At 41.9% G+C, this 206,744-nt stretch overlaps 4 protein-coding genes across 7 annotated transcripts; all 4 read right to left on the bottom strand.

Annotated features, from left to right (window-relative positions):
- Positions 1–7,262: 7,262 nt before the first annotated feature.
- On the bottom strand, positions 7,263–33,007 carry MXD1 (MAX dimerization protein 1). Its single transcript, XM_044261311.1, has 6 exons — positions 32,740–33,007; positions 31,891–31,990; positions 26,861–26,890; positions 11,544–11,658; positions 9,558–9,717; positions 7,263–9,296 (listed from the first exon to the last, which is right to left on the bottom strand). Exons 1-6 carry the CDS (start codon positions 32,810–32,812, stop codon positions 9,109–9,111), a joined length of 666 nt encoding a protein of 221 aa, XP_044117246.1. The 5' UTR covers positions 32,813–33,007; the 3' UTR covers positions 7,263–9,108.
- Positions 33,008–41,007: 8,000 nt separating this feature from the next.
- Positions 41,008–52,746, bottom strand: SNRNP27 (small nuclear ribonucleoprotein U4/U6.U5 subunit 27). The gene is made up of 6 exons (XM_044261310.1): positions 52,663–52,746; positions 51,513–51,633; positions 50,563–50,675; positions 48,612–48,691; positions 42,948–43,012; positions 41,008–41,942 (listed from the first exon to the last, which is right to left on the bottom strand). Exons 1-6 carry the CDS (start codon positions 52,694–52,696, stop codon positions 41,888–41,890), a joined length of 468 nt encoding a protein of 155 aa, XP_044117245.1. The 5' UTR covers positions 52,697–52,746; the 3' UTR covers positions 41,008–41,887.
- Positions 52,747–59,668: 6,922 nt separating this feature from the next.
- GMCL1 (germ cell-less 1, spermatogenesis associated) lies at positions 59,669–98,745 on the bottom strand. 2 transcript variants are annotated; one of them, XM_044261308.1, is made up of 14 exons: positions 98,326–98,739; positions 92,756–92,879; positions 90,632–90,728; positions 89,414–89,511; positions 86,700–86,812; positions 85,996–86,061; positions 83,587–83,671; positions 80,569–80,659; positions 78,683–78,820; positions 75,837–75,906; positions 72,547–72,622; positions 67,746–67,891; positions 64,983–65,070; positions 59,669–60,356 (listed from the first exon to the last, which is right to left on the bottom strand). In XM_044261308.1, exons 1-14 carry the CDS (start codon positions 98,583–98,585, stop codon positions 60,228–60,230), a joined length of 1,581 nt encoding a protein of 526 aa, XP_044117243.1. In that variant the 5' UTR covers positions 98,586–98,739; the 3' UTR covers positions 59,669–60,227. The 2 variants fall into 2 exon arrangements, with proteins under 2 accessions (XP_044117243.1, XP_044117244.1); XM_044261309.1 differs by lacking the exons at positions 59,669–60,356; positions 64,983–65,070; positions 67,746–67,891; positions 72,547–72,622 and adding an exon at positions 74,800–75,078 and having other exon boundaries at positions 98,326–98,745.
- A 2,729-nt stretch (positions 98,746–101,474) lies between these two features.
- ANXA4 (annexin A4) lies at positions 101,475–178,258 on the bottom strand. 3 transcript variants are annotated; one of them, XM_044261304.1, is made up of 13 exons: positions 178,118–178,258; positions 146,051–146,105; positions 132,543–132,630; positions 128,160–128,254; positions 124,641–124,754; positions 123,734–123,824; positions 122,295–122,374; positions 120,241–120,297; positions 114,267–114,360; positions 110,778–110,873; positions 110,163–110,221; positions 108,872–108,994; positions 101,475–102,627 (listed from the first exon to the last, which is right to left on the bottom strand). In XM_044261304.1, the coding sequence occupies exons 2-13, from the start codon at positions 146,051–146,053 to the stop codon at positions 102,568–102,570; spliced, it is 960 nt and encodes a 319-aa protein (XP_044117239.1). In that variant the 5' UTR covers positions 146,054–146,105; positions 178,118–178,258; the 3' UTR covers positions 101,475–102,567. The 3 variants fall into 3 exon arrangements, with proteins under 3 accessions (XP_044117239.1, XP_044117241.1, XP_044117240.1); XM_044261306.1 differs by lacking the exon at positions 132,543–132,630 and having other exon boundaries at positions 178,118–178,257; XM_044261305.1 differs by lacking the exons at positions 146,051–146,105; positions 178,118–178,258 and adding an exon at positions 139,093–139,112.
- Positions 178,259–206,744: the final 28,486 nt, after the last annotated feature.

The following is a 206,744-nucleotide window of genomic DNA, read 5'->3' as shown; positions in this document are numbered from 1 at the left end:
TCTGCCTGCCTCTCTGCCTACTTGTGATCTCTCTGTCAAATAAATAAATAAAATCTTTAAAAAAAATAAACAAAATTATGTATCTTAAAATAGAAGAAATTTCAATAAAAATCAAGGTCAAGAAAAGGAGTAGGGGGAATTTAAATACACACAGACACAGAGACACACACAAACACAAATCAGGGTCTCACATAGTTACTAACGGTGAGGTGTAAATTTGGCTCTGAGCTTCCTGGCAGCCTAAGCAATAAGAGAAAGGTGACCCATTTAATGATTCACTTTTTCCTGAGGAAACACACACCCATTCTTCAGGGAAAGCAATGGGATTCCTGCTCTGAGTTCCAGACAAGTAGTTTCACCCACCATTGAGGGCTGTAAGCGTGGTAAAGAGGAAGCAGTGCCCCACCCGAGTCCTCTCCTGGTCGTCTGTCTCCACTGATGACTCTTCTGGGCCCTGTGCTGTTCCATGTCCTGTGCTGGTCTGTGCTTGCCCCGCAGCTGCCTTAACCAACGGTTTTAATTGCAAAGTTGAAGAGAATTGTCATAACCTCTTGGTTTATACTTGAAACGTGGGGTCTCTGTTGACTGGCTAGGGCTCTGGTAGCTGTTGTTCTGAATTTGCTGTTGGAAAGACACGTGCAAACGCTGGGACCCAAGGCACTTCCTGCTCTTCTGAGGAGATATCTACAAAATGGAGGCATTTTAGCTAGGGGGTCTCTGGCTTCGCCAGCCCCGTACTTCCTGGTTTCTCTTTGAGAGGCTCTGAGCTGCTTTGCCAGGCTGGAGGGGTTTTAGGATTTGTGTTTTCACTTTTTGAACAGCAAGCAGGTGAGGTGCCACCTGAACAAAACACCCCTTTCCCCACCTTTGGCCACAGTCCATCCCTGAGTCACCCTCTTGTCTCTCCTCCTGTCATTTTAACCACTTCCTGCTTGCCTTCGTTGTCTAAATAGCATGGTCAGAATGACATATTTGAACACTTCCCTGCCATCTCATGTAATTTTCCCTTCCAGGCTGATTTCTTTTCTGAATGTTGGAATTTTGTCTTCTGGAGACCCAAGATACATTTCTGACCGCGGTAGTAAAATAATGATCGCTCATATGTATTGAATGCTCCCGAAAGTCAGGCACCGGGCTGGGCTCTTTCCATCTCCTCTCTCACTTAATCCTCCCAACAGCCCCAGGAGATAGATATTATTATTATCCTCCTTTTTCAAAATGGGGAAATGGAGCCCAAGACCAGTGGCCCCACGTCACCCGGAGTACAGTGGATGGAGCTGGCACTGGGCCTTGGATCCATCCGACCAGAGTCTGTGTGCTTGACTGTCACCCAGGACCCCCTTTTGGGGTACCCCCGAGGATGTCTCATTCCACTGTCGATCAGGATCAGTGCCAGCGCCGTGATAAACAACTCCCTTCTGGGCGATGGGAATATCAGCAAGGCAAGAATTTATCAGATGTTTTTAAACTAGATGACCTTCTCAGCAGATGGTTTGGGTCTCTCAGCCCTACTGGCCACTAGGCAGGTTGGGGGATGGCCCCCAGATGTTATCCAGTCTGGCATCTGGGTGACCAACAGGGTTGGTTGGGCTGGTGTTTCTCCCTTTCCCTCTGTCCCCTAGGCCCTCCCAGGTGTCTCCTTGAAGGTAGACCTATTCCAGACACAGAGCTCCCTACCGTGGGTGTCCCCACTCACCTTTGCGCCCACGTGAGGCTAAGAGTGTCCTAGGAAAGCCTCCTCTCACTTCCCTCAGGGCCTTGGTGAACCTCTCCAGCCCTGAGTCCCCAGTCACCAGCTCCATCCTGGCCTTGGGGCCACACCGTTTGCTCTGCACTGGCTTTGGCCTCCATTGTCCCACAAAATCCTCAGCCTGTCTTTACCAGAGATATCGTGTTCATGCACGGGGAGGGCAGACCCCAGAAGCTGCAGCCTGGCAGAGCCTGTCCTCCTGTCTGCTGAAAGCATGTCTGTCATTTGCCTCCATCACACAGCTGCTTTTTCCCCTGGGCAAATGTCCACCCCTAGACAGCTGTGAGAGGTCTTGTCTGCTTTGTGTAGTCCCTGAAAGAAGGTTCCATGCATTTCACATGGGGGCAGAGTGGCCACCCAGTCAGTGCCAAGCCCAGAACAACACTTCCTGCGGAGTCCCTGCCTGGGGGGCCCTCGGCCACTGGAAGCCAGATGCCCTTAATGGATGTGAAGGCCCAAGTGGGCAACGGGAATGAAAGGCTGCTGTTCCAGAGATGCTTGGCCGAAAGGCTTCCTATGTCCCTCCTTGTCTAGGTTTTGGTGACATCTAAGAAGTGGGCCGAAGTGTCACTGGATTCAAGGGAACGCCAAGGCTACGTGCAAGCGTGTTAAAGAAATACTGGCTGACTGAAATGATGTCCCAGGGCCCTTAGCGCAGAAGACATGGTGGAGAGAGAATGTCTTCAAGTCCCGTAGGAAGGTCTTCCTCAGCAGTGTGCTGGGTTCTTGTCACCAGAGGTTCAGGAGTCGGGGCCCCCCCTCAGAATGGACGGAGAGGACGTGAAGATGGAAGTGAGGATGGTGACTCAGCAATGGTGACCCGCTGTTGTCTCATGTGTTCCCGGTTTCTGCCTCATCCCCTGGACCGTAAGGTCCCTTCATGGAAACTAGATTGCTGCGTCCAAAGGCTTGGAAAAGAAAAGATGCCAAATAAGGAAAACCGACTGGGGTGGGCGCTGCTCTTGCAAAAATGCAGGCGAAGGAGTGTGGGCTCTGGAGTCCGAGTCCCCCAGCGCCGCGGACTCAGGGCCAAACACCTCACCTCCCACTGCCCGTGTGCCCCATCCCCAGAGATGGGGCTGATGAGCGCAGTCACCCTCAGGGCTGACATTGGGACTCCTGGAGGTGCTGAGGCAGAGCCGCCAGGGGGGCGTGAGCTGACCATCAGGGTGATGTGGACCCGGACGGCAGAAGCGAGGCCACTTCCTCGGGCTCCTGTGAACGAGCAAAGTCAGGAAACCTTGGGAGTAAGATTTGTCATCGTGTGGGGGAGGCTGTCTGTGAGAGCTGCCTGGGTGATTATCTGCAGCCCGGAGCTTCCTGTCATCTGCTCAGCAAACGGGGGACCGGCGCCGGCCCCTCGCGCCTGCCACCCCTGCTGCGGACCGTGCGCTCTCCAGTGGGTTTGCTCTGGAGCCTGTCCACGGAGGTCCTCGACTGGCCTGGCACAGGGCCCCTGCTTTTGAGAAAGCAGAAGGGCAAGGCTACTTTTCCCAAGTAGAAGGACCAGAAAGACCCATTTTTTTTTTAAGGATTTTTAAAATTTATTTATTTGACAGAGATCACAAGTAGGCAGAAAGGCAGGCAGAGAGAGAGAGGAGGAAGCAGGCTCCCCGCTGAGCAGAGAGCCCGATGCGGGACTCGATCCCAGGACCCTGAGATCATGATCTGAGCCGAAGGCAGCGGCTTAACCCACTGAGCCACCCAGGTGCCCCAGAAAGACCCATTTTTTTTTTTTTTTTTAAAGATTTTATTTATTTATTTGAGAGAGAGAGAGACGGTGAGAGAGAGCACGAGCAAGGAGAAGGTCAGAGAGCAAAGCAGACTCCCCATGGAGCTGGAAGCCTGATGCGGGACTCGATCCCGGGACTCCAGGATCACGCCCTGAGCCGAAGGCAGTCGTCCAACCGACTGAGCCACCCAGGCGTCCCGAAAGACCCATTTTTAATAAGCCCCACGGGCTGCAGACCATCCTAACTTAAACCACTTCTTAGGTGGTTTTAAGAATGAGCGGTCACTAGTCAAGGAGAAAGCCCCCCTTTTCTCTCCTCTTGACTCTGAAAAAGTGCTTTCTTGAGGGAGCAAGAGAGGCCATTGAGGGGGCGCTGAGCTCAGAGGCTTGCGGGGCAGGGTCTGAGGGGCAGAGCCAGTGGGTGACCCTAGAAAGTGGCATCAGAGGGCAGGGTTTTGTGATCTGTCCCTATGTGTGTCCCTCTGCCCTACGACAGAGCCAGGCTCAATTTTGTTAAATGAGTGAATGTAAATTAACCAAATGGGTTTGCATGTGAAATAACCAACCCCCTAAAGCAGGTGCCTTCTCTCCTCTCGATCGCGTGCATCCTTCACAGTTGGCTGTCCTCCCTGCACCTGTCCCATCACACACCACATGCTCTGTGCACCCCTGCCCCTGCCATACCCCAGCCCTGCAGGGCTGCCCTCTTTCCCTGCAGGCTTGCTCCTGTTCTAGAAGACACCCGCTTTCTTCAGGGCCCATCTGGAAAGCTACCACTGCTGTGATGGCTCATGGTACGTCCCTGCCCAGCTTTAGTCCATAACTGACCACGTGGCGTTACACTGTGACTACATCTCTGTCTTTTCCAGCAGAGCGTGGGCATCAGCAGGGGTGTCAGCCCGGTGACCAGGGAGCCCGGGGCGAGTGCGGAGCAAGGACCGGTGAGAGCAGCAGCCACACGATCCGTGCCCGAGCCACGCCATCTCAACTCATCATGGAACCCAAGAGCTGAGAACTTTTGGCCAGCGAACTTCCCATGAAATTAAAGAGTCTGATTGATCACCTCAGTTCTGTAAGTAAAAACCGTAAGAGGGTATAAAACATCAGGAAGACCAGAATTTCTTTAATAATGAAATAATTTATTTGTTAACGGTGGAACAGTACAGAAGTTTACATATACACAGCAAAGATTCTCTAAAACATGTAGTAGTTCTAAAAATGCATGTGCTAACTGTAGTAAAAAGCACCATTCTCTAGATCTTGACACAGGATTTACATTGGCTTCATTATTTACACCAAGAAATAAACATCTGGAAACAGAATTCCATACTCTCTCATCTGCTGCTCCCCTGTTTAGGCTGTGTTTACTAGGAAGATGGCCCCAACATTGATGGTTAACAGCAATATTCCCAGAGCACCAATTCTAGGGACAAGGGGTCAAAGGCAAGTTTGGTTCTCAGGTAAATGCTAAAATGAGGAATGCCCCATCAACTTACCACCCTGCCCAGAATAAAAAATCAAAATAAAAGATTTGGATAAACCTTAGAATCGGGTGCCTCACTAATTCTCATTTTATGATTTTGAGAGAAGACAAAGATACTCAATTTCTTCAGCCAGTCAAGAGCTGACTTTAGAAGTGCCAGTTATTTCTTCTTTCAGAAGAATTAAGAAAAGCGTCCATGGAACAAATATTGAGGAAATCATGATAAATCGCATATCGCACACACACCCCTCCCCATCCCCAGAGAGAACAAAACATCCCATAGTCACAGAGATCTGAATGAGAAAAACCACCCCGTCTGCAAGGGTCTTTGGGTCATCTTCTCCCAGAAAGGATTTGAAAACTCAGTAGCCAGCTACCTAAGCATGCTGTATCCAAGAGTTAGACACAGGAAAACAACAACAACCCCAAAAAACAAAACCCAGATTGACCTGCAGGAAATCGCCTTGTGGCACTGGACTTCCTGGGGTTCTACACACAGCAGGTAGAGGAGGAAGGCAAAGAAGCTTGGGAAACAAGCAGAGAAGGAAGAGAAGACAGATTCAGGAACAGATTATAAAGCACAATGAAAGTGGTATTCTTGCTGATACAATATGGTATAAAAACCTAAATGTGTATGTATATACTTTTCAAAAATAAGTTTTCTCTTTAAAGGATGGAGCAGAGGCAAGAAGAAACAAAGCCCATAATACCCATTTGCAACCCCCAAGACCCTGCTAGACAGTTATTTTGAGCACCACCATCCTACCTAGTTGACACTTTTTCACCCCACAGCCCAGGATCTGCTCTTGGCCACTCTGGGGAAGGATCAGAGAGGCCCTCGGGAAACCCAGGTAAGGACCCTTTGTTTCTTTTGAAAACAAGCAGAGGTTAAAGGACAACATTTTCCTTAGAAGAAACCTGCTCCTGGGGCTGAATGCCAGGTCAGGGCCCTACCACAGTGCTCAATTTTGAATTGACCCTGAAATTGAGTCTGGGGTACACTGGGAGAGGAATTTAGATCCTGCTCAAAATAGTGATTCAAAGGGCATCACAAACTAGCATTAGGTCTGTGACTAGACACAGGAGTCAGCGGTCACTAGCAGCACCTTGAAGAATTCAAGATCTTTGCTCAGCAGCAGAAAACCCACACAATCCCCTGGGTGCTTTGCTGTTTTAAGCCAACAGGTGGAGAAAGCTAGGCTTTCTGGGCTGTTCACAGAAGCACACAGACGTAGTTTTCTCACTGCACAAAACTGGACTACATACTTTTCTTATCCCATCTGCATTGCAATGGTATCGGTGAGAGTATAGATTTCTCTTGTCTTTTAAAATCAATTTTACATAAAAATATGCATGTGCCTATATTTACACACATCTATAGTTAAGTACAATTGTCAAAGTCTTAAAGGCTGGGGTTTCTATCTTTGCCCATCCCCTCCCCCCAACAACCCTCATAGAAAGGTTTTTCATTTTTCTTTAAAAAACCCTAAACAACCAAAAAGACTTTATAGCTCTGAACAGTCACGCTGGTGGATCAGTGAATGAGAGAACAGGTTGGCAAATCAGGGCTGCTGATAGCCGCGTGGGGAAGGGGAGTAGCTGCCTCGTGCTGAGTTTGCTGGTCCTGAAGGTTACAGTTTTGGTCAGAGAGAGGCCTGGCTGCCATGCCGATTCGGTCCACCTCGAGCTTTTGCAAAGTAAGGTCTAACCCTGGTGTCAGTTTATCACAAGTGCATTAAAAATATATCCATTTCCACATTATATATGCAGTCAAATTGAAAAGGACCAGACAAACAGTGCAAAGGTCAAATAATTACTGTTTTATATTGGGACAGTACATTTCAGATTTCAACCAAAAGACAAAAATGCAGTTTAACTTAAACACAGAAAATAACGGCATCTCTCAGATGCCTTATTTCTAAATCGAACAAATACACAAATTCTGTTCCCTTCCCTCCCCCAAAGCAAGCCCACCAGCTTTGCCCAAAGTCTTGAGTTTTCGATGCCATTTGGCATCCAGCATCTTGGCCTTGTGACGGGCTTCAATGTAGCAATTAAAATGCTTGAGAGGTCTAGCGAATGGCATTCGAAAGGGACCTCAAAGTGCAGATACATCTTTTCAAACATGTTACAGGCTGAGCTGGCTCTTTGAACACTATCACTCTGCTTAAATTCAGGAAGCAGGCTTTAAAAATGCGAAAGGCATACAAGTTGTATTTCAGTGCAAATCTTCAGCTGGTCATTGGAAAAGATTCAAAAAAAAAAAAAATCCTTTGTGTCACCTACCCCTCCCCCCCCCCACAAAAGCTGAAATTCAGGAAAAAAAAAAAAAAAACCGGAACAAAACAAAAACAGAAGTACAGATGACTTTGGAATCATTTAAAGAATCGACTATTTCCAATTAAAAATTTTAATACATTAGAATCATTAAAATGAAAGAACAAAAGTAATCTTGCTATTGTTTAGACCACTCTAATGAATGAGCTTCCGCGTGGAGCGCATTTGAACTCTGAGTCATGTAGAAGTTGGAGGCGCTGGAGGCGAGGCGAGGCTGGGGGGCCAGAGACCACAGGCAGTGGGGGCTCAGGGCGGCCACCCGCCTGCCGCTGCTTCAGCCGTGGAGCCCTTAGGTTGCAGTGCGTCTGTGGATTTTAGGAATGTTCTTGTCACTTTGTGACACACACTCTGTTTCAGCATCACAGGTTTTACAAATGGTTCAAATTCAATGAAAAAGATTTGCCAGAGGCTGAAAACCTCGACCTCAAAAATATGAATGCAAAAATATTAAGGGGAATGAACCAATTTTGTAGATACCTACATACAAAGTTTCTAGAACATCTATAAAAGCACAAAGTCATAAGAATTTGTTTTCCATTACATTAGTTTATATAAAATGAATAAATAGTATTTATAGATTTAATGTGTCTTATGTACATATACATGTGCTCTGTTTTAGCTTAAATAAAAATGCTACAAAGTGGGAGACCACTTGAGGGAGAAATCATAACCAAAAAGAAAGATCAGCCTTTTAAACTAGCAACCCCAGAAGCCTCCATAAAGAAGTTTCTGGGTGTATCCAAAAATAAGGAGAGGAATTCTAATAACACTGTACCATCCCCTCCTGTTCACCTGCAACACAGGGTAGAAATGTGGACTTTTCCTTTCACTGATGATGGACACTAGCTCAGCTAGTGCCAAAGCTCAGTTATTGCTGAAAGTTAAATAGGAAAATAGATTAGAGTTGGACCCAATGTCACTTATTTTGGGGTGAAAAAAAGGCATAATCACTTTGTGTTAAGTGGGAAATGGAGATCTCGTTTATCTCTGAGGTAGGAAAAAAAAATGTTCCAGAGACAAGTAGCATAACAAACTTTGAGGGGAAAACGTGCCTTGGGATAGCAGTACGCAGCGCAGTCCCAAGAACATCGCACACAAAGAGATTGTACCGTCTTGTTTGTGACAACAAACGCTGCTGGAGCTTGCATGAGCTGTGCGACCCCAAAGACGTGCTCTAGCACAGTGTCCACTTCCAGGCGAAAACTACTGCTCCCATCCACACGCGGCTGGGTTGGGGGGTGGGGTGAGCAGGGGGAGCGGGTGAAGGGTTTGTTTTCTGGAGGTGTTCCTGACTCCTCACTGGGGTGAGGTCCACGGTGAAGTGCTCTTAAATGCCGCTTCCAAAGCTTACTTTGGAGTTCTGAGATCAGGATCTCAACTTTAAAAAAAGTTTGTTTCCTTCCATTTCCTAAGCACAAGACACATTCGGACATTCCTGCTAGGTGAGTAACATAGCCAGAAAACTTTAAGACAGGTATGCTAGACTACCCGGGGACAGTAAATAAGGTGGGGGAGAGTGCTGGGTGGTCAAAGTTGCTTATTCGGTCTGAGAATTCTTGGGTGCTTCAGAGTGATTGGAATGTACAGTCTGGCAGACGGATTTTTATGCAGAGAAAGAGAAACTAGTGGATGCAATCAGAAACCCACCATCCTAAGCACTTCCTGGAAAACGTTTACAGAGCTGGTTCTGGTACAGGTGGTACACGGAGGCTGACGTGCAAGGGGACTGTGGTTGGGTCTGATACGCTACCTAATCCGTTCGGCCGGCAGAGCCCTCCGGGAGGCAGCCGCGGCGACCCCGCGCTCTCAGAGGCCCAGACACATCTTGTGATTGTCCTGGAGCTTTATTCTCTTCATGCTGGAGCTGGAGTAGCCCTCGTCACTGCCCAGGCTCTGCATGCTGCCCCGCTCGTCCGAGTCGCTCACGCTGCTGCTGCTCCAGTCCAAGTCGCCCGTGAGATAGTCTGTGCTTTCAACGTCCACGTCGATCTCTTCTGCGGGAAGGACAAGAAACACGGGTGGATGCACGCCACAGGATGCTCAGGCCCAACCGCCAAGCCAGCCCCGCCAGGCCCTGCACTGGAGCCCCAGCCGGAGTGCGAGGAGGTAAGAGGGACTCGTCACAGGGGGTCCAGTGATTGGACATCGCGACAGCTCAAGGGGGCCAGGTCTCTGTTCCTCCCTGGTGTGGCCTCTGGGGACAGACACACACACACACACACACACACACACACACACACACGGCAGGTGCTCACCCCTGTCAGAGTCCGAGCGCTCCGAGGAGACCGTGGAGCCGATGCTGTCCATCCGTATCCTCTCGATGCCCAGCTTCTCCAGCTGCCGCTTCAGGTGCCGCTGCTCTCGCTGAAGCTGGTCTATTTGGTGAATGGCTTTTCTGTCACAATCTTCAAGTTTCTGCAAGTCAAATGGGGAGCTGTTGGAGCCCGCAGGCCAACTTCCAAATGGGCAAGGACTCTGCATCTTGCCTTCGAGCCCCCTGACAGGCCGGTTTTCCTCAGAAGCCCTTCGGTGTCTCTCGTCTGACTTCTCCCAGGGCAGGATGGGGGCCGCCTGCCTTTGGCTATGCTCTGCGGCACCAACCTCGCTGTGGCTACCTGCACAGTCACAGGTAGGGATCTGGGGCCTGAGCTCGGCCCCTCTAATGCTGGGGAAGAGCTAGCAGCCCCCCAGGTCTATGGGGAACACCCTGAGCACCGCTCTCTGAACTACAGCACGCCTCGGGCTGGGAGCTGTGACACGGCCGTGCAGAAGGAGGGTTCGTCAGCTCCGTGTTCTAATGATATCAACACCTGAGTTATTCCAGATCTCAATTAACTTCTGTTCAGTAGCAGGAAACAGTCTTTGCAAGTCCTGATTCCAAACTGTCCAACACAAGAGCTTAAATGCATTTCCAAAGACCACTTGTTTTTATGAATCTGTTTAACTGTGGTTATGTTGCTCTAGACAGAGGTTCTTTTTCCCTCCAGAATTGTCATGAAGGCAGGTCACTAACCATAATTAAGGAGACATTTGTCCAACAGTGACTAAAGGGTTATTGCTAAACAGCGAGTTCTGGCTGTGGCTTGCGGCAGTCTGACTACCACTTTACTCTCTCACCTTTTGCTCTTCAAGCTACGTGCTACACACGGACTGTTTCAGACCCTCTGGGAGGTGCTAGGGATACAAGGTGAGCATAAAGACCTCGTCCCCTCCTCCGACAATGGAGACAACCAAACAGTCACACAAACCATGGTCAGATGACAACTGTGATAAGCGCTAAGAGAGAGAAAGATATCCAATAATAGCTCAACTGTCGCAGGAAGGACGTAAGCAGGTCAAGAAAGGCTTCCCTGAGCTAGTGATACCGGTGTTGAGATCTAAAGGATGACAAGAAGTTAACTAGGTGAAGAAAGGAGGAGAAAACATACCAACCAGAGGGAACAGCACGTACGAAGGCCCTGTGGTTAGAGAGCATGACAAGTGCAAGGGCCTGAAAGGGCACAGGGCCCAAGATGCCACTGTACAGGCAGGTAAGGGCCAGGTCGTGCAGCCTGGGGCAGGCCTGCTGACAGTCTGCCCTGAGCCACTGAAGAATTTTAAACAGGGTGACATGCTGACTTGGGCTTTGGAAGGATTACTCTTGGGAAGCACAGAGCTTAGCTCAGAGGCAGCTAGAGGAATACAGGGAGGCCTCTGAGGAGTGCACTGCAGTAGATGGTAGGGTGAAATGGGAGTTAGCCTCTGAAATATTTAGGTCTTGGAGAGGACTCAGATATGGCTAACAGAGCAAGGGATAGCAAGGCTGACCCTGAGTTTTTGGCTTAATCAAACGGACAATTAGAGGGCCCTTTAACAGCTGCTACACAAGGGTGAGAAATACTGAGTTGGGTTCTGGACATGTTTGGTTTGGGATGACTGAGATCATCAAAGAGGCAGACTAGGGGCGCCTGGGTGGCTCAGTGGGTTAAGCCGCTGCCTTCGGCTCAGGTCATGATCTCAGGGTCCTGGGATCGAGTCCCGCATCGGGCTCTCTGCTCAGCAGGGAGCCTGCTTCCCTCTCTCTCTCTCTGACAGCCTCTCTGTCTACTGTGGTCTCTCTCTGTCAAATAAATAAATAAAATCTTTAAAAAAAAAAAAAAAAGAGGCAGGCTGGAGGATGATACACATTTGCTACCCCTCATCAACAGACAAATCCTTAATGGACAGGTAAAGCTAAAAACGAATCCCAAGGATCTTCTTACCTTTATGTGCAATTTGGCTTTTGTCAATAAACTCAATGTAGTGTGTCGGTTCGATTCCGGCCCAAGCGGAACCAGCCCCTTCAACTTTTCCAGGCACAAGCGAAGATGGGCCCGCCTAAAAAAACAAGGTCACAGTAGCATTGAGAATCTCACAGTGCGCCAGAAGGCCCTCTGGAAAAACAAGTTCTAAAAGAGTAGGAAGTTGCCCAGGCCCAGGCCCAACACCACCAATGACGTCTGGTCAAACAAACATCTTTGGACATTGGACAACTCTGGTGAAAGCCACAGAGAAGCCCAAACTGGGGTTTTCTCATCTCTTTATAATACAGGTGTGTTAGGGAAGGGACTAAGATCTACTCTTATTAGGCATATTTGTCAGGTTATCTCCGAGTTTCTGGGTTTGAATGTAACCGACAGCACATGCCAGGGTTTGAATCCTTTCAACCCATACTTCTTCTTTTCCCATTCATGGGCCACTAGAACTCGAGCACTGCTGTATGTAGCATTAACACACATGAATGGCCTGTGTGGTTACTCATTACAGCTTGCTTTAGAATAGCAAAGATAAAATCCACTTAAGTCACTAACATTGAGACCTGGTTAAAAAAATTATTGTGTAGCTATCCGGCGGAATACTATACAGCTATGAAAAGAACCAGAATGTGCTCTACTTACTACCAGGAAAGAACTCTCAGATACACTGTGAAATGAAGAAAAGCAAGATGCCATACCATGCATACAACATGCTATCTCTGGACAAAACAGAGGAAAAGTAATTATGTTTTTTCTATAGACATAAAATCTTGAACAGTAAGTAAGAAACTAATCTAACAGCAAGGAGAGAGAAGTCAGGGAAGAGGTGGGAATAAGGTAATATTCACTGAATGACTTATATCTTTTGGCTTTTCAACTATGTAAACTGTTCAAAAAGTACATTAAAGAAAATAAGGGGCGCCTGGGTGGCTCAGTGGGTTGAGCCTCTGCCTTCAGCTCGGGTTGTGATCTCAGTCCTGGAATCAAGCCCCGCATTGGGCTCTCTGCTCAGTGGGGAGCCTGCTTCCCCCTCTCTCTCTGCCTGCCTCTCTGCCTACTTGTGATCTCTGCCTGTCAAATAAATGAATCTTTTAAAAAGAGCAAGCACATCATAAGCATTGCTACACTACACAGCCATGCAGAACAGCTAGAGATAACCACATGTGGGCCCTGGAGGGGGCCCAGAGGCACAGTGGGACAGAGCGGGAAGGGATAAAGCCCGGGGGAGGCAGAAGCTCCAGTGAGCTCCTCAAGAGAGGATCTTTAGTCACCGACCGGAGTCCCTAAAGTTTTGGAAATTAACACTTCATTTCTTTGTGCTTTATTCGGGAACCTAGCAGATCCAGAGAGTGGGAGAAACACCCAGGACTCAGAGTTTTTGCCTCAGCCTACCACATCCTAAAAGCCTTCACAGGCCATTCCAACCCATTGTGATTCCTCCACTTTCTGAGTACTTCCTGGTTTATACTAGTCAAGGGGACGTTCACTGTTCTGCTGGGATCATTTGTTATTTGCTACTTAACCACTCATTCATTGCAAACTCCTCAGAAGATTGGATTGCTGCTTAATCACTGCTGAGTTACTATGGTGCCTCCCCCTCCCACTTCCTTAATAAATGTCTGCTGAGTGAGTTGCGTCACTATTCAACTAGACCATAAGTTTCCAGAGGACACAGTCCATCTCTCCTCCACCTCTGCTTCAACAGTGCTCCGGCTCCTGGGCTTTTAGATACATGCCCACAGCCCACACACAACCACCCAGAGCTGAGTTCCTGGGAGCCTGGGAGGCTACCAGCTGAACTGGGAGACAACCTTAAAGCTTAATTTGCTCCCCTTACCACTTAAAATTTTTGACCGTATTAGCAAAAGTTAAAATGGCTTCTTCAGCCAGTCCTCTACCGGTTGCTCCAAGAGGTCCATATGTATGATAACAACCAAGGAAGCCCCTTCAAACCCTTCATACCAAGACTTCGGGATGTTCCTCCCAAGGTAGACCTAACAAACGGTACATTAGACATCCTGATGAGCCCGTGTCTCATCTGCTTCCAAGCCTCCTTCCTTGTCTAGCTCTCAGAGGAGCTGTCCTAGACTCTCCGAGGGCCCTTGAAGCCTGGAAAGATTTGAAGAGCACAGCATCTGCTCTTGAGCTAGGAAGATTTAATGGCCCTTTGATAAGACTTTGATAAGACTTCCACTTGCCCTGAAACCCTGTCCGTGTGGAATGGCCACAAGCAAAGGGTCCCATTTACAGGTATGCTCAACCTACCACTGCAGGAGGGAAAAAGCAAAGCAGAACCTGTGTGTAAAATGGACCTATTCACCTTGGATGATAACATTCAAGAAGAGTCATGAAAACAGATCATATAAGAAACACCATGAGAAGGTAAAGTCAATTATACAGTTATCCAAATTATTTCTCCCAAAGTTTACAAACAAACTGTCAAGTGAGGAAAAAAAGTTCAAAAATTAGATGTAGACATTTTTCAGTTTGTTACCTGCAAAGACAGCATGATTCAGAACAGAGTCCTATTAGTCATTTTATGATGTGGGTTTATTGCAAATATGAGTATGTAAATTTTTTAGGAAGTTTGTCTACTGATAAAAATATAATAAAGTCATCTTTCCATGCATCGTCATTTCTAGTTCTATAGGGAGTCTAGCCCAGAAAAGTATAATTCTCACTACCCAAATGTGGGTTTTTCCAAAGAACACTTCAAGTTGTGAAACTAGAAATAAGCCATTTGACTAATTCAAGCTAAGGATAATACGTGTACATTGAGTGTGCTTTTTTGGCCTGGTTCTATGAAAATAAGACCAGAACTTTTCCTATAATTTTGTTGAGATCCAAAGCCAACTTCTGTTCTTGGTAGTGCCTGCCTTGGCCTCCTCAAGTGCCCAATGGCTTCCCTGCCCACTTGCCTGCAGACATCCCCAGGCTGGCACCTGGGCCAACCACAGGGGAGGGGTGAGGTCTACGGAGTGGGCTCAGTTCTGTCATGTAATAGTGAAATTTGACTCCTAAACCAGATAAACAAGCCAACAGACCCCTCTGTAAAAGCTGCCCTTGAGGCTCCTCAACCCTGAGACAACACGGGCATGCCACACCCGGGATCTGGAACCCTTCAGCCGGCCTCGAGAGCACCCAGGAATCACGAGATCTAGAGCAAGTAACACAAGCACCTGCCTCAGCTCTTCCACCCCAGTCCGGACAACTCCCCTGGCCAGGGCTGTGGTCCTCAAGGAGGGGGATCAGGATCCCGTTTTGAACCAGGTCTACCTCCCCCTTGGGGAACCAGCAGAGGTTCTGCCACTCATACTTAACAGGAAGCTACTCCATACCCCAGTCTGCTCCCCACTGAGACCTCCTCTTCTGTCCCATCTTCTTCAGCCAGTCCTCTACCGGTTGCCAAGAGCTGCCTCCCAGCTCCTTGCCCCCAGGAGAAGAGGGTTGTGCCGAGTCCTGGCTCCCTCCTGCTCCCAGCTGCCTCTTCTGTTTGTGAAGATCCAACTGCTTTGTTCCCAGGTCATAAACTTTGACAAACTTCATGTGCTGACTCTTCAGAAATACCGCTTTAATTATTCTGAAGGGACAGATACACCTTTGGTCTACAGTGGCATAAAGAGAGCAATCTTTGATCTGAGCTATAATCAGTAAGGCTCAGAATCCAGTGTGCCCTGTGACTAGGGAGAACTAAACTAGATACAAACTACAGTTTTTCTTAAGATTTTGAAAAGGATCTCAAATTCTAGTTTTGTTTTTAGTTCTTTTAATAGTCACCATACAACCAAATGCCAGCATCGTATGTAAGAGCAAAGGTTTGGGACCTTGGCTTTGCCACTGACTTCCTGGGTGACCTTGAGCTAATCCCTTCACTCCACGTGGCACCAACTTCCTCGGCAGCAGACAGGAACACCATGCCTGACAGCACCGGTATATTAACTGGGACAAGGTATGGAAGTCCCTGGCCAGAGTCTGACAGGAGTGTTCGCTATGTGGTAGCAGTTATTCTTTCAATTCTAGCTTCTTCTGTAGACCAAAAATTACAGGGAACAAACAGATTTGGATAGCACTATAATATTCCTCTGAAAATCAAAAGGGGACTCAAAGTGTCTCACTAGGTAGACAGAGGCTATCTGGTAAAAATCCAAGTCTTCCTTAAAGTAAACACTTGCAACCTATTTTCTATGGCAATACAGATCTTGCTTATGCTAAAGATACTATTTTTACATAAAAAAAAACAAGGACAGTGAAGGAGACCATCAACAAAAGCAACCTACTGAAGGGGAGGAGATATTTGCAAATGCCATATCCAATAAAGGGTTAGGACCCAAAATATATAAAGAGCTGATATAACACCACCCAAAAAATATAATCAAATTAAAAATGGGGAGAAGACACGAATGGACATTTCTCCAAAGAAGACCTACAGATGGCCAAAAGACATATGAAAAGGTGCTTGACCTCACTCATCACCACCTCGTATCTCAGAATGGCTAAAATAAAAAACACAACAAGTGGGGGCAAAGACATGGAGAAAAAGGAACCCTCTTACACTGCTGGTGGAAATGCAAACTGGTGCAGCCACTGTGGAAAAGTGTGGAGGTTCTTCAAAAAGTTAAAAATAGAGCTACCCTATGATCCAGCAATCGCACTACCGGAGCAAACAACTAAACACTAATTCAAAACAACTTATCAACAACAGCATTCTCTCCAACAGCCCAAGTATGGCAGCAGCTCAAGTGTCTATGGACAGATGAACGGATAAGGAAGATGCGGTATAAATATACACACGACACAGTATTATTCTACCCTAAGAATGAAATCTTCCTTTGCAACGGTGTGGATGGAGCTAGAAGAGTATAATGCTAAGTGAAATGAGTCAAAGACAGACAAATACTGTATGATTTCACTCACATGTGGAGTTTAAACAAAACAAACGAGCAAAGGCAAAAAAGAGGCAAACCAAGAACCAGTCTCTTAACTAGAGAGAACCAACCTACAGTTACCAGAGGGGAGGCGGGTGGGGGAGGAGGGAAACCAGCAAGGGGCATTAAGGAGGGCACTTGGGACGGATACTGGACAATGTGTGGAAGTGCTGAATCAGTCATATTGTACACCTGAACCTAATTATTACACTATGTTAACTATACTGGAATTTAAAAAATTCAAAAACTCAGCAAGGATCTTATAAAGCTAATGCATGCAAAAGAAAAAAACTTCTTGGCGACACGTCATGTAGTGTTGGGTAGAAGGGAGCCCAAGGCTGGGGCGGGGGGCGCTGAAGAGCACCTGACCCTCCCTGCTCCCGCTGCCCTTCAACAGCCCAAAGAAAATACAGCTGCAAATACTGACCTTGGAAAGCCAAGCACATCTCTGGGTGTGCTGTCTATAGCCAAAGCACCTACAATCTCTCTCAAACAACAGCAAGAAGAAAGGAGAGCATATTTAAGAATGAACTTAAAACAGTTTTGGAAGGAAACTATAAAACGTTGCTGAGATACATAAGAAAATCTGAGTAAATGGAAAAAAGCGGCACCCTCCTAGATATGAAAAGCAAAGAAGCCAATGTTGCCCAAGTCTGTCCACAAATTAAACCTAGTTCCAGGAAAAAAAAAAATCCTAAGTGTTCTTCTTAATGCTGGGACTCATGTAGAGTTTAAAGAATCTACAGGAGTCTAAACTCCATCTAGAACAACACACGTATAAGGGATTGCCAGATTTTTGAAAAAGAAGAATGAGGAGGAATGTGCTATACCAGATACTAAATTGTATTATAAAGCTTTAATAATTAAAAAATAAAGGAACTGGGACACCTGGGTGGCTCAGTTGGTTGGACGACTGCCTTCGGCTCAGGTCATGATCCTGGAGTCCCGGGATCGAGTCCCACATTGGACTCCCGGCTCCATGGGGAGTCTGCTTCTCTCTCTGACCTTCTCCTCTCTCATGCTCTCTCTCACTGTCTCGCTCTCAAATAAATGAATAAAATCTTAAAAAAAAAAAAGAATATTCTAAAAAAAATAATAATAAAAAAATAAAGGAATGGGCAGACAAATCAAGTGAACAGAATAAGAAATTCCCAGAAACAGACTGAAGATATAGGTATGAATTTAACATACAACAGAGGTAACACTGCAAATCCTTGGGAAAGGAATGAATTATTGAGAAAATAGAGAAGTAGGGAGACGGACATCAAAATAAATTCCAAATATATTAAAGATTTAAATATAAAATATTTATATTTCATATTTAGCACACTGTTGTCTGTTTGATAGCACATTGTTGTCCATTTTCCTTAAATCTTGTCAGCCATGAATTATGGAAAACTAAATACCCAAGTGAAAGGAAGTCATTAATGAGACGGTTCTGGGCTGCTTGAGGCACTACCACATACCAGAGCTTGGGCACTGACAGAAGGCACCCGGGCCAGCCAGTGTGCTCTTAAGACAGTTCTGAATGGCTCAGTCGGTTAAGCGTCTGCCTTTGGCTCAGGTCATCATCCCAGGGTCCTGGGATCAAGGCCCAAATCGGGCTCCCTGCTCAGCGGAGAGCCTGCTTCTCCTTCTCCCTCTGCCTGCTGCTCTGCCTACTTGCACTTTCTCTGTCAAAATAAATAAATAAGATCTAAAAAAGAAAGTTCTGAAAGCTTCTCACTTTATTTCTGCCCCCAGACTTAAGCTCCCTCTAGTCTATCCATGTCTCTCTCCCTTTCAGGCCAACAGATTTGTCAACTGGGGAATAAACTGGGAAAAGAGTAAGATCAGAAGTAGACTGTGTCGGGGGTATAGCTCAATGGCAGAGCATTTGACTGCAGAAGTAGACTGTGCCATCTGATAGTGCTCCTGAATTTGCTAGGTTACCCAAAAAGTTCTTCCTGAACTTTTTGGTCAGGAGTGGGAATGGTATCCAACAGGGCATATGTGCGGGTCTGCGTGGTAAGGGAGGACTACTGTCAGAGATTTTGTTTTTTAAACTGAAGGTCTAACTGAATGCTTTCCTTTCATAGTCAAGTATAGGACAGGACAAAGAATTAGAAGGTGACAACAGAGCGTACAGGATGGCAGCCAGTGAAGGGGGTAGATAAGTAAGCTCACAGGTAGAAATATGGAAACATACACTTGACTCTTTCATTCATTTACTCCAACTACATTTCCCAAGGAGGATTACTGTGTACTGATACTTTCACAGGTGCTTGGATACAATGCTCAGTTAGATCAAGTCCCTGCCTTGGTGCTTCTTAAAATTTAGTTGGACAACAAAAGTAAACAAATTATTGAAGAATTATTGATCTGAACTACCTTCAGGCTATTACAAATAGCAGCTCTCACCAAAAGTTCTAGAACAGGCTCCCTTTGCCCTCTATAAAGCCTATTCTTTCTTTTCCCTCACCCATATCTAGACTTACAAGGTGTCAAGCTTCCATAGAACATCAGAACCTGGTTTTTTCCCTTTCCAAATAGATCACATTCATGTCTTCATTCATTCACACACAGACTTCCTACATAGCCAACTGTTCTTTCATTACCAAATAATGGGAAAGATCAAGACTTTCATTTCATGTTAATCCACTGGAGCCCAGAAAGAACAATGTATCTGCAGTTGCTGATCTGAGAGTAGAATCTGGTATCTTAGGCAATCCATGTCCCTTCTCTTTGGGAAAAGCCCTACCTAACAAAGATACACGGTACCTCACTGAGTACTACTTTTCATTAAAACTGGGCTTTATGGGGCGCCCTGGGTGGCTCAGTGGGTTAAAGCCTCTGCCTTCCGCTCAGGTCATGGTCTCAGGGTCCTGGGATCGAGCCCCACATCAGGCTCTCTGCTCGGCGGGGAGCCTGCTTCCTCCTCTCTCTGCCTGCCTCTCTGCCTACTTGTGATCTCTCTCTCTGTCAAATAAATAAATAGATGTCTTAAAAAAAAAAAAACTGGGCTTCATATTCTTCACCAAAGGAAAAAAAGCAAACAATAAACAATAGCTGATTTAACTGTAAAGTTTCACCATCTTATTTCCTAGCTTTGTATGGGCACAGATTTAGCCAATTAAATAGCTTCATAAATTCTACAGGATAAATGGAGGTTTAATAAAAATTTCAGATATGCGGGGCGCCTGGATGGCTCAGTGGGTTAAGCCGCTGCCTTCGGCTCAGGTCATGATCTCAGGGTCCTGGGATCAAGTTCCTCGTCGGGCTCTCTGCTCAGCAGGGAGCCTGCTTCCTCCCCTCTCTCTGCCTGCCTCTCTGCCTACTTGTGATCTCTCTGTCAAATAAATAAATAAAATCTTAAAAAAAAAATTTCAGATATGCTACATATGAGCTGTATAGTGAGAAAAAAAGGTTTAGTATAGAATAAGAAGAAACAAATCATCTCATGGGGTCAAAAATTACTCCCTAAAAGTGATTACAGGTCACAAGAGATCCTTCCTCCAGTTTTGGGGTTAAGAACAGAGCCTTACCTGGTCAAACAAAAGGTCCGGGTGAAGACTACAAGTCATGCTTTGAGGGGAAAAAAAGGACTATCCTCCTTTCCCAAAAATGATCCCTTTATAAATAATTGCCAGATGCATCACTACTACCAACTTAATTAGAACCTAGGAAGGTTTTGAAGATTTTTGATAATTGTGATAAGGAATCTTTATAAAAGATACAGAGATAGTTTTATATGCTAGCAGTATGGGAACAGGTCACTTGATGAACAGGGCATAAACAGCAATTCACGGTGGCTACATTTTGAAGTTATAAGATCACTTCTCCACTAAAAGTATGAAATACATAGTATATTCATTAATATGTCCTTTCCAGAGACCAGTTTTTAAAATGGATACAATACATATCATGGCTAGTACCTGCTAGCTTTCTCACCCTTTGACTATTAATGCTTATGACAAAAAGTCAGGCAGTGCCCCCAATGCTCCAGCGGGGACTGGAAATTAGTTGAATAAGCAGCATAGGTCTTTTCTCCAAGTTCTTCCAAGGGCAGATGCCATCTATCCAAGAGGTATAGTCCAAGGAAAACAGATTCTAGAGGTACAAATCTGGGTGTTCTACCTTCAATGTAGGCCAGATTTGCACACTGATAACTACATCCCTTCTTTGTAATAGCCAGGCCATGCCCTTAGCCCCATGTGGCAACAAAGCAATGCAGATTCGTTACAACACTCTAGAGTGAAATCTGAATGTGGTCAAGAAAGTTCAGAAACAGTAGGAGTGGCGCAATGCCTACCACAACTTGGGCCCGATGCAAATGTTACACCCCTACCCTCTTCCGATAGGAGGAGCTTGGCCATTTGGAAAGTGGAAATAATGATAGGGACCTGCAATCAATTAGAATATCCTGCCAGAAGAGACCTGATCGCAGGGGTTTCTCATTCCAGACCAGAGGCTACTGAAATACTGTTAGACCAAATGAAAATAATAGCTTAGATCAGGCTGCTGAGTCCTCCCCACAGAGCGCACACAAAAATCTTTTGTCATGGGGTCAGAAGACTCTAGCAGAGGTAATCTCTCTAGACCAGCTAGCTGCCTAATTCCAGCAAGGCCTGCATATGTACCATTCCAGAAAAACGAGTGCCTATAATTAAAGAAGATTCCAGAGCCTTCTTTTGAAAAAAAGTCCAACCTAGCACCTGACTCCTGACCCACTGACTACAGCTTATATGCAGTCAGTGTCCATTTGCTAAAGTGCTATTGAAAGGCATTGAGACCAGAGGAATTCCCAGAAAACAGATGAATTATTATCAACAAAGCCATATAACAACAACAAGATTCAAAATTTTCCTATATTCCAATAAGAGTTAATTAGTAATTACAATGGGAATACAATAGTGATTTAAAAATTGGGGTGCCTGGGTGGCTCAGTGAGTTAAAGCCTCTGCCTTTGGCTCAGGTCATGATCCCAGAGTCCTGGGATGGAGCCCCACATAGGGTTCTCTGCTCAGCAGGGAGCCTGCTTCCTCCCCTCTCTCTGCCTGCCTCTCTGCCTACTTGTGATCTCTGTCAAATAAATAAATAAAATCTTAAAATTTATATATATATATGTGTGTGTGTGTATGTATGTGTATATGTGTGTGTATGTCTGAATACCTCTTAAAAGAAATATGCAAGATGTACAGGGAAACACTGTAAAACTTCAGAGAGAAAATGGATCTGAATAAATGAAGTCACATACCAAATCCTGGATGGAAAGAGCTAATACGTGAACATCAACTTTTATTTATTTATTTATTTTAAAAGATTTTATTTATTTCACAGACAGAGATCACAAGCAGGCAGAGAGGCAGGCAGAGAGCGAGGAGGAAGCAGGCTTCCTGCTGAGCAGAGAGCCCAACGTGGGACGGATCCCAGAACCTGGAGATCATGACCTGAGCCGAAGGCAGAGGCTTTAACCCACTGAGCCACCCAGGCACCCCATGAACATGAACTTTTAAAAGGTTCATTTATACTAAAATTATTAGATTTTGATTTTGAAAGTCCCAAAAGGATTTGGATGTTGTGGAGATGGGCTGACCATACAATTCATAGGGAAAAATAAACTAGTGAAAACAGCTAACAACATGGTAAAATAAAAAAAAGAAAGAAAAGGAGAAGGGAGTAGGGATTTGCTTTACCAGATCTCGAAGTTCATGGTAAAACCTCAATGACTGAAACAATATTCACTGGCAGAGGAAGAGTAGAGCAGATGATCAGCGGAACAGGAGAACCAGTCTAGAAACGGACTCAGCCACAAACATGAATTTAGTATACAATAGAGGCAGCAAGTTCAGACAGTGAGAGAAAATGGATTCTGTTAAACGAAATGATAAACTGGACAATAATATGATACTCAAAGGGGCAATCTCTTTCATATATATTCTTCACATATAAAATCTTTTCAAAGTAAGGGGAAAAAGAATGCCCAAGTAGAAAATTGGGCAACGGTTATTAACAGGCAGCATAAACACAAAAAGGTAAGAAAATGATTTGACTATGCTAGTGATGTAAGAAATGCAAATTGAAACAAGTTGTCTGTTTTTACTTTTTATGTATCAACTTCATAAAGGTCTTAAATTATAATATCACCTTGTGAAGGTGTAAGGAAAATACAGCCGATAACCTGCCGGTGGGCAATCAGCAGTCACATCGAAAACCCTAACAATGTGTCTATCATTATTTCCACAACTGTAAGTTTACCTTAAGGATATAATTATGGTGGACAGTGGTTTATCTGCGACATAGTTTAAGGAAGTACTGTGTGTATTAGCCAAATACAGGAAAGAACCTAAAGCAGGGGACTGGTTATATGAGTTACCGCCCATCTGTAGGAGGGAACACGGGCATTATCTAAAAGTAATGTTAGAGGAGACTTGACACTGGAAAATATTCATAATGTAGCTTGAAAAGAAGATAGATATCATTTACTGCGGGATCCCATGTTGATTTAAAAAAAAAAGGCATGCACAAAACCTAGATGGGTGCAGAACTTAGTAGGAATATTAGCAGCTGTTACTACTGCAAGACGTAGGACAGGCGATTTTTATATTTTTTGTGCTTTTTGGAACTTCCCAATTTTCTACCCTAAACTAAATATATATTTTTAACAATTTTACTTATTATGAGAGAGAGAGAGAGGCAGAGGCCGAGGGTGAAGCAGGCTCCCCACAGGGAGCCCGATGTGGGGCTCGATCCCAGGACCCCAGGATCATGACCTGAGCCGAAGGCAGATGCTTAACTATCTGAGCCACCCAGGCGCACCCTAAACTATATTTTTAAGTCATTTTCCAAAAGCAATTTTGGCGATACACTTCAAAGTTCCACTGCTGTCTTCTGGCAGCTAGAATTATGGATGATTTAAATTGTTCTTAGACTCTCTATAGTTCTCAAAATTTTCGGTAAGGTTGTTTTTTTTTTTCTGTGTTTTTTTTTTTTTTTTTTAAAGATTACATTTATTTGAGAGAGAGAGAGCAAATGTGAGAAAGATCACAGAGGGAGAGAGAGAAGCAGACTTGCCCCTGAGTGGAGAGCCTCAGATGGGACTCCATTCCAGGACCCCAGGATCACGACCCGAGCTGCAGACAGATGCTTAACTGATGAGCCTCCCAGGTGTCCCTGTAAGATTAGTTTTAAAAAGAAAAACCATGGGCACCTGGGTGGCTCAGTGGGTTAAAGCCCCTGCCTTCGGCTCAGGTCATGATCCCAGAGTCCTGGAATCAAGCCCCATGTCGGGCTCTCTGCTCAGCAGGGAGTCTGCTTCCTCTCTCTCTCTCTCTCTCTGCCTGCCTCTCTGCCTACTTGTGACCTCTTTCTCTGTTAAATAAATTTAAAAAAAAAATCTTTAAAAAGAAAAACCATACACTCAAAAGTGTTTCCTGAGGAGGCCGGATCCACAAGGCCTAGTCACAATTCCGGGAAGCACCAGTGGAGTGACAGCCGCTCCCATCTAAACTGATAAACTGAACCCTCCACCCCGGGAGCATGGGCTTCATCGGATTCTGTATTCCCAGCACCTTAGGACCCAGCATCTTCAGCCCTCCAGAATGCCTCATCTAGAGAACGGAAAATACAAGCCTTCTAGAATGGTGGAGTGGGGTATTTTCCTACCAACACCAAGGATAGTGAAGTGGTATTGTTGAGTATATTGTCCTCATAGTGGAGTCCTGATGAAGACCAATTACTCAGAATCTCTAAAGTGCCACAGAAAAGGATTCTGTTTAAAAATCGAACCCAAGCATAATCAACTCTGCAGTATCAAGAAGGAAAACAAATTCCCATTGTTGAAAGCTCTTTTCCTAAGGTTTTTTTTTTTTTTTTAAGAGTCATGTCAATCTTTTTATGTGATGTTTTAAGGTAAAAAATAGCTGAAGTGCACATGCACTTGGCAAAGCAGGGTTCTCTTATGGGCACCAACTACTAAAACCAGGAGACGACCACAGTGGCTGCTCGGCCGTCTTCAAAACCGAAGATTCTTAAGCATCTACACTCATATGGGGAGAAAAACGGAGCAATTTTAAGTTCCTCTCCTGGACTGCAGCAACCAATGTTTGGTTAAATTAAGAAATTTGAGTCTTTACTTCCTTCTTTTCTGTTCACATGCTCTGGACTAGAGAAAGAATTATCAAGACCTTAAAAGACCGAATTCCAAAAAAGAAAGGACAGTAAGGAAACTAGATAACTCTTCAGCAGGACTGGTCACAGGGAAGCTGGGTGAATTAGAAGCAGCTTGCTCAGTGGGGGCTCCAAATCTCGTTTTCTAGATTCTTTGCCTCCACAGCCTCTCATGTATACCTCAATCTGAGCACCTAGTGTGTTCATTGAGATGGTCTCTCCGTCTTTCCCATTAGACAGACTACACTTCTCACGGGTGGGGATCATGCTGATCTAATACCCCCAGTGTGAACTCATTTAATACCTAATACTGAGCACAAGTTCTGGAGACACTGTAGGCAAAAAATAAACACGGCTGAATGGCTAAAAAGTAAAACTGACATTGTGTGGCATTCTTGCATAGGTAAAAAGCATAAAGCAGTGGTAAGTGCAAGAGCCCTTACCCAAAGGGGTAAAATTTTCGTAACAAAATGACTGTCTAATGGAATAATAAAAAAGTAAATGCCTAAGTAAGGTGGGGGAGGAGAACTAGAAGACTTTTAAGCAGAAAGAGTCCCAGTTTACTCAGTTCACCCCCAAGGCAGAAAGCTGAGAACCCAAAGATGAGAAAGAGAGGCCACATCTGACTACCTTTCCACCTTAAAAGATACTTTTGAGTTCCCAATTCATGAGCCGGAAATCCCTAAAGCATAAAGGAAGCTCTGACTTCAAACACAGTCCCAATCACAGAATAATTAAAAGGGAAGAAGAGGGATGGGAGCACGTGTGCAGTGAGGCACACACAGAATTCTTTAGCGGAGTCACGCTACGGGTTCACCCTGTTCCAACATTCTCCTTTCCAGTAAGTCGGGTCTGCCCTTTCCCAGTGGAACGGGTCATTCAGATCCTGACTTTCAGAGGCAAGCTCCCTCTTCAAAGAAGGTTTGCATGAAATAACCATATGTATTTGCAGAACCATCACTACCCATCATCATCTCGCTCACGCAGAGCACCGAGAAAGCCACTCAGTCTGAACGGGTAGCCTGTATTTCAAATTGATGGGCGCTCGGAGACCAGAATGAAGCTTGTTCAATGGTTCTCAGCCCTGGCAGCACATGAGAATCACCTGGGGAGCTTTTAAAAAAAATACTAGAGCAGAGTCTCAACCCAAACCAATTAAAGCAGAATTGCTAGGGGTGAGGTCTGAGCATTGGTTTCTTTCTTTCCTTTTTTAAAGCCCCGGAAGGAATGACTATTAATTCTCCCTCCCACCCCAGCATAGTAAAAGTGGTTATTTCTTTTTTTAAGTCTTTATTAGAGATAAAAGATTTGCTTTAAAATACTCCACGGAGAGGGATAGTTTTGATTATCTAAGATTGACAAAATGATAATGATGGTTGAAGCTGGGTAATGGATACACAGAACTCGATTACATTATTTGTTCTCATATATTTGAAGATTTCTAGAAGTTCTTTTATAAAATTGGCAGAAATAAAATCTGTTCCTTCTCCCCAAGTGAATAAATGTAATTTAATACAAAAATATTTTTAAGAAAACATTAAAATAAAAACTTCGCAAGTGACTAATAAGTACAACCAGAGTCAAGATCCACTAGGCTACATCGTGAAGGAGGGGCAAACCAAATTTAAAAACTAAAGATTCAAACAATCAAGAAGAGGCAATCCAGGTGAGAGAGATCAACTCAGGCTCAGCCAGATGGATCCCAGGGAGGGTGGCAGGCCTCCACTAGTGAATCACCATCTCCAATTTGTGCTATGCATATATTTGCCTGAATTTTGAGAATCTTTATTCTCAAGTAAACTGTAAATACACACACATATGTATGTATATTTATATATATCTGGGTGTGTACACGATTTAAGGCAGAACTACCAATTATATTCAGCAGCATGTCATTTTTTTAAAAAACACTATTTGTGGAAACATGGCTCATGACCTAAAATGCTTTGGCCTGTGAAACAGTCACCCAGGAAGGCACTCCTTAGGAGAAGCAGGTGGCAAGAGTGAGGGGTGGGGGGTGTGGTTTCTGGAACCTTGCAAGCCCTTCGTCTACCTAAGTGATTTAGGGGCAGCGCTGCTCAGACGACCGACTAGAGGAAACTCATCTATCAGGTGTTGCTTGTGGGAAGAACCAAGAAAAAACAGTCAAGTCTCCAATATCAGAGGACATATCAAAGAGACCCCCATCCCACCCCCAAAACCCCAACTCACCTATTCTTCTCCATTTCATTGTGAGTTGATCTGAAAGAAGGAACAGTAAGAAAAGAGTGAGATTCTTCTGGTCTTAAACGACTGCTTCAACACCAATACAGTTATTTTAACTTCTTTCTCTCCAGAGTTGGCAGGAGAGAAAACAGAAAGGGAAGGAAAACGCAGTGGGCTCTGCTACACAAATCAGTTCCTTTGAGGAGTTAGATAAACGTAAATGTGTAAAATAGAGTTCAAGGACAAGTGGCCAACTTAAGAGGCGTGCAATCCCTGGTGGAAATGTAATCCATTTTAAGAAAGGAAATAAAAGGGGCCTATTTATACAAAGAGAAAAACAGCTGTGCCATGTGATGTGAATTCGGGTTCTAGAACAGTGAAGAAGCTTTCTTCAGGCTGAGGGTAGAAGAGTGGTGGTGTCACCCCCGAATCCTGCAGTTTTTCTAGGTGAGTAGATACACCAAATTTTTATGCTAAGTTTCTTAACAATAGAATACAATTTTAAGTGGATAAAAATAATCCCTCATCCCTCCATCTTTCTAGTCCCTGACGTAATTATCTGATCATGTCCACCCTCCTGAAAAACGCTACTGGTGAACAGCTCCCAGAGGATTTCGGGAAGGGGCTTCTAAAACTGAGCTCCACATGAAGACGATACGGATTGGTTTAAAGCCACGGTGAGGGTGAAATGTGAAGTCTAGCTTTGCCACTGACTGGTACTGTAGAAGAAACAAAATCCTTTACCATCTTGTCCTTGATTAACCCCTCTGTAAAATGGGAGTAAAAATTAGTGTCAATTATCTACTCAACACACATAGATCAATGAGGTAGCAACTGTAAAAGTGATTAGAGAGCCTTGGACGAAAGCTGTGGTGGATGTGAAATCCTGTTATTAAAGTGTTTATAGCTGACCCTGAATATAAGGCCTGGTCTAAGAATTTACAGACAGGTTTCCACAGAAGTCACAGGAAGCCAGTCAATATGGCCACTACAGTGTCCTCCTCACACAACTCCTCCCTAATTATAAATTTGAGGAACCTCCCAGCGTTATAAAGGAGCTGAATCTTGACTTTTTTTCATGGAAATTCTCTGGAATCTAAACAGTTCAGGAGATAGCGCCCTGGCTCAGGCCAGAACCTTCTGGGCCTACAGAGAAATTCTCACGGTAATCACAGAGAAACAGAACCTCTGTGAATGCTCCACCACTCATTTATACCGGGGAGGCAATCACACCCAAGTTCATTCACACCAGAGAAGGCTGGTGGGGTGTGTGTAGGGGTTTGTAGTCTCAGAATGAGACATTTCCAATCCAGCAATAAAACTTGTCTTCCCACAAGGCTCCTGGGACACCAATTTTTATTAATGAGGAAAACTGAGAAAATAATGACAGTATTTTAAGTTTTAGAGTATTTGTTTTCTAGGTAAAGGACCTCAAAATTGGTTACTGTAAAAGCTTTATATTGATTCGCTTGGTTTTCCCTTAGCCTTCTTCAGTTACATTTTTCTGAAGATTTACTTCCTGCAATGGCTGGCAGGATATCACAGTTAACAAGCTGGGCCCGCAATACAAACCTTTGGCTTTAAAGCATGTGGCATTTTAGTTTTAACAGGGAGTAACAAGTTCAAAGTCTGACAGATTTTTTAAATGCATGAAAGTATATGACAGCAGTTGGTCAGGATTTCCCTATTTAATTGTAGGCAAGGACCATCCCAGGAAGGTGGTGGAGGAGAGAAGGCTGGGTATTTGAAAGCGTATCATCTCTGATTACAGAGAATAGCATGCAGGGCACTCTTAGCAAAAATTTCTGGATTCTTTGAAGCTACATACAAGAAAAATTCTGAATCCCCAAGATAAACTTTTTAACAAATTCCGTAGGAAGGACAACTCCTTCTAGACTTTGAACAGTTTTGGAAACTACAGATCTTATCTGATTACTTAAGAGTCTTGAACACAGGGATCTAGGTGCCTCAGTCAGTTGAGTGTCTGCCTTTGGCTCAGGTCATGATCTTGGAGTCACAGGACGGAGTCTCACATCGGGCTCCCTGCTCCGTGGGGAGTCTGCTGCTCCCTCTGAACCTACCCCCCCCATGCTCTAACTCTCTCTCTCAAATAAATAAATAAAATCTTAAAAGTACTGAACACATTATGATTTTTACAAGGGGACTTACATCTAATGTCACCATTTAAAAATATATTCTTACAAGGGGCACCTGGGTGGCTGAATCAGTTAACATCTGACTCTTGATCTCAGTTCAGGTCTTGGTCTCAGGGTTGTGAGTTCAAGCCCCACACTGAGCTCCACGCTGGGCGTGGAGCCTACTTAAAAAAGAATATATATTTGCTCACAAAAATATATTGCTCACAAAAAGATAACTAAGCCAAACTACAGAGTGTATGAGAATGGGGAAAGTTCTTGGGTTCAAAAAGAGTCTCCATGTCAGCTCAGCTATATACCCCAGTTGCAGAGAAGAGCTAGGAGGCAGGTCCTGAACTTCCCGTTTCATGAGTGCCAAAGCCTGCTCTACAGTTTAACAAAACAGACCTTTAAAAACAACTCTGGATTTCAATTCTAAATGATTAGTAATTCATTTCAAAAATCAGTAGGAAAGAAAAAAAGATTTCACTCCCTGTATTCCAGTAGTTCTCTGGATGATTCTGAAGCGATCAATATTCAAACTTCATTTTTGTTTTTTTAAACAAGCAACTAGAGAAACTGGATTAAAATCTGCATTTTTAGTTCCCAAGAAGTTGGATATGTGGCTAAATCTTATTTATTTTTTTAATGTCCAAGTAAAAGTAGTCCCCTGACTCTACAACCAAAGAGCACAGCACTTGAACCTGAATTAACAAGAATAAACTATTATCTGGTGGTTATGTAAACCAGCAGTAATCTCGCCATCGCCCTTACCTCAGTGCAAAATCCTGACCATACATGGCCTTGGAGAGAAGTCTAATTCAAATCAAAGGGGTCAAACTGCATTCTCTGGGGCGATATCTCACTGCTAAGGTAAGGGTCATTTCCTTACCTGATCACATTTAAACAAAACAACCTACTCTTGCTTCATGTTTGCTTGGTGCCATCTCCAGGTTTAATTAAGGTCTCTCTCAGAGATCCTTGAACCACTGAGGATATAATGGTCAAGAACATGGGAAACTGTGATAGCCTCCGGTCTGTAACCATGGAAAGAAAACCAAACCCATTAACAGAAGACAGCTTTTCCAAAACTCAGTAGTTATAGCTATTTCTTCCATAATAGCACTGGATACTAAAGAGAAAGAATCTGTTTCTTGGCTTGCAGTTCTCAACTATCATTATTTTTCTTTCCTAATCACCTTTGAGGACCAGCCTGCTTCTCTTTCAATATCCCTTTCTCTTCCTCTCCCCACCACTGAACCTCTTCCAACTTTCCTATGAAACTTAGGGAAAAATAAAGTGCTAAAGATTAAGCCTTGACGAGCAGAGTGGACAATTCCTTCCAAATCATGAGTGGACAAGAATAAAAGTAACAAATGGAGTACCCTTTTCAGGAAAAATAAACAAAAAGGCTTCAAAGTTCTTCCAAACAAAATTCAAAGAATACTGTAACAAAATGCAACATAGCTAAATTGTTTTATCCCACTGCATAATGCAAGTCAATATTAACATTCTTCTTATAGGCCCTTAATATTAACATTCTTCTTATAGGCCCCACACACAGATCTATTAGCTACCACCTTCAGGTAATGTGAAACATGGGAGGAAAAGGAAAAGCCACGAGGTTGTTAATTACCAGGTTCATCCCTCAGGTGCCTTCTTATTCAAGAGCTTAGCACATGTGTGCAGCTCACATCCTGTGGTTCTACCAACACTAAGTACAATGGGATGAGTCAAGGACAGAAGCAGCAGTAAGAGCAAGTGAGTTTTAGGTTTAAATGGGACCTCCTGGCTTTTAGTGGTCTGTATTATGCCACAGAGGCTAACCAAATACAGTTACTTGCAGCCAGGAATAAGGATTCTAAGTCAGTGATGAAAATGTGAATGACTATTGGAATGAAAGGAACAGATTTCCTAGCTAACTTATATTTTAAGGGCAAAGAAGGGAAAAAGGGGAAAGTAACATTAATAGAGTACATCATAGGTAGCATGAACTATACTCAGGGTTTTATATACTCAGGGTTTTAATGTGATTTCACTGATCATTAACCACATACTTCCCAGTGAAATTCACAGATTTTAAGAACTAGAAGGCTAACATAAAAGGGTTGTGGCATATTAATATTTTAATATTAATTTTCCATCACCAAAAAGGCAGGTCTTAACCTCCATCATTCCTCTTTGCCACTGTAAACAGATTTAACAGTTTATGAGACAAACTACTGCATTTTATTTACATGTCAAATATGAAATCTTACCACCTACACTAAATTGGATACTTTAGCATGTTTATAAAATCTTCACTAAGAAAAGTAAAAGAAATGGATAATGTCCAGCATTTTCAAGTATAAAAAAAACCTGCCTTTAATCTGATTTCTGAAGGCAACATATTGTCATTGTTCCTAATCTCACTGGAAGTTTCCATAGATTTTTGTTCTAAAAGGGAAGAAAAGCAAAATAAAGTTTAAAAGTTCATAAAGAAATGTAAAACACGGGGCGCCTGGGTGGCTCAGTGGGTTAAGCCGCTGCCTTCGGCTTGGGTCATGATCTCAGGGTCCTGGGATGGAGTCCCGCATCGGGCTCTCTGCTCGGCGGGGAGCCTGCTTCCTCCTCTCTCTCTGCCTGCCTCTCTGCCTACTTGTAATCTCTCTCTGTCAAATAAATAAATAAAATCTTTAAAAAAAAAAAAGAAATGTAAAACACTTCCATTTCTCTCTTCTGTCTCAACTCAAACAGAAGGGCTCCTTCCTCCAATGGCTTAAGACCATGTGTGCCTGACTGAATCATGATTGCTACTTAATGTATTTACTGGGTTATAATCACAACAGACAACTTCCATTCTGCAGTTTGTATCATCTGCAGTGTAATCTAAAAGAGAAAGAGAAATATTTACCAAATTACCTGCTACTGCTGTTACTCTTCTTGGATTTGTTCCTCCGTTTTAAGGCATCTCTGTCCTTGTTATTGTATGGTAACATGGAGGCATAACCATGTTCAGCTTCTAGAAAACCGAAGGATCCAGTTAATGAATGAGCCTAGAACATTCAATACTCTCTCCCCTCTACAGTATTTCCTTTTTAAATTTTATTTTTCATTAAAAGAATATTGTGTTAAGAAACAAACGATGCAAGGTGGAATTCTTAGAACAATGATTTTTTTTTTTAAAATTGTGTGAATACCCTCAGTTCGGAGCAGGTGTAAGAAGCATTCCAGCTGCTCATTGTTGAGAAAGACACAGCAAGTCGCTGAGCTCATGGAGCTTGGGTTCCCCACTGGCAACGTCCAGCAGGTTGGCGTGCTTTAAGTGGGACCAGCCTCGGGCGAAGGTGCGGGGCAAACACCCGGAACCCAGAGGGCGGGGAAGGGGGCGCGCAGGGGAATCGCTGCTCCTCCAGCTGGGAGACGGGGCGCCGGGCCCACTTGGGGGCCGCTCCGGACAAGCCCCCGTGGGGTAAACCAAGGGGCTGGCCGAGAGGATCCCAGGCACCCCATTTGCTTTGCGGTGGGGGGGCAGCGCTCGGGACTCCGGAGGCAGCGGCCCCTTTCCCCACCCTCATTCATTGCCTTTGGGGCAGCAGCGGCCTCCCTTCGGACCGCGCGTGGGGAGAGCTGGAGGGGTTGGGAGCGCTCGCGGTCGCGGTCTCTGCGCCTCCAACCACCCCCAGAGCGGCTGGGCGCCCCTACCCCGCGGCCGGGTCCCCCAGAGCCCCCGGCCCCGGCTCGGGATGGACCCCTCCCGTCCCCGTGCACCTCTCTCCCGCCGCTCCAGGTAGTCAGCCGCCTCCAGCAGCATCTGGATGTTCATCCGAACCGCCGCCGCCATTCTGCACCGGGGGCCGGAGCCACGGGACCAACCCCCACTGCCCACGGGCTCGCCGCCGCCGCCGGACACCCGCGCCCTGCTGTGGACCCCGCAGAGCAGGGTTGAGAGAGCCTCTCTGCGGACCACGCTCGCCGGAAGCGGCGAAGGGGGTCCGGTGAGCTGGGCACCGCCGACACCGTGACAGAACCCGAAGAAGAGCAGCAGCCGCCACCGCCGCGGAGTGTTTATCTCCGACTCACCATCCCCCCGCCCCCAGGCCCTTCTCTTGACAGGCCCTCTTCGGCTGCGTTCCTCATTGGGCACCCTAAAGAATGCCCCGCCCCCGGCCTTGTCCGATTGGGGAAAAGCATTACGGCTCCGCCCCCTAGAGTCCGCTCCTCTCTCTGGTTGGCCACGCTTGACAAGGCCCGGGCTCCACCCCCCCTTTCCAATTGGTGACAGGATTCGCAACTCCGCCTCGTGCTCCTTCCCTGTTTTCCATTGGTTCTATGCCGACAACCCCCTTTTGCTTTGTTAGTATTGGCCCAGAGCTACAGAAAGCGAGCCACTTTGCCTATCTCTCATTGGTGGAGCCGGCTGAAACCTCCCAGCTACGATGACGTCACCTGCCTCCCGGCCCAGCGAGCCCTGAGTGGCTGGTGATCAGCGGCACCGCCACTCCTCCCTTGATCTCGCATTGGCTGGGAGGGCTGACCTGGGCGCCGGCGCTGATTCACGGCCGCCGCGGAGCTCCGCTCGGTCCGGCCCATCCCGGCCCCGCCTCGGACCTGTTGCCCGGACCTGTCCCCGGGGAAAAGTTCCGAGAGCCTGCCGGTTATCCTTCGAGTGGAAGGCTGGCACCGCGCGTCGCCTGGGCTCTTTGTCCTGCTCGGATTCCTGGCTGGAGCCCTTGGTCCGGCGGCCACAGTCCCAGAGGTTCCAGGCTTCCCAGCTCCCTGGCGGCTGTGGGCCCCGCTGCGAATCCCACTGAAAGCGAGAGCGGCGCCGGCAACCTGGTGGGCCAGGGGCTTCCGACGGCGCCACGTGGCTGTGGGGCTTGAAGGAAAAAGCTTGCCTTGCGTTGACTGCTCGCCGCCCAGCGTTTTTTTCTCCTCAGAAAGCGGCGGAATCGGGCAGCAGTTTACAGCCCTGCGCGTCTCTGTTGGTACTCCCCAACCCTACCCCAAGTGCAGGCATAATCACTCCCTCAAAAACTTACTGCATCTACAGAATCCCCAGCGTTGGATCCCGAGATTTTTTAACCCAAATCTCGTTCAGGGTCTTTCCTTCCCTTTTAATTCTAAAAAAACAAAAACAAAAAACAAAACCACGAACGAACAAACTTCCTCTGTACAATATAAATGGTGTGTGTGGGGTGGCTACCAGTAGAAATACACAGAACTAAAAATTTAAGGATTATTCCCTAAGCCTATCAAGATTTATAACCCAAGTTATTGTTAATACACTGGCATCTCCATGTTAAAAAGGAGGAATAAATGTCTTCATAAGCTTGAACATATTTCATAAAGCTTTAAAAAAAAAAGCTTACTGTTGGCAATACATGAAAATAATAAATAGCTTTGCTATATGTCACCTGCATTATCACTAATCCTTAATATGACCCCATTAGATAGATTAATAATTACATTTTGAACACAAGGAAACTGAGACCCAGAGAAGCTAAATGACTTTCCTTGTCATCCATTTAGCCAGAGATGGAGACTGAACCTAGACTAGATCTGTTTCGCCTAGAGCCCATGCTACCAATGCCTTAAACAAGAGTTAAGAAAGAGATTTCCTGACTGAGTCACAGACACTCAAACACTTGGGGGGAGAGGAAGAAAAACATGTAATCATGGGAATTTTTTTTAAATGTGTCCTTCTTAGTGGTTGACAAATCCATTAAAATTAAAATCAACAGAATTAAAAAGTAGAATAAATGTAGTAAAGCATGCCTGACCTATAGGAAACATTTTCTGCTTTTAATGGTTAATTGAATCTAAAAGCTTATTTTTTTTAATGAGTGCTAATACACTGAAGATAAATGTATTAAAGAAAGCACAAAGAGAAATGAGAATGGGGATATAACATTTTTAACAAGTTTTTTTTTTTTCCAAGATTTCATTTATTTGAGAGAATGTGAGAGAGAATACTTGAAGAGTGGGAAGAGGGTGGGGAGAGGGACAGGAAGAAGCAGACTCCCTGCTAAGCAAGGAGCCAGATGTGGGACTTGATCCCAGGACCCTAAGTCATGACCTAAGCCAAAGGCAGATGCTTAACCAAATGAGCCACCATTTAATAAGCATTTTAAAATTGCAAGTTATTTGTAATACAAATTTGAAAGTCATAATGAAATGAGTACAATCCTACTAAAGTACTAAAACTGATAATAGTAAAAACACTTCATTATCTTAAATTTGGATTTTATATACTTTTATATTTTCTGTGACTTTATCATGAACATTCAGCTTATTTCTTTATTCTTTGTCTTTTATCCTCAACTTTTTTTTTAGCCCAGTCTTATTTCAGTACCATGATCCTTCCCTTTGAATCAATGTGATTGAAAACCACTACATAAAAAGGGAAGAAAAGGTTGTCAGAAATAGAAAATTAATACCTTAAATATCAATGGGTTTATTTATTTTTTTGAAGATTCTTAAGTAATATCTGCACCCAACATGGAACTTGAATTTACAACCTTGAGATCTAGAGTTTCATGCTTTTCCAACTGAGCCAGCCAGATGCCCACTAATAGGTTTATCTTAAACCATGGACAAGGGGTGCCTGGGTGGCTCAGTGTGGTTAAGGCCTCTGCCTTCAGCTCAGGTCATGATCCCAGGGGTCCTGGGATGGAGCCCCGCATTGGGCTCTCTGCTCAGCAGGGAGCCTGCTTCCTCCTCTCTCTCTGCCTGCCTCTCTGCCTACTTGTGATCTCTGTCAAATAAATAAAATCTTAAAAAAAAAAAACCAAAAACATGGACAAAATACTAAGTCATATTACAATCACAGAATTAGATAGAACAATGGATTTTTTTTTTTATCCCGTGTTGGTGGTGGTGGTGGTGGAAGAAATGATCAATTAGCCAGTACCACCACCTAGGAATTAGTATCATGAATTTTCAAGCGTATTTGGTGCCATCTACTGGAGATCAAGTAGTACAAAACAAAGACTTTGTTTTTCTAGAAATTATTTTACACAAATGTACACAATGTCTACTTAAGATAATCTAAAAGTACAGGTTTTGAAGAAAGAAGTAAAAATCCTAAAACAAAGTATAAGTGGTGACCCCGGCACCTCGTCCCTCAAACGCATTATAAAAAGCATTGATCACTAGACACAAACCCAAAAATAAAAAATGGGAATTCCAGAATGTTTGAACCTAAACTTTGTGACCAGGACTTTTAACAAAAAGTTATGCACGAATATGGATTGTCGAACACTAGTTCACATTTTCAAGCAGGCACCAAGATAAACTAACAGACTTGGGAAAGAGAAAGTAAATGCTGAAAATGGGGAAGCATAAACACAGAAGGTATTATACTTGTTAGATAATCTTAACTGCATCTTTTAAAAGGCTAAGACCCAGCCTCCTTCCCTTGAGCGGCTTATGTTCCAGGATGGCATAGAATACTATGTAAACGCTAATGCCAAATGGCAGGTTCATTAAATGTTATGGTAATTGTGATAGAGATGCCTCTTCAGTGAATCCCTCAGAGTGGCAGGAAGATTACTGTGGTATTAAAATCCTTAAATATCTAAAAAGTTCCAAACTTTTGGGAGTTTGGGAGAGGGAATTAAAAAAACCCTACTTGTAACTGAGCTTAGGACCTAACCACTACGACATTAAAATAAATTTTGTTTTTTATGTTTCTGAGGAACTGATTTTATTCTTTGAAGTATAAAAATGAATGAAATTTGCTATGTCCATAATATGAACCCCTTCTTTGTGGCTACTTTGGATGCTCTGGTATCACATTATGAGATGATCTAATATCATGAAACAAGCTTTAAAAACCTTTACTGCTTTCAAAAAATTAGTTACTCCATGAGTATTTGTGACTTTAAAAACAGAGTAATATCTTAACAAAGTGGTAGTACATTTCACAAAACACTGTGGTAGCAGCTGAAAAAAGCAGAGGTATCTATATTGGCATGGAAAGATCTCCAAGGCGGTGTTGAGTAAATAGGCTGTAAAATGTTCCTATAGCATATTATTTATGGAAAAAAAGAAAAAAAAAGAACCCAAACTATGTACTTTCCTCCTTTGCAACTTTGTTACATATACAAGTATATAGTCAAAGGTCTGGAAGGATACACTGCAGAGGGGCAACAGGACCAGGACTGTTCAAAAGGGGTTTAGCTTTGTCTTAAAGTTTTAAAATTTTTACAGGAAAAAAATGTGTCCACTTATTACATGGGTAACTAAAGGTTAACATAAAGATCGAAGGAAGTGGTTAAATGAAAAAAAGGTTACTGAACTATTTTCATGGATTGAGCAGATATTTTTGGGTGCTTTACTCTGTGCCAAGCACTATGTGGTGCTGGGGCTACAGCAGCAAACAAGACAGAAGCCCTGATTCTCAGAGCTGGATGTCTGGTGTAAGAACCAGACTGTAACAAATGAATACAGTATGTCAAGCAGTGATAACTGCTACTAGGAAAAGGAAACTTTGCAGAACATATGAAGAAACTGGAAGCTTCACATATGCTGGTGGGAATGTAAAATAGTGCAGCTGCTTTTGAAAACAGTTTGACAGTGCCTCAAAAAGTCAAACATTAATATATGAGCCAACAGTTCCACTCCTAGTTATACACCCAAAAGAACTGAAAATATGTTCATACAAAAATCTGTGTACTAATGTTCAAAGCAGCACTACTTATAAAAGCCAGAAAGTGAAGTACAAATGCCCATCAACTGATGAATTGTAAAAATGTGGTAGATTCACAGACTATTAATTGACTTTAAAAAGGAATGAAGTAATGACACATGCTACAATGGGAACAAACCTTGAAAACATGTTAAGTGAAAGAAACCAGATATAAAAGGCCAAATACTGTATGATTCAATTTATGTGAAATGTACAGAAGAGGCACATCTTTAAGATTTTATTTATTTACTTGAGAGAGTGAGAGAGCATGAGAGTGGAAAGGGTCAGAGGGAGAAGCAGACTACTTGCTGAGCAGGGAGCCCGATGCGGGACTTAATCCCGGGACTCCAAGATCATGACCCAAGGCAAAGGCAGTTGCCCAAACTAAGCCACCCAGGTGCCCATTTTGGGTGCCAGAGGCACATTTTTAGAGACAAAATGTACATTAGTGGTTTCAGGGGTGGTGGGAATGAGGGTGGCAGGGAAGGATGAAGAGCGACTGTTAATTGAGTATGGGATCTCTTTGGGGTGAAGAAAATATTTTGTAATTAGACAGTGATGATACATAACTGAATATACTAGGGACGCCTGGGTGGCTCAAGTCATGGTCCCGTATGTTGGGCTTCCTGCTCAGTGGCTCAGTGGGGATCCTGCTTCTCCTCTCCCTCAATCCCTCCTCCTGCTTGTGCTCTCTCTCAAGTAAATAAAATCTTAAAACACACAAAAAAACCCCCAAAGCCTGAATATACTAAAACCCACTGAAATGGTACCACTGTAAAAGGGTGAGTTTTTTGGTGTGTGAATTTCTCCTCAATTTTTTAAAATGTTAAAGTAAGTAGAACAGGGTAAAGGAATAGAGAGGGAAGCAGGGTTGCTGTTTTGGATAGGATGGTCAGGAATGACCTTATTTTGGGCAAAGACATAAAGCCACCCCTGCAAATCAGGGTGGAAGTCGGGGAGCAGAAAGGAACATTCCAGGAGGAAGAGCAAGTGGAAAGACTCTGAGTTACATTCACACATGTTCTCAAGGAACAGCAAAGTCAGGAGCTTGGTTAAAGGAAGCATCAAGGAGGTTAAGACTGTGGGAAGCCAGGGTTCAGACTGTATAGGGTTGTACACAGCAGTAAGGACTGGACTTTATTTTTTAAGAAGATTTATTTATTTATTTTAGTGAGAGACAGAAAGCAAGAGCAAGTGAGAGTGAGTGCATGGGGGTGAGGAGTGGGGTAGGCATGACAGAGGGAGAAGAGAATCCCAAGCAGACTCTGCAGCATGGAACCTGACACTGGACTTGGTCTCATGACACTGAGATCATGAATTGAGTTGAAATCATGACCTGATGCACATTTTAAAAGGTTTGCCTCTGCTGCTTCAAGAGAAACTATTGCAGTAATCCAAGCAAGAGAGATAACTTATGTTAGTCTAGGTGGTAAGTGGTCAGATTCAATGTCTATCAAATCACCATGATGTATACTTTAAATAACTTAAAGTTTTGTATGTCAATTATACCTCAGTAAATCTGGGGGGAAAAAGCAACAGTTGGATGCAAAATATACTGAGGTTAGAGCCAAAAAGTTTGCTAATGAATGTGGGGTATGTGCACAAATGTGGTCAGAAATAGTCCTTATTGTGGATAATTTAGAGACAAACAGCTCAGGTGGCAAAACTCCAAGCAAAATATCTAACCACCTGGGGGCAGGGACATTTGTGCAATGGGTATTACAAACTGTGCAACTGATGTAGCGTAAATCCCAGTATTTCCTGCTTTTATGGTTTGAAGAGCCTCAGCTTTCTCATCTGGGAAATGGGAGATAACAGTACCTGCTCTATCTCTTACGGATTAAATAAATAAATAAAATAAACCAAGGTGCTCTGTGCACTGTATTATGCAGTGCAGTCACACTACTATTATTTTCTTTGCAGGAAATGAATTTGCCAGGAAAATTTTTAAAGAACTACAACAGGTGATCAAATCTTAGATGTAATAATGATTTATAATCCAGCTAAAAATGCTTGTAAAATCATTCACATACAAGGATGGTGATTATAGAATCCTTTTTTAAAGGTTTTTTTTAAAAAAAGTAATCTCTATACCTAATATGGGGCTCTAACTCATAACCCTGAGTCACATGCTCCACTGAATGAGCCAGCCAAGTGCCCCCAAATTTTTAAAAACAGCGAAAGACGTAAAAAAAACCAACCAATATGAGTGCCCATCAATAGGGACTATTACAGTCTGTCCTATAATGAGCTGTGACTGCTGCCTTAATAAACAGAGGCAGTGTTACATGCACTGGTAAGAAACCATCCTGGGGCGCCTGGGTGGATCAGGTGGTTAAGTGCCAGACTCTTGATCTCAGTTCAGGTCTTGATCTCAGGGCTGTGAGTTCAAGCCTGCATTAGGCTCTATGCTAGACAGGAAGCCTACTTAAATAAAAGATAAAAGAAATAATTTTAGGAGGTACTAGTTTAAATAAAAAAAGGACAGGTGCAGAATAGTGTGTAGAGTCTGCTTATATTTGAATAACAAAGATATGTACACATATACGTTTGTGTATATATGGAATATCTCTAAAAGGATGCACAATTAGCTCTTCCCTATATACCCTTTGTTCTGTCTGAATTGTGTTCCTTCTGTTTGTATTACTTACTCAAAAATAAAGTAAAATAAAATCTAACCACAGAACCTCAAATATCAGCAAGGTATGAAACAGAATGGGTAGTGGTTGTTATCTTTGGTATAAAAAGGGTTCCCCTCAACTAAGAAAAAGAAAAGCTTGCCAAAAGAAGCAGCTCCAAAGGGCGCATGGGTGGTTCAGTGGGTTAAGCCCCCGCCTTCAGCTCAGGTCATAATCTCATGGTCCTGGGATCGAGTCCCGTATTGCGCTTTCTGCTCAGCAGGGAGCCTGCTTCCCTCTTTTTCTTTGCCTGCCTCTCTGCCAAACAAATTTTTAAAAAAATCTTTAAGAAAAAAAAAAAAAAAGAAGTGGCTCCAAGACTTGGAATAAGCATTTCACACGAATGTGTGTGTTTGTGTATGTGTGTGTGTGTGTGTGTGTGTATTACCAACACATTTTTTAAATGTCCATCCTCCTTAGAAACTGAACAAATTAAAACCAAATACTATTTTACCAGATTGGAAATTAAAAAAGTATTACACCTGACACCGGTGTCCACATATGAAAATCAGAATGCTTATACTTTACTGGTGAGAGATGGTTGTTACCTTTCTAGCCATACATATATCAAAAGCCTTAAGACATGCACACACACCCCTTTATCTCACCCAGCAATGCCACACCTAAGAATGGAACCTAAGGAAATAATGCAACAAGTACAAAAAGATGTATGTAACAGGAATACTACTCACAGTTTTAATTAAAACAGCAAGTCATGGGAGGAAAGCCAATGTTTGCTCATAAAAGATCAGTTAATAAATTATGGTACAACCAAGTAGCTAAATTTAACTAAAAGTTAAGTTTCTAAATAACACATAAGTATTAAAAACTGTTCACAGTACATGGGAGAAAAAAGATCAGCAAAAGAGAACAGCATATAAATTCTGATATAATGGGTAGGGACAATAAATATATACCATAGGAGGCTGGAAAGACATATACCAAAATATTGTTTCTGGGGATAGATATAGGTAATTTTTGGCTCTTCTTTTTGCTTTTTGGTTTCTCCCAAGTTTTTATATAATAAGCATATATGGTTTTTAAAATGGGAAAAACAATAAATGGAGGAAATAATTGGGGCAACCCCCCCCCCCCCAGTTATTTCTAAGTTACTAATGAAATCTAAATCTACGTAGTGGAAGAAAACTGTGTAGGGGGAAAATTTTATACAGCAATACAAATATTTATCAAATACAAAAGGGTAGAAATATTGCTTTATTTGAGAAACTTACATCCAAATTACTTTTATGTGTTTAAAAAAGTCCTAACGTGCACCCAAGAAAACATATACAGATTCCACAATAATAAGAACAAAAAAATGGGGCTGACTGACCCAAATGATATTTCCTAAAAGAAAAAAATGCAGTATTTAACTTTCCTTTTTGTGAGTCAGGGTATGTGAACTGCATACATCATAAATAAAAAATTTTCTTACTTTACAAGGAGGAAGGACTGTGATCCTGTTTTTTATGCATATTAAATATGAAATACAAAATCCACTCTTCTGAACAAGGTAAAGGAAAAAAATCATTCTTTATCATGTCAGTTTTCATGCAATGAAATCCAAAGGTCTGTTGAATCCGCCTTTTCGATTCATGTATTGCCTATGATGAGAAGAGAAAACTCATTGTGTATTAAAAAAAATTCTGGACGCCTCTTATTAAAAAAAATATATAAATAATCTTTAAATTGGCAAAGTCTAGGGCAAAAAGTATTCATGGTTATTTAATGCACATTAAGGATATTATGTCATTTTCAAAATAACCTAAAGCCTTTCAGATTTCTTTAAAATCCAAATAGAAGGATGGAAATATACTTCCAAAATTATTTGGAAAGGTTCTACAGACTTTAAAAAAAAAAAAGGTTGAAAATCCCTATTTACAGGTATAATAAGGAAATAGAGAAGAGCTCTAAAATAGGTACCCATCATGTAAATCTGATTGCATATTGTACTAGTTCTCCTCATTAAGACTTTCTTTGAAAATAATTTTACAAAGGGCCATTAATGATGATTCCAGTCCTCATCTTAACTCACAGCATTCTTAGATCACATTATACATATTCTAAGCTAATTGGAATACTAATCTTTTATCATTGGTAAAGGCTGAGAGAAAGGCATTTGAAGATGTCATTATGAATTCAGTGAAATTTCAGGTATGGATTGTTTATTTCTGTGGTACTGATAAAATATGCCTTAATATACTTAATATACTCAACAGAAAAATACATTTGTAGCTGAAATCCTTACACAATCATTCTAGGTTAATAATTCAGGAGGGATCCAATTTAAATCTGTAAATGTAGTAAAATTAAGGCCCAAAGACTTGAGAATATGCTGTTTTGAAAAAAGAACAATGCTGAGTTTTAAAAAATTTAAGCCAACAGCCTTCTCTGTAATAGTCTGTAATAGAACTAATACTCTGTAATTAGTTCACATGTAAATTGGAAATTATTCTAACACACCAGAATATAAGCAAAGAAGATCAAAACAAGGAACTATATGGAAACTGCTACATTTCCTACAAACACAACTATCTCATAAATAAATTCTTTCCCAAGTACCTAATTTTTATCATTAGTTCAAACATAGTCATGGGAGCTAAGCATACCTGTACTTCCTCTTCTGAGACACATTTATGGCATAGGCATTTACAGAACCATCCACCTTTTTCCCCTAGAGAAAAGCAATAAACAAATATAAAAAATGGGAAAGATATATTAAATGCCTCAAAGAGCTGGATCCTATAAACATACTCAAATGGCAAAATTCATTTAAGAATGGTGAAGCCCAATGAGAGAATTTTCAGTAACTGATGATACTCCAAGAACTCTCATGTATTAAAACTCTGTTCCCATTTTTATAGTCACACATAATCTAACATATTCAAATATCCAAGCCAACAAACATTCATGGTATATATATTTATATGCAAGGCATGCAGAGAAATAGGTCCTTAACCTTTTCTGGTCCAAGAATTCTTTGATACCAAATACCACTTACGGATATTTTCTCTAGGAAAATTTAACTTATAACCTTAGCTCACAGCTCAAATCAGAGCTGGAACAGTCACCATTCATTCAGATCTCCTTTGTTGCACAGGCCTTGAAATTTTGATTTTTCAATCAAGAATCAGAATACAGGGGTGCCCAGGTGGCTCAGTCGATTGACTATACATACAACTCTTGGTTTTGGCTCAGGTCATGATCTCAGGGTCATGAGATAGCCACACTCAGCTGGGGGTCTACTTGGGATTCTCTCCCTCGCCCTGTGCCCCTCTCCCTACCTCCCCTCTCTAAAATAAATAAATAAATAAATAAATAAATCTTTTGAAAACCCAGAATGCAGAATAACAGGTGTTAATGTTAAGTGTCACTTTTACCTTAGCCCTTCTTATGTGGCATCTACCTTCTTTTTCACTAACTCCTTTATGGGTCTTTTGATCTGGCCAAGTTAACTCATCATTTGCTGTTTCTCGTGTCTAAACTGCCTTCTCTGGGGTGCCTGGGTGGCTCAGTGGGTTAAAGCCTCTGCCTTCGGCTCAGGACATGATCCCAGGGTCCTGGGATTGAGCCCCGCATTGGGCTCTCTGCTCGGCAGGGAGCCTGCTTCCCTTCCTCTCTCTGCCTGCCTCTCTGCCTACTTGTGATCTCTGTCTGTCAAATAAATGGATAAAATCTTTGAAAAAAAAAATAAAATAAACTGTCTTCTCAACCATCATCCAAGAACCCCAACCATCTAGTTCTTATCCACTATTCAAGGGCCAATTCCAGTGGTTCAGCTGACAGAAAGCACCCTCTACCCTTCCCCAGACTGTTAACTGTGCTTCCCTCATAATACCTTCCATTTTCTACCTTGCATTTTCATGATGTATATATATGATGTTACTTTCTCTGAGACTGAAAGCTTCTTGATGGAGGGATACGGATATCAGTTACCTTTGCATTCTCACACCCTAGGCCACTGAACTTGCAGGTGCTCAGAAAATGATTTTTTTTTTTTTAAAGATTTTATTTATTTATTTGTCAGAGAGAGATGGAGAGAGAGAGCACAGGTAGACAGAGAGGCAGGCAGAGGCAGAGGGAGAAGCAGGCTCCCGCCGAGCAAGGAGCCCGATGTGGGACTCGATCCCAGGACGCTGGGATCATGACCTGAGCCGAAGGCAGCTGCTTAACCAACTGAGCCACCCAGGCGTCCCAGAAAATGATTGTTAAATATATGAACACCAGCGATCAATGCCATCTCTTTTATACACATGTGACCTCCAATTCCCTCCCTCCCTCCCCCACCATTACTCATGGGAGTATCCCCTATCTGCATAGCACACTTACTAGGTATCTCTGTTAGGATAAAAAAAGAATTCTTTTCCACTGCCCTAAAGGTATGCACAGGTCAGGTATATATTTGAGGTGGAGCTAAAGTAAATGCACTTAGGGCTCAGTTGATCAAGTGTCTGACTCTTGATTTCGGCTCAGGTCATGATCTGGGGGTTGTGGGACTGAGCCCTGTGTCAGGCTTCACACTCAGTGGAGGCTCTGTTGGAGATTGTCTCTCTCCCTTTGCCCCTTTCCTGCTTGCACTCTCTCCAAAACTGAATAAATAAATCTTAAAAAAATAATAAATACATGTATTTGGTCTTACTTTTCTTTTCTTTTTTTAAAGATTTTATTTATTTATTTGATAGACAGAGATCACAAGTAGGCAGAGAGACAGGCAGAGAGAGAGAGAGAGGAGAAGGAAGCAGGCTCTCTGCTCTGCAGATGCGGGACTTGATTCCTGGACCCTGAAATCATGACCTGAGCCGCAGCCAGAGGCTTTAACCCACTGAGCCACCCAGGCGTCCGGTCTTACTTTTCTATTCCTGTTTTCCCTATATTCTTGGGAGGGTGCGGAGAGTACAATACTGGGTAAATTACTTGAGGTGTGTAATTTTATCTTCCCAAAAATAGAAAGCAGGCATGATTTCGAAAGAATGGCTCAGAAAAGAAAGTAATGATTCTAACTATTTTATTAAGTTCAATTCCTAAAGATTATTGGTTTTTGAAAACTATTTAAAGAGTTGTATATTATTAGCATGTTTTGATTTACATGCTAAAATAAAAAACTACCCATTAACAAACATAACCGAACTCTGAAACATTCTAGAATGTGAAAATTTAAGGGAAAGTAAGTGACCACACTGGTACACGAAAAAGTAGCATAGACCTATGATGAAATATCACAAATACACATTACTGAAAGGCAAATGAACAGAGAAGCTTTACAACTGATGGCCATGAAACTAACTGCATATAAACTAGATTAACATCCTTGTAGATGTCCTTAAGAAAACAAATGACATCATTTGTTCTCATGGTAAGCCTTTATTTTTACGGGATGTATGAATTCTCACCTATTTTTTTCTTTTATTAAAGATTATTTATTTATTTATTTCACAGACAGAGATAGGCAGAGAGAGGAAGGGAAGAGCAGAGCACCTGATGTGGGGCTCGATCCCAGGACCCTGGGATCATGGCCTGAGCCCAAGGCAGAGGCTTTAATCCACTGAGCCACCCAGGCGCCCCTATTTTTTTCTTTTATAAATAAACACCTTCAGCACAGACTACATTTAAAAGTATGGCTCCAGGGTCATGATCCCAGGGTCCTGGGATTGAGGCCCATGTGGGGCTCCCTGCTCAGCTGAGAGCCTGCTCCTTCCTCTGCTCCTCCCCACTGCTCATGCTCTCTCAAATAAATAAATAAAATCTTTAAAAAAAAAGTATGGTTCCATTTTTACATCTGATTCTCAGAATTTCAAACTTAACATCAAACAATAGAAACCTCTGCTCCAGCCCCAGCCCCCCAAAAATAATTCTGATAGATTCCCCTCCCTATTCTTCTAACAGCAAAATTATAGTTACTTTACTTTGGAGATATTTTTGTTCACTCAGTGTACACATTAATAAACCATTTCACTTATAAAATACTCTTTGGCAAAACAAATAAGGATTTGGTGTACTCAAGGAAAAAAAACAGATACATAAACTGCATTAAATTCCAAAATGGGGAATAACCATTTGTGAGAACAAGAGCTCCTAATTTTCTTACCTCAAAACAGTCATGCCTCAGTATTCCTCTTAGGTTATATATACACTGTCATTTTAAAAACTTATGAGCTCTAGGGGCACTTGGGTGACTCATTAGGTTAAGCCTCTGCCTTTGGCTCAGGTCATGGTCCCAGAGTTCTGGGATCAAGCCCCACATCAGGCTCTCTGCTCGGCAGGGAGCCCGCTTCCCCTTCTCTCTGCCTACCTCTCTGCCTACTTGTGATTTCTGTCAAATAAATAAAATCTTAAAAATAAAAACTAGGGGCGCCTGAGTGGCTCAGTGGATTAAGCCGCAGCCTTCGGCTCGGGTCATGATCTCAGTGTCCTGGGATCGAGCCCCGCATCGGGCTCTCTGCTCAGCAGGGAGCCTGCTTCCCCCTCTGTCTCTGCCTGCCTCTCTGCCTACTTGTGATCTCTCTCTGTCAAATAAAATAAATAAAAATCTTTAAAATAAATAAATAAAAATAAAAATAAAAACTAAAATTAAAAAAAAAAAAACATGTGAGCTCTACACAATCACAACCATTAGTAAGAAACTTTTACAGATTCTGAGATTATCCCAATCCATTCACAAGATTTGGATTATTTTTGACATTTTTTCTTAAGAACCTATTTCCATTTACAAAACTAAATGGACTTAAAATTCTAGAGAATGTTTTTAAATTATATTCTCAAAGAAAATATATATTCCTTCCACACATACTCTCTATTCTTACTAGCTCCTTCTCTCTCCTCTCCTCTTTCCACATTCTCTCTCTCCCCTCCCCCCATTTCTCTTTCTTTCCCATCTCCCTATCTCTTTCTACTCTTTACCCCACCCCCACAACCTATAATCGCTTCTCTTCATCATCTTCTTCAAAAACCCTCCCTCTGGGGCGCCTGGGTGGCTCAGTGGGTTAAGCCTCTGCCTTTGGCTCAGGTCATGATCTCAGAGTCCTGGGATCGAGTCCCACATAGGGCTCTCTGCTTGGTGGGAGCCTGCTTCCTCCTCTCTCTCTGCCTGCCTCTCTGCCTACTTGTGATCTCTCTCTGTCAAATAAATAAATAAAATCTTAAAAACAAAAAACAAACAAAAAAACCCCTCCCTCTTTTTCCTCCCCCAGTTCCTTATTCTCTTCAGTATTATGATCAAGGCTAGGAAATTTCCTAGTGATTGGAAAATCACTTTCCAATTCTCCCCTCTTCTGAGCTTTGAGATATATATACTGCTACCCAATGTAATCTTTCTCTGCAGCTGAATTTCATTCTTGTTTAACAGCATTTCTCTGTCCTAGAACCCTTTCTTGGTTAATCCCATTTCCTAGTGTTTCAGCCTGTCACTTTGGAGTCCTCAAAGACTGCTCACTCCCACCACCACCACCAAATCTGGCTCCTGAGTAGACTCAATATTCAGGCCTTAGTTCAGGCCTTCATCATCTTTCATTTGCATGACCCAGCAGTTCTCCTTGCCTCCAACCTAACCTGTCTCCTATCTGTCCTCCATGTTGTCCTGGCTCATCTTTCTTTCTTTTTTAAGATTTTATTTATTTGACAGAGAGGGATCACAAGTAAGCAGAGAGGCAGGCAGAGGGAGAGGGAGAAGCAGACTCCCTGCCGAGCAGAGAGCCTGATGCGGGGTTTGATCCCAGGACCCTGAGATCGTGACCTGAGCAGAAAGCAGAGGCTTAACCCACTGAGTCACTCAGGTGCCCCTGGCTCATCTTTCTAAACGCACATATCATTGCTTCTTTTCCTCAGCACCTAAAGAATCAACTCTAAGTTCCTTAGCATGGCTGAGAGTATCAAAAGCTTCCACAATTTGCTCCCTATCCCACTTTCTAACCTCATTCCTAGCCCATCAGCACCTCTTACTAGTCACTGAATTTGAAATTCCCACAACACACTATGCTCCTTCATGCCTACATACATTCTCATGAGCTCTTCCCTCTATTCAAATGATCTTCCTCCTCTTCATCTGATCACCCTGAAGATAAACATCAGGCAAACACTCTCCAAATTCTAATGGCAGCTTAGTGCTTCCTTCTCTGTGCTCTCAATGCTCTTCACACAGATACTTCACGTCTTCTAAAGGAAAAAACTTGAGGGAATGGAAGAAATTATGAGCAACAGTAAAGTAATATGGAAATTTGTGGCAGTATGAACGGATTAATTCAAATGGGAACGTTTAACTGGCTACATGTTTTACTTACTTTTGTGGAGTCAAAAGAGGCAAATCCCATTAATTTCATCATTTCTATTTCTTCCTCTGTTTTGCCCTCTAAGTCCTCCTCTGCAAAAAAACCACAAAAATAACATTTTTTTAAAACTCCTATCACTTTATATATAGGCATCCCACCTTCCCAAAGTTTGTGGTATACCACTTTGCTTTTAGAAAAGACCTACATTAGAGGCACCTGAGTGGCTTAGTCAGTTTTAGTCAGTTAAGCATCCAGTTTGTGGTTTTGGCTCAGGTCATGATCTTGCAGTTGTAGGATTGAGCACCATGTTGGGCTCTGCGTTCAGTGTGAAGTCTGCTTCAGATTCTTTCTCCCTTTCCCCTCCCTGCTTGTGCTTGCTTGCACACACACACTAAAATAAATATTTTAAAAGAAAAAAAAAAAGACCCATGTTAGTACTTTTTTTGCTAACCAAAAGAAATGTGAAGAGGATTTTTATTTTTAAGAAAAAAGCAATTACTGTACTAATGTAGGTCTTTTTTGTTTTTTCTTTAAAGATTTTATTTATTGATTTGACAGAGAGAGACACAGCAAGACAGGGAACACAAGCAGGGGGAGTGGGAAAGGGAGAAGCAGGGAGCCAGATGCAGGGCTCAATCCCAGGACCCTGGGATCATGACCTGAGGCCAAAGCAGCTGCTTAACAACTGAGTCAACCAGGCGCCCCCTAATGTAGGTCTTTTGTAAAAGCAAAGTGGTGTACCACAAACTTTCAGAAAGCATGACTCTTTGCTTTATGCCATTTCAGCTTAGGAAAGGTTTCATAGGAAGGTTCAACTTTTGTACCCAGGGGCAGGGGCCAATGACATGGGACATGACCTGTATAAAAAGGGTGGTGGCAACAGATTAACAGTTATTTCAAGGTGCTTGGGTGGCTTGGTTAAGCTTCTGCCTTCAGCTCAGGTCATGGTCTCAGAGTCCTGGCAGGGTTCCCTGCTAGGCGGGGAGTCTGCTTCTGCCTCTCCCCTGTCTCTCCTCTCTGCTCATATTCTTGCTTGCCCTCTCTCTCTCTCTCTCTAAAATTACATAATATCTTAAAAAAAAAAGTTATTCCATCTCAGCAGCAGAGAACACACAAACAATTAGCTAAAGACTTAGAAACTGGAAAAAATTCCTCCTCAGTTTGGACACAAAGTAACTTAAGATGCCCTGAGGAAATATGCTCTCCATCCTCCATCAGAAAAGAATGCTTAAAAAAGGACATGCTTGGAGTGCCTGGGTGGCTCAGTGGGTTAAGGCCTCTGCCTTTGGTTCAGGTCATGGTGCCAGGGTCATGGGATAGAGCCCTGGTTCGGGCTCTCTGCTCAGCAGGGAGCCTGCTTCCTCCTCTCTCTCTGCCTACGTGTGATCTCTGTCTGTCAAATAAATGAACAAAATATTTCCAAAAAAAAAAAAAAAAGGACATGCTTGAAGCCTTTGGGCAGGACCACTTTTTTTTTTTTAATTTTTTTTAAAAGATTTTTATTTATTTATTTGATAGACAGAGAGAGATCACAAGTAGGCAGAGAGGCAGGCAGAGAGGGAGGGGGAAGCAGGCTCCCCGCTGAGCAGAGAGCCCGACATGGGGCTCGATCCCAGGACCCTGAGATCATGGCCCGAGCCGAAGGCAGAGGCTTAAACCACTGAGCCACCCAGGCGCCCCTGGGCAGGACCACTTTTAATGTCAGATACAACGCGACTTTTAAAGGTACTTCCAAAATAGAATATTCTCATTTTTAACTGTCCTTCTTATATCAAGAGCACCACAGAAAACCAGCAACTCACTAAGGTACAATAATAACAAAATCTCAATACCATATGCAATGAACACTATAAAAAAACTAATACTTAAATGTCCCCAAATTATGCTTTTATAATTTTATCATGACTAAAGTTATATGAATACAGCTGTGTTTTTCCTACAGTTATTTATCTAATAACATTACCAGTAATCTGGCGTTCTTTGCTCTTTGTTTCTTTTGTTTCTTTCTTTTCCTCATCTCTTCTTTCTTTCAGTCGAGAAGGGGAAGGAGATGTGGATCTATGTCGTCTTGGGGACCTAATATTCAATAAGTAAAGATATCAGAAGCAGAGATATAATTGATGACTTGTGTTGACTGGAAAACATGTACATGAGCTCCAAAAAGGTAAAGGCTGAACAAAAGCCAGGTTCCAGAGAACGAGAATTCCATTCCCCATAGCAGAACAAGGAAGAAGGTTCTGCTTAGGCCCTCACTGTTAACAAAAAGCCGAAAGTGTAATTTATTGCTTTAATCATCAGTCTCAGTACAGCCAGGGCTGAAAAAATTTTCTATAAGGCAGAAAAATAAGTTTCTAACGATTACAAACACACAAAAAAGTTGACTTAAACAGCAATTGATACTTAAGAATCAACAGTCCATTTCTAAGATTCTTTCAAGATGTCACATTCTTGTTTATATATTTGAGTAAACCATCATCACCAAAAAGTTAGTAAAAACGAAACAGGAAAAAAAAAAAAAAAAAAGAAACAGGGACACCTGGCTGGTTCAGTCCATGGAACATGTGACTCCTGATCTCAGAAGCCCACACTGGGTATAGAGATTACTTATAAAAATGAAATCTTAAACAAAACCAAAAAACCCCCAAATACAAAACCTTTACTTCCTAGTCCCTCCAGGCACCACGCTAGTGTTTTTCATGTATTATTTCTCATTGCCTCCTCAAGGCAACTCTGTAGCATAGTGTGTGATTAACCCTGTCTTACCAATGTAAATGTTCAGTTTAAAATAAGGTGGGCTTAAGTTCCCCTCATTTCATGAAACTGTAAATTCCTTGTAAGTGATAAAAACAAAACTAAGGGCAGCGACTAGTTTCTTTGGGGCTGGTACAACTTCTGGGTTGTTTCTGCACTCACCTGGAGCGTCTTCTGTGTGGGGATCGAGAGCGGCTCCTTCGCCGATCTCTCTCCCGGGACCGGGACCTTTCTCGGCGCCTGCGTTCTCGCTCACGGGACGTGGACCGGGACCGCCTGCGCTCTAACACAAACACACAAAATCTTTTTTGCACAGGCAAAACATTACTTCAAATTTCTAGAGCTGCGCCGTCCGATGGAAATATAATGCCAGCCATTTCTAGGAGTCATATTGAAAAAATTAAAAGACACAGGTAGCATTAATTTTAATATTGTTATTTGACCCAATATATCCCAACTATTCTCATTTCGCCATGTACGCGATATAAAAATTACTGAGATGACTTTTGTGTGTGTGTGTGTGTGTGTGTGTGTGTTTAATAGGAAATCTGGAGTGTATTCTACACTTAAAAACAGCAGTTCCTAATTCGGACTGAGCACATTTTAAGTGCTCAATAGCAGTATGTGGATCGTGGCCTCATTCAACTTTGGAGTCTTGACTAGTTGAAAGTGATAAAAAACCAACCAGACGAAGAAGAACAGAGGGTCTAAGTGAGATCTCCCGACCGAAGTCCTGTTCTTTACTTCCCACTGCCTTATTTATGGGGGTGGGTGCCAGAAGATATCACGAGATACGCTCCCTGGACGCAAAATTCTAAATATCGCTTTCCCTATTACATAAACTGGGAAGGAAACGAACGATGAGCATTCAAGAATTAGCCATTACCAGACGCTGAGTGTTATGGAATGTGACATTAATTCTCAGGCCAGTTTTTAAAGATAGGTAGTACTACCCCAATGTCTAATTACGGTCATTCGGCCTCAGAAGGGCCGGATGACTTGCACAAAGCCACCCAGAAATTGAGGGAACCGTGGTCTGATTCTCAATCCTTCAAGTATAAACAAGTTATTGTATGAGTCTGACAGAGAGTCCGCGAAACTCTAACTCAGAGAAGGGAAAACTGCCTTCACACCGGAGGGCTGAAAAGTACAGGGTTCAAGTCTTCGTACACCCCCACCCTTCCAACCCCACTCTTCTCCTCAGGAGAATAAGGCCCCTTTCTCCGCTGCGCTCGTACTTGGGGTGAGAAAAGGGAGGGGGGGCCACGCCTCTGACCAAGCGCCAGACCAGCCAAATTCCTTCTGGACTCACCCCTCCGTGGGGAGCGGCTGCGACTGCGACCCATTCGTAATCTTCCTTCGCCTCACCCTGCCCCGGAAGCGACTGCGCAACAACTTCCGGGAAGATCGGGTACTGAGCTTTTTATCGCCGACTGGAAAACGTAGACACGACTCTGGAGAGTTCCGGTTGTAAAGGAGGGAGGCTGGGCTGAGCCCGCCTAGAACCGTGCAGCCTACCGGACTGCCACGACGTCTGAGTGTGGACGTTGTCACCTGAGACTCTCCAACAAGCGCCATACAAGCTCCATAGCCCAGTTTTTGAGTCCTGCTTGCAGATGCTGCTTGCCACCAGAAACTAAAGTCAGATACCAGAAGCCATAGAATCCAAACAAGACCCCATGACACAGTTTTCCACCGGTTTGGTTCAGTTCAGCCGCGTGCTAACCCTCCACATAGCCTCCGGCTCACTGACATCTAATTGTAGTAACAGAGAACACAGCTATCAGTGCCGTGATAGATCTGACTGCACCCATTTTAAGGGAAGAAAAGATTGACCACTCGTTCTGAGACGTCTCCTCTCCACACCCCCCACCTCAAAAGCCCCAAGGTCCACTTGCTTACCAGCCCCTTAAGTACCTTAACCCCATATAACGCTGACCATGAGACCTAATAGGAAAAACGTGCCTATAGAACATGAGCTCCCCTTCTCTATTCTCTAGCTACTGAATAAATTACCTGCTTGCCCTCAAATACTGTTTCGTTATTTGGCAAACGGTATTGAGTAGGAAAAAGAAAGAACAAAACCTTCCATTTTGGTAACAAGATTCTGGTGAGAACAGAGTTATCATCTCTGCTCCTCTAGCCCCGCTTTCCCAGTGGCTTCCCATTTTTGCGTCCATGATGGGCTTTAAAGTGTGCTATTGAAGGACATTTGGGTGGCTCAGTTGGTTAAGCGTCTGTCTTTGAGTCAGGTCATGCATGATCCCAGGGTCAAGGGATCAAAGCCCACATCGGGCTTGTTGCTCAGCAGGGAACCGGCTTCAGCCTCTGCCTGCTGTTCTCCTTGCTTGTGTTCATTTTCTTGTTCTCTCTGACAAATAAAATCTTAAAAAAAAAAAAAAAGTGCTACTTGATATTATATAAAGGCCTGGTAAAAGCTGTATATCCTCCACCCTGACACAGTTCTCATTTTTCCCATTTTTCTTTCTAGTTCTTGCCCACACCCATAAAATATTTATACCAAACCAATTCTAGACATACCATATACAAAGTTTATGTCCATACAGGGAAGCGCTAGGATGGGTGAGGGGTCAGAAGGAGCAAGGGGAAAACATGGGTGAGAGCCTTTATTGTGGTTTTTGCATGCAGGAATAGCAGAGGCGGGGAAGCCTAAGAGGTTTTGTTTGTTAGAGGGGGAGAGGGAGGGGTGGGGTAGAGGAAAAGGGGGACAGAGAATCTCAAGCAGGCTCCGTGCCCAGCACTCAGCTGAGTCTGACGCAGGGCTGCATCTCATGGCACTGAGATTATGACCTGAGCCAAAATGGAGTTGGATGCTTAATTGACTGAGCCACTTAGGCACCCCAAGGTAAGAGATTTAAGAGGTAAGAAAAATTTCAGTGCGCTTTGGGACATAGGGGCTATTCCGAGTTGTTTGGTACCTGGTCCTGGGGTCATTAGAGCAGAGCAGTATTTTCTTGGCTTGTGAAACTTTGATAAAGAAGGTGGTTGCACACCTATATACCAGAGGATTAATCAGTGAAAAAAACACAAGTCTGCTCCTGAGTAATTTGCAGTCCAGTGAGGGCTACACACACCTAAATAGCGTGCAAGTGCATCTATAGGGAAAGAATTAGATACTGCAGGACAGGTTCCTAACGGTTTTGAGGGGGAGGATTGGCAAGAAGTCTCTGAGGAAATAATGACCAAACAAGACCTTAAGAAGGAGTAGAAATTAGCCAGGAGAATGGAGTGACATTTGTGGGGAGAGATGGAAGAGATTGTCCAGGTAGAGACTGAATGTGTGAAGACAAGCAGCAAGAAAAAGGAAATGTAAAGGCTGGAGTAGGTTTGTAAACTGGGGTTGTGGTAAAGAGTTATTGTGAGACAAAGGCACCAGGGAGTCTTTGAGGGCTTTTAAGGATGGGAGGGAATCAGATTTGAGTTTATTCAGAGAACTACTGAGGTGGATACTTGACTAGAGGGGGGATATAATAGGAGGCTGATAAAATAATCTAGATTGGAAATTACTGGCATGTTCTAAAATGGTATCCGTAGGTAAGGTGGAAAGTGGCTTTATTTGAGAAATAGTTGCTAAAATGGGAAAAACTTGATGATTTTGGATACAGATGATGGGAGAATTAGAAGATTCAAGAATGACATCCAGGTTTCTGGCTTGTTAAAATTGAATAGCTAAGTGATGGTAGCATCACTTGCTAAGATTAAGACATACATGAAAAATTCAGGAGAAAGATGATGTCCAGATCTGGACATGCTAATTTGAGGTGCCTCTGTGAACACTCAGGAGGAGATGCCAACTAGATGTGTATCTGAAGCTCACTGGAGAGATCCAGGCTGGAACTACAGAAAAACAATCAATCAGAGGGGCGCCTGGGTGGCTCAGTCAGTTAAGTGTCTGCCTTGAGGTCAGGTCATGATCCCAGGGGTTTGGGATTGAGCCCCATGTTGGGCTCCTTGCTCAGTGCAGAGTCTGCTTCTCCCTGTCTTGTGTTTTCTCTCAAATAAATAAAATCTTAAAAAAAAAAAGAAGGAAAGAAAATAATCAGAATACAGATGTTCATTTGAAGCCATTGGAGTACATGAAATCTCCTGGTGCAGGTTCAGGACAAAAAAGGGCCTGGAGACAGCCAGAAGAGACTAAGATGAGTCACCAAAAGGACACTAAGGAGTGGACAGAGAAACAGAATGAACCAGGTGTGAAGTCAGAGAAGTTTAAGAGAAGGATGCTTTTTTTTTTTTTAAAGATTTTATTCATTCATTTGACAGACAGAGATCGCAGGTAGGCAGAGAAGCAGGCAGAGAGAGAGGAGGAAGCAGGTTCCCCGCCAAGCAGAGAGCCCGATGTGGGGCTCGATCCCAGGACCCCGAGATCATGACCTGAGCCCAAGGCAGAGGCTTAACCCACTGAGCCACCCAAGCGCTCCAGAAGACTGCTTTTTAAGGAGGAGAAAGTAGTAAATTAAAAAAAAAAAAAAAAAAACCTCATCTAACCTATAGAATTTAGCAACAAAGTCTTTGTTGACTCAAGTTTTAGTGGAGTTGAGTTGTGCATGGGTTTTTAAGTGGAGACAGAATTTGGAGAACCCTTATGAGTAGTTTAACTGACGCAGGGCAAAATATGGCAGTGGGTGGAAGTAAATGTTGGAAGGTTTTTCAAAGATGTTGAGAAACTTAACCACATTTAAATACTGGTATGAGGGGTGTCTGGGTGGCTCAGTGGGTTAAGCCACTGCCTTCAGCTCAGGTCATGATCTCAGGGTCCTGGGATCAAGCCCCGCATCAGGCTCTCTGCTCAGCAGGGAGCCTGCTTCCTCCTCTCTCTCTGTCTGCCTCTCTGCCTACTTGTGATCTTTGTCAAATAAATAAAATCTTAAAAAAAAAATACTGGTATGAATGAGTCAGCATAGAGAAAAGAAGTAAAGATACAGAAGAGAAAGGGAAAAACCAAAGGAGTAAGTTCCCTAAAGGAGATCAAACCTTATCTGAGGGCGCCTGGGTGGCTCAGTGGGTTAAGCCTCTACCTTTGGCTCAGGTCATGATCTCAGGGTCCTGGGATCGAGTCCCGAAAATCGGGCTCTCTGCTCGGAGGAGAGCCTGCTTCCCCCTCTCTGCCTGCCTCTCTGCCTACTTGTGATTTCTCTGTGTGTGTCAAATAGATAAACAAAATCTTTAAAAAAAGAAACAAAAAACCAAAACCTTATCTGGGAAGCGAAATGGTGTGTTTCCAAAAGTCTCCTTCCCCTTTAAATTGTGGGACAGAAATGGGTTGTGCTAGGGCTTCCTTACTTACTGATCAAACTGCCTTCTCTCAGGATGTAGGTTATCCAGCACTGTGTATCTTTCAGCACTGTACCTGGAAGAAAATCCTTTATATTTCTGATAAACAGTTTGAGGTACCCTCATTCCATTTTAATGGAATTCAAGTGGAGTAGGATCAACACTTGTGACCACACTTGCTTTTAAGTTCCCTCCCCAACCAGACAGTAGTTTTCCAATAAAGGCAAACTGTATTTAAATATGTGTATACCTTACATAAGAACCAACATTAGTAATCTGATTGTCACAAATGTACTATTCTCTAGCCTTGGTTAAATTTTGTTTTACTTTGCTAGTCCTATTTTTAAAAAATAGGACTTTTACAAAAAGCTTTTACAAAAGTATTGTACTTTATCATTACATGTGGGTGCATGGCGCTGAGTCAATAATCTTCCCCCTAAATTAGATGCAGTCAGACCTCTATTTAACAGTGATTGATGATGTTTGAGGCTTTTGCTTTTATATCCCTGCATCTGGACCCTGGGAAAAATGTCAAACTCTCTGGCTGAGGAGGAATTGTACCAGGTCTTTTGTGTTTTTTAGGTTCACATTGCTTGAAATTATGAACCAACATTATCATTTCAAGTATTTGATCTACCACTGGCACCCCGGCTCTAATAGCTATTATTAACATGGGTTCGTCTTTAAGGGAATATAACTTTTGACATAGTTTCAACATTAATAGTTCAATATTCTGGACCAACTATTCAACAGAACTTTCTGCAACAACAGAAATATTCTATATCTATCCCATCTGATACTGTAGCCACTAGGTACATGTGGTTATTAAGCACAATGTACCTAGTATACTGAGGAAGTAAATTTTAACTTTTATTTAATCTTCATTAACTTAAATAGCCACAAGGGCTCCTGGGTGGCTCAGTCAAGCATCTGACTCTTAATCTCAGCTCAGGTCTTGATCTCAGGATCTTGAGTTCAAGCCCTTAAAAATGGGTTAAGAGCTGCATGTTCTATTCAAGTGATGAATCACTACATTCTGCTCCTGAAACCAGTACTATACTCTATGTTAGCTAACTTGAATTTAAATAAATTTTTAAAAATAACCACAGTGATCCTTGGTAACCTCACTTTTGTACTTGATAATGAAAATTATTGATATATACTGGTAATCCCATTGAAAGACTTAAAATGTGATAAAATGCGAGCCACTGAACAGTTACTAAAACTAGTGACTACCACTGTTAATTTAAATTTGACTGTACCTTGCTAAGTTTCAAGGGAAATCCATTTAAGAAAAGGTATGTTCATATTCCTCTTTGATAATTTAGCATGAGGCTCTAGAATGTTTCCTCTTAAGGACCGCTATTTTACTTTGAGTAAACTGATGCTAAAAACCAATTTACTGATAATAATTATTAATGGGTAAGTATCACTTTCTAGCCTTAGTAACTTAAAAAAAAAAGATCTGGCAATGGCTATGAGGCAAAAAGCAGTCAAACACAAAAGCTTTCATATAATGGTTTATATGATACTTCAGCTGATACTATTAATACTTTATGGAAAATATGCCTATTGAAAAGAATGAAAAGTTGCTGCTAAGGAAATAAAAACAAAAGCAAATTTCTACTATCAGTAGCTGACAAATTATCAATTTCTCAGATGAGAACACAACCTACTTGTGACTGAAGAAATAGCTCTTATTTGTGGATAAAATTTAAATAACCACATAATTCAAATTAAGGTTCTTTGTATTTTTTAGCGAGGAACCTCTGATGCTAGAATAAGACAGAAAAAAAGCATCTCATGAAAGATATGTTACAGCCAAATATAAAAACAAGAAAAGCAGCCTCTTGATATAGTTGAATTATTGTATTTAAAACATTTAAACTAAGGGGCACCTGGGTGGTTCAGTTGTTAAGCGTCTGTCTTCGGCTCAGGTCATGATCCCAGGGTTCTGGAATCAAGCCCCGCATTGGGCTCCCTGTTCAGCAAGAAGCCTGCTTCCCCCTCTCCCACTCCCCTTGCTTGTGTTCCCTCTCTTGCTGTGTCTCTGTCGAATAAATAAATAAAATCTTTTAAAAAAATAAAATAATAAAACATTTAAGCTACAGTTTGGGGGTGGGAGAGGGAGAGGCATTTAAAAGTTTCCTTTAAGTCAAAGAGGATTAATTTTGAAAGGAGAAAAGCAATTTATGAACCTATGGGCACATTACTAAGAAGAAAAACTATCAAATTCTAGAAGTTAAATCTAATGGGGGAAAAAAATCTAACTAGAAAGAGAAAAACTGTTTTCAACAGAAGTTTGTTTGTTTGTTTTTTGTGTTTTTTTTTTTTTTGGTCCATTTTATATAAGAGCTTATTTATTCTTTTTCCAAATGGGTATTTATTATTTGTACAGACACATAAAAATGATTCCCAATTTTTAAAACATACTGCAAATATACATTAACCACAGAAAGCATTTACTTTCACTGGAAAGAAGAGGAGCACATGGCTATTTGCAAAATAGCAGTGAACACAAGAAGGAAACATATAAATCATAACAAGTGTACATCCCATTTTTGACAAAAATAAGTTCTATTTTTACATTAATGCTTTACTTTAAGCTTCTATATGAGATCCTCTGACCTTATTTACATATACTCTGAAATTTCTATTAGCATGTATAACTCAAAGGCACTCAATTCAGAAGTTAAAAGGTCCTGAGCTTAAGTGGGAAATAGGATTCCCAACCAAAATTTGAACATAAATAATTCTGAAGATTAGAGAATATGAAAATGTTTAAAGTGTAGTATTTGATACATAAATAATCCATGACCTAAGAATAAAGTACAAAATGTCAAAAAAAAAGACCATGTAAGGCAAAGGAATATCCTCAGGTTCCAACTGATTTTCTCCCCTATTCAAGTTCATTTGAAAGTCTAAAGCTGATTTTGTTAAAAATCCTATAAAACCTAAATTAAAAGCAAAATAAAATAGCATGGAAAATGCTTACGTTAAATAAAAAATTCCCCAGCTTTGTCTCCAAAACCACAAAAAAGTATTTAATGATTAAAAACAAGTACAGCTTGGAGGGATATCAGAATATGAGGAGGAATCATAAAGAGCATTTGAAAAAATTAAAGGACAGCTTTGAATGCACCAACTGAAAGAGGATTTATAATTTGCCATTTAATTGTTCCTTAAGCGTTCTTTTAGCCAAATAAAAATAAATTTACAGATAGGTAACTGACATTCACTAACATTAGGCAGAATCAAAGTTTAAACTAAAAATTAACCCTATATTAGGCTGCAATGTGAAATTTACCTACAGCAATTTTCTACTGATGCTTAAAAATTAAAAGCATGAGTCAACATCTTTGTTAACAAATGGTTCAACAGATATTTTCTTGGCTTTAAAATGTTTTTTTCATGTATGCATAGAAATGTAATGAGCATAAGAATAGTCTTCTGTATTATCTGTACAGTTCATAAGGCCTTTGTCATTGTTAGTCACCTTAGATGTGAATATCAGTGGGGCCATTAAATTAAAGCTGGCCGAAAAAGTTTTCAAAGTGCTACTGTTTCTAACTGATGAGATCCTCAGTTTTCTGCATTTTCTGGATGACGATTATTTTCAGTTCTTTTTTCTGGCGATATATACAAGAAGTTGCAGCAGATGTATAAAGGGAAGATCAGAAGTCTGCTGTCCAAGTTCATCACTACTTGTTCCTATAAAACAAATGTATAGCTTTAATGACAAGACAAACAGAAAACAGAACACCAAACTGTTGAATTGAGTAAACTGTAGGAGATCCCATGGTGGTTAAGAGCTTGCATCTCAAGTCTCAAAGTCATTGTTCTAATCTTGAAACTCCCATCAACTAGCTGTGACACTGGGCAAGTCAACTTGTCAACTTGTACTTGTCAACTGCAGCTTCCTTACTATAAAATAAATAAAACTACCCATATCACATGATTATAGTGGGAATTAAATGAGACAATGCACACAGAGGACTCAGCAAAGCTGGCCAAGTATGAAATACTCAGTAATGGAAATTATTTTCACTACTGAAAAATTTCTATCAAGTACCTACATATTTTATGAACAATATAGTCAAGAAATAAATGGCAATTTGGCTTTATTTCCTGATGGCCTTTACGTAGAGCAAATAAATGAAAAGAAGGTGGGAAGCCATTATTAGCACCAACAAGCATGGTTCCCATGTTCCCACTCTTGTCTGAGATTTTCCACTGTCTCTAATGCAAACATATGATTTGTCTCTTGGAATGTAAAATACATTATCCTGTAAAACTTTCAGGCTCAGTTACATCAGTGCACAAGAGAATGTCCTGAAATCTCACGGAGACAGGATTTGATCCTATACCTGAGAGCCACAAATATAACCATCTCTCATTCTACAGATCTCCATTTGGAACCCTGTATGAACAGCATTTGGTGAAAAGAGTGAGTCTTTAGAGTAAAAGGAGCAGCAATGGAACTTCTAATTTTTGAATCCTTAGATACATTTTCTGCAGTAATTTACATTAGTTTTGCCTTATTTTATGTATTTTGAAGAACACACTATTAAATATTAAACACTGTTTTTTATTTTTTACTACAGAAGATGCTCCTGCAATGGAGAGAGATTAACACACTGGAACATGTGAATGACTGATGTAGGCTTAATTGGACATGACTTCTGTATTGGGGGAAAAGCAAGAAAAATTGGATAAAGAAGGTAAGGAACACACACACACGTGCGTGTGGTATCTCCATATACAAGATAAACTGGATAAAGAGGGTAAGGAACACGTGGGCGCACGCGCACACACACACGCACAGTATCTCCATATACCCCAAACAGGGAAAGTGGTGTTTAAAAAAAAATGTTAGTGAATGAAAAGGGTGAGATGATGGGTCAAGTGAGGCAATCACCTGGGCTGATGGTATTAACAGGGTTAGCAGAGAGGAATGATGTCAAACATAGTTGGTCTTTAGAACCTTGAGTCAACCTGGCCTAGACAAAGTCTGTAGCTACAACCCAGGTGAAGGCACACTTACAAAATTTGAGGACATTCGTTTTGTCAATTTGTGTATTTGATGATAAAAACCAAGATTCAGTGTTACAAAAAAACAAAAACTCCTAGGAAGATTCTAGTATTTCAATATAGTTAGGGCTGGGGGTAGGGGTAGGTCTAAGTGCCAACTTTTGGATAAGAGGGGAGCCATGTGGACATTACTTGAGAGCTGGAAGGACAAACTGATTTCTGAGTATTGGGTTGTACTAATTCCCAATCCCTATCCCCAAACTAGACAGATTTAATCTTGGCTTTACTAAACCTTTAATTCCACGTGAGAGCTCAGTTTACATCTATGTTCACACTGAAGCGCCTTAAATTCCATTTTCTTTCCTCCACAACAGAGTAGAAGCTGAGAAGCCCACAGACAACAGCGTCAGACAGAGTGGCAGCATCTTCCTAGGTTTCCATTTCTACTTCCAGACTAATTACTTCTCCATCTTCACAAATCCCTGCTTCTCTGAGGCTCACCACCTATTCTGTACTAGAGCTCTATTGCTGCTCCACATGCTTCATCTAGGTCTGAATTCCAGGATCTATACATGTAACTCTCCACTGTAAGTCTTCACTTAGCTATAAAGCAGCTCCAATTCAAATCATCAGCTACTGGCTACTACCTCTTCTTTACGGGTCATCTCTACTTTCACTCTTGCAATTTGACTCTGACTCCCCATCCCAACTCTTGAATGTCTCACCAGGTTACTTTTTTTGCCCATCCCTCAAGTACCAGTGTCCCCTATGTTTCTGACCTGTTAGATGCCCTACATATTCCCTAGAAGGTATCTCATCCAGTCATTATTTCTTCCCCAGGCAATGCCTGTAAACCCCAGAAGCATTTATCCCCCACCCAACACACTTTTACCTCAATGCCCTCAAATTAAATATGGCTTAAACCGAATTCATCATCTTTTCACCCGTACTTGGAAATGTTCATTTTCCTTCCTATAATTCAAATCAAAGGAAAAACTACTATAAATCAAGACAGTAGGAACATTTTTAAAAAAATATTTTATTTATTTATTTGTCAGAGAGAGAGCACAAGCAGGGGGAGCAGCAGAGGGAGAAGAAGACACCCAGTTGAGCAAAGAGCCCGATGTGGGACTCAATCCCAGGACCTTGGGATCACGACCCAAGCTGAAGGCAAACCCTTAACCAACCAAGCACCCAGGCGTCCCTAGAAACTATCTTTAACTACTCTCTTACCTTCACACAATTCGGCACCAAATTCTATCAACTGCACTGCTTTATTTCTAGAACCCATCAACATTTCTTCAGCCCCACTGCTACCTTCCTTAAATTAAGGTTTTCATCCTTTATCTGGATTATAGCAATAGCTTCAAATCACCTTTCACCTATTACCATGTCTCTAATCCTTCACACACATTGCTGAAATCCTTCATCTAATGCAAATCTAGTCTGCATAGTTCTGTAAGACAGCCAGCCATAAAATATACAAAAATCAGGGGCGCCTAGGTGGCACAGAGCCTAGCACCCAGCAGGGACTCCAATGTTTCTGAATGAACAACTCAAGAAACACTTGAAATACAACTATTATCTTGGCCTGGTGTTTCCAAGTCTCTGGCTGCTTTGAGCCATGACAGAACTTTTTATGAAGTTCCAGGCAGAAGTAAAGACAGCCATTGCTCATGCAGTTCCAGAGGGTGCCAGGGGGACCAACATAGTTCTACTGAAGGCAGATTTTAATTTTTCTTATTATATATATCTACATTCTCAAATATTATCTACCATGTGAGAGAGTCTGCTCTGTTGCTAGAATTGCAACAAGTGGAGGATCCTCTGTCAGAATGTGATTAAAGGAGTTCTCATACAGGCTATGTGAGGTTAGAACTATCACTTCAAGGTTCCTTGCAGTGCTAAATTCTGATATTCTGTCAGAGGCTCTTTGGTCTAAAGAAAACAGCTAATTTCTAATAATTTATGTGAACTATGGGCTCTGAATGCCTTACTAAAACAGTATGTCCCTTGGAATGATGATTAGTTTTAAAAGAAGTAAACTTCCTTGATATTTTTAAAAGATTATTTATTTAGGGGCACCTGGGTGGCTCAGTGCATTAAGCCTCTGCCTTCGGCTCAGGTCATGGTCTCAGGGTCCTGGGATCAAGCCCCACATCAGGCTCTCTGCTCAGCGGGGAACCTGCTTCATCCTCTCTCTCTGCCTGCCTCTCTGCCTACTTGTGATCTCTCTCTGTCAAATAAATAAATAAAATCTTTAAAAAAAAAAAAAGATTATTTATTTACTGGGGGGGGGCGGGGAAACTTGCGAGAGTACTCGCTCATGTGAGCAAGACACAGCATGTGTTCCAGCGAGGAGCATCGGGGAGAAGCAGAGGGAGAAGACAGCCCACTGAGCAGGGAGCCCATGCGGGGCTTGATCCCAGGACTGAGCTGAAGGTGTTTAACCGACTAAGCCACCCAGGTGCCCTTAAACTTCATTAATATTTTAACAGCTCTCATATTTCTTTTAAAAAATGGTTTCTTTTCTCATCATGACATTTTGGAACTTCAGCATGCATGTGATATATGAAGAAACAAATTAAATAAACAGCTTTAGAGAGTGTTTTGGGAACATCACAGATGCTTGCTACTTTAGAAATCTTTTGTGATAGAGGACAATGTTCTCTTTAATATTCAGGAACTATTGCAGACATACTGGATTATCTTCAAAGTGTTTGCTATTAATCTATAAATAAATGCACTTATGAACACAATGGATAAAGCAATTAAGATTCCTAACTTTTTAAAGAAGTTATTCAGGACAAACAATTATTTACCAATTATCAGCTTTTCCCTGCCCCTCAAATCATATTTTGTTTTTTCTTTTTTTGTCTTAGCTCTACTTCTAATAAAATGGGGGCAAATTATGCATATGTGAACATGGTATTTCCATCTCTACCTTCAAAAAACTTTTTAGTCAATCTTGGGGCACCTGGGTGGCTCAGTGGGTTAAGCCTCTGCCTCCGGCTCAGGTCATGATCTCAGGATCCTGGGATCCAGCCCTGCATCGGGCTCTCTGCTCAGCAGGGAGCCTGCTCCCCCACCCATCTCTGCCTGCCTCTCTGCCTACGTGTGATCGCTCTCTCTGTGAAATAAATAAACAAATAAATAATCTTAAAAAACCAAAAAAACTTTTCAATCTTTAAATCAAATGTTAATTCTACTTAAGAATTTTTTTTTCTTTTTCTACTTAAGAATTTTTAAAAGAGGATTCGAAAGACAAATCTTATAACCATACGATAGAAAAGTAATCAAACATACCTGATCTTTTTCAAGTGTAAGTATTTGATAGCCAGTTGTTCTACTACATATTAATTTTCCACTACTATCAAAAGAGGCCAAACGTAATCTAGGATTAAAAAAAAATACAAATTAAAAAACAGACATATGGGTTTTTTTTTAAGATTTGATTTTTAAGTAATTTCTACACCCAACCTGGGGCTCAAACCCACAACCCAAAGATCAAGAATCTCATACTCCTAAACATATGCTTTTTGAACCACAGATTAATTTAAACAAGACCTCCCTCACTTTAATATTTACTTTTCTCTTCCATATTCTTTAATTCGATAAAAGATTTTAGAAGTCTCTTCCAATTCTAAACTGATCCCCTTAGAGATTTGTAAGGTGTGCTATTATACATATCTGGGATATAAATTAATTTATCTGTGTCTTTTTTATTGTGGTAGAATATACATAAAATTTACCCTTTTAACCATCTCTAAGTGTATAATTCTCAGCAATAAATACATTCACACTGTTCTAAAATCATCACTACCATCCATCTCCAGAACTTTTTTTATCTTCCCATCTGAAAGTCTGTACCCAGCAAACACAAACTCCCCATTACCCCTACCTTGGTCTGGGACAACCACCATTCTACTTTCTCTATGAACTTGTCTACCTGAGGTACTGCATGAGTGGACTCATGTAGCATCTATTCTTTTGTGACTGGCTTATTTCACTTAACATAATGTCATCAAGGCTCATGTTGGTGCATGTGTAAGAATTTCCTTCCATTTCAAGGCTGAGTAAAATTCCACTGTAGGTACAGACAGTATCTACATGGACATCCTTGATGGACAATTTGGTTGCTTTCAATTTCTGGCCATTAAATAAGGCTGCTGCGAAAATGAATGTACTAATAATATCTTTGTCAGTCCCTCCGTACAATTCTTTTATCTATCTATCTGTCTATCTATCTATCTATCTATCTATTTATTTAAAGATTTTATTATCTATTTGAGTGAGCAAGAGAGCACACAGGGAGAGGCACAAAGGCAGACGGAGAAGCAGACTCCCCACTGAGCGAGGGCCTGACATGGGGCTTGATTCTGGGACTCCAGGATCATGACCTGAGCTGAAGGTAGACACTTAACGGAATAAGTCACCGAGATGCCCCCCTTCTTACAATTCTTTTGGGTAATACCCAGAAGAGGAATTGCTGGATCATATGGTAATTCTATGTTTAATTTTTTGAGGAAATGCCATTTCATTTTCCACAAAAGATACACCATTTTACATTCTCACTAGCAACAAACAAAGGTCCAATTTCTCCACATCCTCATCAACACTTTTTGGTTTTTGTTTTTTTAAAAGATTTTATTTTTATTTATTTGTCAGAGAGAGAGAGACAGAGAGTGCACACAGGCAGGCAGAATGGCAGGCAGAGGCAGAGGGAGAGACAGGCACGCCGCCGGGCAAGGAGCCCGACGTGGGACTCGATCCCAGGACACCAGGATCATGACCTGAGCTTAAGGCAGCTGCTTAACTGACTGAGCCACCCAGGCATCCCTGTTTTGTTTTTGATAATAACCATTCTAATGGGTTTGAAGTGGCACCCTCTTTGTGACTTTGATCTGCGTTTCTCTAATGATTAGTGATGTTGAGTATCTTTTCAAGAACGATCCTTTCATGTTTGAAAAGATGTGTATTGGCCATCTGCAGATCTTCTTTGGAGAAATGTTTAAATCCCCTGCCTATGTTTGAATGAGGCTGTTTGCTTTTTTGTTGTGGAGTTTTAGGAGTTCTCCAGGTATACAGGATATTAGCTCCTTATCAGATACATGGTTAGCAAATAATTTCTCCCATTCTCTCCACTGCCTTTTTACTCTTGTTGATAGTGTCCTTTGATACACAAGAGTTTTAAATTTTGATGAAATCCAATTCATTTTTTTTCTTTTGTTGCCTATGCTTTGGTGTCATACTGAAGAAATCATTGCTAAATCCAATGTCAAGTTTTCCCCCGGGGTGGCTCAGTCATTAAGCATCTGCCTTCGGTTCACATCATGATCCCTGGGTTGTGGGATCGAGCTCTGCATTGGGCTCGCTTCTCCCTCTCCCACTTCCCCTGCTCATGTTCCCTCTCTCACTGTCTCTGTCTCTCTGTGTCAAAAGAAATAAATAAATAAAATCTTGAAAGAAAAAAAAAAAAAAAAAAAGCTTCCCCCTATGTTTCTTCCAAGAGTTGTTTTATAGTCTCAGCTCTTATGTTTAGGTCTTTGATCCATTTTGAGTTAATTTTTGCATATGGTGTAAGGTAAGTATAAATAAATATATGACTTTAAAAAATCTCCTCATAAAGCTATTTAGCTATTTTCCAACTTGTCAGCATCCTCTCCAGTAAGATAGCCTGCTCAGCCACCAGGCGAAGTTGGACAAATGCAATCCCACAGAAAGTGAAGAACAATCCCAGACATGTTTTCCTAGAAAAATATTTTGCTGTCTTTCCATTCTGGACCTTTAATTTGCAAGAACAGCACCAAGGCAACAGCTTAAAGCCTATTATCCATCTTATATCATTTATATTCAGCCTATTCTTTCTGACACACTAGATCCAGACTTTTTGATTTTGATTATTACTAACATTTCACAGGAAAAGAACCTTACTGTTTTCCTGCACTTTCACATATACTGTATCTTACCAAAACTCTACTGCTGCTGGCATAAATTATCAGGTTTTATTTTACTTCTTGTATTTTTTTCTGGAGTGAGGAGGCGTGGGGCAGGGAAATTTCATCCTACCTAAATGCTATGCTCCTTCGAGGCTGTAAACTGACAGATCCACTACACGGCTGATTCAGCGTATTGCGTTTGAAAATGATATATCGATTGGTGTAAGTTACAAGCAGGTCAAAGCCGAAGTTAAAACCTGTCCACCGCCAGCAGTACTAAGAAATACAAAAGAGAAAGATTTACTTCAGTCTATCATACTAGCAAGTCATAGATAAAAAGTTCAAAATGTCTTTTCTTTCTTTAACTCACTTCAAATATTTCTCTCTCATGCTTACCTTTCCCTTAGGGCTTGCTTACCACACAGAATATATTTGTGAATATATATAAAGGTTTACCACATGGGTACAGTACATTTCTAGAGCCAGAAAAGCAGCCTTTATGATCGACATTCTTTAAGGTATTTTCCTATTATCACCTCTTTGTGATCTGTTTTGTTATGTCTTCACACCCAATTCTATCGTAAGTAATAAGGCTTTTCACTGCAACTCTAAGGAGGTATAACTTAGGGGGCTAGGAGTCTATAAGGAGGTAGGAAAGTCCCACTAAAACCCACCTTGCTTTAAAAATACTCTAAATTCCTTAAATAACTAACTGACACATACACATGGGTACTTTATTTTTTAAAGTTTATTTAGTAATCCCTATATCCAACGTGGGGCTCATGACTCTGAGATCAAGAGTTGCATGCTCTTCTGAGTCTGCGAGGCACCTGACAACTGAATTATTTTAAATACCAACATGGGGTCCACACGTTTGTTTCATCTATCACCCAATAGTTAATGGAATATTAAGCAAGCTGGTATAGTATAGTAAAGGAAAGTTAGAGCTTGAAGTGTTTGGTCGACATTCTGAATTACAACATACGTGCCAAGTCCTGCTCTAGGCATAGAAGAACAGCAAGTTTCTGCCCTGGTAGAATGTGTATTTTAATATGTGTATATGTTTGTTTGGAAGGAATAGATGGAATGGAATGGAAGAGAACAAAACAGAATAAAATGTCAGAGAGAGTGACAGGATAGGGAAGGAGGACCTAGCTAGGAAGCCTGCTGGTTCAGACAGGTGGTCAGGCAAAGCCTCTCCATGGAGATACTAGGTGAGCCGGGCACTGAGTCAACTAAGGGGCAGACCAGTAACTATCTGGGAAAAGGGTGACTTAGGCAAAGAGAACAATAAGAAGGACTATGTGACTAGGGCAGTCACGTGGGTGGACAGAAGATGGGGATAAGTTCAGAGAGTCGGTCAGGGGTCAGAAAATGTTAAGGCCTAGAACTCCACAGTAAGGAAGAGCATGCATTTCTTCTAAGTGCAGTAAGAGGCTGATGGAAAGTTTTAGGGAGGGAAGTAACATGATCTAACTTGCATTTTAAAAAGATGACTTTGGCTGCTATATGGAAAACATGTAGGAGAGCAAAAGTGAAAACAGGGAGAGCATTATGAGGCTATTATCATAGCCCAGACAAGAGATAATGCTGGCTTGGACTTGGATGGTAGTGGCAGACAAGCTAAGAATAGATTTCACAAGTAGAGCCCAGAAGAATTTTTTATGAACACCAGTTTTGGTATTCAAGAAAGAAATATCCGAAGTTTGGAGCTTATTCAATGATTAACAGAGGGGCCATTTATGGGTTAGAGAATTACTTGGAAAGGAGAAAGTTTGGGGATGAAAATCAGAGTTCAGCTTGGGACTATTTTATTCAGGATGCCACTAGGATTCTAAGAAAGATGTTGAGTGAGTAGCTACATATGTGAATCTCGAGTTAGAAGTCATCAGAACTAGATGATATCACTTTGGAGTGAGCTTCCACAGGGAAGAAGTCCAAGCACTGAGCTTCTAGTCATACCAACATTTGCTGAGAAAGAGAAGGATCTAGGCAAAGACTTAGTTAGAAGCCACTGAATTGGGAAGGAAACCAGCAGGATATGCTGTCCTGGAAGTCAAATGGAGAAAATCTCTAATAAAAAGTGAGTGCAGAGAGAAGAATCCATGAAACAAGATGGGATAGGGAGGGAGACAAACTATAAGTGACTCTTAATCTCACGAAACAAACTGTGGGTTGCTGGGGGGAGGGGGGTTGGGAGAAAGGGGGTAGGGTTATGGACACTGGGGAGGGTATGTGCTTTTGGGTAAATTGGAAGGGGAGATGAACCATGAGAGACTATGGACTCTGAAAAACAATCTGAGGGGTTTGAAGTGGCGGGGGGGGTGGGAGGTTGGGGTACCAGGTGGTGGGTATTATAGAGGGCACAGCTTGCATGGAGCACTGGGTGTGGTGAAAAAATAATGAATACTGTTTTTCTGAAAATAAATAAATTGGAAAAAAAAAAAAAAAAGTGAGCACAGATGTATCATGTCACCAAGAACTTTTGGAAGACTAAAAGCTAACTACCTGACCTGGCAATGTGGAAATCACTGGTGACAACAGCATGGCAGTTTCACTGGAGTTTACTGTGATAAATGAATTGGAGTGAATTCAAGAGAGCATCAGAAAACAGGAAGTATAGGGGCGCCTGGGTGGCTCAGTGGGTTGAGCTGCTGCCTTCAGCTCGGGTCATGATCTCGGGGTCCTGGGATCGAGTCCCGCATCGGGCTCTCTGCTCAGCGGGGAGCCTGCTTCCTCCTCTCTCTCTCTGCCTACTTGTGATCTCTCTCTGTCAAATAAATAAATAAATAAAATCTTAAAAAAAAAAAAAAAAGAAAACAGGAAGTATAGACAAATATGGGTAACTTTTGCAATGAGTGTTTTTGCTTAAAAGAGATGCACAGAAATGGGAGTGGTAGCTAGAGAAGAACGTGGAGTCGGGGTGTGGTTCCAGATGGGTGGTGGTATGGTATGGTACATGCTCAATGAGAATGACCCAGTAGAAAAGAAAAACTGATGATGCAGGACAGGGAGGTGAAAACTGTAGGAACAAAGCCTCTGAACAGGTGAGAAGGGATGGAATTTTTTTATGAGGGGAGGGGAGGGACTAGGACAGTAGCAGATGGTTCATCCATTCTAATAAGAGGAAAAGCACGACACACAGCTATAGCTGCAGGTAGACTGGCATAACTGCTGGGTGGGAGGATACGTAGATTCTCTTCGTATTGCTTTCATTTTCTGAGTGATGAAAGAAACAAGGTCATAGATAAGAATGAGGGTGGTGGCACTGTCCCTTTTAATGAAGGTCTGAGAGGTACTCAAAGACTGGCAGATGAATTCACTAGGGAAATACAGGAGGATCCCTGTGCAGCACCTGTTTGAAGTTTACAGTTACAAACATTCAAGTAACACCTGGTGGGGGGGTACACTGTTTTTCTTTAGTCATAGCCATCTGTTTGGAAGCAGACGTGGAGTGCGTATCAAGTCAGGATTTAATAAGAATTGGAGTTTAGCCAGCTGAGCTTGATGAGAGTAAAAAGAGAAGTTAAGAGTATTAGCCAGGGACCAATTTTAAGATGGAACATAAAATATAAGTCAAGTAAAGAAAGAAGTACCAAGGTGGTGAGAGGATAATGGGAAAATGGTAATAAGAACAATGTATTGTGCACCTCACTGGAGTTTAAAAAAATTGCTGGGAGTCCAGGTTCTAGAAAGAGAGTGCTAGAAGGAAAAAGAAGTAGAGGCTGAAAATGATGTGCTTGAAATGGCGATTCTGAAGGGGATGTATTATTTAGTAGAGCAAAAACTGAGGATCTGTGTCCAGGAAATGGGTACTGGAGGTAGGATAGAGCATAAGATCACTGTGGGGAGGAAGGTCAGGGAACAGAGATGCTGAAATCACCAAGACTGGTGACAAGAACAGTGATAAATACAGATAGCCCTGTGAATGATGGCTACATAAGGGTCATGCCTTGTGTAGCAGAAGCATGTGCTTCAAAGGAACTGTGGCTCAATGAAGGGTGAGGGAGGAACAAGTTGTGGAAGCAGCAACAAGGAAGACTAAGAAATAAAGACACCTACTTATTCCCCTTTCAGATGCTGCTAACATTTATCACAATGATGAATGCAAACATAATTAACTTCTAAAAACAAAGAAGTTACAATAAGGGAAAACTCAGGAGAAAAATAATGGTTGTCTAAATTAGGCTGAATTATTATTATTTTTTAAAGGGAGGTGGGCAGAAGGAGAAGAGAGAGAGAACCTTAAGTTTCCATGCCTAGTGCATGAGTCTGATGCGGGGCTTGATCTCACAATCCTGAGATCATGACCTAAGCTGAAATCAAGTCGGATATTTAACTGACTGAGCCACTCAGGCACCCCAGGCTGAATTATTTTTTAAGATGAAAACTACAATTAGAGTGGGATTTTTAAAAATGTAGTTCATGTCCCATTAAAATCAATTTAATGAGTCACAATAAGCTTTTTTAAAAAATTAAATACAAAATAGGACCTTTGGACACAGCAACAGTTAAGCACTATTTCACAGTACTTTTGTTTCACTTATATACATTTATATATGGTGATAATGAAAAACAGAAGACTAAATGTGGGTAGCAAAGGATTTGAATGTCTTTGATTTAAGGTAACTGTAAAATAGAAAGAATTATTTTTAACTATGTAATAGCTCCCATATAATTTCTTACTTATCTTAATTTCTGGATTCCTAAGGGATCTTCTTCTTCTTTCTCTTAGTGGGACACAAAAAGTTCAACAGCCTCATGCAACACAACTGAGCACCTAACTTCCTGTCCAGGAGATCAAGCTATAAAAACTACCAAAAAAGCTCTTCTAAGGTATGGCAGGTGTCATGATTGTTACTGAAAGTGTATTTTGCACTAATAGTATTACAATTTGCATGAGAATGTTAAGAGTCATAACCCATACTTACTTCCCCATCTTTGGCAAGCTTTCTACCACACCTCATGCTATTTCCCTCTAGTTCTTCTTTATTGATTTCTTGAGGCCTAGAAATACACATAAAATGTGAAATCTCATAGAAAATAGGCAACTAATAGTTTAAAAATAATTGTTAAGTTTAAAAGAACAGAAAAAGTTGCTAATAGATTTAAAAATACCTTTTTGTGTTATAGATATAATAAGAATACATGGATTAAATCTAGCCTATTGCCTTTGCTTAAAAAAAAATTAATGTTTCACTTATTGCCCTGACTTCTAGAATACTTTTTATTAGAGCTTGGCCAAACCAGAGAAGAGGGGAAAAATGTATATGAGAAACTGTGATCAAGGAGATAAAACACTCAAAATTCTAACTACTAAGTAACGTAAGTTAAAATCTATTATTTAAGATGTGAGTTTCAATCTATTATTTAAGATTGACAGTTTCATCTACCATTGGACATTACTGTTTCATATCCAAGCCATCTTTTATGTAGTATAACCATGCAAACTCAAGATTTAATAGAAACAGCTGTAGAACTGGTTCCCTACTTTAAAAATCTAGAAACCAATCTAGAAAAGCACTTTTGTTTCAACTTATGAGAACGAAAAAATGCATTATTATTATTATTATTATAGCTTGGAATTCCAAAAGATAAAAGCAATACAATATATCCATCATATACAACATTTATTAAGTGCCTAAATACTGGGGACATCATCATCACCAAACTAAAATACTGAAATACAATATATAAAAAATACATAAATGTATATAAAACTAATAAAACATGTCCTTGATACCCAAGAGTTTAGTCTAGAAGAGAACTAGACATATAAGTAATAATTAAAATAATGTGGAGAGTGTTGTGATGTTAGGAGCACAAAGAAGGCAGATTTACTGCCTGGGATTAGAGGGGGCTCATCACAGAGGAGGTATTACTTGTGCCTGAAAAGGAGTTTGTTGTTGTAGAGGTCAAGGGTGGGATTCTATGCAGGTGAAGGGCATTCCAGGTAGAAGGTATAGTAGGTAAGAAGAATCTGGAGCATAAAAAAATAGCAAATGTATGAAGAATTTAGTACAGCTAGAGCCCAAGATGAGCACGTGATGGGATGAAGTGAAAGACATTTGGGATGGACTATGGACGGGCCCCCCATGCTATGCTAATAAGAGCTTCAACTTTTCCTGTAGATGATAGAGAGTTTCCAGGCATTAGTTCTGTTACTTTCACATTTTTTATTACGAAAAATTTCAAACCTAAAAGTGGATAAAACAGTATAATAGGCTTAATGTTCTAACCATCTAGCTTCATTAATCTTGTTTCAGTTTTATTCAAAGCCCACTTCTCCCCATATCCCTCCTGACTGTTTGGAGGCTAATTCTCCAGAAATATCCTTTAATCTGTAAATAGTTCAGTATGAATTTCTTAAGAATGAGGAATTTTTAAAAATGCTTATATCATAAACAAAGAATAACAACTGTCCCTATCAGCAGATCCTGAGACACAGTTAAGCCAGGAAGTGACACAATTCTATTTCTGCTTCAGAAAGATAACCTGTCGGCAGTGTGGAAGAGCATGGAAGAGGAGAACCTTAGAGGTAGACTTCACTACCTAACACCCCAGAAACACACTTTCTCACTTTAATAGCCCTGCAGCAATGAGGAGGGGCTCAGTATCTATGAAACAGAGCACTTGGTTGCAGTGCTATAATCCTACATACACTTCTGAGGGGAGGAAACCCACTCAGTCCAGCTCAGTTTCTTAGTCAGATTCTATGTTCAGTTCATAGATACAGATGAGGGAAAGGTTAAAAAATAAGAACACCTAACATCTAAAAACTGAATATACAAAAGAATGAGGATGATTTTGAAAATATTTCATATATTACAAAAGGCTTCATATCTGAATTTCATTAAATAATTAACTTTCTTTTTCTTGTTTTTTGATTTATTATTTCTATTTCAACAATCTTACTATATTTATGTAGGATAAGAGTGCTGTGAATATATTTGGAAAAAGATCAAAAATAAATTATCAATAAAGCAGGGACGCCTGGGTGGCTCAGTTGGTTGGACGACTGCCTTTGGCTCGGGGCGTGATCCTGGAGTCCCGGGATCGAGTCCCACATCGGGCTCCCAGCTCCATGGGGAGTCTGCTTCGCTCTCTGACCTTCTCCTCGATCATGCTCTCTCTCACTGTCTCTCTCTTTCAAATAAATGAATAAAATTTAAAAAAAAAATTATCAATAAAGCAGAAACCAAGAATCCTGGAAAATAACCTCATAATCATTACCATGAGTTTATATAACACTTTCATGCAGTCACTGTTTGGATATAAACATAACAGGTCATATATTTTAGCAGGTCTTTTGGTGTATAAAAATGGGTTAAAGAGATTGGGGCAAAAATGTCAACCTTAAGGCCTCTTCCACATACACTCTCGGATGGACTGTCTGCTCACACGGTCTATACCAAGGAGCCAGTATATAGATCAAATAATAAGTGTGGAAGCACGTCTGTGACCTGCAAAGCACATCAAAAGAACAGATAATCTGCTTTCCCTTCAGATGAAAAAAAGCACAGAAATATTTTTTCGGGGGGGCATCTATAACTGGATTATGTCAACTCATTTCAGACTCAAAGGTCTTCAAAACACTTATTAGCTAATTAATAAGAATTAGAATTTTATAATACTACCACAAATAAAAGTAGCTTTACCTACATAGAAATATGAAAATCAGGCTTGGCGGAAGCATTATTCCAAGTTGTATTTCCATATGTTGAAAGAAAATCATTATACAACACTAGGTGAAACAGTTTAAGAATTACTCAATTTTTACAAATACAGCAAATGACTATTCAAATGTTCCATTACTTGACCAGAAAGATTATTAATAATACTGATCATGTTATAGAAATATAAGAATAAAAATTGATTAATGATCTTCTTTCTACTTTAACATCTCTTAATTTTTCAATATAATAAATGCATTTAAAAATTCACAGACAGAGAGGTGCTTGGGTGGCTCAGTGGGTTAAAGCCTCTGCCTTCGGCTCAGGTCATGATCCCAGAGTTCTGGGATCGAGCCCCACATCGGGCTCTCTGCTCCACAGGGAGCCTGCTTCCTCCTCTCTCTCTCTGCCTGCCTCTCTGCCTAGTTGTGATCTCTGTCTGTCAAATAAATAAATAAAATCTTAAAAAAAAAAAAATTTACAGCAGAAAACCCCTGTTTGGGGTTTGTTTGCTTTTTACCAACAGCATTATGATCTAACATACTTACCCCACCTCACTGTCTTGTTCTGCCCGGAGCATAGCAAGCCACTGCTGTTTGTACACTGAAGACAGCCATTCTAAAATAGAAAAATAAGCATAAAAGAATAATAATAAATACTGAAGAACATAAAGCATTAAAAAATTTTAAGAACTCGATAAAATTGTTACTTTTTTTAAAAAAAGATTTTATTTACTTATTGGACAGACAGAGATCATAAGTAGGCAGAGAGGCAGGCAGAGAGGGGGTGGGGAGGAAGCAGGCTCCCGGCTAAGCAGAGAGCCCGATGTGGGGCTTGATCCCAGGACCCTGAGATCATGACCTGAGCCCGAAGGCAGAGACTTAACCCACTGAGCCACGCAGGCGCCCCGACCATTTCTAAACTCAAGTTTAAAATAGCAATAAATAAAGCTGGTAGTTTTTATTTTATAAAAATGCTATAACAATATGGGCTTAATGATTTTAGTGTGGTAAAGGCTATTTTGCTCTCCTTTAGGATAAACCCTACTTAGATTACATGCATTTATTATTTTCTAAAAGATTTTATTTAAGGGGTAGAGAGTGTACAAGCAGGGAGAGCAACAGAGGGAGGAGGAGAAGCAGGCTCCTCACTGAGCAGGGAGCCCAATGTGGGGCTCGATCCCGGGAACTTAGGATCATGACCTTGATCAAAGGCAGATGCTTAACCTACTCAGCCACCCAAGGTGCCCCAGATTACATGCATTCAAATTAGGACTTAAATTTTTAGTTAAAAGTAGATTCTTGCGGGGCGCCTGGGTGGCTCAGTGGGTTAAAGCCTCTGCCTTCGGCTCCGGTCATGATCCCAGGGTCCTGGAATCGAGCCCCGCATCGGGCTCTCTGCTCAGCAGGGAGCCTGCTTCCTCCTCTCTTCTCTGTCTGCCTCTCTGCCTGCTTGGGATCTCTGTCTGTCAAATAAATAAATAATCTTAAAAAAATTAAAAAAAAAAAGTAGATTCTTGCATTTCCTTTTCATAATCATATTAATTTTTGTAAGAAACATACCTAAAGTAGTATTTTCAGTTTTTATTTAACTTTTATAGAAAACTGAATAAATTGTTTTATTAAATTATCTAAAAATAATAATTAGTGGGAGATAAATATCAGATATATCATGCACACTCAAAATATAATTTTGGGGGGTGCCCGCATGGCACAGTTGGTTTAAGCATCCAACTCTTGGTTCCAGCTCAGGCTGTAATCTCAGGGTTGTGAGACAGAGCTCTACCTTGGCACTCTGCATGAAGTCTGCCTGAGATTCTCTCTTCCCCTCCCTTTGCTCCTCCTGCCTATTAGCTCACTCTCTCTCTAAAATAAATAAATCTTTAAAAAATAATTTTGGCATATTAGATTTAGGTAACATATTAAAAAGAGATTTTAATTCAGTCTAAATGGAATAAAAGTTATAATTTTTTTCCTTTAATAAAGCAAACCATTTTTTACACAAATCTATGTAAAACTGAAATTTTAGTTAAAGAAATTTATTAATATAAGTAGACTTGGCTTAGTACCATATTTATTTTATTTTTTTAAAAGATTTTATTTATTTATTTGACAGACAGAGATCACAAGTACGCAGAGAGGCAGGCAGAGAGAGAGGAAGGGAAGCAGGCTCCCCGCTGGGCAGGGAGTCCGACGAGGGGCTCGAGCTCAGGACCCTGGGATCATGACCTGAGCTGAAGGCAGAGGCTTAACCCACTGAGCCACCCAGGTGCCCCAGTACCATATTTATTTTTCTTCTTTTACTTATTCCCAACCAAATGTTGTATAAGTACACTTCAAATACTTCAACACTCTTTTTTTTTTTTTTAAGATTTTATTTATTTATTTGACAGAGAGCAATCACAAGTAGGCAGAGAGGCAGGCAGAGAGAGAGAGAGAGAGAGAGAGAGAGAGAGAGAAGCAGCCTCCCCGCTGAGCAGATAGCCGGACTCAGGACTCTATCCTAGGACCCTGAGATCATGATCCGAGCTGAAGGCAGAGGCTTTAACCCACTGAGCCACCCAGGCACCCCTCAACACTCATTTTTAAAAGTCTGGTCTAGAGGTAAAAATTCAGAAAAAATAATAGAAGGGAAAGTTAAGTTGGGTCCAAAACAATCCTAGTGAAGCATCTCAGAAAATGAATCAAACTTATTTTGCATATTAATAAACTGCATATGGCCCATTCAAAAAATAAAGTAAAAGTCTGGTCTAAAATAGTGTACTATTACACTTTAATCAGATTAAAGAACACCCATAATAATATATAAACGTGGTACATAGTATACTTTTGTTTTTATTTCAATGTATACATATTAATAAAGAGGACTAGAAGAATTCATCAAGATACTCATTCTAGATGATGGGATTAGTTTCTCTTTGCTCATATTTAAAACTAAACAAAACTGTATCACAAAAACTAGAGTCATTTAAATAGCCTCGGTAGTGCTTAAAGGGAAAATACTCAATATAGAATGTGAACACAGAAAATTACCTATGTAGTATGATTTCACTTTGGTACAAAAATGTGTAATCTTGGGGCGCCTGGGTGGCTCAGTGGGTTGAGCCGCTGCCTTCGGCTCAGGTCATGATCTCAGGGTCCTGGGATCGAGTCCCGCATCGGGCTCTCTGCTCAGCAGGGAGCCTGCTTCCTCCTCTCTCTCTCTCTGCCTGCCTCTCTGCCTACTTGTGATCTCTCTCTGTCAAATAAATAAATAAAATCTTAAAAAAAAAATGTGTAATCTTTTTGGGATTAAAGGTAATTTCTATTCTCTTTTTACTCTTTTCTATGACATGTATTACTATTATAATCAGAAAGATAATACTTAAAGTCATAATTAAGTCATGTTCTCTTACCTGAAGGTACTAGAGAATCTTGTTCAATAATTCTTGCAGAGGCCAAATCACTGATAATATACTGTAACCTTAAGTGTCTGAATACTGACACAAATGGTTTTCCTTGTTCAGTTTCAAGGAAGGTCATACCTTCAAAATCTATTAAAAAACAGTTTAAATTCAATAGGCATTGTTTTCAAACCTATTTTATTCCTAAATGTTTTTATGGGCAGGGAGAGATACACACACACACACACACATACACACACACACACACGTGCATGCACATGCACATACACATAGATATACACACATGCATGTCGATTAGAACACAAATAAACTAGTTTTCAAATATTATATAAACTGTGGTATATGGATAAAAACTTAGAGATTTAGGAAGAAGCCCCAGGAAATTAATTTTGGTCCCAAGTGGCCTTTGGGCTAGGAATTCAGGTGTACACCTAGATCTGGGGTTTGGAGCTTCCAGTGCCGCAGGGTTTGGGAAAGGATGGTTTGAGAACAGTAGTTAGGGTTACAGTATCTCTCTAGAAACCCCCTTCCCAGGGACTGAACACTCCAGTGGAACTCCAGGGCTCAAATGCCAAATGTAATGGTCTTCATAAGATACACAGGACATGGATTTGTCTCTTGGGGTTCACCTAATTTTTGTTTTAGCTACATAGGATAAACACTACTAGCTAATACATTAATTCTCTTAAAATACAAAATAAGATACAAAGACACTATAGCCATTGATTCGCAACATATGTATGGAAATAGCAACTAAAATATACCAACTAATATCAAATGATATACTGTCTAATGGTATGCTGGAAATGGCTTGCACTGGCTTATAGAAGCTGATGGGTGCATTTCATCTCTCAACGAGGCATTCAGTGCCAATAATGTCATATTGGTAGCTTGGAACTGGTAGCTTGGAACTGTGAGAATTTGTATCATGGAAATTTTAAAACGCTGCAAATCAGGGATTATTTTTTTCAGAGACCAGTATATTAAGACATACATTCATTATGCAATAACATTTTTTTTAAGGGAATAATAAACACAAAATTCAAGATAGTGGTTTGGAAAGTCAGAGAGACACAACAGGAAAGAAGCACAGGAGTAGACTGAAGTTACAGATGTTCTAGTCCTTGAAGATGAGTTTGTGGGGGTTCAATATATTACTAAAAATAATCAAAAAAGGTGGCCATGCATGGGCTAAAAATGACTGTGAACTAAGAAAATCATGAACTAAGGATTATGATTTACCTACTTCTTTGCACCTGAAGTTTTTTCCCTATTATCTGTTTTAGCAAAATAAAAAAATACATTGCATGTTCCACCTCTATCCCAGTAAGAATTTAATGGCAGTAGATCTTTATGAATTTATTCAGATCAGTCTTCTCTGACAAAAATTATGGAATCTGACAAAAATTATGGAAGTTCTCACCTTGCAAAACAGATGCAACACAAGCATACACATAAAGTTCTGCATACACTTTTGGGGGTTAGTTACAAACTGAAGCTTGTAGATGGGACCCCCCCTTTGTTAAGAACTGTTGCCTGATAGACAGGGTTAATGTGTTACAGAAAAGTCAGTGTGGTCAAACAAGACAAATGTAATCACCAAGACCTGTTGGTGATAAAATAGGAAAGGTGATACTTTGGGGAGTCAAACTATGGTGTTAGTTCAAGGAATAATAATTCAGTTAATAAATGCAAGGCATTTTTCTTATCCAGCTTTACTTTTCTCAATTTAAATTAGGGGCTGAATTAGAGAACTGCTTAAAGTCTTCACCAGATCTAAAATTCTCCAGGTCTACCAATAAGTTAGGACCTGATTTTAATAAATTTCAATTAAAAAGACTCTCAAAACAAGTGCTTAATAAAAATTTCAAGCATACCTTTTCTCCTCTTAGAAAACCAGACATCTGTTTCAGTCAAAAGTTGTTTTAAAGATCCATTCCATGAAGGCACAAGTTGAAGGAACATCCACTAGGTTAAAAAAGCAAATTTAAGAAAGAAATTATAAGATTTCATCATGTTACGATTTTACATTCATACTGCTTCCACCTTAAAACGTAATATCTAAAAAATTTAATTTCTAGTACATGAAACTGAAAGAAGTAGAACTGTTATATGAATGCTTACAAGCTTTAAATTCATCATAGCTCTGGGGCACCTGGGTGGCTCAGTTGGTTAAGCATCCGACTCTTGACTTCAGCTCAGGTCATGATCTTAGGGTTGTGAAACTGAGCCCTACATTGGGCTCCACACTGTATTGAGCCTTCCTCGCTCCTTCTCCCTCGCTCTCCCTTTGCCCCTCACTCCCTTTCATCATGGTCCAAAGGTCCACAGTCCTTTAGTCGTGGTCCAATGATAAAAACTGAAACAGTGTGTGATAAAGAATAAATGAATTCCTGAAGTATTTAAGGCCTCAAACGCAGTATAGTTACACAATTAAAATGCTAGTTTAATATATATTACATTAGTGATTTTACACTCATTTATTCTACTCGTCTATTAATTCAATTTTGCTAAGTACCATTAAGGTTATAAAATAACCTAATTATTTAATATTAATTTAATAAATAATTTGATAATAATTTATTTAAAAAGGGAAAAGGAGTTTCTTATTGTTTTATTACTGTTGAGGTAGTATACAGACCAGTTAGGGGCATGGGTTTTTAAATCCTTCCCCTGCCAATTACAGCTGGGCAAATTACTTAATTTTTCTGGGCCTTAATTTCTTCATTTATAAAATGAACATGATACCTCATAGGACATTAAAAGAAAATTATTATGTGTAACTTACTTTGATCGTGCCTGGCACACAGTAAGCACTTATCACTACTGGCATAAGAGCAATTACAATAATAGGAAACAATGAATGCTACCGCTGGCTCAGAGACAGAAATGGCCTGTCTACTCCTCCAACTCAGTTACTAAACTCCCCTGCGGCAGGGGTGGGTGGGTAGAGGAAGGTAGGGAGTAGGATGTGACGAATACAACCTTTTTTTTTTTTTTTTTAAAGATTTTATTATTTATTTGACAGAGATCACAAGAGGGCAGTGAGGCAGCAGGCGGGGGGGGGGCAGTTGTGGGGGGGAGCAGGCTCCTGCAGAGCAGAGAACCCAATGCGGGGTTTGATCCCAGGACCCTGAAATCATGACCTGAGTCGAGGACGGAGGCTTAACCCACTGAGCCACCCAGGTGCCCCAAAACATAACATTAATAAAACGTCATCTCAATCACAAAATAAGCAATTGCAATGATATAACTTAGAAGGTGTCTCATTCTCAGTTTTTTTTTTTTAAAGATTTTATTTATTTATTTATTTATTTGACAGAGAGAGAGATCACAAGTAGGCAGAGAGGCAGGCAGAGAAAGGAGGAAGCAGGCTCCCTGCTGAGCAGAGAGCCAGCCGATGCTTGGTGCTTGATCCCAAGACCCTGGGATCATGACCTGAGCTGAAGGCAGAGGTTTTAACCCACTGAGCCACCGAGTTGTCCCTCATTCTCAGATTTTGAAGCTGTGTTAAATGGAGACTCTGTTGCTGGTGACAAAAGACTAAAAGCAAAATTATTCAGTGGGAAAAGCAATGAACTAGGACTCACAAACCTGGGTTCTACCTCAAGTCTGCCACTTAGTAACTGTAAGAGTTCTAAGTCCTATCATTTACAGAACAAGAAAGATAGCTGATTTGTCACTTCAGAGTTGTGAAAATAAAATCACTTTAAAGATGTTAAAACCTTTCAGACAATTATCATATGATCTCTCTGACATGAGGAATTTGAGAGGCAGAGCAGGGGGTTGTGGGGGGCAGGGAAGGAAAAAATGAAACAAGATGGGATCGGGAGGGAGACAAACCATAAGAGACTCTTAATCTCACAAAACAAACTGAGGGTTGCTGGGGGGTTGGGGTTAGGGACAGGGTGGTTGGGTTATGGACATTGGGGAGGGTATGTGCTATGGTGAGTGCTGTGAAATGTGTAAGACTGATGATTCACAGACCTGTAACCCCTGGGGCAAACAATACATTATATGTTAATAAAAATAATTTAAAAAAATTGTTAAAAAGGATGATTTAAAAGTATGAAATGAAACATATGCCTGAAGCGCAAATAAGGTCTTTAAAGAATTTTACCATTTTCTAGAAAAAGTGAAAATTTCATCATGAAGTCATTAATTCAACTTTGAAAACATTTCTGAAAACCATATAAAACATTTAACATTTCTGACTATGTAAATAACATAACAGCATGCTTGTTGTTGAAAAACATGTGGGAAAAAATCAGAAACATACTTCTAGAATAGAAAAGTAAAAACCAAGCAAAGGAAATAGGATGCAAGCTCTCATGGCCCACAGCTTGATATCAACTGCAGACCCAACAGTAAGAGAGGTACCTTGCATTCCCAATAGGAAGAAGCCAACTCTACCATTCTAGTAGGAGAAAGGAAGAATTTCTTCTTGGCCAGCAACAAGCTCAGTCAATAAGAAGATACAGGCAACAAACACGCAACTCTAGCTTTCCTCCCAGGGATTTTGATTCATTCAAAGCAGCCCCTCTCAACTTCCTCTTTTTCTTGATAAAGTAATGTCCCTCTCCCTTGAGGTCTGGACTTGCTTATGGTTTGTTACAGCTTACATGTCCCAAAGTCCAACTGCTCTACTATTCCCAAATAAATCCATTTTGCTGGTAAAATAACTGGCTATTGTACTTTAAAGGTTGACAAGGATAAAGAATGAAATTAAAATCACTCATGTTAGCAAACAAATTTTTTTTTAACATTTTGGCATATTTCCTTTAGCATTTCTTATATTTATACCAATCCTTTATCACTGGACACCAGCTGTGTCCAGTTTTTCACTATTTTAAGTAATGCTGAGGTGATGCCCTTACATACTATTATGTCAATACCTTTTTAAGAGCTGTGTACACATCCATCTCCACTTGCATCACAAATAAGTTAGATGAACCAATGAGCTGTTTCATGACATTTATACTAGAAAAGAAAAAGAGAGGTATAGTGAGTTTATCCTCATGCACAGCTAAAACATCTTGATGGAACTAAAAAATTTAAGTCTTTCTTATGAAAAGAAAATGACATCAGTCTTTTTGCCCAACACAAAGAATTTTAGACAGAAATAACTATCTGAGCACAAGGATATTTTAATTCAGAGAGAATCCTCTGAAAGGTCTTTCTTTAAACTGACAGGAAATCAAAGAACTTTGATCTGCTGATTAATTAAGTTAAAAAAAGGTCTCAATGAGATATCTTTTGTTATGCCCTGATAGAGTGGCAGTGTTCCTATTTTGCCTTTCCGGCCCATTCATTGTTTAAAAAAAAAGAAAAAAGGCATTCGTCAAAATTCACTGAAACATCTGTATGTTCAAAGTAACCTTTAACATTGAGGGTTAAGAGAATTGCTTAGTCTTAAAGCATGTTTTCATCACTTTTAAAGAGCAATATCAAGAAATATGTATTAGTTTAAATTTGGAGTGGTACATATATCACCAGCTGTTTCTCCCCCTTCCTTTAAGCTGTAAAAACCAGAAGAACCTCTAGGTTTTTAAGATGGCCACTACAATTTATCTTCTTTTTGAAAGACCTCAATGAGAAATTTAAAAAAGGAAAAAGATTAAACTGTTTCTAATTCTTTTCTTTCTTTTTTTTTTTTAAAGATTTTATTTATTTGACAGAGAGAGAGATGGAGAGAACAACCTGGGAGAGCGGCAGGCAGAGGGAGAAGGAGAAGCAGCCTCCCCACTGAGCAAGGAGCCAGATGTGGGGCTTGATCCCAGGACTCTGGGATCATGACCTGAGCTGAAAGCAGACACTTAACCAACTGAACCAGGTACCCTGATGATTTTCAAACCAAACATAATGCAGAGCTTTGTTTATACCTTGCCATTATTAGGTAATGATTTTTTTTGCAGAAAAATACTTCTCAAACTTTTCTACCCGTTATCTTTTTTTTTTTTTAAATTTTATTTATTTACTTGACAGAGACAGATCACAAGTAGGCAGAGAGGCAGGCAGAGAGAGAGGAGGAAGCAGGCTCCCTGCCTCACAGAGAGCCCGATGTGGGGCTTGATCCCAGGACCCTGAGATCATGACCTGAGCCAAAGGCAGAGGCTTTAACCCACTGAGCCACCCAGGTGCCTCACTACCCGTTACCTCTTAAGGGCAGAGGAAAGGAAAGGACCCAGGAATCCAGGAAATGGGTCTTAGCCATAAAAATAACATTTCTATGATTTCTTGTATTTCATCTTTAAAGCTCAAAGAAACTTGAATTCTCTCTATTCCATATTGTATTTAAATGTAAAAATGTTTATCTTTTCCCCCACCACTTCCCTACCCACCCTTGCAAGAAAAACAACAAAAAAAACCCTACAAAAACACCCCAACAAATCAGTGAAGCTGACATCACAGGAATCATCTCTTCGAGAGCAGAAACCATGACATAATCACCTCTGCATCCTTCACAGCACCTAACAGAGTACCTTCATATATAGTGGACATTCAAGAAGTGTTTGTTGAAGGAAGGCAGGAAGGAATTATCAGCCGATGTTATTCAAAAGGCCAACCTGATTGTGAATTTGACTTCATCAGGCCTAGCAGAAAGTTTAAAACAACTTCCTTAAACTTAATTTTGCAGGGGTGCCTGGCTGGCTCAGTTGGAGCATGCAACTCTTGATCTCAGGGTTCTGAGTTCAAGCCCCACACTGGGTCTGATTACTAAAAATAAAATCTTTAAAACTTAAATTTTGAAATGGTGAAGAAGGTTTTTAAATAAACTTCTAAATTCTCAGGGCACCTGGGTGGCTCAGTCATTAAGCAGCTGCCTCCGTATCAGGTCATAATCCTAGGGTCCTGAGATCGAGCCCTGAGTTGGGCTCCCTGCTCTGCAGGAAGCCTGCTTGTCCCTCTCCCACTCCCCCTGCTTGTGTTCCCTCTCTGGCTGTCTCTCTTGCTCTCTGTCAAATAAATAAAATCTTTAAAAAACAAAAGAAAACACAAAAAAACACAAACTTTTAGATTCTCTCAGAGCATAGCAAAGGTAAGGTTAACACTTGACATTTTTCTATAGTTTTATAGTAACAGTGAATTATTCAATTAAAATTAGTTAAAATAGTAGACATAATACACATATTATTTATGACAAATTTGTGAAGCATTTCTTCAGTTCATAGATGTCAAGATACCTTTCATTAAATTATTCACTTTTCGTAAGTAATATATTTTTGTATAAAGCAAATGCATACTTTAACAAATAATCATTATTTTAGGGTGATTAATTACAATGTTATTTAAAATTAAAATACCTGAGTTCCTTAAAAAGTTCAACATTCTGGTGAGTCATCAAATTGTTGAGAAGCCATTCAAGGCACCTGAAATTAAAACACGGCATTATTTATTACATGATACATAAAAAAAAATCCTGTGTTTATGGCTTATGTAGTAGGACTTACAGTTAAAGTAAAAACAATTAGTCTTGCCAGAACATGCTCAAATTTTTAAATTTAACAACCGAAAATTTAGTATTATTTTTGTCAGCAGTTATTAAGAAAATATTCTCTTTATATTAATAAGAGCATTTCTAATTAAGAAAACCTCATTTCAAGTTGGTGTTATATCATTTATGCAGGGGCCTTCACACTTCCATTACCTTCTTTCTAATTTGAAAATGGGTACTATAATACTCAGGAGTTAAAAACATTGCCAGTAGGTGTGCTGATAAATATGTCTATGATGCCTATTACTTAAAAACTATTAATAGAAAATGCAAAGAGTGACCAGAGTTTTTATAAGCCACGTATAAGCATGTATAACCCACCCATGGTCATTTACAAAGACAACACTTTCAAGGAATTTACTAATTCATCCAAATGTAAAAAAGAACTTTTTATAACAAAATTCTAGTCCCCTATTTTTTTTTTCTTTCTTACAGCTATACATTCTCTTAAGAAACCAAAGCAGCCAAATTCCCACAAGTGGGATGGGAGGAAAAATAAAAAAGGTAACTCACTTTTTCTTTACAGAATCTAATCCATAGGTCCCTGCTGATGTGTAATAGCCACATACAGTTTTCACATTAATTGTTTCCTTCATTGTCTCACCACACTGCTGTATTAAACCATCCTGTAAATATAAATAAGCACTGGAAAGGCCCATTTCACGTGGGAAAAATTAGCTCTGAATATGTGCTTTTACATATTAAAAAGTAAAAAAAAAAAAAAAAAGGAAGAAGGAAAGAAAAGAAAGAAAACTCATTAAGTGCAGCAAGCCTAAATTTTTAAGTCCAATAAAAATACTAGAAAAAAAAAAATCCAGCAAGTATTCAACTAAATACTTGGAATTGAAAAACAGAATGGAGGGGGTAAAAGCAGTAAGGCAGTCAAGTAGAGATGAATATTGCTATTCTCTTTCTTTTTTATTCTTCCCCTCTCTGGGAACTTTGCAAATTTAAGCAGGATTATGTCTGGTTTGCCTGTTCTTTTAAAATTAAGATCTTTTAACATACTCAGGTGACCATGTGATAGACAAGTAAATAGTATGAATCATCAGAAAGTGTTTATTAAAGTATAAAACACTTATCAACTTCTAAGAGATGCACCTAAAACAAATACATTACTATTTACACTAAAATATTAATCTGAAATGTTTATATGTAAGATTTCAAATGAACTAATTTTGTTCAATATATGGAAAGAAATGTCACTTTTTACCTAAACTTCTGAAACATATTCATCATGCAAGTATATTATTAAGTTAGTAAGTTAAGTCATAAAGATGATGCAGAAAATGGGTTTATGACAAAACCAAAAGGACTAAAGTTAGAAAATAAAGTGTACCTGTTGAAAATAAGTACTGAAAGGATGATGAATTTAAAAAATTAAATGATCCCAGCTAAGTATATTGAGCAAGCTATTTACTAATACTTCAAATAAATAAGTATACAAATGTCACAGAAAAGGAAACTTAGTGAACTTTTTCTAAAGATCAAAATAAAATACCTTCCTTAAGGATTTTAAACTTACCTGAAAGTTATTTGAGACTACTCCCCTCTTAACCTCCTCCGCTTTCCTCTTAACACCTTGTCACCAAGTCCAGTGGATTATCCTTGATTAATCTTTCTTTGATCTCGTTTTTCCTCCCCATGCTTATTGCTACTGCCCTACTTTAGATGCTCACTTGGACTACTGCAATAAGATTTTGTCTCTAATGTACTAATTTTCTTTTCAATACATCCTTTACATTATTTCTGAAGCATTCTTTCTAAAACTTCTGCAGTAAACTTTCTAAAACTTTTTGATTTGATCTAAAACTTTTGATTGTTCCCCTTTTCCAAAAGGGGAACATGGGTGGCTCAGTTGGTTGGGTGTCCAACTCTTGGTTTCAGTTGAGGTCATGGTCTCATGGGTCATGGGATCAAGCCCCATGGGGTCCTGTGCTCAGAAGAGAGTCCGCTTGAGGATTCTCTCCCTCTGTCCCATCCCTCACTTGCGTGCAAACTCTCTCAAAAGAAAAAAAAAAAAGTACCTACATATGAGTAGGTATAGAGGGATTTTTTCACAGTCTGGCCTCTGTTGTGCTCTCTGCAACCCTTCTTTTATTGTGCTGGAGCTTCTTATATGTGCTTCTTATCTCTGTGCTAGAGCCATGTTCCACTCAGATTCTCTGATCCTCTACTGTTTCACATCTCTGAGTATTAATTTGCTCTGTAGAAAATGCTTCCTTCCCCTCTTTTTTGCAAGATAAATACGTTTTCAGTTTTCAAAACTCAACCTCCTTCTTTGTGCCACCAAGCCAAACTAACCACTCCCTCTGTTCATCTGCTAAATCCTACAGAATGTTTATTATCATATCTATAATACTGGGCAGTTCTCACTTTATCTCTGGGTCTATTTATCAACTCTCCCTCCCCCATTCCACACACACATTATATTGTGAGTTTCCTGAAGGCGGGTACTATGTCTTAATTTACCTTTAAATTCCTAAGCCTAGTTTGACACATTGCTCAATATACTTCTGTTGAAAGAACAAATCTGTCATTCTACCAATGGATTATATATATTTATGTGGTTTACCACAATTATTTCATAATTAAGAAAAAGTTGACAAAGTGGACACTCAATGTTTTTCAAACCCATGACCTAAATAAATTTGTAATCATAAGTGATCTGCTTAATAACAGTCAAGACAAATCATTAATGAATAGAGATCTGTAAATGGACTTAGACAAGTAAACTCTTACATTATAGTAATTCTAAGGTATCTACACTGAAATAGCTTGCATTCATCTTACACAGACGGGATGACCCCCTCAGTTATAATAAATCGGTTTTCACTGAGCATTTTACTTTATTAGTAGTATTTTTTTGGGTTATGCATTTTAAGTACTTATCACAAATGACATATTTACACATTTCATTTTTATTTTTAAAAATTATAAAAAGCTTTTTGTTTTTAGAATACTTTTTTTTTAAGATTATTTATTTATTTGACACAGAGAGAGAAATATCACAAGTAGGCAGAGACACAGGCAGAGAGAGAGGAAGGGAAGCAGACTCCCTGCTGAGCAGAGAGCCCAACACAGGGCTTGATCCCAGGACCCCAGGATCATGACCTGAGCCAAAGGTAGAGGCTTTAACCCACTGAGCTACCCAGGTGCCCCTAGAATAGATACTTTGAAACAAAGATCCAACTGTGATCCTTTCTTTGAAGAATGTGCATACTCACCAACTGCAACATACAAGCTGCTGCCAAAATGGCAATAACTCGACTGGGCTTTATTAAGACATCATCTCTATATAGCGACCCAAAGGCAACCTGCAGTGCTGAAAGCCAAAGTAGACCCAGGGAATGAAATAACAGTGACATCTATAAAAGTATTACAAAAATAACAATAATGACCATCTTTATACTTGAAGACATATATCAAAATGTAGTATGTACATAAAAGGTTAAGAAAAGTATCACTATTTAAAATGCTAGTAATGGTAACTGATTAATGGTGCTAATTTAATAACAATGTTACAAATTGCCATTTATTCTACCTAACAGAGCTGAATTCTTCTACAACTAATCTTGATATTAAGATACCCTTGGAAAAAGTTTTATAAAGATACCCTGAGTAGACCAACCATTAAGCAACACAGACCCCATGATGATCTTAACCCTGATGCTTTCAGTGCTTCCTCTTTGGGGAGTGGGGAATAGCACCTGGTCCACTCCATGAAACACTCTCCCTGAGCCACCACAGCTATCTAGGCCTGTCCTTCCTTCTCTCCACTGCCACTCTTGCATGTGTTTTATAAATATCCTTAACTTTTCTTTTTGCCTATGTTGTGAGTACTGGGTACTTAAACTTAGGGCAATCAAAGAGGGGAGCAGAGAACGAGAAGTGGAACAGGAATTAGGAGAGGGATAGGACCACTGAGGCTCACTAAACTGCTGAGGCCTAAAATAAGTCCCTAAATCCTCTGGGCCTCTCAGCTTCCTCATCTAAGAACTCAGAGCTCTTAAACATTGATTACATGATTCATACCCTCTTGTTCCCAGAGAAAGTCTTCATACATGGGAAGTAATCAATAAACACTATATACCAGCTTTTCTTTTCTTTCCTTTTTTTTTTTTAAACCAGCTTTTCTATGTGATTTTTAAAAAGAGTCAGACTCTTCCCTCCTTCACCCTACATCCTCCATATCCCAGGCAGATATAATTATGAACAGTAAACAGTAAACAGATTGATAAGGCCTACAAGTAGATTAGGAACAGATAGAATAGAATTGGTAAAAACTATGGAGCTGAGCAAATGAATACAAAGCTGACACTCTGGGGTATTAAATGAAGCTTTCTTCTAGCCTATAAGGGTGGAAGAAAATATTTATTTTCTACCAAAAGCATAAAAAGGTTATGTTATAATTTTTAAATAATAGTAATTATGGTGATGGTTACCTTCTATATCAATATTCTGGTCCGGAATCTCCAGTTCAATAATATTCATGCTGGATTCTTTCCAAGAACCACTGAACATACTAGAAAAGTAGCCAGACTTAAAAAACAAAACAAAACACCCAATTATCCAGTACTTTCTGTGTCTTCCAAATTATTTTCCCATTTCTAATTCCAAGTAATTCTTCTAACAAAATGAATCCATATTATTTTAGGAGAAAAAGAATAGCTAAATTTGTCTATAGGATAATGAAATTAAGGATATTTTAGGTATGTCAAAATACTTTGTTTAGTATCAATTTAATGAAAATTAAACCAAATTCTCATATTACTATCTGAACTGAATTCCTATATTACTTTTGAACCTTACATTAGTTTTTTTACTTAGTTCAAACAATTTCTAAGTCTATTACAGGTATGTTTTCCTTCTCAATGGCATTCTAAATTTAAGCTTAGAAAATACAGCATATATTTAAGACTCTCATAAACCTATGACAACACATAAGGTAAATACAAGATCATGCATTGAGAAGAAGTGAAGACTAAGAACCTTCCTCCTGTTAAGTCCTTACTGTTGGTGGCTATAAATGGGATGATCCCCAGAAATCAGGATTAATCTAAAGTTTAATCTAGTCAGAAAATTCCAGAATGGACCTAAATTCTTGGAAAGGTACCAGAATGGATGAAGCCTTTAGTTACCTTCTAGATAGCACCTTCCATAATTTGAATACTTTGGAATACATCAAACAGTAACTAATTTTACTGAATACTTAGTATGTATAAGGCACTGTGAATATAGCAGTTAACAAAACAGACATTGTTTCTGTCCTTAGGGGCTTACTATATTTCAGCATGTGGTTTATACTATAATCAATATAGTTGCTCTTGAGAGGGAAAGCCTTCACTGAGGCATTCTCATCCTTAAATCCACAAAACTGCTTTCAGTGATTAAAAAAAAAAGTTATGGACCCTATCCTCAAGTTGAGACCAATATTCTGATATATTCCCTGAGCTATATATTTCAAGCCAAAGTAAACTTGTTCAAAAAAATTAAAATAAAAACCGCTATGATTAAATTGTTATAGAAAAAGTTCTTTTAAAATATTTCTACTGAAAATCTTATACTATACTGTCTTACCAGTAATTACTGTCAAACGGTGAAGAAGAGAGAAAATATAAACTCCATAGGATAAAAACTGAATTGTTCACTGTTCTATTCCCAGTGCCTAGAACAATGATTTGAAGAAAGAATAGATAGATTTGATGAAAGAATAAATGAGTAAAATATTTGAGCCATTAGAGCAACATTTTCTTTCATTCTCAGAGTTCTGAATCTTTAAATTGGGGTGACAATATTACCAAAGATGGTAATATTTTCAGCACACAAACCAAATAGGTATATCAGCTAAATGAAATATTCTGTATTTGCTAGGTCTTTAATTTAACTGCATTTTCCAGAAGGAAAGAAGAGTAAGTGTCAAGAACTTTCTATTCATTTTCAACCATATCTACAAAATAACATTTTGGCTAAGTTCATCTAGTTTAAATAATTACATTAAAAAAAAAAATCAGCCATCTTAAACTTTAGACATTTTTCCCTAACTTTTTTCCCTTTTGTCAACAAAAGGTACCAAAATAAGAACCTTACTGTAGTTATGATCAAAAGATATTTGCTGGTCTGGTTGACAAGGAAAATTCAAAATCTGTTTTCTAGACTACACTAACTGTGTGCTGTATTTCTTTTTTTTTTTTTTTTTAAGATTATTTATTTATTTATTTGACAGAGAGAGAGATCACAAGTAGGCAGAGAGGCAGGCAGAGAGAGAGAGAGAGGAGGAAGCAGGCTCCCTGCTGAGCAGAGAGCCTGATGCGGGACTCGATCCCAGGACCCTGAGATCATGACCTGAGCCGAAGGCAGCGGCTTAACCCACTGAGCCACCCAGGCGCCCACGTGTGCTGTATTTCTGATAAAAGAAGACTTTGGAATCAGATGACAGGACTTAAACAACTACTGTCCGTACAAAGAGACTGCTATGAAATGCAATTAGAAAGAACATGACTTGAAAGAGTTTGAGCTATTTTTAAGTAACTACCTTGTTTACTCAAACAGAAAAATAAAATACTTACTTGACATAAATATATTTTGTGTAAGTTCCACTCTTCTCCTAGAGCACAAATCTTAATGTCACTATTTTCACCATTCAAAAATAATGTCTGATAAATGTACTTGGATGTACTCTTTAATTTTTTCCTGTTAAAAGAAAAGCAAATTTTATATATGTGTAAAACTGAATGTTTTACTGATTTTGCATAAAACTCAAAATATTCCTTTTGTTCAATTTCTAAGAAATAGAGCCAACTTATCCACTGTGTAAAAGGACAGAAGCATGTAATATTCAAATTTACATTAGTACCTAAGAAACTAATAACAGTAGTTATCTAATAGGGTACTCTATTCCTAAGAGGGTTAATAGTGGCTAGATGGGACCTTTCATTGTGCATCATTTTTGCAAATCGTGATTGTTGAACTAAGTAAATTACCTGTAGATCAGCACAGTGATTTTTGCTTACTTCCTCGTTTAGAGAATAGTACTATGGAGGATCTCAATACAACTGCAATGATACTTCTATGCAACTACAAAACTGAGAACAAGAGTAAAAATTCTACCTACCCAAGTAATTTTTAGAATAATTTAGATTTAATCTTATTTTGGTACCAAACCATTTTGAACTAGTTAAACATTTTTTTCCCCCATTAGACCAATGATTTGCAGCCTTACATAAAAGGTTTTCAAAACTATGCTCAATGGAGGAGTGTCTTCAGGGCCACCAGAGAGAGCTGGGGAACAAACCCTGGGCATCCTCACCTAACTTCAACTACAACAGCATCACAACTTAGGGATTTCTGCGTTAAGATTTCATTTAAAAGATGAATTATATATTTTTTAAAGTCTGATAATCATTGTTCAAGATGGTCCAATGAATAAGAAAAGCCTTAGGCAGAGGCCGATGAACACCTTTTTATATTCCTGGCCAATCCTGACAAGTTTTCTCGGTAGTTAAAAAATTTTAATCTTTAAGAAAATGAAGTGTTTCAGATGATGTTTTGAACCAATGTGTTTGACAAGTCTTTCCAACTGACAGTAAAAAGAGCACATGCTTTGGTGGTGGAGAGACTTGGGTTTGAGTCCCAGTTCCACCATAGCTCAGTTACCCCAGATATAAAGAAGATATTAGTAGTAACCACCTTACTGGGTTACTTTGAGAAATAAATGGGGCAATATAATTTCCAGTCCCTGATGGCACCATCCCCAAATTACATAAAAGATTAAAAGTACAGAAAGGACTAAGCCCATAACAGCAGAAAGTAAGGGTGGGCTTATCACCTGATGAGAGAAGTCGATGGATCTGGAGGTTAGAAAATAAAATGGCATAGAAAAGAGCAGCAGAAGCCACAGCCCGGAATGCATCATGAAGGTCTAGGATGGAGGCTGAAGCCCATCTGCCCTTCAGAAGCCAGTGTGGGTTGAGGGGAAGGGTCTCAGGAGAAGCAAAAGGGTAAAAGTGAGGCTGAAAATGGGGAAGGAAACGTGTTCCTTTAATGGCCTCTTCCACAGTGTATGAGTAAAGAATACAGACAACCAGAGTACAGATAACTCAGGCATAAAGATTCCAAGGCTCTTCTAAGAAGGAGAGGACAAATCTCTCAGGAAAAACCAAGATTTTAGTGTAGGTGTTGGCACCCGACAAAGCAATCCTCATTCTGGTGTTTGAGAAATCTGTAGCCTGTGAGCTCTTAACACATTCACCCTGAATCATGGTCCCCAAACTGTGTGTCGAAGCACCTGGAGCACCACACCAAACTCAGGGATGCGTGTAGAGTATTTTATATTTGAGGGCAGCAACGCATCTTTCAGATACCATGCTATCTACTACATCTTTCAGATACCATGCTATCTACTACTATTAAGCAGTAGTTTGAACCTAACTATGAGATACTTCTTTAGGACCAGAGGAACCATGGAAAAAATTGCTGTGCTGTGAACAAAAAAAGTTTGGGAATCTCTGCTCTAAACAAACTCACTCAGCCCATCATCCAATTTAGTAGTCAGTCTTCCTACTTAAAGGGAAGGCTTAGTAGAAATAGGTTTACTCAATTAAAACACACACACATACACACACACACGTTTTTCATTCTTAAATATAAAAAGACAAGCAAGGATGACACAACATGAAGAGAATTAGGAGCACTAAGGACTATTAAAAAGAGAGAAACTGGCCCCAGAGGAAATATATTAATTCAGGGAAGAGAGAACTTAAAACACTCTAAAATTAGTGTAGCTAAATATCTGAGATTACTACATTTATAAAACAACAGGACACTACGATAAAGGAAACAAGGGAAAAAAGAGCTCTTAGAGACTAAAAACATGATTACTGAAATTACAAAGCCAAAACAGAGGCTGACTGAGAAAGTTAAGGAAATTTCCCAGAATATAAAACAACAACAACAAAAACTAAAAAGGAAAAAAAAAAGAAGAAGAAAAAGAAAAGAAAAGAGAAAGAGGTAGAATCCAAGAAACCCAGAATCTGGTTAAGAGGAGTCCAAGAAAGAAAAACAAAGATAACAGGAAAAAGGAAATCATGGAAGAGATTAATGGAAGAAAATTTCTCCAAACTAGTGTCCAGATTGTAAGGATCAACCAAGTATTGACGCATTAAAAAAACCCACACTTAAGCACATTCTAGTTAAATTCCAAAATACCAAAGAAAAAAATTCCAAAATTTCCAGAGAAAAAAAGGTCACCTACAAAGAAAAAAGAATTAGACCAGAATCCAATTTCTCATCCACACTGTAGGCTAGAAGACAATGAAGTAATGTCCTCAATGGTATGAAGTTATATATGAAGTTATTTCAAATATCTATACTCAAAGGATGAATAAGGTGAAAGTCTAAATTTACATTTAGATAAGCCCGAATTACCTCCTTTTGCATCCTTCTGAGGAAGATACAGGAGGATGCAGTTCTCTAAAATGACGGAGAAAGAAAAGACACAGGCTACAGAAAACAGTAGATCCAATCCTAGAGATGTGGTAAAATTAAGTCCCAGGATAAGCTCAGACCTGGAGAGCAATGGATCCAGAATGGAACAGAAGATGAAGGGACTCAAGAGCAGGGGTCTTGGGTTTGGAGGAGAACACCATGAATCTATGTTTGTAAAGATAGGAAAACCTGAATATATTATGAAGGAATATTACTCTTTTGTCAATGGTGAGAAGGGGGGAGGCAGTTAGAAACTAGGAAAATGAAAAAGCAAACAAAAAAGGGAACTATTGCAATAAGATACAAATGAAAACAGGGCCTGAATTTGAGCACTTGATGGAACGTAGAAAAAAGACGGCACTTAAACGTGAGGTTAGAAAATGTCTCCAATAGAAAAACAAGGAGTTGTGACACTGCACCTAGGAAGTATCATTTATAATCCTATCACACTATTTGACTTTGAGGTGAACAGTATTTACATAATTCTAACAACAAATACTGTTTGCTGGTTTCAAAATTTAAAGACAGTCTAGGCACAGCAAACACAGAAGATCTGGGTACAGAACAGCTGAGTTTTAATAGTTATCTAACATAAAAGTAAAAAATACAGTTGTCAAAAGGTGTGAATGAAGTGGAAGTTTGGCTTGGAAGCCACAGTTTTTCATGGTGTAGTTGGTTGAGATGGCAGAGTGCATCAGACAACCTCAGGGAGCATAACTGGTGCCAACACACATATTTCTAGGTCTTAATATTTTCTTACACTCCTCATCCATGCCAGGCTGAATAACCAGGCCTCTTCCACTGATAACAAAACATACTAAATTCTCCATGTATTTTCTAAAAAGCATTTGCTTTAAAGACTTTCCATTCTAGCCCACTCGCGTAGTTCAGGGGTTGGCAAAGCTTTTCTATAAAGGTCTGGAGAGTAAATATTTTTGGCTCTGTGGGCCAGACAGGCTCCAGGCGAGTTTGTTGGCATCCCAACAGGCAGCTGCCTGCTTTCTCACCTTGGCCTACCACATCACAGCAAACTTCTCTACCGTCTAGTGTGGGCTATAGCCACACCATCTCCAGTATCTGAATCTCAAGTGGGGAAAGATGGCTATATTCCAAATTTGTTTCTTTCTTGGGTATTCTGTTTCAGTCTGAGAAGTTGTGATTGCGCCTTTAAATCCTCTATTCCTGTATATTTTTAGAGATCTCTTTACCTCAGTAGTTTACCTTCAGTAGTTAATTCCCCATTACCTGCAAATAATGGTTATATTAAAATTTCCCTGTTCAAATTACAGCATAATTTCTCTTTTGAATGGACCCTGACATAGATTTCAATAATGACATTAAATATAAGTGGTCTAAAAACATAATTAAATGGCAGAGATTATCTTAAACGATTAAAAAAAAAAACCAATTACATGCTCTCTCCAAGATATCTATTATAAAGATACAGGTAAAAAAGGAAAATGGAAAAGATGCACTTTTTAAACACTTATCAAAAGAAGGTAATAATGGAAATTTAGTAGGGACAAAGAGAGACATTTTGTAATGATAAAGGGTGCCAAATTATCAAGGAGACATAATATTTACTGAGTGCTTCAACACCAGGCACCGTGCATTATACACAATCTAGTATTCGTCAAACCCTAAAAGCCAGGTATTATCAACTCCACTTTACTTATGAGGAATTAAAGCTATTACGCACAGAATCCAGACTAGAACTCAGAATCTGAGCTCCTTATATTAGACTGACTCTCCACAAAGGTGGAGGTGGGGGTGAAGGTGGAGGGGGGAGGTGAAGGTGGTGTTCATTTTTGTAAATAAATACAAGCATTCATATATAAAACTTATGAAAGATTGTTTAGATATCAAACTATTAACAGACATAATCCATAATACTTTTATTTTACAATAGTTAAGTTACACTTGTGTAGCAAACTTTTTAAAAATATTTTTCTAAAATTTCATTTAATAAATTACATTTATGTGACCCCACTGATTATCTTAAAAAAAAAGGCAACCAGATTGCTTTATGTGAAAACATTCTACGCATAAGCTACATTCTGATTTTCTAATTCACAAGTAAACACCCTGTTTTTCAACTCTTTGAAAAAAGGTTAAGCAAGTTGCAGCACTGACTGACACACATCCACGGTCAGCGTTCAAGTACTGGAGACTCTGAAAGACTTTGTTCCTGGTAAGAAACACATGTACAGTATCGATAAACTTCGCCTTTACAGTTAAAGAGAACTCCTCGTGTATGTGATCACTTCCCTTTACACTGGTGGACGACAGCAGGGGGGGGCCCCTTAAGGTAACCGGATGCAAAACAACTCATTCTCCTGCCACCCACTCAGGACAAAGGCCAGCCAGCCGTTCCAGTCTAAGGTTTAATGAGGCTTGGCGTTTACCAGTCTCATCCTGGGGCTGTAATGCCACTCGGGCAGCGTCTGTGGTTTATAATCCAGAACGCCAGGCGTCTCCTAAGGCGCTCCCCATCCGCCGCGCATCGGGCTGGCTCCCACGCTTCCCGGTCAAGGGCGCATCTGGTCCTCACCCGCTGGCCAGCACCGCACCCCGAAGTGCAGCCGGCGCCGGGCTTGTCCGCAGACGCGGCCCTAGAACCGCCCAACAGGTGCGGACGCGTCCCTCCACGTACCTGCGCGGGGTGTTGAGGAGCCGCTGCTGCTCGTCCCCTTCCTCCTCATCCTCGTCTGTCTCGGAGTCGGGGTGACAGTAGCAGAAGGCCCCGCTGCTCCGCTTGCGCTTGCGGCTGCCCGGGCAGTAACAGAAGCCGTGGCCGGCCGCATCGCCGCCAGCCTCCGGCCTGCGAGTCGAGCCCCCCGCCCCAGAACCCGGCTCCTCCTGGGCTCGGGCTCGTCCAGGGTGGCGCAGCACTCGGCTGCTCAGCGAGCCCATGGACCACGGCTCCCCAGGACTTCAGGGAGCGCACCTCAGGGAGCCCAACGGAGACCGTCTCCCGCCATGCCCCGGCCGTCGCCGGCCTCCACCCAGCCCGGGAGCCTAGACCGCCACCTTCTCACGCGCAGCCCCAACCGTTGCAGCGGACGCTACCGCCTCCATCCTCCGCCCCGCCCGCCGCGCCTCTGCGCGCTGCGCGCCGGGACCGCAGGACCTCGCCCCCCTGCTTTCGCAACAAAGCGCGGACGGGAGGGCGCGTGCGCGCGGCGAGCCTCCGGAAGGGGCGGGGAAAGGCGAGCGTGCGTGGTGGGTGGGGCTGCGCCGAAAAGTACGCGGCGCGCTGGAACCGGGAATCGCGTAGGCCCTTGCTGTCGTGCTGTCAGCTTGGGACTCACACTACCGGGAACTTTGGGGCCAACCTAGAGGTTAGCCTTATTCCACACTCCCCATTGTATTCGCCCGACCGGGAGCCCCTCCCCCCCTCATTGATTCACTCTGCAAAAGTTCCTTGAGTCCCGAATACCTAATCTAGTAGGCTCTGTGCTAGGCAAGGGACAAAAAGGATGGTGCTGTTTGGACTCTTCCTTAGAAGAGCTCACCACTCGCTAGGATCACGCCTTGCAGAGATTTGGCACGGCTTCCTCAGGGAGGAGGCCCTGTAATGTGGAGTTTGCTAGGCTGTTGTGTTTCTTAAACAGCCTTCTGCTGCCCTAGACTGGTTATGGCAAGTGTTCCCCGCACTCCTTACCTTCTCTCCTAGCGGCAGTGGAACGTCTGGGTAGGGTCTGGTACCGGCACCCGCAGGGCTTACAGTGCCTTCGGTAAGCCCGAGCAAAATTTACAGTCTGTCTGGAGTGTACAGCCGTTGCTATGGACTCTGGACAGCCAGCTTTCACTCCCTGACTCCCTTCTGCTACTTTTTAAATAAAGTATTTTCAATGAATTACTCAGAGTAACACGGTAAACACCTATGGACCCACAAGTATGATGGAATTTAAAATTAAAACTGCATTTTTAAAAATAGAATAGAGAACGAGATCCTCCTCCATCTCAGTCTGTCTCTCCTCCGCTGTAACCACACCCTAAGGAAAGTGTGTATCATTTTTCCTATGCAATATTCTTATATCGGTAAGTAAATGCGTTCCTTAGAACATTTAGGCATGTAATTAAGTGGAATCATACTGTACCTATCATTCTGCACCTTTCTTCTTTCTCAAAATTATACTTTCAAGACTTATCCAGTTGACAAATCTCCAGTTAATCTTCACTGTTCGTTTTGTCACTAACCCATAATTTGGAAGTTAGGTTGCTTCTACTTTAATGTTCTTACAGAGTAGCAATTAACACCATGTGCAAAGATTCACCAAATAAATTCTTAAAAGTGGATTCCCTAGGAACTTTACAACTTTATTAGCTATTGCCAAATTGTTCTCTGAAATGGTTCTGCCAATTTATACTCCCATCAGCAGTATGTGTAGTTGGGGCCCCAGTGCACTGGTGTCTGACTCGTTCCTGAGAAATCTGAAAGGTAGAGGCTGGCTGAGGCAAGTTGGTGGGAGGTGGGGAGGAGACGGACAGAGAATGTCTGCAGCAAGGGGATCAGTGTTTGTGCCCAGAATTTGACAGCATAAAGGATGTGCAGGTGTCTCCCATGTTAGAAGTGTGGGCCACCAGAAGATAGCCAGCCTCGGATCATCTTGGATTCTGTCCTAGACAACTGGGTGGAAGGACACACTGACTTCAGCAAAGAACACTTGAGGGTGTTGCGTTCTTTGGGGCTGGAAAAGGAGAATACATTTGCCTTGCTAAATGAACAGAAGAGGAGTAGTTCCCTGGTGATGAGGTTGATAAAGGAACCCAGAAGAATGCCCCTAAAAACCAGCGTTAAATACTTCCCTTTGTTAAACAGTGTTGATCCTCTCCAACAGTCAGGTAAGACCTTCCCTGCTCCCGTTTACAACACTGCTCCCTCCTGCTACAACACTGGCTAAGTTTGTGCTGGGTGTGGAAGGAAACTAAGGTAGAGAAAGAAGAGAAGTTCACCTTATTCTTTATTCCTGCTGGCAACAGGCCAGAGCTAAACAAGGGAAGAAGCCTCGACTGTAAATCAAGTTTGAAATTTTGACTAGACATATTAATTACTAAAATGACCTTAAGGGACTGCACAGTAGGACTTTTTAAAACCTAAGAGTGGCCAGAAAAGTCCCAGCTCTATCCTGTGACTCAATTTCCATCTAAAGCCAGGAGATAGGCCCATGAATAAATCAACAATGGGAGAGAAAAAGTTGCCTCATAATAATATTCCAGAATCATGCTTGTTTCTGACAATAAACAACCATTTTCCCAAGGTGACCTTATCCTGCTTCCAGTCAACAAATGTAATTTGTATGAAAATTTTGGCTAAGTTATATATATAATTTAAAGATAAAACTACCAAAAATTTGTAATGCTTCCAAAGAAAATAAAGTTGGAGATTCCATACTTTTCTAGGTAGGTTTCAAAGCAGAAGTACTGTTTCCTATAATTAATCAGAATGACTAAGCAGTCACACAAGTAGCCTTCACCAGTAACTCAAGCATTTATAATGGGCAGTAGAAAAAAATTGAAAAAATATCTTTATATTTCATCCATCAAAATACAATAGATACTATAGAATGAACAAAGAAGACAATTATTCTTACTAAATACAAATGTTCTATTTAGTAGAACAGAGAGCATCACTCATTTCTGGAGAAAAAATACATTATTTTATGCCATTAAGTAGTGTTTGGTATATGTGAACATTAGTTTTATAGCAGGAAGTGTACATAAGACTAAATATATTGTTTTAACAAGTGACAAGTTTTTTTAAAGATAGCGGAAAAGTCAGAGAAAGAATATACCTCATTTTAAAGATAACAAGTTTTATTAAAATTATTTTTCCATGTTGTATACAAACTGAACTTTGGAATAAAATCAAGTACAACTTCAGAATAATTCTAGAGCTGAAAGGCACAATGCAAATGTAAATTAGTACAAATCAACAAAATTGAAAAATACTTTAAAAATTATTTTTAGCACAAAAAAATTCCTTTAAGTGAAAGTAAATTCAGAATATTACACCCATCACCAAAATAATACCTAGCTGGACACTTAATTTTTCTTCCATTCATCTTCCAGCTTGATTAAGATATTAACCATGATATTGTGGAATGTTCAGCATTTATATTTGCTAACCGCACATACATGATCTGTATAACCACACTAAGAATTTAATTTGTTCAGACAAGTGGCTGATTTTGGTATACTTCAACCTGGAGTGAGTAAATAATCTTAATATAAGATGCGAGGAAGGAAGTCTCCCATCCAAACTTTCGCAGAGATCAACTAACAGTGCAGACAAAATCTAAACAAAGGAGAGTATTGGATATCTTCAAAGTATGACCATGTAAAATAGCAAATTGGATGGATATTCTTATGATCTAGATGCTCACAATTTCAAATCAAGAAATTACTAGTAGAAATTACTAGCCTTAGTAATTAAAGGCTAAATTTAACCAATTAAAAGCTAAAACTAGTCAAGAAATTACTGGCCTTTCAAATACAAAGTATTTGAAAATACTTTGATTTTAAGACAATCTTTCAGTCTTCCCCTTTAACAGTTTTTCACCAAAACCATGAAATAAATTTAATACATTCCAATTTCAAAGAAATACAGATGAGGAAGATATCTGTTTAAAAACCATGGAATACATTTTTATTTTTAATTTTAAATCTCCTTTTAGGTTTTATAAGCTTTGAAATGCAAGTACAGCTTTAAAGCATCATAATGAGTAATTATAGATGAATAGTAATATAGTCAGTCTATATCCTAGGAAGCATCTGTAGGCGTTTTAATTGGAAATAAGCATTCGGAGATAATGCTAATAGCAGTGTAGAAAAATGAACTTAAAAGAAGAAATCCAAAGTGCTGGGACTCCTCCTATCCTTGGATTTTATTTTAATCATCTCCTCCACAGAGAATGAGCAGTACCTTCCTGTAGTCTCCAGATGTGTCTCCCTGGGGGCAAGCAAAGCAAAGGTAAAGTCAGATACAGGGAATACACAGCTCAGAGTCATCTGTGTTAACTTTTTCAATCTTGTCTGGCTTTTTCTAAGAGAGGTGTTTTTTAAAAAACAGCATTTGTGGGGCATCTGGGTGGCTCAATGGGTTGAGCCTCTGCCTTTGGCTCAGGTCATGATCTCAGGGTCCTGGGATCAAGCCCTGAATTGGGCTCTCTGCTCAGCAGGGAGCCTGCCCCCCCCCCCGCCAACTTGTGATCTCTGTCAAATAAATAAATAAAATCTTCAAAAAATATTTTTAAAAATTCTTTCATTGCAAAATTAATACATGTTCAATGTAAAGAAAAAAGACCTAAAAGAAGGGGTGCCTGGGCAGCTCAGCTGGTTAAGCATCTGTCTTCAGCTCAGGTCATGATCCCAGGGTCCTGGGATTGAGCCCTGCACTGGGCTCCCTGCTCACCAAGGAACCCGCTTCTCCCTCTCCCTTTGCCTGTTGCTCTCCCTACTTGTGCTCGTTCTCTGTCAAATAAATAAATAAATAAAATATTTTTTAAAAGTTTTAAAAAGACCAAAAAGAAGAACATAAAAATCCGAATTCCACCGTCCAGAGATTACTATTCTTAACAATTTGGTGTGTGCATATCCTTCAGGACTTTTTTCATGTATATAAGTTCCTGTGTGACGGGCCTATAGTGTTCTGTATTCTGCTTTTTTTTTACATAATGCAGACTATTTCCCTATTTTATTAAATATTCTTCTACAACATTATTCTTTAATGGTTAAAAGGAATTCCATCCTATACAGATAAAATAATTTATTTGGTCACCCTCCCCCATTGTTAGGTATTTGTTGTTTCCAGTTTTTCACTACTGTAAATACTGCGGCAATGAGCAATCATGGTTAAATTTTTGTGCATTTCTTGATGATCTAGTCAAGATAAATTTTCATAAAATGGATATTACCACATTCATGGTCACGTATTCTCTTAAGCCTTTCAGTATGTGTTGGAACATAGCCTTCCAGAAAGGTGTCCTAATTTGTACATATAATTTTTTATGCTCTAATTGATAGATCAATTCTTGTTTGTGCTTCATGGGCACTAGGAAAGAGGGAATCTCGAGGTGGCTGGTTGGGTGGGATAGTTAAGGGTCTCTCAGTTTCTGCTCAGCTCATGATCTCACAGTTGTAAAACTGAGCCCAGCCCTGGGCTCTGTGCGCAGCGGGAGTCAGCGTGAGATTCTTTCTCCCTCTCCCTCTTGCACTCTCTCTCTAAAATAAGTAAATATGGGGCACCTGGGTGGCTCAGTGGGTTAAAGCCTCTGCCTTCGGCTCAGGTCATGATCTCAGGGTCCTGGGATTGAGCCCCACGTCGGGCTCTCTGCTCAGTGGGGAGCCTGCTTCCTCCTCTCTCTCTGCCTGCCTCTCTGCCTACTTGTGATCTCTTGTCTGTCAAATAAATAAATAAAATCTTTAAAAAAAATAAGTAAATATATCTGAAGAAGGAAGAAGGAGGAGAAGGAGGGAAGGGGAATGGGGGGAGGAGGAGGAGGGAGGAGGGAGGAGGAGGAGGAGAAGAAAGGAAGATGGGGTATCTGGGTGGCTCTGTCAGTTAAACTTGTGTGCTCTCTCTCTCCCTCTCAAATAAATAAAATCTTTTTTTTTTTTAAAGATTTTATTTATTTATTTGACAGAGAGAGATCACAAATAGGCAGAGAGGCAGGCAGAGAGAGAGAGGAGGAAGCAGGCTCCCCGCTGAGCAGAGAGCCCGATGCGGGACTCGATCCCAGGACCCTGAGATCATGACCTGAGCCGAAGGCAGCGGCTTAACCCACTGAGCCACCCAGGCGCCCTCAAATAAATAAAATCTTAAAAAATATAAATAAAAGAGGGAATCTCTGTCTATAGGATTCAAAGTTTGATATATAAATCTATTGAAATAAATCTTAATATATTCTTCTTTATGCTTTGCCTCATCAATCTGCCAAAGAATAAGGATGTGTTAAACACTATCTGGCATACTATTGACATCAATATCTTCTTTTGGAGCTTCAAATTTCTTATTTATAGATTTGAATGCAATACTTGTTTGACACCTAAAGTTTCATGACAATTTAATTGTTGTTGTGAACAGTTGCCTATCTTAATATAAAGTCATTCATTTTTTCCTATTTAATGCTTTTTCTCCTTAAATTCTTCTTTTTCTGATAGTATAATCCCTGCTTTCTTTTCTATATTGTCAAATATCATCTGCCTTTACTTTAAGCTGGTTGTCACTGTGGTTTAGTTGTTTCTTATAAACAGCACAGACTAGGATTTTACATTTTATATAATCTGAGTGCTTACTTATAACTCACATTTTTGTCTTACTTCTGTCATTTTCTTTTTTTAAGATTGTATTTATTTATTTGTTGGAGGGAATGGGAGAGAGAGGGCGCACAAGCGGGGGGAGTAGCAGGCAGAGGGAGAGGCAGAAGCAGGCTCCCTAATGAGCAAAGACCCTAACTCAGGATGGGATCCTAGGACCCTGCGATCATGATCTGAACCCAAGGCAGATGCTTAACCCACTGAACCACCCAGGCATCCCTGTCATTTTTTCCATTACCGATATATTTTATGTATCTGTTCTGGTCCTTCTGACAACTGTTATTAAATGGACAATGTATTCTTTTTTTTTTTTTAAGATTTTATTTACTTACCTGACAGAATCACAGCGAGAGAGAACACAAGTCGGGGGCGGGGGGGTGGGGAGGGAGAGCAGACTTCCTGCTGAGCAGGGAGCCCAACCCAGGACCATGACCTGAGCTGAAGGCAGATGCTCAATGACTGAGCCCCCCAGGCACTCCCAGTGTATTCTTTATTTTTAATTTTTTACAGTGTTGTGTGTGTACACATATATATACATATAATGTAAATATATTTATAATGATGTTGTCCGAGCCAGTCAATATTTTTGTACCCCGTCATTTTAGTGCCTGTATAGTACTATCTTGTATAAATTTTCAATAATTGAGTCATCCCCTATTAGTTAACAAAAATAATAATACATAATAAATTATGTACCATAAGTATATGCCATATAATTTATACAAATATAAAGAACAGGGGCATCTGGGTGGCTCAGTGGGTTGAGCCTCTGCCATCAGCTCAGGTCTTGATCTCAGGGTCCTGGGATTGAGCCCCACTTCAGGCTCTCTGCTCAATGGGGAGCCTGTTCCCCCCGTCTTTCTGCCTGCCTCTCTGCCTACTTGTGATCTCTCTCTGTCAAATAAATAAAATATTAAAAATACATATATAAATATAAGGTAATATAAATATAAATAATACTATGATAAAATATATTTATTGACTTTTCACATTTTTTGAAATGATTTTATTCAGATTTGTTCATGTCTTTTTTATGTTAAAATATATTTATCATAAATTTTGCCATTTTAACCACTTAAAGTGTGTAATTCAGTAACACTAATTACATCACATTGTTGTATAACCATCATCACTGTCTATTTCCAAAATCTTTTCATTTCCCCAATTCTGTAACCAGTAACCCTCCATTTCCTATCCCCCCCACCCCTGGCAACCTCTAATCTACTTTCTGTCTCTCTGAATTTACCTTTTCTAAATATTTCGTGTAAGTACACAGAATCATACAGTATTTGTCCTCTTCTGTCTGGTTTATTCCACTTAGCATGTTCTGAAGGTACATACATGTATCAGAAACTTCATTCCTTTTTACGAGTGTATATACCTCATTTTGTTTATCCATTCATCTGCTGCTGGATACTTAAGTTGTTGCTGCCTTCTGCTATTATAAATAATGTTTACATTGGTGTAGAAGTATCTGTTAGAGTCCCTGTTTTCATTTCTTGAGTATATAGGAGGGAGCAGAATTGCTGGGTCATTTGGTAATTCTATGTTTAACTGTATTTTTTATGTTTAACTCTTTGAGGAAGTGCCAGACTGTTTTTCAGTGTCTACACCATTTTACATCCACACCAGCAATGCACAAAGGTTATAGTTTCTCCATATCCTCTCCAACACTTGTTATTTTCTGTTCTTGTTTTTTAAAATTATAGTCATCCTAGTAGGTATTTCATTGTGGTTTTGATTTGCATTTCCCTAATGATTAATGATGTCTGGCATCTTTTCATGTGCTTATTGGCCATTTGTTTATCTTCCTTGGAGAAATGTCTATTCAATTCCTTTGTCATTTTTTTAAAAAGATTTTATTTATTTATTTGACAGACAGAGATTACAAGTAGGCAGAGAGGCAGGCAGAGAGAGAAGGAAGCAGGCTCCCCACTGAGCCGAGAGCCCAATGTGGGGCTCCATCCCAGGACCCTGAGATCACGACCTGAGTCGAAGGCAGAGGCTTTAACCCACTGAGCCACCCAGACGCCCTCCTTTGTCATTTTTAAATCATTTAAATTGTTTTTTCGTTGAGTAGTAGGAACACTTTATATATTCTGGATAGTAAACCCTTACTAAATATTGCAAATATTTTCTCCTGGCCTCTGGATTCGTGTCCTTTTATTCTGTTATTCTGTTTATTCTACTTTTATTCTGTTATTTTCTCTAAAGAAATTCCTAAACATGTAATAGCTAAGTAAGAGGTATAGTTTTTGTTTTGTTTTAAACATTTACTGCCAGGGCACCTTGGAGGCTCTGTCATTTAAAAGTCTGACTCTTGATTTTGGTTCAGGTCATGATCTTGGGGTCCTGAGATTAAATGCTGCATCAGGATCTGAGCTGCTCAGCAGGGAGTCTGCTTCTCTCTCTCTCTCCTTTTACCACCCCCCGCCCCGACTCATGCACCCATGTTTTCTCTCTCAAATAAACAAATAAATCTTTAAAACAAAAACAACAAACATTTATTGCCAACTTGCTTCCCAGAAAGGTTAGACCACCTTATAGTCCCTCCATAAGACATGGTGAATTTTCCTCAAGCCCTTCTCTTTTTTATTTTTTTAAAGATTTTATTTATTTATTTGACAGGCAGAGATCGTAAGTAGGCAGAGACGCAGACAGAGAGAGAGAGGAGGAAGCAGGCTCCCTGCTGGGCAAAGAGCCCGATGCAGGGCTCGATCCCAGAACCCTGGGATCATGACCTGAGCCAAAGGCAGAGGCTTTAACCCACTGAGCCACCCAGGTGGCCCCTCAAGCCCTTCTCAATGCTGGCTATGATCTCTTTAAACTTTGTTAGGGTATGAAGTGAAAGATGGTGATTTGTTTTCACTTGACATTCACTGTACATTATTGGTATTAAACATTCTATACGTTTATTGTCCATTAGTGTTTCATCTTTCATGAAGTAAGTGCCTATTTTCTTTTCGGATTTTTCTCCCTTTTCTTTGTGATTTGCAGCAGCTCTTCATAAAGGGATATTATTTCTATACTATATAGTATAAATATTATTTTCCCTTAACTTCCCTTATGGTCATCCTTGAATCCTAAAAGTATTTTACCTACAGCTAGCTATATTTCAGCTCTGCAAACTAAAGTTACCTCATAACCAGTCCAGAAATAGAAACAAGTTCCTAAATGCCTGTATACATAGTAACAAACTCAGCAGCTCAGACCACCTCATAATTATACTCTGCAAGCTATGTGTGGGATTCAGAGTATTTAATTCACGGATCAAATCCTGATTTGAAGTTTACTGTGCAGGCAACACCAGCTTCTAGGGAAGTGTGTTCTTGATTTTATATTCCGAAGGCCTTTCTGGCTTCCTCAGGAAGCAAAATCCCAATAATGAGGGGTTTTAAGGGATGTGAGTCATTTCTCATCACCCCTAAGCCAGGTCCTGACTCCTGGAAGTCTGCTGCCATTGGGTAAAGAAAGGCAGCAATCCAGGGTAACATGCTTTCCCATATTTTCAGCAGACCTCAGCTGGCCCGGGAGAGAGTTTTGGATGACTGATTTCGTTGTGTCCCTTTCACCGTAAGCAAGTAGACAGGGAAACTGCATTGTTGAAAGTATTCATTAAAATATACTCTTTCTCTGTCTGGAGTCAACATGAAATAATTACTATATTTAGAAGGCAAACATTTCCAGCTTTTAACCTGGCCAGGATTTAAACATCTGTGTGAAAGGGGGAAAACTGGAAATACCTGAATCACAGTACCATCTTTAAAGGGGAGGTTATCTGCCAGGGAGTGGCTAAGAAGTGTCTGAATGCCCAGGCTGGAACCCCATTCTTTCCTCAGAGCCTTCCCCTGGGCCGAGGACGGGCTCCCGTGACCCACCTTGATGAAGGAGTACAGAGACTTTCCATAGAGCCTCTTGAAGTTTTCCCGAATGTCCATCATATCAATCTCTGCTCGGGAAACCATAACTCTGATCAGGGTGTCATCATCGGTGCCCAAGCCCTAAGGAAGAAAACAAGATCCATGCTGGTTTCTAGACAGTCTTCTTTGTTAGCTTATCAAGGCAAATCTCTGCGTGGCTCTCCTGGTGATGTCCTATCACAACCTTAGAAAGCGTGTGGAACGCTGCTCCTCACCAGTGTTCCAGGCTTTCCAACGTTCTGTGTTCTGACCAGAGGAGACCCCTCCCTGCCACTAGAGACATAGTCCGCATTCCCAGCCAGCTGCCTGGCCTGCCTGCCGTGATCCCTCCCCCTGAATGTCCTCCTTCCCTCCCCAGCCTCAGCACCCTTCCTCCTGTATGGAAGCCCCTCATGTAAAACTTCCTTGAAGGTCCTGCTCACAGATACCAACTTCTTTACTGTAGTCTTTTCTGATCCTCACCACCTCAACAAATATGGGAAAAAAATAGTCTTTCTGTGTTCCTATACATTTGGGTCCTCAACTACCATCTTACCTTCTATTTTGTTCTTATCAGTGTTCTGCCCATACCTGCCTTCCCCTTCCTACCTTTTGATCTCTCTTGCACCTCCCATGGTTCCCAGCAAGGGTGTCCGCATAGAGGATACGGCGCAGTTAGGAGCCTGGGCTCTGAAGCCAGACTGCCAGTGTGTGTATCCCTGCTCTCTTGCGTCGTCACTGAGGACCCTGGGCAAACTGCGCACCTCCCTATGTCTCAGTTTTCTCATCTGTAAAATGGGGGTTAATAATAGTACCTGCCCCACACAGCTGCGATAGGCATAAAATTAATCCATGTGTAGGGGCACCTGGGTGGCTCAGTGGGTTTAGCCGCTGCCTTCGGCTCGGGTCGTGATCTCAGGGTCCTGGGATCGAGTCCCGCATCGGGCTCTCTGCTCAGCAGGGAGCCTGCTTCCTCCTCTCTCTCTCTGCCTGCCTCTCTGCCTGCTTGTGATCTCTCTCTGTCAAATAAATAAATAAATAATCTTAAAAAAAAAAATTAATCCATGTGTATACAGCATAGGAATAGTGATCATGTTATAAGTACTCAATAATTATTACCTAGTATTTCTATTAACAGGCACTCAGTGAAGTATTTGATGAACTGAGTATCTAAGGCTTTTGGTTAATTTGTGTAGGAAACATAAGTAAACATGAAAGTAGACACAAGACATGTTGAAGTCATTCAGATGCTAAAATTGAGGCCATTTACCTTCATAGATTTATAAAGCCTTTCAGCAAAATATGCAGATTTGTTCCTCATGCACTTTACTGTTAAGAGATTAAAAAAGGAAATAGCAAAAATTACAAATAAAATCTATGAGAAAAAAATGACAGTTGTTCCTTCTGTTTCTACAAGGTATGAAATTAATATCTCCCCATTGCTTTGTCGGAAAAATTTTAGCCAAACAATGTCTTATGAACACAGGCCATGGAAAAGTAATTAATAAAGTAATTAATTAGAGAAATAATAAAGGCAATTAAAGCAAAAGGCAGCGTACAGTTTAAAAATGATTACTATTCTGAAACTCTTATTAGTTCTAACCATTCATAGACTTGAAAAATGCAGCTACTATAGGGTTATCTTTCCAGTATACTGAGATATAACGGCACAGAGGATATAAAATATAGAAAACTATATAACAGAGTAACAATCAGATCACATGTAATACTTCTTGTTTAAAATTCCGGATCTTATTATGAGTGATTTAAACTTTTTTTTTTAAATCCCTGAAACCAAAAAACTGTATCTCCATGACAACAAACTGGTAAGAAGCAAAGTCTATAAACGTTTGTTTCTCTGCTCCCCACCCCACGACCAGCTTACCTATGGCCAGAAGAGCATCTTCAAAACTACCAGATGTTTCAGACTTAATACTCTGCTCAATATCCTTCTGAGATATCCTTTTGTATTCATCAAACACTACAAACAGTAATAGAGTGGAATTATAAATAATAAAAAAAAATACAGGGAACTAAAATTTATGGAGAGAATAAGCATCTTTCTAGAGCTCACTCTTTATTCTTTGGCATACATCAGGAGGCAATTAATTATCAATGTCAGTGAGAACCGGGAGGCATATGGCAAGTGGAATGGACAAAGGAATATTTTGCCTCTTGGAGGGTATCAGGCAAGCCCTTTCCCTTATTTGGGACCTCGCTTTCTCACACATATAATAGTGATAATGTCTGGAGAGATTTGCTTTCTTTTCTCATTGTTCCCTTTAATAAGCAGACCATGTCTTTCTGTAATTTTGGCCTTGGCAATCACCTGCATGTTCGTCTTCCTTTTGGCTCATCAAAACTAGCGCAATTCAACCCTTTTAACTGTTGAATCACATTTGGTAATGAACAGTTGCATCTTTTAATAGACTGTAACAGAATTTTTTTTTTTTACTTTTTGCCAAGTATTTTTGAATGTGATAAACTTATTTTCCTCTCACAGCCTCCTTCTGGAGCCTTCTTAGAGTGGATTATTTGTTTTATCTTCTTAACATTAATTCTTTGGAGTGCTGTCCCAGGCCCCATCAGGGTGATTCTCACAGGGCTGTCAATCCAGGGACACCCTGCCTCTCAACACAGACCATAAGCTCTACAAAGTGAGTGCAAAGTTCACTGGACCAGAACCAGTCTCACCCTCCAGGAGATGGTCAAAAGCAGTGAATCATCTTTCACCCTAGACAATGTAAGAATCACCTGGGAAACCTGTGAAACTTCCTGGATGTCACTTTCAGGGAATCAGAGTCAGCCAATCTGAAGTAGGGGTTCAAGAACCAGCATTTTCAATGAAGACCAGACTTTGGAAACTCTGCCTTACAAATAAAATATGTGGGGGTGCCTGGGTGGCTCAGTGGGTTAAAGCCTCTGCCTTCAGCTCAGGTCATGATCCCAGGGGCCTGGGATCGAGCCCTGCGTGGGGCTCTCTGCTCTGCAGGGAGCCTGCTTCCTCCCCCCCCCCTCTCTGCCTGCCTCTCTGCCTACTTGTGATTTCTCTCTCTCTGTCAAATAAATAAAATCTTAAATAAATAAATAAATAAATAAATAAATAAATAAAAGATGTGACTCCCTTCCACTAAGATCCCTAGATCTGCCTTGATTTCTGTACTTCCTGGAAATGTTCGGGTCTCCCTTCAATTCAATGAGACACCAATATTTTCCATTTTCTCTCTTGTCCCATTCTGTATTATTTCTTCTTCTTACTGAAGTTGGGAGTCTGCATCTACTGCTTAGAATCAAAAGATCTAATTGATACATTTTCTAAGCCTCAGTTTTCTTCTCTGTGAAATGGTGTAGATACTGGCTGCTCCAATGAGATGTTGTGACAAACAATGCTTATAATATGCTTAGCACTGGGGGTCCCTGGATGGCTCAGTTCATTAAGTCTCTGCCTTTGGCTCAGGTCATGACCCCAGGGTCTTGGGATTGAGCCCCACATTTGGGCTCCCTGCTCAGTGGGGAGCCTGCTTCTCCCTTTGCCTGCTGCTCCCCCTTGTTTGTGCTTGTTCTCTCTCCCTGTCAAATAAAAAAGAAAAATCTTTAATATGCTTAGCACTGTACTAGAAGATAACAAATAAAACCCTAGTTATTTGAATCCTCACTCTCATTATTGGTTGCTAAGAAAATTATGAAGTTTTATTTATCCAAATAGTATTTAGATTTTCTTTTTTTTTTTTTTTTTTAAAGATTTTATTTATTTATTTGAGAGAGAGAGTGTGAGAGAGAGCATGAGCGAGAAGGTCAGAGAGCGAAGCAGACTCCCCATGGAGCTGGGAGCCTGATGTGGGACTCGATCCCGGGACTCCAGGATCACGCCCTGAGCCGAAGGCAGTCGTCCAACCAATTGCGCCACCCAGGCGTCCCGTATTTAGATTTTACAAGTAGATATTTTACAATGTCCGGACAACTGACTTGCGCCTAGAAGTGAAAATGGTTAGGTATTTGCATTTTTTGAGGACCTGTAGTTCTTGGAAAACACCACCAGAGGGAGATTTATGTAATAAGTCATCTGGCAAGGAAGGGAAGGCTAAAGAAATAGGGAGCGGAGTCAGAAGTTGGTGCATTTGACAGTAGCCCATGACATTTATTAACAGGTGTAATCACCTATTTTTAGTCACTGTGGAATATCTGAAGTATCTACAACTTCCAAATGTGCTGTAATTTTCAATTACTTTATGTCTTCAATTTACCAAACTCATTCTTCCAAAATTTCCCATGGGTTTGGTAAATTGTGTGTGATTATAAGGCCTGGTGGGTTTATAAAATTATGATGCAACACAAAGACCTAAAGAGCTTACATACAAGATGAAGTATCTTATTAAACCCTTATTACTGTTTACAAGAAGAAAATAAACCTGACGACAAATGTGCTACAATTTTTCCCCCATAGAAGTTAAAAGCACATTACAAAGACTAAGCATTATCAGAAGCAAATTAGGAACATTACACACAGGAAATAAAATTTGAAATTATCCACTATTTATTTTATGCAACATACTCCCTAAAGAAATCACTTCTATTAGCTTTCAACTTGGATATTAACTAGGAATAAATGTCAACCAACAATTTTATTTTATTGCTCACTGATGTACTGAAGATTTCTTTGTATGTAATTAAAATTAAATGGGGCTGCTTTAGAAAAAGGACTGACCATGAAGGTTGGTTTCCTACAAATAGAAATGCCAAACTTTTTTTTAATATATATTTATTTATTTATTTATTTGACAGACAGAGATCACAAGTAGGCAGGGAGGCAGGCAGAGAGAGGAGGAGGGGAAGCAGGCTCCCTGCTGAGCAGAGAGCCCTACGTGGGGCTTGATGCCAGGACCATGGGATCATGACCTGAGCCAAAGGCAGAGGCTTTAACCCAGTGAGCCACCCAGGTACCCCAGAAATGCCAAACTTCTAAGAATGTGTTGTGTATCTAGTAATTTTTCATAATTAATCTTTTAGCAGGCATCTGGGGAGTTCAGTGGGTTAAGGGTCTGCCTTCAGCTCAGGTCATGATCAAGTCCTGGGAATCCCTGCTCAGTGGGGGGTCTGCTTCTCCCTGTCTCTTTCCTCTGCCTTTCCCCCTGCTCCTCCCCCTCACTTGTCTTCTCTCTCCCTCTCAAATAAATAAATGGAATCTTTAAAAAAAGAAAAAAGAAATTGGCCTTCATGCACATTGTTTCACTCATACATTTCCAAGTAAAACATCTAAGACAATTCGGTACAATCTGTTCTTTGTACAAATAAAGGGGGAAAATTCTCAATTAATTATGGACAATACAATTTTCATCATCTTTCAGTTTCTTTGAAGATGAGGCAAGCGCCTTACCATGCAACAGATGATTTCGGTTCCGGGAACAGAGAACAGTTAGAAATTTCACCTCATCTGTCCCCCATTTCTTCTCTCCAGCCTCATACAGGTCCTGAAGCCAAACAAAGCAAAAGCTTAAAACCATCACAGAGAAGGTGCCAGGAAACATGCAAGTATTTCCGGAACATCAAAGAGCTGAGCTGGCTTTGTTTTATTTTGCTGGTGATGGGTGTGGAAGTGCTGCTTGTGGTTAGTAGCAATGACTCAAGATTTTTCCTTAGGTATAAAAGTAATGGGACCATGGGGTGCCTGGATGGCCCAGTCGGTTAAGCATCTGATTCCTGATTTCAGCTCAGGTCATGATCTCAGGGTCTTGAAACTGAGCCTGGCCTCAGCTCTGTGCTGGGCCTGGAGCATGCTGAAGATTCTCTCTTTCCCTCTGACCCTTCCAGCCCCCAGCCCCCAACCCCCGAAAAGAGACTAATGGGAGAGTCAGAGCAAGCACCAGCAGCTCCCAATATAGGGCTAAATGGTTCTATCTTTATTCTTCTTTCTTTTTCTTTTATTTATTTTTTTTCTTTTTAAAGATTTTAAATAGTCTCTGCACCCAATGTGGGCTTGAACTCACAACCCTGAGATCAAGAGTCACATGCTCCACCAACTGAGCCAGCCAGGTGCCCCACATTGTTCTACCTTAAGAGCCAAAAGAAATGCCCTAGACTGGCATTCTTTATAGCAGCTACCAACCAAATGTGGCTATTTATATTTTAACTAACTAAAATTAAATTAAATTAAAAATTCAACTCCTCAGTCAGACTAGCTATATTTCAAGTGCTCAGTGGCTACACGTGGCTAGTCTGACCCAGGTGTTGAGTTTTACATTTTATTTATTTAATTAAAAATAGCTAGTGGGGGGGCGCCTGGGTGGCTCAGTGGGTTAAAGCCTCTGCCTTCGGCTCAGGTCATGATCCCAGGGTCCTGGGATCGAGCCCCATATCGGGCTCTCTGCTTGGCAGGGAGCCTGCTTCCTCCCCCCTCTCTCTCTGCCTACCTCTCTGCCTACTTGTGATCTCTGTCTGTCGAATAAATAAATAAAATCTTTAAAAAAAAAAATAGCTAGTGGTTACCCATACTAGACAATGCCACCGTATACACTTTTAGCATCACGGAAAGTTCTAAAGGACAACACTGCTCTAGAATAATCTGTGATTTGCTCAAGGCTACGGAAGTTCTCACGGTAGAACCAGGACCCATTAGTAATTGCTTATAGTCCTTTTTTTCTGTAACGGCTTATTCCAAACGGGTAGGAGTATAAGAAATTCTGGTTGCTTTAACTCTGTTATTGACAAATCAAAACTGTTATTCATATCACCTCACTACTATTTCAAAACAAAACGGCAAGTGTTGGCGAGGATGTAGAGAAACTGGAACACTGTGCAGTTGATGAGAATGAAGAATGATGAGCTACTACCAGAAACAGTAGGGCTGTTCCTGGAAAAGTTAAAAATAGAACTACCATAGGATCTAATAACACTACTCCTGAGTATACAGCCAAAAGAACGGAGACCAGATCGTACAGAGTTACCTGTGCACGTGTTCATAGCAGCAGTATTCACAAGGGCCAAAAGGTAGAAACAACCCAAACTGTCCACTGACATATGAATGGAGAAGCAAAATGTGGGTGAACGCGTGCTACGGAATTCTGTGCAGACAAAGGACTGGAATTCTGACACACGCTGCACCATGGGCGAACCTTGAGGACAGTATGCTAAGCGAAATAAGCCAGTTACATAACACAAATACTGTGATTAACTTATTATGAGGGGTCTAGAGAGGTCAAACTCTAGAAACAGGAAGCCGAACTGTGGTTGTCAGTGGCTGGGGGGAGAGGAGAAATGAGGAGTTGTTTCATGGGTATAGAGTTTCAGTTCTGCAAGGTGAGAAAGTTCTGGAGACAGGCCGCACAAGAATGTGCACAGAGTTAACTCTACCGACCTGTACACTTAAAAGTGGTGAAGACAGCAAATTTTATGTTACGTGCATGCTGTTAAAACGGAGGTCTTTAAGGCCCTACTGTTTATCTATAATCTGCAGCTGGCTTGTTAAATGTCTCAAAATGCCCTTATTTGACACATCTTATCACTCCCTGTGGGCTCACCTCCATCTATCTCCTCATTCTTCGCTTCTTTTGTCTCATTTCCTCCCTGCTTTAGAGTCCGTTCACAGAACCATGGAATTTTAAAGCTCGGAGGACACAAAGGCTTCATGTAAGCTGTCAAGTAATAAACTGTAAACTTCAGATTTCCATCGAAGACCACTTCTCGTGAGCCCCTCTCACTCTATTTATCTCGTCTCGCTCTTCATTTGGCTCCATGCTCATCTGTTGTTTTCTCGCTTTTTATTTTTTAGCTGTTGTTTAATTGAAATCTGTTTCTCTTTCGATCTGAAATCTGTCTCTTCCTTACAGTGTGGCCCTGTCTGCCTCCCCTTCCTACTTCTGTGTATTCATGGGCCACATGGTGTTTGGGCTGAGGCATTTGTGGCTTTTCATTCTCAAACGACGAGCAGCCTATCTGGATGTGGTTTTTCCCTCCAGAACAAGGTGAGTGGAGTCTTCCTGGAGTTCCTCACGTTCTATTTGGATGGGTTTCAAGCAGGAGCTCCAGTACCTCTTCCACAAGGGCAGCCGAGACACAGGAGTTCCTTGAGGAACGTCTTCCTGTTTGCATGAAGCCACTGTGCCTGCTTCCCCAGCTTGGGGTTGTGGGGGTAGGGAGGGGGTCAGCCCCTTTTCTGGGGCAGAAATGTCCTTCTGGAGTCATTGGCCCAGGTTCACTGCCCATCTGGCATTTTAATGGCCCTCCTCCATAGTTTCCAATGTTGCTGCAGATTTTCCCTTTTTTTTTTTTTTTTTTGGGTGCTGGGTTTTTTTTTTTTCTTTGCAGAAGAAGGAAATCAAAATGTGCCACCTAGCCAAAGCACTCAAGGGCATTTTTTTTTCTAAGATTTTATTTATTTATTTGACAGAGATCTGCCTCACAGAGAGGCAGGCAGAGAGAGAGAGAGAGGAAAGCAGGCTCTCTGCTCAGCAGAGAGCTCGATGCGGGACTCGATCTCAGGATCCTGGGATCATGACCTGAGCTGAAGGCATCGGCTTAACCCACTGAGCCACCCAGGCGCCCCCTCAAGGGCATTTTTAATGTAGTTTTAATATATCACAGGTTTCTTTCTAAAGTGGGAATTCAGAGGGCTCCTGATTAGGTCCTTCGGTGCAAGTTTCATCCAAAAGACAGATACAATTGGATTTGTTGGATAACAGCCTCTGTATTTTAAGATTTCTACCTTCGATACATAACCATTACCTAATTCCAACTGCCCTGGTCATTCTTCTCATCTCAAACTCCTTTACTTTCCTCCATCAGAATCAAGCTGTAACCCCCAGTGTTTGCAAACACTCCCCTTGCTGCTGAGACAAGTCACAGGGCAAAGGCTGACAAGGTTTTCCTCCTGGTTTTATCCTAGAAGAGCTGAAATCTCAGCAGCAGCTGTTCTTAAATCCCTCACCTCTTGGTAAGACTTGAAAGGATCCAGAAAAACCTTCTCTGAGCTCTGCTCTCTCTGTCCAACTTCCCCAGACCAAACTTATTTGGAAACCCCTTTTCATCCTGATCACTCCCAAGGGGAACTGTGCTCCTTGGAGAACCCCACCCCCAAAACATTTGTTCATGGAATTGCATGGTTTTAAAAAATCAGACAGACCTGGATTCCAAGAGCCCAATTCCACCAGCTATGTGATCTGGGACAAGTTATTATGCCTTTGCATCGGTTTCTTTTTTTGTTTTAATTTTTAATCTTTATTAACATATAATGTATTATTAGCCCCAGGGGTACAGGTCTGTGAATCTCCAGGTTTACACACTTCACAGCACTCACCATAGCACATACCCTCCCCAACATCCATAACCCAACCACCCTCCCTGCCCCCCCAACCCTGTTTATTTTGCGAGATTAAAAGTCTCTAATGGTTTGTCTCCCTCCCGATCCCATCTTGTTTCATTTTTTCCTTCCCTACCCCCTGAGTCCCCCACATTACCTCTCAAATTCTTCATATCAGGAAGATCATATGATAATTGTTTTTCTCTGATTGACTTATTTCGCTCAGCATAATACCCTCTAGTTCCCTCCATGTCATTGCAAAAGGCAAGATTTCATTTCTTTTGATGGCTGCATAGTATTCCATTGTATATATATACCACCTCTTCTTTATATCCATTCATCTGTTGATGGACATCTAGGTTCTTTCCGTAGTTTGGCTATTGTGGACATTGTTGTTATAAACATTCGGGTGCACGTGCCCCTTCGGATCACTACATTCGTATCTTTAGGGTAAATACCTAGTAGTGCAATTGCTGGGTCATAAGGTAGCTCTATTTTCAACTTTTTGAGGAAATCTCCATGCTGTTTTCCAGAGTGGTTGCACCAACTTGCATTCCCACCAACAGTGTAGGAGGGTTCCCCTTTCTCTGCATCCTCACCAACATCTGTCATTTCCTGACTTGTTAATTTTAGCCATTCTGACTGGTGTGAGGTGGTATGTCATTGTGGTTTTGATTTGATAATAGTATCTACTTCACCGATGTGTTATAAGGAAAAAGCATGAGGTAGTTAATGCAATGCCTGGCACCTAGGAGACCCACCAGAAAATGATGGTGGGTATTCACCTGGGCTATGAAGTCGCCCTCCAACATATCCAAAAATGCTGTCCTTGAGGTAACTGAAATTCACATAAGCATCCAGGAGTTCCAGCACCTCCTCTTTCCTCAAAGCTTCTGGATTAAAGGCAATTTCCTATTTCTCCAGTGTGGAATGGGCCTCTCTGTGTCCTGAGAACTCTTATGACATTTTTACCTCTCTCCCTTCTTGTGAAAGCAACAGGTTCTTTCCCGCAGAAGCCATAGGGTTCATACCTCACATACCTAATGGGACCAAACTTCCCTATGATTGTGTATTGATTAAGAGTACAGGGTCTAGATCCAAATTGCCCAGGTTCATATCCTAGTTCTGCCATGTGAACTTAAGCAAGGAACTGGACTTCTGTAAGCCTCAATTCCCTCATCCATAAAAAGGGGATAGCAGTACTTGGGTCGTAGCGTTATTGCAAGGATTCATACTTTATGTCAACAGCTCTCAACAGTGTTTGGTACCTGGCAAGGCCCTGTTTTTTATTAGCTATTGTAAATAGTGTTATCTGGCCACAGTAAATTGGGGGTTGGTCCCAGGACAGCCATCAGTGGGCTGATACCAGAGAAACATCTGCCTCTTGGGATTTGCCCAATAGGGTACACACTGTGCCAAGCTGTTTTATACAGGTTCTATCAAATGTTCTCTCTGCAAAAGTAAAAATGCAAGGTAAATAAAGCACAGGCAGGTCCCTTCACCTTCAAGTGATTCAGAAGACACTCCATGGTTCTCTGGGGTGACCATACCATGGTCCCAATGTCAAGAACCCAGGGATATTATATAATGATGCCCTGCATCACCCCAAGCCCCAGGTATATTTCTGCAAGAAATTTCTGCTATTAAAGGTCATCTGGGGGGCCAGGGTGGGTCAGTCGATTAGGGGTCTGCCTTTGGCTCAGGTCATGATCTTGGTATCCTCAGATAGAGCCCTGCGTCCGGCTACTTGCTCTGTGGGGAGTCTGTTTCTCCCTCCCCATCTCCCTCTGCTGCTCTCCCTGCTTATGCTCTCTCTCACTCAAATAAATGAAATCTTTAAAAAAAAAAAAAAAGGTAAAATAATAATAATAATAAATAAATAAATAAATAGATAAATAAATAAATAAAAAGGTCATCTGTGGGAATTTCTCCCCTTACCCCCACCCCAGAGAACATATCTCAGCTTGGCCAACAATATACACTGAAATGTAAGAGGGGGTCCACCAAATAAGGCCTTACCGGCAAAAGAAAAGAGAGAAACTGCAGTTCTACTGACCTGAGCATCCTGTCTCATGAGAGCATCATCCAGGTAATTTCCTTCGTCCCTGCCACCCTGAGAAAACCAAAGAGAATGAGACAGTATCCATGAAGATTGGGTGGGGGGAGGGCCACTGTCAAGACAGAATGTCTGGAACCCAAGGACATGGTAAGTAGACGGAATGCCAACAGGGGTCCCACTTCCAACCTAGGGAGGAATAACAGATGTCCTCTGAATGCACCTCCATTATTCCTATGGCTCTAATCTGTGCATAGATAGCATTACCAACCAGAGAGCCAGCAGTTCCTGCATGCTGTGTGGGTGTCTCTGCTGGAAGAAGGGGAAGGACGACCCACCTGCTGACTGCCCCCTCCCCTGCTGTCTCCTCCCCTATTTCCTTCCCTGCACCACGTCCTACCATTCCTATGTCTTCCTGGCTGACCAAAGCCTTCCTAACTGACTCATCTCCATTGATCAGTTCTGCCAAACAGGGGCTGGGAATGGAAGAGAATTAGAACAGAAGAGAAGGGTGGCTCAGTTGGTTGGACGACTGCCTCCGGCTCAGGGCGTGATCCTGGAGTCCCGGGATCGAGTCCCACATCAGGCTCCAGTCCCACATCAGGCTCCCAGCTCCATGGGGAGTCTGCTTTGCTCTCTGACCTTCTCCTCGCTCGTGCTCTCTCTCACTGTCTCTCTCTCTCAAATAAATAAATAAAATCTTTAAAAAAAAAAAAAAAAAGAACAGAAGAGAAGCCCGTGATGGGGCTTAAGGAGCAGGTGAAAATGCCCCAACCCTCACCGACACCGGGTTCTGGGGAGGGCGGGGTAAAGGCTTGGAGGAATGCTAACCAGCCACAAAACAGGTAACTTTCCTCTGGTTTGTGAGCCTGTTTTTATTTGTCAGGCTGTCTCAATATTCTGTGGTCTAGGCATGGCTTGGCAGAATGCTAAATCTGGCAGGCAAAGAAAAAATGGGTAGGAAATAAGAAAAGCAGGCTGGCATTTTAAAATATCAGAGACAGGGGACAGGTGGGGTTAGAGATGATTCCCAGGGTCCGACTTTGTTGGAAGAAGAGCAACAGTAGGAACAGAAACAGGCAGGTCAGGAAGGTGAGCTGGTTTGGGGCGGGGGGAGGGAAAGGAGTTCAGGTTTAGGTTAGGAGGCCCAATTTGAGGAAGCACCTTAAAAAGCAGCGAGAAATCAGAGTCTTACACTCAGGAAGGAGGTTGGGATAAAGACAAAATTGGGAAGTCATGTGAAATATCTCATGTATACATTTGCTATTTGCTGATGCCCCTGCTCCCACACTGACCCAGTCCTGCTTTATTTCTCATCTGGAATAGTGAAGTAACTTCCACCAGACCTCCCAGCTTCCAGTTCAGCTGACCTTACACATCACGATTTATGTAACTCTTCTGAAAATGCAATTCATTCCCGTGTTCCCAAACCTTCAGTGGCTCCCTACTGCTCTCCCAACAAGGGATCCCAGTTCATCCTTTCACCTGGCTCCTAGAATTACTGCCAATTGCTCAGTCATTTGTTCCCTGAACCCTGTGTTTCCTGCCTCCTTGCCTTTCTCTGGCTGTTCTTGCCTGTGATGCCCCCACCTACACCCCAGCAAGCCCTCAGGTCCTCTGTGAACAGGCACCTCTGTCACAAAGGTTCTTCTCTGTTTCTGCGACCAGACTCTGTCCTTGAACCTTCCTTTAACTCTATTCCTCTCCATGTGTACTCTTCCTGACTTTATTATGGCAAACTGTGTACCTGATATATTCCTTTATGACAATATGAACTCGTAAAGCCTAGAAGCTGTCTCAATGCACTGAGCAGTAAGGATATCTGGCACATATTAGGTACTGGGATATATACATTCAAATAACTGGGCATGCATGACTACCCAGAGTCTCTAAAAGAAAGATGAAAACAAACAGCAGGCCCAACAGCAACACCTGGGGAATGTTCCCGTTTGGGAGGACGAAAGGATGGGAAAGTCTGGAAAAGGGGATCCAGGGTGAGCTCTCCAGCAGAACTGAACCCCTGTCAGAAGCAGCTCACAAAGGGAGCAACTCACAGCGGACAGAGACACCAGCACCCTCTGGAACATGAACGAAGTGTCAGAGCGAATGTCATCTTCAAGGCTCCGCCCGTATTCTGGAAAGAGAACAAAATGGCTGCATGAGAACAGAGTCCCGCCCAGCCCTGTGACCTGCTCTAGGGCCCTCTGCACCCCCAACCCCCGCAGGATTAGCCAGCTTGCTAAAGCAGCTCCTCATGACCCTGCACACACTTCTGTCAAAACTGAACTCCGATAAAATGGTCAAGGTTAAGTTTAGGTTGTCATTATGGAGGAAGCAAAGCTGTTCCTGTTCCTTAACATGGGAGGTCGAGGAAGACTACGGCTATAACCCTCCCTCTAGGTTCCTACTGTCAGGACTCTGTTCTCACCATGGTTCCCAGTGACACAGAGAAGGGGGACGGCTGAAAGGAAAATGGAGCAGAGTTTCTGAAACTATGTCTGGGGACCATCAGGGGACCGTCAGGCCCAAATTTCCAGCACGTGCCTTCTCTGCCTGGGCGCTCCTTCGAGAGTTACCCCAGAGATCCTCTTAACTCTTCACAGCCCCTCGGGGTTACAAAACCTACATTCAGCAGACGTGGGGATCTCAGTGCTTGAGCCAAGCTCCCAAGGTCTAGCATCTCCTGCTCCGAAATCTTACCAAAAAACTCTTACTGTTTTGTTTTCTTTCTACCAGAGTAGTGCCTATTCGCTATGGGAAACTTGGGGAAAAACAAATAAGTAAAATGAAGGAGGAAAAAAAAAACACCTACAAAACTCCACCATAATGAATTTCATGAAATTTACTAATAGCCTTCCACAGACAACTTGGGGACTACCTATCACTCCACTGTGTGGGTACACTGTAGTTTGCTTAGCCAATCTGCCGTTGCTGGACATTTTTAGCTTATATGAACAAGATCAAATAAGAACTGTAGGCTAAACCTTTGTGCATTTTTAAAATTGCCTTCTTAGGACAAAAAGGCATATTTTAACGGCTCTTCATAAAGCACTACCCTCTGGAGATTCTTAAGAGGGCAGGAGATGTCCATCTTACTGAGATGGCCGGAGGGCACAGAGTCCCATCTGGAGGTAAGAAGCTGGGCTAGACAGCCCCTCCAAGCCGTTCCCTGGGATGCTAAGATTTAGCTGTCCCACCACTTTTGCACAAACACATTTGATTCTCTGCTTGGTAATAAGGAGCAACCTTCCAACTTCCCAGGTCGTAAAACGCTACACTGAGTGGCTTCCGTAGAGTAGGATCTTCACCAGAAAAGTCTGGAGAAGCCAACAGACTCTCATCTCTCTAGACAGGGATATGCCTGGAACTGAGGCTCCCTCATGGTCAGCGTCCCTGTACGAGGAGAGTTTGGCCAGTAGGTAATGACCTGCTGCTAGTTTACTTCTCAAATCATAGTGAAACCTCAAGGGGGGCCATGAAGGACACTACATACGAAGCTGGTAGGTCTGGTTTATGCGTCGGATCTCCTCGGGTGTCCGGGAGGCCAGGATCTCAATCAGGCAGCCCTCATCCGTGCCGGCTCCCTGCACACGAAACCCAGAGGAGAGGCAGTTAGGAGCCAGTTCACAACGCTGGATCCCAGACATGGAGGCATATATACCTAGGAATCCGCAGAGAATAAAGACAACCCACCAGGTTCTAGCAATTTAGGATTTGCTCATTTTTTATTGTCCTGCCCAAATTCCAAAGTGTTCACCGTAGTTGTTTCTAGTAATAACAAATATTTATAGGCTGTTGTTATTGTGCCAGATTATGGACAGTGTCTACCCTCTGGGGGTTAATCTCTCCTTGACTTCTGTACTTTTTCCTTTGAAGGGCAGAATCTTCTGACAAAGACTGTTAACCTCTTTGCTTTCCTGGAACCTTCCATGAGGCTGTTTATACGGACATGGTTAGGGAGGGCAACTGTATTGGAATTTCGTAGCTGGCCAATCAAAACTGGCAGACCCAGGACTAGGGCACAGTGGGCCCAGCACCGAGGGAGGCCAAGAACCTTTTCTGACAGTTCGGAGCCTCCAGCAGACCCAGAGGCCCCACTGCGTTGGCCATAAATTTTCATACCGCAGAAGCAGCTAACACGACAAAGTTCCTAGAGCTGCCCTACAGACACAACTATCACCACTCCCTAGGGAGCCCCAGGAAAGAGCAAATGATCGACGGCATCATTTTGTTGAGAGCAGCTCTTAAGTGACAACTGCCGTAAGGTAATGTCACATTTTCTCATTGTCCTCAAGGAGGGGAAATCTCTCTCCTGTGCCTCACCCTCCCCACTCTCACAAGGCTTTTGTCACTTTCTTGGGGAAGCTGGTCAGCGGCTGCAGGACAGGAGGGTCACACACCTTCATGGCCCTTCGCAGTTCCTGCACGTCGTACAGCACGGTGGGCATCATCATTCCCACGATCACCCGCTCGAAGTTGCCACTCAGTTCTGACTTCAGGTCGTCTACCAGGTCCTGCAAAGCAAGCAGGGGGCTCTGTGTAACCGCCACGCTAACTTAAACCAGCCACTCTCAAAGCGTGGGACCGGGATGCCTGGGGTCTCCAGACCCCTCTGGGGGGCCTGCAAGAGCGGAGCTCGCTTCACGATAACAGGAAGCCAGTATCTGCCTTTTCGCTGTCATTCTCTCACAGTTGTACAGTGGAGTTTTGCAACGGCTACTGGACACATCTACATGTTCACAATTATGTTAAAAGGCTTTTTATTTATTTTTTTTAAAGATTTTATTTATTTATTTGAGAGAGAGAGACAGTGAGAGAGAGCATGAGCGAGGAGAAGGTCAGAGAGCGAAGCAGACTCCCCATGGAGCTGGGAACCCAATGCGGGACTCGATCCCAGGACTCCGGGATCATGACCTGAGCCGAAGGCAGTCATCCAACCAACTGAGCCACCCAGGCGTCCCTAAAGATTTTATTTATTGGGGCGCCTGGGTGGCTCAGTGGGTTAAAGCCTCTGCCTTCGGCTCAGGTCATGATCTCAGGGTCCTGGGATCAAGCCCTGCATCGGGCTCTCTGCTCTGCAGGGAGCCTGCTTCCTCCTCTCTCTCTGCCTGCTTCTCTGCCTACTTGTGATCTCTCTCTAATAAATAAATAAATAAATAAATAAATAAAATATTTTTTAAAAAATTTTATTTATTTATTTGATAGACAAAGATCACAAGTAGGCAGAGAGAGAGAGGAGGAAGCAGAGAAGCAGGCTCCCTGCGGAGCAGAGAGCCAGATGCAGGGCTCGATCCCAGGACCATGGGATCATGACCTAAGCCGAAGGCAGAGGCTTTAACCCACTGAGCCACCCAGGCGCCCCTTGTTAAAAGGCTTTTTAAATGCCCTCTTTCCAACTCTGTATCTGTACAAGAACGTATTTTCTTCCTATACTTCAACCAGAACCACGCATCACTACAAACAATGCAGAAACAGAGAATCTGACAATCCTCCATTAAGCCATGCATTTAAAAAGTTTGCAAAATGTGGAACAATGCCAATTTTCTTGCTACATGTTTTTGTCTTGGAATATACAGCTATTTTTCATAAAAGTCTTACTTATATTAACATGTAATATATTTACTGTTTTTTAAATAAGTTAACTTGTGTATTTTTAAGATGCCTCAGTTTTAATTTCTAATATGGCAAATCTCAATAGATATAATCCACAAGAACAAAAAAGTCCTCAGTACGTTAAGAGTGTAAAAGAGGGGAGCTCCTGGGTGGTTTAGTGGGTTAAGCCTCTGCCTTCAGCTCAGGTCATGATCTCAGGGTCCTGGGATGGAGCCCTACATCGGGCTCTCTGCTCAGCAGGGAGCTTGCTTCCCCTCCCTCTCTGCCTGCCTCTCTGCCTACTTGTGATCTCTCCCTCTCTGTCAAATAAAAAAATAAAACATTAAAAAAAAGTGTAAAAGGGTCTTGAGATCAAAAAGTTTGTAGACACTGACTTAAATGTATTCACTCAGCCATGTACTTTGAATACATTTCCAAGTCAATAATCACCTATGACTTTTTTTTTAAAGATTTTATTTATCTATTTGACAGAGAGAGATCACAAGTAGGCAGAGAGGCAGAAAGAGAGAGAGGAGGAAGCAGGCTCCCTGCTGAGCAGAGAGCCCGATGCGGGACTCGATCCCAGGATCCTAAGATCATGACCCGAGCCGAAGGCAGCGGCTTAACCCACTGAGCCACCCAGGTGCCCACCTATGACATTTTTTTTTTTTTAAAGATTATTTATTTATTTATTTATTTGACAGAGAGATATCACAAGTAGGCAGAGAGGCAGGCAGAGAGAGCAGGAAGCAGGCTCCCTGCTGAGCAGAGAGCCCGACGCGGGACTCGATCCCAGGACCCTGAGATCATGACCTGAGCCAAAGGCAGCGGATCAACCCACTGAGCCACCCAGGCGCCCACCTATGACATTTTTAACAGCTGCTAAAATTTCTTTATGTAGATGCAATATAAATTCTCTCATCGGTCCTGTTTCTATTTCTGTACCATTATGTATACATGCATTTAGCTGTATCTTTGTGATCATCCACGATTATTTCTTAAGACTCAATTCCTAAAAAGAAATGTAATTCTTTGGACAAAGAACGAAATTCTAAAAATGTTTATTCACATCCTCTCCTAGAACAGATCAGAAAGTTTAAAAACCCACTTAAGTTCAACCAAAATAAAGAAGCTGAGATATGGTTCAAGTCAGATCTCTGATGCTCACACACCTGACTGCACAGCCCCTGTATTTCAATCTCTTGTGCATATTTTTATGTCAAATCCACACACATTCTAGGAAGGAACAAACAAATTAGAGCTTAATCCTTTAACGCTGGGCATCTTAACAAACTGCCACCAGATCAGCTTCATTCTGAGGCTGACTATTCCAGGTCACACATCACGTATGTGTTCACACCAATTTGTGCTCATTGAATTCTTTGGGTCAGAGAAGCGTTTCAAATGCCCGTAAGACCGTCTGAGCTATGAAGAATCCCATTCCCCACTGGGGTCCCAGCCCAAGCTGGCACGCAGGCGCCCTAGGGGATCGCCAAGCCAGCTCTGTCCCAGCTCGCCCTTTAGTGCCAGCCTTCGAGCAGCAGAGGCAGTCGGACTAAGGTTTCCCGAGGGTAGAAACACTTATCAATTTATCAGAGTGACTGAACTCCAGGACCTAAAGCACTCATCGATGATGTTCTCTCAATGAAAAGATTCTTGCGAATCACACAGCTAGGTTTTCAGTGAGGAGGAAAGGTTGGGTGGGACGGCTCTGGTAAGTGGGTGGCTGAGAAAGGAGTTTGAAAGAGGGTCCTTGAGGGGTGCACGATTCAGACCACCAGGGGTAAGCGACCACCCTCGGAATGCGTAAGCTAAGGAAATATATACCTGTTCCCAAGCACACTGGCCCCATTCTAGGATTTCAGAGGGCGTCCCTCAACTGAGGATTACCAAAGGGATGAATATTTGTGACAAATGGGTTTATGTGGAGGAGTTGGAATAGACTCTAAATCCTAGGAGAGCACCTTTAGAACAAACTAGATAGAAATACTGCCTAAAAGGCAGCCTGACCAAGATCAGGGAAGCAGCGAGGCTCAACCCAGCGGGTACTCCCAAGGGTGGAGGCGGAGTCCACAGAGGGACCAAGTCCCAGCAAGGAGCTGGATGGGACGACACCAAGAGCGCCACCAAGTGGACGGGACATGCTGAAATTTTATTTTATTATTATTTTTTTTTTTTTCAAGAACATCTTTCAACAAGGATGTGCTTTTGAAAACCCAGGGCCACTTCAGGAATCTAGCTGGGGAAGAGACTGCTCCCTGCTCCCTGCTCCCTGATCCCTGACACGTTCTTCATCAGCCCCCAGAGTCAGAGAGGCTCTGTCCTACCCTGCCGATGGTGCTCTTGTAGGCCGTCCTGATTTCCTGGCGCTGGGCTGTGTTGCGGTAGGCGAGGACGCTGATGATGGCATCTTCGTCGGTGCCTGGCGGAGAGTGGGGACAGTGAGTGAGGTGATGAGAGAGGAGTGAGAAAACAGGTTCCCCCAGCGACACTAGCGTTACCCAAACCCACACAGAGACCTTTTTAAGAAAAGAAGTCCTGGGATGCCTCAGTGGCTCAGTCGGTTAAGCGTTTACCTTTGGCTCAGGTCATGATCCCAGGATCCTGGGATCAAGTTCCACATTGGGCTCTTAGCTCAGTGGGGAGCCTGCTTCTCCCTCTGCCCCTCCTCGCATTCATGGCCCCCTCCACCCCAACAAATATATAAATAAGATCTTAAAAAAAAGAAAAAAGGTCCTTGTTCAGTAGGCTTGTCTGTTTTTTCAGGAACCAGACATTAGGTTTGAGTCTTAGCCTCTCTTTTAACCAACTGTTTACCACTGAACAAAAAAGCTAACTTCTCTGAGCATCAGCTTCCTAATTCACAAGTGTGAGTGATCACAGCACTTTCCTTCACAGGGCGGCTGCAAGTGTTCAATAAAACAAGGAAGTGAATTCCTTAGCACAACGCCCTGCAATGACTAAATACTCACTAAATACTGACTGGGATTGTGCTTTCTCCCCTCTCTGCAATTCTTTTCATGTCTTTTGGTTCTCCTATATCTTCTATGTTTTTTGCTTTTCTCCCCCCCCACCTTTTTTAAAAAGATTTTATTTATCGGGGCGCCTGGGTGGCTCAGTGGGTAAGCCTCTGCCTTTGGCTCAGGTCATGATCCCAGGGTCCTGGGATCCAGCCCCGCTTCAGGCTCTATGCTCAGCAGGGAGCCTGCTTCTTCCTCTCTCTCTGCCTGCCTCTCTGCCTACTTGTGATTTCTGCCTGTCAAATAAAAATATAATTTATTTATCTATTTGAGAGAAAGAGAGAGAGCAAGAGTGACAGAGGAGGAAAAGGGAGAAGCAAACTCCCTGCTTCGCAGAGAGCCCGATGTGGGGCTCAATCCCAGGACCCTGAGATCGTGACCTGAGCCAAAGGCAGACACCTAACCAAATGAGCCACCCAGGCGCTCCTCTCCTCATTTTTAATCTTGTGATCATTTCCTCTGAGTTTTGAAACTATCTGGACTCTTAACTCACTCAGCACTCTGCAAGGTTTTTTTCCCTTAATTTCGATATAATTAGCAAACAGTGTATTTATTAGTTTCAGACATACAATATAGTGATTCAACAATTCTGTACCTCGCTGAGCACTCATCACTAATGTACTCGATCGCCTTCACCCATTTCACTTGGCACTTGCCGGGTTTTAATGGGCTGCTCACTGCATGCACTGTGCTTGGGGATCCGTAAATGTGTTTCTCATTTCCAAGCTATCTTTCCTGACCTCAAGCAGTTCCCTTTCAATAACTGCTGACAAATTCCCACTGAGCAACAGTCTACCAGAACTTTACAAGAATTCCACATTTTAAACATCCTAAATTTTTTTTTTTAAAGATTTTGTTTATTTGACACATAGAGAGAGATCACAAGTAGGCGGAGAGACAGGCAGAGACAGAGAGGGGAAGCAGACTCCCTGCCGAGCAGAGAGCCTGTGGGGCTTGATCCCAGGATCCAGAGATCATGACCTGAGCTGAAGGCAGAAGCTTAACCCACTGAGCCACCCAGGTGCCCCTAAACATCCGAAATTTTGTTTGCCTGTTTCTTGCAGCAAATTTTACCAGGAGGGCTTTACTCTGATTTTTTTCAAAATTGGTCCCTTGTCATGGTTAACAGCTGGAGGTTTGTGTATGTTTGGTGAGTTTTCTGCTTCCTTACTGTTTAACCTGTAGGGGGAATTGTGAGGTGACTACAGAAGAGATTCTATTGGGATATTTCAGGAGAAATGAAAAAAATCTAGATTTACCATAGTTATTCTTTGTAAGATTAGAAAGCCAGAAAAGTGTGAGATGTAAAGAGGAAGCTATAGAACTTTGTTTACGTATCTTAGGGACCTACTTTCTGCTCTCCTAAAAAAAAAAAAAAAAAAGAGAAAAAAGAAAATAAAAAGAAAGAGGCATCTATATGCAACCTTCCTGCTCTCCTTCAGAACTCTCGGGGTGGGGAGGGAATCCCACTCTGGCTTACACTTATCCGTTTCTATAAAAGGCACCATCTTTCTTTCAGTCAGTCAGGTTTGAGCCCTCAAAATAGCCTTTTTTTTTTTTACCTTCTCTCATCCTCCACATTCAACTTTCCTGCCAAGGCATATAAAGTCTAATTCTAAAAATCTTTTTTGAATCGGTCCCCTCTTTGATTCCTACCACTTCTACTATAATCCAGGATTTTAGGGGCTTAGACACATACGTAACATCTGTTAACTCATATTCTTATCTCCTAATTGGTCTTTCCCAAGTCTTGCCAGATTCATTTTCCTAAAAAGAAAAACTCTCAGAGGGCCCCTCCCCTGCTCAGAAATACACAGAGCCCCCCTGCCCCACACCATCTGCTGGATTCACTACAAGTAGGGCATTCTAGCATTTGAGACTTTCTACAATATCCCATTCACTGTTGTAAATATCCACAGGAAACAGTATCAGGCAGCCAAATTCACAGACCTAGCTCTTCAATTACTGTACTTGATCCAACTGTACTGCACTCCTTTCTCCTGACCTCTTTCATTCCCAGTCTCCTGGTTTATATGTCCCTCTAGCCACCCCACAGAGTGCCATGATTGTGGCACTGTTTCCTGGCCAATGCCTTTGGGCCATCGCCCCATGCCTATGACTCTACAGGTGGCCTTCTCGGTGGCAACCCCAGGACCTCCCTTTGGTAGCAGTCAACTCCTGCTTTCTAAATATCTCCTGCTGCAAGGCACCTTTCCATGTATTTACTCTGACTCCCCTAAGCCTCAGCTAAACTGGAAAGTGGGACAATGCTCACACTCATCCCATGCCTTTGCTCATACTGTTCCATTCACCTGAAATACATTCTCTCTTATCTCTATTGAAACAGCTTACCTTGCAAAAGCCCATCTCAAATTCTACATCCACAGAGAAGTTTTGCCTGATGCCCCCAAATAAAATGGGATCTCCTCTCTGAACCTAATGGGATCTCATTTGTGCCCCTCCTATCACTCATATTCTGATAGCTATTACCACACTATCACAGTTATTTCTGTGTACGCCTTACCCATCTAGCATCCATGAACTCGTAGGATTAGGTTTTATAATCATTGTCTCCTCCAACTGTCTGCCTTACATTAGTTCCCCACACAGCAGAAGCTGACAAGAATTGGTTGTCAAATGTCTCCTGACTTTTATTTTGAGACTTCTGAATGCCATGCGGTCCACGTTCTGAATTTCGGTATTCTTGCTATATACCAAAGAAGTAGGAGAAAATGACAAGTGGGCCAAGCACACTTTCCATCTTATTTATGAAAAAGGGAAAAATGAGGAGAAGGACTATTGATTCAGAACAATGTTCCATTCAGAGGTGGGCAGCAGGACAGCATGGGGACTTAAACTCTTGCTCTGGAGTCACACTGTCTGGCTTTGGCCGCCTGGAATCACCTAGAATCCTGACTCTAACACCTACTAGCTCTGTGACATTGGGCAAGTTAGCTGACCTCCCCGAATCTCAACTTCACAGCAGTAAAATAAGCTGCTGTTATTGTTCTTGTTGTATTTGTTGCTAGTAACATTGGACCTAAGTAAAATGAGCTCTTTGAGGGGAGAAAAACTGAGAAATATGGCTTCATGATCCAGTGTTTTTAACCAAATTGCAAGGAGATTATTAACAGCAGCTATGAACCAAGGACACTTCTCTGGCCAAATGTCCACCCAGGCAAGAGTGGTCAGAGCACGCCAGTGTGACTATGCCCACTGGAGACCTTTGCCTGCCAAGTGTGACTCAGGGCTCAGTTCCACTTACTATGTGACTTCACTTCACATCCATGAAATGGGCTGAAAATATCAAGAGCAATTGCTGCTTTCACTACAATGCTGGGCTACTGTGTACACACCCATTTAAATAATATCTGTGAAAGGACTTTGTACCACACACATACAGCACTACCTGGAAAACAGATACATTTCTGGAGTTTTACATAGAGATTGGTAATGTTCTCAGGCAAAACAGATTAAAATGGGAGAAATCCAGAATAAGTGAATTAAATGTTAATTCTGTAAGAAAAATGAGTAAGGAATGCCCTCCCACCTAACCTGTCTTAAAAGCCAACTTGTTCCCACTGTCTTGTCTTAGAGACCTACTCATTTCTGGCCGGTGGACACAGCACCCTATGTGACTCTGTGATGCACAACACAGAAGGGCATGTTCCCCTTCAGTGGGACACTTACCAAGCCCCTTCATGGCCTTCCTCAGGGTCTGGGCATCTTCAGTGGCATTGAATGCTGAAGCAGCTTTGACGGTGCCTCCTTTGGCTGCCTGAGCACACAGAGAAAGATGTGACCGAGCGCCATGACCTCCTTCAACACCTACCATGGGACAGACACTATTCTAGCTGCTGGGGATAAGTAGTGAGCATGAGAGAGGAGACTCTCGCTCCCAAGAAGCTGATGCTCTAGTTCAGGAGCAGGCAGACCTATCCAGGCCAACAAATGAAGACACACTTGGTGTCCAGTGGTGGGAAGTGCTAAGGAGCAGACAGAGAGGTCCCAGAAGGGCTGCTCTGAACAGTGACACTTACACTGACATCTGAATGACATGCAGCAAGCAGCTGGCCATGAAAAGATAGGGGGCTGTGGGGTACGGTGGTGGTGGTGGTAGCAGTGTCACAGGCAGAGGAAACAGCCAAGGCAAGGGCCTGAGGCTGGACCTAGCTTGTATTCCAGGAGCAGGACAGAAGCCAGGGTGGCCCAAGTTGGTGTGGGAAAGGACGACAGTGATAAGCTAAGTTCCATTACCACCTGTGCCATAATCTTGTTCCCTACCACCACCCCTCCCCGAGAAAGGAACTAATCAAACCCGAATCCAATCAAGCCCCTAGAGCCGAAGACCAATGTACAGAAAATAGAAGAGAGAGGGAAATGTCAGCCTACAGCCATAGGGTTGTAATCAGCAAAATCCAGACTGTGAGAAGCACTACTTGATGAATGATCTAGGTTCATTAAGAAATCAGTTGCAAAGAGAATAAGAAAAGAGAGAGATGGCGGGGGGTGGGGGGAATAATAGCTTAAAAGAGATTAAAAAGGCATATCAATAATCATAATTTAAATCCTAAACCAACACTAGAAAAGTAAGTTATGAGACAACTGGAAATCTGAACACTGACTTGATATTTGATGACATTAAGGAACCAGCATTGGGGCGCCTGGGTGGCTCAGTGGGTTAAGCCACTGCCTTCGGCTCAGGTCATGATCTCAGGGTCCTGGGATTGAGCCCCGCATCGGGCTCTCTGCTCAGCAGGGGGCCTGCTTCCTCCTCTCTCTCTGCCTGTCTCTCTGCCTGCTTGTGATCTCTGTCAAAAAATAAATAAAATCTTTAAAAAAAAAAAAAAAAAAAGGAACCAGCATTAACATTTTTAGGTATGATAATGGTACTGTGCTTATCTTTTATTTTTAAGAGTTTTAATCTTATATAGATTGAAATGGTTTACAGATGAGAGGATAAGGTGTCTGGAATTTGCTACAAAGTAACACAAGTTGTGGGAATTAAGTGGAGATAAAGAAGAAACAAGGCTGACCATGAGTTAATAATTATTGGTAAGCACACAGGGATTCTTTTTAATACTCAGTCTACTTTCCAACATATTTATACTTTTCCATAATAAAAGTTTCAAAAAGGAAAAAGGAAAAAAGACAATCAGAGAGGTGGGCTGGGGCTAGAACAAGGCAGCCCTCACTGAGGTAAGAAATTTATAGTCTGTTTTAAGTGCAATCGAAAACCACTGGCAATTATCATATGGTTTCACTTATTTGTGGAGCATAACAAATAGCATGGAGGACAAGGGGAGTTAGAGAGAAGAAGGGAGTTGAGGGAAATTGGAAGGGGAGGTGAACCATGAAAGACTATGGACTCTGAAAAACAATCTGAGGGTTTTGAAGGGGTGGGGGGTGGGAGGTTGGGGGAACCAGGTGGTGGGTATTGGAAAGGGCACGGAGTGCATGGAGCACTGGGTGTGGTGCAAAAACAATGAATACTGTTATGCTGAAAATAAATTTTAAAAATTAAAAAAAAAAAAAAAGCAAGCCACTAGCAGTTTAAGCAAGGGGATAAAGGGCTTGAGCTGATTTACGTGTTAAAAAGGTCTCTCCAGGGCACTTGGGTGGCTCAGTGGGTTAGGCCTCTGCCTCTGGCTCAGGTCATGATCTGAGGGTTCTGGGATCGAGCCCCAGGCTGGGCTCTCTGCTCAGCGGGGTGCCTGCTTCCCTCCTCTCTCTGTCTCTGCCTACTTGTGATCTCTCTCTCTCTGTCAAATAAATAGGTAAAATCTTAACAAAAAAAAAAAAGATCTCTCAAGCTGCTGAAGGGAGAGGCAGAGACCAGTTGATAATCTCGGGTAAGCCCCATGCATATGATATTAGACGAGGGTGACATGAAACAGAAAGAAACAGGCAGACACAGCACATGTTTTGGAACAAAGGCAACAGAACTTACTAACGGACGGACATGGGAGGTAAGGAAAGAAAAGAATCAAGTGTAACTCTGGATCTCTCCCCTGAGCAGCCAAGTGCAGAGTGATGTTATTTACCTAGATGGGGAAATCTAGAGAATTACCAGTTTTGGCATCAGGGCCACAGGGGAAGTGGGGAGTGGGATTTAGAAGTTCTATTTTCAAAATGTTAAGCTTGGGATGTCCACTAAACACTCAAGTGGAGTTGTCAAAAGGACAGCTGATTATAAAATATAAGTAGAAAGCAAGTCAAGACACATCACCACGTGGGTGGTATTGGATGAAATGACATAGGGAGAAAGTGGTTTAAGAACAGGGGTCATAGGACAAGCCTGGGTCTCTCTAGTAGTAGAGGTCAAGCAGAAGAGAGTCTAGAAAGGATGATCAAGAAAGATCAGTCCTTGGGGTGCCTGGGTGGCTCAGCTGGTTAAGTGTCTGCCTTTGGCTCAGGTCATGATCCCAGGATCCTGGGATCAAACCCCACGTCAGGCTCCCTGCTCAGTGGGAAGACTGCTTTCCCTCTCTCACATCCCCTCCCCCTGCTTGTGTCCTCTCTCTCTCTCTCAAATAAATAAAGTCTTTAAGGAAGGAAGGAAGAAAGAAAGGAAGGAAGGAGGAAAGATTGGTCCTTAAAGTAAAAGGAAAAACAGGATAGCATGTTGTCCAGAGGCTAAGGAAGCAGGGAGGCATCAGTGCCTGCCAAAGGTAGTGGAAGAGGAGGACACAGAAGGGATGGTCAGATTTGGCAATGAGGTTTCTGATGACCCTGACAAGAACTTTTATAGTGGAATGAAGGAAACTGAAACCTGACTGAGTAGGCAGAGGGAAAATGGAAGTCATAAGGAGGAAAGAGCCATCCTAGACAATAGAGATGATGACTGGCATCACTAGAAATGATCAAATGTCTTAAAGAGGTACTCTGATGTGTCCAAGGGATTAGAAGTTAGTGAACGTGAGGTGAAAGACCTGTACTCTGAGAACTATAAAACACTGATAAAAGAAACTGAAGATGACACAAACAAATGGAGAGGTATTCCATGTTCATGGATTGGGAGAACAAATATTGTTAAAATGTTCACACTACCCAAATTTTAAAAATTTACCCAGATTTAATGTAATCGCTATCAAAATACCAACATTTTTCACAGAACTAGAAAAAATAACGGTAGAATTTGTATGGAACCACAATAGATCCCGAATAGCCAAATCAATCTTGAAAAAAAGAATAAAACTGGAGGTATCACCATCAGATTTCAAGATATACTATAAGCTGTAGTAATCAAAACAATATGGTACTGGCACAAAAACAGACACATAGCCCAATGGAACAGAATAGAGAGCCCAGAAATAAACCCATGATTTTACAGTTAATTGATCTTCAAGAAAGGATGTATGAATATGCAATGGGGGAAAGTCTCTTCAACAAATGGTATTGGGAAAACTATCCAGCTAACAATCAAAAGAATGAAACTGAGCAACTTTCTCACACCATACACAAAAATAAACTCCAAATGGACTAAAGACCTAAATGTGAGACCTGAAACCATAAAATTCCTAGAATGAAAACATAATCTCTTTTGACATCAGAGGTAGAAACATTTTTCTAGATAGGTCTTAAAAGGGAAGGGAAACAAAAGCAAAATTAAACTCCTGGGACTACACCAAAATGAAAAGTTTTTGCACAGTGAAGGAAACTGCCAACAAAACAAAGACAGGGCGCCTGGGTGGCTCAGTGGGTTAAAGCCTCTGCCTTCAGCTCAGGTCATGATCCCAGGGTCCTGGGATAAAGCCCCGCATCAGGCTCTCTGCTCAGCAAGGAGCCTGCTTCCCCCTCCCTCTCTCTGCCTGCCTCTCTGCCTACTCATGATCTCTGTCTGTCAAATAAATAAATAAAATATTTTAACAAACAATCAAAAAACACAAAGAGACAACCCACTGAATGAGAGAAAATATTTCCAAATGATATATTCGATAAGGGGTTAAGGTCCAGAATACATACATAATCTATTATAGAGAGAAAAATGGAGTCTCATGTCAAGCAATGATATAAGCAGTTAAGGTACTGCAGCTACAAAGTATCAGCAGGACCAATGTCAGCTGACTCTCCAGAACTGATAAGCAGCAGAACCAAAGGAGGTCTGCAGAGCCCCAAAACTGATTAAATCCCTTTATAAAGGGAAGGATTTTGGCAACTGTATGTCAGATTCTTCAGACATGACCCCTCTATGTCTGAACACTTAAAAAAGGTAACTGCTGCCGAAGGCTCTCCCGATGGACCTCCGAACAGAACCGAGATCCTTCACCGCTTGAATATCAGAAGCAGTGAGTGCCGAGTGCTGACCTGGACCAGACCGAGGCCTTAGCTCAACTGTGCACCCACAGACTTACTTCATGGCTGGTTGCTTAACTTCCTACACTCTTCTGTTAACTTGTTTGTTGTGCGGCTTGTCTTCTGTCCTGCTCTGTGTGCTATAGAAGAAGCCAAGTTTAATCACACATGAATTGTCATTAAGTTTGGAATCCTGAACCTGCTCTATCATTGTGATTTAACTTTGGTTTATGATTGAATAAAGCTGACACTGTGGAAAGACACAACTTGTGTGTGTGCCTTTATCGCATGCTCATAACATTTATACAACTCGACATCAAAAAAACAAATATTCTAATTAAAAATGGGCAGAAGACGTGAACAGACATTTTTCTAAGAAGCCATCTGTATGGATGGACACAAGAAGATGCTCAACATCACTCATCATTAGGGAAATGCAAATCAAAACCACAGTAAGATATCACCTCACACCTGTCAGAATGGCTAAAATCAAGAACACAAGAAACAACATGTGTTGGCGAGGATGTGGAGAAAAAGGAACCCTCACTGCTGCTGATAGGAAAGCAAACTGATGCAGCTGCTGTGGAGGACAGTATAGAGGTTCTTCAAAACAGTAAAAATAGAACTATCATATGATTCAGTAATTCCACTACTGGGTATTCCAAAGAAAGCAAAAAAACTAACTCAAAAGGATACATGCACCCCTATATTTACTGTAGCATCATTCACAATAGCCCAAATATAGAATCAGCCAAAATGTCCAACCACGTAGATGAACAGATAAAGAAGATATGGTAGATATAATATGATGGAATATTACTCAGCCATAAAAAAAGAATGAGGGACACCTGCGTGGCTCAGTTGGTTAAGCATCTGCCTTCAGATGAGGTCATGACCCAGGGTCCTGGGATCAAGTCCCACAGCCGGCTCCCTGCTCAGCAGGAGTCTGCTTTTTCCTTTTCCTCTGCTTCTCTCCCCTGCTCATGCTCAATCTCTCTCTCTCTCTTTCTGAAATAAATAAGCTTTAAAAATAAATAAATAAAACATTAAAAAATTTTAAAAAGAATGAAATCTGGCTATTTGCAGCAACATAGATAGATCTAGAGAGTATTATGCTATATGGAATAAGTCAGTCGGAGAAATACAAATACCACATGTCACTCATATGTGGAATTTAAGAAATAAAAGAAATGAACAAAGAAACTCTCTCTCTCTCTCTGACAAATAAATAAATAAATACAAACAGAAAAACAGACTCTTAACTACAGAGAACAAACTGATGGTTACCAAAGGGGAGAGGGTAGGGATGTAGGAAACAGGTGATGGGGATCAAGAGTACTTATGGTAAGCACCGAATAATGTAAAGAGTTGTTGAATCACTATATTGTACACCTGAAACTAATGTAACACTGTGTGTTAACAACACTGGAATTTAAAAAAAATAATAAATAAAAATTAAAATGAGTGAACCTGATCCTGTCAAAATAAAAATCAAAAAATTAAAAACAACAGGAAGCAAAACATAGGCGAGTGACCAGTAAGGACAACTTCAGTTGGATTATGATTTAGAGATAATTTGCTGATTAAGATCAAGGTGCCCTGGGGCGCCTGGGTAGCTCAGTGGGTTAAGCCGCTGCCTTCGGCTCAGGTCATGATCTCAGGGTCCTGGGATCAAGCCCCGCATCGGGCTCTCTGCTCAGCAGGGAGCCTGCTTCCTCCTCTCTCTCTCTGCCTGCCTCTCTGCCTACTTGTGATCTCTCTCTGTCAAATAAATAAATAAAATCTTTAAAAAAAAAAAAAAAGATCAAGGTGCCCTGAATATTCTGAATATATTTACTGATTTATTAATACATGATTTATGTTGTGGGAAGTAGTGTAGAGAAATAAAGATAATGCAATATAAAAAAATCGGGTGCCTGGGTGGCTCAGTCAGTCAAGCGTCTACCTTCGGCTCAGGTTATGATCTCAGGGTCCTGGGATCAAGTCCCTCATTGGGCTCCCTGTTAAGTGGTGAGTCTGCTTCTCCCTCTTCCTCTGTGATGTCTCCTGCTTTGCTCTCTCTCAAATAAATAAAACCTAAACAAACAAACAAACAAATAAATAAATAATAGGGGTGCCTGGGTGGCTCAGTCAGTTAGGCAGCCTGCTCTGGATTTCAGCTCAAGTCATGATCTCAGGGTCCTGGGACTGAACCCCATGTCGGGCTCCAGGTCTACTTAAGAATTCTCTATCCCTCTCCCTTTGCCCCTATCCTGTTCTCACTCTCTCCCAAATAAGTAAAAAAATAAACCTTTAAAAATAGGGGCACCTGGATGGCTCAGTGAGTTAAGCCTTCGGCTCAGGTCATGATCTCAGGGTCCTGGGATCGAGCCCCACAACGGGCTCTCTGCTCAGCGGGGAGCCTGCTTCTCCCTCTCTCTCTGCCTTCCTTTCTGCCTATCTATGATCTCTATCAAATAAATAAATAAAATCCTAAAAAAACAAACCTTTAAAAATAAATAAACAGGGGCACCTGGGTGGCTCAGTGGGTTAAAGCCTCTGCCTTTGGCTCAGGCACGATCGCAGGGTCCTGGGATCAAGCCCCACATCGGGCTCTCTGCTCAGTGGGGAGCCTGCTTCTTCCTCTCTCTCTGCCTGCCTCTCTGCCTATTTGTGATCTCTGGCTGTCAAATAAATAAATAAATTCTTAAAAAATAAATAAATAAACATATAAATAAATAGATGGGGAAATTCAGTGACAGGGCATAAAACACAGAATACTAAGGTAAAGCTAGGGGGTAGGAAGGAAACCAAAATTTAGACCGTAAGGGTCTGTACAGTTTTTAGCGGGAAGCCACAGGTTTCTCTGCCTGGAAGCTGAAGAGGGAATTGTAAACAGTACTGAGATTCACTGTAAGAGGAAAAGAGATCAGTTGCCCAAGAAATGCCTTGCTTTTCTTTGTACTGAGTTTACAGAGAGACAATCTGCATTACTAGAGCTTTCTGGGCTCCCTCATTTAGCCGTAGAGGATAGAATCAAAATAGCTTTGGGTTGTTTTTTTTAAAAAGATTTTATTTATTCACTTGAGAGACACAGAATGAGTGACAGAGAAAGAACAAGCTGGAGGAGGCACATAGGGAGAGGGAGAAGCAGGCTCCCTGCCAAGCAGAGAGCCCAATGCAGGACTCCGTCCCAGGACCCTGGGATCATGACCCAAGCCGAAGGCAGATGCCCACCCAACCAATTGAGCCACCCAGGTGCCTCGCTAGCTTTGATTTTAAATATATCTTCCTCTCTGTATCTGACACTGAGCATTATTATAGCCCTTCAGTCACCCATGTTTTGATATTCTGAATTCTATTTTCTTGTCTTTTTTTAAAAAAAATTTATTTATTTATCAGAGAGAGAGAGAAAGAGAATGAGAGTGTGTAAACAGGCAGAGGCAGAGAGAGAGAAGCAGGCTCCCTGCCAAGCAAGGAGCCCAATGTGGGACTCAATCCCAGGACCCTGGAATCATGACCCAAGCCGAAGGCATCGGCTTAACCGACTGAGCCACCCAAGTGTCCTTGTTTTTTTGTCTTTAAAAATGACCTAGTTAGTCACTAGAACTGTTCCACCTCATCTCCTTTCCCTTAGTTAATTTGTCAGGTGTCTGCCATTGTGGTGTGCATTTGATTGGCTGAGGTTGCACATGGGGGAAAATCTAAATGACTTCTCGGCATCAGAAGGTCGATGGGGTTCAGACCAAGCTGGATACCTTTCTCTGTTCATAGCTGGTGCTATGTGCTTTCACAATGCTAGGGTTCACAAGCTGAGGATAAGGTAAATTTAGGTCTCAGGTTACATAGTAGGTCTGTTTCTTCTGACTTTTCTGATAATGTCCTTTTTGGCAAATGGTGCTAGGATGTTACAGTGATGGGAGGAAACAGAACAGGGAGATGATATGAATTGTTGCAATGTGAGAAGGGTTTTATATCTTATATAATCCTTGGTTGAAATGTACCCAGAGACTTGTGCCCTCGATCCAGTAAAATCTAATATTTATGGACAGAGTTCCATCTCCTCTACATGACTCTTGGGGTCACCAACGCTATAAAGGGAATTCTAATACTGAGGGAAATTTCATCTGTGGGTCTCTGTGAAGGAGACACAGCAGGCTACAGTCCGAGGTAGTAAAGCTTAGTAGGGGGAACATGGATATTGGGAGTGGGATAGACGCAGCTTTGAATCTTGGCTTCAACCCTTTCTAGCTGGGTTGTCAATAGGGGGAGTTTCATTTTTCTCACCTGTACAGAAGAATAATGATATCAACTCACAGACTTGTTATAACAAAGCAGATTAATATAACAAAGCATTTAGCACAGAATCCAGGAAACAGTAACCTCCAACACAAAAATTCAAACTCAGTAGCTATCATCATCATCATCATAATTATTAACTATGACTTCAACAAGATCTCCACAATAAATATATGAGTGAAGATTCTTGTATCTACTTCTGATAATATCTCCTAATGAAAGCCTATGGGGTAATGCCAAAGCAAAATCCAGAACAGAGTATTTGTACAGGTGGCAAAAGCAAAGTAGAATAGATCGAAGGCTCTCTGATGATTTAATTTCATGCAAGAATATAATATGGACCAACTAGACGATCAGAGGATTTTATGCCCTTAGGGAAGCTCTCTAGGAAGAGACTTCGCTCACTGTGGCCCACATCAAGACCATCCAAAGGCCTCAGGCACAGAGAGTATGGGCCTTGTCAGACGCAAACCCAGGCCTCCACCTCCTAGATACTGCCAGCATCTAGCACTTAGTCATGACCTTCTTCTATGCACTTGACAGAGAAAAGTAGAATTCCATGACATTACCTTCCTTGGGTACTGTCACAGGTTGAACTGTAACCCCCCAAGAGATATGTTGAAGTCCTAGCCCCCAGGATTTCAGAATGTATCCTGTTTTTGGAAATAGGGTCATTGAAGATGTAATTAATCACATTAAGATGAGGTAACACGTGCAGACACAGACACACAGGGAGAACACGACATGATGCTGAAGGCAGAGACTAAGACTGCCAGCAAACCCCCAGAAGCCAGGAAGAGGCAAGGAAGGAACCACCTACAGGTTGCGGAGGGATCCTGACCCTGCCAACACCTCGACTTTGGATTTCTGGCCTCCAGAAGAGTGAGACAACAAATTTCTATTATTTTAAGCCACCCAGTTTGTGGGACTTGGTTACAGCAGCCCTAGGACATTAATACAGCTTCTTTCATTCTTTTCTTCTACTACGCATCAGTCATAATAAGCAAACTGGTGACCTGCTGTCAAAATTCCCACATGGCCTAACTCACACTATGAGACCGCTTTCTGAGGGAAATGTTTCACAGGATTCTTTTGGAGCTTTACTGCAAAATTTTGGTCGATGCCCAGACACTGCATTCAACTTTAACACAAACTTCATTGCTGAGGGACGCTATTATGGGATTAGAATTAATATCTAACAAGACCAATCGATGGAGAGATATACAAAGATGTTTCAGCTTATCAGTTACATTCTCAGTGATTCTTCCTTCCAGGAAAAAGATAAGCTCAGGAACCTTGTTCCTGGTAGCGCTGTGGTAACCGTATTGATCAAATTCCAGGGTATAATGTACCATTATCTGTTCTGGGAAGGTGGGGGATTGTGTCCCAGGAAGGTTTCTTATGGCAGCAGGCAAAGGGAACAGGGAGTACGTAGGAAAGAATAACAAAAATGAATCACTAGACAAAGGCGTTATATCGCTAGTGATGAAATATTATTCCATTATCAGAATAATCAGGAAGATAGTAAATGTCAAAAGTTGGAATATGGGGCGCCTGGGTGGCTCAGTGGGTTAAGCCGCTGCCTTCGGCTCAGGTCATGATCTCAGGGTCCTGGGATGGAGTCCCGCATCGGGCTCTCTGCTCAGCAGGGAGCCTGCTTCCTCCTCTCTCTCTCTCTGCCTGCCTCTCTGCCTACTTGTGATCTCTGTCTGTCAAATAAATAAAATAAAATCTTTAAAAAAAAAAAAAAGTTGGAATATGATACAATGGAATACTGTAGGTTCACAACCCCCTCGGGAGCTTTCCTGGCATCATGTGAAGCTGACCCCAGGAGGCAGAGAGCATGGGGAGATTGAAGAGAGACAGGCTGCCCACGTCGGTAGGTGGCAATTATAACAGTGGCAAGGGAACTCACATACAAGGCTTGTCTTGAGCAGCAGCAAGACAAACTGATCACTGGACTCAACCTCAAAATCTTTTTTTTTTTTAAAAGATTTTATTTATTTATTTGACAGAGAGAAATCACAAGTAGATGGAGAGGCAGACAGAGAGAGAAAGAGAGGGAAGCAGGCTCCCTGCCGAGCAGAGAGCCCGATGCGGGACTCGATCCCAGGACCCTGAGATCATGACCTGAGCCGAAGGCAGCGGCTTAACCCACTGAGCCACCCAGGCGCCCTCAACCTCAAAATCTTAAAGTATATAAAGACGCCCTAAATGGGCTCAGGCACGTACACCATGCTGCTCTCTTCAACCCCACATCATCATCTCAGAGGGACCAGACTCTGGAGTAGGAAAGGTAAGCGGAACTCATGTTCCAAAGACTGGGGTGGGGATGAGGAGCCTCTGACGGCCCAGGTCCAGGTAACCGGTCAGTCAGTGGTCACATCTTTTTTGATGACATTCCCCAACAAATACTCATCAGCAATTACAAAAAGCCTGAAGGAACAAACTGATGAAACTCATAGCAACATGGACAGATTGCCAAAAATATGACGTTCAGTAAAAAAAGCCAGACACACAAGAGAACATACTCTATGGTCCCACTGATAGGATGTTCTAGAACAGGCAAACTAATCTATGGTAATGACAATCAGAACAGTCGTTGTATTTCTGGGGTGGAGTGGGGAGCAGGGAGAGGACTGTTCTGGAAGAGGCATAAAGGAACTTCCTGGAGTGAGAAATGTTCTATCTTGGAAGAGGAGTAGGTCACATGGCCCATAGGTTTGTCAAAACTCCTCTACCAGTAACCTTAAGAGTGGTGCATTTCACTATATATAAATTAAACATCTATTTTTAGGGGCGCCTGGGTGGCTCAGTGGGTTAAAGCCCAGGTCATGATCCCAGGGTCCTGGGATAGAGCCCCGCATCGGGCTCTCTGTTCAGCAGGGAGCCTGCTTTCTCCTCTCTATCTGCCTGCCTCTATCTATCTGCCTACTTGTGATCTCTGCCTGTCAAATAAATAAAATCTTTAAAAAAAAAATCTATTTTTAAAAATACTGTAAGTACTTGAATACAACAGCTTTTAAAACTTTTTTTTGGAGATTTTATTTATTTGAGAGAGAGAGGATGGGAGAGGAGAGGGTCAGAGGGAGAAGCAGACTACCCGCCGAGCAGGGAGCCCGATGCGGAACCCCATCTAGGTACTCCAGGATTATGACCTGAGCCAAGGCAGCTGCTTAACCAGCTGAGCCATCCAGGCACCCAAAACACGTTTTCATTTTAGAAATGTATCATACGGTCACTGCAGAGATTTGGAAAATTTGAAAAAAAAAAAAAAAAAAGAAGAAGAAAATTGAAACACCCAGAACTCCACCATCTAGAATAAATGTTTTTAATATGGCACAAAATATAATATAAACATGTTAGCAAAGCCAAGATTAGAGTGAATATGTAACTGTTTTTTACGCTTTTATTACTACTATTTAAAAATCATTATACATGTGAGTAGGGTCTAAAATAAAATGATGGAAAGCAATTGGGAATTACAATATTGTGACTATTTTATGTTTTTCTTCCCCTTTAAAAATGTCCTTTATCTGTCCAATAAGTAAAAGTGGTGATGGAAAAACAGGTACTAGGAGGAAAGATGAGAGCTACTGAGGTAATTTTCCTTGAATGGAGAGCACAGCAAAGGGTCACCAAGTTAAAGGTTTCACATGTGAGAGGCCTGTGAGCTTGTTGCAGACAGGAAGACAGTCCCAATGATTTTGAGTCCCCAGAGCCAAGTACTACATCTGACACAAAGCTGGGACACTGTATAAATGTTCTCCGTTCTAGGGAGAATCAAGAAGAAATTAATATTAAAGTAAAGCATGGAGATTTAGAGCAGATATGAGTAAGGTTTTGACTGTCAAGGATGATAAAGAAAATTCTAGAATGTCTAATGTAAGACAATGTTAAAAGTATATTACTATTTGTTCAAGATAGTTTATACCTCCATCTTCCTAGAGGAGGCCATTTAGAGCTGGAAGATCTCCAGTTCCTTTCCAGGTATAAGATTGTATTTCTATTATTCCTTCCAAGAAGACCAGGGATCAGAATCACCTGTCAGTTCAGATACGTTATTTGGGTGGGAGATGGGGAGCAGATGGCCAGCCTCAGGTACAGCCTGTTTGTAGCTAAGAGGCTCAGCTTCCACCTCAACACTGAACTTCATGGAACTCCCAAAGGTATCCAATTCCCTGCCTGTCCCAAAGATGAGATAATCAAGCTGACGAGTCCAGTCACAGCCGAAAACAGGAGGCAGATGACAAGCCCATATGGCCAGCAAACACCCTTCTTGATGAGCCTCCAACGATGTTATACCAAAATGTGGATGGCACTGATTTCCCAATAGAAATCAGTAGGACCTGATGGTAGGACCTGCGGGACTTCTGGATGTTAGAAGGACTCCAAGGAGTCTCTTGTTGAATTAATTTTCAGGGTCAGGTTACTCACCATCCCTGAAAGAAATGAAAATGGCTTGGGGAAAAAAACCACAAAAAAAACAACACAACTGCCTTTTCATTTCCTCCTCTCTCCCCTCTATTAAGCAAACAACCCTCTGTAAAGTCAACAGTCCTGAATACACATCCTGTACCTGTCCCTGGCTGACACCAGGTAGGGCAAGGCACTCCCCAACTTACCATGGCCGGGACTCTCTATCAAGATCAGAGTTCAGTCACGGGAGCAGAAGTTCCTCTGTGATAAAAACAGAGGGGAAATTCTGTGATGAGAGATGCGTCATTAAAATCATTAATCAGGATAACTTGTAGTTTGTAGAAGTTCAACAATTAGGAAATGACACTCACTGTCCTGGAAAGGCCAGCTATTGATTGGCCAAAGATACAAAGGCTGGGTTAATAATTAAAGAGAAACTGGCCAAGCAAGCCAAGTTTATTACTCCAACAGAATACTTTCCCACCTGCTCTTCTGTTTGGAGATACACATTGTGGAAACGGCTCCTATTGTTTGCTAGGATGCAGTACATTGCTTGTAGTCAAGGCAAACCTGGATTCTGAACAGTAAGCTCTAGTGGAACAGAAGTGCCTTCTTGGAGAGAAAGATAATGCAACTCTGTTATGGAAAAGGAAGGCTACCCAGCCCGTGCTCTGCGTGTGTGTGCACGTGCATGTGTGCGTGTGTCCGTGTGTGTGTGTGTGTGTGTGTGTATGTGCGTGTGTGTGCGGGTGGCCAGTAGCCAGCCAGCACGAGACTTGTCACTTGCGGACGACCCACTCTACTGCCACCACCTCGGGATGCACAAGTGCTTCTTCCCTCAAAGTGCAGGCTTACACACTCAGCTTTGTCCTCCATTCTCTTCAGCAAGGATGCTCAATCATCGCACATGTACTCAGTCATTCAGAATGCAAGGAAGCCTTGACTCTGGGCCAGGACTCTTGGCCTCATGATTGACAGGCAGGCCTCTGAGGGACAGGCCAGCTGACTTCCTGTTTCCATACTGGAGTCCTATGGAAAAGGCTGTTTTCCTAAGCATTTTGTTAGCTCCTTGATACTCAAAAAAATCATCCTGGACCCAGAAGCACGGGCATCCCCTGGGAGCAGTCTCAGGCCCCCACCTCAGACCTACTGCCAGAGTCTGCATTTTAACAAGAATCCCCCCAACTTTGTCTGCACAGTCGTTTGAAAATCACTAGCCGAGGCCACCCTACCAAGCAGCACTTTTTTTTTTTTTTAAAGATTTTATTTATTTGAGACAGAGATCACAAGTAGGTGGAGAGGCAGGCAGAGAGAGAGGAGGAAGCAGGCTCCCCACTGAGCAGAGAGCCCGATGAGAGAGCCCGATGCGGGGCTCGATCCCAGGACCCTGGGATCATGACCTGAGGGGAAGGCAGAGAGGCTTTAGCCCCCTGAGCCACCCAGGCGCCCCTCAAGCAGCACTTTTCAATTATACCTAAGAATTACGAAATCCTCTCCACTTATTACCAACTGAGTCAGTCTGCTCACATTCATTCCATCTCCCAGCTGTCCTGAGGCTCAGCTCCATTCTTCCTTGTCTCCCATCACCCACTGCAGACTTGCCTTATAACCACATAGGGGGTCAATTCCTTCCTGAGGGAAATGCCAACTTGTTCTGGGGCACAGCCTGAGCAAGGGTGGGGAATGAGCAGTGGCCTTGGGGACAATGAGGAGACGAGGCTGCCAGGGCAGAGGGCTCATTTCAGGGAAGGCTCAGAGGTAAGGTTGGAAAAGCAGGTACGGAACTTATAGGTAAGGCCTTGTATGCCCAGCTAAGGAGTGTGACTTGATACTGTAGATAATGAGAAAATACTGGGAAGGTTTTGGTTTTTTCAGAGAAATGATATAACAAAAGACACACTCCCTTCCACAGGACACTATTGCACAGAACAGAGAGGAGTGAGAAACAGGGGGTCAGGAAGACTTGAGGAAGCATTAAGGGACAGGCAGAGGCAGAGACCTAGGTGGGGTGTGGCCCCTGGAACAGGATATACATAGGAAATATCTGGAAGGAATTCTTTGCTAGATTTAGTGGCTCACAGGCTATAGGGATTTATTCTCTCAATCACCCGATATTCATAAGGTACTTCTATATTCCAGGCACTGCTCGAGTCAACAGAGATAAAAGAGTGAGTAAGACAGAGAACAGGACTTCAAGGAGCTTACAGTCCACTAGGAAAGGCAGACAACAAATAAATCAATAAATAAGATGATTTCAGGAGGAGTAAGGTAAAAATATAAAAGGACAATGCTATGGAACAGGAATCAGCAAACTACAGCTCATGGCCAAATCCCTTTTTTTTTTGTATGGCCTACACGTTAAAAATGCTTTTTACATTTTCAGTGATTGGCAAAAAGTCAAAAGAACATTATTTCATGAACATGAACATTATATAAAATTCAAATTTCAGTGTTCATAAATAAACACTCCTTGGAGCTTGGTTATATCCATTTGTTTACATATTATCTATCGCTGTTTTCGTGCTCCAACAGCAGAACTGAGTGGTTGGGACAGACTACATTACTCACAGAGCTGAAAATACTTAGTATCTGGCCCTTCATAGAAGAAAGTTGTTGAATCCTGGGTTGAAAGATGAGGTGATCAGGTCACTGGGACGGAGCTAGCCTGGACAGGGTGTCAAGGAGAAGACATCTGAGCTAAGACCTGAATGAGAAGAGGCTAGCTATTCAGTGCTGGAGGAGAACTACTAAAGGCAGAAGGAACAGTTAAAGCAAAGGCCCTGAGGCAGTGATGAATTTACTGTGTTTGAGGAATGAACAACCACTTCATGAACAAGGGCCAGAGTGGCATGAGATGGGGTTGGAGTAGGGTCAAGACTATCCGTGGAAGCAGGAAGGGGTATGTCTCATTTGCTCAGAATGTGCTAGGGGAAGCACATTCTCTCAAAGAGCTAGGGGGCTCTTTGAGACTTAGCCACGACTTTGTTTGGAAGCCCTGTTTCATATCATATAAATGATCAAAATGTGCCAGTATCTCTCATTAAGAATAATGTATAGGTGAGTTAGATTGAGTTTCTGCCACCTAGCAGACCCACCTTTAAGGAGCAAGTGCCCTCCCTTTGTTTCTATACAGTTTTGGAATACGGAAATCCTTCCTTATCTGTGGTTTTCATCAATTGCAACCCAGAAGCAGGCGATTCTCCTTCAGCATTTCACCATGCCACATCATCCCAAGAAGAAGGGTAACTACAGGGGTGCCTGGGTGGCTCAGTCGGTTAAGCATCTGCCTTCAGCTCAGGTCATGATCCCAGGGTCCTGGGATTGAGTCCCACATCAGGCTTTCTGCTCGGCAGGGATCCTGCTTCTTCCTCTCCCTCTGCCCCTACCCCTGTCTGTGCTCTCTCTCACTTGCTCTCTCTTGAGTAAATAAATAAAATCTTAAAAAAAAAGCAGGGTGGGGGGTAACTACAGTACAGTAAGGTATTTTGAGAGAGAGGGATGCCTGGGTGGCTCAGCTATTAAGTGTCTGCCTTCAGCTCAGGTCATGATCTCAGGGTCCTGGGATCGAGCCCTACATCGGGCTCCCTGCTCAGCGGGGAGCTTGCTTCTCCCTCTCCCACTCCCCCTGCTTGTGTTCCCTCTCTCTGTCAAAAAATAAATAAAATCTTGGGAAAAAAAGATATTTTGAGAGAGAGACCACATTCATGTAACTTTTATTATATCATTAGAATTACTATATTATTAGTTCTTGTTGTTAATCTCTTACTGTGCCTAATTTATAAATTAAACTTCATCATAGTTATGTATGTGTAGGAAAACCCCTATAAATAGGGTTCCATTCTACCTGCACTTTCAGGCATCTGTTGGGGGCTCCTGGAACATATACCCCACAGATAAGGGGGGAGTGCTATAGATGACAACAACAAGTAAGGAGGCAGGGAAGGGTAACATCTCCCTCAAAAGCCAGCCTTTAATATAAATTTCCCAATCCTCCTGACCACATCAAGAAGTGGGGAAAAAACGCTTGAGCAAAATCTTCTGGAAATACTGAGAGTCATTATTCAAAGAGCTAGAAATAATTTACTAAAGGGAAAAAAATGTATCATACTTGAACACAGGGTGCTTTCAGCCAGACAATCTATTTTGAAACTTGGACAGCACTCAGCTGAAGTCCGTTTATATAGAGACAGCTGTTGTATATTTGTTATTTACTAGCACGAAACAAGTTTCTCAGTGGATTATAGAAATGAAGGCAGGAAACAGTACCCCTCGATTCTTTCATCAGATACCAGCTAATACATGTCAAGTTAACCCAAGCTCATGCTTACTGGCCCAGTATCTGGTGCCTAGTAAGGAGCAAGGATGGGTGGGGAGTGGAAAGGAGGGGAAGGAATCACGTGGACCGCCCCCTGGAACAGAACTGTCACAGGAAGGCACTGGTGGTTCAGTGGTAGAATTCTCACCCCCCAGAATTGCCAAAGAATTGCCACCTCCCAGAATTGCCTCTTCTTAACTTTCCCAAATGAGCGGCTCCCAAAGAATGCCACGCCCTTCTGCTGGAAGCTCAAACTCTAAAGTCCTTCCACATTCTCTTCCAGCCTGAAGAGCCAAGGACTCTTTAGAGGAACCCTTTTCTGTTTCAGCTTCTTGGATCCATTCATTCTTCCTCTCTGAAGGCCAGCCTACAAGCCCATAAACTGAACAATATCACCAGGTTCATAATGACTCAGACTTTGTGTTAGGGTTTCCAAAGCTTCTTGGCTGCTCACAGGTGGGGCCAACTAATTAGCAACTGTGCCCCAGTTTTAGGAAAAAGGGAAACCCACTCAGGTTTGGGCATGGCTCAGATGACCTTAAAAGCATCAGGGGCTCTTCAAGACGGGAAGATGAAGACTGAAGGGCCCATATGGTTCGGCAGTCTTGGGGGGGTGATGGGGGATGGCAGCTTCTTTATATATCTGAGCTCTACAAGCAGGGGTCATACCAGGGCTCCTGAAAATGTTAAGCCATTGTTTTAGAGCGACTGGAAGAAAGCTGGGAATGCAACATAAGGGATGGACCCCAAGAGCAGTTCTTGAGGGCATGCTAAGTTATTAAATAAGTTCAGCTTATTTCACTTCAGATTACAAAAATCTGCAGAAGTAATTTATGATGGAGTCAGAAAGAAAAAAATTAGATACGTCGAGAACAGATCCGTATCATTTTCTGCTTGGTGTACAAGAGGGTCATTTTTACATCATTCCACAAACTGCCCTATTGTAACACTGCTAGAAATGCCCTCATGCAGGAAGTTCCTTATGTCCTTATGGCAGACACAAGGAACAAGGAAATCCTATTTCGTGTGATATTTCAGGAGGCCAGATACGGAGTGCGGTGGATTCCTCCCCACTAAGCCAGAATTTGGAAAGCAGGCAAATTAGATCATTTCCTGCGCATTAGACTAGTAAAATCAGCAAATAACCATCAAAACAAAGATATGCAAATTCAATTTCAATAAGAAAGAACGGCTCCTGACCTAAGGCCACTTTGTTGAAACTATTAGCATATTGAAAGAAAGATGGTGTCCGAGCTCCACACAAAATTGTCAGAGATCGTTACTTTGAAATATTCATCAAAGCCCAGTCCTACGGAAAGGGTGTCTGGCCCAATGGTACAGGATCAGATACTTCCCACAGCTGTGTTATCTATCTAATACCCTTTTGTTCTGATTCTGTGATTGCCAAGCAACACTTGGACTGGAGTTTGGCTTCCCACGTGGACCGGTCTTCAAAGTCTGGAGCACAAGGATTTTTGTCTCAGTAACAATTACATTTCTTTTTTCTTTTCTTTTCTTTAAGATTTTATTTATTTATTTGACACAGAGAGCAAGTGGGGATGGGGAGAGGCAGAAGGAGAGAGAAGCAAGCTCCCTGCTAAGCAGGGAGCCCCATGTAGGACTTGATCCCAGGGCCCTGGATCATGACCACAGCCGAAGGCAGATGCTTAACCGACTGAGCCACCCAGGCATCCCGTATATTTCTCAATGTAATAAAGATACTATCAGCATGTGAGTGTCTGCATTTGAGGGCATGTGTGTGGTGAGCCTGTAGATGTGAACCCATCCTTGAGAGCTGAACCCCGTCTTAGGGTGCTTATGAATGCAATTTCTCGGGTCCTGTTGGATGTGGCGCCACGCTGAATTCACCCCAAGTACTGGATGCCCCCCTTGAGACCCCACCACAACTCGGCCACCTCCATCCGGAATCATGACACTGACCCAGGTCCAGGAGGGGCAACCAGAATGTTCATTAGGAAGGGCTCTGCAGTCCTTGTGGCACATTCTTACTGAATCCCTCTCTTCCCCGGAAGATCACATGTGAGTGAGTCACTCACCATCCTACTTTGGTACAGGGTTTCATTTTACATCCCACGGGATGACAAATTTAAACTTCCAGCCTGTGGACTTCAGGAGGGTGTGCCCGACCCCGCCTAAGCACTGACGGCTTTCAAAACTGTCTACCAGGAAAATGAATGCAACCCTTTTTTCCTTGGAGCTTAGATCCTTCAAAAAGTAAAGGAAGTTTTGTTGCCATGATGGGGTTTGCGTCTGGAGAAGTAAGCATTTTTAAACATTTAATCCAAGGCAAAGTATGTCAGCCAAAGGAAGGCGGACAAATTTGGAAACCTGACTGCTAAGAATCTTAGGGAAGAACGTATTCCAGCACGGTACCTGACAAACAACTGATTAACAGTGTTCTGTCCAGATTTTAGCCACTTATTCACAGCATGGTGGGGGGACAATCATAATAATTTCAATCCACAACTAATTTTATTTATTTATTTATTTAAAAGATTTTATTTATTTATTCGACAGACAGAGATCACAAGTAGGCAGAGAGGCAGGCAGAAAGAGAGAGAAGCAGGCTCCCTGCTGAGCAGAGAGTCCGATGCAGGGCTCAGTCCCAGGACCCTGAGATCATGACCTGAGCCAAAGGCAGAGGCTTTAACCCACTGAGCCACCCAGGCGCCCTGATCCACAACTAATTTTAAAACACCCATTTTGCATACAATTTAAACCATCCCCACTCCTCTGTCATTGCCACATCATGCCAAAGTTTTTTTTCTCTAGTCAAAGGATTCCTTTGTCCAAAAGGCAGGGGGAAGGAGGGAAGGTACATTTATTAAGTACTCCTCTACATTATCTTAATTAATCTACCCAATAACGTTTGGAGTCACAACTACCACCTCCACTTTGCAAACCAGTGGGATGATGTAATCATGAAAGCTGACTTTGGGGAGTTCTCTGAGATAAGATTAGAAAAATTAGAAGACAGTTGAGGTGGTCTAAATGCTTGCTGAGCGAGGGACTGGGTCCTGTACTCTCAGTTCAATGCCTGCCTTGTTAGACGCCTCTGTACTTCACATGATACCTCGGATCCCCGGGCTTTGAGTAGGGCACACTCAAAGCATATTGTGATAAGCTTTTAAATGTGTAGCTACCCTCCCTGGTTTCTCTGGGCACTGTAGGCAGGTGCACAGAACAGTGCTTCGGGTTTTCCCAAGTGATGCCCTTCCTTGTTATCTGAGCAACTCCCAGTACCACACGTGGACAGGAGGTGACATTCTCATTGGCTGGCCTTTTGTTGGTAGCAGCGTTTTGTTTTGTTTAACTCTTCTGCCCGTTAACCACAAACTGTCTGGATTCCCCTCCTCTCAGGACAGTGACCATGGAAACAAGAAGCTAATGTAATGGGCATGCTGGTTATTGTTCACAATCATGGGACTGACAGGACAGTTTCACTGACATTTCTTGCACATTTGTACATTTAGTCATTCAACACGATCGGAATGCCTGCCCCAGGCCAGGTACCATTTTATTTATTTATATCTTAATTTCTACCTATCTACCCTTCATCCAGAGAATATCCGCTATGCTTTATCTGTTCAAGAGTAGTCTATCACTGGGGCGCCTGAGTGGCTCAGTTGTTAAGTATCTGCCTTTGACTCAGTTCATGATCGCAGGGTCCTGGGTTTGAGCCCCACAACGGGCTTCCTGCTCAGGAGGAAGCCTGCTTCTCCCTCTCCCGCTCCCCCGGCTTCTGTTCTCTCTCTCTCACTCTCTCTCTCTCTCTCTCTGTCAAATAAATAAATAAATAAAATCTTAAAAAAGAAAGAGTAGTCTATCATTTAAAACAGAACTCTTGTGGGGGTGCCTGGGTGGCTCAGTGGGTTAAGCCTCTGTCTTCAGCTCAGGTCATGATCTCAGGGTCCTGGGATCAAGCCCCGTATCGGGCTCTCTGCTCAGCGGGGAGTCTGCTTTCCTCCCTCTCTCTCTGCCTGCCTCTCTGCCTACTTGTGATCTCTGTCAAATAAACAAATAAAATCTTAAAAAAAAAAAAAAAAAGAACTCTTGGGGATGCCTGCGTAGCTTTCTCGGTTAAGTGTCTGCCTTCATAATCTCATAGTCCTGGAATCGAGTCCTACATCAGGCTCCCTGCTCAGTGGGGAGCCTGCTTCTCCCTCTGCCTGCCACTCCCCCTGCTTGTGTTCTCTCTCTCTCTCTCTGACAAATAAATAAAATCTTTTTTAAAAAAGGAAAGAAAAGAAAAAGAAATAGAAATCTTGGAGGCTGCTAGAGATAAGTCTGTTGAACTTGCTTCTCATTGCAAGGACCCTCTACCAAACCTTCCCGAATGATCACCTCCAGCCTTTAGTCATCCTCCTCTGGCCATGGGCTCATCCTCCATGGGGCAAGTTCTGCCACCGCTGGGTAGCTCAGCATCAGGAAAGCTAGCCTTGCATTCCTTGCTCTGTACACTGGAGCTACAGAGACTTAATTTGTGGGTAAATATTTGTTAACCACTTATTGTACTGAGCGCCTGAGTGCTTTCATCCATCTGGTATCATTTGCCCTTCCACTGTCCAGTGAATGAGGTCTGATAACATAAGTTTAGAAAAGTTAAGCATAGTATCCAAGGTCACTCCAGGAGGAGGTGGCAGGAACAGTTTTCTTACATGTCTGTCTGACTCTAGAGACCTTTATATTATACCAGGGCAAATGCATACATGTGTCCATGTGTATACAGGCAGGTGACAACACTAGGAGCTCTCAGAGTAAAAATGGAATGAATACTGTAAACTGCCACATTTTTGCTGAGCTAGATGCATTCTTATTCTTTGACTCTTTAACGAGCTGGGTGCAAAACAAAATCAAACAAAACAAAACCACGACAAAAATGTTCCTCTCCCAGACTTATCGGGCAGAAACTGGCTACACTTCTGCAGACAGCTCCCAACCCAAAGTGTTGAATACAAGACTACTGGCTGTTTTAAAGAGAAAGCCCATTTCCTTTTTCTTTTTTTAAAGATTCATTTATTTGAGAGAAAGAGAAAGAAAGAGCACGAGCCTGTGAGGGGGTGAGGTGGGTAGAGGGAGAGAATTTTTCAAGTAGAATCCCCGTCAGCAGGGAGCCCCCCCCATGTGGGGCCCCATCGGGACCAATCCCACCACCCATGAGATCACAACCCAAGCCAAAACCAAGAGCCGGGTGCCCAACCAACTAAGCCACCCAGGCACCCCATGGAGAGAAAGCCCATTTCCAACCCACTTCCCCTGCTCTACTTCGGCCGTCCTGCCTTTCCAGTGCGAAAATAATGCAACCCAGCTCTGTTGATAACGTTTTCTGAAACAGACACATGGTCAGAGTAGTGCCGTCCCCAGGGAGAGACACAAGGATCCCATCCGGGCACATTCCGTGCCCATCTTCCCCGCCCACCCCCGTATCAAGATCTAGCATCCTGTGCTGACTGTGGTGGGGGTAGGACATGGGGGTCGGACATGGGGGTCATGGCTGATCCAACCATAATACAAAAGTGCCCAAAAGTGCAGCCTGCTTCAGAGACTGACTGATGCTCCTGGGGCAGTCTGAATCGAATATCAAAGGAGGTTAGAAATAATTCCCCCCCCTTTGGTTGTATGTATCTTGACGCCAGCAATATTAAGACTATCCAGTGTAGGGGCACCTGGGTGGCTCAGTGGGTTAAGCCTCTGCCTTCAGCTCAGGTCATGATCCCAGGATCCTGGGGTCGAGCCCCACATCGGACTCTCTGCTCAGCAGGGAGCCTGCCTCCCCCCCCTTTCTGCCCGCCTCTCTGCCTACTTGTGATCTCTCTCTGTCAAATAAATTTAAAAAATTTTAAAACAAAACAAAACAAAACTATCCAGTGTATACTGAAAGGGGGAGAAAGAAGGAATGCCAAAAATAGCTCGTCTGGCTTATGCTATGAATCAAGAACATTACGGGCTTTCATTCAAAGGGTTTGGCACAACTGTGACATGTTTTCTCAAGCCCTAGATGGCCGTTGCTTATGTTCTGTGCTATGGCAGTGACTGTCTAGACTTAAAAGTATTCTTTTGATCTTCCAGAGTTGTTTTTCCCCAATTTCAGTTCAAAACATCCAGCAAAGCACAGGTGAGACAGCAATTCCAAGGTTCAGATGTAAGTGCCCCCAAGTAAGCAGGAGTAGAAATGTGGGGGTGGGGACACTTGTCTCCAGAAGGAGCTCATTTCTGCCAGTGTAGGACTGTCAGGGTAGAGAGGATTTCAGGGAATTCCCAGCCCATCCCTTCATGCTGCAGAAGGAATGCCTGTCTATAGGAAAGTGGTGGGTCTGCCCTCTAGGTCATGTGCATGGTAATAATATGTTGCGTTCCCTTGTCTGACCTGAGGTACGGCAGATGCCGGCATCATGGGCAGCAAAGGCTCCCACTGGGATGGGAGAATCCATGCCATTTTTCTGATGAGAATCACTTACAGGAAGGTCCAAGCCTGACTGTGGTGCAGCCAACCTCATGGTCTAGTGGCCATTTCACACGATGGCGGGAATTCCTCCTGTAAAGACCATGTCATCCTTCCTCCATAACCACATGGCCAGAGACTGGAGCCCAACCACTTGGGTTTAGAACTCTCTGACACACACTTTTAGCCGTATGACTGGGGACAAGTTATTCTTTCTCTGTACTTCAGTCTCCTCATTGGTAACATGGAATTAATAACAACAGCTACTTTATGGGATTGTTGCAAAGATTAAACCAGTTATTGCATCATATGAAGTACTTAGAAGAGGGCACCCATTATGTACCCAACACACATTCACTATTCTTGTTTTTTGTTGTAGCCAGTCTGGAAGATGGTCTCCCAACACACATTCACTATTCTTTTCATTACTATTCTCTCCAGGAAACCTTCGTCTGCCACGTCTACATATTCTAGCATTACCTGTTCAGTGAGCTGTTCAAGGCATGGGTTACCAACTCTACTTGTACTAAAAACATCTGTGGGGTACAGAGTTCAGGCTTTCACATCTACCAACATGTCAAACCGGATTTCCCATATGGTTCTTTTGGCCACCAAGCCTGTGTGGGTCTGTACTCTGACAAGATCATTGTCCTCACACGACTAGGTATTTACCCCAAAGATACAGATGCAGTGATCCAAAGGGGCACCTGCATCCCAATGTTTATAGCCGCAATGTCCACAACAGCCAAACTATGGAGAGAGCCTAGATGTCCATCAACAGATGGATGGATAAAGAAGATGTGGTATGTATCTCCAATGGAACAGGACTCAGCCATCAAAAAAAATGAAATCTGATCATGTGCAACAATGTGGAGGGAACTAGAGGGTATGACACTAAGCAAAATAAGTCAATCAGTGAAAGACAATTATCATATGATCTCACTCATATGTGGAATTTAAGAAACAAAACAGAGGATCATAGGGGAAGAGAGGAAAGAATAAAAGACAAAATCAGAGAGGGTGACAAATAAGAGACTCTTAATCATAGGAAACAAACTGAGGGTTGCTGGAGGGGCAGTGGTTGGACCAATGGGGTAACTGGCCATTAAGGAGGGCACGTGATATAATGAGCCCTGGGTGTTACATAAGAATGAGGAGTCACTGAACTCTACCTCTGAAACTAATAATACACTATATGTTAGTTAATTAAAATTTTTTTAAAGATTTGTTTATTTATTTGACAGAGAAAGAGACAGCAGGAGGAGGAACACAAGCTGGGGAGTGGGAGAGGGAGAAGCAGGCTTCCTGCTGAGCAGGGAGCCTGATGTGGGGCTAGATCCCAGGACCCTGGGATCATGACCTGAGCCAAAGGCAGACGGTTACGGACTGAGCCACCCATGTCGACATGTGCTACAACGTGGATGAACCTTAAGGACACTGTGCTAAGTGAAAAAAGTCACAAATACTGCACAATTCCACTCAGAGAAGTCAAATTCAGGACACAGGAAGTGGAACGGCAGTGCCAGGGCATGGGAGAAGGGAGGAATAAGAAATTCTAGTTTAGCAGGTACAGAGCTTCAGTTTTACAGAATGGAGAGAGTTCTGGGATTAGATGGTAGTGATGGTTGCACAACACTGTCAATGTGCTTGAGGCCATTCAACTATACACTAAAAAATGGCTAAGATGGTAAATTTTATCCTAGGTGTATTTCAGCACAATGTTTTAAAATAGTTTTTTTTTTAAAAAACATGAACTCCTTAGGGGCGCCTGGGTGGCTCAGTGGGTTAAGCCGCTGCCTTTGGCTCAGGTCATGGTCTCAGGGTCCTGGGATCGAGTCCCGCGTCGGGCTCTCTGCTCAGCAGGGAGCCTGCTTCCCTCTCTCTCTCTCTGCCTGCCTCTCCGACTACTTGTGATTTCTCTCTGTCAAATAAATAAATAAAATCTTTAAAAAAAAAAAAAAAGTAAAAACATGAACTCCTTAAAAAAAAAGAACTCACCAAACTAACCACGTAAGATCTGTGCATTTTATTGAATGTAAATTATACCTCAATAAAATAATACACATCTATATAGCTTAAGAGGTCAAGGTCTCAGCTTTGTAGGTTGATAGTGGCCTCTTAGGGGAAGCACATTATTATCCTCATTAAGCAATGTCTACTTTTTTTTTGCCTTAAGTAATTTATTTACTTATTTTAATTTTAATTTTTTAAATTTTTTTAAAGAATTTTTTTAAGGATTTTATTTAGTTATTTGACAGACAGAGATCACAAGTAAGCAGAGAGGCAGGCAGAGAGAGAGGAAGGAAGCAGGCTCCCCGCTGAGCGAGAGCCCGATGTGGGGCTTGATCCCAGGACCCTGGGATCATGACCTGAGTCAAAGGCAGAGGCTTTAACCCACTGAGCAACCCAGGCACCCCAAACTTTTTTATTTTTTATTAACATATAATGTATTATTAGCCCCAGGGGTACAGGTCTGTGAATTGCCAGGTTTACACACTTCACAGCACTCACCATAGCACATACCCTCCCCAATGTCCATAACTCAACCACCCTCTCCCTACCCCCCTTCCCTCGGCAACCCTCAGTTTGTTTTGTGAGATTAAGAATCTTGAGCGGTATCTTCTTTTAAGGGAAAACCCAACTCAGTGAATCCAAAATTCCATATAGCTTTTGCACAGCATCATGGGTAAAATCACTTCTCAGTCTAACAATGATTTAAAGAGAAAATCTATCTCTCATGGTTAGGCTTTGCCACAGGTTACACATCATGTTTACTGACCCATTTCCGGAGTTATTTTAGAATCAGAGCCCCTCAAGGAAGTGTGAAAGGTCACTTTATTCCACATTCCTTCTTCAGAAGTAAGTAAACTATTCCAGACACATGAGAATCTAATGCAGGAACTCCAAGTAACTGATAAGCTACTGCACTGATCTCCAATTCTAGTTTGTTCCAGCAGCATGTTTTCACATGCCCGTCTACACTTAGATCCCCTCAGCCTCTCCTTATGAATCACAAACTACAGGCTGCCATGTCCCAAGACCCAGATTCCAAGGTCTTGACATCTTCTCTTGCGTCCGCAAGCCCGAATCTTAGGGATAAGGCAAGAGAAGCACTTCACTGGAAAAAAGAACCCTGACTCTAGCATCTAGTTTTTCTCTTCTACACCTTCCCAGAGAAAGTAAAATGTACTCCATCTTTCTTTACAAAATCCTTGTGATGCAGGAAGGGAACAGACAGCCTGGATCTGAGTGAGAAACTGGAGCCCAGGAAGGAAGGGTTCTCCAGTGAGTTGGTGAGAAAGCAAACACACGGCCGGCCCCCTGTCATCCAGCTAGTTTTATTTACTTACTTGTAGGTAGAAAAACAGGAATTATGCAGCCCACGCCTTTCCTTATCAACATCACCACTTCTTCTGCTTCTTTTATTTTGTAAGTTTTATTTATTTGAGAGACAGAAAAAGAGAGAGAGAGTCTGTGTGCAAACATGCGCCGGCAGGGATGGGGTGGGGGAGGGGCAGAGACCGAGAGAATGTCAAGCAGACTCCCAGCTGAGCGTGGAGCCTGACACAGCCCCATCCCAGGCCCCTGAGATCAGGACCTGACTGGAAATTCAGAGCTGGCTGCTTAACTGACTGAGCCACTCACGCGCCCCTCGACACCACCACTTCTGTTTGCCCAGGAAGGAAGAAAACAAACTCTCTTCCCAGATGAAGAGGAAAAGCAGCTGAGTTTTCCTTCCTAGATTTACACAGGCTCAAACTTGGAGATCTGGAGGAGAAAATAAACACTGCTCTCTGAAATGTCACATTTTTTCCTGCCACCTCCCAGGCCCGGCAAATATGCGAGTTCTAGCTGTGTGGGCATCTCCCCCTCCCCCTGGAGCAGCCACTCCCTCAGCAAGGCAAGGCCGGGTTCTAGTTCCAAATCTTGCCAGCACTCAAGTTGACTCTGGCAGAACACAAAAACAGAACCGTTAAAATTCTACCACAGTGGATTTCTAGTTCACATAGGGAACTTGCTGTTTCTGATGCAGACTCTCTCAATTTTTCATGAAAAACCTGATGTAGGCATGGGGAGGCACAAGAAGGAGCTCATGACAAAACCGAAGACTAGTACTGACATGAGACTTTATCAGCAGCTGAGAGGAACTGAAACTACTTTAAGACAGATGGAGAGTGAAAGTGTGTGTGTGCACACGGGCAGGACAGTGGGGAGATGGATACCTCCCTATCAGCTCTGTCTATTAAGGGGATCCACCCAGAAAACCTCATCCCAGTCCACCCATATGAGCTGAGGAGCTGTGAGGTGGATCCACTACTGGCCCTACTCACCCCCAAACCAGTTGGGTGGTGTTGGGAGGGACACTGTGGTGGCAGAAAGAATGCAGGAAAAGGTGACCAGTGAGAAGAGCCTTGGCAGAAATGCATGCTGGGAAGCATATTTTAGGTCTTTACATTTTATATATTATATATAAACTATAACTATATATTATTATTAAGTTATTATATTAATCAATGTTGATATATTAATTTATTATTAAAATATTAATATTACTTAAAATTAGTATAATGTTAACATTATATATTAATACTATATATTACTATAATTAATATAATTCTATAAAATTATAACATGTTTATAATTTAGAATTATAATAAATACATATTACATCTATATAGTTCAGAGAACCAGCATTGGGAGCAGGAAAAGATGCCACCTCAGAGAAGCAGAGAGGAACAAAGAGAAAATGAGCCAGAAACTGGGAACTGGACCAGGCACTGTACCAACAACTTTGGCACCTGATGCCAACACAAAAAGGTGCCCCGGGTGGGGGCCTTTTTTTTTTTTTTGAAAAGTCACAGCTTCTAAAAAAAAAAAAAAAAGAAAAGTCACAGCTTCTGTACCTGCCCTATACATTGCTGTAGCCATGAGGCCACGTGTGGTTACCGAGCAACTGAAATTTAGCCAGTGCCGCTGAGAAACTAAATTTTAAATTTTGTTTGACTTTAATTAAATTTAAATTTTAAAATTGATGCAGTATAAACCATCTTTCCATAGCACACAACTTTTTTTAAAAAAAAAGATTTTATTTATTTATTTGACAGACAGAGATCACAAGTAGGCAGAGAGGCAGGCAGAGAGAGAGAGAGGAGGAAGCAGGCTCCCTGCTGAGCAGAGAGCCCAACATGGGACTCGATCCCAGGACCCTGGGATCATGACCTGAGCCGAAGGCAGAGGCTTTAACCCACTGAGCCACCCAGGTGCCCCCCTAGCACACAACTTTTATGTTTTGGTCATGCTGTCTTTCACTTTAACCCCCCGCACGGAGTACACACATCAGGCATGCTGCATCTTTTCTAGTGTTACACCTAATCTCACCACCCATCTAGTTGGTGTCAACAGATATGCTCACTCTGAATATTTTTCTTTGCACTGATGTAATTTTTTTATATGCTTATTTCAATGTTTTATAGACAGCACCAGTTATAGTGCTATTTACGTAAATTATAATTTATAATTATATTTAAATTCTTCTAGGGGCGCCTGGGTGGCTCAGTCAGTTGGGCATCTGCCTTCGGCTCAGGTCATGATCCCAGGGTCCTGGACTGAACCCTGTAGCAGGCTCCATGCACCATGGGGAGTCTGCATCTCCCTCTCCCTCTGCCTGCTGCTCTCCTTGCTTGTGCTCTCTCTCTCTCTGTGAAATAAATAAATAGAGTCTTATAAATTATTCTTAATAAGTATGGGGGTGTGTGCTCTTTGGCACCTCTCCCGCCAGCAGCCTACCTGACACCCTCTCCTGTGTCCCCAGGTCTGCCCCTTCTCTTCCTTTTCCTCAACCTCAGGTGGAACAGCTGCCAAGGTACAGAGTTTTGTGAAAGCCCTTATGGAGAAGACCATCATTCTCAAGGCTGAAACCTCAACTACAATAGAAAATGTAAAGGCCAAGTTCCAGGATAAGGAAGGGATTCCTCCTGATTACCAGAGACTGATCTTCGTGGGCAAGTTAACTGGAACGTACTCTGTCTGCTACAACATCCTTTTTTTTTTTTTTTTTAAGATTTTATTTATTTATTTCACAGAGAGACAGCAAGAGCTGAAGGACAAGTAGGGTTAGAGGGCGAGGGAGAAGCAGGCTCCCCACTCAGCAGGGAGCCCCATGTGGGGCTCGAGCCCAGGACCCTGGGATCATGACCTGAGCTGAAGGTTTAACGACTGAGCCACCAAGGCGCCCCTGACTACAACATTCTGAAGGAACTGTGTTGAGACTTCCTGGTGGTGCTAAGAATCGGAAGAAGTCTTAAACCACTCCCAAGAAGAATAAGCATAAGAGGAAGAAGGTTAAACTGGCCGTCTTGTAAGGTGGAGAAGAATGGCAAAATCTGTGCTCCTCAGGAGCGCCTTTTGGATGAATATGGCGCTGAAGTGTTTATGGCTAGCTACTTTGACAGACATTATTGTGGCAAATGTCTGACCTATTGCTTCAACAAACCTGAAGACAAGTAACTGTATGTAGGTTAATAAAAGACATGAACTAATGACGACCAAAAAAAAAGTATAGACACATTTTAAAATTTAAAACCAAGGCATGTGAGGGAGGTGGAATTGAGTGAAGAGGCAGGGGCATGATGAGCTGCGCAGTAAAGAAAAAAGGAGACTGAACTGGCAGAAAGAGAGACAGAGAAAGAGCGCATAAGCAAGGAATGCAGTAGGCAGGAGAGGGAGAAGTGGGCTCCCTGCAGGGAGGTGGGGGTGTTGATCCCAGAACCCTGGGATCATGACATGAGCTGAACGCAGACACTTAACCCACTGGGCCACCTAGGCTCCCCAACAAAAGCAGTTTTAAAAGTGTTATGCTTTTTAGGAAATAGTGTCCAATGGAATAAAGACAGTCTCTTCAACAAATGGTGCTGGGAAAATTGGGACAGCCACATGCAGAAAAATGAAACTGGACCATTTCCTTATACCACACATGAAAACAGACTCAAAATAAATGAAGGACCTCAATGTGAGACAGAAATCCATCAAAATCCTTGAGGAGAACACAGGCAGCAATCTCTTCAACCTCAGCTGCAGCAACTTCTTCCTAGGAACATCACCAAAGGCAAGGGAAGCAAGGGCAAAAATGAACTACAGGGACTTCATCAAGATCAAAACCTTTTGCACAGCAAAAGTGTTAACAAAACCAAAAGACAACTGACAAAATGGGAGAAGATATTTGCAAACGACATATCAGATAAAGGGCTAGTATCCAAAATCTATAAAGAACTTATCAAACTCAATGCCCAAAGAACAAATAATCCAATCAAGAAATGGGCAGAGGACATGAACAGACATTTCTGCAAAGAAGACATCCAGATGGCCAACAGACACATGAAAAAGTGCTCCATATCACTCGGCATCAGGGAAATACAAATAAAAACCATAATGAGATACCACCTCACACCAGTCAGAATGGCTAAAATTAACAAGTCCAGGAATGACAGTTGCTGGTGAGGATGGAGAGAAATGGGAACCCTCCTACACTGTTGGTGGGAATGCAAGCTGGTACAACCACTCTGGAAAACAGCATGGAGGTTCCTCAAAAAGTTGAAAATAGAGCTACCCTACAACCCAGCGATTGCACTACTGGGTATTTACCCTAAAGATACAAATGTAGTAATCCTAAGGGACACGTGCACCCGAATGTTTATAGCAGCAATGTCCACAATAGCCAAAATATGTAAAGAACCTAGATGTCCATCAATAGATGAATGGATAAAGAAGATGTGATACACACACACACTCACTCACACATACAATGGAATACTATGCAGCCATCAAAAGAAATTAAATCTTGCCATTTACAACAATGTGGATGGAACTACAGGGTATTATGCTTAGTGAAATAAGTCAATCGGAGAAAGACAACTATCATATTATCTCCCTGATATGAGGAAGTGGAGATGCAACGTGGGGGGTTTGGGGAGTAGGAAAAGAGTAAGTGAAACAAGATGGGATCGGGAGGGAGACAACCCATAAGAGACTCTTAATCTCACAAAACAAACTGAGGGCTGCCGGGGGAGTAGGGTAGGGAGAGGGTGGTTGGATTATGATATTGAGGAGGGTATGTGCTATGGGGAGTGCTGTGAAGTGTGTAAACCTGGTGATGCACAGACCTGTACCCCTGGGGCTAATAATACATTATATGTTAATTAAAAAAAGTGTTACGCCTTTTTTTTTTTTAAGATTTTATTTATTTATTTGACAGAGAGAGATCACAAGCAGGCAGAGAGGCAGGCAGCGAGAGAGGAGGAAGCAGGCTCCCTGCTGAACAGAGAGTCCGATACGGGGCTGGATCCCAGGATCCTGAGATCATGACCTGAGCCGAAGGTAGCGGCTTAACCCACTGAGCCACCCAGGTGCCCCAAAAGTGTTACGCTTTTAGTTTCAAAGTCAAATCATGGATTCTAAAAGAGATGAGCCATTTTTTCCAATGTGGATGCAAATATTAAAAGGAAAATCATTTTTTGGCATTCCATTCAGATACTGGAAAAGTTCTAAATATGTTTAAAATGATTTGGGTATATAAATCTACATGAAAATTAAATTATATGAAATCTAAATACAGACCAAGTATTTCTGATGGAAATTTAGCATTCAGATTCAGATGTTCTGTCAGTATATAATATTCACACGAGACTGTTAGGACTTAGTATGAAAAGAAGACTGTAAAACATCCCAATATTTTTTTCTACTAACTAGACATTGAAATGGTAATACTTTAGATCTACTGGGTATAATGTAAAATAATCTATATTATTAAATCTCATTTCACCTGTCTCTTTTAACTTTTTAAAATGTGACTACTCTGGGTGCCTGGGTGGTTCAGTGGGTTGAGCCACTGCCTTTGGCTCAGGTCATGATATCAGGGTCCTGGGATCGAATCCTACATCAGGCTTTCTGCTCGGCAAGGAGTCTGCTTCCCTCTCTTTCTCTTTCCACCTCTCTGCCTATTTGTGATCTCTGTCAAATAAATAAATAAAATCTTTAAAAAAATAAAAAAATAAAAATAAAATGTGACTACTAGATAATTCAGACCTATGTTTGTGCCTTGCTCTGTCCTTCTACTGCATACCACTGCTCTAGACACACTTGGCCTTGTTTAATAATAATGATTACAGCTATTGCTGAATGCTTATTGTACTATGTGTCAGATACTGTTCTAAACACTTCACGTGAATGACCAGATGATTACTTTTAAATACCACAAAAAAAAAAAACTTGCTCATCTTCTTAGTGCTTTCATTTCCCCATGTGTTAAAAAACAGAAAGAAAAACATAAAACGTGGCCTAGGACAAAATGCTATAGAGAAGAAGAGAAAAGGAATTAGGCCTCAGAATATTTAAAGGGATGGCCTATTCCTGGAAATAATCCACATAACTGTTCAAAAGAAAGCTCAGGGAACTAGGGGGCACCCTCACTATTTGGCAAAATAACACTTATCTAAATTGGCGGGAGGGGCCCTTGGGTGTCTCACTCAGTTAAGGGTCTGCCTTAGGCTCAGGTCATGATCTCAGGATCCTGGGATGGAGCCTTGGGTCAAGCACCCTCCTCAGTGGGGAGTCTGCTTGTCCTTCTCCCTCTGTCCCTCCCCGCACTGGTGCTCCCTCTTTCCTAAATAGATAAATAAATAAAATCTTGAAGTAATTAATTAATAGGAAGGGGAAAATGACTAGTGTAATAACATCAAGAAATCCTGTGAGACTAAAGAGTTTGGCTTAAATATTTTGTACTCAGCGTATCAGGCCCGGGTAAATTTTCTATGATCAATCCTTTCCCTCCCTTTATTTAATCAAGAGGGAAGATATTTTAGATTTGTAAAACATACATATGTATTTAAGAGGGCTCACCAACTCGTATCTAAATATCTTTCTTTTCACTATTGTTTGGTTTCAACTAAAGTGTTTTTGTGGGTTTTTTTGTTTTCATAAAAAATAAATCCTCCAGCCAGGAATCCTTTTAAAAGAAATGGAGACTATCTGCAGAGATCATAAAAAATTTAGTATTACCACCTTAGGAAATATCACAGGAAGGATAAAACAGAAAACACTGGCTAGCTTTTTAAAAATAGCCTTTCTTATTTTTGAATAGTAAAGATAATAAATGTACATGACAGAAAATTTATCTGGTTTATTTATTATAATTTTATTTCTGTTTTAGCAACAGAAAATAGCAACAGAAAGTTTAAATCTGGTAAATTTAAATTAAATGAGAATTTAATATAACTTATAGTAAAATTTATTATTTAGTTTATTGATTATACTTTTATTTCTGTTTTAGCAACCTCAGGAATTTATAGTGGGTAACAATATAAGGCAGTTAGTGGTACTTTTACCTGTTACTATTAACCTCTCCTGCCCTCCAGCTGTTATTAAATTGCCTGGGTGAGCCGATAAACTTGTTTCATACACCCACCAGAATACAGATAGAAGTAAAATTTTCCATTGCAATGCTGAAAATTATGGACCTTTCCACTGACAATGAATGGAAAAAACTAACTTTCAGAGAACTGTAGAGACTGTGAGGCCTTAAGCAATCCCCTATTACCCTTTCCTTTTATTTTGTAAATTATTTCATCAACTTTCAGCACTGAGAAGGACATTTTAAAACAATGTAAACTTACCATCTACTATTATTTCTATTTGTGCCAATATTTTAATTGTAATCACAGTATGTATATGATATCGTGTTCTACTCTTTCCTCTTAATTTTTCATACTTCACACAATCACCATATGGGTCACTGTACTAAAATTATACTCTTCCATTATATTGATATCTTGTAATTTATTCAATGTCCCTACTATTGACTGTTGAGGTTTTAAAACCATAGCTACAATCTTTATATTTAGCTTTGCAAGATATTTTATTCTTCTTTTTGACGTATTTCTTGTGATATTTGATCCTTATGAATATTTCCAGTTGTGCTCCAAATTTACAAGGACATCCAAACCCCAGCTAGCCATAAGCTTGCTTGCTTTATTTCTTTATAACATAATATTTGAGTACAATACTAAATCTTATTATTGATTTAACTTGCTTTTTTAAATCAGTAGTAGGAACACGGACTCCCTTTTTTCAACTCCCGTTCTTCTCTGTGTATTATCTGTTTCTATTTTAGATAAGTCACCTATTTTTAGGATCTTGCTTTACTAAAACTTACAGAAATTATTTCCATGTTATAAAATTTAATATTTTATGTCTAAAATTATTATTAAGTATTTCACCAATTTAATACTATCCTTTTAACTCAATAAAGCCAAAATTGGGAAGAAAAAGTTTCAATCATATCTGGCCATCTTTTTCTTTGTATTCCTCCCTCTTATTACTTAAATAGTTGGAAAGTCTCTTTTTTGGTGAAATATTGGTAACTGTTGAGCTGGGTGATGAATAAACACAGAGGTCCATTTTACTACTCTCTCACTTGGGTGTTTTTTTTTTTTTAACAGTTTATCAAATATAATTTATTCAGAAACAAATACAATGTTTTAAGAACTTAATTCCAAAAGGGTGACAGAACCCAAAAGCTGAGCAGAAAACAGTCTTCTGTGAGCAGTACCAGTTTGCTGGCAGTACTGAGAACTGCCAGCAAGGTCTAGCACTGAGAGAAGGCTCTACCAGTCATACCAGGAATAAAGAACCCTATGAATTACTGATGCTGGTGGTCCCTTACTCTTCCCAGGCTGCCCATTTGCTCTACTCTGGGTTCCTGGTTGCAGCCAGGATAGCCACTCACTCATGAATCCACAACTGTCAACTAACACCCTGTTTTCTCATCCAAAAGCAAATCTACACACGTGTAACACAAGCACCTGGTATCTGCAACAAAATTTAGTGCAGCAAACCATGGTCTTAGTCTCTGAAATAAGTTGGGAAATGTCTGTAATAAAAACTTTCCAAAAAACAAAAATACTTATTTGACAGAGAAAGAGAGATCACAAGCAGGCAGAGAGGCAGGCAGAGAGAGAGGGGAGGAAGCAGGCTCCCCGCTGAGCAGAGTCCAATGTGGGGCTCGATCCTAGGACCCTGGGATCATGACCTGAGCCATAGGCAGATGCTTAATCCACTGAGCCACCTAGGTTCCCTAACAATCACTTCTAATAGGCTGATAGAAGGACACTCCAGCACACTACTGGGAGACAGAATAGTAAAGAAAGCAAGACTTTTTTCAAATTGTGATAAAATAAACATAACAAAGTTTACCATTTTAACCAGCTTTAAGTGTATAATTCAGTGGTATTTTTTTTAAGATTTATTTATTTATTGAAGAGAGAGAGCATGAGTGGGAGGGGTGGAGACAGAGGGAGAAAAGCAGACTCCCTGTTAAGCAGAGAGCCCAGTGTGGGGCTTGATCCCATGACCCCAAGACCCCCAAGACCATGACCAGAGCCAAAACGAAGAGTTGGACATTCAACTCATTAAGCCACCCAGGCGCCCCAATTCAGTGGTATTAATTACATTCACCATGTCATGCAACCATCCCCACTACCCATTTCCAGAACTCTTCCATCATCCCAAACAGAAACTCTGTACCCATTCAATAATAACTCCCCATTTCTCCCTTACTTCAGTCCCTGCTAACCATCATTCTACTTCTTGTCTCTGAATTTGGCTAGTAGGTATGTCATATGTGGAACTGTATCTGATTTCAACTTGTGTGTCTCAGTTATTTTATAACCATGCCTGGCCCAGAGGGAGGGTGTGTGGGTGTCACTCCACCCTCTCAGTTCCAAGGAATAAACCTTCCATAGATTCACCAAAGCACAGGGAATCCAGTCTCCTCCTCTGGGAGGCCCCAGCGCAGCTATAATAAGGAGCTCAAAAGAACCTGGAAAGAGTAGAATATGCCAAGTCCACAATTATGTTTATCTTTTCAATAATCTTTTCAATAAATAATAGACCAGTATTTCAACCTAAAAGAAGTTCATACAGTTCAGTGTTTACAATATCATCAGAAACTGGGAAGTTGTTAAAAGTACGCTTTTTTGGGCCCAACAGCACACCTACAAAACTCTGAGGGTAGGGTCTGGCAATTTGGTTTGTAAGAAGCCCACCAGGTGATTTTTTTTTAAAGATTTTATTTATTTATTTGACAGAGATCACAAGTAGGCAGAGAGGCAGGCAGAGAGCCCAATGTGGGGGTCAATTCCAGGACCCTGAGACCATGACCTGAGCAGGTCAGAGGCTTAACCCACCAAGCCAACTAGGCAGGTGATTCTGATGCATTCTCAAATTTGAGAACTACTGCTCTACAGTAATGATTCTAGATTCTAACTACTGATGCTCAAAAAGGTCCTCAGAATGCTCCATGGTCATTCCTAAGTGTAGATTCCCATTCCTGATCATACATCAAGTGAGTATAAGGGAATGGGGGTAAAAAACAGGAAAAACTATATTAATGGGAAGAGTCATAATGAACACCTTTTAAAATATTTGTATAAATATGAGTCAGGAAATGTGTTTGTCAAAGATTATTTACATAGAGTTCTTGAAACCATTCACTGCAAACATGCATTTCTCTGGGAAAACCTGAACTGTTATTTTATGGCATCTGTGACATTCTGAATTCAATTCTCTTCCCACATGCTAGCAGAGGCTGTAATGGAGATAATTCCATGCTGGAAAGAGGAGGCTGGGAATCCAGAACATAAGCCAAATTCCAGTCTCTGCTCTGCCCTCCAGATTTAACTCCACCTAATACAGCTACTCTATGCTGACATATAAGTGACATAGTAGTGACTATTGTGCAGGATTTCTGCAGGATTTTTTCACTAATATGTCAACCCCCATCATACCTTCTTTCCTCATTAAGAGAACTTTCACTGAGTTTTCATGGTTTGGAAAACCAGGAACGTAGTAGTCATCCCAGGAAGAAATAATGATTGGTCCAAGGCAACCCCATTCCAATAGCAACAAATGGTTTTCAAGTGGCCAGCGGACCCACTTCAGGCCACGGAGAAATAAGAACAAGCCTACCAAGAGGCCTTAATTCTTCCAGATTAAAAAGACAGAGATTAGCCCTCCTTCTTTCTTCTAGCCTTGGATGGTATCAGGACACTATGTCTGGAGCTATGCTTCAAAAGGATCCTAATTGTAATATAGACTGTAAGACACCTAACACGATACCTAGAAAAAGTTCTCAAATTTTAGTATGCAGCAAAAGCACCTGAGGAGTGTTTAGACACACAGATTTTAGGGATGCTGTACTCATGAACATGAATCAGTAAATCTCGGATAGGGCCCAAAGACCTTATTGAACCCATTTTCAGTAAGCACCCCAGGTGATCCCCCTCACATCCTGTTCCGGGCCCTGGTTCTCACACAGGTGGTCCCTGGATGAGACCCCAATTCCAAAACTGCGGCTCACCAGGTGTACAGACCTACACATAGTCCTTCCTTAAATATTGATTTTGCCTCATCAGGTACCACGCACTGTGACAGAAACAAAGATGGAGGAAACAGTATCTTGCTATCAAGGAGCGTTGTAAGCTAGTAAGACAAACAGCCGATCCAAAGACAAAGCAGCAGGTGCTAACTATTGTCAAGAGTTGCAAGGTGGGAGACGGGAGACTGAGCCCGTCCCCACCTTGCCCCACCCCTAGTCAAATGTTCTCATTTGACTTAGGCTTCCAATGACAGATTTTCAAGAGTGAAAGGTTTTGCTGGCAGAGAGAGAACAGTCAAAATGAAGCTTCAGCTATGATTTGGAAAACACTTCATTTGGAGTGCGGCTGGAGACTTAAACCTGGAAGAGAGTGGTAGGAGACAAAATTCTGGAAAGGTGATTTTCACAAATGGGTCATTTTGTGACAGGTTGAGCTTGGACACTGGACTCAATTTTCTAGGCCATGGGAAATCATACATTCATTCAGCACACACAGTGACACACACCCTCTGTGCTAGGCCAGGGGACGGGGGCTGTGTAGTTCCTGCCCTCAGAGGAGCTCAGCTCAGAGCTGAGGGGGTGGCCCACGCTGGATATCAGACACAGTAAGGCGTGAACATTCCTGTGACGGGAGAATGACAGGGAAAGAGGAGTATCCATACTGGAGAGGTCCCTCACTCAGATTAAGTCAAACGGGGAAGAAGACTGTGTCCATGCCGAACCTTGAACGGTTGGCCATGTGTAGGACAGGGAAATAGGGAGTCTTGTTTCTCCAAGGCTCAAGGAAATCTACCTGTATTTCCTTCCTGGTACCCAGCACTTCCATTTTATTAAAACAAAACATGCATTAGAGAAATGTACTAAGCAGCAGAACAGATACAAAGAAAAATGAGATCTCCATAGGGGACAGTAGTTCCAACTGTGGACCCTCCAGGCCCTGTCCCCCAAGACTGGTTGGTCCTGTCCCCCACAGGCCTACAGAATGACCTTAATTTCTGAGAGTCCTACCACTCTCCCATCTGGAACTAGCCCTGCTCTCATCAACAGGCCATACTTCCAGTGAATAACAGCCTTCCTTTGTCATCCCTGTGCCTGTACATAAATCTCTCCTCTCCCACCCCCAAGAAGCTTTCTCTGCCCGCCCATGATGGAGTTAGACGCACCCCCTCTATTGTTCTGTGTTCTGTGCAAAGTGTACCAAATCATTTATCATACAGTCCTATGAGTTTTGAATTATTGATCTGCTTGTTTATCCCCCTAAGGAGAGGGTCTGTGTTTTACCTTCCAATCTCTAGGGCCTGTCACATTATATGATAGATGGGTGGCCCTGTATTCGTTGGGCAGGAGCTGTTGACATCCTGCCTTGCCCCTGAAGCCCCTTTCCCAAAGGGCTGGGCTGTCTCCCCTGTCTTTAAATGCTGCCCCAAGTCTTGTTACCACCTGGCTGGGCCCCCAGAATCAAGAGCAGCACATTGTCTTGGTTCATATCTACTACACTCCTCACTCACTTACCGCATGGGACCCCCTGGATATTTAGAATGACCCAGGTCGGCATCAAGTTCATCTCAGACAAGTGGTACGGACACAGGTTTCTACCTCTCCCCCTCTGAAAGAATCCAGCCCCACAGCCAGCTTAAACTCCCAGCCCTGCCTTTTCAGGCTGATTCCCCATTCTTTTTTTTTTCTTTTTTAAGATTTTATTTATTTCTTTATTTGACGAGAGATACAGCAAGAGAGGGAACACAAGCAGGGGGAGTGGAAGATGGAGAAGCAGACTTCTCGCTGAGCAGGGAGCCCGACATAGGGCTCAATCCCAGGACCCTGGGATTATGACCTGAACCAAGGCAGATGCTTAACTGAGCCACCCAGGGGCCCCCCGATTCCCTGTTCTTACTGCACTATGTAGGACAACAGGGTGGTAGAGCACAGGAAGTTGAACCAGACTGCCAAATTCAAATCCTGACTCTACCATTTGCATGTAGCATGTGACCTCCAGCAAATTACTGAACCCGTTTGTGGCTCAGTTTCCTCACTTACTCAATGGGGATGATAATGGGAGCACCCACGTATTATAGATGAAAATTTAGTAAATAACATGCCAGTTGTTTGACACAGGGCCAGGCTCCTAGGACACACGAGCAAACATCAGCTATTCGTATCTGTGACATGGACCCTCCAACAGGAAGAAGCAGGGGCCTCACAGACTAAGATATAGTCTAGCTCTGAAGCCAAAGCCAAGCCCCTCAGTACCCAAGTTCTGATAACACTGCTGGGACTTTGACCAAGGGCCCTATCCCAGCAAGTCTATCTAGTCTACAGGCTTGGACTTATCCCATCTACTCCTGTCTCTGTTTCTGCAGCTAAAAAAACATATGGAACTGATCAGACCAAGTAAATTCAGGGCTTTCTCTACCAGGCAGTTCAAAGCACCTTACATTCTTTTTGGAACTAGTTGGAGTGTAGCCAAATGAAAAATCAGCCCAATTGAAATGTATAAGAAATGAGCGATTGCTATTATAGCCCACTGGAGACCGAAGCATCATTCTTTGCATACAAATAAGAAAATATAGGGGCGCCTGGGTGGCTCAGTGGGTTAAAGCCTCTGCCTTCAGCTCGGGTCATGATCCCGGGGTCCTGAGATCGAGCCCCATATCGGGCTCTCTGCTCGGCCCCCTCTCTTTCTGCCTGCCTCTCTGCCTACTTGTGATTTCTGTCAAATAAATAAAATCTTTAAAAAAAAATTTTTTAAAAAAGAAAATATATGATCATGTATTAATTTTGAGGTTGGAAAATTTGATAATATATATTTATTTTCCATTTCTACTTCATTCTCCCTCTTCAAATGGGTAGGTGATATCTGTAACTCTATGTTTTAAAAATTGATAATATGTGAATATGATTTAAAAAATTCAAATAATACAAAATGGTATAAAGTGATAAATCTGGATGAACTTTGGCCCCCCCCACCTTGTTTTGGCAACCACTGTGATAATTTTCCTATGCACACTATCAGAAATATTTAATGCATTAACAAGCATATAGACGATAGTCTCCATCATTCTTACAAAAAAAGTAGTAGCATACTATGCAATCCTGTATTTTACTTTTTTAAAAAATATATTTTATTTATTTGACAGAGAGAAACCCCAAGTAGGCAGAGAAGCAGGCAGAGGGAGAGGGGGAAACAGTCTCCCTGCTGGGCAGAGAGCCCGATGCAGGGCTCGGTCCCAGGACCCTGAGATCATGACCTGAGCCTACGACAGAGGCTTAATCCACTGAGCCACCCAGGAGCCCCTATATTTTAATTTTTTTAAAAAAGTGTTTTTTAAAAAGATTCTTTGATATCATCCAAATCTGTTCCTGTCAAGTTGCATCATTTTTTAACAGCTGCACAGTACTGCACTGAATGGATGTTCCATAATTTAACCACCCCTTGGTGACAGATATTTAGTTCATTTCCAATCTGTTGCTATAAACAATGCTGCAATGTATATATATCCTTGTACACAGGCCTCTACACACATATCCAAGTATATCTTTATGATAAATTCAGAATTCAAATTGCCGAACAAAGGCAAATCCATTCTAAAATTTTGACAAGCCACCAAATTTCAGAGCAAATCCATCTACGTACCTGCTAGGTACCATGATTGGGTTTGGACATGTGTCCATCCCCTTGAAATTATACGAACAATGTCAAATATGTGTTTCTTTTTCTCAAGAGACAATCCATAGCTTTACTGAGATTCTCAAAGGGGTATGTAACTAACAAGGATGAGAAGTACTGAGTCAAACGGATTCTTGTATAGCATCCAAAAGCATCAACAGCAGAAGTTGAAGCAAGGTAGGACCCAGAAAAGACCTTCCTAAATGCTCCCTGGAGAGATGTGAGAGGGAGGATGCCAGGGACTGATTATACTAGCGGGGCTGTATCTAGTAAGGACTTCCTACAGGGGAGATGACTCAAGTACACATAAATCAGGAGAACTTGTTCCCATTCACAAACCAGCCCTTCTATGTTAGTTTCTGGTAATAATCTAATGTTACCTCTGATAGCGGGGCAGGACAGGGGGGATGAGAGCCTTAACCCAAAGAAATGAGTCCACAGGGCAGGAAGGTCTTTGTACTGGACAGGCCACTCTTGGGACCTGTAGCTCTGTTATAAGTCGGGCCATTCATACTGTAGGCCTTAAAGGATTAATGATTGGGGGGAGGTTTGGTGAAGGTGTTTTCTAGAACAAATTATAGTCTGGCCTATAGCTGCAATTTATCCCTCCAGCTGATTGCGGTTCATTCTGCTAAGAACATTCCCTTGGGTTCTTTGTCTAGCAATCTGGACCAAGAAGCAATATGGCAATTTACTGACCTCAAACATCTTGAACCTTTAAAAACAATTCTTCAAAGGTGATGGTTTAGTTTCCTGTAACAAAAGCTCTTAGTCCAGTGCAGACACAACTGAACACTAACAAGCTACGCCCAATAAAACAAGCAACAGGCCTTACAAATCCTAAATTCCTAGGTACATTATTCTTAATATAGTAATCCATCTCAGGTTCAATTAAGTTTTAAAAATAAACAAGGCCTCTTTGGTTTAAACCCTCTATTTGGTCTAGGGGTGTCAAACATTGTAAAACTATGGGGGGAGTTTCATGTGATAGGGCATAATAAAAAGCTGTCCTTGAAAATGGGAACAATGTCAGCTTTTACTACATTATTTACAGCATAACGACAGGCCTAAGTTCCTTTAAGTTCCATGTTTTCGTTAATACTTTACTCAATTTATCAAGCATGCATATATTCATATAAGTCTTTCTAAAGCTTAGTTTCTCAAAGCAAGGTCCAAGAAACATCTGAATCGCAGTCATCCAGGGAACCTATTAAATATGCATTTTCCTGGGCCCAATTCTGTCACATTGGATGAGAATCAGGGGTGAGTGGCATTAAGAATATGTATGTTGTTGAGCTTCCTGAGGAATTCTGATGTACCCTGAAGTGACGAAGCTATGACTTCAGAGGTCATCTTAGTTTAACCTTCCACCCTTAACAGCCCCATCCAAAAGGGTGCTACAAGGCCCCCACCTAAACACCTCTAGCTGAGAAAGCTCTCCATCTCCAAGTCCACCCAGCCTAGGGGTTTCAAAAGCCACACTCTTACGTCCAGCAGAATGCTCCATCCAACCCAGCTCTGCCCAACACCACAAGGAGTGAGTTTATTCTCTGGTCCACATGCCAAGTCCCTCAAGAATTGAGGGCCATTAACTTGTGTCCCCTCACCCACCTCATCTGTGAAACAAGGTTAGGAACCCTACCACAAGTTGAAATAACAATTAAATGAGGAACCAAGGATGACTGTTATTCAAAGTTCCTCCAGGTAGGACATGGTGGCACCCACTGCCTCCACAGTAGCCCTAATTCTAGTGAAAGCAACCCTCAAAGGCTAGGTTTGGGCCAAATCACAGCCCGCAAATAAATTTAAGTTTCTTGTTTTATAATAAAACGTATAAATTCTGAATTCTACTCCAAAATATATCTGGTTGTTCTTAATCTCAAAGATCAAGGTAAGAGGGACCCACCCCCCAACCCCAGGCCCTTGGTTTATTCTGAAGCTTCAGTTATTCCCTGGCAGTGCCTGGCACTCATTATTAAAGAAAACTGGGCTTCCCTGACAAGCAGAAGATCAGGATGGGGAAAACAAATAAGTAGATAGACATAAAGAAATGGGCCAAAGGCCCTAAGTCTGAGGGTAACCAGGGAGCTCATTCTTCAGATGCTGAGAACTGGTGTGATTTGACTTGACTGTGCATGTTACTCTCTAACTTGCTTCCAAAGAAAAATGATCCCTAGCCAAATATTAAAATAGTTAGGAGGGAAATTCGCATATGCCCTTGATCTAACAGTCATGTGCCTCTCTGTGTGTGTGTGTGCGTGCGCTTCCCCCAAAACAAGAGAAATCTGGCCTGAGCTGAATCTAAGGGATCTGGCCTTGACCAGATGGGGCTGGGCTGTGGAAGGAAGCCCGTTTTGGGTGGCCGTGACTACCCATCTCATTCCTGCTTCCTCTTTCACCTGTGTCTTCTGAGAATTCCCTGGTAAGGAAAGGGCTAAGGTTTGGCAATCAGAAGTGTTACCTGCAATGTAAGGAGGAGGTGGGATGGGTAATTTGGAGGGGGTGACCCTATCCATTTTTTCCACTGTCAGCTGGAGAAAGCAGAAGTGTCATGGAAAGTGTGGGTTACTCAGTGCTGCTCACAAACGGGCATCACCCCAGAGAGCACTTTCAGGGGGCCAGATTGTTGAAAAGCAAAAGCCTCTTTGGCCCCATAGTCTCTCACTAGTCAAAGCCAAGACAAAACAGTGAGACAGCCCCTGGCAGACTTAAGTCATAGATCTCATAAGAATAACATATTCCCGGGGCGCCTGGGTGGCTCAGAGGGTTAAGCATCTGCCTACGGCTCAGGTCATGATCTCGGGGTCCTGGGATCAAGCCCTGCATCGCTCTCTGCTCGGCAGGGGGCTTGCTTCCCCCTCTCTCTGACTGTCTCTCTGCCTACTTGTGATCTCTCTGTATCAAATGAATAAAATCCTAAAAAAATAATAATAATAACAACAGATTTCCATGCGCCAGCCAGACAGTCTACCGAGGGCATTAGATACATGAGGAGAGAAAGGGTAAGAAACTAGGAAAACTGAGTAAGTGTATTAAAAGGAGAAAAAAAAGAAGTAAAAAGAAAATTTGGGTATTAGACTGAGTCATATGCAAGGAGTACTAACTCAGTCCTTTCTTGCTAATACCTGAAGCCAGCACAGCTCTTGGCACATGAACTCAATAAATAACCTCTGTGGTCTCCGACCAGTCTCCATTCCGAGCTGTATAAACTGCTCTTTCTGGACGGTGCCGGGGGATACCCGCCGGGGCTGCCGGCGCCCGCTCCACCCTTTGGCCACCCAAGCCCCGCCCGCAGGCCGGCGGCGGGCACCCCCTCCTGGGCGCGGCACAGGGCTCTCCCCCCGAGGGTGCTGCGACCCCTTCCCGGAGCCCAGGACCCCCGGCCCGGGTCCCCCCTTACCGCTCGAGCCGAAATAGGGCTGGGCTGGTCCCCCGCGACCGGTCAGATCACACCCTAGAGGGGCCGGGCAGCGGGTCTTATCCCGGGCGGACCCGCCCCACTTCGGGGTGGAGACTGAGTCCGAGTTCCTGGTTGTCCCTCTGCACACGGGACCGGAAAATCCTCCGGGTGGGGTGGGGTGGGGTCGAAGCGCACCTGGAGCTTGGGCCCGGGACCGCAGCGCCTGGCGCCCAGTTGGGGACCAGCCTTGCCCCCGAGCCTGGGGCTGCGCCCCCGGCACGTGCCCGCGCCCCGCCGGGGACCGGACCCGCCGTCCAGGCTCTGCGGTCTCATCGCCCTCCGGGATAGCACCGCCTGCCCCGCCCCGCCCCGTCCAGCCCCGCGCCTCCCTCGGCGGAATCCGAGCACTTGGACTTCCCGGGTCTGCGGCTCCCAGACGCCCCAACACTCTCGGAGGTGCGAGTATCCGCCCTGCGGCCGCGGGGGCCAGAGTCTAGCCGCGAATCGCAGCTTCCTCCCGAGGAAACTGCATTTTTTCTCGCCCCGTCTGGGCCAGAACAGTGGGGAGTGAAATCACCAAGGCACGTTGTTTCTCTCTTGCACATTAAAAAAATACCCACCCAAAGGCCCCAGCAGCTCCCCATCTCCCTTGAGGAAATGGAGTTCCCTTTCCTTTGGAAGGAGACCTTCGGGAATAGGAGTGCAGAGCAGCTCTTTCTCTCCTCCCCAGTAAATGACCAGGGTTTGGAACTGGTGGGTAGCCCCTAAGTTGGGCCCGGGAGCGGCGCTCAGGCCGTGTAGACCAGTTGTATGAGTTCCTTTCTGCCTCCCCGAGTGATGCTGGCCTCTTGAAAGCACCTACTAAGCCTAGGTCGTCCTGGCACACGTGCCTAGTGTCGGTTTCAGCACATAGTAGGTGTTTGGTGCTTGCAAAATGAATCCTTTGAGCCTACCCGCAAATTCGGATATTATTTAACAGAGGGTGGGTAGCTTGGGGGAGTGTGTTTGCTATCCAATAGAGCAAAATCCAAGTGGCTACTGCACCCTTAAAACCAGAGAGGTAACGTTAATTCGGGAGGATTTAGCAAAAGGAGGAGGTTTGACATGGTCTTTTAAGAACATGGATTTTAAAATCAGAGTGGTTTAGATTCTAGACCTCGTTCTGCCCCTTTTCTCTGCTTTGATAACTTAAAGTTTCCAGCTTCCGTTTATGAACTAATCTAGAGGAAACAAAATGAGGATGAAAAAGAATGAAACAGGATCATTCCTTTCCTCAGAGTAATTAGAGAGACTACTGCATTCCTTAAAAAGTAAAAATTAGGGGCGCCTGAGTGGCTCAGTTGGTTGGACCTCTGCCTTTGGCTTAGGTCATGATCTCAGGATCCTGGGATCCAGCCCCACATGGGGCTCTCTGCTGAGCAGGAAGCCTGCTTCTTCCCCTACCCCTCTCTGCCTGCCTCTCTGCCTACTTGTGATCTCTCTCTCTCTGTGTGTCAAATAAATAAATAAAATCTTTAAAAAATAATAAATAAAAAGTAACAATTAGGCTACTCTAAAAATAAATAAAAGGTTTGAGAATGGAGCTGATGCTCTCTGCCAAGATCACCTTTGCCAGGCAGGTACACCTAGCTCACAACTGTCCTTTTCTCCTATAAATGCCCTCACATGGGGTTGAGGAGCCACAGTCCAAAGCTAACTTTCTGGGTACAAAAGGTCAGAAGTAAATTTGTGATACCCTTCCTAGTCTAGAGCTCCTGTGGGCTTGGACTAGAGCTAAATTTCTATAGAAACCACATCTGGGCTCTGCTGCTTCTTTGCACTCTCCTGCTTGTGTCAAGTACAGGGTTTCCCAAGAATGAGCCCATAAAGTTTAAGCACTTACACAAGAATCTCCATCTCCGTCTCTGCTTCTAGGGAGACCGATCTAAGACAGAGTATTAAAAAAATTATTTTTTTAATTTTAATTTAATTATTTAATTTAATTATTAAAAATTAATACCATTGTTGAAATTAAAGACTCAAAGGAGCCTTTTTTTAAAAAAATTGTATTTATTTTTTTAATTTCTTTTCAGTGTTCCAGAATTCATTGTTTATGCACCACACCCAGTGCTCCATGCAATACGTGTCCTCCATAATACCCACCACCAGGTTCACCCAACCTCCCACCTCCCTCCCCTCCAAAACCCTCAGATTATTTTTCAGAGTCCCATCTCTCACGGTTCGTCTTCCCCTCCAATTTTCCCCAACTCACTTCTCAAAGGAGCCTTTAAAGATAGCAGAATGAAACATGCTTTTGCCTCCCCTCTCTCTTGAAATTCAAATAAAAGAAGAGCAGATTTAAAAAAAAAAAAAAATCTCACAAGAACAGGGTAATAAGAGAAGAAAAAGAACGAGATTTTGGTAGGTGGAAAGCAGATAGACCTAGATCAGGGACCTAGCAGACCTGAGAAAAGGGGACTCCCGAGTCCAGAGTAGATCAAGCCAGGTCAAGTAGGTCAAGAAGTGACATAGTATGGCAGAACTTCTCAGACTATGTAGGTCTTGCTACATCAGGGTGCTTCTGAAAGTGGTTATAGACTTAAGAATAGAACCAGCGGATTTTGTCTAAGTCTCTAGAATCCCCAAGACCACACCGCGGCCACCACCCCTCTCCCACTTTGGCAAAAGATTGAAACTATATCTCTGGAGGGCATAAAGCAGAGGGTCTCCGGAATGGGGCATACTGGGTGTAGTCAAGTTGTTCTGGTTATTTAAGTCTCCCTCCCAAAGTACCTCAAAACTTGGGGACTTTAAACAACCACCATTTTATGGTATCTCATGATCTCGTGGGTTGGGCAATTCTCTGTTCCACATGACGTCAACAAAGGTCACCTAGTGGTATTCAGCTGACAGAGAGGTCAGTCTGGAGGCTTCACTCACATGTTTGGTATCATGGCAAGGGGAGTTGGGAGGCTGGCCTCAGCTGGCACTGGCCACCAGAGCATCTGACTAAGCATGCTCTCTCCACATGGCAGTTCCGGCGGCGTTGTATTTCCTACACGGAGGCTCAGGCTCCCAGAAAGGATGGTCCAAGAGATCCAGGAAATAGTAGGCTTCTTACCACCTAGGCTCAGAAGCCCCTGAATGTTATTTCCATTACATCCTATAGGTCATGCAAATCACTAAGGCTAGCCCAGACTCAAGGGAAGGAGAATTGGGCTCCACCCCTGAATGGGGAGACTAACAAAAATTTTGCAGAGTTAAATAACAAAAACTCAACCAAGTACATTTTAAAGATCCCCTTGGCTTTATTAATTGATTCGTGAATCAGGCAGTGCCCTATCTAGCATTGAGAAGGGCTACAGAAAGGGAAAGATTGTTAAAGTTAGGGAGAGAGTGGAAAAAAGGAAATTATTAGCAAAGAATCCATTGTTTTAGAGAAGGTTGCCCTCCTAAGGGGAACAGATGAGGTCTATCAGTAAATTTCCTAGTGTTAATCAGGAAATTCCATGACTGGTTAAAGGTTACGTTCCTGGGGGTGGGGGTCTGGTAGAACTGCAGTCAGGTTAGGTATTAAGTCTTGGTTTAATGACTTGGAGGCTCATCCTAAGTGATGCCATTTTGGGCCTGTGGTTTTCTATTTAAACAGCGGCCACCCTTAGCAAGGGAAATCGCACTGAAATTGAGTATCTATATGAAACTTAATATGAGGAATATTGAGCTGGTCAGTGTTCTTCCTTATGTGGTTTCTGCACTACTGGCAGCCAGAATGTGGAGTTTGGAATATTCTTCCTTGGGGAGAGTAAAGACCTACAAAGATCATCAGGTACTCCATGAAACTAGAGCAACCCTTTAGTGAACTTATCCTAGTGAAGATCTACCCACCTGCACATAGCGTCCGGGTCACATTTAAGATCTCACTTTTAGGGGTGCTAGATAAAATCGAGGACACCTTGTTAAATGGAATTCCAGGTAAACAATAAATAATTCCTTACTAAAGTATAGAATACTTACATGCCATAAGTATGTCCTAAATATTGCATGGGATACACTGATCCAAAACATTGTTTATCTAAAATTCATATTTAACTATGTATCCTGTTTCATTTCGTTTTGCTAAATCTGACACTCTTCAGTAAGAACAGATAGCTGAAAGTCATCAGAATTTAAGAGGGGGATCTGACATAAATCAGAACAGGAAAAAAGAAATTCAAAGAAACAGAGTATGTAGAGAGAGGAAAAACTTCTAAAAATCGATTATCAATTTCCCTTGAGAAATAAAAAGAAATAGAATAGAAACAGAATAGAGTCTCTAAAAAAAATGAACACTCACAGCACCAAACTGAGTTCTTGTAAATTAAAAATATGATAGCAAGGGGGCACCTGGGTGGCTCAGTCAGGTAAGTGTCTGCCTTCGGCTCAGGTCATGATCCCGGGATTCTGGGATCGAGCCCTGCATCAGACTCCCTGCTCAGTTGAAAGCCTGTTTCTCTCTCTCCCCTCCCCCTGCTTGTGTTCTCTCTCTCTTACTCTCTCTGATAAGTAGTAAAATCTTTAAAAAAATATATAGCAAAAATGAAAAACTCAGTACAGTGGTAAGAAGACAAAATTAAGGAAATATCCTAGGATGTATAGACAACAGGCAAAAAGGAGAGAAAGATAAGAATATTTGAAAACCAGCCCAAGGCATCTGGGAAATAGAGAAGAAATCAATTAAATAATCCAATTATATATTTTTAGAACTACAGGATATTGATACCTGAAACTGGCTTTGCCTCTTGGTGAATATTGAGACAAAAGACACAACCAATCCATGATCTAGGAAAAGAAAGTGTTTTACTTGTAACATGTAAAAAAGAACATCGGGTGAATATTTCCCACAGAAGTGTCTCCCGAGCAGTGGGGGATGTTATAAGTTAAGCGCTCACACATATTCATGCAAGGGTTTGTGCAATGAGGAATTAGGCAGGGATTTGGGGTAAAGGTCATCTTAAGGAAATAGAGTCCAACATCTGAAGCTAATGATGTACTATAAGTTGGCCAATTGAATTTAAATTAAAAAAAAAAAAAAAGGATAAGAGAGTCCAGGTCAAAGTCACAAGAGCTGGCTGGCAAAGGTCAGCGTCATCAATTCTCTGGCTCCAGTTGGTAAGGCATCTGAGCACTCAAAGAAGTTTAATACCCAGGGACCCCTGGGTGGCTCAGTTGTTAAGCAGCTGCCTTCAGCTCAGGTCATGATCCCAGGGGCCTGGGATCGAGCCCCACATCAGTGGGGAAGCCTATGTCTCCCTCTTCCACTTTCCCTTTTTGTGTTCCCTCTCTCACTGTGTCTCTCTGTCAAATAAATAAATAAAATCTTAAAAAAAAAGAAGTTTAAGATCCTGCAAAGGAGAACTACAACAGGCCAGTCTTCATTTTTGAATTAGCCCTGGGAGTTTTACCACTGATTTATTGTCCCTGATATGATTAGGTTATCTACTGGCCTAAGAGTGACTGATCTTAACATTCTTTTTTTTTTTTTTTTTAAGATTTAAAAAAAATTTTTATTTATTTGACAGACAGAGATCATAATAGACAGAGAGGCAGGCAGAGGGAGAGGAAGGGAAGCAAGCTCCCCGCTGAGCAGAGAGCCCAAAGGAGGGCTCGATCCTAGGACCCTGGGATCATGACCTGAGCTGAAGGCAGAGGCTTTAACCCACTGAGCCACCCAGGCACCCCTTGATATTAAACATTCTTTCACAAGGTAGTGGGGGGCCTGAAATGACGTTTCTTATGTCAAGAAACTATGTCTGTCTTTTTTCTGAATACCCCCTAATTGTCTCTGCTTACTGTTGTGCCCGGTTTTCACGTCCGAAAGACCACCAAGGAGCCAAGCACCAATGCAATCACACGAGAGTTTATTCGACAAGCTTAAGCTTGAGCCCCAGTACACCCAACACAGCGGAGTAAGGACTTGGACCCCGAGCTTAGTTAAGGCAGGGGTATTTATAGGTTCCTGTTACTAAAGCAGGGTGGGGGGTCTCTGGAACCAAAGCAGGGTGGGGCTTCCTAAAGTAGGGTGGGGTTCCTTAGAACTAAAGTATAGCAGGGGAAAGTTCAGCCCTTGGGCACAGGAGTCAGGTGGCTGTACTTATGCTAAGGCTAAACCTGAGGTGGGATGGCCTTGATTTTTCTCGGCCTCCACACTTACAAGTTAAGTTTCCACATTGAAAATGCATATTGAACCCAGCACAATGGACAAAAACCGAATCACATCAAGGTATATCATGATAACATTTCAGAAGACCAGGGAAACAGAGAAGATCTGACAAGCACCCAGAGGGAAAAATGAGGTTGCGTTACTGGAGGGGAGGGGTAGAATTTCTTCTGCCTTTCAAGGTCCTTCGAGCTGGACTAAGAATCAAATCAATATGAGACAGATTAACACGAGAAAGTCAAATTTAATAGCATACATACAGGAAATCCACACAGACATGAGAATTCCAAAGATAGGAAGGCTACATGACACTTATAGGAGCTAAGAAGAGGTATGAGTCTGAGGATACAAAGGGGAGAAAGACCATTAGCAGGAAGGTGAGAGGAGATATTTGGAAAACAAAAGTTGCCCTATTATGTAGGTAATTCTCTCAAGTAAAGAGGAAATCTGTTAATAGCTTTCTTCCTAGTACAGCCAGGCAGCTGGGGAAGAGGTAAAGAGCTTTTCTCAAAGCAGCTGGGTTTTGATTGCTTTTAACTCCAAATAATGTTTGTGCCAAGCAGCCATCTTGGAGCAACCTGCCATTGACCCTTACAATACAAAGGATCAAGAACCAGAATGGCATCATATTTCTCCATAGCAACACATCAAACTGAGAGACTAAGGAATAATGCCTTTACAATTCTGAGAGACAATTATTTCCAGCATAGATTCTCATAGCCACTCAAGCTATTGGTCAAGCATAGGGGTAAATAAAGTTATTTTCAGCCATGCAAGATTTCAAAAAGTTGATCTTCTGTCTATCTTTTCTTGGGAAGCTTTCAGATGATATGTTCCATTGAAACAAGTAGGTAAACCAATATTTTTTTTAAAGTTATTGAATAGTAGAATAGACAATCGAAACTGAATGGCAGGGAAGATTGTTCAGTGGACACTATTGTTATTGATCTCTAATTCTCTGTAACTGTAGAGTATAGCTAACATCTGTATGAGCACTTAACTTTGTGCCGGTCACTATTCAGGTGCTTTAGATATACAGGTTTAGTCAATAAATCCTCACAACAGCTCTATCGGTTAGATACTCACAGACAGTAGATATCAATAAGTATTACTATTGATGGTATACAGTCATTTATTAATTCAACAAAATTGTGTCAAACTTCCTGTGACAGAGTGTATTGGCCCAAGAAAAGTGACACATTGTGTGGCTCTCAAGGCTGAGTCTTTATTTTTTTTAAAGACTTTATTTATTTATTTGACAGACAGAGATCACAAGTAGACAGAGAGAGTGGGGGAGAAGCAGGCTCCCTGCTGAGCAGAAAGCCCAATGCAGGACTCAATCCCAGGCTCTGGGATCATGACCTGAGCCAAAGGCAGGGGCTTAACCCACTGAGCCACCCAGGCAACCCTCTCAAGGTTGACACAGCTTCCGTCTAGTTCTCTTGCTCAGAAAAAATGCCTGTGGAGCCTCGAGTGGCTGTGTGAAGCAAGCAGATCTGCCCTGAGGACACCATGCTGCACAGAGCACATGGACAGAGCCCAGGAGGCTAAAGAGAGAGAAGAGAAGCCCCTGCTATTCCCGCCCTGGCAGTTTGAACTTCCCAAGTACTTCCCAGTGCCTGCCGGACATGTGGATAGAAAAGGCTTTGAGAGGATCCCGTCATCTTCTCTGGAAGCCAGCTGAGAGACCCCGCATGAGAACCACCTGGCTGAGCCCACTGGCTCACCAGAATCAGGAGAGATGACAATAGTCAATGATTGCTGGGGTTATTTTATAGAGCAATAGATAACCAGAACTCTTCCAGAGAAGAGTGAGGGGTTAGCCCAGTCTTCTGACTCTCCTTTCCCAATGCTTCTTGAAGTGGACTAAGGCAAAAAGGGAGAATTTTTACTCTGAATGGCAAACTCCTCTCGGATATGGATATGGAGTCTGGCTGTTCCCCGGGAAGGAGACAAGGACAAAGGCCAAATAACCTTTGGCCCCCTGGGACAGTGGCTTTGTAAAACACTGGGAAGAAATCTTGCAGGGGTGACATTCCTTGCCAGCTGGCTCATTCCGCATTCTTTTTAGGCTGCCAGAAGGTAACCATGCTTCAGCTTAAGATATGAGAAGAGGATTGTAACAGCATCCAAATAGACAGGCAGGGAGCCAAGAAGAATTAGCTCATCCTGTTTGGGAACAAATGGAAAGCATACATAAAACTTTAAACATTCAAGGATGAGTAAGCATAAAAAAGTATATAGAACTATGAAAAAATCCTGGAACATAGAAACAAAAACATAACATCTAAAAGGAAAAAAAAAAACTTAAAAAAAAATATTTTTGCAATATGAAGCAAAAATAATTTTTTAAAGGATTTTATGTATTTATTTGAGAGGGAAGAGGGAGAGAGAGAGAGGGAGAGCTTGAGTGCATGTGAGCAGGGAGGGGAAGGGTAGAGGTAGAGGTAGAGAATCCTAGACAGATTTCCTGCTGAGCACAGAGCCTGCCTGGAGGCTTGACTTACACATGACCCTGAGATCATGACCTGAGCTGAAATCAAGAGTTGGACATCCAACTGACTGAGTCACCCAGGTGCCTGGCAGAAATAAATTTTAAACAGTCTCTACTATGACTTTAACAGAAAACTTTGACTAAAAAACATATCAGTAATCCAGACAATATCTTAATGACATAGAATTAATAGTTATGAACTAAACTGGACTCCATATTCTACGGAGATAGCACCTTCTTTTCTTTTCTTTTTTTTTTTTTTAAGGTTTTATTTATTTATTTGACAGACAGAGATCACAAGCAGGCAGAGGGGCAGGCAGAGAGAGAGGAGGAAGCAGGCTTCCCGCAGAGCAGGGATCCTGATGTGGGGCTCAATCCCAGGACTCTGGGATCATGATCCGAGCCGAAGGTAGAGGCTTTAATCCACTGAGCCACCCAGGTACCCCAAGCACCTTCTTTTCAATTGCCTACTGAATATTTACAAAAACTAATGGAATATTTATTTGCAAGAAAATCCTCATTAAATTCCAAAATAAAAATAGGGTTTGGGGTGCATGGGTGGCTCAGTGGATTAAAGCCTCTGCCTTCGGCTCAGGTCATGGTCCCAGGTCCTGGGATAGAGCCCCGGGGGCATTGGGCTCTCTGCTCAGCAGGGAGCCTGCTTCCTCCTCTCTCTCTGCCTGCCTCTCTGCCTGCTTGTGATCTCTATCTGTCAAATAAATAAATAATATCTTTAAAAAAAATAGGGTTTGAATCTCAGCTCTATCATTTATTAGCTGGAGACTGAAAGAAAGTCACTGATCGTTTCTATGCCTCAGTTTTCTCGTCCATTAGTGGGAATAATGTTAGTACCTACCTCATAAGTGTAATAAGGATTAATTGACTTAATATATGTAAATTTTTAAGTTCTTGGTCCATTGTAAGCTCTATATTAGTACTGGCTATTTTTCTGATAACAGCTATACAAAGTTAAAATTCAATAATAAAATTTTTAAAAAGATTTTATTTATTTATTTGAAAGAGAGAAAGTGAGAAACAGAGCATGAGTGGAGGGGGATGGGCATGGGGAGAGGGAGAATCAGATTCCCTGCTGAGCAGGGAGCCTGCCATGGGGCTCAACCCGGGACCCTGGGATCATGACCTGAGCTGAAGACAGATGCTTAACTGACTGAGCCACCCAGGGACCCTTCAGTAATAAAACTTTTAACCAATCACTCCTTTCCTCAATCAATAGTATTTGCTACCATCTAATATGTGTATTATATGTGTATGTGTGTATGAATGCCATGTTTGGGGGCTCTAAAGGAAGCTAACTTTGACACCATCCTTCAACATATTTCTCTGTTGTCTCCTAGAATCCACTGGTATCAAAGAAAAATCTGATGTTAAACTGATTCTTATTCCTTTGTAGGTAATCTAGTCTTTCTCACTAGAAAAATTTAAGATGTTTTCTCCCCTTTTTACACATTTAGGAGTAGGAACTGTTTCTCTAGTCCTGGTTGGTATTCTTAGGTCTGTTCATTCCAAAGACTTGACTCTTCTGAATCAGAGTGCTCTTCTTTTAGAGTCTCCCTCTCCCATTATCTCCATTCTTTTGGTCTGGAATTTTTGTTTGATGCTGTAGGAACCTTTGACCTTATCTTCCATGTCACTTAACTTCTCTTTCATTGGTTGTTTTTGTTTGTTTTTGGTTTTGTTTTTGCTTTAGTCCTTTACCTCTAAGTTTGAGAGACTCTTTAGGATTAATCTTACATGTTCATTCATTCCGTTTTCAGTTATGTCCATTTTATTCAGCCCATCTACCACATTTTTAAAAATATAGCTTTTATTTTAATCAATGTTGCAAATGCACAGAGTTATATTTGTTTTAATCAAATATATAGGATTTTGCAAATATACAGGATTTTGAGAGGTAAAGAGTTTTTTTTTAAATTTTTATTTATTTGACAGAGAGAGATCACAAGTAGGCAGAGAGGCAGGCAGAGAGAGAGGAGAAAGCAGGCTCCCTGCTGAGCAGAGAGCCCGATGCGGGACTCGATCCCAGGACCCTGAGATCATGACCTGAGCCGAAGGCAGCGGCTTAACACACTAAGCCACCCAGGCGCCCGGAAGGTAAAGAGTTCTACAAGGCTTGTTGCAACAAGAATGGCAGTACCCCATCTCCTCCTCCATCTTTCTGCCAGGCAACTAGTGCTGTTTTAGGCACAAACTCATTGGGGCATCATAGAATCCAGTGATTGCTGAAGTTATATAATAGGGCATCCCAATCACAAGTCACAGCAGTTCATTAGGCTTATTAAAAAAAAAAAAATCTGTGAAAGCTTTGTAAGAGGGACTTTCATGTAAAAAACCTGTGTTTTCTAATTTGAAAAGATACATGTACCCCATGTGCATTGCGGCACTATTTACAATAGCCAAGAGATGAAATCTATAGATTCAGCCAGTAAAGAGACAACACGCCCCAACGGATTTAGGCAGCATTATTACTCACAGCATAGCAGGCAGCATGGGCTCCATCTTGCCTCCTAGTCCATGAGGCATCCAACTGCAGGTGGATACCAGGCATACTGTGGATCTGTGTCACAGCTGAGGAACAGTGAACCTAGGAAACCCCTAATCTTATAAGGAGACTGCTAACAAACCTGCCTATCCCCCCAGAGAGAGATATTATCTTTTATTACACTAAATGTAAGCAAACAATCTCCAGGGAAGGAAGGCCAAGGTCTCTAGCTTTATTACCCTGATATATCTACAGGGAGAGATATCTCCAACTCTCTATGGGGAACCTCTCCTTTATGCTGTCTCTTATGCAAAGGTCCTTGAACAAAATGGTCTGTCTTTTGCTCAGAAAACCCAAAACCCATGGAGAATTATCTCCCAACAATTATAGCACCTTTTTTATAAAATTCTGAAAATGCCAAGCTTTATTCACACCCTAGTTGGAAAGAATAACTTTTAATGTGATGAAAATGTCACTGTAGATCATGATGTGCATGACATACAAAAACCACTGAACAATGTATAAAAAATAATGACTATATTAAGTAACTTTTGTTTTTGAAATTCTTAACTCTATACTGAAGTTTCTTGGGAGTAGCATTACTGACATTTCAGCTGTAAAATTTTTCACTGTGGGAGAATGACCTGGGCATTACAGGATGTTTAACAGCATCCCTGGCTTTCACCTAAGATATGTCACCAGTGCTACCCCAAGTGTGACAAACAAAAATGTCTCCAGACACTGCCAAAGTTGTCCTGGAAGCAAAGTCACCTCCCACTGAGAACCACTGCTCTATGCTATTCTCTTGTCATGTAGTTCCATAGTTTAAAAATTGTTAAACATCCAATATTTAGGAATAAATCAGTGAAAGCTATGCAAGAGCACTATACTAAAAACAATAAAACAGTATGAAGGGAAATAAAGATCTAATTAAATGGAGGTAAGTACTATGTTCATAATTTGAAGATTCAGTATTATAAACTTGTAATGCTTCCAAAACGATCTATATTTATAGATTCAACACAATCCAAATCACCCTATCAGAGGTTTATGGGGTAGATGCGGAAATGGACAAATGGATTTTAAATTTTAAGCTGAAATGCAAAAGGCCAAAAATAGCCAAGTCTATCTTGAAAAAGGATCAAAGACAGAAATATAAAGATATCAAGAATTGATAATGTAGCTCGTAAGTCAGTTTAGTAGTCACAAAAAGACAAATGAACCAACATAACAAAAAGGGCAGAAAGAGACCTTCATATAGTCACCTTATTTGTAACAAATGATGGATTTTCCATACATGATGCTAGGTCAATTTGATATGATATAAGAAAATAATAAATCTTGACACTTACCATGAAAGGAAAAACAATAAAGCTTTTAGAAAAAGATGTAAGTGAATAGTATACATTAAAAACATAGTAGAGGGCGCCTGGGTGGGTTAAGCCGCTGCCTTCGGCTCAGGTCATGATCTCAAGGTCCTGGGATCGAGTCCCGCATCAGGCTCTCTGCTCAGCGGGGAGCCTGTTTCCTCCTCTCTCTCTCTCTCTGCCTGCCTCTCTGCCTACTTGTGATCTCTCTCTCTGTCAAATAAATAAATAAAATCTTAAAAAAAAAAAAAACCATTGTAGAGCAAAAGAAACAGAGTATGTACTTACTGCATTACTAGGTATTTACTAACTATGAAGGGAAAAATAGTAACTTTAAAGTGAGGACACCTGCCAGGCACCAGCATAACCCAGAGATCAAAGTTAACATCACCACTGATTAGATGGCATGTTCCTCCTGCTCCATGCACTGAGAATACAACATCGCTCCTTCAAAGAGGCATAAACCTGAATTTAATCCTGAATTGAACCTAAACATTAGACAAATGCAAACTGAGAGTATTTTACAAAATAACTGGTCGATACTCTTCTAAAGTGGTAAAGTCATTAAAGACAAAGACTAAAGAACAATTCCAGATTAATGGAGACCAAGACAACATGGCAACTAAAGGCCATGAGTAATTCTGGATTGAATCCTGGTCTGGAAAATGACATTAGAGAGACAACTGATAACACTTTAATCAGGTCTGTCGATGAGTAATGTTAATTTCTTGATTTTGGTAAGTGGACTATAGTCAAGCAAGAGATGGAAATAGAAAGTTAGATGAAGGAAATATGGAGTTTTTTTGGTACTATTTTTGCAAAAGTCTGAAATAGTTTCATGGAAAGCTAAAAAGAAAGACACTTAAAAATTTATGTTAAAATGGGCGCCTGGGTGGCTCAGTGGGTTAAGCCGCTGCCTTCGGCTCGGGTCATGATATCGGGGTCCTGGGATCGAGTCCCGCATCGGGCTCTCTGCTCAGCGGGGAGCCTGCTTCCTCCTCTCTCTCTCCTCTCTGCCTGCTTGTGATCTCTCTCTGTCAAATAAATAAATAAAATCTAAAAAAAAAAAATTTATGTTAACAAAGTTATGGAAAATTGGCAAAAGACTTGAACGGGCACTTTGTAAAAGAAAATATCCAAATAACTAATAGATAGCATGAAAAAAGTGCTCGACTTTAGTCATCAAGAAGAGCACATTAAAGCCCTGGGGAGATATCTCTGTGCACACCAGAATATGTAAAATGAAAAAGACTGGTTATATCAAGTGTTGTCAAAATGGAGGCACTACCATTCTCATGCATTGTCGGTAGGAGTATAATTAGTACAACCATACTGGGAAACACTATGGCAGCATTAGCTCAAGCTGAACAAATGTAGATCCCAGCAATATGTAAGTAATGTGCATTGAGAGACATTTTTAAATAATTTTCATAGCAGGCTTATTTGTAATAGCCAGTAACTGGAAACAATTTACACATCCATCAGTATGGAACATCGGAGAAATAAACGGTAGAATGGAAACACAAGGGAACATTGCACAGTAAGAGAAAGAACAGATTACAGCTCAACAATATGCATGTCTTTCTCAAATAGAGCACTGAGTGGTGGAAGCCAGGCATAAAACAGCACCGGATACACAATTCTATTATGGAAAGTTGAAAAGCTGATAAAATTAATCTATGCTTGGGGCGCCTGGGTGGCTCAGTGGGTTAAAGCCTCTGCCTTCAGCTCCTGGGATCGAGCCACTTAACCCACTGAGCCACCCAGGCGCCCTAAATAAAGTCTTTTAAAAAAATTAATCTATGCTCTTATAAAAATTTTATTTATTCATTTGAGAAAAAGAATGAGTGAGCAAGTGAGAGAGCATGAGTGGCAGAGAAAGAAGAAGAAGCAGAATCCCCGCTGAACAGGGAGCCCGAAGTGGGGCTCAATCCTAGGGCCCCGGGATCATGATCTGAACTGAAGGCAGACAGGTAATGGACTGAGCCACCTGCGCGCCCCTCAGCTCTGATCTCAGAAGTGAAGGTAACGCTTACCTCTGGAGTGACTAGAAGGCCTGCTGAGGGTAGTCAGTTACTTGATCATGGGTGTGTTCATTTTAATGCAAATTCATTGAGCTGTGCACTTTTCTGCATGTGCGTTATGCTTCCGTAAGAAGTCAACAATAAAGAAATCTTTTAGTGGAAGTCACTGCATTTCTCTAGCAGAGTAATAAAGGCAAGCCTCGTGCTGGCTGACAAATGAATTCATCTCCTGGACTGAAGAATGCTTTGATTGGTTCTTCAGGAAAAAGTATTTTCAAAACAAAGCAATGGTCTCACTTAATCATTTTCTCAGTGACAGCCTAACAATGGCAAAGGAAAAGAAGTTCATAAGAACCAAATCGTGAAGCAATGACTAAACATATTTTTGAGAACTTTGTGCATTTTCATATTTGGAAGAAAATCATGTTACTAAAATGCTGGGTAAAAGGAACTATACTTAAAATGTCATTTCATTTTTTTAAATGTCATTTCTTTCTGAAAAATAAATGGTTGCTTGATTTTACCAGGAAAACACAAAAACACAAGGCTGTAATTATGAGTTGTATTTAGCCTCTGAGAGTGCGTGTTATTGTCCAGGTCACACAGACTCTCTGCTCAACCCACTGTCTGTACTCCTCCAGGCCTTGAGCCTTCTTCAGGTCATTGACATTGACTTGAAGGCAGACAAGAGAACTTTCCATTGTGATGGAAAGGTTCTGTGTCCTAATTGGGATGGTGGTTACACTGGTGTGTGCATTTATTACAACCCACTGAACTGTACACTTAAAAATTGCACTTTCAAGTGTAATATAAATTATACCTCAACTAAAAAGAATAATGTCAAAAATCATTAATGGCTATTGGTTGCCTGGAGTTAGAATTTAACAAATACCCCATTATGTTTTTTTTTTTTAAGATTTTATTTATTTATATGAGGGGGGGAGCATGGGCTGGGGGAGCGATAGAGGACGAGGGAGAGAGACAAGCAGACCCCCACTGAGCTCGGAGCCCAACTTGCTCACAGTGGGTAGATCGCAGATCCCAGGACCCTGAAATCATGACCTGAGCCAAAGTCAACACTTAACCAACTGTGCCACCCAGGCTCCCCCCGCCTCTGATTATGTTATTAATAAGGCCTTCTAGTATTTTCCAGAAGTACTAGTTCTCAGGGAGCTGAGCTCTCTGTAGCTTGAACAGTGTCTCCTGAATTTAAACATCTGACGGTTAAAACAGAATCAGATGAACAAGAGAAGAACTAGCTCTTAATGAGTGATGTAAAACTGTTATTCAATTTAATGAAATTGCATGATGGAATGAGAATATATTTCCAAATCACATATCAAGAAAGCTAGAATTAAACTAAAGTTCTTTCTGCACAGGCAGCTCTGCATTCGGCTTCCTGCTTCCCCAGTTTAAGTCCTCTGGAAAGTCGGCTTCCAGTATCTGGGGGAGCCTGCCATCTAGTGGCAGGACAGGCGGCACACTCATAGAGCCAAAAGCTGCATGGGGTGAGGGAGCTTTGGCCTTGCCTTTTACAAAACTCTGAAGGTCTCCTGGCAGAAGAAAATTCTCCATCTGTGGACTGCCAGTTAGTCATCCACCAAAGGTCTTGAAAAGATCTTCGGAAAAGATGCTTAGAAGCTGAAGAGCATTGAGGGAGCTCTTTTGGAAGGACAGATGGGAGACTCTCAGGCATTGACCCTTCTTCTCTCCACCAGGGCCTCATTAGTCATGACAGCCAAGGACAACAGGGCTACAATTTGCCCATACTCACTGACACATCTATACCAAATTAAAAAAAAATAAAGCTGCTTTCATAAGGGTGGACAAAGCCCCAGAGTGTATGGCTTGGTAAGTGGAAAATAGGCTGTATTTCAGTCCTCCTCCCTACCTCTGCCAGGAGCTCTTGTGCAGTGGGCAACCTGCACAACCACACACTGAAGCCCCCATGCAGCAACATTACTTTCTCCTGGCACCTCAAATGCCCAAAGCAAACACTGATACCTAAAAACTGGGGCAGGAGATAGGCACATCCCACCATCATATGTATCCTTAAGATACTTGGGACTTGAATTTCAGTTTTCTTTTCAACAGTCACTGTCAATTTTAGCTTTCTATTCAGGTCTAGGTGTTGAAGGCCTCACTTCAGATGAAACACAGAAAAGATTAGGAGCCTCTGAGGAGAATAGCATCACTTTGCTTTGTCATGAAAGATTATAGCATGGAATGGATAATGGATAATCCATAGTGATGGATTAAGGGCTTAGGAAATGTTACACTTTAAATGTGACACTTTTAGGAAATGTTACACTTTAAAATCCATGGACAGGCCAAAGACACATTGTAGAATATGGCAGGGAGACATTTATTATTTAGCAAACTTTTATTAAACACCCTGGTTTGAGATACTGGGCTAGGAAGGGAATACAGTGGTGACCAGTCTGTCTGCTCAGCAGACATAAACACACACACACACACACCCCGCAGCTGGGTTCCATGCTCTGGAACACTTCTATTCTCCTTTCCTGAGTTGGCGTTCATCTTTCTGTAGCCTTCTCCTACTTCACCCTGCAATTAGGACTTTCTTCATACTGCATCTCTTTTTAGCATTTATCACAGTAGAATTATTTCTATTTTATTTGCTTATGTTTATTATTTTATCAGCTCCCCCTCCCTCTGAACCAGGTTTTGGTTTCTTGACTTTATTGGTTGTTTTCTATTTCATTCATTCTTACTTTTATTTTTATTATTTCTTTTCTTACACTCTCTTGAAGTCTACCCTGTTGTTCTTCTGATGTCTTCAGTTGAACTCTGACTTATTTATTCATTAATTCCTTGTTATTGTACTAAAATAGATATAACACAAACTTGCCATTTTAACTACTCTAAGTGTGCAATTCAGTGACATTAAATATGCAATGTTGTACCACCATCATTACTATTTCCAAAATTTTTTTACCACCCCAAGTGGAAACTCTGTGCCCATTAAGCAATAAGTCTCCAGTTCCACACTCACCTCCAGTCCCTGGTAACTTCTCACCCCCTTTCTATCTCTATGCCTATTCTAGATGCTTCATACGAGTACAAATCATACACCGTTTGTTCTTTTGTGTTTTACTTAGCATGTTTTCAAGGTTTACCTATGTACCAGAACTTCATTCTTTTTCAAGGCCAAATAAGATTCCTTTGTATGTACCGACAACATTTTGATCATCCATTCATCTATTGATGAATACTTGAGTTGTTTCTACCTTTTGCTTATTGTGCAGAATGCTGCTCTGAACATTGTCACAGAAAAACATATTCGAATCTTTGTTTTTAACTCTTTTGGGTATATACATATGATTACCTCTTTATATCACTGCTAGTTCCAATAGACTATAGACCCCGAGGAATTGTCCCATTCATTTTTATATCCCCAGATGTAGCAAAGACCAAACACAGTAGGAAGGGGTATGAGTTTGATAAATAAATGAGTTATGATCATTCCTTACATTAATGGATCACCTGGCAGTTTACAAAGCATTATCATATTTTTTTTTACTTTGATTTACAATGATCCTGGAAGTACATAGGAGAATTTGATTGTAGTATTTCCATTTTCCAGAGGAGGACAGCAAAGGAGAGCAGATCAGTGTCAAAGTCACTAAGCATTCAAATCCAGATCTTTTGCCTTCTAGCTCAACTCTGTTTTCATCCGATCTTAATATTTTGGACAAATCACTGGTGAAAATGATCCACTCTTACTGAAAATTGATTACAGGAATGTAATAAAGTTTTCTGTAAAAGAGCATGGGAAGCTGAGGTATCTTGATTTGTCTTCATTCAATAGTTCCTGTACTTGGAATTTGAACGATCCAGACTGACCATTGAACCTTGTAGATGTGATCATGTTATTGCTCTGTAAAAAACCTTTCAAGGGCTTCATACTGCTCCAAGGTTTAAAAAAAAAAAATCCTTACCAATTTTACCCACCCAAGAGAGTCTGGCTCTTAACTTCTCAGCTCCAGTCCTGATAGGCCCTACACAGTTAAATGAGTGAACTGGTGGGGAATGAGATGACAGAGCATTGACTCTGACCTGCAGTCGTGGAAAGTGACAGAGTGGCGGGCACTGCGGCGATGTTGTAGCATGCCAACTAAAGTGGGCAGCCACGCCTTGGTTTGTTGCCCTGGGGGCATGCAGACCCAGTGTGCCCGGATCTTCAAACTTTTTAGAGAAGCAGAAATTTGGATATTTTGTGTGAATTTTACATATTTTTAAAATAGATTTCACTTTCTTAAAAGATTGATTTATTTATCCAAGAGAGAGTGCACCTGCAAGAAGAGGGAGGCGCAGAGGGAGAGACAGAATCTCCATTAAACTCCCTGCTGAGTGTGGAGCCCCAAGCAGGGCTCCATTGCCCAAACCTGAGAGCATGACCTGAGCTGAAATTGAGTCTGACGCTTAACAGACGTGGTGCCCAACAGACAACTTTTTAGAGCAGTTTTAGGTTCACAGCAAAATTGAGAGGAAAGTATAGAGATTTCTCATTTTCTTCCTGTCCTCACTCATGCACAGTCTCTCTACTATCACTATTCCCGAACCAGAGTGGTGAATGTGTCCCAGCTGATGAACCTGCACAGGCACAGCAATATCACCCAGAGTCCATAGTTTACCTTCGGGTTCCCTCTGGGGGTTGTACATTCTAAGGGTTTGGAAAAATGGGTAATGACATATATCCACTATTGTTGCATCATGCAGAATAGTTTCAGTGCCCTAAAATCCTCTGCACAAGTGATTTAAATTCAAAAACCAATTGGGCAAACTGAGGGTGAATCTGAGAAAATGGGCCAGGTTGGCCACAGACCACAGGGCACAGGGCCCTTAGCTCTATCTCCCCGCATGTTTCTCCTGCCTTGGTCCATGGTCCTCTATTCGCCAGCCCTGCTGGACATCTTCTGGTAGCTCTACTGCCGTGGTTCCGGGCACTGGCTGCACATGAGAATGACTGGGAAGCTGGAAGGAAAAAGAGTGGTATCTCGGTCCCACTTCTTGATATTTATCTTTCAGGCTCCCTAGGGGATTCTCGTGTACAGTACAGCAGGATTGACAACATGTCATTGATTGCCAAGTGGACTTCCTGCTTCCAGCTTCAACGACCTCTGGTTAATTTTTCACACTGCAGCAAGAAAAGTCTTTTTAAAACATAAATCTCAGCAAGTTACTTCTCTGCTCAAAACCCTCCCACGGCTTCTCCTTGACATCAGGATAAATGACTTTGCATGATCGGGAGGTCCTTCAGGATCTGACCCCTGCTGAGCCTCCTGGCCTCATCTCTTCCCATCACCTATGCTCCTCCCCGCCAGGAATGCACTTTATTTCAGTCAGGCTGAACCTCTGAAGTTCCATGATGTACTCTTTCACCCATGAGCCTTTGAATGTGTGCAGTGGGAGAAGTCTATGTGCGAATGGTCACCAGGCACTGCTGGGGTGAGGGAGGGAGGGGGAGAGGATCAGAATTGGTGTAGGGAGGAGGCCAACTAATGCCATCCTCAAAAAGATGGAAAGCTTCTTGAAGGCTGAGATTGTAATCAGTATTGCTATTTTCCGCTCTCCAATCCTCTAGGGCCAAGCCTTGAGTATATGAAGCAAATTCTGAAATGAAGTGAATATGAAATGAATTGAATTACATTTTCAAAAAGTATTCTCTGGGCTGGTTGGTTATTTGGGGAGGAGGCTCATTCTTAGTCCGAACGAGAATCCAAGTACAACAGTAGCCATAATAACTCATTTATTCATTCAGGGACACTAATATCTATATTGGTCTTTTATTGTCAATTAGTTAAGACTGGAAAATCCATCAATGATTAGAAAACTGTATACATGTGTGGGGGAAAGGGAAGCTAGCTCAGACTTGGGATATCAGAAAACTTTACTAAAGGGATAATGTCTAATTTGAGTCCTGAGGGACAAGTAGAAGCCACTCAGCCCTCTTGCTCTCTCTCCCTCTTTCTCTCTCTGTGTGTGTGTGTGTGTGTGTGTGTTGGATAGGCCTGCTGAAAAAGAGGGAATTTCAGGCAAAGAGGGCAGCAGATCTAAAGCTTTATAGTTAAATGAAGGTTTGGCAGATTCTCGAAAGTGAAAGTAATAATTCTACAAATGCGAGCCTGAATGATTCTAGGATCCCTTTCTGGGGCTCTCAAGTTCTGGCTTAGCATCTCAAGTACTGGTTTAACATAGCTGAAATAGCATCTAATTGAGAAAGTTAAATATAGTTTAGTTTCTGGCTGGTGAATTCCATCCCCCAAGAGTCTCTTAAGAGACTGTAGGAAAGAGAAGAAGGAAGTGTGCAATGGCAACAGTCAGAGGATGGGGGTGACATTTATACTGCAATTTGCCTCCCAACAATTGCCTTTCTTGGGAACTCTAACCATCAGGGAGGACCTGTGGCCCACAATTCACACTTGTATCCAGCAAATGTAGAGTCCTTGCTTCTACTACATAGATGAGAAGCAAGGTTCTTCTGGGGTCACACAGCAGAAGCCTGACATTTGGAGAATGTGATTGATGAACTCTGTCCTCCCACAGAGGAGTCCTATGGTGAGAAAGAACTCCAGAAGCCAAATAACCAAGGGACTTTCCAAATCATACATCTTCAATGAAATGCAGAACCTGCTGAGCCATGCCTGACCTAGCTAGCTAGAGACATAGCCCTGTGGTTCCCATGAGAGCTTATCCCCAGCCAGATTTTCTACCATTAACACAGCTCCTTTTAATTGCAGTTTTCTTCCTAGATGACGCCTACTAAAACATCCTAGACAGAAGGGATCACATAGATGATGTAAGTTTCTCAGACAGCCTGTCACCTGGTAGAAAGCCAAGCACCAAGGGTGTGTGCTCTAGGTTTGTAGGCAGATTCAGAGTTTACGTATCACCTAAGATGAGGAGGTTTAATGAGGTACCAAGTCCAGGGCAATATCAGGACCTCGGCTTTGGAAGGAGGGGCTCACAGGGAAGAAGATATTCCAAAGAAGAGAAAAGCCTGGTTGGGGGGCGGTCTTTAAAGGCACCTAACCTACTTCACAATTTTCTCTAGGACTGACCAATACCTCAGAGTCATGATAAAACCTATTTTCTTGGTCCCTCCTCTTTTCTCCTCTTATCACTCTGCAGAAAAAAAACTATTAATTGCAATAGATCCTTTATATAATCTATGAAGAGTGTATAGTTCTTTGAGAATTCCTTAGTTGTCTAAGACCATTAGTAATTATGAAGCTTGAGCAGAAGGCCAGGCTCACTCACTAGTGAAACTAGTGGATACTAGCTGGGAAAAGACATGACAGACTTGAGTTTGCGCTGGGGTCTTCACAGGCTCCTTCTTGTTTAGATCTCCTATAGACATGAAATGGATATTATTTTCTGTTTCCAAAATTACCAGCATTCATAGCCTTTGGGTGTTACCCTTGCATGGTAGAGATCAGGAACTGTAAGTACAAATGCCTGGACCTACTCGGGTCTGGATGTCACACCTTACTTTATTAAAACCTAGTGAATAAAATAAAACAGTGTAAAATATCAATAGGTGACAACAGCAGTAAGTGCTTATATCCACCAAAATATATGCACACTTTTATTTGTGAAGCCAAAAACTAGAAAAGGGCAATATCCATCAGAAGTAAATCGTGAGGGGGCCTAGGTGGCTCAGTTGGTTAAGCATCCGACTCTTGATTTTGGCTAACGTCTTGATTTCAGAGTGGTGGATTGAGTCCTATGTTGGGCTCTATGCTCAGCATGGAGTCTGTTTGTCCTTCTCCCTCTGTGCCTTCCCCGCTCTCTCTCACTCTCCAATGAATAAATAAATAAAACCTTTTTTAAAAAGGTAAAGAATAGGAGTGAAAAAGAGAAAGAAAAAAAAAGAAAAAGAAAAGTGAAAGAATCCCACAATAAGGAAGAAGAGGGAATGACTGGTACAGTACAGCAGCACAGATGAGTCTCACAGACATAATGTTGAATGAAAGACATCAGACACACATATATCTAGACCCATATATGAAGTTCAGAAACAGGCAAAATAATCTGTCATGACAGGAGTCGGGATGTTATGCTTGGTGGGTCTGACTATCCAGTGCTTACACTTGCTGGGATCTTCTGAGGGGTACAAAGAAGCTTCTGGAGTGTTGGAAATATTCTCTATCAAGGTAATGGTTACCCAAGTGTATACATGTGTAAAAATGCACCTTGCTGTGCACATAAGAGGTGCCCCTTCTACAGTCTACAAGTAATATCTAAAAAATAAAAAAACAAATCTGTGTAAGAAGCATCTGCCTCGGGACGCCTGGGTGGCTCAGTTGGTTAAGCAGCTGCCTTCGGCTCAGGTCATGATCCCAGCGTCCTGGGATCGAGTCCCACATCGGGCTCCTTGCTCAGCAGGGAGCCTGCTTCTCCCTCTGCCTCTGCCTGCCATTCTGTCTGCCTGTGCTCGCTCTCCCCCCCCCCCGATAAATAAATAAAATCTTAAAAAAAAAAGCATCTGCCTCACCTCTGATCTTACAGGATTCAGAACAGGTATGGATATAAACCAAAAAATGTAGTGAGATAATCCTTGAGAGAAGAATAGATAGACACCATGGATGGAAAATGTGTTACTGCTAATTTATGGGTAGAAAGGGTAGTCTTGGCGGTTTATGAGAGCACAAATCAGGCCCAGCAGCCCTTGGCAATACATTGAACTTCACCCTGATTTTTCTTTCATCAATAAATCGCTTAGATGTCTGAATGGTTAATTTTTTATTTTAAACTTTCTTAAAGAATGACATGTAGGGGCGCCTGGGTGGCTCAGTGGGTTAAAGCCTCTGCCTTCGGCTCAGGTCATGATCCCAGGTCGTGGGATCGAGCCCCGCATTGGGTTCTCTGCTCAGCCGGAGGCCTGCTTCCTCCTCTCTCTCTGCCTGCCTCTCTGCCTATTTGTGATCTCTGTCTGTCAAATAAACAAATAAAATATTAAAAAAAAAAAGAAGAAGAATGACATATATACAGTAAAAAGAATATATCATACATTTGACAAATACATATATAAGGGAATAGATTATCATCAAATGAACACACCCAAATAACCATCTACCATCCAAACCAAGAAAGAAAATATTACCGTTATCCCAAAGATTTCCTGTGTCCATTTCCTTGTTTTTGTTGTTGTTAGGGTGGTGGTGGTTCTTTTAACAGTTCATTGTTTTTGAAGTAAACTTATACTGTTGGGCAGCCATCACCATCATAATCCACTTGTAGAACACTTCTAGCAACCTCAAAAGTTCCCTCTTGTCCATATGATTGGTTCCTACTCTTGCCATCAACTTCAGGCAACCACTGATTTGCTTTCTGTCTCTATGGTTCTGCCTTTTGTAGAAATTTCATATAAATGGAATTATGCAGTACATTGTCTTCTTTCCTTAGCGTGATATTTTTGAAGTTCATGCATTTGTTGCATGGAACAGTAATTTCTTCCTTTTTTTTTTTTTTAAAGATTTTATTTATTTATTTGACAGAGAGAGATCACAAGTAGGCAGAGAGGCAGGCAGAGAGAGAGAGGAGGAAGCAGGCTCCCTGCTGAGCAGAGAGCCCGATGCGGAACTCGATCCCAGGACCCTGAGATCATGACCTGAGCCGAAGGCAGCGGCTTAACCCACTGAGCCACCCAGGCGCCCCTAATTTCTTCCTTTTTATTGCTAAGATCTATATTATTGTATAGATAAACCACACTGTTTATTCATCCGTTGATGGACAGTTGGGTTGTTTCCAATTTGAGGCTATTATGAACAATACTGCTGTGAATATCTGTGACCAGTGTTTCTTTGGGCACGTATTTTCATTTCTCTTGGATACATACATAGAAGTGGAATTGCTAGGTTTTATTTATATTTAACTTAAGGAACTGCCAAACTTTTCCCAAGTAACTCTCATTTTATATTCTCTAGGAATGTCTGAGGGTTCCAATTGCTCTACAGTCTCACCAGTACTTATTTTCAGTCTTTTTGCTCATAGGCATTCTAGTGAGTCTGTGGTTCTCGTCTTGTTAACGTTCATTTCCTTAGTGATTAATGATGTTGAAGATTTCTGTGTATGCTTGTTAGCCATTTGGATATCATCTCTGATGAAATGTCTACTCAAGTCTTTTGACTTTTTATTGGATTATTTGTCTTATTATGTTGTAGGAGTTATTTGTGTGTTCTGGATACTAGCCCTTTATCAGATATACGATTTGCAAATATTTTCTCCAAATCTACATTGTATTTGCATTTTAATGATGTCTTTTGAAGTGCAAAAATATTAACTTTTTATTTATTTATTTTTAGAGATTTTATTTATTTAGAGAGACAGAGAGAGAGAGAGCAAGAGTGGGGAGAGGGGCAGAAGGAGAAAGCGAGAATCTTAAGCAGACTCTGTGCTGAGTGTGGAGCATGACTCAGGGCTTGATTCCACAACCCTAGCATGACAACTTGAGCCGAAATCAAGAGTCAGATGCTCAACTGACTGAGTCACCAAGGTGCCCCCCAAATTTAACCTTTTTAAACTGATATATAATTCACATGCCATGAAAATCTCCTTTGTAAAGTGTACAATTAAATGGGGTTTTGGGGTTTTCTTTTTCTTTTTAGGGAGGTGGGGGGAGGGGCAGAGGGAAAGGGAGAGAGAAAACCTTAGCCAAGCTCCACACAGGGCTTGGTCTCATGACCCTGAGATCATGATCTAAGCCAAAATCAAGAGTCAGACACTTAACCGACTGAGCCAGCCAGGCACCTCTAAATGGTTTATAGTATAGCCACAAGGTCATGTAGCCACTGCCACTATCTAATTCCAGAACATTTTCATCATCCCTAAAAAAGAAACCCCTTGCCCATTAGCAGTAATCCCCTATTTCTTCCTTTTCCCACCGGTTGAACCACATATTCATGTTCTGTCTCCATGGATTTGCTTATTGTAGGCATTTCATATAAATTTGGTATTATGATATGTGGCTTTTTTGGTTTAGCATATTGTTTTCAAGGATCACCCATTTCGTAGTATGGATAAATACTTCGTCCCCCCCCCTTTTATTTTTAACTTCGTTCCTTTTTATGGCTGAGTAATACTCCATTATATAGATATGTCACATTTTATTTATTCATTCCTCAGATTATGGACATTGGGATTATTTCCATTTTGTGGCTGATGTGAATGCTCCTGTGAACATTTACATGCAAGTTTTTTTTTTTTAAAGATTTTATTTATTTATTTGAGAGAGAGATACAGTGAGAGAGAGCATGAGCGAGGAGAAGGTCAGAGAGCGAAGCAGACTCCCCGTGGAGCTGGGAGCCTGATGTGGGACTCGATCCCGGGACTCCAGGATCACGCCCTGAGCCGGAGGCAGTCGTCCAACCAACTGCGCCACCCAGGCGTCCCTACATGCAAGTTTTGTATGGACAGATGTTTTCAGTTCTTTTGGGTATAGACCTAGGAGTGGAATTGCTAGGCCATGTTGTAACTCTCTGTTTAACTTTTTGAGGAACTGCCAAATTGTTTTCCACAGCAGCTGCAACATTTCATTGTCCTAACAGCAGGGTACAAAGGTTCCATTTTCTCCACATCCTAGCCAACATTTGTTATTTTCCACTTCTTTTATTCTAGTGGTATGTGTGCATGTGGAGTAGTATCTCAAATGGTTTTGATTTGCATTTTCCTAAAATGTAACAATGTTGAGTTTATCGGTCATTTGTCTAATCTTTTGTGGGGAAATGTTTGTTCAAGTCCTTTGCCTGTTTAAAAATTAGGTTGTCTTTTTACTAGGACTGAAAATATTTTCTTATGTAGTAGATACACTGGTATACACAGTTATTAAAACTCACAACTGTACATCTAAAAAAATCGCACCTTGAAGTGTAATGTAAATTATGCCATCAAACCAAGGGCCCTAAAAAAGGAAATAAGTTATACTATATAGTCAGAATTTTATACTGCACTTTCATTTAAAGAGTGTTCTAGGGAGAAAAGCCGATTGGCTTGGGTAACAGGCCTGGTGTATGTGGAAAGCTACATGGCTTCAAGGTTCTTGAAGAAAAACCAAGTTTTAGTCAGATGCATGGAATAAAAGAGAAAACAGATGTAACAGAAGGTGCAGTGCCCGGCAATTCCAGGAAAATAGAAGGACCAGGCATCAGGTATGTTTTCTTCAACTCAAAGTAAGACCTCTTGACTCAGAAAATAATTTTGGCTGATGTTCTGTAAACTGAGGCCTTTGTTGCCCTTAGGTATGATTCAGGGGAAATGATCAAAAGCCACTGCCTGTGTCAGTGAATTGGGCCCGCCAGAGTGGATGCCAGGACGGGCTTTGTGAATGTGGGATGAAAGGCGCTTGGGTAAGAACAAAGGAGTGCTGGTGGGCATCTCCCAAGCACCAGCCTTGGAGTTGTCATGGTTAGCTTCAAGGGCATGGACTGGCAAAGACGGCAACTTCACAAAACGGATGGAACTTTTTTTTTTTTTTTAAAGATTTTATTTATTTATTTGACAGAGAGAAATCACAAGTAGATGGAGAGGCAGGCAGAGAGAGAGGGAAGTAGGCTCCCTACTGAGCAGAGAGCCCGATGTGGGACTCGATCCCAGGACCCCGAGATCATGACCTGAGCCGAAGGCAGCGGCTTAACCCACTGAGCCACCCAGGCGCCCCGGATGGAACTTTGTTAAAAAAAAAAAAAAAAAGATTGACTGATTGACTTATCTGTGAGAGAGAGAAAGAGAAAGAGAGCACAAGCAGGGTATACCAGCCAGCCACCCAAACTAATAGTGGCCTGCTACTCTGAGGCCTCTACCTTATGGAGCTGCTTTATTGTCTATCAAGCACTTACCTTGTTTCTTTATTATTTTTTAATTTAAAAAAATATTTGTAGGGCGCCTGGGTGGCTCAGTGGGTTAAAGCCTCTGCCTTTGGCTCGGGTCGTGATCCCAGGGTCCTGGGATCGAGCCCCATATCGGGCTCTCTGCTCAGCAGGAAGCCTGCTTCCTCCTCTCTCTCTGCCTGCCTCTCAGCCTACTTGTGATCTCTTTCCATCAAATGAATAAATAAAAAATTTTTTGTAAACATATAATGTATTATTAGCCCCAGGGGTACAGGTCTGTGAATCGCCAGGTTTACACACTTCACAGCACTCACCATAGCACATACCCTTCCCACTATCCATAACCCCACCACCCTCTCCCACCCTCCCACCCCCAGCACCCTTACGACCCAGCAATTGCACTACTGGGTATTTACCTTAAAGATACAAATGTAGTGATCCGAAGGGGCACGTGCACCCGAGTGTTTATAGCAGCAATGTCCACAATAGCCAAACTATGGAAAGAACCTAGATGTCCATCAACAGATGAATGGACAAAGAAGAGGTGGTATATATATACAATGGAATATTACGCAGCCATCGAAAGAAATGAAATCTTGCTATTTGCAACGACGTGGATGGAACTAGAGGGTATTATGCTTAGCAAAATAAGTCAATCGGAGAAAGACAACTATCATATGATCTCCCTGATATGAGGAAGTGGAAATGCAAAGTGGGGGGTTTGGGGGGTTGGAAAAGAATAAATGAAACAAGATGGGCTCGGGAGGGAGATAAACCATAAGAGACTCTTAATGTCACCTTGTTTCTTTGTTTACTTGTTTATTATCTGTTCTGTCTTTGCCAGAGTGTAATCCTGGGGGAGCAGAGATTTGACTGTATTATTCTCAGCACAGTGCCTGGCCAGTAGTAGGCAGGCAGTAAATGGTTGAATTAATGACTCAAAAATTTTTTCTTAAATTTCCACTCAGGGGGAGCCTAGATGGTTTGGCCCTGGGATAGAGCCTGCAGCTGGCTCCCTGCTCAGCGAGGAGTCTCCTTGACCCTCTGTCCCTCCCCCTGCTCATGTTCCTTCCCTCCCTTCTTCCCTCCCTCCCTCCCTCTCTCAAATAAATAAATAAATAAATAAAATAAAATCTTTAAAAAAAAAATCTCCACTCAGACATCCCCTTTAATTTGCCGACTGGAACAATTCCACTTAAATGTCTCACAAACACTT

The sequence above is a fragment of the Neovison vison genome, chromosome 8, assembly GCF_020171115.1.
Source record: "Neovison vison isolate M4711 chromosome 8, ASM_NN_V1, whole genome shotgun sequence".
Classification (NCBI taxonomy): domain Eukaryota; kingdom Metazoa; phylum Chordata; class Mammalia; order Carnivora; family Mustelidae; genus Neogale; species Neogale vison.
The sequence above is the reverse complement of the archived record's forward strand: the minus strand, read 5'-3'. Positions and strand labels throughout refer to the sequence as shown.

What these genes read in the sequence shown, in the direction of transcription:
- MXD1 (XM_044261311.1), bottom strand. Translation starts at nt 32,812, where the DNA reads ATGGCGGCGGCGGTTCGGATGAACATCCAGATGCTGCTGGAGGCGGCT. An exon ending in CCTGGAGCGGCGGGAGAGAG is followed by an intron (nt 31,991 to 32,739) that starts GTGCACGGGGAC and finishes TCGGTTTTCTAG; the next exon opens with AAGCTGAACATGGTTATGCC. An exon ending in AATGAAATGGAGAAGAATAG is followed by an intron (nt 11,659 to 26,860) that starts GTGAGTTGGGGT and finishes TTGTTTTTTTAG; the next exon opens with GCGGGCCCATCTTCGCTTGT.
- GMCL1 (XM_044261308.1), bottom strand. Translation starts at nt 98,585, where the DNA reads ATGGGCTCGCTGAGCAGCCGAGTGCTGCGCCACCCTGGACGAGCCCGA. An exon ending in CAGCTTGTATGTTGCAGTTG is followed by an intron (nt 86,813 to 89,413) that starts GTGAGTATGCAC and finishes TTATATTTACAG; the next exon opens with GATGGTTTAATACAGCAGTG. An exon ending in GAACTTTTTAAGGAACTCAG is followed by an intron (nt 83,672 to 85,995) that starts GTATTTTAATTT and finishes TTTCTTTTCTAG; the next exon opens with TATAAATGTCATGAAACAGC.
- SNRNP27 (XM_044261310.1), bottom strand. Translation starts at nt 52,696, where the DNA reads ATGGGTCGCAGTCGCAGCCGCTCCCCACGGAGGG. An exon ending in CAAAGAACGCCAGATTACTG is followed by an intron (nt 48,692 to 50,562) that starts GTAATGTTATTA and finishes GTTTTTTTGCAG; the next exon opens with AGGAGGACTTAGAGGGCAAA. An exon ending in CCTCTTTTGACTCCACAAAA is followed by an intron (nt 43,013 to 48,611) that starts GTAAGTAAAACA and finishes GCTTTTCTCTAG; the next exon opens with GGGAAAAAGGTGGATGGTTC.
- ANXA4 (XM_044261304.1), bottom strand. An exon ending in AAACCAGACCTACCAGCTTC is followed by an intron (nt 122,375 to 123,733) that starts GTATGTAGTGTC and finishes TTCTCTTTCCAG; the next exon opens with AATACGGGCGGAGCCTTGAA. An exon ending in GGCTTTATAAATCTATGAAG is followed by an intron (nt 108,995 to 110,162) that starts GTAAATGGCCTC and finishes TTTCTTCCTTAG; the next exon opens with GGCTTGGGCACCGATGATGA.